Raw genomic sequence first — 288,358 nt, 5'->3', positions numbered from 1 at the left:
CTTGCCTTGCTGATTTCCAATAGAATATTGAACAGAAATGCAAATAATGGATTTCTTGACCTTCTTTCCCACATTCTTGGGGGGCTGGTATTCAGTCTTCCATCACTAAGTGTTGATATTAACTATGTATTTTTTTCATAGAACTCTTTAACAGGTTAAGAAGTTTGCTTCCGGGCATTCGGCTGATCTCCTTTCGAATGACCCAGGTCTCTTTGTGTGTTCTTTCAATCTCCAGGCCCTTGTCTGACTCACATATGGTACAGTGGCACGCGAACTGTACCGAGGAGGTAACATAGAATCGGGTGTTACAATTGGAGACACGGCCGGGATCATCAGCAACTGCAGTCGGAGACCCATCTGCGAGATTGGGAAGTAGGGATCCCTGAGAGATCGCCCTCGGAAGTCTGGCCAGCAAGTAAAAATTTGAGTGGTGAGGGTGTATTGGTTATGGGTGCAAGTAATTCTGTTCCAGTGTTAAGGGGCCGGTTAACAGGCAAGTTGTTAAGTCTTTTGGAGAAACAAGGCACCGGTATTAAAGTTGAGACAGCACAAGAGATCGTTAAGACGGTTTTAGAGTTTAGTCCCTGGTTTCTACATGCAGGGGGTTTTAATATTACTGATTGGGAGCAGGTAAAGGCTGACCTTCAAAATGCACTGAAAGAGCGAGGGCCAGAAGAATTCCCCATAGCAATATTTTCGCTATGGCGCTTAGTCAGAGATGCTCTTCTCAGTGATGATGTTAAAGTAAAAGAGCAATTAGAGAATTTGAACAAAACCCTTGAGGAGATTCAGGAAGTAGAATCTGTGAGTTCTATTAAGAGTTTTGAGGAACAGGAAGTTAAGAGTATTAGAAGGGATATAGAACAGGAAGAAGAAATTTTAGAAAAGGAGATCACACTGATAAAAAAGAAGTTAGAAAAAGAGGAAAGGAAGGAAGCAAACAGTTGTCTTCATGAGACCTCCGCCGCAAAATACATTTCTTGACACTTCAAATCCTTATACCAGTGCTTCCGCCCCTATAGATTTAGAGGCAGAAATCCGAGAGATCCATAACAGATTAAATAATCTAAGTAGAGAGAGGCAGATTTATCCTGTTGTGGAAACTATTGATCCGCAAGAACAGAGGGTCAGGCAGAATAACCCCCTGGCCTTTAAGAATATTAAGCAGTTAAAAGAAGCAGGTATGGACTATGGAGCTCATGCTCCTTTCACTATAGCTTTATTGGAATCCTTTGCAGAACTCAACCTTACATCCAGTGACTGGATGCAGCTTTGCAGGGCTAGTCTTTCAGGGGGAGATTATTTGTTATGGAGAGGTGAAATGCAGGAAAATTGCAAAAAGACTGCATGGAAAAATGCCGAGGCGGGTTTCTCCCGGCATAACCTTGACAAGTTAACTGGTGAAGGACAGTATGCTGGTTTAGCAGCACAGATTGCATATGATCCTTGTCATATGATTTTTGTCAAGAGGTTTTACACCCCCATAGAAATGGAAATTTAAATGTCTTTATCTGGATATGCAGGGACATTTACGGCACTCAGGTGATGGGTAGGGTAATTGTTTCTGCCCTTAAGGAAGGTCAAGGTGGAGCCAGGTTAAGGAATTGTTTTCAATATGGAAGGTCAGGACACAACAAAAGGAACTGCCCTGCAGGTATAGGGATGGTTAATCAGCCCAGGAAAAAAGCCAGGTGTAGTGGCACTTGCCTTTAATCCCAGCAACTAGACCCAGCAACTAGAGACAGAGACCAGTGGAACTCTATGAGTTTAAGACCAGCCTGGTCTACAGAGTGAGTTCCTGGAACAGCTAGAGGCAGGATGCATAGTGACATCCACTTCTCCCTGGAATACTCTTATCTTTCTTATTAAGAAAAAGTCTAGTAAATGGAGGTTGCTGTAAGATCTTTGAGCAATAAATGATTATGGACATTCTGCAGGGAAATCCAGACCCAACCTCCTTTCCTGAGTTGACACCTCAGGCAAGGAAATGTATTACTTTAATTGAGAAAAAGCTTGCCTCTGCTCATACTCTAGTCAGCCGTTGCTATTGATAATTTTTCTCTCTCAGCATGGTCCTACTGGAGTTTTTTTGGCAGCAAGGACCCATCCTATGGGTACATGAACACGTGTCACCTGTAAAAATTGTTATCTCTTACCCATCAGCTGTGCTACGTGTTATTCAGAAAGGGTATAAACTTAGTTTGCAAACCTTTGGAATGTTACCTGATAAGGTTATTACGCCTTATACCCAGGCAGAAATAACTTGGTTACAAAATTTTGCTGAAGATTGGACCTTGTTTTTATGCACTAATCCCTGCAAGTTTGATAATCATTATCCTTCTGATAAGTTGGTCACCTTTTTCAAAAATCATCTGGTATATTTCCCTAAAGTTATTTCTTTGCAGCCTCTGGCAGGGGCTCGGAATGTGTTTACTGATGGATCTTCCACAGGGAGAGCTGTGGTAGCCTCCCCTCCTGATTTTCATATTCAGCCTGTTGATACTAAATCTGCTCAGGTGGCTGAATTGATCACTGTACAAATGGCCTTAGAGAAATATGCTGATATTCCATTTAACCTTTTTACTGATAGTCAGTATATAAGCAAAATTCTTGCACCTTTGGAAACTGCAGCTTATATTGCCTCTGTATCTCGAGTCCAGACGCAGTTATTGGATATTCAAACCTTGCTTTGGGCCCGGTCTGTTCCCATTTATGTAGGGCATTTAGGGCTCATACTGACCTCCCTGGTCCCTTGAGCGAGGGGAATGCATTGGCTGATCAGCTTACCCGCCAAATTTGTGCGGTTAGTCTAGAATCTTATGAAGCCACAGAAAAAGCTCATAATCGTTTTCATCTCAATGCTGGGTCGTTAAGATTTCATTTTAAGATATCTCGAGAGCAAGCCACTGACATTGTTAAAAAATGTTCTCTGTGTACAGAACTTTTAACTGTCCCACATTTGGGAGTTAATCCTCGTGGGCTTGCTCCTAATCATTTATGGCAAATGGATGTTACCCATGTTCCTTCTTTTGGGCGTTTGCAATATGTTCACATAACCATGGACACATATTCTCATCTTATTTTTGCCTCAGCTCATACAGGAGAAAAATTACGTGATGTTAAAAGTCACTGTCTCCAGGCCTTTGCCTACATGGGAGTTCCAAAAACTGTAAAAACTGATAATGGGCCAGCCTACACCAGCTCTGGCTTTACTAAATTTTGTTCTGACTTTTTCATTTCCCATAAAACGGGAATACCTTATAATCCTCAAGGACAAGCTATAGTGGAACGAGCGCATCGTATGCTCAAAGCCTATCTGCATAAAACAAGAAAGGGGGAATATGGTTCCACCCCCAGAGACCATTTGTCTTTCATTTTATACATTTTAAATTTTTTGACTGTTGATGCTCAATCTCATACCGCTGCTGACTGGCACTGGCGGCCAGATTCTTCCGGGATGCCTCATGTTAAATGGAAGAATCTAGCAGATGGCACTAGGTATGGTCCAGATCCTGTACTGGTGTGGGGAAGAGGATCTGTTTATGTTTTCCCACAGAATGCTGACAATCCAATATGGGTACCTGAGCGTCTGGTGTGTGCTGTGGATTTTCCCGTCCAGAAGCCTGAAGACAGGACAGAGCCAAGAGATCAAGTAGATACTGGCTTGTCAACCGAAGAGTTGCTGGGATCCTGAGGAGCTAGCTATGGTGGTCCGAGTGCTAAGGACCTATCTACCCATCCCGTTATAATGCAGCCATTGCTGTGGCTGCCAGAGCAGCTAGAGCTGCTGGATTTTCCATTAGTCAGTCAGTTGCTTCTGCTTGCACAATGGATCCCCTCTCAGGGCAGGTTGCAAATGCTTTAGCCATTCAAATTGAGCTAAATTTACAAATGAATAGTGCAGTTAATTTTGATATTGGTTGTGGTTAAAGTCCACTGCTAGGTTACAGTAAAGGCTTATTGCTGTTTTTCATGGACCCTGGAGTATACAATTTACTAATTGGCTCTTGAGATTATTCTAGTTTACTACACCAGGGTTCCTTTCACCAGTGCTGAGACCATACTTAAAGGACTCCAATTTGGGCAGAGTTATTAAGCAGGCAGTCTCCTATGTGCTGGAGCATCATCTTCATGGTTTCATGGTGCCAGAGCCAAAGGCAAGCTCAGGTCAACGTTGCCACGTGGCAAGTCCTCTTAGCAATTGCCCCAGAGAATCTTTCAGCACAAATCTGGCTGAACTCGGTGATGGGTGACTAGTGAGCCAATGACGGGAAAGGTTTTTGGAGGGCTACCCCAACCTAAGACAGGAAATGTGTTTTGACCTGGATGCTTTCCCATGACGGGTAAGGGGTATTGCCTGACGTCCAATGCCACCCAAGACAGGCCTAGTCATAATTTATATAAAAGGGGAACCTGTAGGGCCCGGGTCTGCCCTTGTTCCTGGCGCTCATCTTGAGGACAGTTTCTGGTCAGATGACTAAGCGTCCTGTTTGTTCCTGTGCTCCCTCTGCCCTGCCTGGTGATTAGCTGTAGGGCATTGTTGACTCTATTGTTGGTATGGTAATTTCCCACCTGCCTAGTGGAAGTCCTTGTGCAGCAGTTAGAAGTGGTAATTTCCCAACTGCCTGGGTGGAATTCCTTGGGCAGGAGTGGGGTTTTATAAGATTTTCCCCAAGGCTAAATAAAGGGCATTCGGCTGATCTCCTTTCGAATGAAAAAAAAAAAGAAGTTTGCTTCCTTTTCTAGTCCACTGAGAACCATCTTTCCTTTGCCATGAGAAAATACCTGAAACAAACAGCTTAAAGGGAGAAAGATTTCAGAGGTTCAAGACCTGCTCACGTTGGTTCTTATTCATTGGCGCATGCTGAGACGGAACATGATGGCAGAGGGATATGGTGGGAAAACTTAACTATCTTCACACAAACCAGGAAGCAGAGTGAGCTGGGAAGGAGCCAGCAGCAAGATGTTCAAAATGAACAAGATTCGAAGATGTGCCCCAGTGACCTGCATACTTCTTCCATCCTTGAACTCGTGATCCTCCCGCCTCCACATCCTGAGTTCTGGGAATACAGGCACTTGGGAGGGGGACACTATAACAAATTATCCATTGTCTTATATGAATTTTGCAGGGTCCATTTTTCCAGTGCAAGGTGGTAGTATCTCCAGTTTATGCGAGGAGAAGAAAACATAATTGGTGCTAGGCTACCCAGCTATTTATATTAAAAGGTAGGGCTACTCAGTCATGGCACATGCCAGTCATCCCAGCAGGAGGCAGGAAGTTCAGAAAGTCAGGGCTAGCCCGGGGCTACACAGCAAGTTTGAGGAAAGTCTGGGCTACATGAGACTGTATAAAAAATAGTCTAAGGAGGTCTGCGAAATCCCTGGCCAGCAAGGAGACCTGATTCTCTACCAGAAGACCCATCAGTGGGGTGAGTGAGTGCCAGACCTGCGGCAGCAGCCCTGTGACAGAGCATAGACATTCCTCAACCCCTGGTCTTCCTGCAGGGGCTATTCTCTCCGGCTACTGCCTCTCTCTTCCTATTCCATCCCAGCTTACACCCAGAAACCCCCCTTCGTCCTCCCCTCTTCAGGGCCATAAAATCCCCCAGCTCAGCCTGTTTGGGCGCTGGGACCAGGTAGTGAGCACAACCAGGCTGGCGGGAGTTCCTTTGTTTCAATAGCCTGCCTGCAGCAAGTTAGGCCTTTTGTCTGCAAGCTCCCTGGCCAGCAAGGAGACTTGAACCTGTAAAAGAAGATCCATGGGAGAGGAGTCAGAGGAAGAGATGGGCAGGCACCAATGCAAGAATTCCTCCAACAATTTGAAAAACAACATGAAAGCACCAGAACCCAGCGAACTTAGAACAAGAGGACTTGAACACCTTAATAAAGAAGAAGTAGAAAAAACTGATTTTATGAAAGTGATAGAGTCCCTTAAACAGGAGGTGAACAACTCCCTTAAAGAAATAGATGAGAAAAATAACAAAAAGTTTGAAGAATTGAGTAAATGCGTAAATGATATCCTAGGAAAACAAGGAAAAACAATCAAACAGATAATGGAAACAGTTCAAGACTTCAAAACTGAAATGGAGGCAAGGAAGAAAACACAAACCAAGGGCCGGCTGGATATGGAAAATCTAGGTAAATGAACAGAGACTACAGAAACAAGCAAAACCAACAGAATACAAGAGATAGAAGAAAGAATCTCAGATTCTGAAGATACCATAGAGAAAATAAACTCACTGATCAAAGAAAACAGCAAATCCAACAATTTCTCATCACAAAACATTCAGGAAATCTGGGACACAATAAAAAGACCAAACCTAAGAATAATAGGGGTAGAAAAAGGAGAAGAAGTACAGCTCAGTGGTCCAGAAAATATATTTAATAAAATGATAGAAGAAAACTTTCCCAACCTAAAGAAAGATATTCCTATGAAGGTTCAAGAAGCATACAGAACACCGAATAGACTGGATCAAAAAATATCCCCTCGCCATATAATAATCAAAATACAAAACATACAGAATAAAGAAAGAATATTAAGAGCTGAAAAGGAAAAGGGTCAAATAACTTATAAAGGTAAACCTATCAGACTTATACCTGACTTCTCTATGGAAACCATGAAAGCCAGAAGGTCCTGGATAGATATACTGCAGAAACTAAGAGACCATGGATGCAAGCCCAGACTACTATACCCAGCCAAGCTTTCATTCACTATCAATGGAGAAAACAAAATATTCCAAGATAAAAACAGATTTAAACAATACGTAGCCACAAACCCAGCCTTACAGAAAGTAATAGAAGGAAAATCACAAACCAAGGACTCCAACAATGCCCACAATAACTCAGACATCTAGCGATCCTTCACCAGCACAACTCAAAGAAGGGAAACACACAAATTCTACTACAAAAAAAAAACAATATCTGGAGTTAACAACCACTGGTCATTAATATCACTTAATATCAATGGACTCAATTCACCTATAAAAAGGCACAGGCTAAGAGATTGGATACGAAAACAGGATCCAACATTCTGCTGTTTACAAGAAACATACCTCAACAACAAAGACAGACATCTACTCAGAGTAAAGGATTGGGAAAAGGTTTATCAAGCAAATGGCCCTAAGAAACAAGTGGGTGTGGCCATACTAATTTCTAACAAAGTTGACTTCAAACTAAAATCAATCAGAAGAGATGGAGAGGAACATTTTATACTCACAACAGAAAAAATTCATCAGGATGAAGTCTCAATCCTGAATATCTATGCCCCTAATATAAAAGCACCCACTTATGTAAAAGAAACATTACTAGAACTCAAGGCAGCCATCAAACCACACACACTAATAGTAGGAGACTTCAACACTCCTCTCTCATCAATGGACAGGTCAATCAGACAAAAACCTATAAGAGAAATAAGAGAATTAATGGAGGTTATGAATAAAATGGACTTAACAGACATCTATAGAACATTCCACACAAATAGGAAAGAATATACCTTCTTCTCTGAAGCTCATGGAACCTTCTCGAAAATTGACCACATAATCGGTAACAAAGCAAACTTCCACAGATACAAAAAAATTAGTAACCACCTGTGTCTTATCAAATCACCATGGAATAAAGTTAGAATTTAACAATAATTCTACCCCCAGAAAGCCTACAAACTCTTGGAAATTGAACAGTCAACTACTGAACCACCCCTGGGTCAGGGAAGAAATAAAGAAAGAAATTAAAGTCTTCCTTGAATTCAACGAAAATAAAGACACAACATACCCAAACCTATGGGACACTATGAAAGCAGTGCTAAGAGGAAAGTTCATAGCACTACATGCCCACATTAAAAAAAAAAAAAACGGAGAAAGCTCACATTAGAGACTTAACAGCACACCTGAAAGCTCTAGAAAAAAAGAAGCAGACTCACCCAGAAGGAGTAGAAGATTGGAAATAATCAAACTGAGGCCTGAAATCAACAAAACAGAAACACAGAAAACAATCCAAAGAATCAATGAAACAAAAAGCTGGTTTTTTGAGAAAGTCAACAAGATTGACAAACCTTTATCCAACTTAATCAAAAGGCAGAGAGAGAACATGCAAATTAACAAGATCAGAAATGAAAAGGGGGACATAACAACAGACACGGAGGAAATTCAGAGAATCATTAGGTCTTACTACAAAAGTGATGGAGGACTTCCATTGGCTAATAAAGAAACTGCCTGGCCCATTTGATTGGCCAGCTCTTAGGTGGGCGGAGTAGACAGAACAGGAAGAAGGAAGTGAGGTAGATGGCTCAGTCAAATGCTACGCCTCTCCTAAGTTAGACAGACCGCCATGCCTCTCCTGAGAGAGACAGATGCGATGGAGCCAGCCGCCAGTTCAGACATGCTGAATCTTTCCCGGTAAGACACTATTCGTGGTGTTACACAGATTATTCGATATGGGTTAAAGCAAGAGATGTGAGAATTAGACAATAAGATGCTAGAAATAATGGGCCAGGCAGTGTTTAAAAGAATACAATTTGTATGTTGTTATTTTGGGGCACAAGCTAGCCGGCAGCCAGGAGCAGGGCAGGGCGAAAAGCAGGCCTGCCCAAAGTGCATCACTACACAAAAGCTTATATGCCACAAAATTGGAAAATGTAAAAGAAATGGACTTGTTTTTAGATAAGTACCACTTACCAAAATTAAATCAAGACCAGGTGAACAATTTAAACAGACCTATAAGTCATGAGGAAATAGAGCTGTCATAAAAAGCCTCACAACGAAAAAAAGCCCAGGACCTGATGGTTTTAATGCAGAATTTTATCAGAACTCCCAAGAGCTGATACCTATTCTCCTTAATGTGTTTCACATAATAAAAACAGAAGGGTCATTGCCAAACTCTTTTTACGAAGCTACAATCACCCTGATTCCAAAACCACACGAAGACCCAACCAAGAAAGTGAATTACAGACCAGTCTCACTCATGAACACCGATGCAAAAATTCTCAATAAAATTCTGGCAAGCAGAATCTAAGAATACATTAAAACAGTTATCCATTACAATCAAGTAAGCTTCATCCCAAAGATGCAGGGCTGGTTCAACATACGAAAATCTATCAATGTAATCCATTATATAAATAAACTGAAAGAAAAAGCCATATGATCATTTCATTAGATGCGGAAAAAGCATTTGACAAACTTCAACACCCCTTTATGATAAAGGTTTTGGAGAGGTTAGGGATACAAGGATCATACCTAAATATAATAAAAGCAATATATAGCAAGCCAACAGCTAATATCAAATTAAATGGAGATAAACTCAAAGCCATTCCACTAAAATCAGGAACAAGACAAGGCTGTCCACTCTCACCATATCTCTTCAACATAGTTCTTGAAGTTCTAGCAATAGCAATAAGACAACATCAGGAGATCAAGGGGATTTGAATCTGAAAGGAAGAAGTCAAACTTTTGTTATTTGCAGATGATAAGATAGTGTACATTAGTGACCCTCAAACCTCTACCAAAGAACTTCTACAGCTGATAAATACCTTCAGTGAAGTAGCAGGTTACAAGATCAACTCAAGAAAATCAGTAGCCCTCCTATACACAAAGGACAGAGAAGCAGAGAGGGAAATCAGAGAAACTTCACCTTTTACGATAGTCACAAAGAACATAAAGTATCTTGGGGTAACTCTAACCAAGGAAGTGAAAGATCTGTTTGACAAGAACTTTAAGTCTTTGAAGAAAGAAATTGAAGAGGACACCAGAAAAGCATGGAAAGACCTCTCATGCTTTTGGATGGGTAGGATCAACATAGTAAAAATGGCAATTCTACCAAAGTCAATCTATAAATTCAATGCAATCCCCATTAAAATCCCAACAAAATTCTTCACAGATCTTGAGAGAACAATAATCAACTTTATATGGAAAAATAAAAAACCCAGAATAGCCAAAACAATCCTATACAATAAAGGAACTTCTAGAGGCATTACCATCCCTGACCTCAAACTCTATTACAGAGCTACAGTAATGAAAACAGCCTGGTACTGGCGTAAAAACAGAGAAGTCGACCAATAGAATTGAATAGAAGACCCGGATATTATCCCACAAACCTATGAAAACCTAATTTTTGACAAAGGAGCTAAAAGTATACAAATGGGAGAAAGAAAGCATCTTCAGCAAATGGTGTTGGCAGAACTGGATGTCAACCTGTAGAAGAATAAAAATAGATCCTTATCTATCACCATGCACAAAACTCAAGTCCAGATGGATTAAAGACCTCAATATAAATCTGAACACACTGAACCTGATAGAAGAGAAAGTGGGAAAGAGTCTACAACATATAGGCACAGGAGACCATTTCCTACGTATAACCCCAGTAGCACAGACAATAAGGGCAACATCGAATAAATGGGACCTCCTAAAACTGAGAAGCTTCTGTAAAGCAAAGGACACTGTCATTAAGACAAAAAGGCAACCTACTGATTGGGAGAAGACTTTCACCAACCCCGCAAAAGACAAAGGTCTGATCTCCAAAATATATAAAGAGCTCAAGAAACTAGATTTTAAAATGCTAATGAACCCAATTAAAAATGGGGTACTGATCTGAACAGAGAATTCTCAACTGAAGAAGTTCAAATGACCAAAAGACACTTAAGGTCATGTTCAACCTCCTTAGTGATCAGGAAAATGCAAATCAAAACAACTTTGGGATACCATCTTATACCTGTCAGAATGGCTAAAATCAAAAACACCGATGATAGCCTTTGCTGGAGAGGATGTGGAGTAACGGGAACACTCATTCATTGCTGGTGGGAATGCAAACTTGTGCAACCACTTTGGAAAACAGTGTGGTGGTTTCTCAGGAAATTTGGGATCAACCTACCCCAAGACCCAGCAATACCACTCCTGGGAATATACCCAAGAGATGCCCTATCATATTCCAAAAGCATTTGTTCAACTATGTTCATAGCAATTCATAGCAGCATTATTTGTAATAGCCAGATCCTGGAAAAAACCTATATGCCCCTCAATGGAAGAATGGATAAAGAAAGTGGGGAATATATATGCATTAGAGTACTACTCAGCAGTAAAAAACAATGACATCTTTAATTTTCTATGCAAATGGATGGAAATAGAAAACACCATCCTGAGTAAGGTAACCCATACCCGAAAAGATGAATATGGTATTTACTCACTCATTAGTGGATTCTAGCCATAGAATTGAGCCTATATTTTATGATCCTAGAGAAGCTAGGTAGGAAGGTGAACCCAAAGAAAAACATGTAGTTATCCTCCTGGATATTGGAAGTAGACAAGATTGCCAGGCAAAAATTGAGAGCTTGGGGTGGGGGCAGGATGGGGGTAAGGGGAGATGGGGAGAGAGAAGTGAGAAGGGGAGGATGGGGAGAACTTGGGGGAATGGGACAGTTGGGATGGAGGAAGAGTGGATATGGAATCAGGGAAGTATATATCTTAATTAAGGGAGCCATTTGAAGGTAGGCAAGAGATTGGACTCTAGAGGGGTTCCAAGATGTCCAAGGAGATGTCCCCAGCTTGCTCCTTGAGCAGCTGAAGAGAGGGGGCCTGAACTGGCCCTTTACTATAGCCACAGTGATGATTATCTTGCATATCACCATAGAACCTTCATCTGACATTGGATGGAAATAGAGACAGAGACCCACACTGGAGCACGGGACTGAGCTCCCAAGGTCCAAATGAGGAGCAGAAGGAGGGAGAAAGAGCAAGGAAGTCAGGACCATGAGGGGTGCGTCCATTCACCGAGACAATGAGACTGATCTAATGGGAGCTCACCAAGGCCAACTGGACTAAGACTGATGAAGCATGTGATCAAACCGGACTCTCTGAACATGGCTGACAAGGAAGGCTGACTGAGAAGCCAAGGACAATGGCACTGGGTTTTGATTCTACTCCATGTACTGGCTTTGTGGGAACCTAGTCTGTTTGGATGCTCACCTTCCTAGACCTGGATGGAGTGGGGAGGACCTTGGACTTCCCACAGGGCAGGGCACTATGACTGCCCCTTGGACTGGAGGGGGGAGGGGGAGGGGGAGGGGAAGGGAAATGGAAGGTGGGGAGGAGGTGAAAATTTGTAAAATTATATAATTTAATAAAAAATGTAATGTAAAATAATAGTCAAAGTAAAAAACGTAATGCTAATACTGATAGGGACAAATAAAGAAAAAAGAAGAGACTAGAAAGAAGGTCTGGTACTTAATATGGTTATCAAATGTAATGGTAGCGAAAGGGGATGTGAAGCATGTGGTAGTGCAAAAATAACCTAGTGTGAGGTGAAATTTCAAATTGAGAATGTTTCAAAAATAACCAAAAAAAGTTGCATGAAACCTTTGAATCTCGAGGGAGGATACTGTGATGATACTTGTGGTGGATTAACTGAGAATGATCCCCATAGGCTCACGTGTTTGACTACTTAACCCCAGTTGGTGGAGCTGTTCAGAAGGATTAGGAGATGTGGCCCTGTTGGAGAAGATGTGTTACTGAGGCTGGCTGGGCATTGAGCTCTCAAAACCCCACCCCATTCCCAGTTAGTTGTCTCCACCAGCAGCCCTCTTCTTTCTCTCTGACTTGCTGTTGTTGTCTCAGGATGTGAGCTCTCAGCTACTGCTCCGTTGCCATGCCTCATGCCTGCCTACCGCCATGCTCTTTGCCAGATGCTCACACTCTAACCATCTTGGAGCCATGAGCTCCAATTACATGTTTTCTTTTATACATTGCCTTGGTCAAGGTATTTTGTCATGTCAATAGAAAAGTAGCCGAGACAATACTTAAAGAAATTAAAACATGGAGCTTGAGAAATTGCTCAGCAGTTCAGGGCACTGGCTACTTTTCCAGAGGACATGGGTTCAGTTCCTAGCACCAACAGCCCACGACCTTATCTCGCTGCAATTCCAGGAGATTTAATGCCTCATCTAGCTCTATAGGTACTGTATGCACACTTGGTACTCACACATCCATGAACACAGAACATCTATACTCCTAAAAGATAGAAAATAAAATGCGATATTTGTGATATGTGGTGAACACAAACAAGGGTGTTCTGGTCATATGAAAGAAAACACATAAATATATTAGGGCAATGTCTAGATCTTAAACAGTTAATTTTCTAAGTTTCTAACCATATGGATCCAACAGTTCCTCATGTACACACCAATTTCAAGTATTGGAACAAAGAAATGTTGTGATGCATAGAATCAAGCTATGTTTAAGTCACGTTCTTAAATCAGCACCATAAAAGGAACATGTGTGGCATAGGAGAGCAAGCACCGCCTCTAGAGGAACACTGTATCTTTCATAGTGTGCTGATAGTGCCCAACTAGATTACCTCTAGGGTTCCAAGCCTTGCCTTTTCCTTCCCAGTCTCTCCAAATCTAATTATGGTTCTTCTAAATGGATTAACTCATTTTGGATCACGGTTTGCTCCTCTTTAGAGCACTCTACTGACCAGGCCTTGGGGTACAAGCATGTAAGGCCAGCTACTCAGGAAGCTAATGCAGAAGGATAGAAAAAAATCAAGGTTTTCCTGAGCTATAGAGGGGATTTGAAGAAGCCCAGACAACTCAGACCTCGTATCAAAAGGAGGAAATATAAAAAAGGAGCTGGAAAGAGAGCCCATCGATAGAATACTTGGATAGCATAGGTAAAGCCCTAGATTTGATTTTTTTGTACAGCAAATAATAATAGTAATGATGATAATGATAATGATGATAATAATAATAATAATAGAGGTGAGGCTGACTGGAGAAATAGCTTTGTCAGTAAAGAGCTTGCTTTGTAAACATGAGGGCCTGAAATGGATTTCCGGAACCCACATGAAAAAGCTGGCCATGGTGGCTTGTACCACAGTGCTGGTGCAGCTGGGATGACAGGCAGGATCTTGAGCCATTTCCTAGCCAGCTCTAGCCTACTCCGTGAGCTCCAGACCAGTGAGAGATACCCTTTCAAGATACTATTAGGATGCAGGAGAGTGCAGTGGTACATGCATTTAATCCCAGTACTGGGAAGACAGAGATGGGCAGATCTCTGTGAGTTCCAAGGCAGCCAGCACTACACGCTGAGGCGGTGCTTCTATAACAACAACAATAAGGAGGATAGTATAATGAACCAGAGGCCTTAAGGGCTAATTTATGTTGAGACAACATGGCACCAATAAATACATACAGGGAGTTAGCTAATATATGACAGACACTGGATATCCTGGGACAAAAACCGAACAGTAAAGTAGTCTGTTATTTAGTTGGTTTTGGCAGAATGCCACTTTTGTGTGATTTTGTATAACTAGAGTATTGAGGCCAGAGGCCTGAGCTTTTGTGTCCACCTTTACCAGCCTGAATCTGTGTGTGTCTCTTTACACCTGTGTGCCACCTGCCTCTGTGTGGCCATGTATGCCAGTGTGTGCCTGAAAGCCTGTTGACAGCTGCCCAATTAAGAGCCTTTGTCTAGAAAAACTAAAATATGTCTTATCTGCCTGTGAGTCCTATCAACCTCTTCAACCTCCCAGTCTCCACGATTCTCCTCTTTTCCTAGCACTGGGGCATGAGCCTCATACCCGACATAGTTGGCAGGATGCAACTGTGGGGCAAAAAGCAAAAAGAAAAGAAAAGAGAGAGAAAGACCAGAGAAGAGATGAACTGAAGCTCGGCAACTCCAGGAAAATCTTCTCCTGCCAAGACAAGACACTGCCTAAAGAGGAGTCAGCGAAGATGGAGGAAGTAAAGTCAATGGCTGTTTTAACCGTTTAAAGAAGGTTATGAGGATACTTTGTGGTGGTGAGAAACTGAGGTGTGTGAACTGGCAGCCAGGAAAGCTCAGCTCCATTTATGATTTGGAGCATAATGTCATTAACATGTATATATATATATATATATATATATATATATATATATATATGCACACACACACATATAAAATATTACAGTCTAATATTTGGCCTAACCCCTGCATCTGTGAGACCAGGTGGTACTAAGCCACAGCCTCATGGTGATACGTAGATTAATAAAACTGGATTAATTTAAAATGCAAGAGCTAGCTAGGACTATGCCATTAGCTGAGTGATGTAATTAATATAGTTTCTGTTTGATTATTCAGGTCTGGGTGGCCAGGAAACAAAAGTGCAGTCCGTCTACACCAAGGGGCAGGTAGTATCCTACTGAGAGGGGAGGAGATGGAGACACTGCCTTCTGTCACCACCAAGTTCTCTTTAAGGCAGTGCCTGTAGGTCATGAACCCACAGACTCAGAATCAATGTCTCGTGTGTCTCTCCAGAGCTAAGTATATCCCAGGAGTGGAGCTAAAACGCCTGGCTAGGGAGGATCCTGGAAGACCAGAGGTGTTATGTTCACTCATTATTCATTAATCTTCCACTAATGTACAGAGTGTTAGCCACTGTTGACACTGCAACTTACTATACTTTAGTTCATGGAAATCTAACCTGCTTTCTCTGGCCATCCACATATGTAGGCAGATAAGGCGGTCATACGGTTAAGTCAAATCCAGTGAGTTTTGGGGTATCTGTCATTTGTCCCCTGGCTATATATAATGTATGCTTCTCTTAAACTGAATATGCCCTAGGGGCAGCAAGTCTCTAAGCAACCACCCAGGAGTTCTAACTGCAAGTGAAGAATGTGAAACCACTGGAGAGAAGCCACCCTTCTCTTCCCCAAGGGCTGCTGACACCAAGCAGAGTGGTGGGATCCACAAGCACCTATTGCCTGCAGGCTATGGCAGAATAGTATGGGCAACACATAGGCCTACACTGCCCCCGTGTGGTCAAGTGCAGAAACCAGGAGAATGATGCCAGTTGTCTAAAAGGGGTGGAATGTTTAGACAACATGGCACCAATTAGGATAACCAATATGAGTCAGTAAATATATGGATGTCACAGGATGTCCTAGAACCCCAAAGTAAATAGTAATATACTATGTATTTGATCTTGGCAGAATGTCACTTTTGTGTGATTGTATATAAATACATCCTTGAGACCAGAGGTCTGAACTTTTGTCTCCACCCTCACCAGCCTGCTTCTATATGTCTGTCTTTAGGCCTGTGTGCCACCCACCTGTGTGTGGCCATGTATGCCAGTGTGTGCCTGGAAGCCTGCTGACAGCCGCCACCTAAGAGCCATTGTCTAGAAAGACTAAAATATGTCTTATCTGCCTGTGAGTCCTATCAACCTCTTCAACCTCCCAGTCTCTCATGACCCTCTTTTGTTCTTGCAGTGGAGCACGGATGTCACAGATAGCTACTCTGGTTGACCTCTGGCCTCCACCCACATGCATGCACATATACTTGTGTACCCGCACAAGCACACACAGAAAAAGAGAAACACAGAAAAGAGCTATGGATATAGCTTATTGGTAGAAGACTTACATGTGTGAGATCCTAAGGTCAGTCGCTAATACAGCATAAATAAAAAAATAAAACATATGCGTATACATACATATATACATACATCCATGAATGAATCCCTCTACTGAATAGATAACTAAATGTTAGTGGGATCTTGAAACTTAAAAAGACATTAATTAAAAACTGGTAAAACCCAAATAAATCCTGTAGATTTCTTAGTAGTATTATACTAATACTGATTGACATATTAGCAGAATTTGGGTAAAGAGAATACAAAACCACTCTGAACTATTTTTTATTTGTAACTAAGCCTCCTTGATATTTTTTTTTTGTTCTGAGACAAGGTCTCACTGTGTAGCCCTGGCTGGCCTGTAACTCACTATGTTATATAGGCTGGCCTCAAACTCAGAATTCTGCCTGCTTCTGCTTCCTGAGTGTTGAGATTAAAGGTGTGCATTACCACACCTGGCTTCTTTTTGTTTTTTTGAAACGTGGTCTCATTGTGCAATACTGGTGGCCTAGAACTCTCAGACCTATGTAAACCAGGCTGACCTCAACCTTCTGGCAATACTTCTGCCTCTGTCTTCACACATTTTATAACATACTAACATTGAAGTTTTATAAAGTACAACAAGCATTGAAATTGTGTTGCTGACACTGACGTTTAAGGGCAGTGTAAACATGAGGAAGTTCCTCGGAACCTGCAGGACTGTTTCTTCATCTGTTAGTGAGAATATTCATAAATTAGGTATGGAATGCTCCTCAAACTTGCAGAAGGTAAACTTGGTTGCCAGCCAGAAAAGTATTAGACATTCTATAATCATTAGGCATTAACATAAGGAGTTAGATGGCCAGGGTCTAACCTTTGGGGAGTTGTTGGGACCCTGACACCTTCCTCTTTTCACTGCACTTCTTGGTGGCACTGAAGTGAGCAGTTTTATGTTCTCTACCATCGTTGCCTCCACACTGGCCCCCAAACAACAAAAGCAATCAACCAGGGACTGAAACTTCTGAGAGTGAGCCTAAATCAGACCTTCCTTCTTTACACAGAGCTTCCCTTGAACATTTAGTAAGAATCATAGAAAGATTAGTATGGAATAATAGGGAAATAATCAACCCAAAGATTTTTTAAATGATGCAATAATTTGTCTGTTTATTTTGAATACATACTCATAAACAAACTTGAAATAGAAGGGGTTTCCTTATACTGGTGGAGAACATTGTATTAATGTTTTGCAGAAAAACAAACCAGATAAATGGGTGGATGGATGGACAGATGATTAGATAGATAGATAGATAGATAGATAGATAGATAGATAGATAGATAGATAGATAGATAGATAGATAGATAGATAGATGATAGATGGATGGATAGATAGATAGGTAGGTAGATAGATAGATAGATAGATAGATAGATAGATAGATAGATAGATAGGTAGATAGATAGGCAGACAGGGAGATTTATTATAGGAATTTGTTATCTCAGTAGTAGAGACCTGGAAGACCCAATGTCTGCCCTCTGCAATCTTTTGAGCTAGGAAAGCTAGTTATAGAATTCCATCAAACATCTACAGAAAATTTCACCCCAAACACAAAAGAATATACCTTCTTCTCAGCACCGCATGGAACCTTTTCTAAAATTAACTACATACTTGGTAACAAAGTAAACCTCAACAATACAAAAAAATGGAGTAACTCCCTGTATTTTATCTGATCACCATGGTTTAAAGTTAGAATTTTAAAACAACACTAATTTCAAAAAGCCTACAAACCCATGGTAATTGAGCAATTCCTGGGTCAAGAAAGAAATTAAAGACTTCCTAGAATTCAATGAAAATGAAGACACAGCATACCCAAACCTATGGGACACTATGAAAGCAGGGCTAAGAGGAAAGTTCATAACACTAAGTGCTGACAAAAAGAAAGTAGAGAAATCTCACACTAGTGACTTAACGGAACACCCGAAAGCTCTAGAACAAAAAGAAGCAGACTTACCCAGGAGGAGTAGACAACAGTAAATAATCAAATTGAGGGGTGAAATTAATAAATTGAAACAAAGAAAACAATAAAAATAATCAATGGAACAAAGAGCTGGTTCTTTGAGAAAATCAACAAGATAGACAAACCCTTATCCAAACTAATCAAAAGACAGAGAGGGAACACCCAAACTAACAAAATCAGAAATGAAAATGGGACATAACAACAGACACCAAGGAAATCCAGAGAATCATTAGGTAACACTACAAAAACCTCTACTCCACAAAATTGGAAAATGTAAAAAAAAAAAATGGACAATTTTGTGGATAGGTACAATGTACCAAAATTAAATCAAGACCATGTAAACAATTTAAATAGACCTATAAACTTCAAGGAAAAAGAAGCAGTCATCAAAAGCCTCCCAATGGAAAAAAAGCCTAGGGCTGGATGGTTTCAGTGCAGAATTCTAGCAGAACTTCAAAGAAGAGCTAATACCTATACTACTCAAAGTGTTTCATAAAATAGAAACAGAAGGAACATTGCCAAGCTCTTTTTATGAGGCTACAGTTACCCTGATACTGAAACCACACAAAGACTCAACCAAAAAAAGAGAAATTACAGACCAATTTCACTCATAAACATAGATGCAAAAATATTCAAACCAAATCCCAGAACACATAAAAAAAAATCACCCACCATGATCAAGTCTGCTTCATCCCAGAGATGCAGGGATAGCTCAACAGATGAAAATTCATCAATGCAATCCACCATATAAATAAACTGAAAGAAAAAACCATGTGATCATCTCCTTAGAAGCTGAAAAAAACATTCAACAAAATCGAACAGACCTTCATGATAAAGGTCTTGGAGAGATCAGGGATACAAGGAACATATCTAAACATAACAAAAGCAATATACAGCAAGCCAACAGCCAACATCAAATTAAATTGGGAGAAACTCAAAGCAATTCCACTAAAATCAGGAATAAGACATATCTCCATATCTCTTCAATATAGTTCTTGAAGCTCTAACTAGAGCAGTAACACAGCAAAAGGAGATCAAGGGGATTCAAATCAGAAAGGAAGAAGCTAAACTTTCACTATTTGAAGATGATATGATAGTTTACATATGTGACCCCAAAAACTCTACCAGAGAACTCCTACAGCTTACAAATTCCTTCAGTAATGTGGAATGATACATGATCAACTCAAAAGAATCAGTAGGCTGCCTACTGATCAGAGAAACATGACCCTTCACAATAGCCACAAATAACATAAAACATCTTGGGGTAATGCTAACCAAAGAAGTGAAAGACATCTTCAACAAAAACTTTAAGTCTTTGAAGAAAAAATTTGAAAAAGATACCAGAAAATGGAAAGATCTCCCATGCTCTTGGATACATAGGATCAACATGATGAAACTGGCAATCCTAACAAAAGCAATCAATAGATTCAATGCAATCCCCATCAAAATTAAAACACAATTCTTCACAGACTTTGAAAGACCAATACTCAACTTCATATGGAAAAACAAAAAACCCCAGGATAGCCAAAACAATCCTGTACAATAAAGAAGCTTCTGGAGGCATCACCATCCCTGACATCAAGCTCTATTATAGAAAGTAATGAAAAGAGCTTGGTAGTGGCATAAAAACAAACAGGTTGACCAATGGAATTGAATCAAAGATCTGGACATTAATCACACACCTATGAACAAGTCCAAATGGATTGAAGACTTCAATATAAATCCAGCCACACTGAATCTCATAGAAGAGAAAGTGGGAAGTAGCTTTCAATGCATGGGCACAGGAGACCACTTCCTAAATATAACACCAGTAGCATAGACACTGAGAGCAAAAATAAATAAATGGGACCTCCTAAGACTGAGAAGCTTCTATAAAGCAAAGGACACAGTTAATAAGAACAAAAACAGCCTACTGAATGGGAAAAGATCTTCACCAACCCCACATCAGAGAACTTATCTCCAAAATATACAAAGAACTCAAGAAATTAGACATAGAAATTTCAATAATCCAAATAAGAAATGGAGTATAGAACAGAACTGAGAATTCTCAACAGAAGAATTTTAAATGGTGGGGAGCAGAAGCCAGGAACAAATCCAGTCCTGGAAGCCAACCCAGTCTTGGGACCCTGGCAGATCATGATTGAGCTACCGACCTGACTCAGAGTCAGCAATCTCCAACAGAACCAGAGTGGGACAGAACCAGCTACCTAGGACAGAGAGTGAACAAAAACCACCGGGAGCAGAAGCCAGGTGCAAATCCAGTCCCAGGAGCCAACCCAGGCCAGGGACACTGGCAGATAAGGACTGAGCCAGTGACCAGATCCAGTGTCAGCTATCTCCACCAGAACAGGTTCAATTACAAGCCAGGAACTTCTGAAGGAGGGGATCCAGGTCAAGATTTACAGAAACAGGGCAAAGCTGGCAACCTAGGCCAAAGTAGACCTGAGACAGCAAACTGCAAGTGAGTAGAGCAAGGCACAGGAGCACTGAGCTATCTCCAGGAGCAGAAATAACTAGGTAACTAAAACTGTGACATTGACTGTACCACAAGGAAAAACCATCTGAGCTTTGGATTCACTGGCACCTAGAAGATTATTCAACAGAATCTCAGAGAGCCCAACCACACCTACTAGAGGAAAAGATGAATAGAAAAGGTAAGATCACATGCTACACCACAAAGAGCAACACAACACCAGTAAAACCTAAAGACCCTACAATAGCAATACCTGAACAACCAAAAATGGATGAACCAGAAGAAAATGACCTAAAAAATAACTTCAAGAGAATGTTTGAAATTCTTAAAGATGAAATGAGAAATTCCCTTAAAGAAATTGGGGAAAATTGGAAGATATCAGCAAATCATTTAAAGAAAACCAAGAAAAGGAACTCAAACATACAAAAGAAACTATTCAGGACTTGAAAACTAAAACAGAAATAATAAAAAAGCACACAAGCCAAAGGAATTACAGAAAGAGAAATCACGAGAAAAAGATCAGGAACCAAAAAAGCAAGCATGAACATCAGAATACAAGAGATGGAAGAGAGAATCTCAAGCGCTGAAGACACATACAATAAAGGAAATAGACTCATCAGTTAAAGAAAACATTAAATCTAACAAAAGCATGACTCAAAATATCCAGGAAATATGGGAGACCATTAAAAGGCCAAATCTTGGAATAATAGGTATTAAAAAAGGAGAAGTTCAACTTAAAGGCACAGAAAACTTATTTAACAAAATCATAGAAGAAAACTTTCCATACATAAAGAAAGATATGCCTATGAAGATACAAGAAGCTTACAGAACACCAAATAGACTGGATCAAAAAAAAAAAAACCCTCTCACCACATAATAATCAAAACACTAAATATACAACGTAAAGAAAGAATATTAAGAGCTGTAAAGGAAAAATGCCAATTAACATATAAAGGTAGACCTGTCAGAATTACACCTGACTTCTCATTGGAGATGATGAAAGCCGGAAGGTCATGGTCAAGCATTATGCAGATATTAAGAGACCATGGATGCCAGCCCAGACTACTAAACCCAACAAAACTGTCATTCACCATAGAAGGACAAAACAAGATGTTCCATGACAAATCTAGATTTCACCTATACCTAGCCACAAACCCAGGCTTACACAAAATATTGTCCTTAAAATATTGCCCAAAGGCATGGCCCTTGGAAGAAGGTACTGTACAGCTGCAGGGAATAGGTCAAACAACTCCTCAAAAAAGTTCAAAAATATTGAAATGGCATGATGAAGAAGGACATGAGGTTTTTTTTCCAGCCATATGTTCTTCCCGGCCTGCCTGTCAATCTATGGGGACGTGATCTCTTAGCAGAGATGGGAGCAGTCTTAACAACACAACCTACAAAGGTGTCCCCCCGGAAAGCCGCCTCAGTGATGAAAGCTATGGATGGCTAGCCTGTTGGCTAGGGTGAGAGGAGCTGTTTGTGTTTTTCCTTCAGGAACGGGCAAGCCCATTTGGGTACCAGAACAATATGTTCGGGCTATGGAAAATGATGAGAAAGGACTCTCTGATGAGCCTGAGAATGACACCTGTCATTCTCTTGATGAGCCTCCTGGTGAGTCCCAATCAAGCGGAAAACTCTGTGTGAAGCCTGGTAAGGAAGCCCCTTGTATTGATCTATGAGCCAAACTAGTTCTTTGTATTCATCTTTCTATTCCTCAAACTATACTGCTGGAACTGCTTTAATCAATATGGTAATAGAACAGGCTTCTATTAATCAAACCTTTTCCTTTGTGAATGCTTTATGCTTTATTACATATTTTGGGCTATGAATATTACTTTAAAGGAATCCTATCCAAGTGAGTGTAGTTCCTATCTTTCTTTTTTGGAATATTTCTCTGAGAGCCCAGGCACTATTAAATCCCGTGTCTGTTTTAGTTTTCTTTCTTTTTCTTTTCCTTTTTGTAGTAAGGAATAGCACCTTTGGGGGAAAGATATTCTTGGTTGTTCTTTCAGAAACTCTGGCCTGAGCAACTGCTGGTATGACCACTCCAGTGCTGCCTTGTTGGTTCGGGTACCAGCCATTATACCACTGCCAATTACCAAAAAGGCTAAGCAGACTGAGCTGACCCTGTATCGAGAGAAATGAGATTCTGGAGAGACAGCTGCAGTGGTTGCTGTCATACGGTGTCTGCTGCTGCAGCCATGGTTGCAGGACTGACAATGGCACAAACATCGTTGGTGTTGGACACCGTGGATAAACTGGCGAGACAAGTCAACGATGCTCTCCAGACTCAGAATGCCCTGAATGTCCACATTAAATTTGGACTTCAAATTTAAATCAAGAGACTGCCCTATTGTAGGAGGAGGTGGACTTATGGCTAGTACAACAAATGTCTTGTTCACACTTTTATCATTCCATATGTGTGACATCTGTTAATATTGTTAATGCCTCTTATGTGGTGAAACAACTCAATGGTTACTTGAATAGCCCTTGAAATGTTACAATTAGCACACCAGATTGTAACTGTTTTAGCCAAAGGGTTGGGAGAAATCATAGCCCAAATTGGAGGCTGGGTCCAGTGGTAACTGGGGACCCTATTGCTGGCAATCTTAACGCTTGTTGCCATGGGTGTTCATCTCTGAATTCTGTTTAAGATCAGACAACCCATGAGAATGCAGCATATGGTCCCTTAGAAAGTCCTTCTGAGCCTGCTGGCCAGTAACTTGAACGTACTCTAGGTTTGGTTGCAAATACTGCACCAACAATGAAGACTCCTCCGTAGACAGGCAACTTCTACAGAAGAGGGCCCACCTAAGACAGGGAAGGGGCCTCCCGAAGACGGGTAAGGGTTTACTCTTCTGAGATGACCTAAGACAGGTGGGCCTTCTGTTTTATAAAAAATTTAGGGGGAAGATGTTGGGAACAATTAAGCCCTGGCCTTCAGCTGCTCTTCCCTGCTAGAGCCTTCTAATTGAAGTTACTAAAAGCTGTGCCTAGCCTAGAGGATCAGAGGATGGGATTTTCACCTGTTGGCCATTGACTGCAGGGTATTTAAGCCTCCATAGTGCTATTAAAGAGGGGCTTTTGGTACAAGTGATTGAAGGTCTGTGTGTAGGTCTGTCTCTGCGTGTGTTTCCTCAACCTCCAGCCCCTTGCCTGAGACTCACGAACTGGGTTCTAGCGCATAGAGCACAGATGGGGGCGCGGTGTGTGGCATACTAGAAGGAAAATTCCAACCCAAGGAAGATGGCTGCACCATCAAAACCACAGAAAACTGATGATCTCATAATAGCAAAATCCAAAGAAGAAAAAAAAACACATAAATTAACATCACCAATGATAAAAACTAAATTAACAGGAGATAGCAGTCACTGGTCATCAATATCCCTTAATGTAAATGGAGTCAACTCACCTATAAAATGGCACAGACTAACAGACTGGATGTGAAAACAGAACCCATCCCTCTTCTGCATACAAGAAACGCATCTCAACCTCAAAGACAGACATTGTCTCAGAGTAAAAGGCAGGGGAAAAATATACCAATCAAATGGACCTAAGAAACAAGTAGGTGTAGCTACCCTAATAGCTAACAAAATAGACTTCAAGCTAAAATCAGTCAAAAGAGACAAAGAAGGACATTTCATATTAGTCACAGGAAAAATCCATCAAGAGGAAATTTCAATAATGAACATCTATGCCCCAAATACAAGGGCATCCTCACATGTCAAAGAAACACTTTGAGAGCTTAAATCATACATTAAACCCTACACACTAATAGTGGGAGACTTCAACACTTCCCTCTCACCACTGGACAGGTCAATCAGACAAAAAATAAACAGAGAAATAAGAGAACTAACAGATGTTATGACTCAAATGGACTTAACAGACATCTATACAATGTTCCATCCAAACAGAAAAGAATATACCGTCTTCTCAGCACCTCATGGAACCTTCTTAAAAATTGACCACATACTCAGTAACAAAACAAACCTCAACAAATACAAAAAAATGGAATACCCCAATGTACCTTATCAGATCACCATGCTTTAAAACTAGAAGTCAACAGCAATACTAATTCCAGAAATCCCACAAACAAATGGAAATTAAACAGTGCTCACCTGAATCATCAATGGGTCAAGGAAGAAATAAAGGGGGAAACTAAAGATGTCCTAAAATTCAATGGAAATGATCACAAAACATATCCAAATTTACGGGACACAATATGAAAGTAGTGTTAAGAGGAAAGTTCATAGCACTAAAAGCCTACAAAAAGAAGCTGGAAAAATTCCACACCAGTGAATTAACAGAACATTTGAAAACTTCAGAACAAACAGAAGCAAACTCACCTAAGAGAACTCTTTGGCAGGAAATAATCAAAGTGAGAGCTGAAATCAACAAAATAGAAACAAAGAAAACAATACAAAGAATCAATGAGACAAAGAGTTGGTTCTTTGAGAAAATCAACAAAAGAGACAAACCTTTATTCAAACTAACCAAAAGGCAGAGAGAGAGAGAAAGAATATCCTAATTAACAAAATCAGAAATGAAAAGGCGGACATAACAAGAGACATGGAAAAATACAGAGAATCATCAGGTCATATTTCAAAAACCTTTACTCACAAAATTGGAAAAACTTAAAGGAAATGGACAACTTTCTGCATAAATACCACTTACCAAAATTAAATCAAGACCAGATAAGCAAATTAAACAGACCTATATCCTTTGAAATTTTTGGGAAAAAATAAACAGACCTATAACTGCTGAAGAAATAGAAACAGTCACAAATTCAACACAATGCCCATCAAAATCCCAGCAAAATTCTTCAAAGACCTTGAAAGAACGTTTCTCAATTTCATATGGAAGAGCAAAAAACCCAGGATAGCCAAAACAATCCTGTACAATAAAAGAACTTCTGGAGCCATCACAATCCCTGACTTCAAACTCTACTACAGAGCTACAGGACTGGAAACAGCCTGGTATTGGCATAAGAACAAACAGGAGGACCAATGGAACCAAATAGAAGACCCGGATATCAATCCACACATCTTCAAACACCTGATCTTTGATAAATGAGCAAAAAATATCAAATGGAAAAAAGAAAGCATATTTAACAAGTGGTGCTGACATAACTGGATATCAACATGCAGAAGAATGAAAATAGACCCGTATCTATCACGATGCACAAAACACAAATCCAAACGGATCAAAGACCTCAACATAAAGCCAGGCACACTGAACCTTAAAGAAGAGAAAGTGGGAAGTACACTTGAATGCATTGGCACAGGGAACCACTTCCTAAATCTAACCCCAGCAGCACAGACACTGAGAGAAACAATTAATAAATGGGACTTCCTGAAACTGAAAAGCTACTCTAAAGGAAAGGACATGGTCAACAAGACAAAACAACAGCCTACAGAATGGGAAAAGATCTTCACTAACCCCATATCAAACAGAGGTCTGATATCCAAAATAGACAAAGAATTCAAGAAATTGATCACCAAAAGATCACATAATCCAATAAAAAAATGGAGTACAGACCTAAACAGAGAACTCTCAACAGAGGAATCTAAAATGGCTGAAAGACACTTAAGGAAATGTTCAACATTAGTCATCAGAGAAGTGCAAATCAAAACAACTCTGAGATTCCTTCTTACACCTGTAAGAATGGCCAAAATCAAAAACACTGATGACAACTTATGCTGGAAAGGTTGTAGGGAGGGAAAAGGTAACACTTCTGCATTGCTGGTGGGAATACAAGCTGGTACAACCCCTTTGGATGTCAATGTGGCAATTTCACAGAAAATTAGGAAACAACCTTCCTCAAGACCCAGTAATACCACTTTTGGGTATGTATCCAAAGGATGCTCAATCGTACCTCATGGACATGTGCTCAACTATGTTTATAGCAGCTTTGTTTGTCATAACCAGAACCTGGAAATAACCTAAATGCCCCTCAACCAAAGAATGCATAAAGATAATGTGGTACATTTACTCGATGGAGTACTACACAGCAGAAAAAAATAATGACACCTTGAATTTTGCAGGAAAATGGATAGAGCTAGAAAACATTATTTTGAGTGAGGTAACCCAGACACAGAAAGACAATTATCACATGTACTCACTCATAGGTGGTTTTTAAACATAAAGCAAAGAAATCCAGCCTACAAACCACAGTCCCAGAAAACTTAGACAACAATGAGGGCACTAAGAGAGACTCACATAGATCTAATCTACATGGGAAGTAGAAAGTAGAAAAGAACAAGATCTCCTGAGTAAATTGGGAGTATGGGAACCTTGGGGGAGGTCTGAAGGGGGTAGAGGAGAGGCAGGGAGGGGAGCCGAGCTCAATGTAGAGCTCAATAAATATCAATTAAAAAATTTCAAATGGCCAAAAGACACTTAAGGATATGTTCAACATCCTTAGCTTCAGGGAAATGCAAATCAAAATGACTTTGAGATTCCATTTCACACCGTTCAGAAGGGCTAAGATCAAAAACCAAAGATAGCTTATGCTGGAGAGGATGTGGAGTAAGGGGAACACTCCTTCATTGTTGAACAGAATGCAAACTTGTACAACAACTCTGGAAATCAGCATGACAGTTTCTCAGAAAATTCAAATCAATTTACATCAGGACTCTTGGGCATATACCCAAAGGATGCTCAATTATTCTCCAAGGACATTTGTTCAACTATGTTCATAGCAGCATTATTTGTAATAGCCAGAACCAAAAAACAAACTAGATGCCCCTCAACAAAAAAAATGGGTAAAGAAATTGTGGTACATTTATACAATGGAATACCATTCAGTGGGAAAAAACAATATCATCTTGAAATTTGCATGCAGATGGATAGAACTAGAAAAAAAAATCCTGAGTGAGGTAACCCAGACCCAGAAAGATGAACATGTGGATACTAGCTGTAAAGCAAAAGATAACCAGCCTATAGTTCATGACCCTAAAGAAGCTAAGTAACAACGTGAACTCTAAGACAAACATATATAGATCTGCTTAGGAATGGGAAATAGATAAGATATCCCGACAGAAATTGGGAGCATGTGGGTTGGGGGAGAAGAGAGGGTGGAAGGCGAAGAGGAGGGAAGAAGGGAAGCAGGAAGGAGAACTTAAAGAAGAAACTCTGGCACTAGAGGAATTCCCCAAAATCCATAAGGATGACCCCAGCGTAGGCCCTAAGCAATAGTGGAGAAGGTACCCATACTGGCCTTGCCCTGTAGTCAGATTGATGAAAATCTCAAATGTCACCATATAATCTTCATCCAGAAACTGATGGAAACAGAGGCAGAGACTTGCAGCAGAGAACTGGGCTGAACTCCCAAAGTCCAGGTGAAGAGTGGGAAGAGTGAAAATATGAGCAAAGAGGTCAAGACTATGTTGGGTGGACCCACTGAAACAGTCTACCTGAGCTAATGGGAGCTCACCACCTCCAGCTGGACAGGGAAGGAAACAGCATAGGGCCAAACTGGACCCTCTGAATATGGGTGACAGTTGTATGCATGGCTGGGGCAGACTGCAGGGCCACTGGAAGTGGCACCAGGATTTATCCCTACTGCTTGTACTGGCCTTTTGGGAACCCATTCTCTATGGATGGATACCTTGTTCAGCCTAGATATAGTAGGTCAAGCCTTGGGCCTTCCCCAAAGCAATGTGCCTTCCCCTTTCTGAGGAGTGGATGGGGTGTGGGGTGGAGTGAATGGGAGGAGGGAAGCGAGTGGGAAGTGAGTTTGGTATGTAAAATGAAAAAAAAAAAAGATAGCTTAGTTTTTTTTTTATTTTTTATTTTTTTAGCTTAGTTTTTTAAAAAAACTAAATTATATTTTTAAAAAAGAATTCCATCAGACCTGAAAATTGGGAAACTGATAATGTAAGTCCTAATCTGAATCTCAAAGTCCCCAAATCAGATGCCAAAATCAAGAGGGCAAAGGTGAGTGTCCCAACTCAAGCAGAGAGAGTATATTTTCCCTTTTATTTTTGTTTCAATTCTGGCCCCTCAATAACTGAATTATAGCTACCTGCATTGATCGTTATTAAGTCTATCAAATTCAACAAATGTTTCTGTCTTCCAGAAGTATTCTCACAGACACACAAAAACAATCAAAACCAACCAACAAACAATAAAACAAAAGTCACTACCATTACCAAAAACTTCCAAAATTAATTCTCTTTTTTTGAGACAGGGTCTCTCTATGTAGCCCAGGCTGTCTTGGAGCTTGCTATATAGACCAGGCTGACGTCAAACCCAAAGATTCTCCTGCATCTGCCTCGCAAGTGCTGGGATTAAAGGTGTGCGCTACCACATCTGACTGATATACTTTTAAAAAAAACTGGGTGTGTATGTCTGTTTGTCTGTAGCACAAATTCTCATTGTTCTTAATAATAAATTCTGGAGTCAGTTATTAGCGGGTGAAAACTGAGAGATCAAAGAAGCAGAGCAGCCAACCACTAATTCTTACCTCTACCAATGCTCAAAACGAAGGGATGATCCTGTCTCCATGAATCCTCAGACTGACTGCTGTCTCTACAAAACCTCAGACTGAAGCCTCAGACTTCATGCTCAGACTGAATCCTCAGATGGCATCTGTCTCTACAAATCCTCAGACTGCACTGAGCTTCTGTCTTTTCCTGCTTTATAGTCATCTTTCCACCCAGCCATATCACTCGGGTCTCCACCTCCCACTGTCCCAGAGCAGGACAGGAACTCAAACAGGGAAGGAACCTGGAGGCAGGAGCTGATGTAGAGTCCATGGAGGGGTGCTGCATACTGACTTGTTCATCGTGGCTTGCTCAACCTGCTTTCTTATAGAATCCCAGACTACCAGCCCAGGGATAGCACCACCCACCATGGGCTGGGGCCTTCCACATCTATCACTAATTAAGAAAATGACCTACAGGCTTGCCTACAGTATGGTAGCATTTTTCCACATTAATTTTCTCAACCTCAATGGGGTTCCCTCCTCTCAGATAACTCTCTAGATTGTGTCAAATGAACATAAAATTAGCGAGCATATATCCTATCATATCTATATACCCCCTTTTTTCCAAACAAAAACCCTGAATCTAATCTCCTTTGTTCAACATTCCTGATGACCATAACCAATTTCTTATAACCAATACCCCTAAACAATGACAAATCTCCATAAGCCATTGAAAGACTGAAAACCACCCACCTCCCCTCTTGGGAATGTGGACATTGTGTTCTTAATTTTACTTCCTGCTGTCTAGGGTGATGGCATCTTTAGGGGATCCTGAAAAGAAAATGTGGGGTTATTTATCAAGTCATGGGAGAGGTAGCTGTATCACTTGTCCAATCTCTGCAAAATGAGAAAGTGCAGAACTTGTCTCAAGTTCTGCTTAGAGTAGTCTGTAAGCTGGATCATCTCAATTAGCCATCTCGAAATTTTATGAGCAGTTTGTAGTCCAGAGCCAATTAGGTGGTGTTTTCAGCTTAGTGGTGTAATCATAGTCCTGGGGGAATTATCATTGTGGAACGCCATCCTTATGAAAACTTCAAAGGTCACTGTTGGGTGTGCTCATGGTTCATTGCAAAAACCTGATAAAGACTCAAACCTGAAATAATGTACAGAAAGGTAAATGAATCCTTTTTCTAGAATTAGTTAGTAATCTATATGACCATTAATATCATAACAAAAAGTTTAAAATTTATATAATATATATATATATATAATAAATGTATATTTATAAATCTTATACCTTAAGATGAGTTGTTAAAAAGTTAATGTAAAACCAAAGGCTTATGATATTAGTGTCAATAAAATAGTCTTTAAATATTTTTCTTCTGTCCCATATCAGGTGGCTCTTCTGACATGAGACAGAGATTTTCAATTTTACTTTAATAAGTATGCTTGGGTTGAGAGAAGGAGAGAGCCACACTCTAACTCCAAAGTCAGCTATAATCTTTAATTGGACTGGGACTACAGAAAGGCAATTTGCATTATATGTCTGTAGAAAATAACATAAACATTTGGGTAGATTTATTAGTTTTATTCTGTTGGAAATGTGATATACCAATAGGTCAATTTACTGCTTTCTTGAGACATTTTTTTCTAGATGATTTGTCCTTTTTCTTCAGAGGTCTCATTTGCCCAGTAGTCTTCAAATTCCTTAGCTGGATACCTTTATTCTCTTGAAAACACAGAAGCAAAACCCTTTCCCAACCCTAATTTTGGAGAGATTCTCTTTTGGCAAGTTATATCTGAACAAAAAGAGCATTTGTTAGTTTTATAGTAAGTTTATATTAAACAGTCATGCAGTTTAATGAATTGTCATCTCTTTTAATTAAGAGATGTCTCTTCTTCAAATCAAATCTTTATCAGTTTTGATGGTACCCATCATTTTTCTTCTCCTGTGGAAACAAAAGAAAAACCCCTTCCCCAATGTAGCACATGTTCTGTTTTCCATTCTGAGGTCGGTGTTTCTTTAAAGTTTATCCGCTGATTTAATTCCATAGTTTTTTGTACTATCAAATGTCTCTCCACAGCTGTTATTCCTTTCTCAATAGCACTTAGAAAACTCAAAGTTAAAAACACATTATGCATGAGGGTATTTATCAGCCTTTTTTTTATTTAACATATCCTTTAGACTTAGATTTGATTTTTCTTTGTCTTATATTTTTTCTTTTATTTTATTGATATTTATTGAGCTCTACATTTTTTCAGCTCCCCTCCCTGCCTCTCCTCTCCCCCTTTAAACCTCCCCCAATGTCCCCATGCTCCCAATTTATTCAGGAGATCTTGTCTTTTTTTACTTTCTACTTCTCATGTAGATTAGATCTATGTGAGTCTCTCTTAGTGTCCTCATTGTTGTCTAAGTTCTCTGGGACTGTGGTTTGTAGGCTGGATTTCTTTGCTTTATGTTTAAAAACCACCTATGAGTGAGTACATGTGATAGTTGTCTTTCTGTGTCTGGGTCACTTCACACAAAATAATGTGATTTACCTTTTCTACTCATCTTTTCCTCTAATAGGTGTGGTTGGGGCTGTCTGAGATTCTGTTGAATAATCTTCTAGGTGCCAGTGAATCCAAAGCTCAGATGGTTGTTCCTCATGGTACAGTCATTGTCACAGTTCTAGTTACCCTGTTGGTTATTCCTGTTCATGGAGGTAGCTCAGTGCTCCTGTTCTTTGGTCTGCTCTTTTGGAGTTTGCTGTCTCAGGCCTACTTTGCACTAGGCTGCTGGCTTTGATCTGTTTCTGTAAATCTTGGTCTGGATCTCCTCCTTCAGAAGTCCCTGGCTTGTAGTTGGACCTTTTGTGGTAGAGATCAGTGACTCTGGATCTGGTCGCTGGCTCAGTCCTAATCTGCCTATGTCCTGGGACTGGGTTTGCTCCTGGCTACTGCTCCTGGTGGAGCATGTTCTCTCTGTGTCTTAAGTAACTGTTTCAGTCCCACTCTGGTTCCAGTGGAGATTGCAGACTCTGAGTCAGATCATTGCCTCAATCCTGGTCTGCCAGTGTCCTGGGATTGGGTTGGCTCCCAGGGCTGGCTTTGCTCCTGGCTTCTGCTCCCAGTGGAGCTTGTTTCCTTCAGCCCTCTCTGTCCTAAGAGTCTTGTTTAGTTCCACTCCCATGGAATTTGTTGTCCAAGGTGGAGTTCCTTGCCTCTGGGCAACTTTGGCTTAGGTTACCAGCTTTGACCTGTATCTGTAATTCCTGGTCTGGATTCCTTCTTGCAGAAGTCCCTGGGTTGGAGTTGGATCTGGAAAGGTTTCTGGTTCCTGTCTGTTACCTCAGAGGTCCCAGGCTCAGATGTGTCCAAACCCAAACCCGCAGGGGATGTGCCTACTTTCTTGGAGGTCTCAGAGTTGTGCTCAGACCTGCAGGGGTTCCAGGTTCCTGCCTATTCCCTTTGATGTCCCAGACCAATGCCTGAACTCACAGAGGACCTGGCTCAGGCCTACTATCTCTGAGGTCCCAGACTTGCGCCTGGCCCCACCAAGATCTCTGGTTCCTGCCTATTCCCTTGGAAGACCCTGGTTCACTCACACCCAGGCTGACAGAGGTCCTGGCTCCAGCCTTGTTCCTGGGAGATCCTAGACTCTCACCCAAACCCAGGGTGTTAGCTTAGGTCTACTCCCTTGAAGTTTCCAGATTCACATCCAAACCCTCAGCAGTCTCTGGCTCTGGCTCACCCGTTCAGCGGTTACTCTTTTGTACCTGTTTCGGTGGAGATCTTTGACTCTGGATCTCATTGCTGGCTCAATCCTGATCCACCTGTTGATTTGATTTTTCTATAACTGCCTGTTCTCTAGGATTTTGTGGTATACCTGTAATATGCTTTATATTATAATAAGCAAAAAAAAACCTATTTTATTTTCTTAGACACATATGTTGGAACATTGTTTGTCTTTATTTGTACAGGTATATGTTAAGTTGGGAGCATAGTTGGGAGCATAGACCCCAGCCCCTCGCATCCACGCCAGCTCCCAGGCCTGAGAGTTGTATTGGTTTGGACTCCAAATCCCAGCATGCCAGGACCTGGCTTGGCTGAGGTGAGATATGTTTGTTTTGGGACATCTAGCATTCAATTTCCACAATCCTGTTGGGCCTAAGAGCTATTTTAGCAAATGCTAAATATGCTTGATTGGGCATAGACTTTAAAATGGTCACCTGCAGTTCAAAGCCCGATCCACTGTCTCCCCTGGGATGCCTCTTACAAAATTTTTAAAAATTGGGTTGGTCTGACACAATCTGTCCCAAACAGCTAGTTTCCCTATGCACTAAGATTTGGCCTCAATACGATCTTGACAATGGGATGCATTGGCCACCAGTAGGAAGACTTGAGCTTACCATTCTCCAGGACATAGAAAGTTTTTATCACCATAAGGACAAATTGGCAGAGCTTACACATGCCCATGGTTTTTGGGCTCTGTGCTCCCATCCTTCCCTTAGGAGCCAGTGTCTAACAACACCAATCTTGGTTGCTAAGGCCGCAAGGCCTCCAAATTCCCAGTAACCTGAAAATTGGGACCCGGACAATTCCAGCTGGACCATGCAGCCAGAGGCACTGGCCCCTCCCCCACTCACTCAAGCCCACACTACCCAACCCCCTCCTGTGGAGCAACAACCTCCACATTCCTCTCCTTCCCTCCCTTCCTAATCCCTAGGTTCAAGGTCAACTTCTACTTTACTCACCTTCCCTTCCCTCTCCTACCTCATTTCCCCACCCTTGGACCCTCTCTGCACTGAACTAGTCCCTTCCAATCCTCCCCAGTCTCCTCCCAGGTCAGATCCCACCATAGCTCCACCCTTCTCTGTCCTCTCCTGGAGGTGGTGGGAGTTGATGGCATTATGAAAGTTCATGTTCCCTTTTCTCTTCCAGATCTCTCTCAGATAGAAAAGTGACTAGGTTCCTTTTCTAATAATCCTGCTTATAGCAAGGAGTTTTGCTATTTGTCCCAGACTATTACATCATCCAAGCTTCTACTCTCACTCCTGAGGAGCGAAATAGAGTCCAGGTAGCAGCTAGGCAATATGCAGACCAGACTCATTTGATAGACAGTACAGTCCCTGTGGGAGAAGTGGCTGTGCCAGGCACAGAACCACACTGGGGCTACCAACCTGGCCAAAGCGGCCAACAGAGGTGGGATATCATGGTCTGTCAACCTCACAGGCAAGCTGTTTCAAGTATGGTCTAAATGGTCACATGGCATGATATTGCACTATGCCTCCTCTGAGGTTGTACCCTATCTGCCAGCAACGTGGACACTGGAAATCACAATGACCCCTTGCAGGTTGTCCTCTATGCCATGCCACGGAGGTCCAGCCTCACCAACATCAGCAAGTGAAACTGTGCCAGCCCTCGAACTTTTCAGCCTTGCAGAGGATTGATGCTGCCCAGACTTGGTATATCCCATAACCCTACCCGAGCCTAGGGTAAAGCTACAGGTAGCGGATAAGTCCATTACTTTATCCTATTCTGTTCTGACTTCTCACTTGGCCCTTACATTCCCTTTACCAATATCAGTTATGGGGGTAGACAGGACCTGTTCCTCCCCACTTAAAACTTTGCCACTGCCCTGCATTCTTGCAGGATATTTTTTCTCTCGTTCTTTCTTAGTGATACCTGCTTGCCCAGCACCTTTACTGGGTTGAGATAGCCTTAGCTGCTTCAGGACCACATTTACCTTAGCCCCCACACACTCTCCTGAGTCACACTTTCTTCTCACTTTAACAGCCTCACAGGTTCCTACCCCAGACTGCTCTGTCCCTACACTCCCTTTCCCAGTAGAGCCTCATGTATGGGATGCTTCCACTCCTGTGATTGCTACTCACCACCAACCAGTGCTAGTTCGCTTAAAGACCCTTCATCCTTCCCTTCCAGACCCCAGTTTTCCATTTCTGAAACCCACCACTAAGGCCTTAAGCCTATCATCACCTGTCTCCTGTCTCAAGGACTTTTAATTCCTATCAACTCACTTTGCAACACTCCAATTCTTCCCGTGCAAAAGTCCTCTGGTGCTTACTGCCTAGTTCAAGACCTCCGCCTCATAAATAAGGCAGCCATTCCAGTTCACCCAGTGGTTAACAACCCTTACAATTTTCTGTGTGATGTGCCTCCTACCACCTCCTACTTTACAGTTCTAGACCTAAAAGATGCCTTCTTTCCTGTCCCTTTATGCCCTGACTCATACTTCCTCTTTGCCTTCACCTGGGAGGACCCTGACTCCCGGTCCTCCAGACAGCTTATGTGGACTGTTCTCCCTCAAGGTTTTCGAGACAGTCCCCATTTCTTTGGCCAAGCTCTGGCTCAAGATCTCTCAAACTTTGACGCAGGCTCCAGCACACTCCTCCAGTCCATGGACGATCTACTTCTCTGCAGTCCTACATTGTCTCTGTCCCAACAGGCCACCTCAGCACTCCTGAACTTCCTCGGATCCCTGGGACATCAAGTTTCACCAAATAAGGCTCAGCTGTGCTCTCCTACTGTGGTATTTGGGTGCTCAACTTAGCCCGGGTTCTAAGACCCTCACCTCTGACAGGGTCCAGGCACTGCGAGACTTACAGTCTCCAACCACAGGGGCTCAGATCCTCTCATTTTGGGGTTTGTTGGGGTTCTTTCACCATTGGATCCATAACTTTTCCATTACAGCCAAGCCTCTGTACCAGGCATCCAGAGAGACGCCCACGGGACCTCTCACCCACCCGGCCATCATCCATCGCCACTTCTCTCTACTGCGAGACACCCTTCTAACAGCCTCTGCCCTTGCTCTTCCAGACGCCACAAAGCCTTACCATCTCTATACAGATGAGAGGTCAGCAGTGGCCACAGGAGTTTTAACCCAACAGGCTGGGCCTTCAAATCAGGCAGTCGCCTTTTTTTTTCAATATTTTAATTTTTTTCATTCAAAAATTTACACTTCCTTCCCTCCCCCCATTCCCCTCCTGCTCCCCCACTCCCCCTCCTCCCTCCCCTCCCTCCTTAAGAGAGGGCAGGGAACCCTGCTCTGTGGGAAGTCCAAGGCCCCTCCCCCTACATCCAGGCCTAGGAAGCTTTGCATCCAAATAGACTAGGGTCCCAAAAAGCCAGTACGAGCAGTAGAAACAAGTCCCAGTGCCTTTATCAATGGCTTCTCAGTCAGCCCCCATTGTCAGTCACATCCAGAGAGTCCAGTTTGATCGCATGCTCATTCAGTCCCGGTCCAGCTGGATTTGGTGAGCTCCCATTATATCAGGCACACTGTCTCAGTAGGTAGACCAACCCCTCGCAGTCCTGACTTCCTTGCTCATCTTCTCTCTCCTTCTGTTCTTCAACTGCACCGTGGGAGCTCAGTACGGTGCTCCAGTGTGGGTCTCTGTCTCTATCTCCATCTATTGCCAGATGAAGGTTCTGTGGTAATATTCAAGATAATCATCAATGTGACTATGGACAAGACCAGTTCAGGTACCCTCTCCTCTGCTGCCCAGGGACCTAGCTGGGGACATCCCTGTGGACACCTGGGATCCCCACTAGAGCCAAGTCTCTTGCCAACCCTAAAATAGCTCCCTTAATTAAGATATCTTCTTCCCTGCTCCTATATCCACCCTTCCTCCATCTCAACCCTCCCACTTCCCCAAGCTCTTCCCAATCCTTCCTTTCTCCCTCTCTCTCCCCCTCTTCCCTTCCCCACCCCACCCACACCCCCATGCTCCCAACTTTTCCTGGAGGTCTTGTGTGCTTCCATTTTCCAGGAGGATTTATGTTTTTCTTTGGCTTCACCATAGTATTTGGCTTCTCTAGGCTCATGAACTATAGGCTCAATGTCCTTTGTTTATGGCTAGAGTCCACTAGTGAGTGAGTACATACCATATTCATCTTTTTGGGTCTGGGTTATCTCACTCAGGATAGTGTTTTCTATTTCTATCCATTTGCATGCATGACAAGATGTCATTGTTTTTTACCACTGAGTAGTACTCTAGTGCATATATATTCCACAATTTCTTTATCCATTCTTCCATGCAGGGGCATCTAGGTTGTTTCCAGGTGCTGGCTATTACAAATAATGTTGCTATGAATTGCTATGAACATAGTTGAACAAATGCTTTTCTAGTATGTTTGGGCATCTCTTGGGTATAATCCCAAGAGTGGTATTGCTGAATCCTGAGGTAGGTTGACTCTCTATTTCCTGAGAAACCACCACACTGATTTCCAAAGTGGTTGCACAAGTTTGCATTCCCATAGCAATGGATGAGTGTTCCCCTTACTTCACATCCTCTCCAGCATAGGATATCATTGGTGTTTTTGATTTTAGCCATTCTGACAGGTATAAGATGTTATCTCAAAGTTGTTTTGATTTGCATTTCCCTGATCACTAAGGAAGTTGAACATGACCTTAAGTATCTTTTGGCCATTTGAACTTCTTCTGTTTAGAATTTTCTGTCCAGTTCAGTACCCCAATTTTTAATTGGGCTATTTAAAATTTAAATGTCTAGTTTCTTGATTTCTTTATATATTTTGGAGATCAGGCCTTTGTCTGATGTGGGGTTGGTGAAGATGTGCTCCCATTCAGTGGGCTGCCTTTTTGTCTTAATGACTGTGTCCTTTGCTTTACAGAAGCTGCTCAGTTTCAGGAGGTCCCATTTATTCATTGTTGCTCTTATTGTCTGTGCTACTGGGTTATACATAAGAAGTGGTCTCTTTTGCCAGTGTGTTGCAATCCACTTCCCACTTTCTCTTCTATCAGGTTCAGAGTGGTCAGATTAATATTGAGCTCCTTAATCCATTTGGACTTGAGTTTTGTGCATGGTGATAGATATGGATCTATTTTCATTCTTCTACAGGTTGACATTCAGTTATGCCAGCAACGTTTATTGAATATGCTTTCTTTCTTCCATTGTATAATTTTAGCTCCTTTGTCAAAAAATCAGGTGTTTATAGTTTTGTGGGTTAATATCTGGGTCTTGGATTCAATTCCATTGGTCAACATCTCTGTTTTTATGCCAGTACCAAGCTGTTTTCATTATTGTAGCTCTGTAATAGAGTTTGAAGTCAGGGATGGTAATGCCTCCAGAAGTATCTTTATTGTATAGGATTGTTTCGGCTATTCTGGTTTTGTTTTTTGTTTTTCCCATATAAAGTTGATTATTGTTCTTTCAAGGACTGTGAAAAGTTTTGTTGGGATTTTGATGGGGATTGCATTGAATTTATAGATTGCCTTTGGTAGAATTGCCATTTTTACTATGTTAATCCTGCCAATCCAAGAGCAAGGGAGATCCTTCCATTTTATTGGTGTACTCTTCAATTTCTTTTTTCGAAGCTTTAAAGTTCTTGTCAAATAGATCCTTGGTTAGTGTGACCCCAAGATACTTTATGCTATTTGTGGCTATCATGAAAGGTGAAGTTTCTCTGATTTCCCTCTCTGCTTCTTTATCCTTTGTATTTAGGAGGGCTACTGACATTTTTTTGAGTTGATCTTGTATCCTGCCATATCACCGAAGGTATTTATCAGTTGTAGGAGTTCTTTGGTAGAGTTTTGGGGGTCACTTATGTACACTATCATATCAGCTGCGAATAATGAAAGTTTGACTACTCCCTTTCCAATTCGAATCCCTTTGATCCCCTTATGTTGTCTTATTGCTACTGCTAGAACTTCAAGCAGTATATTGAAGAGATATGGAGAGAGTGGACAGCCTTGTATTGTTCCTGATTTTAGTGGGATGGCTTTGAGTTTATCTCCATTTAATTTAATGTTAGCTGTCAGCTTGCTGTATATTGCTTTTATTATATTTAGGAATGACCATTGTATCCCTAATCTCTCCAAGACCTTTATCATAAAGGGGTGTTGAATGTTGTCAAATGCTTTTTCAGCATCTAATGAAATGATCATATGGTTTTTTCCTTCAGTTTATTTATATGATAGATTACATTGATAGATTTTCATATGTTGAACCAGCCCTGCCTCTCTGGGATGAAGCCTACTTGATCATAATGGATAATTTTTTGATGTGTTCTTGGACTCGGTTTTCCAGTATTTTATTGAGAATTTTTGCATCAATGTTCATGAGCAAAATTGGTGTGTAATTCTCTTTCTTGATTGAGTCTTTGTGTGGTTTTGGTATCAGGGTAACTGTAGCTTCATAAAAAGAGTTTGGCAATGACTCTTCTGTTTCTGTTATGTGAAACACATTAAGGAGTATAGGTATTAGCTCTTCTTGGAAGTTCTGGCAGAATTCAGGATTAAAACCATCTAGTCCTGGACTTTTTTTGGTTGGGAGGTTTTTGATGACAGCTTCTATTTCCTCACGACTTATAGGTCTATTTAAATTGTTCACCTGGTCTTGATTTAATTTTGGTATATGGTACTTATCTAAAGAAAAATGTCCATTTCTTTTACATTTTCCAATTGTTGGCATACAGGCTTTTGTAGTAAGATCTAATGATTTTTTGAATTTCCTCACTGTCTGTGGTTATGTCCCCCTTTTCATTTCTAATCTTGTTAATTTGTGTGTTCTTTCTCTGCCATTTGATTAGTTTGGATAGGGGTTTGTCAATCTTGTTGATTTTCTCAAAGAACCAGCTTTTTGTTTCATTGATTCTTTGTATTGTTCTCTGTGTTTCTATTTTGTTGATTTCAGCCCTCAGTTTGATTATTTCCAGTCTTCTACTCCTCCTGGGTGAGTCTGCTTCTTTTTTTTCTAGAGCTTTAAGGTGTGCTGTTAAGTCTCTAATGTGAGCTTTCTCCGTTTTCTTTATGTGGGCACTTAGTGCTATGAACTTTCCTCTTAGCACTGCTTTCATAGTGTCCCATAGGTTTGGGTATGTTGTATCTTTATTTTCATTGAATTCAAAGAAGACTTTAATTTCTTTCCTTATTTCTTCCTTGACACAGGTATGGTTCAGTAGTTGACTGTTCAGTTTCCATGAGTTTGTAGGCTTTCTTTTTTTAATTTTTTTTTTATTAAAAATTTCCATCTCCTCCCCTCCTCCCACTTCCCTCCCCTCCCCTCCACCCACACCCCCACTCCCTCCCTCTCCAGACCAAAGAGCAGTCAGGGTTCCCTACACCATGGGAAGTCCAAGGTTCTCCCAATTCCCCCCAGGTGCAGGAAGGTGAGCATCCAAACTGACAAGCCTCACACAGAGCCCGTCCATGCAGTAGAATCAAAGCCCAGCGCCATTGTCCTTGGCTTCTCAGTCAGCCTCTATCCAGTCTTTAGGGACAATTCTATTACAAACTGACCATGAGTTTAACATTTGCTTCACAAAAGGTGAATGCATGTCATATTAGATTATTGTTTCCTTGAATCTACTTAAATCTAACATTGGCAAAAGGAGTTCATTCAGCTCTTACAGAGCCACTAGAATTAGGCAATTCCTGTAAGGTTACTGGGTATATTAAAGTTGTTTGTTTTGAAAACCTTAGGATGTTCCTCTCTATTCTTATGATGCAATGGTAAAATTGGTTCTCCATTAAATTCCTCCTTCTGGATTCAAATATCTCTGTGAAATGTTTATTAGGTTTTACTAAGATCTTTATCTTAGCACTCCGATTAACCAACTTTTTTTAGTGATAAAACAAAAATGATATTTTTGACAATGCTTACAATTGACATTACATGAATCCCATCTAAATTAATTATCCTCTCACTTAATGTTCCATATTCAAACTGTCCAACATATTATCATACTGAGATCCAAATCCCTCCAATATAATGGTGTTTCCCAGTTTTTTTTTTAATGTGAGAAAAATCTCTCTCTTTTAAATAATTTCTCCCTTTAAGAATTCCCTATGGTCATGCATGGTGGTGGTGGCCCATGCCTTTAATCCCAGCACTCACGAGGTAGAGGCAGGCCGATCTCTGTGAGTTCAAGGCCAGCCTGGTCTACAAGAGCTAGTTCCAGGACAGGCTCCAAAGCTACAGAGAAACCCTGTCTTGAAAACAAAAACAAAAAAAAGGAATTCCCTATTGTCTTCCAAATCTGCTGATGATAGTGATAAAGATGTGAGGTTTATTGTTGCTACAGAGAACAGTAAAAGCCTGACTGGATTTCAAGGCAGCCACATACTTTGGTAGCAGCCTGAGAGGGGGGGTTCAGGCATAGTCTGCCAGGAGAGAAAAAGAAAAGCCTAGCCAGTATAGCAGTGAATTGTAGTAGGAATCTACTTGTTGGTTCCTGGCTGCCTGGCTAACTTAGACCCAAAATAATCACACAGAAACTATATTAAGTAAATCACTGCTTGGCCCATTAGCGCTAACCTCTTATTGGCTAACTCTTACATATTAATTTAACCCCTTTCTATTAATCCGTGTATTGCCATGTGGCTGTGCCTTACCAGCTAAAGTTCCAGCATCTGTCTCTGGTGAGGCTACATGGCATCTCTCTGACTCTGCCCTTCTTTCTCCCAGCATTCAGTTCCATCTTCCCCACCTACCTAAGTTCTGCTCTGCTATAGGTCCAAAGCAGTTTCTTTATTCATTAATGGTAATCACAGCATACAGAGGGAAATCCCACATCACCAACTCTGGCCGCTTGTAGCTCTCGCTTATGCCAAGTAGCTGTAAAGTCACAGCCAAATGTTTTTCTTTTCTCATGAATTTGTACCCCAAATGTTTAGTGCCAAATTTAGCATGAATAATAAAAACAAAGAGAGATATTGCTGTTCAACCTGAAGATCAGAAAAAAAAAAACAAAGAAGCCAAGCCACTAGAGAGCTATTACCTCTACCAAGGCTCAGACAAAGAGGTAATCCTGCAATGCTCTCCACCGACCTCAGACTCCACACTCCACAGAGTTCCTGTCTCTTACCCTTCTGTTTTGGTCTCTGCCCAGCCATATCATTCCTGTCTCCACCTCCCTAGTGCTGGGATTAAAGGCATGGGATCCCAAATTCTGGGATCAATTTTGTGTGAGCTCTGTTTCTCTTTTAGACAGATTCAATCTTGTATAGCCCAGGGTGTCCTTGAACTCACAGAGATCCTTAAGTCTCTGAGTCCTGGGGTTAAAGGTGTGTACCACCACTCCCTGGCCTATATGGCTTACTAGTATGACTGAGTGCTTTGCCGTCTGATCTTCAGGCAACTTTATTAAAATACAAATAACATATCACTGTAGATAGCCTTATCTACATAGCAAGTTCCAGGCCAGACCTGGATTTATGAGGCTCTGTTTTCAAGAAAACAAGCAACCCAGAATTTTCAGTGGTTGTAATATTTGACGGCAAGGAATACAGAAAAGGAAAACTGTGCCGTGGATGACTCTTTGACTTCAGATCAGGAGCTTGTATTTAAACACAGTATACTCTGAGAAGCACAAATAGAGAGTATAAGATTCTAGATAAATGTTTAGCTCTGGAATGTTGATATGTGTTAGGGAGTTGACGGCTTATGAATGAGAGAAGAGAGAGTACAATATAAGAAGATGATGTAAGACCAGTCTTTGTAAAATTTAGCAACTTGCAGTTTGACAGAGGATGAGTTGCAGATTTTGGTGAAACAGCAGAAAGGAATTTGAGTAGAAAATCTGAAGAATGTGATGCCATATATAAGTGCTGAATTCAGATGCCAGAAGAGAATATTTCACAGAGGAAATGTGCCAGAGAATGACATGCCAAATTAAATAGTAGAAGTTTTCTTTTAGGCTTGGTAACAGATGTGGGAAGAAAGCTCTTGGAGCTGGGTGTGCTATGGTACACAAGCAATGCCAGTGCTAGGTGGGGGAAGGAAGGGCAAGGAGGATTAGGAGTGTGAGCTTGTCTGTGGCTAAATAGGAAGCTCATGGCCAGATTGGGATATATGAAACCCTGTAGCCACGGACGGGCTCAGGGGAGACACTCAGATCGTGGGAAAAGCAGGGTCTTGGTACACAGGAAGGCACAAGTTCAGCGAATGACAGACAGACACAACACACAAGAGAGTGGTTGGAATCTGCTGCAGTTTTACTGAATTCGTGTTTTCATTATATAGTATTCAAACAAAGAACAAATCAGAAGGTCATGTATCATTGGTTGGCACAATATGAAAGCTTCTTTTAGTCACATCAGCAATATTTAAGAAAAGTATATTATCAGGAACAGGTGTTAGACATAAAGCATCCTTAGAAGAGGAACATAAACCTCAGACAAGTGGTTTCATCTTATGAATAGAAAGTTTCTGTCACATTATCGCTATCATGGCCCTTCTTCTTTCTAACCCTTTCTTCATCTCATCTTGTGACCAAATATACCTAATCAGTTCTCTGCACCTGTCTGGTTGACTCGCCTATACTTCCTGCCTGGCCAATCAGCATTTATTTAAAATATGATTGACAGAATATAGATAATTCTCCCACACCACTTCCCCCTCTTTAAAAAAAGGAAAATATCCATAGTCCATTTTTGGGGAATGTGGGCATAGTTTTTTAGGCTACGTCCTGTTGGTTGGGGGCACTGATAATCTTATGGGGACCTAAAGAAAATTTAGAATTATCATCAGTCCTTACTGGAGTATCCTGTGAGGCTTGGTCATCTCAGGCAGCAGTCTTAAATCTGTTCTGGATGTAGAACTCAGATATCTGGGCCATCTGTTCCTGCCAGAGATTTCTCAGGTGGTCTTTCTTGATCAAACCTGATTGTTCTTAACTCAGAATGAATCTGCAGCCTCTCATTTCCTATGAAAACAAAAGCAAAATCTCTTCTCCAAAGTAACATACTTTTTTACTTCAATTTTGACATCAAGGTATTTTCAAAGTACCTATCTTGGATTAATTCAGCAGCATTTATAGGCAAATATCTTTTAGTAGCTGTTGCTCCTTCCTCAGCATTCAAACAAATCAAAGAGAGTGTAATAACATACAGTAGCAAGATTCTCTGTGTATTTTTCATCTTTACGTGGCATTATTTTAAACTCTATTTCTTTTATTTCTATTTTTAACTTTTGGCTTTTTGAGACAGGTTTTCTGTATATGTATGTCCTGGAACTCCCTCTGTAGACCAGGCTGTCCTTGAACTCACAGAGATCCACTTGCCTCTGCCTCCAAAATTCTGGGATTAAATGTGTCCTCCACCACACCTTGAATTCACAGAGGTCTGCCTGCCTCTGCATTCCAAGTTTGGGATTAAAGACATGTGCTACCACACCTTGAACTCACAAAGATCTGTCTGCCACTGCCTCCAAATTTGGGATTAAAGGCATGTGCTACCACACCTTGAACTCACAGAGAGCTGTCTGCCTCTGCCTCCCAGGCATTAGGATTAAAGGTGTGGTAAAAAAAAAGGTGTGGTAAAAGAAACTACTCTGTTTCTTTTTTACTTTAAAAACTTTAACTTTTAGCCTGCATATATTTTTAACACACTGTAAACCATTTAGAGGTTTTCTTTGTCTTTGAATCTGTCTTTACTGTGTATCTCTCTTTTTCTGACTACATGAGTCTTTATTTTGCTAAGCAGTATGGAGAGGATTAAAGCCATGGTTTTGACAGCTAGATCCAGCCTGTTTCTTAGCTTTGTGCGATTCCAGCCTCATAGCAGAGGTACCGGCTGAAGCCATGTTTATTGCTACAACTCTATGGCATTTCAAGGTCCTTGCCAGCAAACAAGCTGCAACACTCAAATGCTCTCTAGGTAGCTGACCTCCTGCCTCAAAGGGTCAGAGTTTGCACTGGCAGGACAGCCCAGGAAGCTGGCATTTTAAAGTGATGCAGCTTTTTTCCTGCTACAGTTAAAAACCAAAAATCATGCGTTCAGCTTTTCATCAACACTGTAAGTGTTTTGTTGCAGGACCTCTTAAAAGAGCTACAAGGTTTTGCAGCTAAAGCTGAATGAGGAAGTCTTCTTAGGTGAGAGCTCTTGCTTGCCTCTAGCAAGCAGAGCAGACCCGAGAAATTGCTGCTACCAAGAAAACATGCTTTCCTCTATTCTTTCCCAAGCTTTCTCAGTCTTTCAGTCAATGCAGTTATCCACGTGGGCACCATTCTGTAGTAATGAGGAGCGGTGGGCCGCTTCCTGCTCCTCTTACTACAGTTTGGCTGCCCAACATGGTCAACTAAATCCATTTAAAAACCTGAGAGGGCTTAAAAAGGAGAGAGAGAGAGAGAGAGAGAGAGAGAGAGAGAGAGAGAGAGAGTTTGACACAACTTTTTGCTGTTTGTTGGTGGTGTGCTGCAGACATAATTTCCTGACTCAGCAACTATAAAAAACAAAAACTTGTGCCATTTTAAAACGAGGCTTCCTGGGCCCTGCTGCCAGTGCAATTCCAGCTATGGAGCATTCGTGGGCCTGGGTATTTGTGTGCCCACTCAGGGTTGGGAATAAAGTAGCTGAGACAATGCCTGTGGCTCAGCCCTTCCTGCCTGGGTAGGCAGCAGGATCAGGTCTACTAGAAAGTAGTGGTTTTGAAATACCAGTTTCTGGGCTGTGCCAGCATCACAATCACTGTCTGGCTCCTGCAGGAGACAGAGCTTTTGAATGGGGTTTTGTGAGTAAAGTGTTACAGCTTGCCTGATGCCAATGTGGACTGCTGTGTGCCTGGAACTGTGCTCGGCTCAGGGGCACCAAATGGCTCTGAGGCAGGAGCAGCTCCACCATGCTGAACTGTGCTGATCTCTGGCAAGAACTATCATAATTGTCATAATAACAGCGCAGTTAAGGTTTAGACTGGGCAGGAAACAGGTGGTACTGTATTACCACTACATGGTGCAGCTAAGTTTTTAAGAAGCATTTAGCACTTTAAGAAGTGCTCCTGGACAGTAAAGAATTACAGATTCACAATAGGACAGATTCAGACATAAAAGACCTCTAAATGGGTCACAATGTTGGATGGGTGTATGTAGGCTTGGGAGAGAGAAGAAAAAGAATATAGAGAATAAAGTTAATGCCTTAAAATAAAGTTAATGCCTTAAAAGGGGGGTAAAGTCTTTAAAGAGACAGAGTATATATAGTCATAGATTAAAAGAAGTAAAGAGAAATAAGCCACATAAAAATGAAAATTCAGAGTCTCGATTATATGTATTATTGTGTTTCTTTAAATTTTTTGACTGTGAAGGACCTAAGTACAGAGAGACATCTCATTATATGGTCTGCCAAGATAAACCGAAATGGATATTATAAAGGTATCTTGACTTCAAAATTTGGGTCTAAGGACATGATGCGTTGGAAAAGAGGTTCTTTTGTTTTCACAGAAGATGAGACCCTGTGGATTGCTTCTAGACCAATATGGTATGATAGATCATGCCCTCCTGAAAGGTCACCGTGAACACCTTCAGAAAATCACTTAACTGCCGACTGAGATGAACCTAGCAGACAGGTTATACCATGAAAGATCTGAATAACAGCTCCCCCATACAGCACAAAGCAGTTTGGAGAGAAAGAACCACCCATATTCCCAAATATTATTTATAAATGTTCTGTTACATTTAAAAGGGGAGATTATATAGATATAATTAATTTGCATTGGTATAAATTTTGCTTTGTTGATATAAAGGTCAATTTTGTTATATGTATATGTATTTCTGCTCTTGATTAAGGTATTGTGATTGTGTAATTCATTTAAAAATGTAATGTATAATTAAAAAATATAGGTTGTTAATGGATAATCATTGATAATAGTCAAGCTTGTAGTCATGTTAATTAGATTTTCTAGATGTATAGAGATATATTTCAGTTAGATAGGCATTCTTCATATCTTTCAAAGACTACAGAATATGGCATTAAATGTTTTAGTAACTCAGGGTTTTTCATGACAATGAGACACATCTGCTCCTGGCAGCACCAAGCTACTTTGAAAGGAAGATGGGCATTGAAGAGGCTCCTATGGAGTTGCTTAGCCATTTGGACAAGAAACTGCTCTTGCCTGGACTGTTGCACAAACTGGACATGAAGAATCCACAGAGAGAGGACTGCTGAACTTGTCTAAAGGTGAGATGGTCCTTCGGAGTTCCTGTTTCATGAAAGAGTCTGCAAGACATTCTGCAGGACACAGAAAAAAAGTGACCAAAATGTCTTTAAAATTTCCTGCTTTATGGAATTGTCTACTGGATACTATGGGCCTGTCGGCTGAAGATAGATGCCCCAATGGTACAGAAAAACTTTGGGTGACTGTCCAGGTGGCGAGATGTTTCTGTCATTTTTAGAGTTTTGAAAGTTGCTTACAATGCACTTCCTGTTTACTTAGGTAATATTATATCCTTCTGGAGTCTTTGATGGAGTTGAAAAATGGTTAGTTATAGTTATAGTTTTCCTTTGTCATGATAAAAGATAAAATAGATATAAATATTGTAACTAATTCTTGCTTTATAACTGTTTTGCTATGTGTAATTTTTTTGTTTTTTTTTTCGAGACAGGGTTTCTCTGTAGCTTTGGAGCCTGTCCTGGAACTAGCTCTTGTAGACCAGGCTGGTCTCGAACTCACAGAGATCTACCTGCCTCTGCCTCCCGAGTACTGGGATTAAAGGTGTGCGCCACCACCGCCCGGCTTGCTATGTGTAATTTTACTATGTTAAAGTGAAAGCCTTTCTTTTTTGTTTAAACAGAAAAAGGGGAAATGGTGTAGGAGGTTCTTCTGTTTCTGTGTTGCTTTCATTGGTTGAATAAAGAGACTGCCTTGGCCTTTTGATAGGGCAGCCCTTAGGTGAGCGGAGTAGACAGAACAGAATGCTGGGAAGAAGGGAAGTGTGGCAGACGCCATGGCTCTCCTGCCCAAGATGGACGCTGGTTAGACTCATGCCAGGAAGCCACAGTCAAGTGGCAATATATATTAATGGAAATGGGTTAGGTCAGGATGTGAGAGTCAGCCAATAAGAGGCTAGAAATAATGGGCCAGGCAGTAATTTAATTAATACAAATTCTGGGTGATTATTTCAGGTGTAAGCTAGCCGGGCAGCTGGGAGCTGGGTGGCGGGACATAACCCTCTCCTCTTTACTACAAGAAACAATTAGTTATACTACTTGTACTTTTTAAATTTATTATTTTGTTTTATTGAAAATAGATTTTTTTCAAACAATGTATTCTGATTATAGTTTCCCCTCCCTCTACTCCTCCCAGTTCCTCCCTACCTCCTTCCCATCTGGATCCACTCCATTCTACCTCTCATTAGAAAACATACAGAAGATTAAGGGATAATAATAAAATAAAATATCATAAGCCAAAACAAAGACTGACACATCAAGATAGATCAAAACAACAAACAAACAGAAGGAAAATAGCCCAAGATAAGAAACAAGAAACAGACCCACTGGTTCACACACTCACAAATTCCATAAAATTCCTTGAAGCAAATTAAATTTTCATTTGCAAGTGATTATCACCTAGAGATTGCTTCTGGGTTCAGGATTGGGGCCTGTGTCCCCAGCTCCTTTCAGCTCTAGGACCCCATCTGTTGCAGACCTTTGCAGGCCCTGTGCATGCTCCCCCACCCAACTCCCCCCTCTCTGTGAGTTCAGATGTGCATGGATCTTGTTGATGTAGAGGGCCTTGGTTGGTTTTTTTTGGTGTCCTTTGTGGCAACATGGCCAAAAGAATGATGCACATGACACAAAATGAATCCTTCCCTGGATTGTTCTTGGATGTGATTTCATACCTCCTCTGACAAGCAATTACAATCAATTTATGAGACATGTTTATTCTTGTTTGATGTCGAAACATAACTATAGAACCAAATTTGGTCTATGTATCCTGAATCTGGATATGGCTTTCTGCCTTGCCCTCGTGTTTTCCCATGTATTATCTATAGTACATGCCAGGCAATTGTGCTTAAATTGGTCTGTAATAAGAAAGTTCAGGGAATGGGCTGCTCTGTCAATATTAATAAGTACTTACTGATGTTTATTTACATGTTTTTCTGATCATCTGTTTCTGACCTCCAACAACCTTCCTTAGATCACAGCTTCCTTTGTTATGTTCATGTATAAAGTCCAGTGAAACTGGAGTCAGGCTTTCTAGAGCATTAGCCTGCAGTTTGGCCTCTTCTTTCAGGTCCTCAGATCCCAGGTCTGGCAGATACAGATCTGCATAGGCTGGTGAAAGTTGACAGTCCTCCACTTCCTTTGACTCTTATATTCTTTTTTTGAGGGGTTTCCTAAGCCCCGAAAGAAGGGATTTGATGGAGACACCCTGTTTATGGCAGAGTATTTCGAGGTCTCTCACTTTCTGCAAAATGTCTGACAGTGGGTCTCTATTCCCATCTTCTGCTGGAGGAAACTTCTTTGATGATGGCTGAGGAAAACACTGATCTATGAGTGCAGAAGAATATCTTTGGCATTTTATTGCTCCATTTTTTGTTTTTGATTTTGGAACAGTAGTATTTGGTTTTACCCTAGGTCTCTGGGCTAACTAATCTCAAATGCTGCATAATCCAAGCAGTGTTGTATCAGGGACCATTTTCCTAAGGATAGATTTGTCAGGGACCATCGTCCTTACAGGGATAGCAGAGGTCATTGCCCTAAGGATGTTTACAGAGAACCCACCCCTCATCCCACTATCTTGAGAGCTATCCATTAACGGAACCCACCCCTTACTCCAATGCTAATGGATCACATCTGTTAAGGGAACCCACCCCTTACTCCAATGTTAATGAATCACATGCTTCAGCTTACACCAGGTGCTGGCTGATGACCTTCAGTTACCCTGGCAGACTTCCTGCCTACCCCTACCTCCACCCCATTCAAGGGTATATAAGCTGTAACTTTCACCCCAATAAACGGAGACCTTGACAATAGAATCTTGCTTGGTCTCCTTCCTCTTCTTCAGCCCATGTTCTTGCAGGTTAGCGCCCCTTCAGAGGGCCCTGAATAGCTGACCCACCAAGCGGGGGTTACAGTGTTGGGTATGGGCTCCCTCCGGTGGACTGGGCCTTAAGACAAATCACATATAGTTTGGTTACTCCCATAAGCTGTGTGCCACATTTCACTAGCCTATCTTGCAGGCAGGACACCACTGTAGATCAAAGGATTTGGGGCTGCGTTTGCATCTGTGTTTCTTCCTGTCCCAAAGAAGCTAGACCATTGGGATGAAGTGACAATGTAGGCACCAACTCAACTTCTCCATGATCAATTAATTGCATAGGTGCTGTCTTCAGCAATGAGGTCTTTCTGTCAGTTTGTAGAGAGCAACCTATAGCCTTGGCAATAGGCTGGGTTGCTTAGGGGTTCCCATGGGACACCTTTAACCAATGTCTGGATTAGACGTAACCTAATCTTTATACTAGAAGCTCCATTTGTTGACAAGTGATGGCCAATTGGAACTCTGTCTCCCCCAATTATTTGGGGATTTTATCTAGATCACCTTCATATATGTATATATTTCAAGAGAAGCTTCTACAGTATTAGTTTTTCAAACTATCCTTCAAATACCCCTTAATTTTAGCTGTCTCTCTTGTCCCCCTTCTTCCCTACCTGTACCTTGATCGTCTCATTCCAATCCACTCCATTCATCCATACTACTTATTTCCCTTTCCTAATGAGATCTCTCTCTGCCCCCTCCCTCCCTTCTCTCTCTCTCTCTCTCTCTCTCTCTCTCTCTCTCTCTCTCTCTCTCTCTCTCTCTCTCTCTCTCTCTCGCACACACACACACACACACACACACACACAGATACACACGTCCCTTACTCTATACATAATCATTGTGATCCTACAGATTGTAGCTTGGTTATAATTGAATTCATAGCTAATATCTACATATAACATATTTTTCTTTCTGAGTCTGGGTTACATCACTCAGGATGTTTTTTTTTTCTAGTTCCATCCATTTTCCTGAAAATTTCATGATTTCCTTTTGTTTTTTAAACCGCTGGGTAATACTCTACTATGTATTGAGGGACATCAAGGTTGTCTCCAATTTCTGGCTATTATGATTAGAGCATCAACAATCATGGTTGATCAAGTGTCTCTGTGATGAAATGAAACATCCTTTGGGTATAAGCTCAAGAGTGGTACAACTGAATCTTAGGTAAATTCAGTCCCGTCTTTCTGAGGAACTGCCACACTGATTCCTGTGGTGGCTGTCTAAGTTTGCATTCCTCAACAATGGATGAGTATAGACTGCCTTTTTTGGTATGATGGCCATTTTTACTATATTAGTCCTATCATTCCATGAACATGGGAAGCCTTTTCATCTTCTGATATCTTTTTCAATTCTTTCTTCAGTGTCTTCAAGTTTTTATCACACAAGTCTTTATATTTTATAATATTTGAGGGTGTTGTGAAAGGTGCCAGTTCCTTGATTTCTTTCTCAGTCTGTTTACCATTTGCATATACAAAGGCAGACATGGTACTGGAGATGGAGACATAGCTGCAAGTTCTAAAGCTGGATCAGAAGGCAACAGGAAAAGAGTGACATACTTGGACTGGCTTGAGCTTCTGAAACCTCAAATCCTGTCCCCAGTGACACACCGCCTCTGAGAACACCACACCTTCTCCAACAAGGTCACATATACTAATAGTGCACTCCCTATGAGCCTATTGTGGCCATTTTTATTCAAACCACCACAAATACCTCTATTATATTCATAAAGGCTATTTTAAGATCTTTGTCTTATGCTTCAGCTATATTGGAATACTCAGGGCCTACTGTGGTAGGGTTTCTGGGCTCCAGTGGAGACATACCCTGGCAGTTATTGGTCATGTTTTTACTATGGCATCTAGGCAGATGCTAGGGTTTGGGAAAATTGTAATTCTAGGTGCTGGTAATCTGGTTTTGTCTCTGTTGGGTGGGTGTTTTATTCCTTGTTTTTTTGTTGTTGTTGTAATCTCTAGTTCTTAGGCAAGTGCGGTGGTTGTGTGTTGTCTAACAGGAAATTCTTTTAGGATCCTGATAGTTATGGCCACTGGGGGTGTCTGGTAAAATGTGTTTCTAGATGTTGGGAGTTGAGACTTAGCAATAGGGATGGAGCTGGTGTTAGTGGTGCACTCCTTTAATCCAAGCACTCAGGAGGCAGAGGCAGGCAGATGGCTGTGAGTTCAAGGCCAACCTGGTTTACAAAGCAAGTTCTAGTGTAGACAGGGCTACACAAAGAAATCTTCTCTAGAAAGCCCCCCCCCCCAAATAATAATAAAGAATGGGGATATGCTAGGGAATGCTGAGGGTTTTCACAGGAGGAAGGAAAGCACGGTGTTCTACTGGGATCTGCTTAGTCCACTGGGAATGAGGGTAAAGAATAAGGTGAGGCCACAATAGGAAGTCTGCTACAGAGCTGAGGGCAAGACTGAGGCTGGATACAGAGGAGAGAAGGGAGAGTGAAGATCTGAATCTCACCTCCCTTCTTCACTGGCCTATTTGCATCTTTCCCAGGCTTGACTGGTGGGTTCTCAAGGAATGGCTGCAGGAGTTAGTGGTTAGGATAACAGGATGGGTGGGGAGGATGGGTGGAGGAGATCCGCATCATCCTCTGAAGCAGAGAGGCATGGGAGGCCACAGCAGGTGATCTGCTATAGACTTAGGGGTGAGACTAGGAGATTGGACCTGGAGGAAGGAAGGGAGATGTGAAAATCTGCAGTTAACCTACCTGCTTCCCTGGCCAACACGGCGTGCGAGGTGCCTGCTCATGCTTGTACTTTCTACATTTTAATATCCTACGAAATTGTACTCTCAAATGGCTGTGCTAATTTCATATCCCATAAGTGATATATAAGCCTCCTTTGAATATCCAATAGCTCTTTGGCTTTTCTTCATTTTTATTTTCATATTGGTAAGCACTTACCATTGATTCTACTATCTTAATAGATTTTAAGTACACAATATATTATCATTAGAGTTAGGGTCTCACACTGCACCTCAGGCTGGCCTGCAACTCACAGCAATCCACCTGTCTTAGCTTCCCAAACACTGAAATTAAGAGGCATGAACCATTTTGTTGGGTTTATAATATGATGCTGATATCTAGAGACATAAAACCATATAGCAAATAGCTAGTACTTATTTGTCATGAATAAATTAGTGTTATGGTTTGGAAAAGTGTCCCCCCAAAGGCTCTAGAAGGAGGTCTGTCTTTGGCCACATGCTTTCGGAGGTGCCCTTGGGACTCAGGACTTTTCACCTTTCTCTTTTGCATGCATCTGCTCATAAAATACATGACTTTTGCTCCCTTTCTCTGCCATGCTTCCTCCATGATTATTCTGTCTCTCCACAGGACTAAAGCCATAGGACCGACGGACACCAGGTTGAAACTTCTCCAACTAACTGCCCAAATATATATTTTCTCTTCATAAGTAGATTATCTCAGGCATTCGTTATAAGGATGGAAATCTGGATAACAGATTAAGATTGACTATTTCAGATAATTAGTCTAAGTGGATCGGTACAGCATCTCTCCATTTGTCAATGTCTCGTGTAACTTAATGCAATACCCTGTAGAGGTCATCTACACTGCTACGGATTGCAGGATCTTGTTTTCTTCTAAGTCTGAATAGTATTTTATTCTATACACGCACCATATAAAATGGACTCCTTTTATACTCCAGTTTGGCCTTAAATTAAAGACCATCTTCTCTGCCTTAGCCTCTGCAGGGCTAGGATTCCAAACATGTGTCACCATGCCTGATCATGGACAACATTATCTTTATCCATGTGTCTGATTCTTAGGAACAACCAAACATCATCTGGGTTGTTTCTGCCCTTAAGCATCATAAAAAGCAATCCAACAAACACGGGAGTATTAGTATCATATGAGTTCAGGTGTGTGTGTGTGTGTGTGTGTGTGTGTGTACACAAGAGGTTGACATCAGGTATCTTCCTCTACTGTTCACCATTTTATTTTATGAGACAGGGACTCTCACTAACCCTGAAGCTCATTGGTTGAGACAAGGTCTTTCTACAAAGCTCTTGGAACTCACTCTGTAGAACACATTCACTCCTTCAGCTCACAGAGATATGCTTGTTTCTGCCAGAATTAAAGGTGTGCACCACCATGCTTGGCCCTCATTCCTGGTTTTTTGCTTTTTTTAAAATGGGGGTGTTGGGAGTTTCAACTGAGCTATCCCCTCAGCTCCTGTTATTTGATCTCAATTTTAATGCTTTAAGATTAATCGCCAAAGTTGGATTGCTGGAGCAGATGCTATTTCTGAATGCCTCTTTAAATGTTTGGCTGCAGAGAAGTAAATTGCCATGTCCTATCTAGAAGATGGATGATCGAGAGAGGGAGGGACATGGATGAAGAAGTCCTGAGCATGTATCAATGTGCAGGAGCAGTTTCTGACCGAGCATTCCAGAGGGAAAAAAAAGAATATTTAGTGACACATATTCCTAAGAAGACGAGAGCGGACATGAGCCAAAGCACAGACAGAAGCAAAACTGGAGAAGAAGCTTTGGGTTTCCCTTCTGGTAATTCCCTGGCTTGCCTGTCTCCTCCAGGGACAGAGTGTGATAGCAGGTGCTGATAATCCTAGCACTTAGGAGGCTGACTCAGGAAACCTGCATATCTGCCACTGCCCTCAGCTTTATTCTGAAATCTGTCTCCAAAAAAATCCTTGGGAAGTAGAGAAAGGAGATTCAGAAGTGCAAGGTCTTCGATGGATACACTGTGTGAGGCAAGCCGAAGTTATGTGAAGAGTTAATCTCAAAAATACAAAGCAAACAAAGAAATGACTTTTTTTTCTGGGCCTGGCATAATAATGCAAATCTTTATTCCCAACGCTCAGGCTCAGGAGAAATTCAAGGCCAGCTTGCTGTACATAGTGTTACACCAAAGAAGACCCCTGGGACACCGATTCGAGCCAAGAGAAAGTTTTTTATTAGCTGGCTGGCCGCTACCCTGGGTGTTTGAAACCCACGTGCAGTCCCGAACCTTTTTCAGGGTGAGCTTTTAAGCATAAAAACCACATCCTGGGGTTGACATACCTCAGTTACCAAGGGCAGTCAGTCTTAGAATTGGAACTACAGAAGCTAAAAAGCAAGGTTAGTACCTTTAGGGACTTTCCCAGAATTATGGAGTTTGATGTATTGTCTTTGCTCCCATTTTAGCAGGTGTTAGAGTCTACATGCTGGCCTCTTAGGTCAGAATGGGGCAGTGTCTCTAACATGGTGGTTTGCTAATGTCCAAGAGCCTGTCGCAATAGCAAGTTCGGGGCTAGCCAGGGCTACAGAATTAAACCCTGTTAAAAATAAATCCCCATCCCCAGAAATACAGAATACAAAATGAAATACAAAATGCTTCCCCTGGGTTTGGAGAGGTGGCTCAGAGTTTAAGAACCCTTGCTGCTCTTGTAGAAGACCTGAGTCTGATTTCAAGCAGTCTCAGAGAGGCTCACAACTGTCAGTAACTCCAGTTTGGGGGGATCCAATGCCCTCTTCTGGCCTCTTTACAGCAAAACCACAAACATAAACAACGTAAGATAATAAATCTTTAAAATCTGTTACCTTTTCCTCACCTTTAATCCCAGGTTTTATGATTCTTTGGATCTGGGGATGCTGTTCTGGAGCATTAATTACACTCTGAGAACTACTATGTACTATTCTACATGGTAGGAGGAACAGAAATAGGGTGGATTCAGAGTTGTTTTCCTAAGCTTGTTTCTGACAAAGATAAAGAAGTTCCCATATGTAGGGTGGTGTCGGCGCATACCTTTAATCCCAGCATTCAGGAGGTGGAGGCTAGCAGATCTCTGTGAGTTCAAAGCCACCCTGGTCTATAGAGTAAGTTCCAGGATAGCCAGAGCTGTTCTACAGAGAAACCCTGTCTAAAAAATACTTCCCATATAATAGCTTCTATTTTTTTGGGCAAGAGTATGTAAGTATAAAAAATAGGCATATAAGTGGAATATGTGGTGATAATAAATTATACAGAATCTGTTTCGTATAATCCCATCTGAATGTTTGATATTAAAGAACATAGAGCCTCTCCAATGTTTTCAGAGTTGATCAATATTTTTACTTTACAAAAGTCCGTGCCAAGAATGTTGCTTCACAGAAATAAGTCATACAAAAATGGCAGAAGTGTGATTAGGGTGGTTTCAGAAGTTGTTGGAAATTTTGTCCTAGTCTCAAGTCAAAATTAATTGAACATTTTTGATTCTGGAGACAGAGTCTCTCTATGTAGTCCTGACTGCTTTGGAGCCTCTAGAGATCCTCCCTGTCTCCCTGGGATCAAAAGTCTGTGCCACCATGCTGAGCTTTTAGCATTTGTCTATGTGTTGTGAAATTCAAGTCAACAACTCAAAAGGCAATCACACCACACCCAGCTAGTCCATACATTTTTTTATTCTGTTAATCCAATTCGTTTTCCTCACAGAAAATCTCCACTATCTTCTCTTTATTTTCTAATAACCATCCCCCAACTAGACTATAAGCTTCATTAGGAAAAAAAATCAAGTCTGTTTTATGTAGTGATATTTCATTTGTATTTTAATAAATAAAGCTTGCCTGAAGATCAGAGAGAACTGCCTCACTGGTCAGCTTTACAGACCAGGCAGTGATGGCACACGTCTTTAATCCCAGCCCTAGAGAGGAATATAAGACAGGAGGAGACAGCTCTCAGACAATCTTCATTCTGAGATTCCTGGAGGCAAGATTGCCAAATTACAGACCAATCTCACTCATGAACATTGATGCAAAAATACTAAATAAAATATTAGAAAATTGAATCCAAGAACACATCAGAACCATCATCCACCACGACCAAGTCGGCTTCATCCGACAGATGCAGGGATGGTTCAACATATGAAAATCTGTCAACATAATCCACCATAAAAACAAGCTGAAAAATAAAAACCACATGATTATCTCATTAGATCCCCAAAAAGCATTTGACAAAATACAACATCCCTTCATGATAAATGTCTAGAAGAGATCAGGGATACAAGGAACATACCTAAACACAATTTAGGCAATATACGGTAAGCCAACAGCCAACACCAAACTAAATGGAGAGAAACTTTCAGCGATTCCATTGAAATCAGGAACAAGACATGGTTGTCCATTCTCTCCATACCTTTCAATATAGTTCTTGAGGTCCTAGCTAGAGCAAAAAGACATCAAAGGGAGATCAAGGGAATACAAATTGGAAAAGAAGTCAAACTCTCACTGTTTGCTGATGATATGATAGTTTACATAAGTGATCCCAAAAATTCTACCAAGGAACTTCTCCAACTCATAAACACTTTCAGCAATGTAGCAGGATACAAGATTAACTCAAAAAACTCAGTAGCCCTCCTGTACACAGATGATAAAAGGGCTGGGGAAGAAATCAGAGAATCAACACCCTTCACAATAGCCACAGATAGCATAAAATATCTCGGAGTAACTCTAACCAAACAAGTGGAAGACTTGCATGACAAGAACTTTTTAAATCATTGAAGAAAGAAATTGAAGAAGACACCAGAAAGTGGGAAGACATCCCATGCTCTTTTTTTTTTTTTTTTTTTTTTTTTGGTTTTTCGAGACAGGGTTTCCCTGTAGTTTCTAGAGCCTGTCCTGGAACTAGCTCTTGTAGACCAGTCTGGCCTCGAACTCAGAGATCCGCCTGCCTCTGCCTCCCAAGTGCTGGGATTAAAGGCGTGCACCACCACCGCCCGGCTCCTCCCATGCTCTTGGGTAGGCAGAATTAATATAGTAAAAATGGCAATCTTACCAAAAACAATCTACAGATTCAACGCAATGCCCATCAAAATCCCAGCAAAATTCTTCAAAGACCTTGAAAGAACAGTACCCAACTTCATTTGGAAAATCAGAAAACCCAGGATAGCCAAAATAATCCTGTGCAATAAAAGAACTTCTGGAGGCATCACAATCCCTGACTTCAAACTCTACTACAGAGCTACGGTACTGAAAACAGCTTGGTATTGGCATAAAAACAGATAGGAGGACCAATGGAACCAAATAGAAGACCCGGATATTTTTCTTTATCAGTGATCTTCAGCTCTCTTTTTCAGTATACCTTCCCTGATCGGCTTTTGGTTTTGATTTCAGAGGCAGACTGAGGTCATTATGTAGCCTTACTGGTGATCATGCTCTTACCTCAGCCTATTGAGTTTTAGGATGACAGACGTGAGCCACAGCAACCTGCTTTTCTGATGTGTCGATCAAATTTCTTCTCTAATGTTGTTCACTAAAGCCATCCAGTTTACTTTCCCTTGGCACTAGCCACAGTATACGATCATTCGTTCTATTTGTTAATTGGGGTTTTATTTGTTTGATTTTGATTTGTTTTGCAACAGGGTCTCATTAAGCCCTAGCTGTCGTTGCAATTGATATGTAGATCAGGTTGGCCTCAAACTCACACATCCACCTGCCTCTACCTCCCAAGTGCTGGGGTTAAAGTTATGAGCCACCACACCAGGGTGAATTTTTTAATTTGTAAGGAAATTAAAACCCCCTCCCCAGCTGAGCGGTTTTGGCATAGGTCTTTTAACCCCAGCACTCAGAGGCAGAGACAGGTGAATCTTTGAGATTGAGGTCATCTGGGTCTACAGTACAAGTTCCAGGACAGCCAGGGCTGTTAAACAGAGAAACCCTGTTCAGGGACAGAGTGGGAGGAGGGAGAAAAAAAAAAGGAATCTCCCTGACTCAAGAGGGGTTTAAAAATGTATTTTTCCAAGCCGGGCGGTGGTGGCACACGCCTTTAATCCCAGCACTCAGGAGGCAGAGGCAGGCGGATTTCTGTGAGTTCGAGACCAGCCTGGTCTACAAGAGCTAATTCCAGGACAGGCTCCAAAAGCTACAGAGAAACCCTGTCTCGAAAAGCCAAAAAAAAAAAATGTATTTTTCCCTCCACACGGCATATAAAATTTAGAATCAGAACCTGCTATGGTAGTTTATGCCTGTAGCCCCAGTACTTGGGAACTCGAAGCAGGAGGACTGCTGTGAGTTCCAAGACCAGCCTCAGCCTGATTGAGACTCTGTCTCAAAACACAAAACAAGTTATGAATGCTCACTTGAAGTTCAAACATAACTGGTAGCATTATTTTCCTGCTTTTATTTGTTTTGCCTGGGTTTTTTGAGACACGTTGTTATGGAACGCATAGCTTTATAGATGCCCTATTTCTACATCCCGAGTTCTGAGGTTAAAGACATGGGACAGCACCCGGCTATTATTGCGCATTTTCATTTGGCAGTCTCTGAAGCACCCTAGCCTAGTCTTACTTGTTCTTGGTTGTATACAGATCTAATAGATGTAATTGTTCTGTATGGATAGTTTTTCTGTGCTATTCAAGTTGCTTTGACCTAACATTTACTTACCAGATTCTTCCCATTTATTAGTTAATTGCTCAAGAAAATTTGGGCAGTTATATGGTAGCAACTAAACTTCTTTGTTTGCTATTTCTACTACATTGGCATTGTACTATCTATTATTTTCACATTACTTTTGGAATTAAGATGTTATGCAAAAGTAAGAGTTTTGTGCCATGCTTGGCGTACTAAGTAGCTCAATACGTTTACTTTTTTATTCAATAAATCCGGTGCACCGTTTTAGTGGAAAGCTAAAAGGCGCCTTGGAGGAGAATGGGTGGGGGCAGGGCAAATGGTTAAAATTGCACACCGGCAAGAACTTTAAGAGACACGGGGAAAGAGGTGGAGCAAACAGTGAGTGATACAGGAGACGGCCAATGAAGAGTCTGGGAACCACTCTCCTCCCTCCCTCCGTGCTTCAAATTCTAAGCTTAATTTCCATCCGGGTTCTTCAGCCTCGTTCCCGGGTAGTATAAAGATTGCTGTCTCCTTTGTTCGCCCTCGTTGCGCTGCAGTCCTAGCGTCATTTCTGTTCCGTTTCGAGAATCGGCAGCTGTCACTGGCACGGCGCTGCTAGAAGGCTCCATCGGCGAGCTCGTAGGAGCTTGAAACGTCGCCGTCCCCTCGGGTAGGAGCCTCCTTCCCTTGCCCGGTTCTCCGTACAGTCCTTGCCACCTTAGGGCTCGAGATTATTTGTTTCCCCGGAGATAGTGGTGGCGGACGCCATTTTAAGACGCCCAAAGGTGCAAGCCTATTTAAAGCCGATGGGGTGGAAGCAGAACACTAGGGGGTCCATTATCTTGCGTGCGCGTCTCCGGGAGGTTTGGCTGTCGCCTGTCGCCGGAGGGCGGAGGGCGCAGCGCGCAGCTTTGTAGGTGGGGCGGGAAGCAGAGGGACCGCGGAGCTAGCACCAGGACAGCGCCTGTTTCAAGGATGGGCTGGTGGACTTCTCTGCGACTTCTCTGGTCATTGGCGGTAAGGAGAGGAAGCATTTGGAGTTTTCGCCACCACTGTCAGTGGCAAAAGTTAGTCCGGCGGTTGTTTGGTGTTTTTGGGTTGTATCCAAGTGTCGCCATTTTGTCTTTTACACGCGGTTTTTAATGAGTCTTAAATTAGGTGCCGGCACAGGGAAAGAGTGTTAACAGTGTGTGATTTTGAGTTCCGTTATCTTCTGACTCCCGCACCTTTTATCTTTTCAATCGGATAGCAATCCTTTGTTGGGTTAGTTGCGGCGACTTTGTTCTAACTTAAGAGTTTTGTGCGGAAACTCACTGGGAAATCGAAACGATAAAAGGGCTTGGTCGTTATTTAGTGCAGCCGGCTGATGACCTTGAATGAAAAGGAAGCCTTTTACACCCTCCGCGGAGGGGAAGCAAGTAGAGTGATAAGTAACGGAATGTTTAGAAGATAACAAATGAATACAATAGGCGGGTGTGGTGGCAAACGTCTGTAATTACGGCACTCTTAAGGCTGCAACCTTGTATAAAGTAAAATACTTTCAAAAGTTGCCTTTTCAGGTGTTGAAAAGCAGTTCATTAACTAAAAGCAGCCCGGGCAGAGGAAGAGGATTGACTAATTAGGCAGGCCCCTTTAAGCTGGTTAATGAAAACTTCACTGCACCGTTAACCAAAAGTATTTCAGTTAGTTTTCTACTGTTCTAGAGGGTTATTGGAGTCTTCAGTTACGAAGGAATTAAAGGTTTTCATAAAGCACGAGCCACGATTAAGCTGTTAAGTAAACTTAGGGAACTTTCTCCAGAGATGATGATGATGATATTTTTCAGCAGCCTCCTATCGGTTGGAAGGGAAAATGGTTGAAGCAGATCGCCCAGGAAAGCTCTTTATTGGTGGGCTCAATACAGAGACAAATGAGAAAGCCCTTGAAGCAGTATTTGGCAAATATGGACGGATAGTAGAAGGTGAGTTGTCTAAAATTATATGCTATATTGTTATCATGAAAAGACAAGCTGTGATGAATTTGAACCCACTGATCATCTGACGTGATAATGTGTTTTGTCCTCTAAGAAGTTCTGAGCTTGTTTTTTGTAAAGTTGCTCCTGCTGTTTTGGTTTGAACAACAGTAAACGCCTCCCCCTCCAACTGTTTTAGTGCTTTTGATGAAGGACCGAGAAACCAACAAGTCAAGAGGATTTGCTTTTGTCACATTCGAAAGCCCAGCAGATGCAAAAGATGCTGCCAGAGATATGAATGGAAAGGTATGGTTGTCGCTTAATAAAAAGGGGTCTCTTGGTGACAAAAATAACTAATTTCCTAGTGACAAAAAAAAACTGTTGTCCAAGCATGGGTCCAGAGCAGCTTTGGAATTTCCATTTTATGTATGTATAGCCAGAGACTTGATCATAGCCATTAGTAGTACTCTCCTGAATTGTATTGTTTTTTTGTTCAGTAAGTGGAGTGGGGGGGGGTCTCTGTAGTCTTGACTATATAGACCAGGCTGACCTCAAACTCGGGTCCTCCTGCTTCTGCCACCCGAGTGCTAGAACAAAAGACCAAGTCTCTATTGTGACTTTTATTGTGAGTCCACAAGCAAAGTTTGTAGCAAATCGTAAACATGATATGCCTAACAAGAGTTTCGCAGTTTCTTCTCAATCTTGATAAAATTTAATTTTTTTAAAATAGTCCTTAGATGGAAAAGCCATCAAGGTGGAGCAAGCCACCAAACCATCATTTGAAAGTAGTAGGCGTGGACTACCTCCACCTCCTAGAAGCAGAGGCCCTCCCAGAGGTCTTCGAGGAGGAAGAGGAGGAAGCGGAGGAACTAGAGGACCCCCCTCACGTGGAGGACACATGGGTAATGATTTGATTGGAAACTCAGGCTTGGTGTTTAAGCTGAAAGCTGTAGACCCACACCTGGGTCTTTCTTTTTGAAAGGCTAAAACAGTGGTTCTCAACCTTCCTAATGCTGAGACCCTTAAATACAGTTGTTACTCATGTTGTGGTGACCCCCCCACCATACCGTTATTTAATTGCTACTTTGTAACTCATTTTGCTACTGTTGTGTGTTGTAATGTAACTGTCTGATATACAGAATATCTGATGTGTGACCACTGTGAAAGCCGAGAGAGCTGCCTTTGAAATGGAGACTGCTCACTCCGTTCTTAGTGTAGTGTTCATGGCTTGAAAATATGGGAGGCCTGAATTAGAATTAAACCTATGGGCCAAATAGTCTTACCTAAGGAAAAGAAAGAATGACGAGCAGGATTGGGACTTCTTTCCCTAGTCTGCAGGACATCTGGATTTCGGGAAACAGTGTCTCCCTTGTTAATTCAGGCTGGTCCTGAACTCTTGGCTTGATCTTGCCCAATGGAAAACAAACCTAGCCTCCCCAACTAAGCAGAAAAGATGTTTGCTGGGCAGTGGTGGCGCCTGCCTTTAATCCCAGCACTTGGGAGGCAGAGATGGTGGATCTCTCTGAGTTCGAGGCCAACCAGGTCTAAAACAGCTAGTTTCAGGACAGGCTCCAAAGCTAGAGAGAAAAACCCTGTCTCGGAAAACCAAAAAAAGAAAAGAAAATGACGCACATAATTCTTTGTGATTTTTCCATGGAGGCAAATAGTTCTTAGTCTTCTTGAGTGCTAATGGTTTGTTCTTGACTATTGTGTTAATGAAATTTCTTTCTATTCTAATGTAGATGATGGTGGATATTCCATGCATTTTACCATGAGTTCTTCGAGGGGACCTCTTCCAGTTAAAAGAGGACCACCACCACGAAGCGGGGCTCCTCCCCCTAAAAGATCAGCACCTTCAGGGCCAGTTCGTAGCAGCAGTGGACTGGGAGGAAGAGGTAATTGTTGCATGCATTGCAATCTGCGCTGTTCCCATGGCACTATGCTGAAGCCGGGCATGGTGGTACATATCCAGTCTTAGCACTGGGGAAGATAGGATCGACATGAATTCAAGACCTACATGGGGAGACCCTGGTTTTTTGTTTGTTTTGTTTTTTGCTTTAAATGCTTGGCCGGTGAGACAGCTCAGTGGGTGAAAAAACATTTTCTGCTAGTCAAGCACAAGAACTTGAATCCAATCCCCCATTCACAGGCAAAACTGAGACGAGTTGTCCTCTGACCTGCATTGCATCACAGGGTGCAGACTCCCCCACCATACACACATGAATATTTTTAATGCTTATGCTTAAGACTGATTTACAGATTCCAATTAATCTCATATTCATAATTAACAAGCATTGAAATTATGTGACTAGGAAGCTTCCTGTTTTAGCTACATAGGATATTTGATTAAATTGCTGTCTTCAGCCTGAGTGTAACGTTTACACTTTAGTTTTTTTGATGGCTAGATTTTGATGATTATTTTTTCCTTTAAGCCCCTGTGTCACGTGGAAGAGATAGTTATGGAGGCCCGCCACGAAGGGAGCCGCTTCCCTCTCGCAGAGATGTTTATTTGTCCCCAAGAGATGATGGATATTCCACTAAAGACGGGTAACAGTGCAGTTTCTTTTGTGAAGAATTAATGTTGCATGAGAGCATGTCAGAGGCATAAACCAAATTCTCTTTCTGTAGCTATTCAAGCAGAGACTATCCAAGTTCTCGTGATGCAAGAGATTACGCACCACCACCAAGAGATTATACTTACCGTGATTATGGCCATTCCAGTTCACGTGATGACTACCCATCCAGAGGCTATAGGTAAGCAGCTACTTGCATGGTTTGTAAGTATTTGCTGTAAAACTCATGCCTCCAGGGCTTGGCAGGTGACTTGGCTGTTAAAAGCACCTCCCAAGTGAGCCCTGCAGGTCAGTCTCAGCCTTGAAAGCCATGGCAAGGTGAAAGGGGGATAAGAGGGCCCCAAAGTTGTCTTCTGACCCCTGACCCCTGCAGGGTCATCATGGCAGGAACATGTCTCCTCATGTTCACAGTTATGGAGAGCTAAAAAATGAACACATTTGACAGTTCTACATTTTAAGGATTCGGGGGAATTTTTAGAGTGTATTTATTACATTTATATTATAAAATAAACATGTGACTTAGGGAAATATATATATATATTTTTAATTAAAATTGCTTTTTATTTAGTGATAGAGATGGATATGGCCGGGATCGTGACTATTCAGATCATCCAAGTGGAGGGTCCTACAGAGATTCATATGAGAGTTATGGTAAGATACCGGTTAAGGATCTTAAATATCACCAGCTTGAGGTTTTTTAGGTTCATGAGCTGGATTAATAGGCTGCGTGGTGCTTGCTTTTAAAGGGACCTTTGCTTGCTTTTAAGGGGTAATTTTATCAGCTGGGCTTTTCCTAGTTTTGTGAAGGACTTTTTGGTTCTTTCCTTGTTTCATTTTTATTTTTCTTTTGAGGCTGTTCGCTTGCTTTGGAGGGGATTTTGCTTGCTTTAAATTGGCAGCCTTATGTGTTTTCCCTCAACAGTGAAAATACTATTTTAAAAAAATTTATTAACAAGATCAAATATTTACCATTGCAATATGAAGGAAACTCAACAGTTCAAAATTGCAACTTATCACTGGAAAGTGGCTGAGTGTCTACTATAAAATAACAAGCTGTCTGGAATGTCCTCTTGAAATACACAACGTCTTCAGTCTTTTCAAACAAACATTAAACTCAATCCATTTCCGTATCTCAGCAGATGAGCAATTCCCTCTTATGGCCAGCAATGGTACAGTTTAAAACTTCCCAGTTGAGAAAGTAAACTTTTAATTCAAGAATTCTGTAAATTCAGATTTAAATGTTGTATATATACAATTTATAGTGTTGCCATATTACCTGACCATTGACCCTGCAGGTAACTCACGTAGTGCTCCACCTACACGAGGGCCCCCGCCATCTTATGGTGGAAGCAGTCGCTATGATGATTACAGCAGCTCACGTGACGGATATGGTGGAAGTCGAGACAGTTACTCAAGCAGCCGAAGTGATCTCTACTCAAGTGGTCGTGATCGCGTTGGCAGACAAGAACGAGGGCTTCCCCCTTCTATGGAAAGGGGCTACCCTCCTCCACGTGATTCCTACAGCAGTTCAAGCCGCGGAGCACCAAGAGGTGGTGGCCGTGGAGGAAGCCGATCTGATAGAGGGGGAGGCAGAAGCAGATACTAGGAACAAACAACTTTTGGACCAAAAGTCCCCATTCAAGGAAACAAACAAAAATGGAACCTTTCTGTCATAAACTACCCAAGAACTACTAAAAGGAAAAATTGTGTTACCTTTTTTTTAAAATTTCCTGTTCCCCTTAATAATTTTTATGTTCTTGTGAAGGAAAAAGTAAGACGTGTTTAATTTTATTTGATATTATGAGTTGCTTTCAACAAGCAATTGTTAAATGTGTAAGCCTTGACTTGTACTAGTGTTGTGATTTTTCAAGTAAACGTGTCCCTGAAGGCCACTCCTGATTTTTCCCAGTAACCGAGAAAAGCAATCCTAAGATCTTTCACAAACGTAAGCCATCTAGATGGCCTTTGTTCTCCTGAGCCATGAATCGCCCTGCCTGCCTATGCAGACAAGCTAGCTGTTAAGCGGGTTGGTTGGGTGTGCTTCTCTTAGGATTTCAGGATCTCAGGGTGTCTTCCAACTGAAATATCAATGATAACAGTATAAAAAAAAAAACAAACCTGAGACCAGATGCCTAAGAATGTGCTACTTGCCCAGAAACCCCAAAAAGCCAATGGATGCTGGCCATATTTTGCTTTTCTGACATTTCCTTGGGAATCTACAAGAACCTCCCTTATTCCCCTCCCCTAGTAAGACCATTTAAGTGTGTGTTAAACAACTACAGAATACTAAATAAACGTTTGGCCAAAACCAACCATGAAGCTGCAGAAACGATGCTTGCTCTTACTGTTTCAAATTTTTGCAACTCTGTAGTGTCTCACTTTTAAAGGAACAGCTTGATTGCAAAGGAGAAAATAGATAAGCAATGAAGTTATCTCCAACTTCCTAAAGGCTTATGACTTCTAAAAAGTGAATCTATCCGCATTCCACATCAGATTTAAAGCACCAAATGCCCGTGAAACAGCAAAGATGGTAAGCAAAGCAAACTAGTTTTTCCGTCTAAGTCGAAATTGAACACTTGCCTTCCTCATAGTACAGTGAACAGTACTGTACTTCATGGCAATGGAAATGCCTTCTAGATTAAAAAAAAAAGACCTTTTGAAAAAAACCACAAATGTTCAATAGCATACTAGAAGTCTTCCAAATTCAACACTTGGAGTTTTAGAGCATGTGTGACACTTAAAGGCGTTCATGCAGCTGTTGTTTATCAATAGCAATCTGGGAATTGGGAGGGGGTGATTTTGTTTTCACAAATTTTTGATGAAGACCTTTAAACATGCTTCACGTTTGACTCTTTTTTTTTTCAAATTAGGTTTTTAGTCAATATAAGAAATGGCTTAGGATTGGGGTCCCCCTCTCTGACCCCTATAAGCCATTGCAAACTTGACCTTTAGTTGGATGCCTGACTTGTTTTAGTTCTATGAAACTACACTGTATGGAGAAAAAAAAAACTTTTGCAAGTGGTCTTTAAAAAAGCAAAAACCTGAGGCAGCATGACCCAGGTCCAGCCATGAAGTTGAAAAAGATGCTCTTGAATAGAGTAAACTTGAAGACCTCCAACTAAAAATCCTTAGACTGCACTTTATTCCTTCAAGTGTTCTGTCAGTTCAACTTATGGATTTAACGTGGCAGTGCACCATTGGAAACGAATGAGAATCCATAAGCCATGCGACTTAACCATTTAAGCCATTCCAGTCCATCCCAAGCCAGTGAAGCTTCCACCAATTAAGACAAGTAGTAGAACATGAGATGATGCATTAAGCTACAAGTCTGAACTTGCCCGTTCTCTCTGGGGGAAAAAAGGGCAGTTATAGGCAAGTGTTTAAGATCTTCCTTCAGAGAAATAACTAGCTTTCGTTTATGTAATTTTTGCAGGTTGAACCCAATGGTCCTACTGTCACGGAGTGCTGATTGGTTCACAGCAGATAAAGCTGGCAGGAAGAAAAAGTCAAATGCTCAGGTAAGTGTTTGAAAGGAGTATCCTTTAACACTGTAGCTTTGTGATCGTGTGGCTACGGCATTAGCAAGTATTTTCCGACTCCTAACTTGTCTGTAAACAGAGCTAATGCTCAACTCTGGGTATAAGGATGAAATTGTTTGTCACTGAGAACCTAGCACACGCATTTTGAGTGAACATAGATGTATGTTCACTCACTAGAGTACCTATAAAATGGTACTTCTAGCTGTTTCGGAATTAGCTAGTACCTAGTGCCTGCGAGGGTTATTGTGGAAAGAGTTGTCTAGTCCATGGTTTCCTGTGTGAGCGGCGTTGTATGAGTTGCATGCATTCTGCCAGTGCCTGCTTGTTTTGAATGGGCTAGTTAGTTCTACGACCGCCACTGCAACTTCTGAATTTCGTGGGCACAGCATGGCCGGGTATCTGATTTTCCTATTACAATGCTGATGCTTATGGGAATTGTAATGAATATGGGCACAGTTTGAAGCTGGCACTTTAGAGCTAATACTTAGACTTGAGAGAGCAAGTTGTGCGCACTGAATGAGGAGAGCGGGTTGAAGTGCTTTGCGGTGTGAAATACTCTGTAATTTGATCACATGCTTTCTTTGCAGAGTTGTTGAAGCAGAGGAGAGCTGAGGCTAAGCTGCAGCAGTTACATACCCAGTGCCCGTCAGAATTGGTTTGGTACAGGCAATATAGGGTTTTCCTGTCCTCGAGGGAGGGGAGGCATCAGTGTTGGTTAGACCTTAGTTAGGGAGTGGTGATTGCTTTAAACGGACCAAATGAAGAGAGGGAGACAAAAGAAATTGGTAAGTGGAGGGACCTACCCAAGAAGTTCTCATGGCTAGATTCAATAGTTTAGGCAAAGTAATGGGGCAACTCTGCTAATGATCACTGACTATAACTCCACGGTGGTGTGCTTGTCTAAATACCAGTGAAGCCTAGCGTTCAATCCCTAGAATCACACACAGAAAAAGAACACTCAGTCAGAAACCTGATGCTTCCGTGATAACGTTGTCCACTCATGTCTGACTTTCAGCGAGTAAACCATTTGGGGAATTAAGTATATCGGGGAAAAATACTTACTTGTCCTAGAAAACGTAGAAGGGGAGGAGCAGTGCCAGAAAATGAATCATTGTTAGGATTGTGGCAAGCAATTGAAAACAAATAAATATAAGTCACAAGGTCACGGTCGTTTACCCTCAGATCTCAGTCTTGGAAACAAATCATGATACAAATCTAGTTCATCACTTTGGAAACTAAGCGCTAGTAATACAAGTGTTGAGGTTCTCAAAGGAAGCAGGTTGAGTTGTAGGTTAAAGGACTGAACTCAACTTCTGAGATTTTTCTTAGAGTCATCTAGTGCTATTGTGATTAGGGAAAATGATCCAAAATTTGAAAACCCCATTGGTCACATTTCTCATCAGATGAGGTCACTGGGTGAATTTCAGTAGTTGTACTTGGAAACCCCATTGGTCACATTTCTCATCAGATGAGGTCACTGGGTGAATTTCAGTAGTTGTACTTGGAAGAACATCTCTCAAACCTTTCATACTCGGACGATTCCGTCAAGACCTTTTGGCTCTCAAGCGAGCATTTTTTTTTTTACATTTTTTTGGAGTTTCTTAAAAATAATTTAGTATAGGGAATACTACAGTTAATATAAATGCTAAATTCAAAGTAAGGAGTGGGTAGAAATTATCAAGAGAACTTTTTGACAAATTAGTAGTTTCTAGACCCAAGGGCCTAAAATCTATAATTTGAAAAAAAAAGTCCTTGCTTCTTCTGGCTATCCACTAGTCATAAAGGAATTTGAATAATACAGGAAGTATGGTTTATTTGGTACTTGGATGTAGAACTTAGGTATTATAGATCACTTTTTGAAATGTTTTGTATTGAACCCCAATAAAACTTGAACATGTATCTTTGTGGTGTTGGGTTCTTTTTTTTTCTAACACTTTTGAAAGTAGAAATTCATTTTAGGCTTTCCGGTGTTTGTTTTCTTTCTTTGTTTCTTAATTTTCTTCCCTAAACTTGAGTTCGAGGGCACTGCTGATACTTAATGTAAGAGGCCATCCAGAGTCCCTGAGGTGGGCAGACCACTGGCCTTCCTTTATTGTGATGAGTTAACATCAGATAAACATGATCATTCAGATGATATTGTTTAATCCTTAACCAAAAAATGAAATGAGAGAACTGTCACACCGAAGGAGAGGATATCATACACTGTCATTTACCAAGAATTTCCCCTGTTGCTTCTACCTTGATTTCCTGCATATCTTAGATGGGTAGGGGCAAGGATAAGGATGGGTCAGTAAGGAATTGTCTACGCTATTGACTTTCAGTCCTTTAGTGATGCTAATAAGGAACCAGCCCATAATGCTAAGCTTCTGTGTGGGAGGTTTCTTTGTGTGAAGTATACCTTTAAGGGTGGCAGAAGGCTGGCTTCACAAAACTTAGTTGCAAACATAGTTAATAACCTTGTTAGACTATGTGAACCTGAACTCCATCCCCAGAAATCAAGCAAAAAGCTCTGAATGGAGGTTCATTTGTAATCCTAATGCTCAGGAGATAGGGACAGAGGGATCCCTGGGGCTGCTGGCCAGCCAGTCTACTCTGTTCTGTGGGGCTCTGTCCTGTAGTTTTAGGTTTTGTTAAGGGGATAACACTTTCTGAATCAATTTTTATAGCATAAGATAGGAAAGTTGAATTTATTTCTTCAAATATAGCCATTTGTTTTAAGTGTTTTGTTGCAAAGGCTACTGTTGAGTCTGGAGCGTAGCCCCAGCCCCTGGCATCCATCCCAGTCCCCTGGCCTGGGAGTTGCATTGGTCTGGACTCCAAATCCCAGCATGCCAGGCCCTGACCACTCCCACAGGGTATTTAAGTGGGCTCCCAGAGGAAAAACCTGGGTTTGCATGTGCTCCCCGCTTCCTGTCTCCCTGCTATGTGCTCAGCCACCTGAGAGCGACATATTTAATAAAATGATGGGCATTTTAAATTTGATTTGATCTGAACTAACTGGATTTCTTTGCACAGGTGGAGTCGCCCGTCTTGGGATTTTTTTTCCTAAAAGCTACCCTCCTATTTGTTTACAGTTCCTTCAAGTTCTTTCCCCACTGTGTAAATTTGCGCCTGCAGATCAGTGCTCATGGAGGCCGCAGGCATCAGACCCCTGGAACTGGAGTTAAATCCAAACTCACATCCTCCACAAGGACAGTATGAACTCTGAACCATTGAGCCATCCCTCCAGCCCTTTTCTTTGCTCTCCTGGAACGAGTGGGTGTGTGCTCCTGTTTGTCAGAATGTGGCATCTAGGCTAGGTGTGTGGTCACAGGCCTTTAATCCCAGGATGCTGGAGGCAGGGGCAGGCAGGGCTACATAGTCAAACTCCGACTCAATAAATAGGGGACTTACATGTATGCTCTGAAGGCTTTTTGACCCTGAGAGAGTTGGAGAACCATGGTAACAATTTCTTAGAATTAGTTCTTTGTAATGGGCATGGGAAGTAATGGAGTTCATAGTGGGATCTGTACACAACTTGGTTTTTATTCTCTTCTATCCCAGCTGCTGCCCTCTTGCTAGTCCCCTTTTAGTGACCCCTACTTAAGATCTATTTCCCCTCCTAGTCTCCTTTCTCGTTACTTTGCACCACATCCCTCTCTTCCACATCTATATTCCAAATCTACACTCAGCCTGCCTAACATGTACACAGTCCTGGGTTCAGACCCTAGCATTGTATAGATTAGGCATGGTGATGTATGCAGGAAGTCTAGGCCAATTTGGCCTACGTGTGACTTGATCTCAAAAAAAAAAAAAAAAAAAACCTGTAAAGATGGCTCCGGGGTAAAGGTGCTTTTGCCACCAAGACGACCCGTATTTTGGTGAGAGACCATGGTCCTGCAAGTTTCCAGACCAGCAGGTGTGCCTTGTGGCACCTGTGTGCCGCAGCCTCAGATAAAAAAAAAATACATTTTAATGACCAATAGAAATGATTTCTAAAAGTATGTCTTAATATGTTTTACAAATCTGAGATCTGTGCCTGACAGAATCCTTTTCCCTAAGGAAGGCTCCGACAGATCCTTGCCTTGAAGGATATACATACCCAGTGCCTGAGGGTAGAAGATTGGGCTTTTCGGTGTGAACCGCGTGACTACTCATGTAACATGCTCCATGATTCAGTGCTACTGTGACGTGACAGTTCTGCTTGCTGTCTTACAGTGGTGATGAAGTGCTCGTCCCAACACTATAAATTGGGGACAGTACACCTCTGCAAAGTTTCTTCCCCAGACTCCTATGTCCGCAGAGGTGGTCATTGTAGGTTACCTTCCCTGCCCTGGAGTCTGCATTACCTGTCTCTAGGCATTTCTTAGTTTAAATTCCAGCTGCAGCCTTACCACTTGTGGAACATGGGAGAAGTTAAGCTGGAGTTGATTGACACTTAAAAGAGAGGGTTGGTAATATGTATCCAGAGGTGGAAATGATTGAGTTCCTGTGCTAAGTTTATAGTAAACACTTGTTGGTTTTTTTTTTGTTTGTTTTTTGTTTTTATTTTGAGACAAAGTTTCCTTGTGTAGCCTTGGCTCTCCTGGGACTCCCTCTGTAGTCTAGACTCTCCTGCCCCTGCCTCCCCAGTGTTGGGATTAAAGGTGTGCACCACCACTTGACATAATTATTAAATTTTATTGTTTTCCATCGACTTTCCTCTTGTATTATTTTCCGGACTGAGCTTTGCGGGAGGGATCCAGTATCTTATGTGAGATTACCCTTTTGTCAGGGACTGAACGTTCTCACCAGCTGAGGCTTTTCTTCTGGGTTAGTCATGCTCCATGTTGTTAGCATGCTACGATTAGTTGACATAGGGTTCTCATTCCGTTTGTACTCTGCTCCGTTCCCAGTACCCCATTAGCAATTATTTTAATACAACATACAACATTTTGTGTAAGATCTTATTAAATATTTATTGGTTTTGTTGTTTGCTTTTATGTAGACCAGGTTGGCCTCAAAGACAGAGATCTGCCTGCTGGGATTAAAGGTGTGTACCACCACGCCTGGCCCAGCCCTCCTACTGACGTTTTTTTTTGTTTGTTTTTTGAAGCAAGATTTTATGTAACACAGGCTGACCTTGAACTGTTGACTCCTCCCCCTTCTTTCCCCTCTAATGTGCTTGGATTCTACTACCACAGCCAATTTATAAAGTGCTAGGAATATAGACCTCAGGGCTTTGTTCATGCTACGCAAGCACTCTACCAAGTTATAGCCCCAGTCCTCTATTGAAGCTCTGCATGTATGCTTTATTTACATTAATTTATGGTACTGGGTATCTCTGGTTCCTTAGGAACTGTTTGCCACCAATGCTTGAGAGGTTTACCCAGAGGGCAAATAGGAATCTAGCCCATCACTTCGGGTTAGAGCATAGCCTTTATTCCATGCTGATACCCCACCGTATTTTGCCTACGCCTTCTTCCCAGCTTGATTCCTAAGCCCTTAGGTGGTGTGCCTGTGTCTGCTCAGATCATGCTGACATTTGACCCTTGCTGTGAGCCTAGTGCTCGTTGAATATGGTTGCAGTGAATGTAGAGGAAGGTAGTGTGTGTCAACGAATCATCTGGGCAAGTTGTCTGTGGTGTTTAAGCAGAAGGCTTATTTCTACAGACTGTAGGGCAAGCTGCTTCAGCTTCTGCTGGGAGGGGTCCAAGCTTCAATGCCCTGTCACATGAGAGACGTCATAAGATTCAGTTGTCATATTCAGAATTCTTCACAGCTGTTATTTGGCAGTATCTATCATAAGGTTCTAAGAAGCTTTGTAGATCCATGGGGAAGCCCTCTGATTCCCAAAGCAACTTGTGCTGGCACTTGGTGCACTTGAGCTTGCCCAGTCTCCGTTTTGAAGGTCCTCCCATCCCTTCTGCCACCACGGTGCAGCAGTCACTTGGGATTTCAAACATTTGTGTCAGTTGGTCCTTTATGAGTCACAAAATGTCGCTTAATTGTGATGTGCCCGCCTGCCAGACATTGCTAGTCGCTCCGTTCCCATCTGCAAAGAGCACTGCTCAGACTGAAGGCATTTAGTTAACAGTCCCCATATGCTATGGTGGGTTTACCTCTTTGAGTTGCCTCTCTAGGACTTTCTTGATACTAATTCATTATCAGGCTGGATTTGAGGAACGATAACACATAGTATTTTGTACAAGGAAAATTTAATATAAAGGATTCTTTAATAGGAATAATGGGAGTAAAGGAAGCTAAGGAATATAGGCAGGCTGGATAGAATAACAAGCATAACATTACTCTTAATTAGGCTGAGATTAGCCTACCCATGGGAGAACTCCTACCTTTGTAGTCTTCAGAAACTACCGCAGGACTAGTCTAGAAAAGTCTCACCACCTCCTTCAGAGAAATCAGGACCTGGAGCCGTATGCCTGGGACTTGTTAAATGTTTAAAGAGGCACTGGCAGAACCTACTGAAATCTAGCCTCCAGCTGCTGGCGAACAGAAGGAAGTATCCTGCCAGAGTACTCAACTGTAAAAACTGCCTAGGGGTGTTTCTGGGGAAGCTATTACGGAGTCCAGATCACACGTGCCCTGTAGGAGCATACCCGAGACAGGCTCCTCAGGCTTGAAATGTCCATGCTGTGGAATGAGGAAGCAAACCCAAGTCCTAGAGTGGTTTACTAATACTTCACTAATAAGACCTCTAAGCGTGCCAGCTGGCAAAAGGCCAGAATTCATTTTCGTGACATCAGAATAAAGTGAATTTGGCATCAGAGGCAGTTAGAAAAAAAAAGCATAAAGCCGAATTAGGAAATGTTTCCATCTATGTAACTAATTTTTTATGAAGATGTTATGGCCAGGCATGGAGATTATATATCTTTAAATCCCAACACTTAATCCCAGATAAGTTTCTGTAAGTTTGAGGCCAACCTGGTCTACATAGTGTTAGCCAGGAGGGCTACATATCTGAGCCCACGTCTTAAAGCTAGCCCAGAGCCTAGTCTGACCTTAAACTCTGCTCATATTTCCCAAGTGCTGTATTCCAAACATGTATCACCACTATGGCTAGTTTATGTGGTGCTAGGGATGGAACCCAGGACATTTTGCACGTGAGCTCAGGACTCTACCGACTGAACGATGTATGTCCCTGCCTGTTGGGGACCCTTCCCCAACCTCATGAAGTGGCGTAAACGAATGACAAACAGAATTAACCAGGCTAGCTTAAAATATTCAGCTTTAATAAAAGGAGGAAAAGAAGAAAACTCACAAAGCCAGAGTTCCAGTGAAGAGCAGGAAAACAAAGAGCGAAAACAAACGCACAGGGATGTTTCTAAGGTATTTGCCCCCCCCCCCCCCCGGAGGGGATTAGTTAGCTCCCCCATCATCCTCAGTTATGGATGACCCTGGGTAGTGCCGCAGAAATCAGAACACAGGGGATGCAGAGTAGGAGATACAGCTGCATCCTTTATTGCAAAGCCAGTGCTCTTTTTATAATACTCAAATCACGATTCAAACTAGGTTCCCATAATACATGAAAATAGTTTCATAGACTAGTCACTTGGTTGCAAATAATTTCAAGAGCTTTGTGCCCTAGCTAAGCTAGACAAAAAGCTCGGTGTTATGGGAACAGCTCTTGTTGTAATAGAATATGTAAAAACTCCTCATCAGAAGATAAACCACAAACCTAATCAGAGCCTTTGAACTACAGTGCGCATCTGTGTTCTCAAGGACTGACCATTGGCAAGGCACTCTACTGATGGGAGAGGTTTGCCTCCTCCCAACTTGGTTTGCCAAACCTATCAGCAAGAATGCTACCTCAAGTCTCCCTTGCACAGAGTTTCTATGCAGTTCAAAAGCAGCCCTCTACACCTGCCCCATTCTTTTCCTGTACATTACCCAATCCCTTAGCTGTGGAATAACATGCACTTTCAGCAGGCATGGTGGTCCACACCTGGAATGCTAGCCCTTGTCAGACTATTTCATAGTCTCTTGTTTTTTAGTTAAGGGTAGCATCTTTGGTGTAATCTGAGGCTTGATCACGTCACGGGCTGAGCCTTTTACATTCTGTCTATGTGTTGATTTGGGGTGGGATTTACCTGTAGCCGTGTACATTCTACAGCTGAGTTGTAGCTTCAGTCTATTCTTTGGTTTGGCTCAATGAGGTATTTCAAGACAGAGTCGCACTAAGTAACCCAGTCTGGCCTGGAATGTGGTGTTGTCGACCAAGCTGGCTTCTGGTGACCCTCGTCTGCTTTTGCCTCCCATGTGCTAAGATCATTGGCATGAGTCACCATCATTTTCTTGACTTCGTTTTCTAGGCAGGATCTCATAAGGCCGGCCTTGGAGTTGTTCACCATCTGGCTCTACCCCTCAAGTACAAGAATTTCAGACATGCACTGCCATGCTCAGTTTTATTTGGTGATGGGGATTGAATCCAGGCTTCATGTGTTCTAGAGGCATGCATTCTGCTGGTGCTGAGAAATATCCCAGCCCTGGCTTGGTGTTTCAAAATTATTTGTATTTTATGTGTCTGAGTCTTTTGCCTGCGTGTATGTTGGTGTACCACTTGCTTGCCCGATGTCTGATGAATCCAGAAGAAGGTGTCAGATCACCTTATAGATGGGTTGTGAGCTGCCATGTGCTTGCTGGGTCTTCTTGAAGAGCAGCCGGTTCTCTCAGCTGCTGAGTCATCTGTCCCCTCGGTCAATAAACATGAAAAGATGTTTGACCTCATTAGCAAATGCCAATCAAAACTATGTTGAGATTCCATTTACCCTATTCAGAATGGCACTCATTAAGAAGAAAATAACAAATGTTGGCAAGGATGTGAAGAAAAAGAAAGGAACACTTATATACTGCTTGTGGGAATGTAAAACTTGAATAGCCATTATAGAAGCCAGTATAGAGGATTTTAGGAAAAAAACTAAAAATATATATTGGATATATAACCCAGCTATACCATATCTTGGTACTTACCGAAAGGAGTCCAAGTCAACTATCACAGAGATACTTGCAAATCAATGTGTACTATAGCATTGCTTACCACAGCCGAGTTATGGAGTCTGCCTAGTTGTCCAACGAGAGAGGAATCGATAAAGAACATGTGGTATATATACACAAGGGGAGATTTTTCAGCTATGTCATTTGTAGGAAGATAGATACAACTGGAAATAACCATTAAGGGAACTAAGCCAATCTCAGACAAATAGTGTTCTCTCATGTGTGGTTCCTATATTTTGTATAGGTCACAGAACTATGTATGTGTGCGTTACATGAGTGGAGAAGGGGAGCTGCTCGGAGGGCCTAAGGCAAGGGAGAAGAGCAAGGAAAGGTTTTGGGGGCAATGGGTGAGAATCTTCTCAACATGTAATAGATACTTAAAACATATAAGCATTAACATTTTTTCATGTTGAAGTCTAGCTGGGCATGGTTGTGCATGCGTGCATTCCCAGTACATTGTGTGACGAGCCAACTACGTGAGAGGAGCCCCGTGCTCACTACTGCCTGGGGAATTGTATGACTGCAGCACACGGGAGTAGAGTCGGAGCACAGTAAGGTAGTGTCAGTGGACACGGGGCAGATCACAATCAGGGGTTCAGAGAGGAAGAAAAGCACAGGGTCCCCAGATGTCACTTTGTGCTTTCCTTGTGGGTTGTTAGTTAACAGGTAGCCTGCACAGTCACAGTATGACATTTTGACAGACCCGGAAGGGATTCTAGCTGCTGTGGAGTTGAAAGGCTAGAAATAGGAGTGGTCACGTGGTGTTGAAGCTCCTAGGATCTGACCTGGCCAGAGTGGAGTCAGCTTTTAACATGCAGGCATTCAGTTGAAAAGCCACACTTAAGAAGCCCCTGAGTGACTACTGCTTTGTTTGCCTTGACAAAGCCTAAATTGTGTTTCACCTGGATCAAGGAACAAGGAAATTCACTGCCTCTCAAAACAATGTTCTCCTTTTTTTTTTTTTTAAAAGAACATGTTTTCTTTCTCTGAGACAGGGTCTCGTGTAGCTCAGACTAGCATTAAACTGACCTACCCTTGATCTCCATCTTTCCTTTCTTCCCTTCCCCCTCCCCCTTTTTGGCGATGGTTTTGTTTTTGGCTTTTGAGTCATGGTCTCACCTTAAAAAGCCCTGACTAGTCTAGAACTCACTATATAGACCAGACTAGCCTCAGACTGGAGTGCTGGGATCAAAGGCCTATTTCACCATGCCTGGATCAATACTTTATGTGGTGCGTATAATATACATGCAGGCAAAACATATAGAAAATCTTTTTTTTTTCAAAAAACAATATAAAAATTGGGCATAAGACAGAAGGATGAGGAGTTAAAGGTCAATTTTAGCTACATAGAGAATTTAATTAAGGCCAGCCTGCGATACATGACACGCTATCGTCCCAAAAAGAAAAGGGCAGATAGCACGTTTTAAAGACAAATGTGGGGTAGCTGAAACCCTCATCCATTGCGGATGGAAATGTAATACGGGCGCAGCCTCTTTCAGAAAGTCGGACACACCCAGCACAACCATTCAAAGAAATCAAAAGAAATGTCCCCAGGGACTTTGAAGGCCAACCTGGGATAGAGGAGAGAATTTGTAGAGACAGAAAACAGGAATCGCCTTAGATGGAAATTTCATATTGGATTTTAAAGATGACTCACACAGCTCTTGGTAACACTTGAACCTGGCCCCAGAGGTTCAAGTGTTAAAAGTTTTTGTCCCTATCCTATGACATTATTGGTAGGTGATGGAAACTTGGAAAGGTCGAACCTAATTGAAGGTCATCTGGCCATAGGCTGAAAGTTGTTGAAGGAGGATATTGGGACGCCAGGCTCCTCATCTTCCTGCCTTGTGTATCAGGCATTAGGTGAACAGATTTGCCATGTGTTGTAGCCATGATATGCAAGTTCATAAGCAATATGCTGATAGTCTCAGGTATTTATAGTTTAATAGAAAGCTAAAATACTGATATTCGTGTGCCAGCTTTATAATTGTCACCAACTAGGGCCAGCCATGGGGGATCACACCTCTAATCTTAGTACTATGAGGCTGAGACCAGAGAATCACTATGAGTTCAAGGTTCACGCTAGAGAGAGAAGCCTTGTCTGATATCAAAACTCAATAAAAAAAAAGCCAATAATCAGAAATGATCCATGCCTATAGACTAATGAATGAATAAACAAAAGGCCATATAATCACTCAGTGGTGTACTGTTCAGCACAAAAAGGAGCATATAACTATATATTATAACATAGGAACATCACAAACGCCAAAGAAGGGGCTGTAAAGATGGCTCAGTGGTTACTAGCACCCACATGGCACCTCATGAGGGTGTAGAGGTGTGGGAAGTGAAATGGACGCAAGTGCCAGACCTAAGTATTCAAGTGTGTAAGACACTGATTAGAAGGGGATACTAGTTAACCTAGTGTAGTGGGAGGGAGGGCGGAAGGGCAGAGCCCATAACTGCAGATACACGTAGGCTGCTTGATTAGAGACATGAATTACTTCATCAGTTAAATTCGAAGCAAGACCTTCAACTAAGTGGGAAAATAGGCAGGGAATTTTAGATCTGATGCAAGCGGAATGTTTTAAATGGTCTTCTGATAGGTGAGTGCAGTTTTCTTTTAAATACCATAGATCAAAATCATCCCTGAGCCAGGCGTGGTAGCACATACCTGGAGTCCCAGGACTCGGGAGGCAGAGGCAGGAGGACGGCTGAGTATGTGAAGCCAGCCTGGTCTACAAACCAGTTATTGCCATGGGTGCGTGGGAACACCCTGTCTGAAAAGCAGCAAAGAAAGAAACAATGTCAAAGTAAAGAGGGAAGATGGCTACTACAGTTTTGAAGGTGGATCCCTCTTGAATGAGGTTAGTGCCCAGATGAAAAGAGACTCTTTCAGCAGAGACCCCTGGCTCCTCCCACTGTATAATGACAGCGAAAGACACCACCTGTGACCCAGGGAGTGGGCTAGCACTATGTATCAAATATGCTGGCATCGTGGTAGTGGGATTCCCAGCCTCTAGTGCTGGGAGACATTTCTGTTGTTTCTGGGCTACCAACCCTATGTAAGTAAGTGAACCGGAGAAGCATATGAAGGTTGCCGGGCGGTGCAAGGGGGGCCTTAAGAGGGTTAAAGTTAGCACCTTCACGGCCTCGCTCAAACTCGTGAGTTTTGTGTTTTTCACAACAGTTATTCCGTCTTTCTGATACTGATAGTGATGTAGAACATTTTCACCTTTATCTGTGGCCCGTCTTTCATTTTGTTTTCGTTTCTGCTTTGAAACAGGGTCTCAAATTGTAACTGAGGCTGTCCTGGAACTCACTGTGTAGTGTAGGAAGGTCTCAAAGGCATGGCAGTACTTTTACCTTGGCCTCCTGAGTGCTGGGAATGCAGGTATGTACCACTTCACCGGGCTCTGTGGATGTCGTAAGAAATGGCTGTTTAGAGCTAAGTGTAGTGTCATGTACCTCTGAATTCTAGTTACTCCCAAGGCAGAGGCAGGAGGATAGTGTATTAAAGGTCATCCTGCCCTACACAGGAGTAAGATGCTGTCTCAAAAACAGAACAATAAAAACAAAGACAATATGGAGGGGGTGAATGACAGAATTTTTATTAAGATATTTGGATTGCCTTAAATATTGGATTACTTTCAAGTGGTTCCCACCTTTAGCCCAGATTAGCCTCAATCTCATGGGAATCCTTCTACTTCAGCCTCCCGAGGGCTGGGGTTATAGGAGTAGGCCCTCAATGTCTGGACTAGTTTTTGCTGATTAGTTTGGGGAGTTTTTGCTTTTATTTTATTTTGTTTTGTTTTGTTTTTGATTTTTAGCTTTTGACTTGTTTGTTTTATCAATTTCAGATATGAAAAAGAAAATGGAAAAATGGGGGCTGGCAAGATGGAGGATGGCTCACTGGGTAAAAGCGTTTGCCTTGAAAGTCTGATGACTTGAGTTTGAACCCCTGAACCCATGATAGAAGGAGAGAACCAACTCCTGCAAGTTGTCCTCTGACCTACACACACACACACACACACACACACACACACACACACAGAGAGAGAGAGAGAGAGAGAGAGAGAGAGAGAGAGAGAGAGAGAGAGAGAGAGAGAGAGAGAGAGAGAGAGAGAGAGAGAGAGAGAGAAATTTACAATTCTGGATATTACCCTCTTGTCAGATAAATAGTCTTTTTGCTCTGGCGATTGTTTCCTTTGCTGTATGAAAGCATTTTGTTTTTTATGTAATCCTACTTGTCTGTCTGTGTTTGTTTCCTGTGTTTTTTGGTACCTTATCAAGAAATCTTGCCAATTACAGTGTCATGATGTGATCTCCATGTGTTTTCTTCAAGTAATTTCTTTTTTAAAAAGATTTATTTATTTATTATATATACAACATTCTGCCTTGATGTATGCCCGCACGCCAGAGGAGGGGGCCAGATCTCAGTACAGATGGTTGTGAGCCACCATATGGTTGCTGGGAATTGAACTTGAGACCTCTGGAAGAGCAGCCAGTGCTCTTAACCTCTGAGCCATCTCTCCAGCCCCCAAGTAATTTCTTATATGTGGTCTTATATTGTGTTTTATTTTTTTAACAATTTGTGAAAAGGTGGAATCAAGTTTCATCTTTCTGCTGTGACTATCTAGTTTTCCTAGCACCAATCATTGAAGAAACGTTCATTTGCCCATTGTGTATTGACTTGTTTGTTAAAAATCAGTTGGTGCCTGGTGATCTTTAATCCCAGCACTCAGGAGGCAGAGCAGTTGAATCTCTGAGTTCGAGGTCAGCCTGTTCACAGAGCAAGTTCCAGGGCAGAAACCCTGTCTCTTAAAATAAAGCAAAACAAAAGTCAGTTGGCAATAAATATATGGGCTTATTTCTGTTTCCCATTCCATTCCCTGGTGTTTGTGTGCATTATGTTAGTAGCCTAGTATTTTTTGTTAAAAAAAGAGAAGAAAAGAAAAAAGAAGAAAAGAAAGAAAGATCCATTTTATTATTTAGTTTTGTGTGTAGGGTCCTGTGTATGCAAGTGCATGTGAGTGCCCTTGAAAGTCAGAAGGCTGCACTGGATCCCTTGGAGCTGGTTACAGGTGGTTATGCATGCAGGGATTTGAACTTGCAAAAGTGTTCTTAACCCCGAAGCCCTCTTTCCAGCTCTGTGGTTTTTGTTGAAGGCAGGGAGTGTGATGCTTTCAGCTTTGTTCTTTTCCCTGAGTGATGCTTTGGATATTTAGGGTCTTTTTTAGTGCCTTACTAATTTTAGGGTAGTTTAGCTGTCTTTGAATTGCTGTGAATCACTTTCAATTTATCTCATAAATGTTTTATTTTTGTCATTGAAGAGATTTTTACCTACGGTTTGGATATCATCTGGACTCTTAGTTTACATAGAAGGCTAGTCCCAGAGAGGACCATGTTCTGGAACTTTTTAAGAGCTAGAGCTCAAAAGGAGATCCTTAAGCTACTAGGGTGTGCCAACAGAATTAATTAAGTAGTTGTTCTGGGAAGCTGAGTTAATTCTTTGTTTAATTTTCTACTTTAGTTTTGACAATTTCAAGCATCTATACAATGAAAAAGATCCACTCCCCATTTCCCTCCTTTAGCCCCCGCCCCCTGTTAATTCCCAACACGTCCTCCTGCCAATTTGTCTTTTTAAAAACAAGCTAGGTAGTGGTGGCACATGCCTTTAATCCCAGCACTCGGGAGGCAGAGGCAGGCGGATCTCTGTGAGTTCGAGGCCAGCCTGGTCTACAAGAGCTAGTTCCAGGACAGGCTCCAAAGCTACATAGAAACCCTGTCTCGAAAAACAAACAAACAAACAAACAAACAAAAATCCCCAAAGTCCAGTTAGTGCTACTTACATGTGCATGGGTTTGGAGTCATCCACTGCCCAAGTCAGCAACATACATTGATTCAGGGCTCCACTCATTCAGAACTTTCTCCAATCCTCACGGTACTAAAGTTAAGTTAATTCTTGCCAAGACAACATATCATAAAAACCTTTGTATGAGACCTTTACCATCAACTTGGCCCTGGTAAAGGTCTCATATCCAGAACTTTGAGATAAATAAATCTCTTTTCCCTATAAAGTTAACTAACCTGTGTTTCATTACACTAACAGAAAATGGACTAGTACAGCCTCCTTGGTTAAAATTTATTCTTAGGTCTTTATACATTATTGATTTGTGTTTGTAGAAGTGCATGTGCCACAATACATATGTCAGAGTCAGAGGACTCCTTGAAGGAACTGATGATTCTCTCTTCTACATCTTGGGTCCTAGGAATCAAACTCAGGTCATCTGGTGTGTGGCAAGTACTTCTACGCAGTGAGCCATCTTGCCTGCCCTTTTCAGGTGTTTTCATCAGTTGTAAAAAGGGATTTATTAGCTGAGCATAGTGGCACATGCTGGTAATACCAGCACTTGGTAGGCTGAGGCACCATGTGATGAAAGGCACCATGTGTTTCAAGCCAGCCTGGGCTTGATGGCAAAGCCCTTCCTCAAAAAAAAAAAAAAAAAAAGATTTCTCTATCTCTTCAGATTGTTTGTTATTAATATATAGGAATGCTATTGTTTGTTATATACTGATTATTTGTGTCCTGCATCTTGACTGAATTTATTAGTTGTAAGCATCCCTTGTCTTTAAATTAGTATGTGAATGACACATCTGTACTACCCCTCTACTATCTCACAATTCACAATAGCCGCTTGTAACCCCGCCGGCAGGGTCAGCTATTCAGGGTCCTCTGAAGGGGCGCTAACCTGCAAGACATGAGCTGGTGAGAAGAAGGAAACCAAGCAAGATTCTATTGTCAAGGTCTCCGTTTATTGGGGTGAAAGTTACAGCTTATATACCCTTGAATGGGGTGGAGGTAGGGGTAGGCAGGAACTCTGCCGAGGTAACTGAAGGTCATCAGCCAGCACCTGGTGTAAGCTGAAGCATGTGATTCATTAACATTGGAGTAAGGGGTGGGTTCCGTTAACAGATGTGATCCATTAGCATTGGAGTAAGGGGTGGGTTCCATTAACAGATAGCTCTCAAGATAGTTTGGGATGAGGGGTGGGATCTCCATAAACATCCTTAGGGCAATGACCTCTGCTATCCCTGTAAGGAAGATGGTCCCTGACAAATCTATCCTTAGGAAAATGGACCCTGACAGCCGCTTATAAGGAATCAAACTAATTTTCTATCAACAGATGAATAAAAAAATGTGTGTGTGTGTGTGTGTGTGTGTGTGTGTGTGATATGTCATATGTGATACTATCTATCCATAAACTGGATAAAATTTAGTCCTTTTCAACAACGTGGATGAAGCTGTTGGACATTTATATTAAATGACATGACAGACAGATAAATAAAAACACCATATGATCTCAGTCATGCATGGATTTTTTTTAAAAGCAAACATGCTTATTTATTTAGTATACTTTAAGAGTGCAGTGGCCACTGTAGTAATGAAAGGATGTTCTGTCTACAGGTGTTATGTAGTGATGAGGCGAGCAGGCCTGCTTTTCGTCCTGCCCTGCTCCCACACAGCTAGCTTTACACCCGAAATAACAACACACAAACTGTATTCTTTTAAACACTGCCTGGCCCATTAGTTTCAGCCTCTTATTGGCTAATTCTCATATCTTGCTTAACCCATTTCTAATAATCAGTGTAACACCACAAGGTGGTGGTTTACCGGGAAAGATTCAGTATGTCTGACCTGGTGGCTGGCTTCATGGTGACTGACCCAGAGAGGAGAGGCATGGCAATTGACTAACTTCCCTTCTTCCCAGCATTCTGTTCTGTCTACTCCATCTATCTAAATCCTGCCCTATCAAAAAGCCAAGGCAGTTTCTTTATTAACCAATGAGAGTCCTCCATCAATGTTATGCTTAAAAATTAACTTCTTGTATGTCAAGAGTAGAAGAGTCATGAGACCCTGGGGAGGACAAGTGGGAAGTGTTGGGCAATAGGTATGCTGCTGTAGTTAAACGGGGGGGGGGTAGGTTCTGTTGTGCACAGTAGGGGGTCTGGATAACAGTGATGTATTGTTCATTTAAAAATAGCTAGAATATTGTGAAGCTCTTACTGTAAAGATATAATTATCTAGGGTTATGGATATGCTAATTACCCTTATTTAACCTGATGGTGTAGGTCTGTAATCACAGCTATAGAAAGCTCCAGGCAGAAGGATCACGAGTTCAACTTCATCCTGGACAAATTAGTGAGACCCTATCCTAAAATAAAAAGTGAAAAGAATTACAGCTTGATTTTTTTTGTTTTTGTTTGTTTGTTTGAATGTGGTTTCATGTAGTCAGATATTTCTGTCCCACCAGCCAGCTCCCAAATAACCATACAGAGACTTCTATTAATTATGAAATCTCAGATAATAGCTTAGGCTTGTTTCTAACTAACTCTTATAACTTAACCCACTTCTATCAATTTACTTTCTGCCCCATGGCTTTATTACCCTCACTCTGCCCATGTTTCTTTCCTGCTTCCTCTGTGTCTGGCTGGCAAGTCCATCTCTCTTCTTCCCAACATCCTGTGTGCCTGAAAATCCTGCCTAGCTATTGTCTGTTCAGCATTTCTTTAAACCAATCAGAATGACAGTGTGCAAACACATTTTTCCACAACAGTTTCATTTTGTTTTTTTGGTTTGGGGGGTTTTGTTGTGTGGGGTTTTGTTTCTTTTTTGAGAAAGAACTTAAAGTTGGGTGAGTGGAGAGGGGCAGAGAAACTGGAAGGACTTGGAGGAGAAAATATGATCAAAATATTTAAATTTTAAAAATTTTTAAATAATGAAAAATATAACCATAGAGACAACTTAAAAAAACAACTGGCATGTAGCTCAATGGCACACCATTCAAATGACACATGTGAAGTCTTAGGTTCAGCCCCCAGCACTGCAAAAGGGAAAAGCAGTATAGGCCTGGGATGTAGCGCCACTGGAGAATACTTTTCTAGTATATGTAAGACTCTGGGTTTAATTCTTAGCACTTTCCAGAATTTTTGAATAAATAAATAAAATAAAATAAATAAATAAAATAAGAATAAATAAAATAAACCCACAATGGTAGAGCATTATATGCCCACTGGAAAAGATGAGGAGTTTAGAGAGTAAGAATTGCTGAAGATGTAGAGAAATCAGTTGCTGATCTGAAAGTCAGGGTATGCTCCCTTTGGAAAATAGATGAGTAGTTTCTTAATAAGTAGTTATCACATACCTGGAGATTCTCCTTCAGGGTATATGCACAAGGAAGAATGGATAAGAATAAATACACAAAGATAAGTACAAGAATGTTCATAGCTGGATAGCTTATGATAGCCAAAATGGAAACAGTTCAAATGTCCATCTGCTGGTTACTGAGTAAATTAATGTCGAGGGTAGAATATCATTAAGACAGAAAAGAAATGTAGTGCTGATACATACTACAACCTGGATGAAACTTGAACATGGTGTAATAAATGAAAGACGCCAGGCATAAAAGGTGAAGTGTTAATATATGAATTGTTCCTAATAGACAAATTAAAAAAGATGGCGATTACAAGAGCCCTATGACAAGAAAAAGAATGTAAAATAAATGGGATCTAAATAAATTATCTGAAACAGATTCATCATCATAGCTATGTAATTTTGTATGATATTGAAAAAAATCCCTCAAACAGACCAGAGTCTGAAAGAATGTAAACTGGAGGTAAGGGTAGGACCAGTATGGAATGCCAACCTCTAGGAATGACATGACTGTTGAATTCTTGACCCCACAGCAGCTGTGACGGCAAGCATAGCATCTCTCTACAAGATTGAGCCTGTCAAAACCCTGTCATGGCCAGGCATGGTGGCATTCACCTTTACTCTCAGTACTCAGCAGGCAGATGCAGGTGTATCTCTGAGTTCCAGGCCAGCCAGAGGTATAGAGAGAGACCCTATCTCAAAACAAATAGCAGCAGCAGCAGCAGCAACAACAAAAAATGCTATGAGAACTTATATACAGTTAAAGGTTTGGGAGGATTAAAGACATTTTCTTTCAGAGATTTAGTTACTGACAATTAAGGTGCCAATGCTCTTATAAAACCCCTAATGAAACTCATTGGGTCACACTAAAAAAAAAATAAAGTCTTGAAAGTAGAAGGGTTCTACCCCAAAAGAGGGGATTAGCAGGAGGAGAAGGGGAACAAGAAAGTGATGGAGGACTCTCATTGGTTAATAAAGAAACTGCTTTGGCTTTTTGATAGGGCAGGATTTAGATAGGTGGAGTAGACAGAACAGAATGCTGGAAAGAAGGGAAGTTAGTCAGACACTTCAGGCAATCGCCATGCCTCTCCTCCCTGAGACAGATGCCATGGAACCAGCTGCCAGGTCATACATGCTGAATCTTTTCTGGTAAGCCACCACCTAGTGGTGCTACACACATTACTAAATATGGGTTAAAGCAAGATGTGAGAATTAACTAATAAGAGGCTGAAACTAATAGGCCAGGCAGTATTTAAATGAATACAGTTTGTGTGTTGTTATTTTGGGTGTAAAGCTAGCCATGCAGGAGCTGAGCAGGATGAAAAGCAGGCCTGCTCGCTCCCTTCTACAGAATGGCACCTAGACGTGGATAACTGAATCCACAAAAAGCCCGAGAAAGCTTGGGAAAGAATAGAGTAAAGCATGTTTTCTTGGTAGCAGCAATTTCTCGGGTCTGTTCTGTTTGCTAGAGGCAAGCAAACACTCTCATCCAAGAGAGGCTTCCTGATTCAGCTTTAGCTGCAAAACCCTGCAGCTCTCTTTTAAGAGGTCCTGCCACAAAACACTTACATAGAGTTGATAAAAAGCTGACCGCATGCTTTTCGGTTTTCAGCTATAGCAGGAAAAAAGTTGCACTGCTTTAAAATGCCGGCTTTCTGGGCCGTCCTGCCAGGGCAAACTCTGACTCTTTCAGGCAGGAAGTCCATGTGGTTTGCAAGCACACTGCTGAAGCTTGCTTGCTGGCAGGGACCTTGAAACGCCATAGAGCTGTGGCAATAAAAATGGCTACAGCGGGTACCTCCACCATGAGGCTGAAAAGCTGAGGAATGGGCTGGATCTAGGGCAAAGCCACAGCTTGACTCCTACCCATATTGCTCAGTAATCTAAAGGCTCATGTGGTCAGAAAAAGAGAGAGATATAGTAAAGAGATTCAAAAACAAAACCTCTAAATGATTTACAGTGTGTTAAACATATATGCAGACTTAGGTTAAAGTTCTTAAAAGTAAAAAAGAAAGAGAGTGGTTGGGTGTGTGGTGGTACACACCTTCAATCCCAACACTTGAGAGGCAAAGGTAAATTGACCTCTGTGACTTCAAGGTGTGGCAGGACACACCTTTAATCTCAATGCCTGGGAGGCAGAGACAGACAGATCTCTGTGAGTTCAAGGACAACCTGGTCTACAGAGTTATTCCAGGACAAAGATATACAGAGAACCTGTCTCCAAAAGTAAAAGTAAAAATAAAAGAAATAGAGGTTAAGTAAAGCCACATAAAGATGGAAAATACATAAAGAATCTTGATACTGTATGTTATTATGCTCTCTTTGAATTGTTTGAATGCTGAGGGAGAAGCAACAGCTGCTAAAAGATATTTGTTTATAAATGCTGCTGAACTAATCCAACATAGATATTTTGAAAATACCTTGACTTCAGAATTTGGATCTAAGGATATGATACTTTGGAAAAGAGATTCTTCTTTTGTTTCTACAGAAAATGAGAACCTGTGGATTGGTTCTGTCCCAATATGGTATGATAGACCACACCCTCCTGAAAGGTTGCTGTGAACACCCTCAAAAAATTACTTTGTTCAACTGCCGACTGAGAGGAACCTAGCACACAGGTTACACCATGAAAGATCTGATTAACAGCGCCCCCATTCAGCATGAAGCAGTTTGGAGAGAAATAACTGCACCCATGTTCCCAAATATTGTTTATAAATGTTCTTTTACATTTAAAGGGGGAAATGAAAGATATGAATAATTTACATTGGTATAAATTTTACTCTATTGATATAAATTTAAGGTCCATTTTGTTATATGTATATGTATTTCTGATACTGATTAAGGTATTGTGATTGTGTAGTTCATTTAAAAATGTAATGTATAATCAGGAAATATAGGTTGTTAATGGATAATCATCCATAATAGCCAAGCTTGTAGTCATGTTAATTAGATTTTTTAGATATATAGAGATATATTTCAGTTAGATAGGCATTCTTCATATCTTCCAAAGACTACAGAATATGGCATTTTAAATGTTTTAATAACTTAGAACTGTTCATGACAGTGAGACATGTCTGCTCCTGGCAGCACAACTCTACTTCAAGAGGAAGATGGGCATCGAAGAGGATCCTTATGGAGTTTGATAGCCATTTGGGCAAGAAACTGCTCTTGCCTGGACTGATCCATAGACTGGACACAAAAACCCACAGAGAGAGGACTGCTGAACTTGCCTAAAGGTGAGATGGTCTTTCAGAGTTCCTGATTCATGAAAGAGTCTGCGAGACATTCTGCAGAACACAGCATATAGTGACTGAACTGTCTTTAGAATTTTTTTTTAGAATTTCCTGCTTCATGGAAATGTCTCTGGATACTATGGGCCTGTAGGCCGAAGATGGATGCCCCAATGGTACAGAGGAACTTTGGGTGACTGTCCAGGCAGCGAGATGTCTCTGTCATTTCTAGAGTTTGGAAGTGGCTTATTTCTTGTTTACTTAGGTAATATTATATCCTTCTGGAGTCTTTGATGGAGATGAAAAATGGATAGTTATAGTTTTCTTTAGTTATGATAAAAGATAAAGTAAATATAAATATTGTAACTGTAATTCTTGCTTGATAACTGTTTTGCTATATGAAATTTTACTATGTTAAAGCCTTTCTTTTTTGTTTAAACAGAAAAATGATGGAGGACTCTCATTGGTTAATAAAGAAACTGCCTTGGCTTTTTGATAGGGCAGGATTTAGACAGGTAGAGTTGACAGAACAGAATTCTGGGAAGAAGGGAAGTTAGTCAATTGCCATGCCTCTCCTCTCTGGGTCAGTCACCATGAAGCCAGCCAACAGGTCAGACATGCTGGATCTTTCCCCATAAGCCACTACCTTGTGGTGTTACACTGATTATTAGAAATGGGGTAAGCAAGATATGAGAATTAGCCAATAAGAGGCTGAAACTAATGGGCCAGGCAGATTACAGTTTGTGTATTGTTATTTTGGGGCATAAGCTAGCCAGGCGGCTGGGAGCTGGGCGGCAGGAACACAGCCCACAGCTCCTACTACAAGAAAGGATAGTGAGGGATGAATATAGTCACAATACAGTAAGTACATATATGGAAACATCATAATAAAACCCAGTATTGTGGGTGGACTTTTCTTTCCCACCTGCCTGTTCCCAAATAACCATGAAGAAGCTTAATATTAATTATAACTGCTCAGCCAATTGCTCAGGCTTTTCACTAGCTAACTCTTACCTTTTAAATTAACCCATTTATATTAATATACATTCTGCTGTATGACATTCCCTCTCTTGCATTTTGTACCTCCTGTTTCCTCTCCATGTCTGGTTAGTGACTCCTCTCTCTGCTCTCCTTCCCAGTGTCCCTAGTCTGCTTCTCCCACCTAACCTTATCCTGCCCAGCTATTGGCCATTCAGCTTTATTAAACCAATCACAATGACATCTCACCCAGGATAGTGGAAAGGAATAGTCCACACACTATGTATGATATATGCTAATAAAAACATTTTAAACTGATAAATTGGGTAAAGTGTCGGCGCACATGCTTCTTATTTAGCACCGGAAAATAGGAAGCAGGATGAGTATGAGTTCAGTATTATCCTCAGCTACATAGTGAGTCCAAGTCCATACATAGTGGGCTGTATGAGACCCTGTCTCAACAAACACATCTGTCAGTTGTGTACTTGGGTAAATTATATATGTAAAATATGCATTGAGCTGTAAGAAGCTACAAGTGAATTTTTAGACTTTGTTACTATTGTTCTGTTCATGTGTCTTATGAGTCTTAATTATTTCTTTTTGTAGTTGTTCTACCCTGTTACCCAGGCTGATCTCAAACTTGTGATTCTCTTGTCTCAGCCTCTTAAATGCTGCTGAGATTACAGGTATGACCCACCTTGCCCAGCTACCTCTAATATTTTCTGAGCATTCTTTTGTGTATTCTTTCCTGTAAAGGTCTATACTATATATCTTGGGCTAACAATTTAAAAGAGAAAAGTTTAGTTTAACTTGTGATTTCAGTCCCTAGTCACTTGGCCCTATTGCCTCTTGACCCATAAGTAACAAGGCAGAAAGAACATCATAGCAGAGGCATGCGGTAGAACAAAATGCAGATAGGGAGATAGACAAGGACTGGGACAAGACATTCCCAGCAGAGGCAGGCCCCGTGACCTACTTCTACTGTGGCCCCTCCCATCTCCCAATAATGCTGTTGTATTATGACTCTATCAGTGAATTAATCCATTGATTGGGTCAGGCGCTTCATGATTCAAATGCTTTACCAAAACCCCAGCTCTGAACATTGTACTGGGGACAAATCTTTCAACACAGGAGTTTTGAGAAGCAGAGCTTCAGTCTGGAGTCTTAGACCACTTAGGCATCCTGCAACAGCATATGAGTTTTGGAAAGACGTCATATCTGCTGTGGTTTGATCATCAGGAAATGGTAGGGCTCCCGTATAATATGGGCACAAAAAAGTACGTCTGACATTCAGGTGGCCTATTGATATTCCTTATGTGTCTCTCACTAGCCTTGAACTCCCTGTGTATCTAAATTTGGCCCCAGACTCAATGATGTTCTTGCATGAGTGTGAATAGGGGTGCTAGGATTACTGTATGGACTATGTCATTGGTGGAGATACTTATGGGATGAATATTACTATTCTAAATGAAAGTTCCGAATGATTTAGACAGAGTGAGACAGAAAAAGATCATGAGTTTAAAACCCTCTCTCTTTAATGGAAAGCTATTCCTTTCTCTAATCCCCTGCCCTACACACCCTAATCTTTCTGCCTCCAATTCTTGCTTCCATACCCTTTACCTTTCTTCATTTTCTTCTAGTGGACAAGTCTAGTTTTTGCTCATGCAGAACTCAAGTATTTAAGCGAAGGACTTCACATGAGTTTTGAAACTCCCTCTTGCATGAATGCTTAGAGAATTAATTCCAACAGAGGTGTCTCTTGTTTATCCACATGCTCACAGCCCCAGACATTAAAGAGGGATGGAAACTGATACTCTGTATTTCTCCCCATCGAAGGTCCCCTTCAGAAAATGATATTTTTTCTGAAGTGATGTATTCATTGAATCCATTGTAAGCTACATTGACACAGAAATTTGCAGCCTAGGAAGCATCCCGTTTTGCAGATCAAATGGCATGCTAAAACCATATGCTATGCTGTGTATGTGGGTATATGTGTGTGTTGAATCCTAATCTCCAGTGCCTTAGTGGAATAGTAGTGCCACCCAGTGGTAGGGGACTCCCTGAGGCCCTGGGTTTCATCCTCAGCACTGCAGACAAAAAAGGACGAAGCTGAGCATGGTGGTACCAGTAATCCAAGTCCTTGTAGAGACAGAAGGGTTGCCTATGAGGTCAAAGTTTCAAATTAGTCAGGGTTCTAGAGTAAGACCCTGTTGCTGAAAAACACCAAACCAAACCAGCTAAACAAAACAAAACTGGAGTCATGTGATGGTAAATGCTTGTAGGCCCAACACTTTAAAGACAGAAGCAGGAGGATGAATTCTATGTTCTTGTGATTCTGAAGCAGTCATTTAACTGAATGAGCCATCTTCTCAGCCCTAGAATTCCTTTTTAATATTTATTTGTTATTTTTGAGATTTATTTTTATTTTATGTGCACTGGTATCCCCCATCCCGTGTCTATGTGAGGATGTTGTATCCCTTGGAACTAGAGTTACAGATAGTTGTGAGCTGCCCATGTGGTTGCTGGAAATTGAACCTGAATCATCTGGAAGAACAATCAGCGGTCTTAACTGCTGAGACATCTCTCCAATCCCCCCAGAATTCTTTTAAAATAAGTCTTAAAGTACAAAGCTTATTTGAGGACTCTGGACCCACATTACATTTTCTGGTTAACTATATATACAGACATATACAGATACATGGGACAGTCCTTGTTCCTTTGGCCCACACTTCACATTCATAGCAAATGCCCTGCTCTCTTTGAGTGCTGGGGGAGCATAATTTGTGCCACACAAAAGAGCTTGTGAATGTTGCTGTCTGTTCTCAGTCACTGACGGTAGAAGGGTACTTTTTCTTTCTACCCTCTGCTGGAGCCATTCTGTCAAGCTGCATTGGAAAGGAAGGGCACTAGAGCATCTGAAGAGAAATTCTTTATAAGGCATCAATGTAGACTTTACCTGGAGCCTGGCGACAGTAACATTTACAGAAATAGTGCTCATAGCGGGCTGGGGATCTATCTGTTCATCGTGTTTGCCTAGCATGCATGATGCATTAGGTTCTATGCTCAACACTACATAAGCCAGATGTGTTGGCACATGCCTGGAAGGTGGAGGCAGGAGGATCAGAAATTTAAGGTTGTTCTGGGAATATTGCTCATAGGTAGAGCATTTGATTTGTCAAGTGTGCAATGCCTTAAATTCAATTCCCCAGCACCACTGAGGAGGTGGGAAAGTTCCCTAGGTCATCCTTGGCTCTAATGTGAGTTGAGTCAAGGATAAGATACAGGAGACTTTTAAAAAAACTTTCCCCCACTTTCCCCCACAAAAGCAAAAAGAATGATTGAATATAAGAAGATTTCCTTTCTGGTTATGGTATATCTATGATTTGGATGGGTTGATGTCCTTCCCTCTGCAAAATCTAGTGTTCAGTTATGAAGCATGAATAAATTATAGACATCTGTTATATAATATTGTACTATATTCATTTTGCTATCTTTCCAGTGAATGGATTTGCATGTTCTAGACGTAAAGTCATGTTACGTGATTCCTTTAACCTTGTGTAGTATTTCCAAGGTTCAATCATCACAGTATGTATCCATATTTTAAACTTTTAGAAAGGTGTTTATGTATGCCAGGTGGTAGAGGTGCCCAACTTTAACCTCAGCACTCGGGAGGCAGAGGCAGGCAGATCTTTGTGAGTTTGAGGGCAGCCTAGTTTACAGAGCGAGTTCCAGAATGGTTAGGACTGTTACACAGAGACAACCTGTCTCAAAAAAAATGGGGGAAATTTTATCTATATATCTATTTATTTTCAAACAGGATCTCAATATGTAGCCCTGGCTGGCCTTGAACTTGCAGTAATCCTCCTGCCTTTGCCTTACAATGTTTAGGACCATAAGCATGAGCTGCCAGGACTGTTAATATTTTATAATTTTAATGAAAAAAATTCTACCATAATCTACCTTTTTAAAGTTTGGGACAGGTTCTCACTATAAAGTCCTGGTTGGCTTAAAGTTTATTATGTAGACCATGCTGGCCTTGAACATGCAGGGATCTTCTTGCCTCTGCTTCGACAGTAATGGGATTGAAGTTGTGGGCCACCAAGATCATCAAATTTATCCATTCATAAATGATAGACATTTGAGTTTGTGTTCTTTTTAATTTTTTTGTTCTGTTTTGTTTTTGGAGACAGGGTCTGTTTATGTAGTCCTGGCTGGCTGTTCTGGAACTGGCTACGTAGACCAGGCTGGCCTCAAACTCATGAGATTCTCCTGTCTCTGCCTCCTAAATGCTGGGATTAAAGAAAAGTGTGTGCCACCATGTCCATCTATCTGTTCAGGATCTTTAGCTATTAGAATAATGCCATGAATACTTATATGCATGTTTTAATACTGGCATATGTATTTTATTTCTCTTGGGTAATTTTAGGGTTGGAAATGCTGAGTCAGATGTTAACTCAATGTTTAATCTTTTGAGAAACTGCCAATGATCTAGTTCAACCATACTTTCAAATAAAGGGACTTGAATACAGAAGTATTGGATTTATCAGTGGTGACTTCTGTATACTATTTTGCTGGATTTCTCACTTGTTGATACCCAATATTTCTGACTTTAATGTCTCTGACCAGACAGAAGTAGCAGTAAGAGAGACCACTACTATACTCCCAATATTGATGCATGGAATCCAAATGTTTGAAGTGTTGGGAATCTTAAATGGTCATGTTTTACAAATCCTGAGAGTTAAGGAGGCACGCAGATCTCTTTTAAGTTCAAGCCTAGCCAGGACTACATAGTTAGATCCTGTCTCAAAAGAAAAACAAAAGTGTTCTCTTTATTTTGTATTTTAGAGTCAGAGAAACAAGGAGAAGAGTATCCCTACTTGTTGGAGCAGGTGACGTATTATTAACAGATGGGAAAAAAGGATTCAAATTTTGTTTTGCTTACATCAGCTTAGACTTGAAACCAATTATGTGGCTCATAAAAGGGAAAACTGATGAATTAGAGTTCATCAATTAAAACTTTTAATCAGGCATGGTGGCACACTCTTGAATCATAGAACAGGGGAGGTAGACAGGACGATCAGAAGTTCAAGGTCAGCCTTGGCTACATAGAAGTTTGAGACTAGTCTTGCCGACATTAAGATTCTGAAAATTCAAGCTTTTATTCAGCAAAGTCCTGCATGAAGAAAAGGAAAAGGCAACCTACAAATCAGGAAAAATATTTTTAACCAGTAGAATTTAAAAAAAATAGGGGCTAGATTGATGCCTTAGTGATTAAGAACACTAACTGTTCCACCATAAGACCAGGGTTTGATTCTCAGTGTCCACATGGCAAATCACAACTGTCTATAGCTTCAGTTTCAGGGGATCCAATGCCTTTTTCTGGCCTCCATGGGCACCAGGCATGGTACACAGACGTACAGGCAAGCAAGACACAAATACATAAAATAAATCTCAAATTAAATAATTAATGGTAAAGTATAAGATTATTATAATTTCACTAGTAGCATTAAAACCAGGTACATGAAAACAACCTATATATGCTTGTAGTGTTGGGAGCAGCGGGCTGTATTCCCACCTGGCTCCTGGCCGCCTGGCCAGCGTATGCCCCAAAATAACAACACACAATCTGTATTCATTTAAACACTGCCTGGCCCATTAGTTCTAGCCTCTTATTGACTAATTCTCACATTTTGCTTTAACCCATATTTAGTAATCTGTGTAGCACCACGAGGGGTGGCTTACCAGGAGAGATCTTAACCTGCGTCTGTCTTGGAGAGGAGAGGCATGACGACTGCCCGAGGCATCTGCCTCACTCCCAGCATCCTGTTCTGTCTACTCCACCCACCTATGTTTTAACCTATCAGGCCAAGCAGTTTCTTTATTAATTAACCAATGAAACAGCAGACAGATAGAAACACTCCTACATCATATGCTGCTGTAAGTGAATAGTCCAATATTCCATACCAAAGAATACTACTTAGTAATAAAAGGAATGAATGGTAGTCTCAGGAGGTAAAGTCAGGAAGGCCAGGGGTTCAACTCCAGCCCTTGCAGTAGAGGTTGAGATCAGCCTGGGCTGCTTGAGATCCTGTTAAATAGACAGAGAGAAAGAGAGAAATTTCTCTCCTTATAATGATTTCTTTCAGGTAATTTGTCTCAGCAACAAAGAATATGACTAACAGTCTGAAATATATTTGGCAAAAGATTTATAACAAAATATGTACAATAACTTTTATAACTCACTAGTAAGACCTGAAACTAACAGAAAAAACTAATTCATTCTGGAAGAAAATACATAGTCAAAGTACATGAAAATGTTCAACTTTGTTAATCATCAGAATAAAATTATTATGAGATATTCAAAGCATATATTTGCAATAATAGCTGAATTGGGATGGAGAGGTGACTCAGTGGTTAAGAAATCTTGTTTATAACCATGAACTGGAGTTTAGATCCCAGATATAAGGTAGCAATGCCCATAACTCTACTTCTGAGAGAGCCAATGCCCTCTTCTTGCCTCCAGGAGTGCAGCCATGAACACATATACGTGTATACAGTCAGACACACAGACATACTAATACAAAATAAAATGATTGTTTAAAGTGCATTTATTTTTATTGTGTATGTGTATGTGCATGCACGAGAGAGAGAGAGAGACAGAGAGAGAGAGAGAGAGAGAGAGAGAGAGAGAGAGAGAGAGAGAACATGTGAATGCACACGAGTGAATATAGGGAGAATATTCGTATTCGTACATGCCACAGCATGCTTGCGGAGATCAGAGAACAATTTAGGGAATTAGTTTTCTCTTTCTACCATGTGGGTTCCAGTAATCAAACAGGTTCTCAGGCGTGGCAGCAAGCGCCTTTTCTGGCTCAGTTATTTCACAAGACCATAAAATAAATCCTTAAAAAGTGGCTACCTAAAGAGCAAATGCTGAGAACCAGCATCTGACACTCATAAACACTACTATGTGTGGAAACTGGTAAATGTGTGTAAAACTTTGGAAAACCATGTGATTTTTTTTTTTGCTATTTTGGTTAGTTTTAAATGCTTAATTCTCTGACACTTTCATATGTTTACATGATGAAATTTAGCCATTTTCAACTTCCATTTGCCTCCCATTCCCCTCCCTCTATTTTCCGACAAGTTGTCCTCTTTTTTGTGTGGGGCCCTCTGAGTTTAATTAAAATTCTTCCCTAGGTATGGCTGGGAGATTTCCTGGAACAAGGAGAATTTAGTAGTGGCCACATGAAGGAAATAACACCCCTTTCCCCAACACCTCTTAGCTGCTAGTAGTTCATCAGGATCAAGCGGGGCCTCTTGAGCCCCTCCCTACCTATGAGGACATGTTGAGGGCCCAGTCTTCTGCTGGTCTTGTATAGCTAGCCACAGCTGCAGTGCATTTATGAGTATGGTTGGTGTGTCTGGTCCAGATGAGATGTTTCTGCTGCTCATCTCCCCATCTCCTGTCTCCTCCATTTATTCTGCTCCCCAAGCCTCGGAGAATATGACACAGCTGTTCTGTTTAAGACCAAGCATTCTCCCATCACATGTTCTCAGTACTTCGGACAGTTATGTTTCTGCCTTCACTGCTACCCTCTGCAGTAAGAAGTGTCTCTGGTGACAACTGGGTCCAGCACTTTTCTATGGGTAGAAATATGAGTACTTAGGTGGTTTGACAAGACCACTTAGCAAGACTTGAATATGGCCCAGCAATACTACTATTGAGAATTTATTTATTTATTTTTATTTATTTATTTATTTATTTTTGGTTTTTCGAGACAGGGTTTCTCTGTAGCTTTGGAGCCTGTCCTGGAACTAGCTCTTGTAGACCAAGCTGGTCTCGAACTCACAGAGATCCACCTGCCTCTGCCTCCCGAGTGCTGGGATTAAAGGCGTGCGCCACCACCGCCTGGCTTGTTATTTTTTTTATTTATTTTGCAAACAACATTCTGCCTCCATGTATGCTTCCATGCCAGCAGAGGGCACCAGATCTCATTATAGATGGCTGTGAGCCACCATGTGGTTGCTGGGAATTGAACTCAGGGCCTCTGGATGAGCAGCCAGAGCTCTTAACCTCTGAGCCATCTCTCCAGCCCAAGAGAATTTATTAAAGTAGACATAAAACGTAGATATTCGAAATCATATAAGAAGATCATGACCACTCTATTCATAGTAGTCTCAAACTAGAAACAAGCCAGTTGAATAAATTCTTCAGTTGAATAAATAAGCTAGAGTATAATCATACAATTAAATACTACTCAACAATCATTACTAATGCAAGGCTTGATGGGGGTGCTTGCCTATAATCACAACAGTTAGGAGGGAAAGGCAGGAGATCTTGGAGAGTAGCCTGGTGTACACAGTGAGATCTATGTCAGCCAAGGCTACATAGCAAAACCCTATCCCCCAATCCAAAAGTTTGGCAGCATGGGTGAATCTCAGAAACAACAGGCTGAATGAAAGAAGCCCAGTTGGTTGGTTTGTTGGTTTGTTGGTTTATTTTCTGGTTTTTCGAGACAGGGATTCCCTGTGTTGCTTTGGAGCCTGTCATGGAACTCATTCTATAGACCAGGCTGGTGATGTTACCTGAGTAATTAGGAAGTGCAATTAAACAACTTCCAAAACATGCAACAAATCACAGAGACAACTAGCTACCTGGGCAATCACCCAAGGTCACGTTTGTAGCATTGAAACAACCAACTTTGGCTAAGGCCTAACATACCATTTTCAAAGGCAAGATACTTTTCAAAACTATCTTACCCTGTCTTGGCAGGATATGACAGTCCTGTTTTATCCATTTATGGATACTCTGTATCTGTCAGTGGTTGAGGTTTGGGCAATTCTTTGCCCAAAGGCCAGTTCTGCCAAGAAGAAAGGCTCCACGTGGAGTGTCTTTAGTGCTCAACATTCTCTCGGGAATAGATCGGTGTTGCCAGGAGCAATTGTGTCTCACTACCATGGAATTCTGAGTTAAATTAAAGGCCATTTTCTACAGCTATTTGAAGAGGTTGAAGATTATCTATCTATACTGAGTATAATCTCTATGTATCTAATGAACCTGATTAGTCTAATTACAAATGACAAACATAGATGACTATTGATCTATATAATTCTCAATACCTATCTAACTTAAAGACTAAGACAATAAACAACTGTGCAATAAATGAGGACAATATGACCTCCAAATATAAACAATGTACAAATATACAATGCAATATGGTAAATATATATCAATACATAAACAATATATAAGTGTCTTAATCAGAAGTAGAAATGTACATTGAAATATGGTAAATATATACAATATATCAACACAATATATATCAATACATAAAAAATGTTTTAAACAGAGGTAGAAACATGTATGCATACAATAGTCAATATAATTTAACTTTGTATCAATATACAACAATCAATACCAATATATTTGTCTAAAAACAGTAACTCACAATTACAAATCTATTATCCCATCATCCAATTATCCCTCTTTTTTTCAAAAAAAATCCCTGAGCTTATAAAATTCCTCCCCTAACCCCCCAACCCTCAAAAGTATACTAATTTTAATCAACCCTTAAATGATGTCCCTAAACCCAAGGACAAACTTTACTGGGAGAGGGGACGTCGTCCTCTAGAATTACTTCCAGCTGTCATGGGGGCAACGTTCTTTTTGGGGGATCCTGTAAAAGTAAAATGATGGTTAAATTTTAAGATCAATGTATTTTAAAATTGTAAATAGTCTCTGAGTATTTTGTGCGGGTCTGGCCAGAATGTTGTACAAGATGTGCATCATTTCAGCTAACCAAGTTGGAACCATCTTGTGTAGCTGGTACCCAAAACAGGTCTTATAGTAGTGCTATCAGTATCATGACGTCATATCAACCAGGTGGAGTTGCTATTTTGGGGCATAAGCTAGCCAGGCGGCCGGGATTGCTGAGGAAGGAGCAACAGCTGCTAAAAGATATTTGTTTATAAATGCTGCTGAACTAATCCAACATAGATATTTTGAAAATACCTTCAGAATTTGGATCTAAGGATATGATACTTTGAAAAAGAGATTCTTCTTTTGTTTTTACAGAAAATGAGACCCTATGGATTGTTTCTATCCCAATATGGTATGATAGACCACGCCCTCCTGAAAGGTTGCTGTGAACACCCTCAAAAATTACTTTGACACAGGTTTTACCATGAAAGACCTAATGAACAGCACTCCTATCCAGCAGAAAGAAGTCTGGAGAGAAATAACTATGTCCATATTCCCAAATATTGTTAATAAATGTTTTTTTTTACATTTAAAGGGGGATATGATATAGATATGAATAATTTGCATTGGTATAGATTTTGCTTTATTGATAGAGATTTAAGGTCAATTTTATTATATGTATATGTATTTCTGATACTGATTAAGGTATTGTGATTGTGTAGTTCATTTAAAAATGTAATGTATATAGGTTGTTAATGAATAATCATCGATAATAGTCAAACTTGTAGTCATGTTAGTTAGATTTTCTAGATATAGATATATTTCAGTTAAATGGGCATTCTTTATATCTTTCAAAGACTACAGAATATGGCAATTTAAATGTTTTAATAACTTAGAACTGTTCATGACAATGAGACACATCTGCTCCTGGCAGCACCAATCTACTTCAAGATGATGAGCATCAAAGAGGCTTCTTATGGAGTTGGTTAGCCATTTGGGCAAGAAACTGCTCTTGCCTGGACTGTTGCATAAACTGGACACAAAGAACCCACAGAGAGAGGACTCCTGAACTTGCCTAAAGGTGAGATGATCTTTCGGGGTTCCTGACTCATGAAAGAGTCTGTGAGACATTCTGAAGGACACAGCAGATAGTGACTGAATTGCCTTTAATATTTCCGGCTTCATGGAAATGTCTCTGGATACTATGGGCCTGTAGGCCGAAGATGGATGCCCCAACGGTACAGAGGAACTTTGGGTGACTGTCCAGGCAGCGAGATGTCTCTGTAATTTCTAGAGTTTTGTAAGTTGCTTACTTCTCATTTACTTAGGTAATATTATATCCTTCTGGAGTCTTTGATGGAGTTGAAGAATAAATAGATATTTATAGTTTTACTTAGTTATGATAAAAGATAAAGTAGATATAAATATTGTAACTGTAATTCTTTTTTTTTTTTTTTTTTTTTTTTTTTTTTTTTTAAATATTTTATTTATTTATTATGTATACAACATTCCTTCCATGTATGCTTGCATGCCAGAAGAGGGCACCAGATCTCATTAAAGATGGCTGTGAGCCACCATATGGTTGCTGGGAATTGAACTCAGGACCTCTGGAAGAACAGTCAGTGCTCTTAACCTCTGAGCCATCTCTCCAGCCCCGTAACTGTAATTCTTGCTTGATAACTGTTTGTTATATGTCATTTTACTATGTTAAAGTGAAAGCCTTTCTTTTTTTGTTTAAACATAAAAAGGGGAAATGATGTGGGAGAGTCTTCTGTTTGTGTTGATTTCATTCGCTAATAAAGAAACTGCCTTGGCCCATTTAATAGGCCAGCCCTTAGGTGGGTGGAGTAGACAGAACAGGAAGAAGGAAGTGAGGTAGATGGCTCATACAATTGCCCCGCCTCTCCTCTCTGGGACAGATGCCTCAGAGAGTCGCCATGAAGCCAGCCACCAGGACAGACGTGCTGAATCTTTCCTGGTAAGCCACCACTTTGTGGTGTTACACAGATTATTAGATATGGGTTAGTCAAGATGTGAGTAAGAGGCTGAAACTAATGGGCCAGACAGTGTTTAAATGAATATAGTTTGTGTGTTGTTATTTCGGGTGTAAAGCTAGCCGTGCGGGAGCAGGGCAGGACAAAAAGCAGACCTGCCCGCTGCTCCTCAGTACAGGCTGGCCTCAAACTCACAGAAGCCTGTGAGGTCTACCTCTGCCTCCCGAGTGCTGGGATTAAAGGCATACAACACCACCACTTGGCTGAAGCCCAGATTTTTAAAACACATAGTGTAAATACACACTTAGTGGAAGTTTGGGTTTTTTTTTTTCTCTTGGTTTTTCGAGACAGGGTTTCTCTGTAGCTTTGGAGCCTGTCCTGGAAATAGCTCTTGTAGACCAGGCTGGCCTCGAACTCATAGAGATCCATCTGCCTCTGCCTCCCGAGGGCTGTGGAATTAAAGGTGTGCACCACCACCACCCGGCTGGATTTTGTTTTTTTTTGTGACAGGGTTTCTGGTGTAACCCTGGCTATCCTGGAACTAGCTCTGTAAACCAGGCTAGCCTCAGACTCACAGAGATCCACCTGCCTCTGCCTCCTGAGTGCTAGGGTTAAAGCCTTGTGCCACCGCCACCGCCACCTTGGCTGCTGCCACCACCACCAGGCTCACTTATTGGAAGCTGTAGAAGTGTAAAAGGACCTATTGTGATAGAGAAGCAGATCAGGTTACAAGAGGAGCACAGGGGAAAGGAGGTGGGAGAGAAAAGGGACAGTGCAGGTAAGGGGAACAGTGCATGCCACATGAATATGTTCTAGATTTTCTGTCAGGACAGAGTCTTGCTATGTGGACCAATTGAACCTTGAATTTATAGCAATCCTCCTGACTCAGCTTCACAAGCCCTAGAGTTACAAGTAGGAGCTACTGCACCTGGCTCTAGTATTCTTATCTTCCTAAGTTTTTTAATAAGTATTTATTTTCTCGTGTGTGTGTGTGTGTGTGTGTGTGTGTGTGTGTGTGTACCTGTAAGGATGTGCATATTGAACTCAGAGGACAATCTGTGAGAGGTTACTCTCCTGCCTGTAGTCTGAGGATTACACTCAGGTTGTTAGCTTGGTATCAGGCACCTTACCTTCTAAGCCAATGGTTCTTAACTTGATGCTGCAACTCAGTTTTTCATTGTTGTGACCCTCAACCATACAATTATTTCACTGCTACTTCATAACTGGAATTTTGCTGCTGTTATGAATCTTAATGTGAATATCTGATATGTAAACCCTGTGAAAGGGTCACTTGACCCCCTAAGGTGTCGTGACCTACACTGTAAGTTGAGAACAAGTGATTCCCTCTTTCTCTTCCCATCAACATCTATTCACTGACAGAATCCATTTTTCCTTCAGTCTCCTTGATCAGCCGATTTGTTTCCTCATTTCTATTCTCCAGCTAGAACCTAGATCCTCACGCCTCCCAGATGGCTGCCAAAGCAACCAGGTTTCTCTCTCCTCAGAATATCAATTGTATCCAAATCTTTTTGGGGAGGAGGGGTACAAATTAAAGCTACATATCTATGAATCTTGAAGGATTTCAGTATTTTATACACACTATGACATTTGTTTTCCTTGTTATAAAAGTAACAATTTATGTATACTATCTTGAAAGCTAGCTTCTATCTCTCTGTGTAGCAGAGGATGGCCTTGAACTCCCGATCCTCCTCCTACCTAGCCAATAATGGGATTATAGGCATTAGGTACCATATAGAGGTTCATCTAATTTTCATAATTCTGGAGCTGGGAGGTAATACAGTGGCAGAGTGTTTACCAGTTCTTAGGAACTCCTCGGTTCATATGCTAACACCATCACAAAGGAGGGGGAGAAGGGGTAGGCATGGTGGTACATGCCTTTAATCCCAGCACTTAGGAGGAAGGGGCAGGTGGATCTTTATGAGTTCAAGGCCAGTCTGGTCTACAGAGTGAATTCTATGTGAGCCAAGACTACATAGTGAGAACTTTCTCAAAACAAAAAGTCTGTCTGTGGGGGCTTGGAGAGTTAAGAACACTGGTTGCTCCTTCAGAGGATCTGGATTTGGTTCCCAGCAAGCCATGGTGGCTTACAATCATCTGTAACTAAAGTTCCAAGGTGTTCAACTCCCTCTCTTGGCTTCTGTGAGAGCCAGGCAAGCACGTGGTGCACATGCATATGTACAGGTAAAATACCCATATCCATAAAATAAAAAGGGGGAAAAGGGGGTGTGAGTTTATTTCCCAGCACCCACACAGGTGAGTCACAATTAACTAACTCCAGCCTTAAGGGATCTGACACCTGGCCTCTAAGACCACTGCACTTGTGTGTACATACCAGCCTACAGGTATATATGTACACATTATTAAAAATAAAAATGGTCATGGGAGAGAGGAGGAGGGGAGAAAATATATAGCTCAATAAAAATAAAAAATAATAAAAATCCTGTGAGATTAATATGTATTTATAGCAACAACATTCTGATATCCTTTTTCTCTAGTTTATACATACTCAGATACAACTGCAACCATAACATCATAGTAATTTATAATCATTTTTTAAAATTTTCATGACAGGGGGCTGGAGAGATGGCTCAGTGGTTAAGAGCATAGCCTGCTTTTCCAAAGATCCTGAGTTCAATTCCCAGCAAGCACATGGCAGCTCACAGCCATCTGTAATAGGTCTGGTGCCCTCTTCTGGCCTGTAGGCATACATGTAGACAGAATATTGTGTACATAATAAATAAACAAATATAAAAAATTCATGACAGTACAGATGTCCACCATCTTCAGATTGTATTGTTCTGGTTACAAAAGTAATGTACACTTATTGTATAAAATATATACATACTGTACCCGTCATTTATAGAGTCCTCTCTACTCTTTCCATCCACTCAAGAGAGCCCTTACTCTTAGAAAGTCATGGAACTTTTTTCTATTTTCGTGGTACTGGAGACCACTCAGGGTCTTGCTGGACAGGTTTTTGTTTGTTTGTTTCTGTTTCAGACAGAGTTTGGAACGCTGAGGTTCAGGCTGGCCTTGACCTTATATGATCCTCCTGTCTCAGTCTCCCAAGTGCGTGAGCACACTGTGCCCCCATGCCTGACTTCTATGGAACTTGGGACTGCTACTTATGTATCTATCCACTCAAAAATCATTTGTTGTGTGTCTTCTATATGCTGAACACTTTTTTTTTGACAGCAAGTGTACTTGTAGCAGTAAACAAAACATTGTTGACATCGTGAAACATAGTTTTTGGTAGGAGTTACTAACAAACAAATATGCAATATGCTGAGTAAATGACAAATGCTTTGATAAATTCGAAATGCAAAGAGAAAGATGAAAGTGATGGGGGTTTTCAATAGTCTGGGTTTTTGTTTTCTTTTTAAATCTTTTACTAGAAGGATTTTTGTTTGTTTGTTTTGAGATAGGGGGTTACATATCCTAGACTGGCCTAGAACTTAGAATGTAATTGACCTTAAACTTCTGATCCTCATGTGTTAGCCTCCCAGGATCTGGGGTCATACCATGCCCAGTCTGCAGGGCTGCAGGTTGTAGCCAGCGCTTTGCACCTGCTAAGCAAGTTCTTTACCAGTTGAGCTCTGTCTCTAGCCCCTGTGTCTTAAAGTACTTTACTAATTCTTTGAGAATTCCATACAATGAATTTTGATCATATGTACCCTTTCTCCCAACTCCCCCCACTTCCTACTCACTTCCTACTCACTTCTGGCCCTTTGGTTTTGTAACAGTTTGTGCAGCCCAAATAGTCTTGGATATGGAGCCACTCCATGGAGTGTGGCCAACCTCCCAGGGATCACACCCTGGAAAGGAATGGGTTGTCCATCTCCCAGTGTGGAAAACCAAAGGACAGTTGTGGTGTCATGCACAAGACCCTGTGTAAACTCAATCCCAGTATGGTGTGGGGAGGTAGGCATGGAGGTCTTGCTTCTTCTTTTGCTATACAGAGTGTTATAAAGTAGCCCAGTGTAGCTTCAAATTTGGGGTCTGCATGCCTCAGCTTTCTAGTTGCTGGGATTATAGGTTCACACTACTCCCCTTGGCTAAAGGAGGAAGATTTTAGTAGCTAAGATAAAGGCAAATGCAAAGGCCCTGAGGTTTAGACTTATTGGTGTGCAAAGAATCCACGGGAGCAGGAGCAGACCAAGCGAGAAGTTTAGTAGGAAATATAATTTAAAGTAGGCAGAGGCCAAATCATGCAGGCCTATATGTCCATGGTAAGTACTTTGGATTTTATCCCAAGCATGATGGAAACCCCACTGAATGAGTGAGAACACAAGGAAGAGATTAGTTCTTTTCTTTCTGTTGGTTATTGAGATAAGGTCTCTTGTATCCTAGGCTGGCCTTGGACTTGATCTGTAATGGAGGAAGATCTTGAACTCCTGCCCCTCCTGCTGGGGTGACAGGAATGAGTTATCCTCACTTATAGTTCATTTGTGTCTTAGAAGACTTGTTATGAGGGTTGGGAATGTATTAGTGCTGGTAGAGTGCCTGCTAAGCACGCACCAAACATTGTGCTGTGTGCCCTGCAGCAAATACAATGGGGCATGGTAGCCTTTACCTGTAACCACACTTGGGAGATGGAGACAGAAGGAACAGGAGTTCAAGAGCTGCGTGAAATCTTGTCGAAAAAAATATTAGCCGGTAGATGAGGAGAGTGTTAAGGTTAAGACCGCTTTCTGCTCTTGCAGAGGACCTGAGTTTGGTTCTCATCAGCCACATCAGTCAGTTCACAACTGCCTATAACTCTAGCTCCAGAGTATCCTGGTTTTCTTGGACAACTCCACTCATATGCAAAAACCCACATGTGAGTTCACACACACGCACACACATGTACACACACTTTAAAATAATAAAAATAATAGAATTTTAAATGCTATCCTATCTCCCTATCCCTATGTGTTTTTTTTGTTTGTTTTTCTTTTCTTTTTTTTTTTTGAGACAAGGTTTCTCTGTGTTGTAGCTCTGGCTGTCCTGGAACTCCATTTAAAGATAAGGCTGGCCTTGAACTCACAGAGATCCACCTGCCTTTGCCTCCCAAGTGTTGGGATTAAAGGTGTGTGCCACCACTGCCTGGCCTTCCTATGTGTTTATAAGGAAAGTGTAGTGGGGAGTGGTGGGCTGCATTCCTGCTGCCTGGCTCTCAGCCGCCTGGCTAGCTTATGCCCTGAAATAACAACACACAAACTGTATTCATTTAAACACTGCCTGGCCCATTAGTTCCAGTCTCTTATTGTCTAATTCTCAGATCTAGATTAACCCATTTCTAATAATCTGTGTAGCACCACAAAGTGGTGTCTTACCGGGAAAGATTCAGCATGTCTGACCTGGTGGCTGGCTTCATGGCGACTGTCTCACTGAGGAGAGGCATGGTGATTGCCGGAGGCATCTACCTCACTTCCTTCTTCCTGTTCTGTGTACTCCACCCACCTAAATCCTGCCCTATCAAAAAGCCAAGGCAGTTTTCTTTATTAATTAACCAATGAAATCAACAGATTGATAGAAGACCCGCCTCCATCAGGAAACATGTAGTCATGGAGTACTATCTGACACTTGCATGCACAAAGGAGTGATCATGGGAACACATTTCATTTTTCTCTACAGTACAATAGTGCAAGAAGAGAGGTAGGAGGACAATGGGGGCAACGCTGTTAGCTGTGGTCCAGCTGAGAAGCAAAACAGCTCAGCCCAGGATGACAGTGGTAGAAAGCTGTAGGAAGATGGCTTCTAAACTTGTAGAAAGTGGACAGCATTACTTATTGCCCGAACTTGAGGTGTAAGAGAAGGAAAGGAAGTGAAGTCTGACTCCAAGGCTTTTTGACCTTCCTTTCAGAACTGACGTGGATGGTTCATCCAACTCCCTTCCTCTCAGGTCCTTAGGAAGAACAGGCCTCATGCACTGAGGCACGGAATCTGAGTCACGCTGTGAGATTAGATCATTCAAGTGGGGATGATGAGTAGGTAGCTAAAATATGAATCTCAAGTTCAAGGCACAGGTCAGGACTGGCCATTTACGGCTATGAAATGAAATGAATCTGGCTAGAAGAAAGAAGACGCCCAAGGCCTGAGCCCTGAGGCACTCATTAGTCCCCAGTCTAGAAGAAGTGGAGCAATCAGCAAAAGAGACCCATGGAAACTAACAAGGTCAGAAGGAACTGAGGACACAGAAGCGTCATGAAAGATGTGTTTCCAGAAGAACACATCTTTAATTCCTTTGTAAAAATAATTCTTTGTCATATGGTTTGGGGGACTGAACCCAGGGCTTCTTTGTAAAAGCTAGGCAAGTAATCAACTAACTGTATCCCTAGCCAGTAGGTGTCAATTCTGAGACAGTACAGTTCATTTAGCACCATTAATAAAGTTTTCTTGAACACTGTTGTTCATTTTTTTGCTGATTAATTTCTAATGATATTCAGTGCTTTCAGGAGCATATGTGCTTGGATGACTTGTGTTTTCAGTGGTCATAACTTCTCAAACTGGGTGTCCGTACTCTCCACATGCTTCTCAGGCAACTGGGAAAACAGGCTTGGGGTGTGGGGGAGTGTCAGTTGACTGTAGCACATTCAAATCACTAGTCTAAACTCAGAACCCCACCTCCAGAATTGAAGATATATGTCCTCAAATATTCGACAGTTTCCATAGCAGATGTGGTAAACTCATATTGTGTGAGCCTGAAAGGAAGAACTTAGAACTTGCTCCTATTTCATCCACCGAAGACAATGTTAACATTTTCAGGTGTGCAAATAGCATTGAGACAATTTCAAAGCCCTGCTGTGATCTAGCCTTCCGAGAAGTCTGAGTTGGCAATAATCTACCAATAAACATGAATAAAGTATCTCCCATGGATGTTTTCCAACTGTCTTTATTTTTCATGTGGGTGGGAGACACTACTATAATATATATCTTAAGTTTACATTTTTAAAGTCCCCAGTTTCAGGAATTTATAGCCACACTATTTTGATTATATTTTAAAAGACTGGATTTAAAATAATAAAATCCTTGCCTTTGAACTGTGTCCTTGAAATATTAAAAAAAATAAAAATTTTGTGTGGCTGAATGGACTTCACTACAGCTTCCACACGATTCTTATTTTTTCTTTCTCATTTCTCTCTCTCTCTCTCTCTCTGTGTGTGTGTGTGTGTGTGTTTAATTTTATTTTGATTTGGGAAGGGGAAGCTGCAAGGGTGGAGGGAGGATGCGAGGGGACAGGGAGAGAAGTGGGATCAGGATGCGTGATGTGAAATCCACAAAGAATGAGTAAAAGTTTAAAAAATTGAATTATTAAGCTGTCTGTGAATGGCTTGGTGGTTATGAGCACAGTGCCCTCGAAAATTACCAGAGTTTGTTCCTACCACCCATGTTGGTCAATTTCCAGCTTCCTGTGACTTCTACTCCAGGGGATCTACTATCTCAGCCCACTGAAGACACCTGCACTCTTTTCTTTTCTTCTTTTTTTTTTTGTTGTTTTGTTTTTTCGAGACAGGGTTTCTCTGCAGCTTTTTTTTTTTTTTTTAGAGCCTGTCCTGGAACTAGCTCTTGTAAACCAGGCTGGTCTCGAACTCACAGAGATCCGCCTGCCTCTGCCTCCCGAGTACTGGGATTAAAGGCGTGCGCCACCACCGCCAGGCAGACACCTGCACTCTTGTTCACACACTCACACACAGGCACACACTTAAAAATCATAAATCTTTTAAAAAGATGTGTACAAAAACTTAAAACTATTAGCTCTTAGGGTTTTGAGCAATGACCATGCGTATGCAGCACCATGGGTTCTCAAAGGGTAGTTGAACGTTGTGAACTCTGCTGAGGAGTCTGGTAAGGGGCCCCAAAATTGATCACTGCGTATCATGGAGTTTATTACATGAGGCTTAATCTCTCTCACCTTAAAATTTGTGTTGGCAGTGTATAGTGATTTGTGTTTGTAATCCCAGCACCTAAGAGGCTAAGGCAGGAGGATCACTAAGAGCCCAAGCCTATCCTGAGCTTCTTAAGTGAGTTTCAGGCTAGCCTTGGCTACTGAGTGAGACCCTGTCCAGGGAGATGGGGAGGGGGAAGAGGAAAGGAAGAAAATTTATGTTGAATATTGAATCCCTAGATCCTTGTTAATATCATAATATTTGGAGACAGGGTTTGTTTTGTTTTATTTTGTGTCGCAGTATATTGTGTTGTTTGAAGAAAGGATCTCACTGTGTAGCCCTGGCTGGCTGGCTGGCCTTGAACTTGTGGGAATCCTTAGACTTTCTGTCTCCCAAGTACTGGGTTACAGGTATACACTACTGTGCCTGATTTTTCAATAGCATCTTTAAAGGGGTAATTGACTTAAATTGAAGTCTTTCTGGTGGCCCTTAATCCAGCATGCCTGGTGTCTTTATGATAAAACATGTAGACGACACTTGCATGCACAAAGTGATGCTCACACAAACACACTTTGTTGTTTGAAAAAGGGTCTCCTGTAGTCCAGGCTGGCCACCAACTTCCCTATGTTGTTATGATGACCTTGAACTTCTGATCCTTCTGCTTCGACCTCCCCAAGTGCTGGAACTACAAGTGTGTATCACCAGACTTGGTTTATGCATTACTGGGGATTGAACCTAGTGTCAGCCAGGTAAGCATTCTACCAACTGGGCAATAATGTTTTATTGCTTTTTCATAGTAGCATAGCTAATTTTTATTTTATTTTTATAATGAGGTTAAGTTTTTATTTTCTCATATATATATTACTTCTCTCATATATTTCATCTCTCATATATATACACTCAATTCATCCACCCCACACCTGATCCCTCCTGCTCCCATTGCCCCCTGCCCACAGTCTGTCAACACTATATTATTTTCATGAGTCAATAAGTTTAATTATGATTGCTTACAGAAGCAGTTATTTACTGGAGCCCGTGAAATTTACCAATAGCTACACCACTAAAGAAAGTGTCTTTCTGGGACTGAAGAGATAGCTCACTCTTCCAGAGGTCCTGAGTTCAATTCCCAGCAACCACATGGTGGATCACAACCATCTGTAATGAGATCTGGCATCCTTTTCTGGCCTACAGACATAAATGCAGACAGAACACCGTGTACATAATAAATATTTTTTTTAAAAAAATTTAGAAAAGAAAACAATACCTTTTTTGATTTTACCTTCCAACCCCAGTTCCCACTCCCTCTCCTCCTCCCATTCTCTCCACCTACCCCCCACCTCACAAGGATAACCCCAGCTCAGACCCTAAGCATTTGTGGAGTGTGTGCCTGAACTTGGTTGCCTTGTCGTCAGATTGATGAATATCTTAAATGTCACCATAGAACTTACATCCAGCAACTGAGCTCCCAGTAGAGGAGTGGGAAGAGTGAGAATATGAGCAAAGAGGTCAAGACCAAGAAGGGGACACCCACTGAAACAGTTTACCTGAGCAAATGGGAGCTCACCAACTCCAGCCAGACAGGAAAGGAACCAGCATGGGATCAAACTAGACCCCCTGAATGTGGGTGACATTTGTATGGCTGGGGTAGACTGTGGGGCCATTGGCAGACTCCCTACTGCTTGTACTGGCTTTTTGGGAACCCATTCTCTTTGGATGGATACCTTGCTCAGCCTAGGCATAATGGGGAGGGCCTTGGGCCTTCCCCAAAGCAATGTGCCTTACTCTCTCTGAAGAATAAATAAATCTCGTTTTAAAAAGTGTCTTCCCCCCCCCCCAGGAACTATTAACTACCAGTAGCTCTTCATGGGGTCTAGGAGTCCCGTCCTCCACTCCCTGACATCCACATGATGGATCTACCATTCAACTGGGAGGAAATAAGTTTTGCTATTTTAGGCCATCCAGTCCATGGTATCTTGATTGACAGCCTCAGCAAGATAGTGTAGAGGTGTGGGAAGTGAAATGGACGCAAGTGCCAGACCTAAGTATTCAAGTGTGTAAGACACTGATTAGAAGGGGATACTAGTTAACCTAGTGTAGTGGGAGGGAGGGCGGAAGGGCAGAGCCCATAATTGCAGATACACGTAGGCTGCTTGATTAGAGACATGAATTACTTCATCAGTTAAATTCGAAGCAAGACCTTCAACTAAGTGGGAAAATAGGCAGGGAATTTCAGATTTGATGCAAGCGGAATGTTTTAAATGGTCTTCTGATCGGTGAGTGCAGTTTTCTTTTAAATACCATAGATCAAAATCATCCCTGAGCCAGGCGTGGTAGCACATACCTGGAGTCCCAGGACTCGGGAGGCAGAGGCAGGAGGACGGCTGAGTATGTGAAGCCAGCCTGGTCTACAAACCAGTTATTGCCATGGGTGCGTGGGAACACCCTGTCTGAAAAGCAGCAAAGAAAGAAACAATGTCAAAGTAAAGAGGGAAGATGGCTACTACAGTTTTGAAGGTGGATCCCTCTTGAATGAGGTTAGTGCCCAGATGAAAAGAGACTCTTTCAGCAGAGACCCCTGGCTCCTCCCACTGTATAATGACAGCGAAAGACACCACCTGTGACCCAGGGAGTGGGCTAGCACTATGTATCAAATATGCTGGCATCGTGGTAGTGGGATTCCCAGCCTCTAGTGCTGGGAGACATTTCTGTTGTTTCTGGGCTACCAACCCTATGTAAGTAAGTGAACCGTGTATGAAGGTTATTGGGCGGTGCTAACTTTAACCCAGTCAAAGTGTGCCTCGTGAAAAGCTGAGGCTTTCCAGGTTTTAGTTCCTGAAAGATGTAAAAAATAAAAATTTATGGTTCATTTTCAAAAGTGCTCCCTGGCTATTTTAGTTCCCAACACAAAGAAACAAAAGGCCCTAGACTCCTCCTAGCTACCCCCACCCTCAAGACCAGGTTAAGCCACTCTCCCACCCAAACTAGAAGTTTGTAATGGGAAATTACTAACTGTAGTGAGGGGCTGAGGGCAGAGTTCCTGCTGCCCGGCTCCCAGCCACCAGCTAGCTTTACCCGAAATAACAACACACAAATTGTATTCTTTTAAACACTGCCTGGCCCATTATTTTCAGCCTCTTACTCACATCTTGACTAACCCATATCTAATAATCTGTGTAACACCACAAATGGTGTCTTACCGGGAAAGATTCAGCACATCTGACCTGGTGGCTGGCTTCATCGCATCTCTCTCTCTGAGGAGAGGCATGGCGGTCTCTCTAACTTAGGAGAAGCATGGCATCTGACTGAGCCATCTACCTCACTTCCTTCTTCCTGTTCTGTCTACTCCACCCACCTATGTTCTAACCTATTAGGCCAAGCAGTTTATCAATGAATGAAATCAACACAAACAGAAGACTTTCCCACATCAACTAACAGCTAAGCTTACCCCCAGCCAGTTTATTCCCAGCTACAGATAGATAAAAGGCAGCTCTTACTGAATAGTCAGGAGGTAAAATCTTGCGCATCGTCCAGGTGTTATCCTTCTCTTACATCTTCTCTTACATAGTTGCTTACATCAGGCCCATAGCGTAAGAGGAAGGAGAAGAAAAGTCAAGCCTTAGGATTCGTTCCTAAACTTCCCTGCTCTCAGTGACGATACCTGCCTGTTAGTCTAGACTGAGGGCTGCCTCGCAAAGTCGTAAAATAAACTCTCACTTTCGCTCCTCTGAGTCTCCCGTATTCTTCTAATGAAGGGAGGCTCGTTGTTTCTCACAGCAGATAAAGGTGAAGGGATGGGCGAGGAAATAATTAGAATAACGGATGGTGGAGCCTCAGCTGGGCAGGAATTACAGCGATTATCCGATGGTATAAAAGCAATGATAAAGTCAGTTATGTAGGCTTATTCCTGTGCTCTCAGAACTTGGTGGAGGCAGGAGGATCTGGAGTTCTAGAACAGCCTGTGTTATCCCATTTCACAAAGAGACATGAACTGGCTGGTGCACTACTCAGTGGGTGCAGACATTTGGGGCCAAGCCCGACTGACCTGAGTTCAATCCCTGGACTCCACAAGGTGGAAGGAGAGAACTCAGTCCTTTAAATTGTCATCTGACCTCCACGGGTGTGTTTTGGCATGCACACAAGGATGCTCCCCCACACATATCGTATAGACACACTGGATAAATCTTTAAAAAACTTAAAAGAGACATTCAAAAGCACCCCATGTCCTACAAAAGAGACGATGTATATTGAATGGCATTTGCCAGTGTTTTCCAATGGCATCTGTGAAAGGACTGGTGCTTGTGAATGGAAAAATAGAGAATTATATGCGTGAGGCATTAATTCAGTTTGGTACATCTGAAATTAAGATAATGAGTGTTCAGTAATAATAGATGCTTTGTCAAAGCAATTTAGTATGTGTGCATTGTTGAAAGGGAACATGTCACATGCTATATACTTTTACAAGCGTATTTCATATCTATGAATATATATTGAATGGGAGCACATCTTATATGCTATACTGCAATTGGACTTTGGGGACACCTTGTGAGGAAAAACATTGCTATGTAAGCATGAACCTCTTGTGACCAACTGTGCAGCTGATTCAAAACTTGTAGCAACTCTTGCCTCTGTCTCCCAAGTGCTGTTGGCTCTTAGGTATTAGCAGCCATGACTTCTAGGCTACAGTCTGCTGTGTTTGGAGACAAGGTCATCCTAGTAGGCCTGATTGGCTTAGAGCTCATTATGTAGACCATGCTGGTGTTAAATCACAACAATTTTCCTGTATTTGCCTCCAAAGTACTGGGATTGCAGGAATGACTTTGCTTGACTTTGCTAATGCTTTTAAACTTTACTATAGTTTTTATATTTTTCTGTGGTAAGCACATGATGTTTTTCACTCTTTTTAGAAATTTAAGATTTGATGATTATATTACAATTTAAATAGGCCTTACATAAATCAATATCTATCTATCTATCTATCTATCTATCTATCTATCTATCTATCTATCTATCTATCTATCTACCTATCTACCTACCTACCTACCTACCTACCTACCTACCTACCTACCTACCTACCTACCTATGGGGCTGAATAACCCAGGGGTTTGTATATGCTAGTCAATCACTCTACCACAGAGCTACATGCCTACTCCTTGATGCATACTTTTTAAAAATAGTACTATAAGGCCAAGTGGGATGGCAGATGCCTGTAATCACAGCAGTTGAGACTGAGGTAGCAGGATCCTTGCAAGCCTGTGAGTAATGGAAAATCCCAGGCCAGTCAGGGCTGCATAGAAAAACCTTGTCTTGAAAAGAATGCTACTCTACATTATACTCTCAAACAGTTAGATGTGCAAAAAAGTACACATGCTTAAGTGCAAATGGGATCAATCAAAAAAAATTGAAAAAAATGAAATCTCAAGTAAATGGCTTCTACATATGCCTAGCTTGAGCCTCCTCCTTTTGTGAATCTACTACGATGCCAATACCGCCAGTAGTACTAATGATCAAATGTGATCATAGCATTTCTCTTTCTAGCATTTCTCTTTCTCTAACACTTCCCAGAGATGTATCTGGACTGGATAAACTGATAGGGATTTTTCCACTGATCAGTGGGTGATAATAATAAATGTGGTTTGGTGTGATGGTGTATGCCTTTAATCCCATTTAATCCCAACACTCAGGAGGCAGTTCTCTGTGAGTTCAAGGCCAGCCTGGTCTATAGAGTTAGTTCTAGGACTTCCGGGGCTACATAAAGAAGACTTGTCTCAAAAGAAAGAATAAGAATAAGGAAAAAGAATTGATGTGGTTCATAGTCTCATAATTCTCTTGGCTTCTACTTCTAGTAAAGTACACTTTGGTAACCTGTTTCAATTTACAGAGTCAGTATTTTACCAATGCCTTTGAGAACAATAAGCCATATGGATTTTTTTCTTTGAGACAAGGTCTCAAAGATGACCTGGAGCCCACTATGTAGCTGATGATGGCCTCTTCGTATTGGTGGAAGTTCTCCTGCCTCAGCCTCCTGTGATGTGGGAGAGTATTCTGTTTGTGTTGATTTCATTCGTTAATAAAGAAAACTGCCTTGGCCCATTTAATAGGCCCGCCCTTAGGTGGGTGGAGTAGACAGAACAGGAAGAAGGAAGTGAGGTAGATGGCTCAGTCAGATGCCATGCCTCTCCTAAGTGAGACAGATGCCATGCCTCTTCTCAAGGAGACAGACGCCATGAAGCCAGCCACCAGGTCAGATGCGATGAAGCTCCAGCCCAAGATGGATGTATGCTAGAATCTTCCTGGTAAGGCACCACTTCGTGGTGCTATACAGATTATTAGATATGGGTTAATCAAGATGTGAGTAAAAGGCTGAAACTAATGGGCCAGGCACTGTTTAAATGAATGCAGTTTGTGTGTTGTTATTTTGGGTTATAAGCTAGCCAGGAGGCCAAGAGCCAGGGAGCCGGAAGGCAGCCCGCTGCTAATCACTACACTCCTGAGTGCTGGGATTACAGGCATGAACTACCATGTTGAGTCTCACATGGACCCTTGATTTTTTTTAAAAAAAGCTTTTCTCTATTCTCTATTCAGGCCTGGAGAGATGGCTGAGAAGCTAATGTTTGATAATCTTCCCAAGGACCTGAGTTTGATTCCCAGAATCCATACTGGGCAGCTCACAACAGCCCATAATTCCAGCTGCTGGGGATCTGATGGCCTCTAAGAACAACAACAACAACAACAACAACACACACACACACACAATGTTTTAATTTTTGAAACAGAGACATAGCTCTGGCTGACATGGAACTCACTGTGTTGACCAGGCTGGCCTCAAACTCACAAAGATCCACCTGCTTCTGCATCACAAATGTTGAGATTAGAGGTATGTGCCACCATGCCTGCCCATAATAAATCATTTTTAAGGCTTTTCTGGATTTATTTCTAAAATTTCAGCCCACCGCATATGAAATTTCCATGTCCACGTGATGTCAGCTCTTTGTGAGCAGACTGCATCCATGCCTGCTGTTTATGGCGTGGAACAGAGGGGTGGCCTCAAAACTATCCAGTTTAGTGACTTGCACATGAATTTTTAGTTCCCCCCCCCAGTTTTCTTTAATTTCCCAATATTGGTTGCCAATCTATAGAGCAGAGAGTTGAAAGAAGCAATTTCTGATATGAGAACACAAGGTAGATTGCTAGGAAACTACTTCCGGAACTCTATGTAATGCACGCTCAACACAAGACCCTGCTTAACCATAATGGCAAGATGAATGCTTTGGTGGAGGTAAGTATGAAAGTCACCTGGAAAAGAATCTTTGTGGTATTGTCTGCATCGGGGTGGCCTGTGGTCAAATCTATGGGAGATTGCTTTGAGTGCCTTAACTGATGTGGGAGTACCCACCATGGATGTGAGCAGCGCCTTCTGGGAGCAGCACATATAAAAGGACACAAAAGAAGGAAAGTGTCTCGAATTGTGCTTGCCGGGTTTCACTCTTGCTGATGAGTTCATCAGTCCTGTTGCTGCTGCTGCGTATCCCTTAGCTGACACAGAACCAGCATTTTTGGACTGCTAATGTGGATGGAAGATCCTACTGATCCCTTGACTGCTTTTTGGAACCAGCTACTTTGGGTTTCTAATGTGGACTGAAGATCAATGCCTCTTCAGGAGTCTTCTAGGCCTCCAGTGCCATATTGAATCAGTAGAGACATCCGATACCATGGACTGCGAAACTACTGGGGTATCTGCCTTTCTAGTGTGAAACAGTCACTGTTGGACTACACAGTTCATATTGTGTAAGCCACCCCAATAAATACCCGTTTAAAAATATTTAGTTTATTCCCTTCATCATTTACCCTCCAAATCCTCCCACACACCCCTCCTTGCCCTCTTTCAAATTCATGACCTCTTTTTCATTAATTATTATTACATACATACGAGTATGTTTACACATACATATTCCTAAACACACAAATAAAACCTGCTCATTCTATAAGTTACTTGTGTGTATGCTTTCAGGACTGAAGGTTTGTTACTGAATAAGCAATTGGTGTGCTCTTCCCTGGGGAAGCATTTGTCTCCCGTCTTGGCATTCCTTAGCTGCCTACAGCTCTTTGTTCAGGGTTGAGACTGTGGGTCTTCCCATGTTCACATTGGCATGTCTATTGGTACTGTCCATGTTTCAGCTTCTCTTTAGGCAGGCATGTTGGTGAGACCTTACGGGTGTTAACTTCTGCTGTTCCTAGGAAACACAATCTCACAGGGAACTCCTTGATCCTCTGGCTCTTAAAATCCTTCTGTCCTCTCTTCTGCAGTTACCCCTGAGCCTTAGGTGCAGGAGTTGTGTTGTAAATGCACCAGTTGAGACTGGCATCCACATTTCATTGGCTATGGTTTACTGTAATTGTCTCTATTACAAAGTGTTGTAAGGGAGAGGGCCGCTTGTTTGTCCCGGCCGGCTGCCCAGTTACCTTACACCAGAAATAACCACACAGAAACTGTATTAATTAAAACACTGCTTGGCCATTAGCTCTAACTTCTCATTGGCTAACTCTTACATATTAGTTTAACCCATCTCCATTAATCTGTGTATCGCCACGTGGCTGTGGCTTACTGGCAAGATTCTAACTGGAGTCCGTCTGAGGCAGAGGAGGATCCATGGCTTCTCTGATTCTGCCCTTCTTCCTCCCAGCATTCAGTTCTGTTTTCTCCGCCTACCTAAGTTCTTCCCTATCAAAGGGCCAAGGCAGTTTCTTTATTCATTAACCAATGAAAGCAACACATAAACAGAAGGACCTCCTACACCAATAAAGAGCAGTTTCCTTGATGAGGGGTGTGGACTACATTTATCTGTGGGTTTGGGGAGAGGTGGAAGGTAAGTTCCTATTGCTGAAGACACCATGAACTTCAGACACAGGGCCCAGAATCTCCTGAGCTAAAACAGATATGAAGGCTTCTCCCCTGACAACTAGCTTTCATAGTACCAAAAAGCACCATGCAAGCTTCCAAAGGAGGGGAGCAACCCACAGTCCTACCAAGCCATGATATCTATGAGCTACAACAAAGACCAGATGGTATGATAACCCTAAAGGCACCATAGTGGCATGCATGACTTGTCAGTAACCAGCATCTCTCTAATTGGACTTAAGACCTGCTCAACAAGAGGGAAACCATGCCTGGAACTGGAAACCTAGCCAACTACACAGGGCTAGTGATATCATGCATCTTTGTGGAGAACCTAAGACTGCCAGTTCTAAACCAGCAGAATCCCTGACTAGATCCCCCTGTAACATATATTCATGCTATAGGTTCTGTTTCTCTAGAGAACCCTCACAAACACACCATGGAGAAGAGAACTCATTTCTCCAAGGGAAAGTAGAGGCACAATCTGTGCCTGTGTATGGTCTATCAGCGGCAAAATGTTTGAAGGTTTTTATTAGCATGCATTAATTACATATAATAATGATTTCATTGTAACACTTACATGCTTATATTGTGCAGGTTGCTTTTTGTCAACTAGACATAAATTAGAGTCACCTGGAGGAGGGAACCTCAGTTGAGGAAATGCCTCTGTCTGACTGGCCTGTAGGCATGCCGGTGCAGCATTTTCTGGATTGTTGATTGATGTGGGAGGTGCCAGCTCCCTTTGGGCAATGCTAGTCCTGGACAGGTGGGCCTGAGAGAGATTAAAAGGTAACCCTGAACATAAGGTGGAGGGTAAGTCACTAAGCAGCGCTCCTCTATTGCCTCCGCTGAAGTTCTTGCCTCTAGGTTTCCGTCTGGAGGCCTTATCCCAACTTTCCTTCATAATGAGCTACAGCTGTAAATTGAAATCAACCCTTTCCTCTCCAGTTTGGTTTTGGCTTTGGCCAGAGTTTTAGCCCAGCAACAATAAGGCAAACTAGGCTATGCATATAACCTATTTTCATCATCCTCACTCCCTCAGTACCTTTTCTTGTCCCCTCCCACTCCTGTCAGTTCTCCTCCCAGCTAGTCTCCCCTTCTACTTCCGTGTCTTTGTGTGTGTCACCCAGTGAATTTTATTAGCTTTGCTTACAGAAGCAGGCATGAAGGAGCATTGCTGGAGCAAGGGCACCTGACTATAGCCATATCACTGGAGACAATGTCTCCCTCTCCTCTAACAACCATGAAGTGCCTATATCCTGAGAAAGGCGGAGACTCATGAGTCCCTATCTCCTCTCTGACAGGGCCAATCTGATGCAGATAATCCTAGCTGCTCTGAGTTGTAGTAAGGAGCCGCTTGTTCGTCCCAGCCACCCAGAACCAAAATAATCACACAGAAACTGATTAATTAAATCACTGTTTGGCCCATTAGCTCTAACTTCTTATTGGCGTACTCTTACATACGAATTTAACCCATTTCTATTCATCTGTGTATGGCCACGTGGCTGTGGCTTACTGGCTAAAGTTTCAGCACATTTGTCTCCAGCTGTCTCCAGCAGTAGCTCCATGGCTTCTCTCTGACTCCACCTCCTTTCTCCCAGCATTCAGCTTAGTTTTCCCCACCTAGCTCTGTTCCCCTATAGCTTTGCTATAGGCCCAAAGCAGTTCCTTTATTTATCAATGGTAATCACAGCATACAGAGGGAAATCCCACATCACTGAGCTCCAGAATAAAGCAACCATACTATGCCCAGTAGACCTTGTCCTGCAACAATGCACTCCTTCTTCTAACCCTTACATTCATCCTGACCCCTCTTCTATGGTGCTTCTTGAGCCTTGAAGGCAGTAATACTTTTTGATTATTTGTGTGTCATGGAGGCCAGAGGTGTCAGATCCCCCAGAGCTGGAGTTTAGCCACTTGGTCTCTTGACATGGGTGCTTAGAACCTCAAGTCCTCAAGTCCTCTGAAAGAGGAGCGAACACTCTTCACTACCAAGTCATCTCTCTAGTCACCAGTATTTTTTTTTATAGATTTGTTATAGCTCTGACACCAAGAAAGCTCTAGGACTATTATTCTAAGACTATTAAACTGGATGATTACACACACCTACATTCCCAGTACTTAGGAAGTGGAGACAAGACGACTAGGAGCTCAAGGACAGCCTGGGCTACATATTTGAGGCCAGCTTTAGCTACATGATATCCTGTCTCGAAAAAAGGGTATTAATAAATAAAATCCTACAGTAGGCAATTTTTTGAAATTGACTTTTGTTCAGCATAACTCTTTGTGTTCCATCCAAGTTGTTGTCTATAGCAATCATTAATTTATTTTTCTCATTAAGTGGTATTCTATATTATGGATGTAGAGTAGTTTTAGGCATTTACCTACAGAAGAACATTTGAATCCAATAGGTGTGGTATCTTATGCTTGTAATTTCCGCACTCCAGAAGCACAGGCAGGAGGAATTCCAGGAGTCTATAGCCAGCTTGATTCACAGAGTGAGTTCCAGGCCAGCTGGGGCTACACGGGCCAACTCCTGTCTCAAAAACAAAAAAAGTATTTTGAGTTAAATTGTTTCTACTTTGGGGCTGTGCAAAATAAAGATTCAGGAACATTCACCTATAGGTTCCTGTGTTTTCATTTCTGGGGAAAATGCTCACAGATGTAATTACATGGTAAGTGCTTGTTTAGTTATTTTTTTCCCCAGAGCTGCAAACTGTTTTCAGTGCAGCTGTAGCACTTTGGTGACCACCAGCGATATTCAAGCCCAGGTTTTCTGTATTCTCACCAGCATTTTGTGGTATCACTCCTCCTTTATTTTAGCCCCTATTCTATCTACTTGTGTATCATGTATCAGATAAACATTGAGTTGTCATTTCTCCTGTGACTACCTAAGCTATGACTCTTTTCATGCATGTATTTTATATATAGGCATCCCTTTTCACTAACTGTTTATTCAAGTATTTTGTCCGTTTACTGTTGCCTTGAGGTTGGGGAGGGGTGAGACATGTCTCACTACCGTAGCTCAATCCAGCTTGGAACTTACTATGCAGTTCAGGTTGGTTTTGAAGCCCTGGTAGTCCTCCTGCTTTGGTCTCTTTAGTGCTGAGATTCTAAGAGTTGGCCACTCTGAACAGGTGAATTCATTTCCTTCCCCTGCTGAAGGAGTTGGAAGAATTTACAAATTCTTCTTAGGTAGGTGGCTTGGGATATTTTATTCCTGGCTGACTTTCCATTATCCTGAAATGGGATTTTATGGAGCAAGCATTTTTAATTTAGATGAGGCCTAAACTTCTTTTGTAAATTATAATTTTATGGTAATAAATCCAACCCTTTTTTTTTTTTTGAAACAAAGGCTCATTCTTTTAGTCCAGGCTAGCCTGGAGCTCACCATGTAAAACCGGTGAGCCTCCAATTTGTGGTGATCCATCTGCGTGTGGGGTAGAGGGGTGTTACAGGTGTCAGCTGCCACACCTGGCTGTGTTTAGTGGGTTTTGTTTTTTAGATAATGTTGCCGTATGTAGCCCTGGATGGTCTCCAGCCTACTATCTTGTTTAGTCCAGGCTGGGATTAATTGAATTCATTTGCTGCCCCTAGTTCAGCCTCCTAGGTGCATGGATTAGAGGTGTAAGCCTGTAATTACCTGGATGGTCTTTAAATTTTCTTTTTCATACAATATATTTTGATATTTTGATTATATTTTCCCCTACCCTAACTCCACCCAGAACCTCCTTACCTCCCTACCCACCCAATTTTATTTTCTCTCTTTCTCCTCTGTCTGTCTGTCTGTCTGTCTGTCTGTCTCTGTCCCTTTTCAAAAATAAACCTACAAAAATGAAAATGAAAACAAAGAGACCTTTAAGACAAAAAAAATGGCAAAATGAAACAAAATGAAACTAAAAGTGAAAAGCAAACAAAAAAACCAACAAAAGCAACCAAAAAATTGCCATGAGTCTGTTCTGGGTTGGCTAACTGCTCCTAGGCCTGCCCTGGAGTGTGGCTGATATACCCAGGGCCACTGCATTAGAAAAACTGATTTTCCATTTCCCGGCAGGTATCATTGCAAATCTCTTCTTAGTTAGGCCTGGGACTTTGTGTTCATTTTCCCTTTATCTTTATGGCTCTTCCGCATAGGTCCTCGAGTCCTGAGGTAAGGGATTTGATAAAGGCATCCCATTGAGGACTGAGTGCTCTAAAGTCCAGTTGTTGGTTTCGGTGTTAATTGTCATCTACTGCAAGAGACGCTTCTCTGACGTGGGTTGACTGAGGCACTGACCTATGGGTATAGCAATATGTCAGTAGGAGCCATTGTATTGCTATATTCCATTAGCAGAACAATAGTATCAGGTTTCCCCTAGGTTCACAGCCTATCTAGTCTCAGGTTCTTGGTCACTTTAGCTGTATCAGGTATGGGTTCTATTTCATGGAGTGGGCCTTAAACCTAATTTTAAAAAGTGGTTGGTCACTCTCATAGCATTTACGCCACTATTGTAACAGTATGTCTTACAGGGAAGTAGTTGTTGTAGGTTACAGGGTTTGTAGATGGGCAATATTGATGATTTCCTTTCTAGTCTGGTAGCATGCAAAGTACCTTCCAGTAACATTAATGTTAGTCAATAGGGGTGAAGCTTCGTGTTAGGTGCCATCTTGACTTCTTCACGTTCAATGACGTAAATAAATGTCTTCAGCAATAGCACCTTACCATCAGATTGTGGGAAGTAACCAATATGGCTGATATTTTTAATTGGCTATTTTCCTGGTTGCATTTCTTTCTTTTAGGAGGGGTTGACATCATCTTTCTTTCCCTCTCCCTCCTGCCCCGACTCTGTGGCAGTGTCTCAGTTGTGTGGCCAAGAAAAAGCTGTGTTCAGTCTTACTTATTCCGAGATGTAGAAAAATGATCAAGGTTTGGGTAGGTGGCTCAGCTGGTAAAAACACTTACTGCACAAAGTCTGAGCCAATGGTGAAAGGAAAGAATCAACTATTAGAAGTTGTGCTCTGGGACACACACACACGTACAAATACACAAATAATAAAAAGAAAGACAACAGAATTCAAAGATGGACATGGTGAGAGAGGTCTATAATCTGAGCACCTGAAAAGTGGAGGCTGGAAGATTAGGGGTTCAAGGCTGGCCTTTGGTTACATATTGAGTATGATACTAACGGGGAGCTACATTGAGATCTTGTCTCAAAAAACATAAATAAATGTAATAAAAATAAGAAGAGTCATTGCATTTACATAGGCAAATAAAACATGACAGATGGGCCAGTTGAATTTTTGTAGTGGGTGCGAAGAAGCTCGTCATAGCATTCCTTTAACCCTGGTGCCTGGTAAGGTTTGTTCTTTTTCCTTTTTCCTGCTGACCGTGATGCAAACATGGTGCTTTGACAAAATTGAACTCTAAAGAGTGTATGGTTCAGTAGCTATCTATATAGTCATAGAGTTGTGCAGCCATCACCATGCCAATGTTAGAGTTCTTTTTTTCTTTTGTTTTTATTGTTTTATCAAGCTATATATTTTCTCTCACTCCCCTTCTTTCCTCTCCCTCCCCTTCCAGACCATTCTTGTAACCCCTCCCTGCAACCCAGTCATCCCCATTAGCAGTCACTAATCCTTTTCCCTCAACCATTGCCTCAATGCTGGAAAAAAAAATCACTGCTCTATTTTGTGGTGTTGGATTTTGTAATATGTGGGGCCTGCTTATTGGGGTTTCTGTCCTACCCAGTTCCCACAGCCATTTGGCCCCCAAAGAAAATCACATAGAGGTCTCCATAACTTATAAACTGATTGGTCCATTAGCTCAGACTTCTTATTAGTTCTTGTAGCTTATATTAACCCATTATTCTTATCTATGTTAGCCACATGGCTCAGTACCTTTTTCAGTGAGGCAGGTCACATCCTGCTTCTTGGGTGATCTGGGAAGAACTGAGGAAAGAGCTTCCTTCTTCCCAGAATACTCCTGTTCTCATTGCCCCACCTTTTCTTCCTGTCTGGTTTCCCCGCCTATACTTCCTGCCTGGCTATCAGCCATTCAGCATTTATTTAAAATATAATTGACAGAATACAGATAATTCTCCTGCACCAGGATTTGTTTATTTCCAGTAGTTCATGTGACTGGAATTACAATATGTGATCATGTGCCCAACTTCTTTCATATAGTATAGTATTTTAAAGGTTTATCTGAGATATAACATTTATCAGTATTTTATTCATTCACGTGATTAGAAACCGTATTGTAATAGTTTATCCAGTATTCATGTGATGGATATTTATTTTCTATTTGTTTCTTGGTTATTATGAGTCACAGTTTCATGTAGCCCAGGTTGGCTTTGAACTCAATATGTAGCTGAGGGTGAACTTTCACTCCTGTTGCTCCTGTTTCTTTCTCCATAGTTCTGGGATTGAAGGCATATGCTACCATGTCCAGCTCATCTGCCTTTTTGATTACAGCCATCCTAATGCTTGTGAAGTGGAATCCTGTTGGGGTTTGATTTCTAATTCTCTGGTTGCTGAAGACATTGAACATCTTTTCATGTGCTTATTGGATTTGTGCATATTGTGCTTGGAGAAATGTCTATTTACTTACTTTCCATCGTCACATTATTGAGTTATGGGTTCTTTACAAGTCTACATACAAGTTCTTTATCATAGATACACGATTTGCAAATATGGAAATACTTTTATCCCACTCTGTGAGTTGTTTTAATGTTGTTGGCTTGGTTTTCTTTTTCTTTTTCTTTTCTTTTCTTTTCTTTTCTCTTCTTTTCTTTTCTTTTAAGATGAAATTTTATTATGTTGCCCAGGTCTTGAACTCCCGAGCTCAAATGATCTATTCACCTTGCCTCAGCTCTCAAGGACTATGATTCTAGCTAGACATGTACCATCATCCAAGTTTTCATTTCTTTCTGTCTCCATTCTTCCCCCCCCCCCCATTCACCACCTCCCTTGTCCATGTGTATGGGCATAAGCAAACATTTAGAACTATGAACTATCAAGTGGTTAATAATAAATCCTAGCGTCTTTGTAGGGATGCAGATGTATACAGTCACTATAGGAAATTATTTGGAAGTCTGTACAAGGTCAGGGAATTAGAGTGGGAGATAGAAAAAAATACTTCAATTCATGATTCAGGAAGCAGAGCATTTTCTGTGATAACAAGGTACAGGGTATAACCTTGCAATTAGTTTGCTAAAGCGGAGAGTGGGTGTTCTTTGGAGATAATGAAGAAAATCTGTTTAGACGCAATCAGGTTGAAGACACCTTACAGTAATTTGAAAAGTTTAGCATAATGAGTAGTCAGAGAGACTAAGGGGATGGTTCACTGGGAAAAGTTTTCTATGTGTAAGTGTGACAACCTGAATTCAGATCCCCAGTACCTGCAGAGAAGCTTCCTGTGCTGCCTTGTGACTGTGGGCTGGGTTTCTCATTGTTGTCGTTTTGGAAAGAGGGAACCTCAACTGAGAAATTGCCTCTGTCACATTGGTCTGGGGGCCTGTCTGTTGATGGCACTTTTTGCGTTAATAAGTGAATGTGGGAGGGGTCAGCCTACTGCTGGGAGGGTAGTCTTGGGCTGTATAAGAAAACAGACTGAGCAATGCTTTGGAAGCAAGCTAGTAAGCAGTGTTCCTCTATGGTCCAATTTGCTACCATTCCTGCTTTGAGTTTCTGTCCTGCCTTTCCTTCATGATGGACTCAAACCTGGGATATATGTAATAAAACCTTTTCCTCCCCCACTTGTTTTTGGTCATGCTACCTCACAGCAACAGAGAGACAAACCAGGACAGCCTGTAACCCTAGCTCCTGGAGACTGGAGACACAGTTTCTGGGTCTTACTGGTTAGCTGGTTTTGTCAAACCAAGGGGCTCCAGGTTTAATTAAGAGCCTTTGTCTTAAAAATTAATGTGGGGATGGCTAGAGATTGCTATATGAAGTCCAACTCTGGCCTCCACAAGGAGAGGTGTAATTATGTGCACATGCACGCATACCGCACATACAAAGAATTAACAGCCAGGTGTGGTGCATACCTCCGGCAATCCCAGGACTCCGGAGGTAGAGTTTAAGTCTAGCCTGACTATGTGAGACCTTGTCTCAAAAAGGAAAAAAATAAGGGTAGGTATGGTGGCTGCCTGTATTATCCCAGCACTGGGAACTCGGGTCCTCGGGTTTGTACAGCAAACACTCGGTCATCTTCTCAGTCCCTCTGGCCTTTATTTATTTGTTTTTTTTTTTTTGAGACAGGATCTCACTATGTAGCTCTGGTTGTCCTGAAACTCTCTATGTAGACTTGAACTCACAGAGATCACCTGCCTCTGCCCCCTGAGTGCTGAGATTAAAGGCATGTGCCACCGTGCCTGGTTTTGGCTGCTGATACTTAACGTTGAACTTTTCCTTTTCAAATTACTGTAAGACTTCTCCATCCTTATTGAGCTTAAACTGATTCACTTTACAGTTTTGAGGCTAAGGTAGGCTACAAATGTAAGAAGCTAACGGTAATGGAAGTGTAGAGAATTCGGGTGCTGAAGGACTGGCTAGACGTAAAGTGTATATACTGTACTAAAGAAGGAAAGGGAACTCAGAGAATGTAGGACTAGCAGCCTAGTGCAGAGTAGTAGATAGGCTAAACATCAATGTGCCACATCCAACGCCGCTAGGACTGTGATAACCTCCTCTCAACCCGTAGCTGAGAGCCAGGCCTTCTTAGAGACCTTGAACTATACTGAGTCAGTGGTATTGGGTGGATGGACCACTGTGGTCTGCAGCCTCCTGAAAAATGCGTTCCTCTGTGGTGCTTACTCACTGTGGGAGGTGCCTCCTCAGAGACCCTTAGCTCCAGAACCACTCAAGGGTAAGGTCAAGGAAAGCTGCTCCCCACCATGCCTCAGAGAAGGCGAGTGTGAAGAAAACTGGGGGCCCAGCACAAACCTGTAGAGTGAGGAAACAGGAAGTGAAAACCCTTGTCGCTGCACTAGTCCTCATTCCTCCCTCAGTGATAACACTTAACACCATGCCAGCTGGCAACGCAGAAAGTTATTTTAAAAACCCAGGTCCGTTTGCAGAGAGAACAGGCATAAAGGCAGCCTGAGTCAGAGACAGTCAGAGAACTGAGGACATGACGTTGATTGTGGACATGACATTGGATTCTTCTTGTGGATATTAAAACCAACCAGCTCTTCTTGCCAGGGCCGGGAGTAGAGGAGAAGCTCAGAAGCGAGGCTGTTTCTTCAAGCTTAACCTTGATGTGCCCACATCCAGGGCAAGCGGAGGACTCGACTGCAGGGTTTCTGAACGAGACTATCTGGGCATAACTCCACCAGGTCTTTGTTTTAACAAGTGCCTCAACAGATTTGTGGTTAAAATAATAAACCAATTGTGCATATTTCGAATGCATGAAAGTGAAGAAAATTCTATGACAGGTCCCAGTTTCCCCAGCAGCCAGTTTTCGTGGATGTTCACATATGCTACCTATTTCAACTCCAATCCTACCCTCATCCCTTTTCTCTGCTGCAACCAGAAGGTTATCATCATGCACATTCTTGCCTGTCCATCACTGCTTTAGGCAACGGGAAGCCTTTGAAGGGTTTTATCTCTCTCTCTCTCTCTCTCTCTTTTTTTTTTGGTAAAGGGCTTCACATAACCCATGCTGGTCTCAAACTCGCTGTGCAGGCAAGAATGACCCTGGATTTCCTCATCTTCTAGCTCCCAAGTGCTGGAATCGTAAGCTTGTACCATCATGTCCGGCCCCTCTGAAGATGTTTTTCTATAAAGCAGGATGTCACTGGAAGCCTAAAAACAAAACTAGCTAACGGGGTCTCCTGGAGGATTCATTAGGACGGGAGGAGGGAGGCCAACCTTTCAGGAGGTATAGATTCAGTGAAGCCGAGGGTGTGACACCAAGCTTGTTTTTTACCCTTGTGCCCTTCTGGGAGATCTGTTCTGTTCTTGTGACCTCCGGTATCTGCCATCACCTTATTTCCCAGCTCATCAGTTCCTTTCTTGTTCCCAAGAACAAAATCCTTTTTGCTTCCCAAGACAGCCTGGGCTCTATGGTTCTATGGTTAGTCACTTCACATAGAAGTTTGCCCGCCCTGACATTAATCTGTAACCTGTCTAGCTTTCAAATGTCAGTGTTAACAATGATTGCTTTTTGCTTTGATGTGCTGTCGTGTGGCCCTCTTCGCCTTTCCTTTATTACTTATAATAATCTGCTATAACTAAATGTAAAAAGCTTGGAGTGATGGGGCACATCTATCCTCCACTAAAGTGACTGGGGCAGGAAGATTGCCAGGAGGTTGAAGCCCCCCCCTGGCATACATTACTGAGTTCTAGGCTAAGCATACATACAGTGAAATCTTGTCGCAACAAGACAAAATCGAAACAAGGCAGATTTCCATCTAGGCGACACTGGCCATGAGCCTGTTTGGGGCTAAACTATATTCCTGAAATGATTCAGGCTTTGCTTGTCATCCTAAAATATAAATAATACCTCGATAATATTGCCAGCTTTTGTTTGCCCATGGAGTAAAATTCGCCTGAGCAATTGTGATGCTGTCCAAGTGACATACAAAACTGTGTTGAAATGGGTCATGTTGAGGAAGTAGTAAACTTATCAACAAATGGCTTCTGTTTATTTCCATTACATAGATTTGGCCATGGGTCAAATCCAATTAAAATTTGGATTGACTATTTTTATGTTACTTATAAGTATAACAAGCTACAAACACAGAAGTAAACTCTTCATTATAGAACTATGGATAGACCCAACGTCATCACTGCATCTCAAAATGTTGGTGATAGGAAAACTACAGAAAGCAAAGTACCAGGGCAGGCAAGCGTAGGGAACGACTGGGAAACACAAGACTCTACTTGGCTTGGGCTATTTGCACCTCCCTTTGCTAGCAGTGCATCCAGCAACATGTTGGCCACCCAGGGCCCTCCCCCCGCTCCCCCCCCCCCCCCCCCCCCCCCCCCCCGCCTGCTTTAGGCCGCACATATTCCTGCTTTAGCAACACTTTGATACCGCCTGACAATCAGGTACCCTTGAATATCTTTCACCTTTTGGCTGCTCTCAGTCTTGATAATGTGCTTCTTCTGATCTGAACACTGTTGCTTCGCTTTGAATAATATTTGCTTGCTACTTTCACGATATATGGGAGCCTTTATTTCAGTTCTTTGATTGAGAAAGCAAGAACCTGGAAACACCTGTTCCAGAGTAACGGCCAGCAGTAGCACTAGCATACTGTACAATTCCTCTATGCGAGGTCCTTGAAGATACAAGCTAATATAAAGGGGCTGAAAGCAGATGGCCGGGTGCCTGGGATGTGGAGAACAGGAAGCAAAGAAGCAGTTGGAAAGGCGCAGGCCCACTTTTGAGACTGACAGAAAAACTTCATCTAGGTCGGTGGTTCTCAAACTCCCTAACGCTGCGACCCTTTAATACACTTCCTCGTGTTGTGGTGACCCCAACGATGAACTGATTTTCATTGCTATTTCCTAACTGTAATTTTGTTACTCTTATGAATTGTAATGTAAATATCCAATAAACAGTATATCTAATATCGACCCCTGTGAAAGGGTCATTTGACCCCCAAAAGGGTTGTGCCCCACAGGTTGAGACCCACCCATCTACACTGTATGTGATTATAACCAAATAGCCTGAGAATGTCAAAATTATTAAATTGGCCTGAGGCTATAGCTTAGTTGGTGGAGTGCTTGTCAGCACCCACAGAGTCCTAGGATCAATCCCAAGCACCCCGTAAACTGGGTATAGTGCCGCATGCCTATAACCCCAGCACTTGGGAGATGAAGGAAGAAGGATCAGGAATTCCAAGCCAGCCTCAGCTACAGGGAGCTATCCCTATCGCTATCACCATCAAAAAGCAGGAGGAGGGGCGACAAGAAAGGCCTGTGAGGCTGAGCAGGAAACAGCTATGATTAACTGGCTGCCTCCCATATGTAAGGAGAGATCCTGTTGATGAATGCCCCGTGCTCTCCAACAGAGAGCTAGGCAATTAAATTTTGCCAGAAGTTTCTCTATAATATGACTATTTTCCCTGGTGCCAAAAATGTTTGAGAATAACGCGCCCCTCTTGGTCATGCTACAGATAAATCTATGGTAAGGCAAAGTCGAATAGTTCTGGATTCATGGCCAAGGCTTGTTTTCAGGTCACCGTTTTCAAGGGAGAGCGTTTGTTGATAGAGAAAGTAGCTTTTTCAGTCTGTAGTGTAGACAGAGGACAAGCGCTCTTTTGTTCTCAAGTGCTCTGTCTCCAAGCATATTTCCCTGATTTTCTGTGACTGTGTCTGAGTCTGTGCTAAGGGTACTGCAGCTGGACTGTGGAGTGGAACCAGGTCCAGAAAAAGAATTGCTAAAGAATGCAAGTAAACAGGATGGCAGATGTTATCCTTAGCCTATTTCCCTAAACATAGCTTTTTTGGCTACAAAGTAAAATGCCATTCTTCCAGCTTCTGCTTATACGCGGTGATGGCTGACAGCAGGGACAATCTTCATTTGCTTGGCAAGTTGTCACCGTGTGACTTCACGTGTTTTGTAAGGAAGGAATGATCGTGACACACAAAATTTCTTTAAGATTGTCTGAGGACATCTGGCCATTTCTGGGAGGAATTTTCTCAACCCACCTAAGTCTTTGAGCTCTGTTTTACCAGCACAGCTCCCCACGAGGCTCGGAGCTGTCTGACCTAAGAGGCAGTTGGTATCTTCCTCCTGACAGAAGCCAGATTTTTCACTGGAGCTAGATTGTATTGACAGTGTTTCCCAGTCTGCCCCGTGCACGTCTCATTTCCAAGGTTCTCCGAAGTGCTGGCTCACTCTGGGTTCCACAAGCACTTGCTTACTTTTCTGCCTCCCCAGCATCCTCTTCACTTCCTTTCCTACAGCTTCTCGCTGTAGTGTGTGTTCCTCCCTTAAAAAAAAAAAAAAAACCTAAAGAATTTGTTTTGCAGGTTTTTTAAAAAAACCACCAGCGATGTCATCCCAGGAGTTTGTCCATTCGTTATCATCCCTTCCCATATCTTTGAGTATGATCTCTGTGGTTTAGAAATCCCACGTTCCACTGTAGTTAAAGAAAAGTTGCCTTAAACCTTTGCCCTGCAAGCACCAGAAGGGAGCTCATAAAAAGGAAGACAGCAGCAGATGCAATCACGGATGTGGCTTAGTCCTCGCAGCTGCCCCGGAGAGCTGTTCAGAGAGTACGAGCCCCAGTCATGAATCCAGAAGAACGCGTTGTGACATGGCTTATATCTTTGGGAGTTTTAGAGTCTCCCAAAAAGACCATCTGTGATCCAGAGGAGTTCCTGAAGTCCTCGCTGAAAAATGGGGTGGTGTTGTGCAAACTCATCAACAGACTCCTGCCTGGTTCGGTGGAGAAGGTAAGGTCGTTTTGCAGTGTCTTTGGGACTGCCTTCCACCACGGAGCAGCAATAATATTCTTGAGATTTTTTTTTTTTCTACTGCCGGGTCATGGGAATCCCCTACTTCAATATCTTTCTAAAAGCCAGGCATTCTTTCTTACTGTCCCTGTGCTTTAAAAAGGTCAGAAAATGAAATGTTATCCTTCAGGAGTTGGCCCCCAAATGTTACCTTACTAAAAACCTGTTACACCACCGGCAGTCCGGGATGGGAGGACACGCTTATCATATACGAGTTCGCTGTGTTGTGGAGATGCATGTTAAACTTCCCTGGGCACTTCGGACATGGTTCGAACTTTGGGTACATGTGTCTGTGGAACAATGAAATAATTTGGAGTAGATATTTCTAGTGTTTGAGAGTTTGCCTAAAAAATGATGAAGACTTTGTTTCTTTAAAACAAGAGCCAATGAAGAGCTCTACTCACAGAAGTCAATGCTACATAGAACTCACAAAACCCAGAGAGAAACCAAGTGTGTTGCAGTGAATGCAGTGAGCATTCAAAGTGAAACTAAACTTTGCTCAAGAAAATTCCAAGATTTTTGAGGTTAAAAGCCCATGCTATGACAGTGGATGACTTCTGAAGAAGCCACTTTTGTGGCACTGGCGTTCTTAGGGGTCTTTTTTTTTTTTTTTTTATCAAGGTCGCGGTGGAATGTGGCTGTAAGTAAGGCTTCTTTTGCCTCTTGGAATCAGTTCTATTTTTATTGAATGAGTGTTTACTTATAATTTCTTAAACTTGAGAAACAGTGATTAAACTGTTAATTGATAAGAGGCAGAGTGACATGATAAAATATAGTGTCCAGCCAAAGTGAAATATAATATCAACAAATTATTATGGGGAGTAGAGGGAAGTAATCAGGGTGGCCTTCTTGAATGAAAGCAGGAAGTAAATTTAAATATATATATATATATATATATATATTTAACATATGATAAATATATCTTAGTCTCTCTGGTTTGCTCTCCCCACAACTGACTTGAAGGTATGAGGAAACCTTTTTAAGTAGAAACGGCTTGCAGACATTTGAAACAAAAACCAACCGTTTGGGCGTTTGCATCACTTCCTTCAGTGGCTAATTCTCTTCCTGGATGGAGAGCAGGGCTGTCCTGAGCCTTCAAAAGCCGACCCTATCTAGTTATCTGCAAAGGATGATGATCGTTTGTCATGGCTTAGCAATCTCTAAGTGACATTTGACTCTTTCTCTAGTATTGTCTGGAGCCCCAAACTGAAGACGACTGTATCAACAATATCAATGACTTCCTGAAAGGATGTGCAACTCTTCAAGTGGAAGTAAGCTAACCTGCCTTGCCTTTCAATTTTCTGTTCTGTTAATAACACATGTCCGTAAGAAGTATGTGATTAATTTTCACTGCCAGTAGCCACAAAGATAAACAGAGGTAGCCCCTCAGAGAAACCAGAGTTGAGACGAGTGATCCCCAGTGGTGCGTTGCTAGTGTGTGTCTTTCAGAATCCGATTCTAATCAAAGCAAAATCACTAACTGGGCTCGATGACACACACCTATAATCTACAACATTAAGGTGGAGGAGGCAGGAAGATCAGAAGTTCAAGGTCATCCTTGGCTATACATTTAAGTTTGGGGCCAGTCTGGGCTGCATGAAACTCTTTCTCAAAAACAGCAAAAAAGAAAGAACAGAAGCAAAAAGGAAAGAATAAAAAAATTACAAAACAACAAAATACAACAATGATGACTTTTGAATGTAGCTTCTCTTCAGGTGAGCAAGCTTTTTGTGGGTGTGCTTCCTTATTAATGGGGAAAAAACGCAAGTCACAGGTTACAGCAGAGGGTCTTAGTAAGGAACAATAATAATGTGGCTTGGGGTTTTTCTTTTGCACAAGGTCCTGGATTCAATGAAAAGCAAAAGAAAAACCACAAGCCACATTAAACTACGTTGCATGAGGAACCCTAATGCATGCATACATTGTATTGCTGAAAAAGAGTGCAATACTTCTGTGTGTGCCAAGTTACTGTTTGTGCTCCATGTTGTTTCTGTGGTGCAGGGATGGGATCCTCCTCTTGCATGTGTGGGGTACAAGTGTAGAATAGAGGTCAAAGCTGGTGTCTTCTTCTATTTCTTTCCAGTTTACCTAAACCATTTTAAAAACAGTTGGTTTTTAGAAAGTTCTCTCTCTCTCTCTCTCTCTCTCTCTCTCTCTCTCTCTCTCTCTCTCTCTCTCTCTCTCCCTCCCTCCCTCCCTCCCTCTCTCCCTCTCCCCCTCCTCCTCCCCCTTTACCCCCCTCACTGAACCTTTAGCTTGCTGTTTCGGATAAACAGGCCCCTCACCCACCCAGCACCGCATCAGGATGATGGCAGCTGCTTACATGCTCAGCTTTTACGTGAGGGCTGGGGACCCCAACGTTGGTCCTCTTGTTTGTGTAGCCAGCACTCTACCCACTGAGCCATCTCCCTAGCCCTATATGTTAGAACCTTCCTTCAGATCCCCGGAACTGGAGTTGCAGATGGTTGCTAGCTGCCACGTGCATGCTGGAAATCGAACCCAGGTCCTCTACTAGAGCAGCCAGGGCTCTTAACTGCTGTGCCATCTCTCCAGCCTGATTGCAGAAGGTTTTAAAATTATTTTTTAAAGGTAGCATTCCATGTGATGGGCTTCGTTGCAGAGAACTATTTTAAGGGTCGATGGAAAGGATCTACAGCTCTTAACGTATCATTGCGTCTAAACACTAGTCTTACGGCCCACTGATACCTTGTGACTCAGTGCTCTTTGTACTGTCATGCACAAAACTGAGCCACGTTGAGTCACTCACAGAGCCCTCAGAGAAGGCACATACAATCACCCCAGAAGGAATGAGACTGAAAGCTGAGCTGGAAGGCATGGAGCAGCCAGGTATGTGGCCAGTCCAGTCCCCAAGCTTCCCAGCAGCTGAAAAACAGACCTGTAGAGTAGAGAAGTATTCACAAAGGTCATGGCTGGGGGTGGGGGAGAGAGAGAGAGAGAGAGAGAGAGAGAGAGAGAGAGAGAGAGAGAGAGAGAGAGAGAGATCTCCATCTCCGGCAACAGTGGGAGGCACGGAGCATGTCTGGTGGAGCTGAGCTAACTTTATAAAGCTCTAAATGTATGAAAAGCAAGAAGAGGGCTTGCCGGTTTCCCAGAGTGCCCTATCATTTACTATCATTTATCTGAAGAAAGGCTGCCAGTTTGAATCAGTCAGTTTGGAAGATTGTAACGCTGAGCCAGGGAGGTGGGGGCTGAGTACTGGGGTCACAGGTATGGGGGACTACATTATAGGTTGGTGATCACTGGGTCTCTCCAGATGCCGTCCATCTTCTGTTGACTGTGGATCTAAGGGTTTAGGGTTTCTAGTGGTTCATATAGCTAACAACAGAGAAATCTGGGAAACAAAAACTCCCTCCAACTTTCGTGCTATCCTTTTAGGCTTTTTAAAAAAAATTTTTGATGAAGTCAGATTTTTTATTTTTGCATGTGCATGTATATGTGTACATGTGTGTGTGCCCGTGCGCGTGTGTGTCAGCCACAGTGTGTGTATGTGTGTGTGCTCGCACGTGTGTGTCAGCCACAGTGTGTGCATGTGTGTGTGCTCGCGCGTGTGTGTGTCAGCCACAGTGTGTGTGTGTGTCAGCCACAGTGTGTGTGTGTGTCAGCCACAGTGTGTGTGTGTCAGCCACAGTGTGTGTGTGTCAGCCGCAGTGTGTGTGTGTGTGTGTGTGTGTGTGTGTGTAGTTCAGAGATCATCTTTCAGCAATTATTCCTTCTGCCTCGTTGAGACAGGGTGGGTGTCATTTCTGCTGTTGCGGTGTGTCCTCTGGGCGAGCTCACCTGAGAGCTTCCCAGCAGTTTTCGCATCTTTGTTTCTCATCTCCCTCTGTGGAAATGACAGATGTGCACCGAGGCATCTGGCTTTTATTTTTCAATTAAAACGTATTTCATGTGTATGGGTGGTTTGCCTGCTTGTATGTCTGTGCATCATTTGCATGCCTGCTGCTCATGGCTATAGAAGAAAGTGTCAGATCCCTTGGAACTGTAGTTACGGAGGGTTATAAACCACCATGTGGGTGTAGGAATTTGAATCCAGGTCCTCTGCAAGACAAGCCACTGCTCTTAACCACTGAGTCATTGGGTTCTGGACATCCAATTCAGATTATCATGCTTCCCCACCGAACATTTTCACCCACTAGCAAAACAGACAGCTCTCATCTTTTTTTTTTTTACATTGACTTTTAGCGTCATCTGAGATACACTTGCATAATCAAAGGTCATGAATAGTTGTGTTTTCCTCTAAGAATGTTATCGCAAATCGAGGTTCTTTCCTTCTACTGTGTCAGTTTTAGAGATTGAACTCAGGCTTGGCAACAAGGGACTTTACCCACGGGAACATTTCACTGGCCCCAAGTTGAATTTTCTGGATGTGGACATGCAGTTTTATAATTATCTGTTATTGAAAAGACTACTTTTCTTCCCTTTAGCTGATTAATGTAGCTTTGTAATAGCTTTTGAAGTCAAAAAGTATGAGTCGTCCAACTTGTTCTTAGTTTCAAAATCATTTCAGAATACTCCAGATGTCGAATGTGCGCATGAGTTTTATATCATCTCCTGCCTGTATTTTCTATTTATTTATTCATCTCTGTCTGTCTGTCTGTCTTTCTGTCTGTCTATCTATCTATCTATCTATCTATCTATCTATCTATCTATCTATCTATCTATCTATCTATCTCCATTCACCCATCTACTTATTTATTTTTGAGGCAGACTTTCATTGTAAAGTCCCGGCTGACCTGGAACTTGCTATTGTAGAGGAGGCTAGCCTTGAACTTGCAACAAATATTTCTTTCTGCCTCTGCCTCCTGACTGTTGGAATTACAGATGGGTGCCACCATGTCTGTTTCCATTTTTTAAAAATAGCCAGCTAAGACCCTGGCAGGGACTGTGTTGAACTTGCAGACACTTTGAAAAAAATGTGTTCTTTTAGTAACCAGGTCTTTGAATCTGTGAACATGGTTATCTCTCCACGCACTGACATCTTTCATTTCTATCTTGTTTTTATGGTTTTTAGCATATGTGACTTATACCACTTTGATTCAATTTTTTTGCACCAAGTATTTCATACTTTTTTTTTATTTGAAATAAGGTCTCATGCAACCTAGGCTGACCTTAAATTATGTAGCTATGTAGCTAAGGCTAACCCTGAATTCCTGAACCTCCTGCCTCTTCCTCTAAGTATGGGGATACACTTTTAGATACTATTATATGTGAATTTTTTTAAAAAAATTATTTGTGCCATCATGGTGGTATGCACCTTTCATCCCACATTTAGAAGGCAGAGGGAGTTAGATCCCTGTGGGTTTCAGATCAGTGACTGCTACATAGTGAGACCCTATCTGAAATCCAATTGTGTGTGTGTGTATGTGTGAGTGTGTGTGTGCTCACCTGCCTCTCTGTATGTATATCACATGCATATTGGTGTCTGCAGAGCCCAGAAAAGGACATTGGAACCCCTGGAACTAGAGTAGTTGTGAGCTACTTGATTTGGGTGTTAGGAACTAAACCCAGGTCCTCTGCAAGAGCAGGAAGTGCTCCTAACTTGTGACTCATCTCTCCAGCGCGCGCGCGCGCGCACACACACACACACACACACACACACACACACCACTTTTTGAATTTCATTTCTTTTCTTCTCTGCTCTTTTTTTTGAGACGTGGTCTCACATAGCTCAGGCTGGCCTCAAACTCACAATAGTTGAGAATGAATGACCTTGAACACTGGTCTTTCTGTTCCCCCTCTGTGCACCCCCACACCCTGCTCAGAATTGTCTATTGTCTTCTTAATTGGCTTTGGAACATTTCTTGCTAGTGCATAGAAAAAAATTAACTTTTAACATTTATTTTTTATCTTTCAACTTTTTACATTTTATTTTCAAGTTCTAATAGTTTCTCGCTGGAGTTCATATGATTTCTGATATACAAGCTTCTGTCTTCTATGAATGGGGATATTTGTGATTCTTCCTTTTCTGTGCTACTTTATCAGGCTATAACCTCTAGTACGTATTGAGTAGAAGTGGGAGAAGCAAGTGCCTTGTTTTGCTTTTTAGCTTCCAGAGGTGTTAGTCTTTCCCCAGTAGGTACAATGTTAGCTGTGTAGTCTTCTTTTTTTCAGCTGGTTATTTCTTATAAATGAACTTTAGTATTGAGGAAATGTCCTTAAAATACTAGTTTGTCAAGTTTTTTTTATTATAAAAGATGATGATCCAGACTGGATCAGTTGGCCTTGGGAGGTGGTGGTAGGAGGCTCTGAGTTCAGGGTCATCCTCAGCTACATGTATATGCCCCTGTGTGTATGCTATGTTGTGAGCATATTTGTGTATGTGAGTCGAGGTTTTCATATGGAGGTCAGAGGAAAACCTTAGATGGTGTACCTTGCCCACCCCTTGTTATTTTGAGTCTCTTTAATGTCCAATGCTGCATACTGCAGGCCAACCTTACATGGAGTTTCTGGGGATTCTTCTTCTGTCTTCACTGCCCGTCTTGCCATAGGAGCACTAAGATTACAGACATGTACTGTTGTGTCTGATTTGAACCCAGTTCCTTGTGCTTGTGTGGCATTTTACCAACTGAGGCACCATGCCCACCCCAGTTTCCTTTGTGCATTTTATGCTTCTGTGGAGATGATCATTAATTTAGGCTCTTTACAATAGTGATACATTACATTGATTGATACTCACATATTACATCCATCTTTCATTCCTGTGATAAATCCCAGTGAGTTATGTTGTGTATGTACCTAGAATTTTGTGTGCATTTGTGATTATTCTTGAAGAATCTTTCATCACAGAAATGAATTACAGTGTCAGATTTTAATAGATAATGTCAAATTCTCCCACAAAAATGCTCCACCAACTTACATTTCTACTAAAAGCACTGAAAGTGTTTTCTTCCTAGTGTCCCTGTCAAGGCTGCGCATTATTTATCTTAAAGTTTGCCAAAGTGATGGATGAAATAGTATTTCTTTTTTGCTATAATTTGTATCTCCCGATCCCAAATGAATTTGGACATGCTGTCACTCCTTTATCGTTCATTTCTGTTTCTTCTTTGTAAACTAAATCCATCGTTTTTGTTTTCTCAAAGGATGGAAAAGGCAGGGAGGATATTCAGTCAAGTCAAAATCACACAGAACATATGAAAATGATCCTTATTTTTAGGTTAAGTCAGTAATGAAACCAGGAAGTCAGTCAACAACGTGAACAGGGGCTGATCATTTTAGAGTGGCCGGCGTGGTACTTTTCTGGCTGTATTGCTTGGCAATGGCTGTGTGAATACTGGTCTGTGGAATCTCTCGCCCGGGGACTTTTCCTTTATTCCCAGTAGATCCTTTTCCTCCATCATTTTCTCCCACGGTGCCCTGCCTAGGACACCTTCCCGTCTCTATTCTGCAGAAATAGACATGTCTTCTCCTTCTGTACCCAGCTTACTTTGTAAAAGAAGAAAATCTTTGTTCATGAAGGGTTATTGAATGGATATGTGATTCAAATAGTCTCTCTCTCTCTCTCTCTCTCTCTCTTTCTCTCTCTCCTTCATTCCTTCCTTCCTTTCTTCCTTCTTTCCATCCTTCCAGTATCAGCTGGTAGCAGTCTGGCTTTTCTCTGCCCCACTCCCTTGTTCTCCATCTGCCTTGTCACCATAGAAGCATGGGTGCTGTCCCTAAAATGAGGCTTGTGGGATGGCCCCTTCCCAGGGACTGTTCTGCAGGGAAGCAGTCCTAAAGTAAGGCAGCTTTACCAATGCTCATGAGTTAAAAGGAAATCTACCATGTTCTTGCTCTAGGAAAGTAGAAATAGGCCACACCCCTAACTAATGGCACAAAGAACTTCTTCAAGTCCTGGCGGGGTTGCTTGTGTGAACTCATACTTCCTCTCCCTAGGCCTCTCTCACTATGTAGCCCTGGCTGGCCTGCAACTTACTATGAAGACCAGACTGGCCTCGGACTCACAGAGATCCATCTGACTCTGCCTCTTGAGAGTATTGGGATTAAAGGCGTGCGCTGCCACACCCAGCCAGGAAGCCTGCTTAGACATGAGAGAATGGGTCGTGGTTGCGCCATCTCCACCAGGCAAAGCTTCCACTCAGTTTGACTAGTAGGAAGACTACAAAGGGGTTCGGCACCCTTTCTCCTTTACTAGTTGAGCCAATGTGGCAGTCCTAATAGAGTTCCACTGCTTGGGCTGACCTAATCTGTTACTGGCTATGCTGTCTTTCTATACAAATTGAGCTTCAAGATGTACACTGTAGCTCACATCTCAACTACTCCATAGACTGAGACAGGAGGATGTGAGTTCCAGTCCATTCTGGGTCAGAGAGGAGGCCCCCGTCTCTAAACTTAGAAGGAGTTCAGGGGTAGACCACTTGCCTAGCATGTGTCTCTTTGAAAAGTCTGTCTTCAGATTTGGGGGTCTGTTCTGGGAAGAGATGGGTGTGAAGGACCACTAAGTGCTTCTCTGCTTGAAGGAAAGGGTCGGAGGATGTCTCGGTGGGTCACCATGCAAATTACAGGTCCCAAGTTACATCCCTGGGATGAGGAAGGAAAGTAGTCCACTAACTAGGAATGGCTAGTCCTTGACTCCAGCATCCCCAGCTGGGGGTTTTGGCAATGACCCCAAGCCCTGGTAGCCCTGATCTTGGGAACTGGGTGGCAGCAGCATGCGCAGTGTAGCTGCAGCCCTCACACCGCGGCTTTTGCTCCTTCCCCGGCTACTGGGGTGTTGAGACTGCTGCCACCACAGCCACCACCACTGCTGCTGCTGTTGCTGCTGCTGCTCTGCCCTGCGCCGCTGTCACTTCCAGTTCCTACTTCTGCGATCCAGGTCCGGGTCATCGCTTCCCCGCTGCTGGCCCGGTCTCTCCAGGCTTCTCTCCCTCACGGGTTCTGGCTCCAGGCAGCAGAACTGGGTCTGGAGAAACCCTTCGGCCAGTCTCCCACAGGCCACCCGCTCCCCTCCTGTGGCCACCCGATAGGGGCACGCCTCCCGCAGTCCGCGATCCGAGCTCTAGAGAGAGAACTTGAGGGCAAGAATCTGACTTCCCTCTTCATTAAAATAAATAAATAAATACATAAATACATAAAATCCTTTCCCTGGGAAGCTCGGAAGCTCGGCAAGGAGTTTGGAGACGGGCGCCCCCTCATCACGCGTCCAGGAGCAAAGTTGCAGCCGCCCCTCCCTGCCGGCCATACCAGCAGGCTCTCCAGTTTCGTCCTGGTGGCAGCCGTGCGGGGCAGGGTCCCAGCTCCATCTGGGGACTGCGCTTCCCGCAGCCTTGGCACAGGCTGGCGGCGCTCGGCGGCCCCGTGACTCGGAAGGGCGAGCCACTTCCAAGGAGGAGGTTGGAGAGAGAGAGCAGCAGGAGGACAAGCGAACCAAGCCAGGTGACTTGCCTGGGGGGCAAGGGGTCAGGGGGAGGGGAATGTTGAGGGCTTGGTGCTGGGGGGCTGGGGTAGCCAGGGGAGGAGCCGCCCTTCCTCCAGGATTGACCGCCTAGGTCTGCAGCCCCAGCTGCCGCCGGTCTGTTCTCTGCCAGGGCCTCTCCTTGGTGCACGGAGCCCCTGGGTACCCAGAGCCGGGGCGGGAGTCAGGGCACAGGGAAAGGACGCGCCAAACTTAGGGGTGTGTTGTCCAGCTTCGGCCGCAAGGTTTGTAGCAGACTGGATTCTGTCTTCTCCTCTGAACCAGAGCAAAGAGACAACGGTACCGTTTTCTGATATTAATTTGATGCTCTCCCTAGCTGGAGCGAGCCATGCTTTGGGGAATGTTTAACACAGGTCTGTCACAGAAGTGGTTTTCGGATAGGCTCTACCTGGTATTCCAAAGTAGCTGTAGTTGATTGCGAGTTTTCATTTTCCGTCATTGAAGGACCCAACAGGTATCCCAGCTATTTCATTTCTTAGTTCTGGAGTAGAGAGCCCTCAAGTTTATCTCTGTCTCAAATATCTTTCTTCTTAATATCTTATATTTTTAGTTTGGTTTTGTAATTGTTTTTGGATGTAGGAGTGACTCACATCATTTTTTTTCCTTCTTTTCTTAATGCGTAGTGGGAGTAAAAATATACTCAAAGAATATATTTTGCTATGAAACTACGTTTTTCAGTAAAAGCTTCCCGTGAACCAAAACAGCCACGCAGAACAGGATGAATCTCAGTTGGTGTTTAAGTTTTTAAGGTATTGATTTTCAAGGCAAGATTTTGAGGTCTAGGCTGCTTTTCTGACTTATATTTGCCTGGAAAAATCCCGTTTGTCCTTGAACTTCCTATCTTAATTTTGACATTGACGGTGGTAAGAGGATCTCCGATGACATCATTTGCTCCGGCCACAGTTCAGTGCTCCACCACTGAGAGTACCTCTGTCCAAAAATGTAAGGCCTGGGCCTGCCCTTGGACTTCAGCAGCTTTCTCTTAAGCAAAATATTATGCTCCATGCCAGGCAATGCTGCAGTCCCTTCTTACATAAGCAAACTCCAGGCCCATGTGGCCCAGGGTATGCTTGGAGCTGTTGAAACAAGAGAGGGGCTGTTTCCATGTGACTTGCTGAAGGATGACCGAACTTTTGAGTACAATAAATGGCCAACTAATAATCTCGCCTTACATTTCTATGGTGCTTAACTTTCTTTTCCTTTCTTTTTCTTTCTTTTTTGCTTTTTTGGAATGCTTTCCACTTATTTGAGCTCCAACTCACCGTAGCTTTATAAAGGGCATTTGAAAACAGGCATTGCTTTGGATTAACAAAGAAACAGAAAAGTTTGGCCAAGTCATGCGCTTCTAGCTGCAGACTCAAGGGGCTCCCTCTGCTTCTGCTTCCTGTCCAGATTTTGCTGTTTGTTTTCACTAAAAGGTAACACTTTGTACAAAAGTGTTTCGTTTGGAACATTGTCTGGGTGGTCCATGGCTTCTGAACCAATTGTTCACTTGCTAGCTCTCAGTTTGGCCTCTTGTGCTTGCATAGCGTCCACTCTGTAATTAGGGGTGAGGGCAGGGTCTGGGATTTGTTTTTACCTCTCTGATCTTCCGCTTTTTTAGTCCAACTCTGGGATAGCAAGGGATGAGTACAGGGAGCAGCCAGAACCTAGAAATTTCCAATCCTCATTTGACAGCATTCATAGAGGATTATTTTGGTGTCTAGAAACTTCTTCAGGAGGCAAACTGAGAGGGCATGTGTTTGGTTCACTCACAGCAATGCATTTGTCCATCACCATTGTCAGGGGATTGTATGCAAAGGAAGAAAAGCAGCTGAATGCCATTTCTCCTGCACCTTGGGCTGGCTACTCGAAGTATATTATCTAATTTAATCCTCACAATAACCCTGCGAGGTAGGTGACATTGCACCCATTACCCAGTGGCGGACACTGAGGTTTGGAGAAGAGCCATACACATGCCTCATCCTGGCGGTGCAAAGCAGACACAGAATAGTCAGCTAGACCTCGTTTCCTCTGTCACGGGCCACACTGTGGCCACCAGGGAGCCGTTTTCAGATCCTTGGTTTTCAGACATGACCATGCATTAGAAGCATCTGGGGGTACTTTAAAAACCACAACTATTAGAATCTCATTGGCCAAAGCTTCTGACTTGATTGTTCTACAATGAGGCCTTTGCACTGGTGTTTTTTAAATGCTTCAGTCAGTTTAGTGAGAAGAATTTTAAAAACTTGAAAACGTTCTAGTTGTTTGTGCTGATGAGTCCCCACAAATGACACCCCTATAATCTCCACTTGGCTTAGGGAGCAGAACACTATCAGTAGCTTCGAGAGTCTTGTGTGTCTTTCCAGGCATGATAGCTCGCCAAGGAGCACCGCCACCTGACTCCACGGGAATAGATTGCTGTGCTTTTTTTCCTTGTTTGGTATATAGGTTGGGTGGTAAAGAGTGTTGTTTGCATAAAGTGTCTTCCACTAAGCATTATACTTGAACTAGTATGCTGTAGGTACTACTATTTAACTTTTTTTTTTTTTTTTTTTAGTTTTTCAAGACAAGGGTTTCTCTGTAGTTTTGGGGTCTGTCCTGGAACTAGCTCTTGTAGACCAGGCTGGTCTCGAGCTCACAGAGATCTGCCTGCCTCTGCCTCCCGAGTGCTGGGATTAAAGGCATGTGCCGCCGCCGCCACCACCACCCGGCTATTTAACTATTGTTAATTGCTGAGTCCACTGTTGAGTTGGAGAAAAGCCTGGCTACACAGTGAGTTTCGGGCAAGCCTGGGAGAGGAAGAGGCAGAGACAGGAGGAGAGGGAACTGCTGAGTTAGGTAATTTATACATATTTCCCCATCATCCCTTACACACTATTGTAGACTTTTTACTTTGTTTATTATCATTGTGATTATTAGCGTGTATGGACACGCACACCTGCATTGTATCTGTATGGAGGTTACAGGGAAATCGCCAGCACTCAGTGTGCTTATGTTTTAATCTATCAAAGTCCTTACGTCAGAGACCAAAGAGTCTTCATCCTTGTAATTGTAGTCCTTGGGCTGGAGCAAGGTTCCTAGCAGATCCTGGTCCTCGGGATGGAGCAAGGTTCATTACAGGTGCCCACTAATATCCACTAACTAAATTATTGTCCCGTGGAATGGCTGCGTAGTCAGGGGAGTCCTTAATGCCCAAGGAGGGAATCCATTTCTGCACCGAGACTTACATGCTTTGTTCCTAGGACATTGTTTCAGTCTCCCGCTCCGAGACAAATGGCTTTTACTCAGCTAAGCATGTGAGCATTAAGGGTAACCTGGCTGCTCACCCCAAACTGATGAGAAGTGCTGGATGAGGTGAGATGAGGGAAGGGATGTGGAAGCCCTTGGTAAACTGGGACACAGTGCCTGCGTAGCCATCTGGGGTAGAGGGGAAAGAGGGCCTGCTGCAGGGTAGATATGATGGAGATGCCAAAAATGTGTGTGTGTGTGTATGTACAAAACACAGAAAAATGAAATCAATGGTACACCAGCAAAAGGGTGAAAAACCATATAAAATAGACCCCTAAAACACAGAACCTTTCAGTGAGAGGCCAGGCATGCTCTATGTGGGACTTGGTGACTAGAATTTGCTTCTTGCCCTGTCTTGGTCTGCATTTCTATCCTGCTTCACACATTCTTATGCATCTCCCTGCCCCCTGTGCAAGCAAGTGTGTGTGTGTGTGTGTGTGTGTGTGTGTGTGTGTGTGTGTGTGTGTGTGTAAATGGTATAGTAGCACAGTGATTAAGAGGTAAGAGCTTTAGCTTAGCTTTGCACTTAGTCCGACCTGGGTTAGCTACTTTACATGGATATGACAGTCTTTTATGTGGCAGCGGTACATAGGATCTCTGATGAGGTATATGTTACCCTTAATGCTAGTGACAGACAGCAAGAAAAGCAGTTGGCACCAAGTAGAGACTCAATCAATGCTAGCTCCTTTTCTCTATCCCTTCCTTTCTCCTCTCCTCTCCTCTCCTCTCCTCTCCTCTCCTCTCCTCTCCTCTCCTCTCCTCTCCTCTCCTCTCCTCTCTTCTTTCTTTCAAGTGGGTCTCATGTATTGCCCTCAAAGTCTCTACATAGCAGAGGATGACCTTGAACTCCCAATCCTCCTGCTACCACCTCCTGTGTGCTGGGATTATAGGTGCATGCTACCAGGCCTATTTTATGTGGTGCTGAGCATTGCGCCTAGGGCTTTGTGCATTCGAGGAAAGCACTCTACAAAATGAGCTTTACCCCCCAGAACTGAAAGCTCATTTCTAATTGGAATTTTGCTGTCTTCTAGTAGACTTATTCAGAAGTCGTTCTGCATTATGAAAACAGCAGCTCCCTTGGTCATGTTGAAATAATCCTATTTGATAAGTGAGCTGGATGATCTCTTGAAAATGTAACATTTAAACAGATTAGATGTAGAGCAAGCATTAACTGTGGGCTCTCTCCGAGTTCTGTGCTTTTATATTAGCGATGCTGGAAAGTTAGACATGGATGAAATTTGAATGGGAAACAGAAACATCCAGCCATCTTGCATCTTACCTCCATGTTCTATTTGGCAGAGACAGCCTGGTTTTGGAAAACCATCTTAAAGAGCAAAAGCCAAAGGTGAAACCCTCACATGGTTTGGAATACTTAACACAGGCCTTTTCCAGAAAGCAAAACAAAGTTGAATGTTTCTGGGCTTTTTAGAGGAATCGTGGTGGCAGGCTTGGCTCTGGTTCCCGTGATTCACTGCAAAGGTGAAGCCATTCAGTATTGTCAGTGTCTTTCCTAATTGAAGGGTCTTTCCCCCGTCACTGAAATTCTCATCGAGAACAATCACTGACGTCTGGGGTAGGATGCAATGTGTGTAAAATCATTTCTAGAACGTATTTGCTTTGGGAGACTACAGGAAGACAGTTCATATTTCATGGACACTGTAGCTCACTGTAACCCACGGAACACAGATTGGAATACTTAACTGGAGTTTCAGACAATATCCAGAGCATCATCCAAGTTTTAAAAATGGCTTGCAGCAGCTCTCACTCTTTCTCTACTTTGGTCTTGCAGTTGTTCTGAGCGCATACACAGGCTATGAATCTATTAAGCCGGACTTCCCTCTGTTCTGGAAGTCACTCTGTAGAACAGGCTGGCCCCGAGCTCACGGAAATCTACTTGTCTCTGCCTCTGCCTCTCAAGTGCTTGGGTTAAAGGTCTGTGCCATCATACCTATCCAATTTTTTTTAACTGATAGAACAATTTGCATATGGTTTCCTTTATTGCAATGCAAGACTAGAAATGTACTTGGGGATCCAGCTGTAAAGAGGAGATTGGATTCTTTAGTTGTTAACCACGGTAACTTCTGTAGTTGCCATCTTGTGCTCTAATAATAGAACCAGCTTGGATAGATTCTTCTTAGAGGGGAGAACTCAGGAAAGCTGTCCGCTATTTTCTAGTCTATACACCAACTAGGCAAATATAAGGAAAGAATAGATCCAGTTTCTCGTGTTCGTCTCTATGAAAGGGGTTTAGTTTACGTGTGTTTTTACACGAACGTATTTATTGTGACATTAAAATACCACAAAATGTAAAAAGTGTAATACCCAACCTAGAGAAAGATGCTCACTTATTGTTTCAGTTAAGTTAAACAATTCAATGAATGATCTTTTGTTTTTGGTGGAGACTATAAAGCAACTCCCCCTTGCACACAGGAAGGAAGTAATAAACCTGTTGAATTGAGCACAGTTGGGGGGATCAGAATCAATGGCCTCTATTTTTTTTAAAAAAAATAAAGTATGTAATTTCTAAAACGGGAGCCCATTGTTTCTGAGTTGAGTTGTATGAACCAGCTCTATGAAAAGGAATGCATTTTGTTAGTAAATTGTATTACTGCAATCTTCCTGACTGAAAATGTAAAGTCTCTCTTTTTAAATCTCACTCACTCTAATTTGCTTTTAATGCTGACTCTAATCCAGGCTGTTTCTGAGGGCAACTGAGTACAATGTGCCTCTTTATTTAAACCATGCAGCCTTGCTCAGCTATCCTCAACTCCAGTTCATTCTAAATTGGTCACGTGCATTGGTGAGGCGCTCCTTAAGATAAGTGTAAGAATTTGGGCTGGGTTGGCCACACTGCGTAAGGCACGTGCCACCGTTGGTGATGCCATTGGATTTAGTACAAGTCAAAAATGCACACTGAACGTTTCTGCTGTACTTGCTTTCTTGAGACACGGTATCACTATGAAGCTCCTGCTGGATTAGAACTTTATATCTAGCCCAGGGTAGCATTGCATTTGCAGCGATCCTTCTGCTTTTCCTTCCTAGGTGCAAGAATTACAAGTATGATGCTGCTTCTCTCGGGGTGTTTATCCCCTGCAGACAGAGTGTTACCAGGTAGTCATGGCTGGCCTCAATTTAGGATCCTCCTGCCTCTGACTCCTCAGTGCTAGGATTATGATGCCTGGCTAGCTCACAATGTGCTATAAAAAAATTCATTACTCTCTCTGTCTCTTTCTGTGTCTGTCTGTCTGTCTCTCCCTCTCTCTCTCTCTCTGTGTGTGTGTGTCTGGGAATGTGGGTTCAAGAGTGCCCATGGCACGCATGTGGAGGTCAGAGGACAACTCTCAGGAGTCAGCTCTTTCCTTTCACCAGATGGGTTGAGGGATTGAGCTCAGAATTCAGCTTTGCACAGCCGCCATTCCTGCTGTCCTAGGCTGTGCTTTTTGAATTGCAAATGAGAGATGTCTGAAGGCACACACTGGCCCCTTGAGGCCCTTGCTTACCAGTATTTTAGAAAAGGTAATCCCACCCTGGCCAGAGCTGTCTGGTTCGGAGATTTGGAGATAAGGATCTTTCTGTATCTTTTTTACGACAGAGTTTTGCGTAGCCCAGGCTGGCCTCAAACTTTCTCTCACGACATAGCTGAAGATGACCTAAAACCCTCAGGATCTTCCTGCCCTTGCCTCACAAGTGCTGAGGTTACAGGTTGGCAGCACCATGCTCGGCTTAGAGACGCGGGTCTCCGAAGATGGCCTTTGGAGTGTGCTGACAACTCCCGAGAGTAGCTAGTCACACATCATTTCTGTTTGGCTTCTGGCGGAAGATTTACCTTCCTAATTAAGTTCCGCTTAGACAAATAGAGTAAAATCCCAGTTTTATTCATTCTTAGGGACTTGAATATTATTACAGAGATCAGACATGTCAGTTGAAGGATTGAATAGGACGAGAGGGAGAAGGAGGAATTAAATCAAGGTGAGACAGAGTGCGGCAGCTTGCAAAGTGGCAAGTAAAAGCATTATGAAGGACTGCTCCCACCCTAGACACAGCGACAAGACATTCTTCTACTTCTTGGAAGTGTTGACTTTATTTTAAGAGGCAGCTTTAAGGTGTCAAGTTCCTAACATCGTTTATGAAGAGCTGGGTCTGTGAAGCAGGCCTAAATACTAAGAAACATTTTTTCTTGTAATTTGTGTATTCGTCAAAGCTAGATCTATAGTGAAGGGAGGTTATCTTCTCACTAATTATAGAGACATACATGTAAATCCAAAGAACGATGTAGTTGACTAATAAGATAGATTTAAAGCCAGCACATGCTCATAAGCCCAACACTAAGGAGCTGAGGTAGAGGGCCACAAGTTTGAGACTGCCTTGCACCGCATCACGCTTTCCAGGTCTACCTTAGCTAAACAGCAAGACCCCATCTCAGAAATAAATCTGAGAAAGCTGGGGAGATGGCTCAGTGGTTAAGAGTTCTGGCTGGTCTTCCAGAGGACCCAAGTCTAATTCCCAGCACTCATACGGCAGCTCCCAGCCTGGATGTAACTCCAGTCTAAGGGGATCCAATGCTTCTTCTGGCTTCTATGGGCACAAGGCATGCACATCACACACAGATATACATGCAGCCAGAAACTCACACATATCAAATAAGTTAGTTAAAAAGGAAATCTATCAACTTTGGATGAAATATACTGTAAATAAGCATTTTCTTTGAATTTATTATTTTTGAGATTAAAATATAATTACAGCATCTCCCCCTTCTTTTTCTTCCCTCCAGTCCTTGCGAAGCACTCTCCTTGCTCGCTTGCTCTCTCACGTTCAAGCCCTCTTTCTTCGCACTCCTAGTTATAAATCCGACCTCTACGCCTGTGTAACATTATTTGTCTGTATAATCATATGCATATGATTTTTCATAAGACTATTTTCCCCCTTTCCAGTATTCTTTATTGCCTCCAGCTCTGTATCTAGGCTCTAGGCTCCATTTCTCCGTTTCTTGTTAGCATGCCCATTGGTGTCATTCTATTCATGTCTTATTTAGACATTCATGCCGGTGAGATTTTGTAGCTGTGGCTTCTCTGATACCTCTAAGAGACATTGTAACCTCATCTGTTTGCATTCTTGGAAGGCAGAGTAGTACCTGGGAATGCGTTATATATATTTAAATTTTTACCTTCTAAGGAAAGACAACAGAATGGAACACTTGGTGATACACACATAGAATCCTAGTACTTGGTATGTAATCAGGAGTTCAAAGCCAGCCTCAGATACATGGGACACTACGAAAGGGGGGGGGGGAATGGAAGTTAGTGTATATGGGGTTGACTTCTTTATTTCCTATTTTTTCCATGTATATGTATGTAGTATGTACCTGTGCGTGTGGGTACACATGTCTGAGGAGGCCAGAAGCCAATATTAGGTGTCTTCCTCAATTTTTATTTTAAAATATGTATGTTTATGCATATGGATGTGTATCTGTGAGTGTATGCCATGTGTGTGTCGATGCTCAAGCAGGCAAGAAGGCATCGTAGTCCCTGGAACTGAAGTTACAGGCAGCTCTAAGGTGCCTGATGTGGATGCTGGGTGTTGAACTCGTGTCTGCTGCAAGAACAGCAAGTGCTTTTAACTACTGAGCCATCTCTCCAGGCTTCTACCTTTTTCTTCAGACATGAGCTCTCCCTGCACCTGGAACTCATCAGTTCTGCTAGACTGTCTAGCCGGTACGTCCCAAGGATGTGCCTGTCTCGTACTCTCCAGCTCCGTGGCGAGAGAAATGTGCTGGGTTTTTATGCCAGCGCCAGGGATCCAGACTCAGATCTTCATGTCAGGAACCTCACTGCCTAAGCCATCCCACCAGTCCGTTTACCAGAACTCACATAGTATCCCTTTACTTATCTTACAAGAAAGCAGTAAACTGGTGTATTTGCTACCGTTCTGTTGCTGTGATAAAACACCAAGACCCAGGCAACTTACAGGAGAAAGGGTTTACTTAGGCTCATGGGATAAGAATCCACCGTGGAGGGAGGCATGACAGCAGGCAGGTGTGGCAGCTGGTGTAGAAAGCTGAGAACGCACATCTTGAACTGCTAGCATGGAACAGAATTCGTAAGCTAAAAATGTTGCCAGTCTTTTCAACTCTGAAAGCTGATCTCCAATAGCATTCACCTTCCAACAAGGCCATGCATCCTAAATATCCCCAAATAGTACTGTCAACTGGAGATCAAGTGTTCAAACACCTGAAATCAATGGGGGGGGGGGGGCGTTTCTCCTTCAAATTACTACAGTTAATTCTTGGTATATATTAGGTGCTCAGATGGTATTTATTGAATAGATAGTAGCTTGGTCTTAATTTTAATTAGTTTTAAAAATATTTTCTTCAGGATATCTTGGATGTCTAATACTAACTGTATAGCGAGCGAAAAAAGGAAAAGAAAGCTAGGTCTCCTCCAACATATCATGGCTCGGTGTTTTTTATGCCGAGCTAACGCGTCTGTTTCAAAGTTGTCTAATTTTACTTTTGTTTTGTTTTGAGATACAGATTCATTACATAGCCAAGATTGGCCGCCATCTTGTGTCAATTTTCCTGCCTCAGTTTCCTCTCTCAAGTATTTTTAATTAGGGAAAGATAGAAAGTTGTGGGAGCTTACGTCCTAGGATGTCATATGGAAACACTTGGCTTCCCTACCTGCCCACTTCTTAGTTCTTATCTTACCCCAAATCTCTTGGTTTCATTGGCCTTTCCTTTTTTTTAAAAAAAAAAAACAGATTTATTTATTTATTTTTACTGTGCACATATATATGTACACATGCATGTTTATTTTTTATTGTGTGCCTGTATATATGCATACATGAATGAGCGTGCATGCCCGTTCACATGGGTGGAGGTGGAGGTGGAGGTGGAGGTGGAGGTGGAGGTGGAGGTGAGAGAACAGCTTTAGAGAATGTGTTCTCTCTCCTCACTATTCAGTGTCCAGACTGAACTCACGTTGTCAGTCTCGACAGCAGGCACTTTTGCTTCTGATCCATCCTGCTGGCCCCTTCATTGGCCTTTCAAAGTTAGACCTCTCCCTATGCTCTATTCCTACATGTGACCTCCAACGCGACACAAATGGTGAAGTGAAGTCTCCCAGTCACACTCTGGTAATAAGTGAATTTATTGTACAGGGTGACAGAAAATTTATGAGCTCTGATTTATCAAGTTTGAATGGGAAAATAAAAGTCTTTTGCCCTCCCTTCTTTCTTGGAAAGACATGCCGAGTCAGCTTGAGAATATTCTTGCATGCTACCGCTTCAGAATGACAAACATGCTTTTTTGTTTTCTTTGTTGTTAATATCCATTTATTTTTATTTTGTGAGTCTGAGTATTTTGCCTGTATGTAAAACACATATATATGTGTGTGTGTGTGTGCTCATAGAAACCAGAAGAGCGTGTTGGATCAACTCAAACTGGAGTTAAGGACAGTTTGTAAGCTGTCAGGAAAGTGTTGAGAACCAAACCCAGGTCCTGTGCAAGAGTGGCAGATACTTTTAACTACTGAACCATCATCTTTTCAGCTCCTGATGTTTTTTAGAGACAGGGCCTCACTCTGTAGCTCATGCTGTCCTGGATGTCACTGTGTACCCCAGTAAAATGGACCTTGAACCTGTGGTGATCTCCCTGCCTTTGTCTTCTGAGTTCTGGGATTATAAGCAGTATCTTCCGTGCCTACCCTATGAGCTTGATCTTTGAGACAGTTTTAGGTTGGCTTTTGTTGGGTGACTGTTCTGTGAGCTATAGATGCTAACTGAAACACTACAATTAATGTCTCTGATATCTGAGTTCCTGAATGTCCATCTTCCAGTGTTTGGATTTTTTCTAAGGTAAAAAAAAAAATGTGTTTTTAATGAAATGTTGTAAAATTCATTAATTAATTAACAAACTAATGAATTAATTAATGTCTGTTAGGCATTTCTGCCTCTGAAAAGGATGTATTTTTTTAATTACACAGAGACAGAAATATGAGGTGGCAGAAGAATTGCTAAATGTGATCTCTAAATAAAGAGGGACTGGAAGTGTAACTTGTTTGGTAGCGTGCTTGCCTAGCATGCTGGCAGCCCTGGATTTGCTTCCCAATACTGCACGAACCGGTGTAGTAATGCATACCTGTAATCTCAGTGTGTGTGAGATAAAGGAAGGAGGATCAGAAGTTCATGCCCATCCTTAGCTTCACAGTGAGGTCCAGGCCAGCCGGGGCTACAGAAGACCTTGTCTGTAAAAGAGAGAAAACGATAGCTAATTTTGATGCAACATCCTTCCCACCCAGATAAACTAGAGATGGAAGGACTTTGGATATGTAGTTTATAGTCTTTAAAAATTGCAAGTTGCCTCTTGTTGATGGGGAGACATTTGCCATATTTCACTGACCTCTGCCTATGAATTGAAGCTGGCTTTAGAACATGGGTATGAATAAGTGAGTCCAGCTTGCATTTGTTGTCCTTTTACTGCTCTATAACACAATAATTAAAATATAGTCCATTTTAGCAAGGCAATTGAAACCCACAGATCCGTCCTGCTTCCTTTCTCTCTAATACTTAGGTCATGGTGCTTCTGGCGGGATTTAATGGAGTTTCTATGACCTGGGACCATATTTAATACATGATTCAAAAGATCCACAACCAGGGAGTCTGACGTGCCCCTGGTCACTTCCCAGTTACAGGGATTAATTGCTTAATTTTGCAGATGAATATTGGCATTTCTTGTTTTAGATAGCTGTTTATTGCAAAGCTGGAAGGTGATTGATCTTGTTTTTGTTGTTTATTAAGTGATATATCTTTCTGAGTTTTTTTTTATTTTGTGGTGTTAGATATTGAGCCTTTGGACTTGCGTATGTTGCGCAAGTGCTTGAAACAGCGAGCTACATCCCTTGCCCTCTTTCTGAGTTTATTGTACTTTTCGCAGTGCTTTTCCTTTGGTCGTGATTATCTATTGACAGGAACATCTAAACACTCAGTATGTATTTCAATGTCTATTGAGATCCTACTGTGTGACAGGAACTCTTCTGGACATGGAAGGTATAAAAGTGGAAAAAAATGCACTGGTGTCACGTGACTTCGATTGTAGAAGTTGTCTGTCTGCATGTAAGGCTCTCGAAGAGACCATCCTCTCCGTCAACCAGTGAGGGATTAGTCATCGTGGATTTCACACGGGTTGCCAGAGTCGTAGGTCAGTTTAAAAGACTCTACCACCCAATTGGGAACCCGTGAGTAGTCTTCACACGGAGACAAAAAGAGATGGAGATTATGAAGAGCTGGCTTGCTGGTAGATCACGGGGGGGGGGGGGGCTCTGTTTCTCAGCATGGCACATGTTCCAGAAGAGGCATAAAGGTTGGTACATGGAGGACTTCATGGAAACTGGCAGTAGTTCATGAACTTCATCTCTCAGATTTGTGCAGACCTCATTTTATCCCCCGTACCTAGATCTTAGGGGATCATTGCTTTGGCTATCTTTTAAGGATCCAACCCAGTCGTTGGAGGCCCCCACGAAAGCAGAGGCTTCAAACCCAACTCCGTTACTCTCCAGATTGTTACAAGATTAAACACTGGACACTTCGGAGGAGATTCTCACTCTTCATATGTTTGCCATGGTCCTCGAACCACAGAGTTCTAAAATCTACAGTAGCGAGAATGTCTAGGCCCCTTTTCATCCTTTGAAAAGAAGAGGGAAAAGTGCTGCGGATATTAGAAGTTTATTTGGGAGCACGTGGCTAGTAACAGTGAAGAACTGAAATATATTATCGGGTGGGTAAAGATGGCTCAGTGGATAGATGTGATTGTATTGAAGCCCAATAATCCCCACATGGTGGGAGGAAAGACCTGACTCCCACAGGTTTTCCTCTGACCGTCATATACCCTGAAATGAATAAAAAGTAAAATATAAACAGAAATACATGGTTAAATGAAATACATTCATAAAATACAAGACGGGACTGTTTTCCAAGTTCTCACCTGTGAGCTATTGTTAATGCAAACATTTCCCCATAGAAATAAGGCTTTGCATGTTGATTTTGTTTCCTGGATGGCCCACAGAAGCTTGTTTTAATACTTTATGCGGCTAAACTATAAAAACACACAGAGACTAAGAAGCAGGTGCGATGCTAAGTCTCCAGGAAAATGTGTTCTTCGTTCCGATTTAGAACACCCGGAAGTCAAATCCTTTTTCTTAAGCAGGTGGTGGTAGGTGTTGGGGAGCCCACCTCAGGTTCTCACATAAAAACATTCCAGTGACTGAGGTATTGCCCTCTTCCTTCCCAAAAACTGGCAGCCACTGTGGCTCTGAAAAGGAGCCCGTGACTGGAGGAAGGGCAGTGGAGGAGCTACAAGAGTGACTAGGTTCCGCATGCCCTTCATGTCCTTTTTCTTTCTTGTGGGTTTTCTCTGTTGCAGTGCCTTTGTAAAACCCCATGCCTTCCCACCCAAGATGCCTCAATCAGTTCTTTCTTTTCAGTTTATTTATTTTTATTAAAAATTGCCATCTCCTCCCATCCTCCTCCCCCTTCCCTCCCCTCCCCTCCACCCATACCCCCACTCCCTCCCTCTCCAGGCCAAAGAGCCATCAGGGTTCTCTACACTATGTTCAGTTCAAGGTCCTCCCAACTCCCTCCAGGTCCAGGAAGGTGAGCAACCAAACTGACAAGGCTCCCACAGAGCCCGTCCTTGTCGCCATTGTCCTTGGCTTCTCGGTCAGCCTCCACCATCAGCCACTTTCAGAGAGTCCGGTTTGGTCAGATGTTCCATCAGTCCCATTCCAACTGGACTTGGTGATCTCCGTTAGTTCTGTCTTGCCGTCTCAGTGGGTGAATGCACCCCTCACGGTTCTGACTTTCTTTCTCATGTTCTCTCTCCTTCTGCTCCTCATCAGGACCTTGGGAGCTCAGTCCGGTGCTCCAATGTGGGGCTCTGTCTCTATCTCCATCCATCGCCTGGTGAAGGTTCTATGGTGATATGCAAGATATTCATGAGTATGGTTATAGGATCTGGCCTTTTTTGGCTCCCTCTCCACAGCTGCCCAAGGAACTAGCTGGGGGCATCTCCCTGGACACCTGGGAACCCCTCTAGAGTCAAGTCTCTTGACAACCCTCGGATGGCTCACTTAATTAAGATATATTCTTCCCTGCTCCCATGTCCAAATAGAAAACACTATTCTAAGTGAGGTAACCCAGACCCAAAAAGATGAACATGGGATGTACTCACTCATAATTAAAGGACATTGAGCCTATAATTCGTGATCCTTGAGAAGACAATAAAAAGATGAACCCAAATAAAAACATACAGTTATCCTCCTGGATGTTGGAAGTAGATAAGATTGCCGGGCATAAATTGGGAACTTGGGAGTGGGGTGGGATGGGGGCAAGGAGGGATGGGGAGAGAAAGGCGTGAAAGGGAGGATGGGGAAAGCTCGATCAGTTCTTGTCTCTTCTCTTTCCTAAACACTGAGCCCTCTGGTGAAGATTAGTCTTTAGTGTGGAGAGTGGGGGGTTTCCCTGAAGGTGGATGCTGGCGAGGTCAACTTGGTGAATCGAGAGTGGGAACAGTGAGGAGTTAGGCTTGGGCCTTAGTTCTTTCCTATCTGCAGTATGGGGCTAAGCGTCCTGCCTCTGGATTCTATGAGGGTCAGTCCTCTAGGAGCCTGTGTTAGCCATATAAAGTGACTGCATAGAGACCCACAGATGTTATGTAGGAGCCTTTGTTACTCATATAAAGTCTATAGAGATCCGCAGAGATGAGAGAACATATATGGTTAAACAAAGTGACTGTAGACACAATCACTAGCCAAATGCCACTGTGCAGTGGCAGAACCATAAAGAAATATGAGTTTGGTTTTTTTAAAAAGAACATCAACTTATAAAATCTATTATGGAAGTTCCCCTGACTCTCTTGCTTTATATATTTAACACATGCTAGGCAAGCAGTCTACCACTGAACGACATCCCATACCTTTTAACTGTTTACTTTGAGGCAGTATCTTATAACGTTGCTTAGGCTGGCCTGGAAGTAATTCTGTAACCCAAGCAGGCCTTGACCTAGTGCTTTCTCTGCCTGAGGCTCCCAAGCATCTAGGATTTATAGGCCTGCTTCATGAGATCCCGTTCACTGTGCATATTTCTGGTCAAAGAGAATGCTCTTGCCATAATATAAGGTTGTGATTTCCTGTCCACTTAGCAATACATTTCAGCAAAAATGAGGACTTTAGCATTTGAGTCTATGCAGAGGCCTTTGGTGATGTTGGCTAGTGTGAATCCATTTTCTATACTATAGCCTTGAGAATTGAATCAGATTTGAGACCGGAGAGATCTAGCTAAGATGTTGACTTTGACATTCTCTATTCAGAACATGGATCAATAGGCTTGTCATTGGCCTGTATTGGTTAAGTTCGTCTCATTTTCCAGATGTAAACGTCACAGGAAAGTGGTGTTGTTTTCCTAAGGTCCTTCCCATGGTCTAGCAGTGCCAAAGGTGGTATTGGAGTCTAGGTCGCCAGACCCCCACACCTCTTTCCAACATATCTCATGTTGTTGCAAATACAGGCCCAGGTAGGATCTTGTTTCCTAAATTGCTGAAATGCAGAGGAATGGAGGGAATCAAAGTCCGTGAATCAGGGTTTGCACTTTTAAGTTTGCTCCACGTTAATTGAATCAGTTATTAGGCCGGGTACAAATGCCATTACTGTATTCTAGCAGGTGGAATGGGTAATGGGTAATGGGAATGGGTAATGAGTCTAATTTCTGAGCTAAGAGCATTATTTGTCGCTGACTGCTTTTAGCGGGAGCTGTGTGGCATTCTCACGGGTTACAGAGCCAGAAGCAGTACCACCAGTGAAATATGACTAAGCAGCTCAGATTTGCCATTTCCTTCAGAGTTCAGGGGTTAGCAGAGGCAGTGTGTTCTGCCGTGAGAATTAGAGAATGTGATTCAGGATGAGCTCAGTTAATTTCAGATTCCGTTTCATAAGACCGAGATGAACAGGAAAGCACTGGGCTGGCCTGAAATATTTGGCATCTTTTCTTTAAACGGGCTAGAATTAGAAGCTGTGCACCTTGGCGGTTCCATTGGACCACTTGCTTTTCAGTCGATTAGACTGAAAGAACAACAACAACAACAACCAGAGAGTAATGGAGCCAGCTGTGATCAATGTAAACCTGAAGGCAACCTGCAATGGGAGTTGACTGGGTGCCATGGAAGCCGCGGGGGACATTACAGGCATTGTTGACTCTGAAATAGAATGGAGGGTGTGGGGATTCCTTTCTTAATTGGGATGTAGCTGGCCTGCTGTGACTGCTTAACTCGGGTGCTTAATGCATGATAATGAGGAAATCAAGGGAGCCCAGGTGGCTTAGCTCATTGCTGGAGCCACAAACTGGACCCCCCCCCCCCAATTTTACTGGTGCCTTACAAAGTGTGAACTGCTCTTCCTGACTTCTGGCAAATGCAGCCATGAGTTGTGCTGGGAAATGGGAAGGGAATTATTAGGCAGGGCCCCTTGGGAGACAGTCTAGGAGGGAGGAGATTTTCATTGCCGCAGTGAGCTGAATTAGTCATTTTGGGGACTCTTACAAACTATCTGCAGATGGTTCAGATGCTACTGGGACTGAAGCAGCAAGGGATTTCTTCCGGTGCCAACCCACGGATGGCTTTTCTGTGTTTTCCTATGTCTCAAGGAAGCCTCAAGGGTATGCGCATGGCTGCAACGCCCGTCAGAGCAGCCCGTTGTCGATGTTTTTTCTTTGAGGGAAGGCTTCGTGTACCTCAGGCTGGTCTCAAGCTTGGTATGTTGTTGAAGATGAACGTGGCCTTCTGATCCTCCTGCTTCAACTGCCTGACTATCGAGGCTGCAGAAGTGCCTTAAACACTCCTGTTTCACAGGATGCTAGCGGTCAAATTCAGGACTTCCTTCATACAAACTAGGAAGGCACTCTTCCAAGCAAACTACACCCCCGATTTCGTATGTGTGTACTTTTATCGGTTCCATCACTTTCCTAGTCTGTGATTATACGCTTGATCTTAGTTTAGTCACTTAAGGAAGTAAGGAAATAATTGTTCCCACATTGCAGGCTTGTTGGGAGAAACAAATACAATGAAAAAAAATCAAATCTTATCCTCCTGGTAATATCAACATGCCATAACCTTGTAACAAGGGAAATGGTTTCTCATATTCATTCATGGTTCTGGAGGGTAGGAAGCCCAAGCTGAAGTTGCTAGTAGAGCCGGTAGCTGGTAAGTACATGATCACGGTGTCTCGTATGGTGGAAATGGCAAAGCAGCTGTTTGGGGTCCTTTTATTTATTTACTTTTAAACTTATTTTTATTTTATGTGTGTTTTTGCCTGTGTGTATGTCTTTGCACCATGTGTGTGCTTGATACCGGTGGAAGCTAGAAAGCGTTATACTCCCTGGATCTGGAGTTATAGGTGGTTGTGAGCTGCCCCATGGGTGCTGTGAATTGAACTCTGGGCCTCTGGGAGAGCAGTCAGTGCTCTTAACCACTGAGCCACAGCCTCACTTTTATTTTTTCTTAATGAGCTTACTAATCCCATTCATGAGAAATCTGTCCTTGCTCATGACCTAATAACTTCCCAATGCCCCCACTTCCAAACAGTACCACCTCAAAGGTTAAATTTCAGTGCATGAATTTGGGTAACATAAATACTCAAGTCATCGCAATATGTATTTACTCTCTAAGCCTCATGCCAGGCAGATGGCAGGGCCCAGCAAATCAGTAATCATATTTATTTGGTTAGTGAGGGGTAGAGTGGAGACATAGCTCAGTGAGTAGCCTAGCAGGCATGAAGCCCTGGGTTTCTTCCCCAGCACGGTATTGTACTTGCTGGAGCTGTCAGTGCCCATAATCCCTGTGCTCTGGAGGTGGAAGCAGGAACATCAGAAGTTGAAAGGTAGTCCTTGGCTATAGGGAGTTTGTGGTCTAGCCTAGACTTTATGAGACCTTGTAGAAAATGGGGAGAGGGTTAGTGAGGTACTAGAGAATGCAACAGGGAATTAGAGGAATGCCTGCTAAGGTGCCTCTTTGCCTTACACATTGAAATGGAGAGTGACTTCAAAAGAATCTATTTGTAAAATCATAGAAATGGTAACTTCTGCACAATTTACACTGGCAGATCCCCAAGATTTCAGAATTCACAACTGGTGTTTAGAAGATGGAAAATAGGTTTTGATATTATTGTGGATTTCCAGAACGGAAAAAAAATGTTGGAAAACGTGTAACAACTAAATGTCTTGTCTCATTTCATCTGCTGATGTTGGAATGGAGTTTGGCTGGCTGTATGTGAATGTTCAGAGAAGAATCTCTAATGAGGTTCAGTGCCTGTCTTCTCTATTGCTTACCCACAGTAGAGTTTCTGTTGTTTGTAAACTTGAGCGGCATTCGCCCAGTTGCTGGAGGGCTACCTTGGGACTCTCTAGCAAGAATTCCAATTCTCTTTTCCACGTCTGAGTCACAGAAGTGGTAAAATGAATGGATGGTGGGAGTCTTAGTGTTCATCTGGCCTTCACAGATCTACATGAACTAAGTGGCTCCTTTCTGAACCAAAACAGGGATAAAGAAAGCTCAGCTGTGCAGAATCTTGATCATGTACCAGACAGTAAAGAGGCGAGCGGGTGTCTTACAGAGTACTACATGGTGATATCATCACAACTTTGTCATGAGTTGACTTGAACTTTGAAAAGTACTTACCTTTCCACAGGTCCCAGGGTTTGCAGATAGAAAGAGGGGTTAGTTTTCCATTTTGTGACATTAGGGAGAGATGTAATTGCTCAATGCTGTAATACTAACACTTGGGGGGGGGGTGGAGGCTGGAGAATTACTGCACACAGTGAGTTCCAGGCCAGCCAGACCTATATAGCTCTGTCTCAAAACCAAATCACAGAAAAAGAACAAAAAAAAATAACAAAACAGTGGTGGTCTTCCTATTCCAGCGGCCTATATAGTGCCTCATTTCTCCTTGTTCTTCTTATCCCACTCCACCTTAAGGGACTCTCGCCCACTTTTTCCCAGGTGGTCTTTCCTCATCCGTAAAGGAATCTCACACTTCCCATTTTTGCAGTATGCTCTAAATGGCTGGCAATGAAGGGAAGCGATGTTCTCTCTCCAAATAATGTTTCCTTCTCTATAGGAGATCCAGGCCAAGTTCACGGAGGAGAGATCTAGAGTAGGATTCTATTTGGAGAGGCTGAGGCTGTAACTCAGTTGGTCAAGTACTTGTCCAACATATAATGGGATGGTGGCACACATTGCTAACCCCAACCCCTGAGAGGTAGAAGCACTAGGCTCAAAATTTCAAGGTTCTCCTTGATGGCCAAGCATGTTCAAGGTCAGTCTGTGCTGCATGCAGCCCTATCTTTAAAAAAATGATCAGTTTAGAGTTTAGGAATGTATGGTGTAGTGAAGGCTGTCTGTCGGGGTATCTGGACAAATACTCTGAAACAATAATCCCCGTGCTTTGTTCTTCTTCTAATCCCCCAAGTTTTCTCAAAAGGGAACTGGGTGCAGCCCAGGCAACTTCCTCATTTGAACAGAGACTCTAGTTGATGCATGCTTTATTTCATGATCAGTTCATATGTTCTAAAACTCAGTCAAGTACCAGGCTATTTTAAGAATCCCAGTGTTGCCATTTGCACGCAATCAACCTGGGTAAGGAACACAAGGCAGGTAATTTCCTCCCAGGTTTGACTCCCCTGTCTTTATTCTCCTAGAATTTCGTTTTGTTTATCGATGTAGAGACTGTCCACTTTTTCCATATCGGTCAACAGACATACCCATATGCACACATATCAACAGTCCCACTGGCAATGAGAGGCTGAAAACCAATGAACTTCACAAACAGCCTTAGTTGGACGTGGTGGGTCACAAAGCAAGAGAAGACTTGTGGGAGAGGACAATTGGGAGTGTGGGAGGAAGACAAGAGGGAGAGAGTGATCTATGGCTGTGTGACATTGTAAAAGGAACACAGTTAACACAAAGGAAACAAGTGACCCTGCCTGGTGATTATTGTGGCATAGATATCATGAACACTTTCCCACCGGGTCATTCCTAGGGGAGATGGGCTGAGTCTGCAGGTAGGGATGCTGTTGCCACCACCATCCATTGCATTTTGTTCACCTCGGCTTTGGCAAACGAAAATAGAACTCCTGTCAGTGTTTATTCCTGGAAAAGTGTGTTTTAAACATTTGGAATGTAGTACCATTTAACTCTTCGCAAATATAATGGTACCCTTTTATTCAAAGTCTACCTCTGCTTATTTGTTTATTTGTTGTGTGTGTGTTTGTTTGCATGCATGCTCCTATGCCCATTCAACAGAGGACAGTTTAAGGAATTGACTTTTTACTTCCACATGTAAATTCTGGGGCTCTAACTGAGGTCGTCAGACCTACTATGTAGGCTAGGTTGTCCTTGAACTTTTGGTGATCCTCCTGCTTCAACTTGCTGAGTTCTGGGTTCTAGTGTGAGTCACCATGCCTGGTTTACATCCATGCTATTGGCTGACTACTTTGGCTTGTTCCTGTGCTTGATGTTACTAGCCTCAATATACATGTCCGAGATTATAAGATGCCCCAACCCATCTTAATATAGGGAATGTATTTTAAAACCAACATTTTATGTTGCATTTAAAACAATAGGGCTTGTGAAATGACTCAGTGGTTAAAGGCACTTCCACAGGTAACTCACCAGGATGGACAAGGTAGGTGAGAACCGATTTATTTCCAAAAGTTGTCCTCTAACACACACACACACACACACACACACACACACACACGCACACATGAACACACAAAAAGACATCAGTAGGTAATTGGCACTTTTAGGAGGAATAGTAACCTATCAGAATGTTAGCAAAAACTGGCAATGTGGATTTTTATTTTTAGGCAGGTCTCACTCTAGCCCAGACTGACCTGGAGCCTGGCTGGCCTCAAATTCATGGCAGTCTTCCTGCCTCAGCCTGCCAAGTGTGGTAAGTACTGATCTGATCCATCATGCCAGCCAAAGTGCCAGAAAGGCCTGGAGCCATAGCTGCAAAAGTCACCCAAAACCGGGAAGAACTCAAAAGCTCAGGCAGATGGGGAGTCAGATCCTCTCGGTTCACAGATGAGAAGGGCAGGATTGATCAGAGAAGAAAACGGAAGTGAGGGTGCAGAGCAAGAGGCAGGTCGGGACAGAAGTTCTGCAATGTGGCATTGGGATCCTGAGCAGTTGGGCAGCACCAGGGAGGAAGAGGAGGAGAGAGAGGGACTTGTGACAGCGCTACTAGTGAGGACAGGGAGCAAAAGGGAAAGCAGAAAGTCTCACCTCCTTATCTGGAGACTTCTGGGGCCATTGTTGGGCAGGGACTGAAACCTGTGCACACGCACTTTCTCTAAGTAGCTGAGGAGCATCATGTGTTCAGGTCAGGAGCATGGGGCTGCATATGTGCTGTGGACTTCCTGGTGGGCACTTCCTCCTTGGCTTGTCTTTCATATCCCAGTACTGTCTTGTTCTGACTCACTGATGGCTGCCACATGCCATTAGGCAACTCAGCCACTGCGCTAGGTTCTCCAGACGGCAGGCAGAGGTTTGCATTTTGTCTTGGACATACTTTTCTCTTTCGAGAACTTGAGGAAGGGGCCTTTGGACAGTTTTGCTTGTTGAGTTGATTGCTTACAACATCTTACAGTTTCAAATTTCCTTTTTAATAGGTTTTTGAGCCCGATGACCTTTATTCAGGGGCCAATTTCTCCAAGGTTCTGAGCACTCTTTTAGCTGTCAACAAAGCAACAGAAGGTAAGGCCTGCTGGTGATTTATGGTCCACGTTTCTAGACGCCAACTATGGCCACAGTTGTTCATATGGTACAAATTTCTTCCCTTCCCCCAAATAAATCTAAACAAATGTAAAGTACTTCACTTTTTAATAACTTAACTGTGCTTATCACAAAATAACAAGGAAAATACATGCCTATCAAGCCTACATATTGCATTCTTATATCCTTAATACAACAATAAGAACCAAAAAGGGACTGCATGCAAAGCTTTTGGATTAATTAATTAGTAAAACAAGACGGGAAACAAAAAGGGAAAGACCAGTTCCTCCTTTAAAAAAAAATAAGGTTTACAAAATAGGGCCATCACTTCCCTTTCTCCGCCAGAGATATTTTTCTTCTGGTTTTCCCTAGGTTGTGAAAAAGAGCTTTTCAGTAGTTTTGTACTGTGAATGAAACCTCAGATTCCCCATGAATGAGAAGAGTAGCTTATTTAAACATTTCTTATCCACTGTATTGGAGGTCATTAAGTATAAGCAGAATAAAGAGGAAGCTGCTATAACTATACTAGAAACCTTTTTCTGTGACATCATGACATCATGTCTTAACTCTCTGTAGTAGCCATCAAGAGTTCAAAGGCTTTGATCCCTCTCCATGGGTCCGGGCTGCCTCAACAGCTGCCAGTGATCTCATTCAATCTCTGAACCACCTTTGGAGGCCATGGTGATGGTGAAGTCCACATTAGAGATGAGGAATGCCAGCCCACAGTTACCCAACTAGAAAACAGATAACTAATCCAGGATTCGAACCCACACACGACTGTCCGGAGCCCTTATACCAAACATGAATCCTGCCGCTGAATGGTTTAAGAGCCAAAAGACTGTGTGCCCAGCACTGCCAGGTGCCATAGAGGAAATTGAAGATATGGCCCTGCCCTTGAGAAAATTACCATCTATTTATGGAGACTCAACTAATCCACGTGAAACAATTAGAGAACACGAGCAGACAATATAATCAAGTGCCAAGTAGGATGGAGCAACTAGGAAGCCATCGAGTAATTATAGTTTTACCCCCAAAGAGCTGTAGATAATAGCAAGATGTAGAAAAATACTTCTCCGAAGTTGTTCTTTTGCTATTTGGGAAAAAAGAATGTTTTTGAGCTATTGCGAGGCGTATAGCAGAGAGTACAGCTAATTCAAGTAGCTATATTTAACACACATGACAAGTATCCAGTTCTGGGAAGGGAGGGTGGTACAATTCTAACATTATGCCACACAAATTATACGTTCCTTTGCCAAACTCTTCTTGCAAGTTTTACAGTCTCTTCGCTTACCACAGATATTTATAAAAATACAAGGAGGTGAAAGTTAAAACCCACAGCCTCAAGGAAATGACTTGGATACTGAGCCTGTCGCCTGGGGAATGTTTGGGCTTTAGACTTTGGCAGTTTATATCTTTTAAAAATAAGTGGAGAGGAAAAGGAGCCTCATTTGAATTTGTCAAGAAGCCAGCCTCTCTCTTTAATACACACTCAGCATACTGAAAACACCCAGCTCAGCTCTGGCCCGATCGAATTTCACAAAGAATCAAGCAAGAGAAGGCTCCCGTGTTTGGTTTTACAAAGCGATTCCAGGATTAAGATTGCATCTGTCTCAAATCCACTCTTCTCCCTCATTCTGATTCTGCACCCCACCCCGACACACCAGGGAGACTTTATGTTATGTGTGCCACACATATTTTTACATGGAAGAAAGAACCCCTAAGTTGTGGGCCAGCAAACAAAGAGAGAAATTTGAAATATTTCAAAAGTAATAAGAGCCACAAACAGCTGTTTGGCACCCGATATAGGTCTGCCTTGGATAACAGGGCATACTGTGACAACTGCTTCAGGAGGGAAGAGTTGTAGGGAAATGGGTTAGGAGAAAATGTGGTTCTGTCGCTGTTTTTCATTATACTGGACAGCAGTGGCCAGTAAGGTTAAGAAGAAAAAAGTTGGCCATTGAAAGGAAAAAAAAAGGGAGGGGGAGCCTGAAACACATAGCCTGTTCAGAATGATAGAAGTCCCAGAGCTGCTCGGATGGCTTTGACAATGTCCTGGGAAGGAGCTTCTCATGTTGTCGGTGGTTTGCTGCCGTGAGTGGTTCTTTTACCATGTCTTTTCCTCTTTTCACAGATCAGCTATCAGAAAGACCATGTGGACGGTCCTCTTCTCTTAGCACTTCCGCTACCAACAGTGCCCCACCAAACCCACAGGCAACAGTACCCAGCACCACTCCAGCGCAGCAAAGTCAGGCAAAGGCAGTGGTAAGTGAAGTCCCCACTCCCTGCCCCCTCTGTTTTAAAATCTGTCACATCAGATCAGCATCCCAGATGTATTTCCGTATATATTCTGTTTGTTTGGTGTGTCACTAGACAGACGAGGTACAGAGTGAAAGCCAGTTCAAACTGGAATGCCAGGCTAAAGCAGGTAGGTGGGGCTCCTGGGTCTGGAACTCAGGGTTGAAGCCCATCTCTGTTATTTATGAGACTTCAGCTAGTCACTTTACTGGGAATGCTATGCAAATGTCTGTCGTTATGACTGCTTTTGATGCCACTTCGCTGCTCCTTTCCCTGCCCCATGACCTTATTAGAATGTGTTATTACCTGGGACTCACAAGCAATCAATAAGTATTTGTTATTGTTCTGGTCTTGATTGCAATCCTTTTTCTTTGAATTCTTATTGAGCAAGACCCAAGCGTAACTGGACCTGGTGGAACAAACCTGCATTCCCAGCACTCTGGAAGCTGAGGCAGGAGCATCCCTGCTAGTTTGAAGTTAACCTGGCCTACATAGTCCACTCAAGACCAGGGTCTCAAAAGAAGAGCCACTTTTAATATCAGCCCATGATAATTCTCTGGATCTCCTAATTGTCTTTGCATTTGGTCTTAGACACTTTGATTTGGGAGGAAATGCCGTTGTCTGTTCTTTCATTTTTGTCCAAAGTGACCGGCTTACTGTAGGCCACCCCAGCCTGTTACTTCCAGAGCATCTGAACAGGTGGTTCTTATCCTTTTGGAGATCACATCTTCCTCCTTCTCCTTTTGACACAGGCTCTCACATTAACCCAGCCTGGCATAGAACTTGCTATGTCTTGGAGGTAGAATGACCTTGAACTTCAGGTCCTCTTGCCTCTACCTCCCAAGTGCTAGGATCACCAGTGTGTGCAATCATACGTGGCCTATACAGTGCTGAGGACTGAACCAGGGCTTCTAGATAAGCACTCTACCCCTTAAGTTACAGCCCAGCTGTGCCAACAGATCCTTTGGAGAAGCCGATGAATGCTATGGCACCGTAGTCTTTGGCCCCTCTTACATTGCATATAAAAGCTGTGTGCATAAACTAATATGAGCAAGGAAAACTGTGTTGAGCTCATCGGATTCTCATAAGGATCTGTAACTCTCAGAAGTTAAGCCCAGAACTTCTTATTTATGTAATTGTGGGTGTTTGAGGCAGTCTCACATAGCTCGGGCTCACCTTGAATTTGACGTGTAGCTGAGGATAACCTTGAACTCCTGATCTTCCTCCCTTCAAATCTTAAGTGCTAGGATCACAGATGTGAGCCTTCCCCTACCCAGCCTAGCTGTGCCGTGTGATCTTTACTTATGACTTAAGGCCAGCCTAGTTGAGATTTGTGAGTAACCGAGAGACGGGAGTGGTTTTTATAAGGGTAGTTTAGCAGCTAACGTTTGGATCAAATTTTATGCTGGAGAGAAGCAGGGTGGAATGGTATATTAAGTTCGCTGTAGTAGCTGCTGCAGCTAAGCAGCCACATTTAGAAAACCGACGAAAGAAAAGGGAACTGAAAGCTGTGACTCCCTTGAAAATGTCCACTCTGACAAATGCAAGTTTCATTTTAAAATTTTATATTATTATTATTATTATTACTATTGCTGTTGCCGTTGTGTGTGCATGTGCTCTCTGTGTATAGTGCAGATGCATGTGGAGATCAGGAAACAACATTTGGGAGTCAGTTCCTTTTCCCCTTCCACCAGGGGCTCCTGGGGTGAAACTCGGGCCATCATCCCCCAAGACCTTGCAGATGCTTGCATATGGACTTGAAGGGGCTATTAATCTCTCCCGAGACCTACTCAGACACTCCTAAATTCAAAACAGAGGCTAAGCTAGGCACTATATCATATAGCCGCAATCCCGGCACTTAGGAGGCTGAGAGGCAGGAGGATTGCTGTGAGTCCTGCCCAGTCTCCTTAGCGAATTCCAGGACAGCCTGAGCTAATGTGAGAGACTGTCTTGGAAAAAAAAAGAACACAATAAATAAACAAATAAAATAAATAAGTGAGATGGGTCTGTGGTTTTACTCTTTTTAAATGGAAAAAGATATGTTTTAAGGGTATAGGTGTTTTGCCTGAATGTATGTCTGTGTGCCACTTACAAAAATGCCCAAGAAGACCAGAAAAGCGCAATGATTTCCCTGGTACTTGAGTGGTTGCAGATGGTTGTGAGCTGCCATGTGGGTGCTAGGACCTGAACCCAGTTCCTCTGTAAGAGCAGCCAACATTCTTAACTGCTGAGGCATTTCCCTAGAACCCTGGGGTTATGGCCTTGGTCACTCCACTTTGCTGACATCCACATAATTTCTGCGCATGCCTCAATTAGACGGGCACTTCATCTGGTGTGGCTTTTGTTTCTCTAGGAAATGACGGAAAATGGAAGTCACCAGTTGATAGTAAAGGCGAGATTCAACTTCAAGCAGACTAACGAAGATGAACTGTCAGTGTGCAAAGGCGACATCATTTATGTCACTAGAGTTGAAGAAGGAGGCTGGTGGGAAGGCACATTAAATGGGAGAACAGGATGGTTCCCTAGTAATTATGTCCGAGAAATTAAACCCAGCGGTGAGTAAAGCTTTTGCCAAGTCTTCTTATGTACAACACTTGCTCCTTCTTGAAAATGTGTTAGTTTAAATTGCTTAACAGGAACAGTTGATACATGTGTGTGTCCAAAATAAGACTAGGACAGAACCAGGAATAGTTACATGTGTCGAAACAAAGTTGTATTTAGACTATGTGAAAACCAAATAAGCAAAGGAATCCACCATTCAGAGCGCTCTTGTACTGTAAGTACGTGCCTTTCTGTTGACCGATTCTAGCCGAGAGTGCACAGTGCAGAGTCCTTCCTGCTCCTCTGAGAATCACCATGGCAGAATACAATAACAGGAGAAGTTGAGAGCTCACTTCCCTTTTTAGTTCTACACCCTTTAAGCAGACCAAAGACTTACTGCCTCAGAGATGTTTGAGAGAGATAACGGGCTCGGGCAGAAAGCTGCCTGGCTGACCGCGTTAGGAACAAGATTGTCCTTAGCTTATTGAACACCAGGAATTGCTTTCCCCTTTTCTGAATAATGTACACACGATAGACTTTAATTGCTCTTTAGAAGTCTTTTTTTTTAGAGGCTTTTTTTGGTAACTTATTTGTCCTTCTTAAATAAGAAGGCAGATTCTTCTTGAAATACTAAGCAGAAATTAGCAGAGTAGCATGGTGTACATCTGGACTCCTAGCCCTGGGGAAATGGTGGCGGGTGGATTAAGAGTTTAAGGTCATTTTACCTGTGAAAGAAGTTCTAGGCCAATGTGGGCTCCGTCATACCTTGTCTCAAATAAGCCAAACAGCAACAAAATTCAGTAGGACCCTTTCATAGTCAGTTCAGTAAAGAATATGTTAGGGCAGATGAAACTGTTGTCATTCCTTCTTTTCACTTTTCAAAAATATTTACCTAAGGGCTCTTTTCAATAGCTCGATGCTCCTCGTATTGTCTCTTCTTTGTTTTTCTGTTAAGGCTTCATAATTGATGGGGCCAGTGGGTGGTTCAGAGAGTAAGGGGTGCTTCCTGCCAAGCCTGACATGAGTTAGATCCCCAGGGCACGCGGTAGAGGGCGAGAACCCAACTCCCAAAAGTTTTTCTCTGACCCCCATATGTATGCTCCACGGTTCATGCCCCCTAGAATAAATGAATGAATGAATAAATAAATAAATTTTAATTGAAGAAATGATAGTGAGGGGCCAGTGAGATGCTCACTGGGTGAAGGTGCCCGCTGCACAGCAAAGCACTGGTTGCCTGAATCTGATCGCTAGAACCTATGGAAAAGTGAAGGCGAGAACCAGCCCCACAAAGCAGTCCTTTGAGCTCAGTATGTGTGCCTTGGCCGGAGTGCCCTCTCCCACGCACACATCATGCTCACACGGACAGAGCGTATTTTTACATTGACACATTTAATTAGTAAAAATATAGACTCACTCTAAATAAAATATTTCAGTATAGTACAGATAATGAAAGTTCCTCCTTCTCCCTGCACAGCTGGCCCCAGATAATTATCACTTAGAAGGCTTTCCTTAAAAGTTCTTAAGATGAAATTCAGTTGTTCAACTTTCTGTGTTCTGGGATGGGGGAGGGGAGCATCTCCGTGAATGGAATGTGTTTCCTAGAGGACTTACAAATATTTGTTTGTATGGACTTCTCATCAGTTTTTGTTACATTAGGCATGGACCCCAGCTCCTAATACATGCTGGGCATGGACCCCAGTTCCTAATACATGCAGGGCATGGACCCCAGCTCCTAATACATGCTGGGCATGGACCCCAGCTCCTAATACATGCTGGGCATGGACCCCAGTTCCTAATACATGCAGGGCATGGACCCCAGCTCCTAATGTATGCTGGGCATGGACCCCAGCTCCTAATACATGCTGGGCATGGACCCCAGCTCCTAATACATGCTGGGCAAGAGATTTATTTACCTCTGATCTAGAGTCCCAGTCCTCAGCATTTTTATTTGCTGGGAATTGAGACTTTTTTAAGCCCTGGAAGTATTTTCACAGGCCCTGCCTGGAATTTCCTTGGTTTTGATTATTTTTACAGCTGACCTTCACTCCCTGCCGTAGCTTTCCTTTGACATAATCCGGTTGTCAGGACCCCTAAACCATTTTCCAGATTTACACCGACGTTCCCTGGCGCAGTGTCCTCATCTGCAAAACTAAAAGAAACGACTGGTTGCCTTGCCTAAAAATTCCAAGCATTGCTTAAAGGGTAGAGAAGTGCACAGCGTGACTCTCACTTTGACGTCTTGTAACAAAGTGCCTAATCTTTGATGGACAACCCTCGGCCTTGCTCTCCCTTCCCTTTGGTTTTTTCTCGGGGTTCTCTGGTTTAAGACTCAGATTAGCAAACTCTAGTCTGACTTGAGCAGTTAGGGGATCCCAAGAAACAGCCTGCTGTTGAGAGTAGGTGTGGCTTCGGAGTCCAGGAAGTTTGTGAGGCCAGGAAGTTTTCAGATCTGATGTATGTGGAACAGCATCTCTCATGAGGTTCCTTGTCACCACTTTCTCGTCATCCCCTCTGCTGTTCTTGTCACGACTGTAATCTAGCCTTAACTCGGTAATCAGGGCAGGTCATTAACAATGTAACCCAAATCATGGCCCCTCCCAGAAGTATAAAAGCCACAGTAGTGCTGTCCCAACTTTGTCCCTAGGTGATCTCATTCCACTTTATGCGTACTGGTCTGTTGGCCCACCTGGCTGTCCAGCCATTGGCAATGTTCTCCTCAGATTTCTGCACTGCTGCTTGCCTTGTGACCTCCAGGTCTGCTCTCTTGAACATGTAGTAGCAGCGTCTTCCTGAGTCACCCAGGACAGAGGTGAATTCTTTCCTTGTTGCGTCCACCCGTCTCTCTGTCCTGCTTCTCTTTTTGCTTGATTGTTTTCTTCCCCTAATATCCTATATTATTTCTTTACTCATTTACTGCCCACATCCTCCTCTGCTTTATTTATGCTTGTTAAGTATTGGTAAAATGTCTGGGTATGATGGCTCATGCCTATAATTTGGGGAGTGAGACAGGATGCTTGCCCGTGAGCTCAAGGCCAGCCTGGGCTACAAGAGTGAGACCCTGTCTCAAAAAATCAAGACCAAAAGAAAATAAAAACATTTGTGGGTTAAATATGGTCAAAGTACATGATTTACTTGAAAGAAATTGTGTATATATATATATATATATCCTAATATGTATATACACATTATGTACAATGATATAAACAAAAAAACAACCCAGTCTCAGAAAAAGATCATATTGTAAAACGAATGAATATTGTGAGTTAGGTGATAAAATTGTATTCATCTTGTTCACTGAGTACCCGCTATCCACTTGGGGTGTCCCTAACAATATTGCCCAAAGACTCTACCCATAGGACCTTCTTAGCTTTATGTGCTTAGCTTACAGTAGCAGCATGCGGCAGAACAGGCAGTGCAGACAAAGGTCTAAACAAGAGGCTACTGGAACAATGAAGAAACAATTTGATTAGCAATATTCTAAGTTGAGCAGAAGTCCTGGAACTGGGTTCTGAAGATTTGAAGAAGTTCTGCCTGGTGGGAGGTTAGAGAGAGTGAGTTGGAGAACTCTTATAGGGAGGCATAGAGTAGCAGGCAGGATGATTTTTCCTTGGCCAGGAAATACATGGAAAAGGCCAGGCCCTCGAGCTAGAGCTCTAGGAAGATGGGTATGGCAATGTCAAGTTGCTTTTGATTTTTCACTGACATATTTAAACACTAATTTATAAAGGCAATATACAAATGTGATGGTTTGAAAGAAAATGAGCCCCAAAGGGAGTGGCACTAATAGGAGGTGTGGCCTTGTGGGTAGAAAGGAGTCGCTGTGTGTGGGGAGCAGTCTTTGAGGTCTCTTTTGCTCAAGCTTCACCCAGTGTGACAGTCTACTTCTTGTGGAAACCCTAAGGCAACAAGATAATGAGTTTTTTTTTCTTTTTTCTTTTTTCTTTTTTTTTTGGTTTTTCGAGACAGGGTTTCTCTGCAGCATTTTTGGAGCCTGTCCTGGAACTAGCTCTTGTAGACCAGGCTGGCCTCGAACTCACAGAGATCCGCCTGCCTCTGCCTCCCGAGTGCTGGGATTAAAGGCGTGCGCCACCACCGCCCGGCAAGATAATGAGTTTTATTATTGCATTTTCATACACTCCACTTCCCCTGTCCCAGTTCTCCTCTGCCTCTCTTGCTATTTCTTCTCCTCCTGTGAATAATCCCACTTCTTCTTTAATGTCATTATATACATACATATATATAACATATATATATATGTAGATTCTAAATGTAAAAAAGTATGCAATATTTTCTCCCCCCCCAACACTCTTGTACTCATCTGTCCTGTCTTAGTCACCGTTCTATTGCCGTGAAGAGAAATCATGACCAAGGCAACTCTTCTTTTAAACAGTATTTAATTGGGGGGCTTGCTTACAGTTTCAGAGGTTTAGTCCATCGCCATCTTGGTGGGGAAGCATGGTGGTATGCAGGCAGGCTCTGAGAGCTACATCCTGATCTGCAGGCAGAGAGAAAGGGAGACTGGGCCTGGTATGGACTTTAGAAACCTCAAAAGTTTCTAAACGTCAAGTGTGCCCCAGTGGCACACTTCCTCCAACAAAGTCACACCTGTTCCAACAAGGACACACTTTCTAGTCCTTCTAACCTTGGCAAAGATTTTCACTCCCTGTTGACCAAGTATTCAATTTTGAGCCTGTGGGCAGGCATTCTTATTCAAACCATCATATTCTCTTAAGCCTTAGTAACTATTCCCTCCCCTTACAGTTATCTTTCTCCTCTCATGTCCTACATATATAATCTATATTCTGTGTAGTTGGACTTTCTTGGCCCACTAGCCCCCCAAACAATGACACATACACTTGTTATTAATTACGAAAGTTTTGCCTTTAGTTTAGGCTTGTTCCCAGCTCTTATCACCTGCTTCCATTAGTCTACATGTGACTTCTTTTAAACCTCTCTTCTGTTTTGTATGTCTGACTTCCTCCATGTCTCTCTTCCTGGAAGTCCCATCTAGTCTCCCCTGCTTAGCTATTGGCCATTCCACTCTTAATTAAACCGATCAGAAGACACCTTAGGCAGAGATACAACTTTACAGTAGACAAAAAGATAATCCCACAACAATTCTGTGTATGACAAAACCTGTAATATTTGTCTTTCTAAGTTTAGTTTATTTTGCTTAACTTTATAATCTATAGTACTATCCATTTTCCTGAAAATAACTATTTTATTACACTTTTTCTTTTAAAGCTAGTCGCACATAGGCCTAGCTAGCCTTGAATCCACTATGTAGGATGTGATGACCCAGAGATTCTGAGAGTTCTGCCTGCATCTCTGAAGTACTTGGGTTGCAGGCTTGTATTGCTATACCTTGTTTATGTGATGCTGGGAATGGAACCCAGGGCCTCATATATATTATGCAAGCACTCTACCAACTTATCTACATTCCAAGCCCCAGTTGGATTCTCTCCAATGTGAAGTTGAAGCAGAGGATCGTCTGTGCTTTGGGAGATGGCTGGATTTCAGAGGAGTGGTGGGTCAGGATTCTGCCTTGTACCTGGCAATAGAGAGAGTGAGAGAGAGTGAAGAGACAGAAAAGTGCACGGATGCAGATGTTGCTCAAACAGAACCAAAGAGCACGAGCCTGAAAACAAGGGAAGAGATGAGAAGAATCCAAATCTAGAGGTTCAACCTGATGATGAACTTCTTAAGGGAATGTGTTATCATCCATCTGGCTGCTCAACAAAGATTTGTTTCCCACGATTAGCTTATTAATTCTTGTCCTGGACACTGGCGGGACAGAAAAGCATAAGAATGACTCTTGTCTCATTGGCTTTCAGATTAGTGGGAGAAGATATTATTGCATGCAATATAATATGTTTAGTGATTTAGCTAACTACATGATGTAATGGATACGAGTGAGAAGAGGGGTACATAACCCAACCAAATGGAGTAAAGGGGAAAAATACTCATGTTTGTATATTCTTTTTATTATTTCCCTTCCCTTCCCTTCCCTTCCCTTCCCTTCCCTTCCCTTCCCTTCCCTTCCCTCCCCTCCCCTCCCCTCCCCTCCCCTCCCCTCCCCTCCCCTCCCCTCCCCTCCCCTCCCCTCCCCTCCCCTTCCCTTCCCTTCCCTTCCCTTCTTTCCCCTTCCCTTTCTTCTTTCCTTCCTTTTCTCTCCTCCCTTTCTTCCTCCTCTCTTCATCTCTCTTTTTTGTCTCCTCTCCTTTCCCCTCTCCTCTCTATCCCTTCCTTTTACTCTCCCCTCTTTCTCCTCAAGTTCACTACATAAAGTTAGATGACCTTGAATTATTGATCCTCCGGCCTCCACATCCAGTTGCAAGTGCAGTTAAAATTTTAGGAACAACACCCTTGGAAGAAAGATTAAAGTAATTCTTTAGGCACATTGAATAGTTCCTGTTACAGTGATTGTTATAAAGAGAGGAAACCTGGCTCCTGAATCTCAGTGGTCTTCTGTCTTACTTTGCAATCTCCTCTTCTTCATGTGGTCAATTCCCTTTCTGTTTTACTTCCATATTGTTGTCTAACTAAGGAACCCCTCCCCAGAGGCCAAGTGAATAAGACCACCCAATCTCAGACTTTCAGCTTCCAGAATTAGGAGATAAGGAAACCTAGTTTTACAGGCACTTATCTATAAATATTTTGCTATAGTAACAGATGATGGAGTAATAAAGTGCTGGACTCCATTCAGAGAAAAGATAGAAGAAAGGTGTGTGTACATGTGTGTGTGTGTGTGTGTGTGTGTGTGTTGGGTGTTGGAAGGTATTAGTACTGACAATGAGTGATTTTTGAACCAATATCAAAGTTTAGCTTGGTGTAAATGAAGGTATTAAGTATTTTGTTAGAAAAGTTAGATGAGCAATAAAGTTTTGTTGATTTGAATTCTTTTCTACCCAAACTCTTGGTAGCGCTACCAAATTTACCTAGAATGTCACCAGAGGACATGTTGAATTCATCATATTCAATGATTGTGGATGGCTGCCTTTTCATAAATTTCTTTCCATGAATTCTTTGCTGATATGTAAGCTTAGGAAGCAAGACTAGTCTTCAGAGAGGGTGACAATGACTTATAGATTGATTCAAAGTTGAAATGAGTGTTCCATAGACACATTTTAAACCCCAGTGCTGAATAATCTCTTTAACCTTTCCATTAACTTGAATCAGGAGTGGAACTGAAGAACTTGGGAAATCTCTATCTTTCCTCCAATTGGGACAAAGGTATAGCCATATGGTCACTTGGACAGTCAGTGATTCTGACAAATTCACACACCTAGCCTGGGAGGTGAGACATTCAACCTAATACTCAGAGTATTTTTGTAATGTCATGTAATGACAAAGCAAGCCCAGAGACATATAACCCTCCCCCTGCAGAGGGTTGTGCCAGGGGAATGCTATGCAGTTTCCATCTCTTGAGACTGTCATTCACAAGAACACTTAGTGCTAGGGTAAATTTGTCTTCAGGGAGAGGCATATTAAGTTCTAGATTCCACTGTAGGTCTGGGGCAGATATTACTGTGCTCAGAGGCACAGAAGCAGTGCTTTCCCTGGCTCTTCGAGAGAAGTGTAGCACAAAGAACAACCCACAAGATACTATAGAAAAGCAAGAAATTGAGTAGTTGAGTCTCTGTCTCTGTCTCTCTCTTACACACACGGAGAGACAGAGACACAGCGAGCTTTCAGCATGTCCTTGAGGTTAAAGACGTAGTCGGTCTTTATGAGTATGATGATAAAAACGTCTCACTGAGAGGATAGAACTTCAACATCAGTGACGTCCAGAAGCCACAATTGGGGTGGAGAGATGGCTCATGGTTAAAAGTACTCACTGCTATTTCTGAGGACCCGGATTTAATTTCCAGCACCCGCTTGGAGGCTCACAACTGTCTGTAAACTCTAGTTCCAGGGCCTCCAACAGCTTATACTGGCCTTGCAAGAACCAGGCATGTACGTAGTTTGTGCACACATATACAGGCAAAACACTCCTTCATATAAACTGAAAATAAATTTTAAAAATGTATGTGTAATCAGAGGTTTCTCACCCACCCACCAGTTCCTGAATAACCACTTGGAGACTTAATATTACTTATAAATGCTTGGGTGAGGGCTCAGGCTTATTACTAGCTAGATCTTACATTTAAATTAACTCATATTTTTAAATCTATGCTTTGCCATGTGGTACATGGATTGTTACCCCATATTTTTTTACCTGTCTTGCTTCCTTGGCGGCTGGCTGGCTGGCGTCTCCCTGACTCTGCCCTTCTATATCTGTTCTTGAATTTCCCACCTGGCTCTATCCTTCCTTGCCATAGGCCAAAGCGCTTTTATTTATCAACAAATGAGAGCCATACATATTCAGAGCATGCAGAAAGACCATGCATACCACAGCATTTCCCTCTTTCTGTCTAATCAAAAAGGAAGGTTTTTACTTTAACATAGTAAAGTTACATAAAACAAAATAGTTATCAAGCAAGAATCTGTTACAATATCCAGTATAATTGTATTTGGCAAAATTAAAGAAAATACTCAAACTAAAGCCATCAGCCTTGGTGGCAAACAACAAACATCTTTATTCTCTGAGCCATCTCGCTGGTCCTAAACGCTGAGGTTTTTGTAAAGATTCTTCATTCATCTTCTCCCAAGACAGTCATTGTGAATTACACCTATACTCCTAACACCCAGGATGCTGAAAATGGAGGACGATCGTGAGTTGTCAGTCAACTGGACTGCTGGCAAAACTTTATCTTAAAAAGAAGCATGGAGTCAGGCAGTGTTGGCGCCTGCCTCTAATCCCAGCACTTGGGAGGCAGAGGCAGGTGAATCTCTGTGAGTTCTGGGGCTCGTGAGGCCTACAGAGTGAGTTCCAGGCCACTCAGGGCAGCACAGAGGAACCCTGTCTAAAAACAAAAACAAAAACAACCCTCCCCCCAAATCATTGTTGAAGAAAGAAAGGGAAAAAGCAAAAGAAAGAAATAAGGAAAGACACCTTCTTCTTTTCCATGCAAAAATTTCCCTGCCACGAGCCGGGCGGTGGTGGCGCATGCCTTTAATCCCAGCACTCGGGAGGCAGAGGCAGGCGGATCTCTGAGTTCGAGGCCAGTCTGGTCTACAAGAGCTAGTTCCAGGACAGGCTCTAGAAACTACAGGGAAACCCTGTCTCGAAAAACCAAAAAAAAAAAAAAAAAAAAAAAAAAGAATTCCCTGCCAGGAAAGATTGAAACAAGCATGATTTGAAACAAAGATTTTAAACCAATCTTATTTTCTCCAGCTGATCCTGTTAAGGAGTCATTAAATTATTCGAGAAGATGATTAGGAGCATGGTTAATTGGATTTGTATTAAGGCAGATTAGGAAACTACTCTTCCTTATATATGATATTTCCTATTTTCCAGGCTCTGAAGTAAAATCTTTTGTTTCATCCCTGTTACTGATAAGTTATTTCTTAAAAATTTAATTAACCCCCCCTCTGTGTGTGTGTGTGTGTGTGTGTGTGTGTGTGTGCAAGCAAAGTAGAGGTGAAAAGACAACTTTGGGAATCGGGAGTCAGTTCTCCTCTGCCACTGTGTGGGTCCAGGGCTCAAACTCAGTTTGTCAGCAAGGGCCTTTACCCACTGAGTCATCTATGGCCCCTGATTTTGGTAGTTTGTTCTCTCTGTCTCGCTCTCACCTTCTTATTAGAGCTTTGATTATTTTATTAATTTTTTTGAAAAATATGTAAAACTGTTACGAAATTTTCTCTTTAACAATTTCATACATGTTTGTCATGCATTGTTGTCTCTCCCATCCTTGACTTCACTTTCAAAGAACTAATTCTTTATCCATGGCGTTCAGTCATCCCAGTCATCAAGAAATCTCTAAAGCATCTACTTCTTTCATGTTTGATTCTCCTCCGTTCTCCTTTGCATAGTTAACATTGTGTTTCAATTGCATTATGCATTCCATCAGCCGTTCCTGCCCTTGGCTATGTCTTAGCAGGCACTCCCTCAGTGGAATGCACTTCGCTTGGCCTTGCTTCTGATTGGTGACAGCATCTTGCCGGTGTCTTTTATTCACATACTAACCAGACTTAACCTTGCTTAGTTTCTGAGATCAAAGGAGATGGAACTTGTTCCATGTCTTGTGTCTGTAGACCTTGCTTTTATACTTAAAAAGTGATTTTCATTTCTTCATTTTTTTTGAGATAGTCTTATTATGTAGCTCAGTTGACCTTCAACTCCCTAGGTATCCTTACCTATTCTAAAATTTATGACAAGCCTCCTGCCTCATCCTCTTTAGGACTGGGATTATAAGTTTGACCCACCACAGCAGGCTCAAAAATTTTATTTTTATCAAGATTACTTTAAATAATAATTGAACAAAAAACTTAACTTGTAATCTTTACTGAAGTTCTGTGTCAGCTTCTGCCCAGTGCTATTGACCAAGCCCTTTAAGTAGTTTTGGCTCTGGAGATTCTATTGATTGGGGGCAGCGCCTCCTTAGGAAGTTCTGCCTCAGCTTTGATCTTGGTTCTGCCAGTTTCCTATCTGCATGACCTTAGGCAAAGAACATTACATTCCTGGTTTCTGTCCTCTCTTCTTTGTAAAATAAGATGATCTCCATTAACAGGGTGCTGTAAAGATAAATAAAATGTCTTTAATGCTACTTAGTCCCAAATAAATATTAGGAATATTTTAATACAATAAAAGTTAAAATCAATATTATATGGGAAATATTTATGAAACTGTATTGTAATAGAATTACAAGACTATAGGAAAAGATGTATGTGTATTCACACATACACATTCATAAAAAGAATGAAAATACATAATGCATAATTGTTACTCAGAATGATGCTTAACTTTGGATAATGGAAAATCACCAGGATTTATTTATGTTTTTGTATTTTTAATTTTTAGGGTTGTTCTGTAAAAAAGTCATAACTTGTAAAAATATTCTAAAAGAATATCAATGTGTGATGAGGTACTCTTACTTGGCCATGTGCAGGCCTCCGAGCTTCAGAAAGGGTTGAAAGCAGTGTAGAATACAGGAAAATAATGAAATATAAGGCGAAGTGAAGAAAAGGAGGCAATGCATGCTGGAAAGATACTATGCAATTATACTGCTAAGCATTTATAGCCAGATGTGGTGGTACACACCTGTAATCTTCAGCACTTGGGTGGCTGAAACAGGAGGATCAGGAGTTCAAGGCTAGCTTGGGATACATGGCAAAACTCTATCTCATAAATAGAAATGTGAGTGGTTTTATGTTTTATTTTAAATAGAATACTGTCCTAGGATAGCCTATGGTTGTGAGTTAATAGGTAAGATTAACTTTGTAGAAGGAAGGCAGCATTTTCTAATACAATATAATAATATTAAAACAATAAAGAAAACAAAGAAGCATTTTACAGACATTTTCAGCAAGTAGACGATTATGATGATTGTATTGTTGGCACAGTAGGCACCCCCAAGAAAGGAGTGGTTGGTATTATGTTCTTTTCTGTTTGTGTGATAATCTGCCAGTTACAAATACACTACAGTTTGCTTTGGTTTCACTTAACCTGTTTTGAATAAATTGAGTGAAGACTCTGACTTCCATGAATAAAACCAAACTGGGAGTGATACTCTTGTTCTGGCTCTGCCATTAACTCTTTGGACTGCTCCTCCCTTGGGACTTGAGAAGTCTGAACAAGAAGGTTAAACTTTGACCTTCTGAAGTTTAGTGATGCTTCCACTTACTTCAAGGTATATTTCCTTGATCTTTCCACTTGGAATCTTTACAGTATGTCAGCTGTCCTGTGGTATCAAATGTCCACCATGCAACTGTGTGATATTAACATTCTTATCTCAATGTCTTTTCCACAGAGAGACCTCTGTCCCCTAAAGCTGTCAAAGGATTTGATGCTGTTCCACTTACCAAGAATTACTACACTGTGGTGAGTGTTCGGAGGGCAAAATGGCTTTCACTCAACTTGGACATGTTTCACTTGTCAAACCACTGATAATTTTGGGGTGACACAAAAGGAATATGGGATAAGTTGCTTTGCAAGGTTCCCCGGCCGTTTGCGTTGCAACGCTATTCATATACTTGAGGCAGTCTTTCAGGTGGCTGGAGGTTTCACATCTACTGTACTAGTAAGCCAAACAGCTGAACAATGCTTCCGAGCAAGGCCTACTGACCATGGTGGAAGAGAATATGGCTAATGTGGAGGCACTCTGCCGAAATCCACTGACATAGCCTAACCGTGTAGTTACAAGAAGGCATGTCCCCAAGTTTCTACGATGGAATGCGGTTTAAGTGATTGTGGTCTGTGATCTTACTTGAGAGTCAATCAGCCCACAACAGCTGCTGGAGTATTATTAATTCTAGCTTGTGATGAAAGCCTGAAAGGAAAACTGCCTTTTGACACAGAAGGACGGATGAAACGGCTCTGACTTGAGCACAGCTATGTCAAACTGTATTAGCTATAAATAGGGTATGTGTAATACTCAAAATAAGCTCCGGGTTGAAGAAAGAAATCGCATCACTCTCCTTAATCTAGTCTCTGCTTTCCTTCATTTCCTTTCCAGACTTGGCCTAGTCACTAATGAAAAGGTCAAGTCATCATTACCTCTAAGTTGCCTTGTCTGGTAGCCCTGTGGTCTCTCCCACCCTCTACTGAAATACAGCTTCAGCTTCCCCGCCCAGTGTTCTATGTGCATGGGCACTGCATGCTTATTTGATTTTGTGCATGGATATGGAGTTTTTAATCATCTCTGTGCAGGTATTTGAGTGTCATTGGCTTCCAGTGAAATACAAATGTTCCATACTGGTGATATGAACAGTCTGTGATATGAAAAATCATGAAGGAATGTCGTAGGTGCCGTGGGCAACAATTAGAAAAGAACTTTTTGTTAATGATTTCCTCTTGTTTCTAGTTATAAAGGCATGATTAAGCAAAGCTAGTCTCCCAGCTCCCTTCAGTCCCCATCAGTTCTTTCAAATGACCCTCTATTGCCTTCATTTTTAAGGAAAGGATGGAGGCAAATGGCAGTTGAAATTTGTGTCGTGGCTTCTCTCTGTGGATCTGCAGCATTCCGGCATTCTGCTGTGCCTTTCACTGGCTGCAACAGTTCAAAATGTTGACGGGATAGGTTGAGATAGCTCAGTGGTACAGTGTTGTCTAGCATGCACTGCATGGATTGCAGCTTGCATAACCCATGGAATTTGATAAGGATCTGCATGATAGATTCCTGGACTTTTGGGGCTCAAAAGATATATATGCTTTTAAATTTCTGATATATCAAATCTCAGATTTAGTAAAGAAAAGAGAAGTTCTTGGGTGTTGACTGAGGTTTCTGTCCCAACTGGTCCTGCAGCCAGCCGTTCAGTCCCAAAGAAACACACAGAGGCCTACATTAATTATAAACGGATTGGTCTATTAGCTCAGTCTTTTATTAACTCATAACTTACATTAGCCCCTAATTTTTGACTCTGTTAGCCACATGGCTTGGTACCTTTCATAAGTGAGGCAGTCCCACCTTGCTTCCTCTGTGTCTGGCTTCCTCTGTGATGGCTGCAGACTGAGTCTTTCCTCTTCCCAGAATTCTCCTGTTCTCATCACCCTACCTATACTTCCTGCCTGGCTACTGGCCAGTCAGCATTTTATTAAAATAATACAACTGACAAATCTTTACAAAGTATAAGACCATTGTCCCACAGCACTTGGGCAACTCATACTGGCCCAAAGGCAAAACATGTAGAGCTTTTATGTTAGTATTACATAAATAGTTTTTATTTATTTATTTTTTTGTTTTTTTTTTAAGTTGTATCTCCTGCAGCTCAGATTAGCCTTAAACTTGCTATATAGTCAAGGATCAACTTGAATGTCTAATTCTCTTGCCTCTGATTTGCATGTGTTAGTACAGTAAACATGCCCAGTTTGTTTGTTTGTTTGTTTTGGAGATAGTCTCACCTTGTTGGTCAAGCTGGCCTGAAACTCAGCACATAACCCAAACTGTCCTTAGATGTATAATCTTCTAGCTTCTGCTTTCCAAGTGATAGGATTACAGGAGTATATTACTATGTCTGGCTTATTATTGTTTTAGTACTGAGTACAGATAAATTGTATGTATTACAGCTAGATATGGCTATAAAGAGATTCTTGTTGGTTAGTTATTTTTTCATCCAAAATAATTTGGAGTTGAGTATTTAGGAAAAAAATTGTGGCAATGAATTCAAAGTGTGTTATCTGATTATCCTTCTTATCTATAGATATCTGAGACAAATAAAAAATACTATCCCATTCAGAAAACTAGGAAATCATTATTCCACATGAAAACTATCCCCATCTAATCTTACATCAACTCTCCCCTTTTAGCACTGTTAATACAATTAATACACATTCTTTACTAGATGTAGCGTCTGAGTTTTATGCTATTAAAAATAAATCATATAAATAACAATGAAACAATATAGAAAAAAGTATAAAGAAGAAAATAAGTACCACCTAATTTAAAATGATCAGTATCAATATCTAACTTTTCTGAGAAATGTATATATGTATAGATACACATATTTCCATATATGTATATGGGTACATATTTTAACATAAAAATAAGATCTATCTATTCTTCATTATTCTCCTTCGTGGAAAGTTTTCTTTTTTAAATATTTATTTATTTACTTATTATGTAGACAATATTCTGTCTGCGTGTATGCCTGCAGGCCAGAAGAGGGCGCCAGACCCCATTACAGATGGTTGTGAGCCACCATGTGGTTGCTGGGAATTGAACTCAGGACCTTTGGAAGAGCAGGCAATGCTCTTAACTGCTGAGCCATCTCTCTAGCCCGAAAGTTTTCTATATACACATTCCAGCTGTATTCATGTCTCACTCAAACTTAAGGTCGTTCATACAGCGAGTCCTCACTAATACAAACTTCCTTTACCTTGGTGCTGTGTCACATTTTCCAGAAGAAACTGGAAGGAGAGAGGAGGAAGGGAAAGGTGAAAAGAGAGAGATACTCAACCCGTGAGAGAAAGAGTGAGCAAAGGATCTTAGTTTTACTTCGTTTCAGTTTTGTCTTTTGAGACAGGATATCATTCTGTAACCCTGGCTGGCCTGAAACTTGATCAGGCTGGCCTGAGTGCTGGGATTACAGACGTGCAGAACCTCGCCTGACTTCGTTTTCTAACAAGTGTTTGTTTATTGCCTTCATTGCCCATTATAAGGTTATGTTGTCAGTGAGGAGGGGATAAAATGTAAAGAACAGGAGTGGGGAAAGACTGGATGCATCTTAACTGGCAGGCTTGAAGTCGTGTGGCTTTTGCTTATGACACCCATGGTTCCCTTGGGAGTATAGGGTAAACATGGCAGCAGCAGCTGAGAATGATGCAGAATTGGAAGGCACCAGAAGATGGCAATTCAAAATGTGGCCAAAAATCTTGCTACATAAATCTCTGCTCATGAATATATATGGGACTGTAGTGTTTTGATCAACTCTCTGACCTCTTCTTCATTTTTCCCCTTCAACACAAAGGTGGATTGGGTAATCACTGAAACTAAAATTTGAGGCTCACTGAGGAAACGTTGAAGGGAGGAGGTAGGGTTCAAGGCAGGTCTTTGAAGAGAGTCAGAACGTAGCTCTACGGAAAGAACTGAAAAGGAATGTAGGCGTGGCAACTGTATGAGGAAATGTGCCCATGCAACAGGGGCATGCCTGCAACTAGTCAAGAGGGACCCACATTATGGTTCTTCCGCCACTCAACTGTCCCTCAGAAGATGGAACTCTTTTATTTCCTGCAATTACTGCAAGTAGCGCACAGCGTGAAAATGCTCTTGGCAAAATACATGGCAAAAGCGACTCAGGGCAGGGTCTTTTAGGCTCACAGTTGGAGGATGCGGTCCATCATGGAGGTGGCTCACGTTCCACTTAATCAGGAACCGGAGAGAGGTGATTGGTGCTGTTCTGCCCCTTCTCCTTTCTGATTCAGTCAGGGACTCCACCTTCTGGAACGTATCACCTGCATTCAGGGCACGTCTTCCCACAGCTAAGCCTCTCTGGAAATACCACAGATATGCCCGGAAGAGTGACTCCCACGTGTTTTTAAATTCAGTCAAATTAACAGTAATGATTAATAATTACGATGGTTAAATGACATGGTTTGCAGAACTGTCATGCATTAAGACAGGTGAGACAATGGCTGTAACATGGCAAACCAAAAATTCAATGCCAGCTCTTGTGACCCTTGCTGTGGCCTTCCACTGGTACCCACCCCATTTTCCTCACTCATCTCTCTACCCACTCTCACCCTGAATTTTCTCATCCTTTTGGGAGCTTACCACCCCTTTCCAAATCTGCGTGTGTGTGTGTGTGTGTGTGTGTGTGTGTGTGTTTATGATGTGTGTGTGAGTGTGTGTGTGAGTGTGTGTGTGTGTTTATGATGTGTGTGTGAGTGTGTGTGTGTGTTTATGATGTGTGTGTGTGTGTTTATGACGTGTGTGAGTGTGTGTGTTTATGATGTGTGTGTGTTTATGATGTATGTGTGAGTGTGTGTGTGAGTGTGTTTATGATGTGTGTGTGTGAGTGTGTGTGTGTGTGTGTGTTTATGATGTGTGTGTGGGCATATGTGGAGCTCAGAAGGTAATTTTGTGGAAGTCAGTTCTCTCCTTCCGCTTTTTTCTTTAAGACTGTCGTGTGTGCACATAATGTCTTTTGATCTACCTCTCAGTCCCTTCTCTCCAGTTCCTCCCTATCTGCCCCAGTACTTTTCCCTCCCCACTTTCGTGTGGCCGTTTATAAACACACCGAGTTCACTTACTGCTACTTGGATTCACATGGACGTAAGACAATCTGCTGGAGCATGAGTAACCTCTCAGGACCCACAACCCTGAAAACCAAAATGGACTCTATTTCTTTCAACACCTGCCTCGAGCGCTGGAATTAAAGAGGAACCCCGCCATGCCCAGCCTCACCACACTTCTTATTCCACAGGATAAGACTTGACACAGGTCTCCATGGAGTCTCTCCTCCATATTTCTCACTAGTTTTCCACCCTCTTTCTTCTTGTCTTACACCTCCACTAATCTATTCCACCTGAAAGCTGGAGGTTGCGGAAGTGCTGGGATTATATGGAGCTGGTAAGTCTATGGTGTGGTGTGTGCTGAATGAGGTTGCTGGTGTATTGGAAGCCAGTGACTTTGGGGGTGTGAGATCAGTCAGTGCTCTTGGGGGTAGGTAGACAGGTTTACTGGCATAAAGTCAGATATGACATGAGTGCAAAAACATAATGTCCCTTTTGCTCTCAAAAGATATTTCCAGCATGCTGTCATTTTTTTTTTACAAACCCCAGAATTATCACAGACTTCTACAGTGTAGTACTGCTTTGATTTAAGGTTTTCTGAGGTCACTAGAGCCTTCCTTCATAGAGCACACTTCAATTATCAGACATTGTTTAGATATTTAGCTTCTTAAAAACAATTGCTTTGTACATTCTGTTATTTTTGTTTTTACGAGAAGGTATGGCTGTGTTTCAAGCTGGCCCCAAATTTACCATGCAGTCTAGGATGACAATGAACTTTGTGACCCCCTGAGTACAGGAATTGCAGGTGCCTCCACACCTGGCAAGTTCCTCATACTTGCACGGCTCTTTCCTCTTAGTTCCATAGCTGGATTTACTCCAAAGCCTTTCCAGCAAGTGTAGGGCGTTTATTTTATGGGAAAATAATAGTCTAGGGTAGAGATACAAGGTTGTCACTTCTTCTTTCATGGCTTCATTCCATGTGTTCTGTGCTGAAGTCAGGGAAAGGTTAGTTCAGCAAATGGAGGCTCAATGTTCTCGTGGAGACGGAACCAGGGAGGCACAGGCAGTGTTTGAACACAACACAGCCTATCTTGGGAAGTTTGAAGGGATTTCACCCTAATCCAATTGTACTGCTCTCAAACTGGTTGGTCTGCCAGGCCCCTTGCCTTCTGACTCACTACTGAGGCCTTCTGTTAGGGAGCACATAGCCTTCTCTGTCTGCGTCCCTCCTTGTCCTTTCATATTAGGCACCCTGTGCCCTGAGAAAGAACCAACCTCCATTCATTGGCTGCTCCCTGGAGCTGGAAGACAGCGAGAAAAGCCTGAATGAGTTTGGGAAAGGCTCTCAAGCATCCTGGATGAGCAGCGCGGCCATTGGAACTGCTGCAGGGGCAGTTCTGTGTCGTGGAGCACCCATCTCACGTGCTTTGAGAGGAGACAATGTGATGAGAAAACGTATTTTCCCTTTGCTGTGTGTGTGTGTGTGTGTGTGTGTGTGTGTGTATGCGCGCACGCGTGCATGCACATGTGTGTTCATGTGTATCTGTGCTTGTATATGTGCAGGTGCACTTGTATGTATGTGCATGTGTGTGAATGCCTTAGGAGCCATGCAGCTTGTGTTTTTGGTTTGTTTGTTTGTTTGTTTTGAGGTAGAGTCTCTTACTATGACCTAGTGATCAGCAGCCATGCTAGGCTAGCTGGCCAGTGACCACAGGGCCTGCCATCACCTGCCATCACCTCCCCAGCACTGGGGTTACAACCAGGAGCCATCACCTCTGACTTTGTGTGTAGATCCAGTGAACCAGACTCAGTTCCTCAGGCTTGCATGACAGGCATTTTACCGACTCAGGTCTTTTCCCAGCCTCGACAAAGCGTTTGTCACTTTGGTTTTGTGAGCTCAGCATCCTGCCACCTCTAGAACTTGCAGTTGTATGAGTTTCCTTTCAGGGGTGCAGAGGAGTATGGCCGGGGGTGGGGCAGTGCTGTGGTGGACTCTTTCCTCCAGCAGGCTCCTTTTTCTTTTTATTTGACCAGGCATTGGGATTCAGGCTATGTGACAGAGGCAGTCCTTGAAGGGAGGATGAGGCTGTGAGATGGTCCATTATCAGACATGTTCTTTGTAGAAAAAAAATGCACAAGAAGATGATGATTAGAAGTTTCATTCCTTCTTGAATTTGAGAGGGAAGGCCTCTATACACAACCAAATAAACACTTTCAAAAGAACTGCTCTTTTATTTTTGAAATTTTTTATATATTTTTATTTTATGTGTACCAGTGTTTTGCCTGTATATCTGTATGTGCACCACACGTGTGCCTGCACAGGCTAGAAGAGGGGGCATCAAATCCTCTAGAACCGAAGTTGCAGATAGTTGTGAGCTGCCTTATGAGTGTTGGGAACCAAACCCTGGTCCTGTGTAAGAGCAGCAAGTGCTATTAACCACGAAGCAATTTCTCCCAGCCCTCGGGTATATGCTTTTAATAAAGCAATAATCAGAAGTCTTGCCTCCTCCTCAATAGTTAATAAAATATGATACTCATAATTTCTAGGGCATGCATTTCCATTTCTGTGAATACAAAAGAAACACCAGGGCTGGGCATGAGTATAAATGATTACCTGGGGTACTTTAGTGAGCACCAGCACAACTGGGCAGAGAGATATGCTGGACAAACTTGAGTTTCAAAAATCACACAACATTCCAGGAAGACTTGAGCTCACAGGACTCAGAGCAGTTTTTTATAAGAGAAGCCTGTGTTTTGAGTATTTTAGGGTGGGTGGGTGTGTCCACCTAGGATGTGTGGTGAATGGGAGCATCATGCCATTGTGTGCAGGTGGAGGTAAGAGAACATCCTTGTGGAAGATGGAGTCTTTGTTTTCTTTTTCCACCTTCACGTGGGTTCTAACTCTCTAGGATTATATGGCAAGTGCTTTCACTTGCTGAGGTGTTTTTTTGACCTTTTAAAACATGTGTTTGTTTTTATTTTGAGACAATGTCTAATGTAGCTGGAGTTCACCCCTGAATTTGGTATGTAGCTGAAGCTGTTCTAGAACTCCTGATCCTCCTGCCATCACCCACTTCCCGATTTCTGGGATTAAAGGTGTATATGCCTGACTTTATTTTCAATTTTTTTAAGCCTCTATTTTTACAAAATGGCTGTATTCATTTAGTAGTGTGCAAAGGTTCCCCTTTCCCCCCCTACATCGATGCCTTTAGCATTTTGTGGATCTGGTTCTCAAGCACGCCAGGCAAGTGTGCTCTACCGCTGACTTACATCTCCAGACCAATTGTTTGTCTTTTCGGCAATAACCAAACTAACAGGTATGAGATGAAAGCCCTTTAATTTGTGTTTTCTTCGTGATAGGTGGCGTTGAGTATTATATACTTACTGGTGACTTATGTGTCTTATTTTGAAAAATATATATTCAGATTTCCTTTTTGTTTATTTTAAAAATATAGAGTGGACTGGGTGGTGGTGGTGGCACATGCCTTTAACACCAGCACTCAGGAAGCAGAGGCAGGTGGATCTTTGAGTTCAAGGCCAGCCTGGTCTATAGAGTGAGTTCCAGGACAGCCAGAGCTATTACACAGAGAAACTCTGTCTCAAAAAACCAAAATACTGATAAAAAAAAAAGTATATGGTTGTTGACAGGGGTTTCTGTTCTGCCCGGTCCTGCAGCCTTTAAGTCCCAAAGAATCACACAGAGGTCTACTTTAATTATAAACTTATTGGCCCATTAGCTCAGGCTTCTTATTAACTCTTATAACTTATATTAGCCCATAATTCTTGTCTGTGTTAGCCATATGACTTGGTACCTTCTTTGGCGAGGCAGTCACATCTTGCTTGTTCTGTATCTGGCTTCCTCTATGTCTAGGTGGGTGACAGCTGCAGACTGAAACTTCCCTCTTCCCAGCATTCCTATTGCCCTGCCTATATTTCCTGCCTAGCTACTGGCCAAACAGCATTTATTTAAAATACAAGTGACAGGGTACAGACCATTGTCCCACAGCATAGGATGGTTCTTGGTTTTGTTTTGTTTTTTGGTATGCTATTGAGTTCTTTGCATTCCTTATATATTTTGGATATTAATTCCTTAGTAGGTAATAGTTTAAAAAGATTTTCTTTCATTTTGTAGCTTGTGTCTTCATTCTGTTCATTGTTTCTTGTGTGTGTTGAATGTGTGTAGATGCTCATATGTGTACATGTATGTGTGTGCATGTGTGTGTGCATGTACATGTGGAGACAAAGAGTCAGTATTGTGTGCTTTACTCTTTGGTTTGATTTATTATTTGTTGAGACAGGGTCTCACTATGTAGCTGGCCTGGGACTCAATACACAAAATTCACAGGATATGCCTTCTGGGTGCTGGAAATAAACGTGTGTGCTATCATGCCTGGCTTTCTACCTTACCACCTTAGTTTTTAAATAAAAATGAACCTGGAGATCAACCTATTCTGTTAAACTGACTAGATGGCAGGCCCTAGGGTCACCACTTCCTTATTCTTGCGTGCAAGCATTTTACCCACTAAAGCCATGTCTCCACCTCTTATTTCTTTTGATGTATTGGTCTATTTTTGCGTTTGTTTCTTGTGCTTTAAGTGTCATGTCCAAAAGAAGTTATCACCTAGATCAATGCAATGGAGATTTTCCTCTGTTCTTTTCCAGTAGGTTTGTGTTTTTGAGTTTTGCCCATAGGTATTTAATCCAGTTTGCTGATATTTGTGTATGGTGTGGATAAAGGTCCATTTTGATTCTTCTGCATGTGTGTATCCAGTGTTTCTAACAGCATTTATTGAGGAAACTGTCCTTTCCCCATTGTGTGTTCTTTGTCACTAATGCATTGGCTGTAAAATGTATACATGTGGATTAGGTTTTTTATTGCATTTTATTTACTTATTCTATGAGTGTATGTGTGTGTACACATACACATGCACAACAGTGCACATGTGGAGGTCAGAGGACAACTTATAGGAATCAGTTCCTTTCTTCCACCATGTAGGTCCTGGACTCAAACACAGGTCATCAACATTGGCAGTAAGCACCTTAACCAGCTGAGCCATCTTGCTGGTCCCCTTGTTACCATTAACTATTTGTTGCCCTTGTTCTATGTTCTATTTTTCCTACATTTTCCTGTTTTATGTTGTTTTATTGAGTATTTTTATATGATCACATTTCTCTCTTTGACATATCAATTATATATATGTATATATATACATATATGTATGTTTTTTTCCTTTGTTTTATGAGATAGAGTTTTGGCTGGACTCATTATGTAGAACAAAGTGACCTTGAACTCATGCCTCTACAACCAGAGTGCTGAATTACAGGTGTGTGTCACTCCACCTGGCTTCTGTTATATTAAAAAAAATGTTTTTATAGTTGCCTTACAGTTTCCAATATAAATTCACATCAAATCCAAGTTTATTTTCTTTTTCATAGTTGTTTTATGAGAGTGTGTTTGCAGTACATGTGCTTGTACAGGTATGCAAGCATGTGCGTGTACATGTGTGTGTACATGTGTGTGCATGCATGTGTGTGTGTGTGTATACAGAGACCAGAAGAGCTGTCATATGCTCTGCCCTATTGCTGGTTTTCTTATTCCCTTAGGACAGGGTTTCTTACTGAACCTGGAGCTAGGCTGGTGGCCAACAAGCCTCAGTGATCCTTCTGTCTCTACCCCACACAGTGTTGGCATTAGCAAGTGACCATGCCTGGCTTTTTTATGTGAGTGCCTGCATCTGATCAAGTCCTCATGCCTATGCAGTGAGTGCTCTTACCCACTGAGTCACCTCTTCAGTCTTCTCTTTTTTGTCCTCTTCCTCCTCCTCTTCTTTTTGGTTGATTTTTGTTTTGTTTTGCTTTTTTTTTGTTTTGGTTTTTGAGATAAAACGTGATGGTTAATTTTCATCGTTAACACAATTGGATTTAGACTCACCTAGAAGACAGATTTCTGGGTATGTCTGTGAGGATGTTTCAATGAGGATTAACCAAGGAGAGAAGGCCCACTCGGAATGTTGATGATATGATGTCATGATCTGGGGTCCTGAACTGGATACAAAGGGGGAAAAGGAAGCAACCAGAATACCAGCATTACCTGTTCATTGCTTCTTGGTCTGCTGAGATGTGAGGATGAAGTAGTCTCAGCTCTACCTTCCTGCTGCTAAGGAGCTACCTGTTGTCAATGATGGGCTCCATCCCCTCAAACTGTGAGCCAAAACAAGACCTCTCTTAAACTGCTTCATGCCAGCTATCTGGTTACAGTGACCATGAGAAAAGTAACAAATACATAGGGTCTCATGTAGCCTAGGCTGGCCTTGAACTCATTATGTAGTCAAGGCTACTGTAGCATGAAGAATAAAAATCCAGAGACTGATATTAGGTTTCAACCCAAAAACCAGAAAAGCAAAGCAGCCAAGCCACTAGAGAAGTCTTGCCTCTACCAAGGCTGGGCGACTGTAAACTAAGCAGCCTACGTAGACTAAGTAGCCTAGGCAGCCTAGGCAGACTAGGCTGACTAAGCAGCCAGAGCCTTTCTCTCCTCCATTTTATATTCCCTCTCGTGCTGGGATTAAATGCTTGTGACTCCCTGATACTGGGATTAAAGGTGTAAGCTACCACTACCTGGATTTGTTTCAACGTTCAAGGGTGGCCTTGAACTCACAGAGATCCATCTGCCTCTGTCTCCCAAATCCTGGGATTAAAGGTGTGTGCCACCACTGCCTGACTTCAGTGGTTTAGCTTTGTCCTGATTTTAGGCAAGCTTTATTTATTAAAACATAACTAAAATATCACTATAGGCTGCCCTTGAACTCCTGATCCTTCTGCCATTTCTGAAGTGCTAGAACTGCAGGCATGTATCACCACTCTCGGCTTCCAAGTTCATTTTCAAACAACACTACGCAAAGAAACACTCAATATTCACAGTTAATAAAAGTATCTTATATTAATTAAGTAGTCCTTAATTCTTCCCTCCCTTGTCTTATATTATTAATACCTTCCATTTCACTCACACATAAACATGCTAAGTGTATACAGATGATACTCATGTAATCAAACACATTATTTCCTTTGGTACTGGGGATGGAACCAAGAGCCCAACTTTGATCAATTTATTAGCTGTTGGTTGCTTGGTAAGAGAAAATTAAAGTTATTCTTTGACTACCACTTTTCCCCTATGAATATTCTTTTCTTCTTTATGTAAATCCAGGTTTCTTCCCTCCATCACTTTCCTTCCAGATACCCCTGCAGAAGGGAGGAAACATTTGTTTGAGCTCATGGTATCAGAAGATTCAGTCCAAGGTCCTTGTCTCTGTTGACCTTGGGCCTGTATTATAGATTAAGGGCCAAACATCACGACTGTAGGCGTGTGCGGAAGAGGAGGCAGTTCGTCTAATGGCGGGCAAGACACAGAGGCTGAAGAATTTCTAGAACCATCTCTTGAAAATCAGGCCCACAGCTGATAATTTTCTTCAGGGCATTGTTGCAGTGTCTGAGAAAACTCTTTATGTCTGCTTTACTTTTGAATAAGTTTCACAGCCCACAGACTTCAGTGTTGGTGGGATATTCTTTTCAATGACTTCCAACATTCCCGATACCTGACTTTATGCTTGCACTGTCTCTTCAAACTCATTTTGTCGTTGTTAGTCTTTGCTTTGAATGGTGCTGAGGTTGGAACCCAAGGCCTTGAGCATGCTAGGCAAACACTCTACCACCACTACACCCCTAGCTTCGGTTGCTTATTCCTTTCAATAAGCCTTTGCCATTTCCAGCCGGAAGCCTGATGTGATGCGCTGGGGAAACGAGACCAGAGAGCAGGTGTTCAGTAAGTGGTGGAGAGCTGTGGAGAGAGGGGTGCATTCTATTCTACCATGATCATGTTTTATTTAGTCTTTGGGTGAGCCTGAGCTCCTGGACTCTGCTCTTCATTAATGCTTCTCAATGTCCATTCTTAAGTGAGACAACATGGCTAGCGGGGCCTGGGGGTTGGTCATTTCTCTTCTTCTACATGACTATTGACAGCTGGCTGGAATTGAGATGTTCTCTTTTCCATGTCAGTTAGACTCTCATGTCAGTTAGATTATGATCTGGTAAAATAGATTCTCCCGAGGGCTGACATTGTTAGGAACTAAATGTCCCTCTGTTGTCTAGCTAGCAGAATATGCTGGTATCGTAATGGCTGCTTTCCTTTTCTCCTGCCTGAAAAATGAGGGTATTTCCTCTATTTTTTCCTGGGACAAAATTCACAAAAGTATAAGTGTCTTTTCCCGGCACTGAGCCCCTTGAGTGCTCAACTTTCAGATTCCTCCATTGTAAGTGTCAGTTACAGCTTGGGTTTGCTACTCTAGTCTTGCTTCCTGTGGGTCTTTGCTCCTGTTGCTTGTAGTTCTCAGGATCTGATTGTCTATCTACTCTTGTGGAATAGTTGTTTTCTATAATCTCGTTCCTCACAGATTTACTTAGTTTATTTTTCATTTTATCCCACTAATTATTTTAGAAGGGAGTAAGGACCTCCCAGCCCCTTGATGCTAAATGAAAAATTAGAAATCATCCCTCCTTTAAAAAATGTATTTATTCTTTGAGAATTTCCTTCATGCATACAACAAATTTTGACTACATCACCACTATCACACCTCCCTCCAAACTTTGCATTCTTTTTTTTAACCCATTGAGTCCAATTAACCCAGTAAGCACATGTGTTTTAAAGATAAAGTGTCCTTTTTAAAATATAGGCATTCGCATCTATAGTTAGTTTCTTGAAACATCACTTTAATTGAAACAAATACGTTTTCACATTTTTTAAGAGAAGGTTTCACGTATTCCAGATGGGCCTTGGACTTCCTGTACAGATGAGGATGATCCTCCTGCCTCTGCTTCCTGAGAATACTGGGATTATCAGTGTGAACCACCACACCTGGTTTGTACGGTGCCGGAGCTCCAGCCCGGGGCCCTGTACCTGCTAGGACTCTGACGACCGAGCTCCAGATCCAGACTTTGTAGGCTGAATTTGCTTTCCATTCATCTCAAAGCAGTTTCTAGCAAGTGACCTTTATTGTAACTAGATTTTTTTTTTTTTAAATAGGCAGCAGCAGCTCTGTTCCCTCACTGGGCTAATTTCAGAGAGCACCACTTCTTCCAGACCTCCGAATTTACATTTGGAAAGAATAGATTCTGAGCAATAGGGAAACTGAAAGCGGATAAAAGTGGCTGTCAGCAGGGCCTCTGTAGTTTAACCCTTTACTGCTCTCCTTCTTGGGACACAGAGTCTTGCCCAGGCTGGCCTTAAACACACTGAGTACACAAGCTGGCCTCAGACCATCTTTCTGCCTCCTGCTTCCCGAGTGTTGGGATAACAGGCATGCGCCTTTATGCTTAGCAAACCCTTAGCTTTGGAAACCATCGTGTGGCCTTCTAACTCATTGATTCCCAACTAAGGTGGCATTGGCCTCCTGAGCACGTTTTTGATCGTCATAACTGAAGCATGGGATGGAGCACAGCTGGCATCTAATGGGTAGAGGTCAGGGATGCTGCTTAACTTCCCACGAGACATAGGATATTCCTCTCCCCACAGAGACTTCTGGTTTGAAATTCCAATAGGACTATGGTCGGGAGCGATGCATTTAGCCTCTTAAATTGGCCAGAGCGTTTGCCGCTTGCCCAGTACCTGCTTGTGTAACATCTCACCGCCTCTTCACAATGGTCCCTGTAATGTCACAATCTGAGATGAGGTAGGGCTATGCCTTAAAACTGAGGCAGCCTGTAAGCCAGTAGCACAGTTGGGACTGCCATCTCCCAGTTCACCCCAGAAAGCCAGTGGCTCCTTGGACCCCTGCTGCCTTCCGCCACTCCATTTTCCATCATGATTTGTCTTGTGAGTACTGTCACTCTGTGGTATCCTCGAGGCCTGTCGCCAGGACCTCCTTGGATACAGATATTCGGGTCTTTGATATAAAATGGTCCAGCATTTGCGCATGGCCTTTCTGCATCCTCTCCTACCCTTGAGATAATCTTGACCTATGCTGCCTGTCTGTGTATGTGTGGCATGCGGATAATTGTTATATCGTTAAATAGTACTTGGGATTCTGAAAACTGAAACTAAGACCCCACACATGCCAGGGCGAGGGCTCTACTGCTGAGCTACACCTTCCGCTTTTGTTTGCCCCCTTCTATCTTGAGAGTTGATCTGACTAAGTTGCTCTGCCTGGCCTCAAACTTGCATCAGGCCCAAAGGTAGCTGGGATTAGAGTCTTGTGTTATAGTATATAAGTTAAAGAATAACGGCAGGGGGGAAGTTCATAGATATTCAGTTCAGCTGACATTTTTTTCTCTTTTTTTAATTTTTTTCCTCTTTTTTTATTAAAAATTTCCATCTCTTCCCCTCCTCCTCACCCTCCCCTCCCCTCCCCTCCACCCATACCCCCACGCCCTCCCTCTCCAGGCCAAAGAGCCATCAGGGTTCCCTACACTATGTTAAGACCAAGGTCCTCCCAACTCCCCCCAGGTCCAGGAAGGTGAGCAACCAAACTGACAAGGCTCACACAGAGCCCGTCCTTGTCGTAGAGACCAAGCCCATCGCCATTGTCCTTGGCTTCTCGGTCAGCCTCCACCATCAGCCACTTTCAGAGAGTCCGATTTGGGATGTTCCATCAGTCCCATTCCAACTGGACTTGGTGATCTCCTGTTAGTTCTGTCCCACTGTCTCAGTGGGTGAACGCATCCCTCACGGTTCTGACTTTCTTTCTCATGATCTCTCTCCTTCTGCTCCTCATATTTTAAAACTATTTTCACTCCAAAATTAGCTGAATCCAGTGGAAGCTGAAGTCCTATAGAATGCAGTTAACGTGGAAGCCACAGACACCCAGTGGCCGCTGTGGGTTTCTGCCATTTTGGTAGATGACTGTGCTTCTCCTAGCCACATGTTTTTCTCTGTCTTGTAGCTCCCTGTTTAATGTCTCCATCTGCAGATATGGTGGAAGTTCCCTATCTGTAAGTAGCAAAGCCATTGGTATAGGAAAGATTTTCCAATGAATTAGAAGATGTGAAAAACACATAGCAAAATACTAACTTGACTGGAATGAGATTTTATCTGCTTCCAGAATAGGCTGGGGAAAGGGAGATGGCCTTGGAACCGGTGGGGAAAGAGAACTTGTAGAGTCATACACTGGTTGTTCCTATAGACTTTATGATTAGCTCGGTGGGGTGGGTTTCACTGATGATGTACTTTCAGCATTGCAGAGGCTGAAGCGTGTTGATTATGGTGAATTTGAGGTCACTTCGGGCTCCTTAGTGAGCTCCAAGACATTGTGGACTAGAGGGAAACTTTGTCTCAAACCAAGAACAAAAAAGAATTTTGTGTTATTAATAACAGATAATTACTGAATTGTTCTCCTCATTAAATTCTTCACAGTACTGTCTCCTTTTCTATTTTAATTATTCATATGAGCACCCTTTGTTTTTACTGAAAGACCAGTTTTAACCCTGCTTAAGAATGTACTATATATTATTATTTTGTTCCATAAACATCTTATCAGAAACAGTATACAAATCAAATCCTTGATGTTTTGTGTCATAATTATCCTTGAATTCTCTTAGTCTTGAATGTTTTGTAATTTTATTATTCATATAATGAGAATAGTGAGCCTTTGTTAGTTAACCTACCCCTTTCTTCAATAAAATTATTTAAAACATTAATAATTGTGACCAGTACCATGAAGTGGTAAAGCTCCTCCAGTTGTGAATAATTTGCAATAATTGTGTTCATATAAGTTGTGTCATATAACTGGTTGCCAGATAATTATTAAAATATTTTCCTAGTGTGAACTAAAGTACATTTGTTTCTCATATTGGGACATTTAGCACCAGCCTAAGTAAACTGAGATGCTTTTTTCTCTAGGAGTTTGATTAGAAAATCTAAATCTCTGACCTTGGACTTGCTTGACTGTTATGAGACCTTATTCTTGTTTCTCTACAGGTGTTACAGAACATCTTGGATACTGAAAAAGAATATGCCAAAGAACTTCAGTCGCTTCTGGTTACTTACCTAAGACCTTTGCAGGCTAATAACAAGTAAGACTCTTTAAACCCTTAGTAAAACACAGCAAGATAATGTCAGCACTTGGAGGCATTATTCCTATGCCACTGAATAATTGATTTTGCCCTTTAAAAGAATTCCCACAGATCACAGGCTGCCAAGAACATGGTCAAGGCAATGGAAGTTATGCACAACATAGCTTTTGGAGAGCTTGGCTTGTTTTCTGTGGAAGGAATGAGCTGCTCTGAGATTCTGCCTATGATAATTTCTGTACTGGGTATTTTTTTTGTCTCTTTTCCATTGAATATTTTTTTAAACTTCAACACTTGGTACTAAATAATTATCCATCCTTATAGGATGGAGTGCGATATTTCTGTATACCTCTACAATGTATAATATCAGGTCAGGGTAATTGGCAGATCCCTAGAAACCCTACTGCTGTAGAACATTCAGAGGTTATACCTCCTACCCCTAACTGTCCTTTCTGTTTCACAATCCTCCTTATCATCTTCTACTCTCTGTTTCTGTAAGATTTGCTTTAAAATATTTCTAGTTAAAGAATTTCCATGCAAGTGCATGTTTTATATACTAAGCATAGTCTCTGCCTCCTGGCCCTCCTGTTTCTTGTCCTACCCCTTCTTATTAGTCTTCTTTGTTCCCCTACACACACACACACACACACACACACACACACAAAAAAAATGTATCTATATAAAATAAATAAGGGGCAACACCTGATATTTACCTAAGACTGGCTTAGTTTGTTTAATATGATTTCCCCCAATTACATCCATTTTCCTGCAAATGACATAACTTCATTCTTCTTTATAACTAAAGAAGAATGTACATACATAGCACATTTCCCCTGTGCATCCCTCTGGCACTAGACACCTGGGTTGGTCCTGTTGCTCAGCTGCCATGAGCAGGGCTGCAATATTAAACAAAGGATCTGCTCACTGGTGCTGCGACATGCACCAATGTGCAGGTGCACGGGATCTTCTCTTCAGTTTCTGCACTTCCTGTGCATTTTAAAGGGATAGGTCCAGGTGTACCATATAGAAAATGGATTCCGTGGTACTTTTATTCGGAAATCACATAAATTGGGAATTCTCATGCTAGCTCTGACTCTCAGTTGCCAAGCCAAACCTCTTTCCCATGCTCCCAAAGCGGAAAGAGTGTGGCATTTTGCAAGTGTTTTGGAGAGCACAATTCCAGCCAGTATTTCATTCAGGCGCATGGGAATGATGATGGAAAACATTCCGAAAGCAAAACGTGCAAAACTTACTAAACCGGAAATGGTTTTCGAAAGTATGAGCTGAAGACGGAGTTTTCATGAAAGCAAAATATATGTTAATACTCCCTAACCAAAGAGACCATCAATTTGACCATTTATTGTTTATGCTTGTAGGGCTGATGGATTTAACTAATAATGACGGTCCCTCTTCGCTGCTTTAGCTGTTTAAATTTCGCTAGCGATTGCAATCTGTAAGTGAAGTAGAAACTTTGGCTCACACAGTGGACAACAAAATGCCCCCCTCGTACCTCAGGAGAAGTTGAATTTGTGGCCATTTGTTTGAAGTAACAACTCCAGACTTAAATGACTTTAATATAGTTCACTATTTTCTCCTTTTATTCCTTCCCCAAATTATGTTGTTTAAGCAAAACGTCATGCTGAATTTTGATGTGACTATTCTCATGGTACTGTGGGAAGCATTCTTCATATGGAAGCGCTTTATATTCCCATGTTTGGTTTTTATTATGTGAAATGTGAAGTGCTATGTGAATCCGAGTTTATAGAGTGATATAGGAACACAGCTCACTGCCCTTGCTAGTTTCCTGGGAGAACGGACCGTCTCCGCTGAGTAGATAAGAAACTGAAGTCTGGACAGGCTCACTGCTTTGCCTGTCACACAGCCAACAAGTGACCAGACTGGCTGTACCATGTCTCCTGCCACGCACTATCTGAAATGTACCTTCTGTTTTCTTGCTGGAACCCACAGAATTGGGGGCCACCAGAGAAGTCATCCTGAATGGGGATGGAGGGTGGAGATGGGGGTGTCAGATTCCAAATCCAAATGCGGAAGAAACAAACTGGCAACCCTGAACCAAGGAGAGAAGGGGTGAGACGGGGTCAGCCTTGCCCTCACCCTCAGCTTGATGCTCATGCTGGAGTCGGAGTGTTTCTACCAGTTCCGACTGTCTTCTCACCCCACAATGATGTGAGCAAGCCAGACTGTTTACTGTCTGATGGCTAAGAGGCTAGATACATTCTAGGGCAGGTTGCAGAAAGTTCAGGGGCCCTGCTTGCGGGGGCTGTAACAGAGAAGCAGCCAGAGAAACTTACTTACTGGCTGCCAGAGTCTCTTCAGACAACAGGGGGTGGGGGTTTCCAGTTCGCAGTTCAAAAGGGCATACCAGCCCAGGGACTGGGAACTTGTCCCCTTCTAAGGGTTACTGGGAATGTTTTCTGGGATCTTCCCTTTTGATTAGTCAGCAAAACTTCTTTGCAAATACTTCCCTAGGAATTAACTACAATATGCTTCTAAAATTTGTTTAGAGACCATATCTCTCAGGTAGTTTAGGGCTAGCTTCAGGGTGAACACCTGACCCTCTTAGATCTACCTCTCAAGTGCTGGGATTTCAGGCGGGCCTTACCAAATCTTTTTAGGATTGTATATATTTTTTAATTTAATTTTTATATTTGTGAGGGTTTGTTGCAAGGAACTGCTTGTTCATCCCGGCCGCCCAGAACTGAAATAAGCACACAGAAACTGTATTAATTAAGTAACTGCTTGGCCCATTAGCTCTAGCTACTTATTGGCTAACTCTTACATCTTAATTTAACCCATTTCTACTAATCTGTATATCACCACAAGGTTGTGGCCTACCAGCAAAGTTTCGGCACGTCTATCTCCAGTGGCCGATCCATGGCGTCTCTCTCCCCACCTTCCTTCTCCCAGCATTCAATCCAGTTTCCTTTCCCCCCCTCCCCTGCCTACCTAAGTTCTGCCCTATCAACAGGCCAAGGCAGTTTCTTTATTCATTAACCAATAAAACTCACACATAGACAGAAGGACTTCCCACACCAAGGGTTTCTTATGTGAGTGCTGTATTTTCACCTTCTTCTGTCCCTTCCAATGCCCCCCTGTCTCTCTGAACCCACTCACTGTTGCTCATATGTACATGCATTTAGGACTGATAATTCATTTCTTTAAAAGCTTTACTTTTATTTTTAATTATATGTGTGTGTCTATGTGAATGTATGCCATGTGTGCACAGGTTCTGCAGGAAACCAGAAGGGGGCATTAGATCCCTAGAGCTGGAATTACAGGCAGTTGTGAGCAACTTCAATGTGGGTGCTGGGAACTGAACTTCGATCCTGTGTAAGAGCAGCAAGTGCTCTTAGCTTCTGAGCCCTCTCTGCAAAGAGGTCTGAGGATTATATATTCTATAGGAGAGAGAATGCTACTACATCCACCTCTTAAGTGAATCTTTAGACAAGTGCTTTTGGGAGTGTGTTTTCTAGAGTTAGAATATTTGGTATAACCCTTTCTTTGCTATCCATTGCTCTTCGATGGTCGGTGGATTGCCCGCCACCTTCTCTATGCCTGTCTCCTTGCCTGTACAATGATACTTGGCTGATAAATGGCCATGGCGCTTAGCTCACAGAGCAACTGAAGCTCCTGTTTGGAAAGCACTTGCTTGACTATTGCATGCCTTGTGAGGGTTGGCTCCCGTTCTTAGCATCACTTACTGTTTGGGAAGGGCAAAATGGATAGGAATGTTCTTCATGTAGTTGCCCTGAACAAAAGCATTCAGTTTGCCTCTGTTTGACTCCGTTCCATCCGACAGATAACAATAACAAGATCCAGTTTTATTTTCTCCCCTCTATTCCCTTTCACAAAAATGGTTTTAGTTGTTATTTGCATATTTTCATCTTAGAGAAAGTGAATTTTGGTACCCTTGCCTCTCTGTGATTGTTGAACATAATGTTTTAGTCACTCTCCTACTTTCTCTCTCTAGAAGAGATATACCACAGTTTTAACTTATTCCCAATCATATTGTACTTCTATGTTTGTACTTTAATATTTTAAGCACATGTTGTTTTCCTCATGACTTAACAACATACCTAAATGCCCCTGATGACCACCAGCTTTCTTTATGATCATTATTGTTATCTTAGAAAAGATAAAGCAAGGAAGGAAGCTAAACGAGGGTGTCAGCGACCACAGAGTTGTTATAAGTTAAAAAAGCAGAAGACAAAATACAAGCATTTTGAGTTTCATACTTGCCAGCTATCCGCAAGCTATCGGCCCACTGGGCTCCAACTAGATAGCTGACACATCTTTTCATTCTATTAACTGGAACATCATGTTCTTTTTTAAATTCAGCCTTAGTTCTGTGGAGTTTACTTGTTTATTGGGAAACTTTGAAGAAGTATGCGCCTTCCAACAGACGCTCTGCCAAGCCTTGGAAGAATGTTCAAAGTAAGTGAGACAGTGACTTTGCTCTTTCCTTCTACACTTAAAAATTAATCGGTTTTTGAGACAGTGTGTCACATAGACCAGACTGGCTTTGAACTCCCTATGTGGTAGAGGCTGACCTTGAACTTCTTCTGATGCTCCCGCCTTCACCTCGTAAGTATGGGGATTATAAGCTTAGGTTGGGCACAAGGGCACTTGATGTTTATGTATTTGCTGCAATATTAACCCATTGTCCTAGAACAAAGTAAAAATATCAAGATGAACCACCATACAAGGACAGCGGTCATGTTTAGTGTCAAAGCACCAGATGCGTGTGAAGACTTCACATCTAGTAAACTGTTTCTGGCTTTAATTTTAAATGGCACCATTTACTTTGTTTGTATGAGGGTTTGCCTTCATGTATGTACATGGACCAGGTCAGAAGAGGGTATTGGATCCCCTGGAGCTGGAGTTAGGGAAGGTTATGTGCCACCATGTGTGCTGGCAACTGACCTCTGGTCCTCTACAAGAGCTGCAAGTATACTCAATCACTGAGCCATCTCTGCAGTTGCCAATGATAGCAGCTTTGATGCCGATAACACATTTTTATTTTATGTGTTGAAAATTACTTGGGAAAGTCATTTAAATCTTTCATTTCATATCTCTCTTTCTGGCTGCTTGGATTGAGGCCTTGTGTGTTCCAGGCAGGCTCTCTACTCCTGAACTACACCCCTGACCCTTACTTTGCCCACTCCAACCCCATGTCTTCAGTCCCAGCAGGCCCCAAAGTTCACTATATAGCCAAGGTGGGTCTGGAAGTTTGGATCTTTCCACCTCTGCCTCTGGCATTGTAATTCTTACCACCATGTCCAATCTGTTTCTTCGTAGAACTCCTGGTATTCTGTCTGTTATAGGCTGACTTGAAACACATAGAAAATTGGAAAAGGAAGGGTATAATATGTCCTGTGTGAACCACAACATGATTTTTAAAAAGATTTTATTTTATGGGTATGGGTGTCTTTCCTGCAATCTGTGTATGCGTGTGCACCTTGTGCATGAAGTACTCTCGGAAACCAGAGAGGGTGCTAGATCCCCTGAGACTACAGACGGTCATGAGCCACCAGTGTGGGAGGATGCTGAGAACTGAACCCAGGTCCTCTGGAATAGAAACCAGTGGTCTTCACCACTGATCAATCTCTCCAACCCCAATAGTATAGTTTTGGTGACTATTTGATTGATGAATTAGTAAACATTATATAACAAAGTTCACTGTAATGATCTTCTGACAAGCATATTTCTGGTGTAAAATTGATTTTCCAGTATATCTTGGAAAAACTGATGGATTTCATCCGTCTATGGAAATTGGGGGATTACCTGTTTTCTGAACTTCATGGAGATGAAATTTGTTCAAGGGGTGTTACATTGTTCAATTCAGTTCTGTCTGTGTTTGAACTTGGTGTGAATTTGAATATTCATAGTGTGTCCAGAGAAATTTGAATATAATTGTCCTAGAAACAAAGAGTCCTGTCTATTAATTCCAAGTGAGAATCTTATGCTGTACATTAGATTAATTTTAAATTTTATTTATTTAATGTGTATTGGTGTTTTACATGCATATGTCTGTGCACCACATGCACGATTTAAAGATGACTGTGAGACACCATGTGGGTGCCGGGAATTGAACCCAGGTCCTCTGGAAGGGCATCTCTCCAGCCAGGTGGCTAAAATTTTAATCTGTGATCAAAACCTGCATATTCTAGGGATAAAGTGCTTCCGGTGTGCCTAAAAATAAATAAATACATAACCCCCGTGGCAATACATCAAAATATTTACCTGCTTCTGGGCTCAATTGCAAGTATCTTGACCTTCTGCTTCCCAGTTTGTATTCTGTACTTCACGTGTTTTACTTACAGGTTTCCAGAAAACCAGCACAAAGTAGGAGGCTGTCTACTGAACCTCATGCCCCATTTTAAATCGATGTACCTGGCTTACTGTGCAAATCATCCTTCAGCGGTCAATGTGCTCACTCAGCACAGGTAATGTCCCGGCTTTCCCCCAGCACAGGTAATGTCCTGGCTTTCCCCACGCTTGGTTGTTCTGCAGAGAGCCTTGCTCAGGAGGACTTCTGGGAATTTGTGGTGTCCAGTTCAACTCTAGATTATCTCTGTTCTATAGGACGAGACTGAATTTATTGTCCCATGGCTTGGTCATCCACTAATGCCACAAATAATTTATTGAGCACTGTAGACAAGCTTGTAAATACCCGAATGAGCATAAGTGGTAGTGATCAAGGGAGAGAGGGTCCCACCTCTTGTGGGAGAGAAATATAGTTATCAAGTGAAACACTGTAGACATATTGCAAGAGGTTTGTCAAAAGGATGCTGGAAACTTTGCATTATAGTAAGTTAGGGGGTTAGGGTTAGGGCTACGGTAGAGGAAAAATCAGGAAAGACTTTGCTTAAGTAAAATTCCTTTTAACATTAATGGGTTCACCCTACATGTACCAAGCATTATTGTTTACATTGTGATCAACATATGTTAATTGCACATATTATTAGCTTCATTATGACTTTTTCACATATGCGCATGTCTTGATTTGGTCATAGCCACTTTCTTGACTTCTCTTACTTCTTGCCCCTTGAGTCACAGATAGTCAGTTCACTCTATTCAGATTGGTATTTGTTTTGTTTTGATTTAGGATCAGATCAGCGCATAGTCCAGGCTAGCACCAAACTCCTGGCAATCCTCCTCACCCTTTCAAATATACACACTGTCTGGTATATCGTTAATTCTAGTTCCTGAATATGAGAAAAAGGTGCAATTTTTGTGTTTCTGTATTAAACTTATTTCGTTTAACATGTGATCTTTGTTTCCATCTACTTCCTATAAACAGCATTCGCTTCTTTATTATTACAGATAGATATAAAGATATATAGGTATAAGTAGATATATAGCTTTAAAGGTACACACACACACACACACACACACACACACACACACACACTACATAAACTGATTCCACTGCTTAGCTGTACAATTAAAAGCCTCAATAAACACGAGTGTCCATAGTTCTGTTATATGCTGCCTTCATTTCTTCAATTATGTACAAAGGGCTTATACAGCTGATAGTTTTGTTTTTAGTACTTTGAGGAACTTCTACTCTGTATAGTGGCTAGACTAAGGTATATTCCCATAAGCCATGCGCAACGCAGTTTCTTTCCCCTGTATCTACCAACTTTGGTTGTTGCTTTCTTGATGAGAACCATCTGACTCAGGGTGAGATGGAAATCCCAATACACTTTTGATTTCTATCTCCCTGATGATTGAATATTGAATTCTACCCCCCCCCCGCAAATTTGCCATTTGTGCTTCTCCTTTTGGAAAGTGTTTAGTTGGATGATTTGTCCATTTATTTATTGTGTTATTTCTTCTTTGGCTAAATTTAATGACTAGTTTTTGAAGATTTTTTTTTCGTTAGAGTTAAAAAAAAATATATCAGGGCCAGCAAGCTGTAAATCTTACCAGCTGCAGAGAGGGGGAATTGGAGAGAGGAGAGAGAGACCGCCATTTGAGCCAAGCCAGCGTGGAGGCCAGCCATATGGCAAAGAAGCAGACACATGGCAGGCAGGGAACATGGGAGTGAGAATAACTTGGGAAGCGGCGAAAGTGGCTCAGGATCTGGCCAGCATCAGAAAGGAAAAGACAAAAAGAAAAAAGCACAAGTGTCCGGCAACTCCACAGCCACTGCACTTCTGAGTTTTGAAAAAAAACAGCATTTCTTTGACATTCTGGAGAAGATTTCTCTCCCATTCTGTGGGCTGTCTCTTTGTTCAGTTGTTTCTTTTGCAGTGAGGAAGGCTTTTTTTTTAAAAAGAATCACATCTCTGGAGTGGCATGCGCCGATTCTCGCTTGATTTCCTTAGCATATGGAGTCCTCCGAGAGGGCTTGGCCTGTATTAGACTTCAGGCTTTCCTCCTAGCAGTTTCAAAGCTTTTCATCTTACGTTGAGATCTTTGATCAATTTTCGAATGTATTTTCGTGCAGGGTGAGAGATGTGGAAGTAGTCCCGTTTCTGACATGCTTTTACCCAGATTTCTCCAGGCTTTGTGTGCCACTGATCCTTTATATTTTCTTCTACTCGCTATTTAATTACCATTTCCTCCAAACCCTGCTATTTCTGAGGTGCTGTGGGATACAAGTCTCAAGAGGTCAAATGGCTAAACAGCAGGCAGTGGTAAGGAACCTAACACTTACTATGAGCTGTGTGACACTTCCTTTAAGAGTTTACCTCAATACAATTGAATTAGAGTCATTTTTGCCTTTATTTCACAGACTGGATGCAGAACAGTCATGGGTTCTGGACACAGCTCAAGATGGAAAAGAATAGACTTTTGATGTGTCTTAGACTTGAAGTCCCAAACCCAAGCTAGGAAATTAGTTGCTATCAACCCGCAGAAGTAACAGATATTTTGACAATGGAAATAAGGATGAAAGTTCCTTCAAAAATTAAATTTTAAACTACAGTTTTAAATAAAAAAACCAGCATTCCCCCTTTGAGTATGTATTCAAAGGCATCAAGGTCAGTATGCAATAAAGACACCCGCACATGCATGCTTATCATAGTAACATTCACAAGAGCCAAGATGTGAAGTCAAGCCAGGTGCCAAGCCATCAGTGGATGAAGGGGCAATCAAAATGTGGCACTTATACACAAAGGAATAGTTTTCAGCGACAAAGAAGAATAAAATCACAAGGTTCTAACTTATTTTTTTAGTCCCTTCCTCAAAACTCACAACTGAAACAAACACACGAGAAAACAAAGTTACCTTAGACATGGGATTGCATTGACAACACTTTGTTGGGCTGCGGAGATGGCTCAGAGGGCAATGGTGCTTGCCACACAGACCTAACCTAACCAATGTGAATTCAATCCATCAATCCCAATCCCACAGTGGAAGAGAAAACTGACTCCCACAAGTTCTCCTCTGACCTTGTACCCACTTTCACTCGTGCAAACACTCTCCTCCTCACCCCCACACCATCATCATCCTCATATGTAAATTGAAGAGAAAAATGTATTTTAAAAAAGAGTGACTATTAGCATAGACATTTTAGCACAAGTGGTTCAATTGCTTAAAGGGAACGTTAGCTAATAATAGCATTGAAAATGTACCAGGCATGCGGTTGTAAGAGGCCACGAGGAAGTTACTATCATTACCACCTCTGTGTACAGATAAGTCATTGGCAGGCTCAGGCTGAGTAATGTGCCCAAGAACTCATAACTGGTAAGTGGTAGAGTCAGAAGTCAGGTCAGTCAGGTTTCTAAAAATGTTTTAAATAATAGCCGGGCGGTGGTGGCGCACGCCTTTAATCCCAGCACTCGGGAGGCAGAGACAGGCAAATCTCTGAGTTCGAGGCCAGCCTGGTCTACAAGAGCTAGTTCCAGGACAGACTCTAGAAACTACAGGGAAACCCTGTCTTGAAAAGACCCCCCCAAAAATGTTTTAAATAAGATAGACATTTTCACCACAAAGAATAACATAAATGCAGTTTTGAAGTATTTTAATAAGACATGCACCCAAGAACCTACCACCTAACTCAAGTGACATGTTATTTCATTTTTTGTACCACAAATTGAGATGTAATGCACAAATCATAATTATTCACTCATTTGATACATTCACTGAAGCCACAGGTAGTAACAAACACCTGGATCTCAACATCTGGGAGTTGAAGGCAAGATGATTGGGAGCTCAAGGTCATCCTTGGCTATGTGGAGAAATCAAGGCCTTTGTCTCAGGCTACAGGAGACCCGATTTCAAAAAACAGATAATAAAATGTCAAAGATCTTCCAATTCTTCTTATCCCAGTGTAAAGGATATAATGAATTGATTTTCCCATGTTTACAGAATTGTGCAATTGTCATAATAAATTTTGAAATATTTTAGCACCCCTATACAAGCATGTTCTTTAACAGTCACCCCACATATTCTAAAACCAATTAACTAAAGGTAACCATACTAAACTTCTTCAATCACTAGGCATTTGCCTATACTCGACTTGGTGTAGTTAGACACATGCAATATGTGACTTTTTGTATCAGAATTATTTCACTTAGCATTTTTGCCTTTTCAATTACATTTTGTTTTTCTTTTTGTTTTTTTAGACAGCATTTCTCCATGTAGCCCTAGCTGTCCTGGAACTAGCTCTGTAGACCAGACTAGCCTCGAACTCACAGAGATCTGTCTGCCTCTGCCTCCTGAGTATTAAAGGTGTGTGCCACCACCACGCAGCTCAATTATATTTTTAAGTAGCAAACATAATGATGAATTTCATAATGGTGATATATCTAATATATATTTGCACTTTCCTCATATGCTTTCGTTTGTATTCTGTATATGAGCATAACATACAGTATTTATTATCTTCTTCCACTACCCTCTGTTTCTTTCTTTGCTATCCTTTTAGACGCCTCTCTCTCCCTGCAATCAAATCTACCTTTGAGTCACATACATATTTGTATCTGTGTGCATGTGTGTGTGTGTGCATGCATGTGCATGCGAGGGTGTATTCTGCATAGAAAATGAAATGTGACACTTTACTTTGCTAATTCATTTCATTTGTTAACTGGACACAATCTAGGATCACCTAAGATTTATCTAGCTTCGGTTGATTTGGGGTAATTGTTTTGAGGTTGGTTTCCGTAGGCACCAGTTTCTGAACCGTGTAAGGGAAGAAAAACCGAGCTGAGAGTGAGAAAGGACCCGCGCGCATATTCTGTCCATGGAGGCTATCTTTAATTTCCTCCGTGGAGGCTATGTTTAAGTTCCTGCCTTGACTTCTCTATAGTAATGGGCAGTAACCTTGAATTATAAGCTAAATGAACCCTTTCTGCTCTAAATTTCTTTTGCTTGGGGTATTTTATCATAGCAACAACTATATAAATAAAATGAAACTAGGGATACTTTGCTTCTGAGTCTAGCTTATTTCACTAAACACATTTTATTTTTTTTTACTAAGCTCCATTTTCTTCAGTTCAGTCTACTTTCATTATGGCTGAACAAAATCCCACTGTGTACATATACCATATTTTCTTTATCCATTCATTTGTTAATGAACCTCTAGGCTGACTCTGTTTTCTAGCTGTTGTGAATAAGCTTGGGTGTGTACGTATCTCTGCGGTCTATCGATTTAGATGCTTTGGGCATCCACCCAAGACTAGTAGAGCTGACTCATACTCTGTTTTTAGTTCTGAGCACCACTGTTTTTATGAGGAGCCACCATACTGAGTTCCATAGTAGCTGCACTAGCTCATATTCCCACAAGCAGTACGTAAAAGTTCCTCTTTCTTCCCATCCTAGCCAGCATTTTTTCAAATTAAAGTTACTTGTTTTTTAAGTTTTTATTAAGCATATGCTGAATGTTAGGCATATTCCTTCATACTTGCTAATCTTCCTTTTCTCACCCCTCTCCTGTTAGCCCCCTTTATTTCCCTAAATGGTTTCACCTCTGTTTTCATGTACATATATACAGTTTTATGAATCTCTATAAAATCTGAGAACACAATGAGAGGAAAATGATATTTGCCTTTCTGAGAATGGCTTGATTCACTTAGTATGACCTATCTCCAGTTGGATCCATTTTCCTGAAAACAACATGCGCATTTGCTATTTGCTTTCTTAGTGGAACTGGATAGAATCTCAGTGTGGTTTTAATTTTTATTCCCCTGATGTTGGCATGTTTTAAAAATTTCCACACTCTATAAGATTATGAGCATATCATTGAAAAATATATACACAGGGTTCTGGAGAGACAGCACAGTGGTTAGGAGTGTGTACTGATCTTTTGGAGGATCCGAGTTGTGTTTCCAGCATCCACATCAGAAGGTTCACAAATACCTGTGACTCCAGCTCCAGGGGATTCAATGCCCTCTTCTGGTCTTACAGTCACTATCATAGGTTCATATGGACATATAAACATACAAACAAATAATAAAAATGAAGATTTTTAAAAATATTCTGTTGTATAGATGCCACATACTGTTTTTGCACTCACCAGTAGATGGATCATGAATAGTGCTGTGTTAAAAAAATCAAATTTGCATAGTCATGCTTGCATTTCTTGAACTCCTGGATTCTCCAGTCTTCATCTCCTCAAGTACTGGATGGTTGGTATGCACCACCAAGCTGCCTTGGATTTCATCTTGTTTCTCTTTGTGGGACCTCACAGACACTGTAATACCAGCCAAACCACATCTCCAGTTCTCTCTCTGTTTAACCTTGCAAGAACTATCAGACTATTTTCCAAAGCTACTACATGAGTCCTACCAGCAGTAAAGGAGAGTTCCTTTTTCTACAACCTGATATATGCTGTGGTCAGTCAGTCTGTGTCTCTCTCTGTCTCTGTGTGTTGCATGAATATATCTATGCATTTTTGCATGTGGGGGAATATGCTTATAGAGGCCCAAATTTGTTATCAGGATTTTTTTTTTGCTTGCTCTTTTGCTTTATACACAGAAACAAAAATTCTCAGTCAAACCGAGAGCTCCACAGCCTGGCTAGTTTCATTAACCAATTTGGTCTGGAGATCACTTATCTCTACCTTCAGAGACTGGAATTACAGGAGGGCCACCACCCAGCATTTACATGGGTTCAGGAGATCTGAACTCTGGTCATCTTGCTTATGCAACAAGTGCTTTAATTACTATGCCATCTTCCTAACTCAGTCTCTCTCTTTTTATTATAGCCACATTAGTTGGATGTAAAGTAATTTTCATTGTGATATTGGTTTCATTTTCTTATTTTATCTCTTTATGAACTTTATTTTAGCTGATAAACACATAAAAGTTATACATGTTTTCAGGGTACCATGTGATGTTTTGATACATGCATACACTGTCTAATATCCAAATAATATTAAACACATCTATGTGTATAGACATTTAGCATTTCTTTATGGCAAAAACTTGGGAAATTATTTCCTCTATCTCTCTTAGATGTGCTATATATTATTGTTACTCTAGTCACTTTCTAAGTACACTAGAACAGCTTGCTTCTCTCTAGGTGTAACTTAATACCCTTGGGTCAAGCTTCCCCCCACCCCCACTCCATCACTCTCTACAGTCATATGCAATCATTATTCTGCCAACTTCCATGAGCCCAGCTTTCTCAAATTCCATGTACAAGTGAGATCATGACATTGCCTTTTCTCTGTTCCTGGTTTATTTCACTTAGCATAATTATCTCCAGTTCATCTATGTTGTCACAAATTATGGCATTTTTGACAACCTGAATAATGTTCTTTTGTACACATGTACCACATTGTCTTTTGTTGACAGAGGTTTCTGTCCTACCCAGTCCCGCAACTGTCCATTCCCAAAGAAACACACAGAGGTCTACATTAATTATAAACTGGTTTGGCCTATTAGCTCAGGCTTTCTTATTAACTTTTACATCTTAAATTAGCCTATAATTGTTGTCTGTGTTAGACATGTGGCTTGGTACCTTTTATCAGTGAGGCATTCTCATTTTGCTTCCTCTTGGTCTGGGTGATGACTGCAGACTGAGTCTTTCCTCTTCCCAGAATTCTCCTATTTTCATCACCCCACCTATACTTCCTGCCTAGCTACTGGCCAATCAGCATTTTATTAAACAAGTGACAAATCTTTACAGTGTACAAGACCATTGTCCCACAGCAGTCTTTATCTATTAATTGATTGATGGACAATCCATTGATGGCCTGGAGAGTGTTGTGGTAAACATGGGAATCAGATGTTTCTACAACATATTGATTTCATTCCTCTTGGAAAGATACCCAATAGTGTGTTTGTTAGATCATACATTAATCACTATTTTTAATTTTTTGGGGAACCTCCATGTTGCATATGACTATACATTTTGCATAACATCTGGGCTAATTTATATTCCATCAACAGTGTACATGGGCTTCTGTTTTTCTGCATCCTTACAATCACTTTGCATTTATTTATTTATTTATTTTGTCTTTTGGAAATAGGCATTCTTACTAGATTAAACCTTACTGTGGTTTTGATTTGCCTTTCCCTGATGTTTAATATATTTTCTTATACTTGTTGGCCTTTTGTGTGATTTTTTTTGATAAATGTATATTTCAGTTTTTAAATCAAGTATTTTTTTGCTCTTGACTTTTTGAACTTTTTTTAATTCTAGATATTAACCCTTTGTCATATGTATATTTTGGAAATATTTTCTCCCATTTTATGGATTATTCCCTATTCATATTGTTCAATTTTTTATTTTGTGAAATATTTGATATATGCCTATTTCTCCTTTTGCTACTTTTAAAATTTGCATTTATTTATTTCATGCATGTGTACATGGGTACTACAACATGTGTGAAGGTGAGAGGACTCTCCTTGTACCATTAAACTCAGGTTACTAGGATTGGTCTCAAGTGTCACTGCTAGTTGAGCCATCTCACCTGCCCCTACTTCTTTTTGCTATTTGTGTACTTTATCCCACCCCTCTGTGTTTTTCTAGTAGACTTACAACTTCAGTGTTACATTTAAGTCTGGGATCAATTGTGAGTTGATCTTTGTAGCTGGTAGAAGATGAAGGGTCTAGTTTCATTCTACTGCATGTGGATGCTCAGCTCTCCCAGCATTTATTAAGAGTGGCTTTTTGCTGTGGTGTGTTCTTTGAACTCTTGTCAAAAGCAAGTTGTCTGTAGATACATAGCTTTGCTCTAGGCTCTCTGTGCTTTTCCATTGGTCTATGTGTTTGGGTTTGTGTATTAATGGCCAATCTATATTGTTTGCTCATGACAACATTGTAGTGTGTTTTGTAATCAAATAGTGTAATGCCACATGTTTTTTCTCAAGACTGCTGTGACTTTTCCTTTTTATTACTGTTCTATCCAGATTTTAGATTATTTTTCTAATTCTATAAAGAATATCACTGGGATTTTGATAAAATTGTAATGTATCTGAATTTTTTGTGTAGTATATGTACTTTACTTATTTACTTATTAGTAAGTAATTAATAATAGTTAAAAATAATTAGAATAGAGTACTTATTATTATTGTGTATGTATGTTATGTAAATATAAGTAAAGGAACACCCATACCATGCTGCACATGTGGCAGTTAGAGAACAACTTTTGGAAGTAGGTTCTCTCTTTCTACCCTGGGGTCTTGGGATCAAACTCAGGCTGTCAAGTCTGAACAGCAAAAGCCTTTATCCACTGAGACATCTCATCAGCCCTATGCATTTTAATAATAAATAATGACTTCCTGTTCCTTGTGTTGTCTTCATTTCTTTCAACAGTGTTTCATGATACTCACTGTAGGGATCTTTCACCTCTGAATTTATTCCTTGATAATTCATTTTTCGATAGCAGCTATAATTGAGATTACTTTCTTGTTTTCTATTTCAGATAATTCAGCATTGGTGCCCAGCAATGCTATTTTATTTTTGTCTTGCAACTTTACTAAATTTGTTTATTAGTTCTAGTATTTTTTGTTAGTCTCAAGGTTTTCTGTGCCCTATCATGCCATTTGTAAACACTGACAATCTGCTTCCATCTTTTCTAGTTTGGATGAGCTTCCTTTCTGTGTTCTTCCTGATTACTTTGGCTAGGACTTCTTGTACTAATGTTGAATAAAAGTGGTGTAAGCGAGCATCTTTGTTTTGTTTCAGATCTTAGAGAAATAAGAATTTCAGCCAGTGTGATGTTAGTTGTTTGGTTAGACATATAGCCTTTTTTGTGTTGAGGTACTTTGCATCTATAGCTAATTTGTTCCCATAGTTTTATTATGAATGCAAGTAGAATTTTATTCAATGCTTTCTTCTGCATTTAATGAGGCAATCATATGGTTTTTGCCCTTCATTGTACTGATAGGTTATACTATGTTTATTAATTGGTGAATACTGAGCCCTACCTGTACCCCTAGGACAAATTTCACTTAATCATGGTGAATAATCTTTTGAATGTGCTGTTGGGTCAAGTTTCTAGGATTCTGTTGAGGGTTTTTACATCTTTGTTATTCATGGATACTGGTGTAGATTTACAAGAGCAATGCTGGCCTTATAAAATCTACTTTGAATAATTTCCACCTCATTTATATTTTGGAATAATTTAGAAAGGACTGGCATTTGTTCTTCTTGCAAAAGTAGAATTTATTAGTGAAACCAGTTGGTCCTACGGTTTTCTTGGATGGAAGATTTATTCCCAATTCAATGTCATTACTTTATTCGTCTGTGCAGTTGTTCTATTTCTTCATGTTTTAGTCTTGGTAAGGTATATGATTGAAAATTTGTCCATTTCTTCTGTATAGCTTGATACTGTATAATAATAATTTCTAAGACCTTTGTGTATTTCTATGATATCAGCTGTCTCAACAAAAAAATGAAAATTATTTTTAGTGTTTTTTTTCTCTGTATCAGAATTTTTGGCATGTTGTGTCTCCATTTTTATTTGTTTCAAAAAGTTTTCAGTATCTTTTTTTTAGTCTTTCCTTGATCACGAATAAGTTTCCTAATTGACATGTATTTGTGTAGTTTCCAAAGTTTTTCTTGTTGCAGACTTATAGTTTTAATGCCCAGTGTTTAGTTTGTTTTGTAGCCTGCTGTTTGACATAACTTGGAGAATGTTCTGTATGCTGCTGAGGAGAAACATATTCTGCAGCTGTTGCCTGGGATGCTTTGTACATGCCTATGAGGTCCATTTGGTCTAGCATGCAATTTAATTCCAATGTTCTTTTGTTGCATATGTCTACTGCTCCTGAAGGAGGGGCGCAAAAGTCTCCAGCTGTTATTGTGCTGGAGTTTGTCTCTTCAGGTTTCCTGGTATTTGCTTTATATATTTACTTGCATATGTTGTATATATTGAGGACTTGGAATTGTTTTACTGAATTGATCCCTTCATCATTATTTTGTGATTTAAAGTCTACATTACATTATATGTAATGGAGGTGTGAATATTCCTGTTTTCTTCTGGACTCAATTTGTATGGGGCATCTTTGTGGCAGAATTGTACTCTATACCTAAAGGCTGACTTCAAACTCACAACAACCTTCCCGGCTTCTTTTCCTTAAGTGTTGGGATTATAGATACAAGCCACAACATCTAGCCCCCTTCACTTCTAAGTTTACACCATGGAGTTCCTTCTATATAACACAGCTGGGTCTTCCTTTTGCTAATCCATTCCATTCTATTTGCACGCGGGTAATTGTCAATAGCAGGGTTGTACTGCAGTCCTTCGTAACTTGTTTTCAAGTTCACTTGTAGTTTCCTCTTGCCTCGCTGTCTTATACTCTTCCTTTGTGGTTAAGTAACTTAACTCTATTGGTATGCTTTGGTTCCTTTCTTATTTTTTGTTTGTCTACCATAGAGAATTTTTGTGGTTACATTGAATGTTACAAAAACCTTTTTTGAGGAGAACATATTTTGAAATGATAACAATCAACAAGATCATAAACATGAAAACAGAAACACCAAAGAGAATCAGAAAGCATAATGACAGAAGGTCCATACATGTATTCCATTCTTCCACATAATTTGAATTTTAATGCCTTGTTTTATAGCTTTTCCATTGTCTGTCTAGCAATAAATTAATGTATTAATTTTTAAATTTTGTTTTTAGTCTATATGGTAGAGAAATTGGTGTGTTATCTAGCATGATTATGATATTAGAGCATTTTGAATTTATGTAGTTACTTTTCTCATTTTTGGTACTGAATATTGAATCTAGAACCTCAAGCACGATTCACAAACATTGTACTCCTAACCTATATTCCCAGACCTCTTTTTTACTTTTTATTTTGAGAGAGTATCTCACTAAATTGTCCAAACTGACTCACTCTGAAGCCGAGACAGGTTCCGAATTTTGTGATCCTTTTGCACAACTGGTTTGGGCCACAATTAAGATTTTATTTATTTATGTATTTGTTTTTGTTTGGTGTGTGCATTTTTATACTTTTTATGTGTCACTTAAAATAAATTTAGCAAATAATTATAAAATACCATCCAACCAACAACTAGGTGACATGGGGAGGAGGAACGGGGAATTGTACAGCCATCACTGTTCTGTAGCGATTCTCCATAGAGCTGCTAGCTGGCTCCAGTAGTCGTTGCATCCCGGCTTAGTACTACTTTCTGATGTCAGTTCTCAATAGCTCTGGGCTCTAGCCTTGCTCTTTTAATTTTAGTCTTTTAATTTTACTCTTTTAATTTTGCTCTTCTAATTTTACTTTTTCTGTGAAACTTATTCTATGTTCGCCAATGAGTCTTTTTTTTCAGTCTTATTTCTGCCATAATGGTTTGGAAGTACAAGCATCTTCATTTTGTGAGAGCTTTGGTCCACTTAGTCTGAGTCAGAAGTGCTTAGACCAGCAAAGACCTCTTACAAATTTTGTGGATTGTATGCCTTAATGGGAATTTATTCCATAAGATTAAAAACTCTAACCAAAAACTTTTTTTTAATACCAAGCCCTTTTCTATTTGGGAATCCCTGCCAAACTGTTAAATAACATGTTAAGAATAACCAAGCGAGGGAGAGTTCTTTTCTTCACTGGTGTAGCCATTGGCAAGTTGCTCATACTACAGTAAATGAGCTCTACCCATGCAAGTGATTATCAATAAACTCAGTGCATCACACATAGAAGATGGGAAGGCAGGAGGAAAACTAGCTGGGGAAGAAATAGCGGGTCAGTGGAAGCATGAAGAGGGTAAGAGAAGGTAAAGGGGTTGGATATGATCACTAAATATTATATCATGTAGAAAATTGTCAAAAACAATAATAAACAAAAATCCTGTATGCATACATACATTAATCTATATGCTAGTTTTATTAATTCTTTAAGGCCTTCATATATGCATACAGTGTATTTTGGTCACATTCACCCTCCGTTCCTTTTTTCATTAACTCCTCCCAGATCCACCTTTCACCCCCAGCCCAACTTCATATCCTCCTTTTTAAAAACAAATGGCCCATCTGGGCTGCCCATATTCCTCACTTCCACTACAGTACCATCAACCCACTAGTGACCACACTTTTCAACCCACCAGGGACCACGTTCTTCCCCAGAGCTCTCAGCCATACATAACTCCTCATGTAAGGACAGAGGCTTACTACTTATCTTACAGCCCACTCTTGATTTAGTTTTGTGTGTTTGTTTGTTTTTGCACTGAAACCATTTTCTAATTTAAAACTTTTTTAATTTGGGAGCTGAAGGAATGGCTCAGGATTTAAGAGTACTGGCTGCTCTCGCAGAGTACCAAGGTTTGTTTCCTAGCACCCACATAGTGGCTCACAACCATCTGTAACTCCAGTCCCAGGGGAATCCCATACTTTCTCTGGCCTCCGTGGGTACCAGTCATGCATGCGATACACAGACATATCTGCAGGCAAGACACCCATACACATAAAATAAATAAATTTTTTAAATTGTAAATAGTCATTTAATTTCTAGAGAGATGAAGAATGTTCATTCCAGGGAGTCCTGCCTCCTTTAGAACACCTCAAAATTCTTCTAAAAAATGGGAGGAAATTTTTTTTAGTACCTTCTCTTTGTTTGACGGTTATGTTGTAATGAGAAACCAGTTGACAGTTTATGTGGTTTGCCTGAAAATCTTAGATCCATCAATTTATTCAGCATTTTCTGTATTACTATAGGTGACAGTTTGTCAAACCTTCTATCATTGTGTTAAATGGGCCCCCCTTTATCTTTCAAAAACACACCCAAAACCCAGTTTCCGCTAAATTCTTTCAGATAGTCTCCTTGAGGAGGAGAAATAATTTTAGAGGCTTCTGTGGCCACATGTTTTGGCAGTTGAAATGGGATGACTCACAGGTTGGGCTCAGCCAGGTCTGTGGACTGGGTCACGTGGCTTGGGATTTTAATACTGCGACAGCTGTGTTGATGAGAGAGAGAATTACAGGAGGAGCTAAGTGGATGCAAGTTGAGGGACTTATCTGTGATAAAACAAAAATTAGCTTTTTTTACAGCAAGAAAGTTGTATCTGAGAACTGTTGGGTACTTTAGTAAAAAGGAATTGGGAGATATAATTGCATGTTTTCTTTTCCATAACAAAATACCGAATCTGGCCAACTTTATAAGGCTCATGGTTCTGGATGGCTCATGGCCATGGCACTGACATTTTCTTGGCTTTGGTGAGGAAGTCAGTGAGGTTCGTATCACCACGGCAGGAGCATGGCAAGGAAAAATCATGCCACCAGATAAGGAGCTAAAGAGGCTGGGACGCAACATGGCCCCGTTCTCTCTCTCTCTCTCTCTCTCTCTCTCTCTCTCTCTCTCTCTCTCTGTGTGTGTGTGTGTGTGTGTGTGTGTGTGTGTGTGTGTGATGTGTATGGACATGTTCACAGGTGTGCACACATGCACACAAAGCTCAAAAGTCAGTGTTAAATGCATTACTTTTCATATTTTTTTGAGAGAAGCTCTAAATCTGGAGCTCGACCATTTGCTGAGATTGACCTGATTCAGGCAACAGGGAATGAAGAAAGGACAGACACATGTACAGATAAACTGTGGTCAGATAGTGTTGGAGGAAGGCCTGCTTGTTCATCCCAGCCGCCCGACTAGCTTAGCCCCGAAATAACCACACAGAAACTGTGTTAGTTAAATCACTGCTTGGCCCATTAGCTCTAGCTTCTTATTGGCTAACTCTTACATATTAATTTAACCCATTTCTATTAATCTGTATATCACCACGTGGCACTGGCTTACCAAGAATGATTCAGCATGTCTGTCTCTGGAGGCTCCATGGTGTCTCTCTGACTCCACCCTTCTTTCTCTCAGCATTCAGTTCTGTCTTGCCCACCTACCTAAGTTCTGTCCTATCAACAGGCCAGGCAGTTTCCTTATTCATTAATGCTAATCACAGCACACAGAGGAGACTCCCACATCAAGGTGGGCCTTCTGCCACCTGTGCCACTCTGATATAGTGGCACCAACTATGCAACAACCCAGAACCTCAGTGCATTTATTAAGTAAAGCTCAGGGTAGGGAGGAGTTAACTAGTCTCAGTAGGAGATCTTTGTAGGGAAGCAGTCTCTGATGCAGTCATCAGAAGGAGGAAGATGCAGTTGCTAGTTTTGACACACATACTGATCAGTCATTCATAAACACACTTGCACACACTATCAGCCTTCCCACTCAGACCATTTACAAACTTTTCATTCCTATGAGCTTCACCCCAGCAGAAGGCTTTGCCATTGCCCTGGTCTGAGGCTTTGGGGTACTTGACACAGTCATGCCCATGTCAAACAAAAGACATTCCCTTGCTTTTCTCAGCTCCCCACACCCACAGCTACACAGTTAGCCTAGCTGGCCAGCAGCTCCCAGTATCCTCTTGTCTCTGTCCTCTAAGCCCTGGGATGGTAGATGTCTGCAACACGTGGGTGCTAGGGATCCAAATTCAGGTCCTTAGGCTTGGCTGACTGGACCACCTCTCCAGCACCTTTGCCTTATTTTTTTTTCAAATTTTCATCTTAAAATTTTAACTTTAAACAGTATTTTATTCATTCTTGATGATTTTGTACACATATACATGTTTTTTGAGACATGATCTCATTGTGTAGCTGGCTTAGAATTTGCTATGTAGACCAGGGTGGCATTGAACTCTCAGTGATCTGCCTGCCTCTGCCTCCTGAGTGCTAGTATTAAAGGTGTGCACCATAATGCCCAGCTGTACAATGTATTTTGGTCATATACCCCATTCTTTCCTGTTCCCCTTTCATTCCCTCTGGAACACCTCTTATCCACACTTTCATGTCTTTTGTTTCTCATAACCCAATGAGTTTAATTAGGGATGACATGCATGCACGAGGATATAGAGCTGTTTGCTGGACCATAGCCAACATCCCAGTGGCTACTTCCTTGAAGAAATATAACTGTTTCTCCTCCAGAAGCCATTAACTGTCAATAACCTCTCAACTGGGGCAGGGCCTTAGGAGCTCCTCCCCCATCCGTGCTCGATGGAGTACTGACTGACTCCATCCTGTGCAGGTCTTGTTCAGGCAACCACAACTGCTGTTAACTCATGAATTCAATGGCCCTGTCATTCAATATTTTTAAAATCACATTTATTTGTGTGGTGGGGGTGAATGGGAAGGCAGGGGACACGTGTGCCAAAGACTGTATGGAGGTCAGAGGACAACTTGTAGAGTCTCTCCATGATATAGGTTCCAGGGATCAAACTTGGACCATCAGGCCCTTTAGGCCTTATGTCAAATACCCTTACTCACCGAGTCTTCTTACTGGTCCAGGGTTGTTTTTTTTCTGTTTGTTTTTTTTGGGGTGTGTGTGTGTGTGTGTGTGTGTGTGTGTGTGTGTGTGTTGTTTTAAGACAAGGTTTCATGGAGCTCAAACTGGCCTGCAACTCTGGGACTCACCATGTGGTAAGGAATACCTTTGAATTCCTTATCCTCTTCTTTTATGCTATCGGAGTGATGGGGTACCTCACTTTCACTAATGAGTTTTCTTTTTGCTTCCCTGTGCTCAGTACTTACTAAAGTTTTTTTCTCAGCTTGAAAAATCTCCTTTAGCATTTCTTATAGGTTTAGAGAAGATGTGTTTCTTATGTGGTTTTTTTTATGTGCAGTTGACTTTATTTCAGTTAGGGGAGCAACAACAACAGGATGCATACATTTGTCCTGTCTTCCGTAAGTGATGGAGGTTACTGTTGCTCTTTGCTTTTATATGTGAATATAAACTTATATCCAGATTTATTTGCTTTCAGCCTGAATATCCTCGCTTAGTATTTCTCGGAAGGTAGCTTTCCTAGAGAGGGAGTCTCTCAGTTTGTGTGCGAAAATGCTTCAGTTTTCAATGGTAGTTTGGGTGGTTGTGGAAGTCTGGCTTGGCAATTTTATTTCCTTCAGTATTTTGAGTCTGTCAGGCCACTGCCCTCTGGCCCCTGTGACTCTGCTGTAAAATCAGCTTTTAATATTATCCAGATTCCACAGTCCATGGTGCATGTCTGTCTCTTGCTGCCTTTTTTAAAAAAAATCGTATCCTCTGGATGTTTATTCTTTGGGGAGGGGGCACCATTCAGCTCTCAAATAAATCACATGGAGTGTAACATGTGGGCCTGCTTGTTGGGGCTTCTGTCCTGCCCAGTTCCCACAGCTGGTATGTCCCAAAGAAAATCACACAGAGGTCTACGTAAGTTATAAACTGATTGGTCCATTAGCTCAGGCTTTGTATTAGCTCTTAAAACTTATGTTAACCCATTATTCTTATCTATGTTGGCCACATGGCTCAGTATCTTTTTTAGCAGGGCAGATCACATCCTGCTTCTTCAGTGTCTGGACAGGACTGCAGAAAGAGCTTCCTTCTTCCTAGAATACTCCTGTTTTCATTGCCCTGCCTCTACTTCATATCTGGTTGTCCCGCCTATACTTCCTGCCCGACTACTGGCCAATCAGCACTTATTTAAAACATAATTGACAGAAAACAGAATTGTCCCACACCAATGAAGGCTTATTCTTTCTTGTGAATGTCCAGTATTAGCTTCCCTTGTTTCTAGCCAGCTTTTCTTAACTTAATTTTTCCCATCTATCTTTGGCCTCTGGGCTTTGATCTTTCTCTATTTCTCTATGCTGGAGAGTGATCACAATGAACATCTCCTGCCACCATCCTGAAAGTAGAACTTGCCCCCACTTTCTTGGTTTCGTATGTATTTATTTACGTATTTGTGTGTGTTAAAGAGAAGGGGGGGGGGGGAGAAGGGAGAGCACCTACACAACATGAAATCCAGACAAGGATGTTGGATCACTCAGAACTCAGTTACAGGCATTTTCTGGACACCCAGCTTGTTACCTAGATGCTGAGATCTGAACTATGGGACTCACAATTCTGTAGCAATGCAAGCAATCTCAACCACGGAGCTATCTCTTCTGTCCCACCATTCACTTTTTAAGTCTATATGTGCCTTTGCCTGATCTGATCCTAAATTTTTTTACCACTTTTATCTTGTTCCAACTAGCATTGCAGGACAGGAGTCACCTAACATAAATATCAGTTGTCTTTCTTTTTTTTTGTTTTTCGAGACAGGGTTTCCCTGTAGTTTCTAGAGTCTGTCCTGGAACTAGCTCTTGTAGACCAGGCTGGCCTCGAACTCAGAGATCCGCCTGCCTCTGCCTCCTGAGTGCTGGGATTAAAGGTGTGCACCACCACCGCTCGGCTCAGTTGTCTTTCTTAATGATTAAATGAAACAGTGTAAACAAAGTTCACAGCACATAGCACAAAGGACCTGATACCATATGTGCTTTATACATCTATATTTCTTAATGAGGGAATCCTATAAGGAACATTAGAAATCCCTTTAATCATTCTGATTTCAAATGTGTTGCATGATTATTTTAAAGATTCTCTATGATTTTAAGAATTGTAAGACTCTTTTGGCTTGGTTTTGATTAGTGGTGCTTTGTGGGAATTTGATGACACATCTTAAACTGATAGAAGACTCACTAGGGTATTTGAGGCACTACATGTCTATCTTCTAACTTATTTACATGTATGGGATGAGATTTTATTTGTGCTTTGAATACAATCTCTGAAATTTTGGATGCATCTATTGATAACTCATGACACGTGAGATACAAGGCATAGTTGAATGAAATTTACAGAAGATTCCAATTAAAGTCTTACTCTGATAAGGGCTTCTACTGAAATATGGACATTAATGTATTTCTCTTTGCCTTGTCAAGTTGTCAGGCTCAGGTGAACTTCTCCCTTTGGGTCTGTAGGTGGCAATATCTAACCAGAAATGCTCACATGCAGTTGTTGACCACAAGAACACATTCAGCCTTCAAATTGGATGATTACATACAGATGCCCTGTTTAAAATGTGGCAGAGTGTTGCCTGAGTTTGAATACATAATTAGATCCCAGCTTTGCTAGGCCCCCATATTTACATATATTTGAACGGCTGCCTCTGTTTTCTGTGATCCACTGGGTAAGGTCTTCTGGGATTTCCCCTCTCTCTCCCCTGCTGACTTGCTAAGGTACCATTCGGGCTCTTCTTGGGAATAACTGCTCCCTTACAGAAATACCCACTTCTTCCCCGTGCTTTGGTATATAGCATCTGACCGTCCTCTCCACGAGGGAGAGGGTTAAAAGAGAGAGCCAAGAAAGGAAGTGTGTGCGCTCACACAGCTCTGGAGTGCATCTCCATTGCCGTTGCCGTGGCTACCACAGACACCCCGTGTACTTTTCTCCTCATTAATTTTTCTCACCCTCTCTTTACCAGGTTGCTAGTAATAATAATGTTGAGAAAACCCCCCAAAGAACTAGCCGTTTGCTCTATGGACATGGAAGACAGGAAACAACTCTAAGCCTAAGTCGTGTTTTCTTTGTGTCTTTGAGGAGACACGACTAACTAGCAAGCAGCACACAAAAAGTGGTGGGGGCAAAAAAGCAGACAAATCGGGTATGGTGGTGGTGTGTGTTCCTGTAATCTCAATATTTGGGAAGTAATGGTAGGGGAATCAGGAATTGAAGGCTAACATGGGCTACGGGAGACTCTATTTCTAAACAAACAGAAGCATAAAACTAGGGGCTAGAAAATGGAGAAAGGAAAATAGGGATCATTCAACCCAGAGTAAGCAGTGCTCCTGTGACTTTTCCACTGGCTAGAAGTCAAAGCTTCCCATTCCTCATGCCAGGGTACCACAGTTCCAAAGAAAGGCTCTTGAGGAGGGGGTAGGACGGGGAGGAGTCACTGATGCAGTACTATGTTAGTGTTGTGTTCATTCAAATTCAAAGTCAGTATAGAGATTGCACAGAAAAGGTTTTTGACATTTCAATTGCATGTGTGTGTACATGCGTGTATGTGTGCATGTCCGTGTGTGTGTGTGTGTGTGTGTGTGTGCATGTGCTTGTGTGTGTGTGATACACAACAGCCCAGGTGTAGAGGTCAGAAGACAGCTTTCAGAGTTAGCTCTTCTTTCCTCTGTGGGTTTTGGGGATTTAAGTATAATGATTATACATTTGTAAATTTTATTTGTATATAATACATGTAATATTGATTTGCATATTAAGTTTATTTGTCTAAGTGTGTCTTTTAGAATTAATTTATCACAACAGGCGGTATTTCTATAGAATAATTTGGTTCATTTCATTAGTAACATTTTCTTTTCTCACCAATAATCTGTTTTAGTCCAAGACAGTGTCTCATGTTATTTTGAAAAAAAGTTAAATTGCTTTATAATATTTACCAAGCCTAAGAATTAGAATGCTTCATGAAAAGTACTGGCACAGTGTCCATGAGCCTGTGCTATTAATTGCTGCCACTCTCACTGCAATTAGAGCAGAATATGGAAGATTGGCAGTCATTTAGTCATAGAAAGAAAACACAAAGCTTATTTAGCAAACTGAAAAGAAATTAGGAAAGCTATTTTCTTCAGATTACATGTCTGCTCAAATGTACTTTCTTAATTATATTTTTGTAAAGGATAACTTTTATCTCTTTAATCTCTTGGTTGAAAATTAAACATCAGTTGATTATCCATTAAGCTGCAAATCATGGGTCCTAGGAAATTTGAAAGATACGATTCTAGCCAGGTGTGTGTCTTGAAAAGGTAGTAATAATTCATCTTCTGGCTGAAGATGACCAAATCCCTTTCTGTAGAGAGGCGGGGTCATGGTGTGGACAAACCCAAGGTTTGGCTTCAGACCTGCGTATTCAGTTCCCCATAGCACTCACTGGCTGCTGGCCTTCCTGGGCCTCAGGTTTCTTAACTATAAAATGGGAGAAACACCTATACTGAAATCCTTAATATAAAATGGTAGCTTTACAAATCCCATCAGCTTCATCTGAGCAGTTTTATTAGGACATAGGTTTTATCTGGTTTTTGTTTTGTTTTGTTTTGTTGTTTAGTTTTTTGAGACATGTGTAGCTTTGGTGCCTGTCTTGGAACTAGCTCTTGTAGGCCAGGCTGGTCTTGAACTCACAAAAATCCACCCTCCTCTGCTTCCTGAGTGTCGGGCTTAAAAGTGTGCGCCACCACTGCCCGGCTATCTGTTTTGTTTTGTTTTAAGGTTTCTTTTACTTTTAATCATGTGTGTATGTGCATTTCTATGTGTGGGATGCGTGCATGAAAGTGAAGGTACCCATCAGGTCTAGGAGAGTGTCAAATCCCTTGAAACTGGAATTATAGGCAGTTGAGCTGTCTGATGTGGGTGCTAGGGACAGCTCTGGTCCTCTGCAAGAGCAGTGGTATATACCATTAATTGCCAAGTCTTTCTCCAGCTCCTGCTTTTTATGTTTTATGGATGAGTTACTCAGGGCTCACGTTCTGTACAGTACTTTGCCTCAGCTGCCTGTAGAGCATGGCTGGGGAATGGATATCCTGGATAACACTGATGATTTGATGCGATCGTTCAGTTGTGACCTAGCTGCTCCCAAGGCACACATGGTGCTGCATGGCCAGGGCTGCTATTGTGGTTGCTGAAACTGCATCCTCAACTGCATCCAGAAACCTGAAAACAGAGTTCATTTGTAATAGAGAGTACCATTTCCAATCCCATTTGCCCTCAATTGCTGACGGTGAGTTTCTCTGAACACATTTCACAAGCTGTAGTAACACTGTAGTTTGGGACCACTATGCAAAGTACGTTCAAGAAAAGGAAATTTGGCCACTTTTTAGTAGAGAATTTTTGTTTGCGGTGACAAGGAAGGTTGGTGAGGCCAGCAGCTGTCTCAAAAGGTGAAGACTACCGTGTAGGCGCTTGGACGTTCTGGAGTGGGAAAGCTTTGATGCTGAAGCACCTTCTTGAAGGATGGTGAGTGGAGAGAGACAGGAAGCCAGGGAAACACTCGACCTACTGAACTGTGCTAGATGGGATGTGGGGTATGATGAAGGCTTGGACTTAGGCAGTAGCAGTGGGAATGGACAGGAATAAAAACACCCAAGGAAATCTGGATACGTACAGGGGACCAAGCAGGTTAAGTGGTCAAGGAAGAAAGCAAAAGTTTCAAAATAAACTCTCAGGAAGTAGCTTCCTTTCTTTCTCTCCAATTTCTTCCTTCACCCATCTCTCACTCTTCCTTCCATCTTTCTCTTCCTCCCTCCATCTCTCCCTCCTTCTTTCTTCTTTTTCTTTCTCTTTTCCTCCATTCATATTCCTCTTCCCTTTTCTTCCTTTTATTTTGTTCTTTTATACAGAATCTCATTTTTTTTTTATCTCAGTCTGCCCTAGAAGTCACTATTTAGCTCAGGATGACCTTGTAGCTCAGTCTGACTTTATTTCATGGAGATTCTCCTACATCCTGAGCACTAGGACTACACAAACCACCACACTTAGTTCACTATATTTTAAGTGTCTATCAAATGGCCTTGCAGTCCCAGACTTTGTTGATAGAAACAATCTAGAAAGGCACTGAAACACAGAGAAAGCAGCATCTGAGATATGTATGGTTTTTAGGGCTCAGCTCATGAAACATACTTTGATTCCCACCAATATGTTGTCTTCTGGGAGTGTTCAGGTAGCCTGCAGAACTGTATTAAAGTCCTAGGCAAAATGACTGTGTGGTTAGTCACACCAACAACCTCCTGCCTGAATATAGCTTTTGGTTCAGTCGCCCAAAAGGGAGGGTTTACTGGATGGTCAATCTGGGCATCAGACCAGCAAACAAGTAGACTGAAGTGACCAAGAAAACATGCTATGTTAACCTCAGAGTCGTCTGGTAGACTCTTCACCTTGTCACCTGGGTACAGCCTCCTTCAAGGGGGCATTTTCATTTTGCTCATTGCTGTAGCACCGTGTCAGGACAGAGTCTGCTCCCCAGTAGATGCTCAATCAGGGATCCCAAGTGTGGCTTATCACCATCTCCTCTGTGCTGGGCACAGAGCTAAGGGCACTGGAGGGATGGATAATGATTGGTTTCAGTGTGCAAAATATACTAACACAGTAATACTGACCTCAGATATCCAGCAGTATTGAAAGTATATACTTTTTTTCTTTTTGAAAAAAAAAAACAAACTGTAGTGATGATCTAGAACGATTCATGGAAAATCAAGGTGCAGCCAGCCCAGGTGTCCTCATTTTAACGACAAGCCTCAGCAAGCCGTTCATGCGACTGGAGAAGTATGTTACTCTCTTGCAAGAGCTGGAGCGACATATGGAGGTAAGGGAAAGCAAGCTTCAGCAAAGTCCTCTGCCCACTGGTATCCTGTGTGCTGCACAAAGCAATGCCCTGCCTCCAAAGCAGCTTTGTTACGAATCCAGAAAACATCTTGGTTTCCAATGCTACTTGACCTCATCTTCCGTCTTCCCCAAAGATCTCCTAACTTTCCTCTTTATGCAACAAAAGATGATCCCCCTTCATTCCTGCTGCACAGTTATCATTACTCCCTCTCTTCACTCATCTCTTCCGGGTCTCAGCCCTGTTGCTTCCCTCAAGACTATGCTCATTGATTGACTTAGATTTCCTTTTGTCATCTTGTCTCTAGAGCAGTGGCTCCTAGCCTTCCTAACACTGTGCCCCTTTAATACAGTCCATCCTGTTGTAGTAAGCTTCAACCACAAATTATTACATTGCGACTTCATAACTGTAATCTTGCTACTGTTATGAATCGTAATGAGTATGTGATATGCAGGCTATCTGCCACGTGACCCTAAGGGAGTCTCAGCCCACAGTTGAGAATTGCTGCTGTAGGGGATGGGCCAGTGGCAATCAGACCTACAAATCTCTATTGTTCTGGTGTATTAACTAACATTACTGTGATAGGAAAAGCACACCAACATCAGAAAACATAAAGAGTGACAAAAAAAATGAAATATAAAAAATAGGTTTGTTGCAGATAGGAACACTGTAGACATTTGCTTTTCTGACTCTGGCATTCGTTATAAATGGGGCCAATACTAGTGTATTACTGGGCATCAATATCTCTACAGCAAAGTCCACTCACACTTTTGTTCATGAACTTAAATGTTATTGGTAATGGGTGTAGTGCAACTACAATCTTTTCTAAATATTATGAATTGCAACAAGGTCTGATCATTGAAAATTAAGCACCCAGATCCCGTTGTGATTTTTCAGAGCCTTGAGCTGTTCTTTCCTGATCTTGCATGGGGTGTGGAGGCGTGGGTGGGAAAGACTGTGTTTACCCTAGTTGTTCTTCCTGTGTCTGGAGAAAGGGTTTGAGGTTTTAAAGGGGTTGGTTATCTTTAAAGAAAATGGTTCCATGCTGCGGTGCTTGTCAGTGTTTGTAAAGACTGAAAGCGCCCTCTCTGAGCGAAAAGCTCATTCTCAGGCTATTTGAAGTGCCCAAAACTTGGAGGGAGTTGGGAGCTGGTGGGTAAGGGCTGCCAGAATGATATTTCAACTGGGGCTCTTAACTGGGGCTCTTGTTGACCTCGGGATGCTTTTCCGTATGCTAAGCCAGTTCGCTAGGCCCTTTGAGGTTTGCCCTCCCTCCTTATCACGAAAATCCAGAAACTGTCACTTCTCACTGCTGCCGTCAGAACACAGCTAAGCTGAGGAGGAAGTCCCAAGCCTAAGCGCTCCTCCTACCGCCTCCCTCACTGGCTTCTAGCCCTCTCAGACTCCATTTGGTCACATTTGCTTTGACTTCCTTCCTGGGAGTGTACCACTAGGCCAGCGCCATTCAGGTTTCTCATCACTTGTTAGGATAAGTTTTACCCTGGAAGAACGCACACAGACTTTCTGTGAATAATCCTGTCTATGGCAGGACTCAGGCCTCTAGTTCTGCTACCCTGTTTTCTACCCAAGACTGGATGAGCAGAGTTGGCCTTCTCATTTCTCCCGCTGAGTTCAGGGGTAAGTGTATGCATCCCTAGGTGAGAATGTCTGGCATATCCATATTCCTCAACATTAGGTGCACTACAGGATCAGTGATGTCCCTCCAAGTGACTATATTAATTATTAAATATTATTTTAAAAAATTTAAATATAAATATGTTTTGATTGCATTCTTTTCTTCCCCCAAGTTCTCTCCCCCTTCCTCCCCATCCAACTTTAAGTTCTTTCTCAAGAAACAACTCCCCAAGCTCCCCAAACCTAGAAAACAAAATACAGCAACGCCCAAAAAGAACAAAACAAAACCACCAAACTAACCAAATAAAAGCATACAGACAGTGGAGCCCATTATTTCTTGGTCATGGACATGAGAAATCTTACCTCAATAATGATACCTATTATGCTGTTACTAAATATATGATGCATTATAAACTGTCTTAGAAGTCTATTGTACTTGGCTAAACACTGCTGCTCTACAATGTGTATGTATACATTAAAATATATTATCTACCATAAATATGCATAATTTTCTTGTTAATTAAAAAGATAATAGTAAACTCAAAGGTTATATGCAAAATAGTCAGTTGTATAATATGATAAGTTAAGAATTAAAAAAAATTACCAGAATTTAGGATCTCAGTACTTCCAGCAATTAGGCGATTAAGAAATTTTCGGGGGCTGGAGAAATAGCTCAGCACTTAAGAGTAAATCCTAGTTCAAATCTCAGCACCCAAGTCAGCCAGCTCACAACTGCCTGTCGCTCCAGTCAGCTCCGGAGGAATCCAAAGCCTCTGGCCTCCTCTGCCACCTACACCTACACTCACGTGCATATATTCTCTCTCTCTCTCTCTCTCTCTCTCTCTCTCTCTCTCTCTCTCACTCTACCTCATATGCACACATAATTAAAAATAAAATAATCTTAAAATATAAGAATAAATAAAAATTCTTTTGGTTCATAGTTCCATGAATTTTAAGACAGGTGTGGATTCATGTACTCAATCACCACCATAGTGAAGATATAAGACAATTCCATCACACACACACACACACACACACACACACACACACACACACACACACACACAGAGTCTCTCTCTCACTCTCTCTCTCTCTCTCATGTATGTGTGCACACACACTTCTGCCTTTTTGCCCTTTTGTGGCCATATGCCCATCCCACCTCATCCAGGGCAGCATCCAACCTCTTCTAATTCTGTTTTTATTATTTATTTTTAATTATTTCTTTTATTTTTGAGATTATGATATAATTATATCATTTCCTCCTTCCCTCCTCCCTCCAAATCCCCCCACATACCCCTTCCAGCTCTCTTCCACCCGTGGCCTCTTTTTTCATTAGCATTGTTACATACATATGTGCATATGCTGATATTGTTTGTAAATGTATTCCTTTGATAGGACACTCATCCGGACCATCAAGACATTCTGAAGGCAATCCTAGCATTCAAAGCACTCATGGTATGTGACACTCTCAGACTGTCATTCTCCATTTTGTATACTTTGTTGCTGAAAGAATGCTTTGTGTGTAACAGTTCTTTCTTTCAGTAGAGGTCCTCGGGATGGAACCAATAAGCTCTCAGGACAGTAGTTCTGTGATTGTTACATTTGGTTTTGTTCTCTGCAAATCATGCTTACCTATGAAAGGTTGCCAGACTGAGGGTATAAAGCAATCACATTTGAAAGTCTTGGCCACATTAAGCATTGATGTGTAGGTGGGGGGTTTCCTGTTTTTTTCTTTGTCTTTACCCCCATTGCTCACCCTAGGTATGTATAACTTGTCATTCTCTGATTGGCATCAATACTGGATTTCACTGTTTATGCCAAAATATGTGAATTCGTTCTTTGCATATGAAAAAGGAATCTTTCCTAAAAGAAAAAAAAAACACAATGTACTAAAATGAAATTGCTTAATATAGATTGCTACCCGAGGTAGCTATCATCTTGAGAATCAAGGTTAGCCTGTCTCCTTGAACCCACTGATGTAAAACCTTTGATGCCATTTCAGAAGGAAAAAAAAAACTTTTTATTTTGAGCGATGTGTTAAATTTAGATATATTTGACATTTCTAAAGCCTTCTGTGGGATTTGGACCAGTGTTTAGCTTTTGATCCTTGCTAGAAGGTGACTGCACGGCCCTCCTCAGCACTTCACTTTTATTGCTTCTGAAAGGTAAATAACCGAGGTGCCAGTGCTTCAAGGGAAAGCTGAAGATCAGGCAAGGCCTTGGGATAAATTTGCACCTGTTGTCAGGCAAAAGAAGTAGAAAATATCTACAGTCTTACATGGCTCAGCTTAGTAGAACAGCTCACTCAAGCCCATGGGTGGCGTGGCACTTGTTGCAGCCTGGATCTCTTTGATGCATTCTTCTGCACATGAACACAGAAGACCAGAGGGTCCAGTTCAAGGTCAGAGCCTCAGTTACATAGTGAGTTCGAGGCCAGCCTGGGTTGCACGAGACCCTGTCTGAACAAAGGAAACTAAAATATGTCCCTCTGACAACAAAAAGCAAACGTGCTTCTTGTGTTGTAAAACTCGCTTTGGTAGTGGTCATATATTTACTGCAAATACATATGCTTAAAAATCTGTATAATGTCTTATACAGATTAAAGTCTTAGTTAAATGATGCAACAGATTTTTTCCCAAAAAATATTATACATTCATGTGGACAAAATAGTATAATGAACCATTTGCTTAGACTTCAATTATTCATTTTGGAATGAGTACTGCTAAATTACTCTAAGATAGCTTTACTCTTCTGAAACAGGTTTTATAGCCCTCTATATATTTCATGTCCCACATAGTATTGGCAGACTGTTTCTTGATTTGAATTTCCAATTTAGTCATCACGAATTCCCCTTGGATCTGTTTTTCCCCCAATCCCTTTAGGAATAAAAATCAGCTTAGTGTTTTGCAAGGCACTGTTGCTCCCTAAACAAAGTCAGGACAGTGCATGTGTTTCAGGATGAACTTAGAATGCTGTGACATTCTCTGTTTTTAAAACCCAGGGAGTAATTTCCATTTTTCTTATCGTCAAGTTGATACCCTGTTACAGAGTGAGCATAGATCATATAAATGAAATCACGTAGTAATTACAGCCCTATTTGCCCATGGTAGCAAAGGGCTGGTTGTTGTCCTGGCTCTACTTGATGGGACTCTGCTCCTTAACTTTCCAGACTCTTCACGGGGAGAGAGCAATAAGCCCCTTCTTACGACTCGATCTTGATTCCTTGGCAAAATGGAAGCTCTCCTTTCTTCCTATAGCATTGAGAGGCTCAGAGCTATGCAGTGTATTTGTTTGTCTGGCTAGAGCACGGATGGTCATAGAATTCACGGCAAGCAATAAAGGGCTTCAGTGAGAAGCAAGGAGTCAAAAAAAGTACCTTATTTTGAACTTGCTTTGGGCCTGAGAACTTTCCCCATCTGTCTCACCGGAATCACTTTGGATCTGTAGGGGCAGTGCCAAGATCTGAGAAAGAGAAAACAACTGGAATTGCAGATCCTTTCGGAACCTATTCAGGCATGGGAAGGAGACGATATTAAGAGCCTGGGGAATGTGATCTTCATGTCGCAAGTGATGGTACAGTACGGAACCTGTGAGGTGAGCCCTCTGCATTGCTTCTCTCATACTTTCCTTTCCTTTATTTGTTCTTCCATCAAGGGCAACTGGGGTAGAGGCAGAGGGGATAGAAAATATAGGGTAACTTTGAGACACATTTAGATGGCGATATCAACCAAGAAGGGTGGCTTATGGGATGCAGAAGATGGCAGCTACAATTTAGACCTGCTAACTTTCCCAAGACCCCCGGTATCTATCTGCATGGAGATGTCCTATGAGCAGCTTTTAATGCACTATGGGAATGTAGGTGAGAGGTCCGCATTCAGGACAGAGATTTAGACTCTCTGACAAATGTTCCTTTCTAGAAAGTACATATCCAAAGAGAAGCACAGAGGTTGAAGATGGATTATTTCTTTTAGGAAGAGGCCAGGGTAGGAGAGACATATCATGTCACCCGGTATGATTTATTGGATGTTAATATCGTCTCCCCTCCCCATAAACACCTTCCTATAGTCTCTGATGTGCTTGTGGCAAAGATTCATTACTGCGGGTTGGTAAGCAATCTCATTAAAAATGCAGATACCCCAGGGAAAGTTAATGCAGTGAGGGTAACTATTAGTCATTCATATCTTTGAGATAAAATCCTTGGGTGAAAGGAAGAGGAAGCATTGTGGGACTCTGTAAGGGACACAAATAGGAGACTAGAAAAGAACTGGGGATTGTCGTCTCACTGAAATTCCTGGAGGAGTAATTGAAAGTGGCCAGCAAGCTTAGCGTTCTGGAAGGTTCAGAGGTCAAGGAGTGTGAGGACAAAAAGAAGCTATCAGATTTTGCTAGAAGGCAGTTATTGATGAGTTTGAGAAAGCGGGGGGGGGGAGTGCAGTTAGCGAGGAATCAATGGAGAGAAAATGAAGGCAGCGAGTAATTTGGCAATAAAATGTCAAGAAATAAGATATTATGAATGAAGAGCCACATGGGGTGAGCAAGAGCCTTAAGACAGTGATGAACATATGTTAAAGGCAAAAGGGGAGGGCCTAGTGAAACTGGAAAGGTGCTGAAGTAGCGCAATATCTGTGGAAGGGAAACAGGGCAAGAGAAAGGTGGGAGAGTTGTTCTAACAGTTCTGAAGGCTCACTCTATTCAAGTGGGAAGGAAATTGAGGAGATAGCTGTGAGAATAATTGCATCAAATGGGTTTTTTTTTGGTTTTTTTAAGACAGGATTTTCTTTGTGTAGCCTTGGCTGCCCTAGTATTAGCTCTGTAGACCAGGCTGAACTCGAACTCGCAGAGATCCACTTGTCTCTGCCTCAAGATGGACTTTTTGTATCTACTAATTTTGACTCTGTTAAGGGGATCAGAGCAGCCCTATCTGTTAAGTTTACTTTAGTGCAATCAAAACCTGTAGTTGACAATAATGCATTATAATAATCTTAAAAGAGCTAGAAGAGAGAGTTTCTTTTCACTAATAAGCAGTTTATACATTGGTTTGTTTATCGTGTATGCACATGTATGCATCGGGCAGAAGACACTGGTTAGGGTTGATACTCTCCTTCTGCCACATGGCTCCTGGGAATTAAACTCAGGTCTTCAAACTATCCACCAGACTTGCTGTCAGATGAGTCATGATAGCACCAGCCCACTGGCCCTAGAAAGGACTTTGAGTATGCTTGTCAGGAAGAATTGGCAAACGTTTAGGATAGTAGACACACTAATAACTTGGATTTGGTTATTGCGTAATGTATACATTTTTTCTTTTAAGTGTGTACAAATATGTTATGTGCCAATCCAAAAAAAAAAAAACATGAAATTGGGCTGAGGGTGAAGAGGACAGTGGATTTAGTATGCACAAGGCCCTCTGTTGTATTTCCAACATCATACACAGAGACCAAATAATCCACACCAGTTTTTTAAAGTGTATTTACATCTTTGTCTTACATGTCATACAGTAACTCGCTCTCTCTGTGTGGATGTGTGTGTGGATGTGTTCATATATATGCTTTTCAGAGGAGGCCAGAGGTTGATAAGAAATGTCTTCCTCTATTACATTCCAATTTTGTTTCTTACTGAACCGGAGCTTACCGATTTTTGTGCAGACTGGATAGCCAATAGGCCCCTAGATCCCCTTGGCTGCGACCCTACAGCACTCAGTATTTTAGATGCTTGCTACTATGCTGGGCAAACACCTGTTTCCTAGGAATCCTAAACCAGGCCCTCATGCATGAGTGGCAGGTACTTTAGCCACTGAGCTCACAGTTACCCTAGTGTTAATGATTCGAAGGAATTTAATGACTGGGAATATTAGCAGACCATAAATTTATTTTTTATTTATTAAAAAATTTTGTTTATTTTACAACCTAATCTGTTTCCCCTCCCTCCTCTCCTTCAATTTCCTCTCCCCATCCTCCTTTATTCCCCTCCCCTCCTCCTCTGTTCAGAAAGGGGCAGGCCTCCCATGGGTGTAAACAAAGCCTGGCACGTCAAGCAGGACCAAGCCCCTCCCCACTGCATCAAGGCTTGGCGAGGCAACCCAGCATGGGGAATAGGTTCCCAAAAGCCAGCTCAAGTGCCAGAAACAGGTCCTGATCTCACTGCTAGGAGCCCCACAAACAGACCAAGCCACACAACTGTCACACACATGTAGAGGGCCTAGGTTGGTCCCATGCAGGCTACATTGTTGTTGGTCCAGAGTCCGTGAGCTTCCAAGATCTTGGGTCAGCTGTAACAGACCATAAATTTCTTATCTGCTGAAAGCAGCTTCACTTAGCTACTATTCGAAGTAAAGATATATTTTAGTTATGGGAACTTTGAGACAGAGTTACTTTGTGTCCGGAACTAGCAGTCACACTGTTCCAGAATGTTCGTGGGTTCTGACCCTCACACACTCCGGGAATAATGTACATACTTGTTTGGCACTTTTGAGTTTTATCTTTTTATCGTGTTATAATTTACTGCCAATGCTCAGGTCGATGATTATGTAAGGCTTGTATTTTTTTATTTCAGGAACATTTTTTTCATTTATTGTACACACCAACCAGTTTCCCCTCCCTCCTCCTCTCCTGTCCCATTCCCTCTCCCCATACACCCCTCCCATCCCCTCTTTCTCCACCTCCATTCAGAGAGGGCCAGGCCTCCCATGGGCTTGCACAAGGCATGGCACATCTAGTTGAGGCAGGACTGAGCTACTTCCCTTACATGGAGGTGGGGCCAGGTAATCCAGCATGGGGAACAGGCTACTAAAAGCCAACTAAGTGCCAGGAATTGGTCCTGCTCTCACTGCTAGAAGCCTTCCTAAGAGACCAAGCTACATGATTGTCACACACATGCAGAGAGCCTAGGTTGGTCCCATGCAGGTCCCCTGACTGTTGGTCCAGCGTCCATGAGCTGCCAGGTACTCAGGTCAGATGTCTCTGCGGGTTCCCCCACCTTGACTCCCCTGGCTGTTACAATGCCCCCTCCTTTTCTTCCGCAAGACTCTTGGAGCTCAGCGTAGCGCTTGTCTGTGGATCTCTGGTAAGGCCTGGGTTTTGAAGCAGTGCTTTCAGGAAGTCTTAACAAAAGCAGTTCAATGATTTCCCATTCATGATTTCTATTCTACTTCAGGAAAAAGAGGAGCGATATTTTATGCTGTTTTCAAATGTCTTGGTAATGTTGTCTGCAAGTCCTCGGATGAGTGGCTTTATCTATCAGGTGAGTAGCTCCAAATAAAAGCAATGAGCAGAGGCCAGATGCAAACAGGCATCTATAACCCTCAGATGTGATATAGGCCACCATGGCATTTGGAGCTCAAGCCGGCAAAGGGAAAATGTTCGAAGCCTTCCATAATGAACCTGCTTGTGACAACAGATGTTCTTGAGATCAAAGACCTCTGTGGTCATATAATCTTGTCCCGGCTATCTGCTGCTCTGCCTATGAGCTGAGTTTCCAGTTGTGTAAATAGAAATCTAAATCTATAATTGGATAAATTAGTAACAGCACTTTACAGACCCATATCATTACTGCTGAATGCCACAAAGCTGGGACTTGATCCTGTAACTGTCATATTGTAGTCATATTATATTATTTGGGTTTATATATTATTTGTAGTCATATATATTATTTGTAAGAAGCCGGACCTTAATCGCCTTAGAGGATGAAACCTCCCTCAGGCTGTTCCCAAAATGTAGACCGTTATGCTGTGATTCTCTGTTATGTGTGGTCCTGGCCATTACTCCCTTTCCTCAAATGTGGGCCTTTGCTTTTCAATTCATATGAAAATATGGTAGAAAGCAAACTGTTTGAAATTGTGAGCTTAGGATTTATGGTGTATTCGTCAAACACACACTTCTCCCTGGCTTTCTTTTCTAATTGAAATCTAGACTAGGGCAGCCTTGTCTATTGTCGGACTAGTGAAATATGTCTAGCCATGTGATTTCTGGGAAGATCAAAAGTATGAGAGATAGATGTATAGTCATGGAATTCATAAGAATATTCTTTCTTCTGCTAGGGAAAAATACCAGTAGCAGGGATGGTGGTGAATAGATTGGATGAAACCGAAGGGAGCGACTGTGCATTTGAAATCACAGGTATGTCGTTTTCTCCTTTTCATATAGCTACTTCAGATCCTTTCTGGAAGCAAGTGGAGTTTAAACAAATAAATGCTATGATTTTCTCCCGTATAGCCCCTAATCAGGTTTTACAGGGATACGGCAAAGCCCTTTCCACTCCCCAGGACAACTAGACTAACAAAACCATGAAGCTTCTTGTCATTTCATAGCCTCGCCTTTGCCATTACGTTCCCTCTTTTCTTGTATCAAAGCTACTTGTGAGAGCTGGAGAATAACCTTCTCCTTCTCTGGCATGTGGTCCATGGTGGCCAAGAAGCCAAAGGGATGGACTTTTGTCTCCAATCTTATCAGCCGGTAAACTGGCAAGGTGTGCTTGTGTTCTAAATAGCCACAAAACTGTCTATACAAATTAAACCCAATCTTCAATTTCTCTCTGAGATTTTAGGCTGTTGTCCCCTTTGCCAGGCCTCTGTGATTTCCCTATAATGGCTGTACTTGTACGTGGATGTCACCGTGGGGAAGACAGTGTTAATGTCCCTAGACCTTACCAAACCCTGTATTCAGCCCTAAGGAGCCTATAATTTGGTATTATTGTTTTAACTGGTTTCAACTATGTGTTGTTCTATCTTGGACTCTGGGCAAACCAGTACGATAGTCTTAGAATAGGCTCTGGACTAGATAGCCAGTCAGTGCACTTCTGGTTTTAGATTGCAAGTGTGTTTGTTGTAAGGTTTTATGCTGTGTCTAAGATTCTGTAAAGTGGTAGGAATCCAGGACAGTTTTAGAAATAAAAATGAATAATCATAGCCGGGTGGTGGTGGTGCACACCTTTAATCCCAGCACTCGGGAGGCAGGGGCAGGTGGATCTTTGTGAGTTCGAGGCCAGCCTGGTCTACAAGAGCTAGTTCCAGGACAGGCTCCAAAGCTACAGAGAAACCCTGTCTCGAAAAACCAAAAAAATGAATAATCATTTGCCATATTTACAACTCCTCTGTTCCTAATCCTAGAGTTTGAAAGGGTTATTTCATAGAAAGGAAGATTCCTGAAAGTAGATGCCCAACTGAAGTATGCTTGTGAGTAAGACACATCCTTGTGTTTGGTTTCTAAATGTTCATATTTTGGTGATACAGGTAACATAATAGAGAGAATTGTGGTCTATTGCAACAATAGCCAGGATTTCCAGGAATGGCTGGAGCACCTGAACAGACTGACCAGAGGACCAGCCTCTTCCAGCTCATTGTCTAAGACCTCGACATCATCCTGTAGTGGGCATTCTGTAAGTAGTTCCCTGGGACTCGTGGAGTACTGGGATGAGTGAAGTAGTGGGACTATTGAAGTATTAGGGATTATTCAAGTTCTGTCGGAATTTGCCTGCTAAAGACTTCTAAAAATCAGCAGCGAGCATGCCCTTTGACTTTGGGTGGTCTCTGTAGATTTTGAAGTACAGTTAAACCTCACTAATTCTGCTTTCTTATCATTGTGAGGCCCATTGAAATTAATAAAGTATTTCAGTTAAATATGTGTGATTTTGGTCAGCAGCAGTCTTAGGTACTCAGCTAACTGCCAGTCAAGCGTCTCCCACCAGAGGACCTTCTAAGAGGTTTTAATGATAAACAGGATTTATTTGTTTCTTCACTGTTATTCTTGTCTTAATCACGTGCCACGTCAAAGCAAGTAGTTCACCTCTCTGAATGCCTAAAATCTTCATGTAATCTCGCGCACACTTTCACATCTGCTCAGTAACCTGCATGAAAGGTAAACACTCAGCATTGACATCTGAGTTCTCGGAAATCTAGAATGTGTGGAGTTGGAGTTAATGAGATTTTACTGTACTTGCTGGGTGAAATGGAAGCTTTCCTCCGTTGTCTGTTAACGCTCCACCTTGTAATGCCAATATCCCCATTCTGAGTGCTGTGATTGTGGTGGTGGAACATAGGCTTTGGCATCAAGTCTGGGTTCAAATCTTGTCTTTGCCATCTTCTAGCCAGTCGCTTCGCTTCTCTGAACCTGTTATTGTCTACTCTGATGAAAGAGCCCACTTAAGAGTCTAACTGAGTGCCAAACACATCACTGAAACTCAAATGGTTCCTGTTGTTCCACTTTCCTCCTTTACAGAGGAAACATTTCTGCCGTAAATGAAATTGCAGAAAAGAGAGGACAGGATCATGGGACGCCAAGTCCATGTCTAACGTTGTTTAGAAACCGTTAAGTTTTCTGACTGGACAATTTTACTATTCCATCTTCCCCCTTTTGTGTCTGGCTTTGCTGATCCAACGGAGCTATTGCCATTCTCTTACTGTGTGGTACCAGGTCGGGTTCAGATGGGAGATTGCCCGCATCTCATGAGACATTTTCCCAGTCTTTTAGCTCTACTGGACAGCCCCGAGGACCCTTGGAGCCTCCTCAAATTATAAAACCGTGGAGTTTAAGTTGCCTACGACCTGCACCTCCACTTAGACCATCAGCAGCACTAGGTTATAAAGAGGTAATTTTGCTACATATGATATAAAATGCTTCTGACAAGCTAATTTTAGAGCTTATTGCAAATAGTTCAGAGAGAATATGCTAGAATTTATGATAGGATATATATATATATATATATATATATATATATATATATGTCTTGAATTGTTAGATTCAGTGATTGTTTCTTAATTTTCCATTTCCCTGCTTTCCATCTACAGACGCTGATGGAACTGAGCAGTTCAAATGCACTGCCTGTTTCCCTAGTCTATCTCTTAAGCTCCTCTGTTGCCTCTACGTGGCGACAATAATTCTTTAGATTAGTCAACTCTGTACACACGTCTCAAACCAGAAACACTTTGTTGAAAGCTGCTTTTCCAATCAAACACCCAGTTCTGCACTTTGTAGCATGTTGTTCAATGAAACCCAGTCAGTAAAATGTCATGAGACCAAGCCATGTGTCTCAACTAAGAAAGCAATGTCTGCTGTAGTGAGAAGGAGAGAAGACTGTAATTAGAGGAATTGTCTTTTTATAGAGAGGCTTCTCAGTTTCAGCCTCCCTCACAGGGCATCTGGTATTTGCCCAGTGTGCTGCCAAGTTCTACCATGACCAGGGTGTCTGTCTGGTCCTTTTCTCTTTAGAAGGGCAGTCAAGGTGCAGTAGTCTCTAGCTCCCGTAACTACACAAGTGTTACCTTTTCCACCGAGTGAGGTCCCCCCTTACTTATTTCTAATTATTTCTTATTTCAGAGAAGATGCTCATTTATTAATAACTGCTCCTAAGGTCTTGTTGTATGAAGAGTAGTTGCTGACAGTTACAATTCTCTGTCCTGTGTGTTTTGATCTTGGAGACTGTGCTCAGTTTGGAGTGGTTTTTGATTTGAGCAACCATGCTTCTGCTCCAATTAATTGTTGCCTCCATATCTCAGAGCGATAAAACAGAACAATATATAGACACCGGAGGATTTTTTTAACCCTTTCAACTGGCTGATAGGAGGCATGACTCGAGCATTTAAAAAAAAAAAAACAGTAACTCTTCAGAATTTGGGCAGGAAGTGGTTTCACAGGTTTGCTTTGAAACTGACCCGCAACCATTCATCTCTCTTTGATCACTTAAACCAGGAGTGCCACTTCATAGTAACCTATCCCCCTTTTTAATAATGGACATGTTGCAACTGTCAGTTACTAAATTCATACCAAGGTGAGCTCTGAAGGGTAAAGTTGGCTTAATCCTTCACATAACTAATCCATTAAAACTAAGGCATGATCACTGTGTTTCTGCTGGGGGAAGAGAGTTATTAATATATTCTTGCTATGTACTGTGCATTTCGGTGATTTTTCCGGCATTTGTAATTCTGCACAGAACTGGATTCTTTGGATTTTTGCATGAGGATATTGCATCTGAAACTAATGTGGGAATGGTGGTGATATTCTCTCCATGTAATTTATGATAACACTAACATTTCAAATGTTGTTTTAGAATTATTGATAAGTGGATTTGGTCATTATAACCATCGACCTCTCACGCTCATCTTCTCTTTCTTTACATATTCATTTTAGAGGATGTCTTATATCTTAAAGGTAAGGGTAGAGCAGTGGCATCGTAATGTTGTTGTGCTGTTAACTTTGATGAATGAAGCTTTCCTTTATGCTTGTTTTGTCCCTTGCTATAATTGGTGGCTAAATGTGAAGATGCAATTCTGACATGTAAGTACTTTCTTCAAAAGCAGGCTTGTGTTTGATACGTGCAAAATGTTACTTTATATATCATGCCTTTAAAACGCTCGTTTTCCTATGTTTTTAATGCTAGCTTTCCCTCCTTTTTTTTTTTTTAAAGCACGTGTGGTTTTTCATGTTTGTCTCTTTTCAAGTATAAGTGGACCACTGTGGCTAAGTGAAGGCAATTAAATTATTTGTTTCATATATTTTAAAGTACTAATTATTACTCCTGTATCAGATAGATCTATTCATATACACATAGATGATGGGCAACATGTAGTGTCAGAATAATACCTTGGGATTCAAAGTGTAAGACTGTAAGAGTCCAATCTGTTTACTTTCATATTAACATTTATCTGTTTTTTAATTACTAGTTATGCATATGACAAAACTCAAACTCACTGATTTTCATCTCCACTGGGTACTAATTAAAAGTGTGGCTTTGGCTGTACATAATCCAAAGTTATTTGTCAGAAAAGCCTTCAGGAAATTCTCCTCTCTGAGAGAATAACATAGACTCTCCACCTTAATTTTCCCATCCAACTGACAGGAATTCTATTTTCTTTGTTGGACTGCGTTAAGCAAAACTTACTCAGATAGTTCTAAACTCTTAGAACAGAGACACATGTTCTGACAGTACTTACATCTTCAAAACCATCCATGGGGAACAGCAACCAAGTTAGGAATGCTGGTACTCTTCTGGGGTTAAAATTCCATTACTCTTGCTGCAGATGGTACCCTAAAGGCACTGACCCTCCTGCACAATCTGCATCCTTCTTCATTCCTATTCTCATTCCTATGGCAACTGAGAGTGGAATGTGATTGCCTGTGCTTTGTTGAACCTTTTCAAGTTTATTGAAGCCACTTTTAGTGTGTGTAATCTAAAATTCTGACACTTTCCTAATGGATGCTATCGCCATGAGAGATGCATTCGGACTCATTTTATTGGCTCTATTTTCATTTCTATTCAGGAGAGAATGTTAATTCACAGAGAAACCGTTATCCTTGCAGGAATCTAGTAAGAGCCCCAAGACAATGAAGAAGTTTCTTCACAAAAGAAAGACGGAGAGAAAAGCCTCGGAGGAAGACTACGTGATTAGGAAAAGTATGTGTTCCGTACGTTTGCCAAGTTATTTATGCGTGAACAAACATGAGAATTTTTTAAAAAGCAGATAATTAGAGCAGTTTGTTCTTGGCATCAGCTGTTATAAAAATATGTGGAAAATGTGGTTACTTCCAAGGCTTCTGAATACGCTATCCCCCGCTGCCCTTCCAGATGACTCTGACAGGCATCGCCCCATCGTTTTCATGCTGCGGGACACTTCACTCCACCTGGTTTAGGGCCCCCCCAATGGGGCCCATTTGCCATGGACATATTTTTCCCTTTAAGTTTCTGATGCCTGTGATGTTTTCTGAACAAATGTACTAAATGGACTGGAGGACAGAAATCCTTCTGGCAGTCTAGTGTTCAGGGACGTTCTCAGTTGACCCAGGAGTCAGTCTGCTGACATCTGAAAAGGGTGCTTTATCTAGAGAGTTGATAAAGTCAGTCAAGTGATATGCCTGTATTTGGCTCTAAAATTGTGAACAAGGAGTCAGTGATGCAGCAGCGTTGCATGTGCCAGCTGCAAGTCTAGCCTGGATCAATCTTTGCTGTGGCTAGGGGCACAGTTCAGTTCACAGAGTACTTGCCTTGCAAGCACAGAGTGCCACATAAGCCAGGCACGGGTGGCATGTGCCTGTAAACCCCACTTGGGAGGTGAAGGTAGGAGCATCAGAAGTTGATGTTTATCCTCAACCTGGGTTACCTGAGACCCTGTCATAATATAATAATATAATGTAGTATAAATAATATGTCATATTAAAAGTAAATCTTTGCTGAATTTCAATTCCTGCAACCCCAGCCCTATCCACAACTAACCTTATTAGCGGAGCATTTGTAGTGAGGAGCTGCGGGCAGGCCTGCTTTTCATCCTGCCCAGCTCCCGGCCACCAGCTAGCTTATACCTCGAAATAACATCACACAAATTGTATTCTTTTAAATACTGCCTGGCCCATTATTTCCAGCCTCTTACTCACATCTTGACTAACTCATATCTAATAATCTTTGTAACACCACAAATGGTGTCTTACCAGCAAAGATTCAGCATGTCTGACCTGGTGGCTGGCTCCATCGCATCTCTCTCTCTTAGGAGAGGCATGGCAATCTGCCTCAGAGAGGAGAGGCGTAGCATCTGACTGAGCCATCTACCTCACTTCCTTTTTCCTGTTCTGTCTACTCCGCCCACCTAAGGGCTGGCCAATCAAATGGGCCAGGCAGTTTCTTTATTAGCCAATGGGAAGCCTCCATCAAGCATTGACATCTGAGCATTTAAAGACTGAGATGGGGGGTGGGTGGGAGAATTAATGATATACTGGCTGGTTGAGAAGATGAATGGGATTAATAGGGAAAAGCTCTTAAAGAAGGCAAACCTTGAAATGTAGTCGCCAGGATGGCTTTGGATGAGCGCTGAAGCCAACCCCGAGCCCCAGTGCTGTAATTTTAGCCTTCAAGAGATGACTGATAGAACCCCCACTAATTTAGAGTTCTGAACTTCAGGGGTAGCCCCTGCTCCTGAGTACTGACCCCCGAGCTCTCGGGGTTACTGGTGGGTATCACTCTTTTGTCCCGGGAGGCTTGAACAGATGTTTGCCTGCCTTTCAGAAACACTGCGAGTCCTTGGCAGTGATGGGCACAGCATCATTTTGAGTGTCCGGGGTCATATATCTGTGAGAAGTCATTACTGATTCAATTTGACAGGTACAGCTGCTCTGGAAGAGGACGCTCAGATTCTTAAGGTGATCGAAGCCTACTGCACCAGCGCCAGTTTTCAACAGGGTAATGATGGTTCCAGTAGAATTCCCCATACTGCTTTCCCTGATGAACGGGGTTTGTTCTTTGCTGCTCACTGTTTCTTAGTGGGCATAAAAGAGCCTCGGTGCAGGTCGGTTGCAGGGTGTGGAAAAAGCGTGTGACTCAGGGCAGAGCAGAGGCGCAGGGCTAATCTTCCAGATAAGCTGCTTTTAGCTACTTGGGGCTTTGTTTACCACACTGGTGCTTGTCACCCAGAGACACGGAGAGACGTAAGAGGAAAAACAGCTGGAGGTGAGAGAAATGAAAATGACTTTTAAAAAAGTCAGTCTCTTTTGATTTACCCAGATACCTTCGCCAGCACTAGTTAGGAATTAAAGACCCCAGAGAGTTCCTGTGTTGGCGAACTGATGCTAATCTCATCTTACAGGCAGAATTGGAAAGGAAGTCAAAATACTATCTTTTATCAGCTATGTATTGAAGGGAAGGATGCTTCACCAGACGTGGGTTTCAAAGCTGCTCTGAAAATCTGGAAATGTAGTTGCACACCTGAGGCTCTTCCAAATGTCTAAAGTGTCTCGAGGTGAATGCGTTTCCCTACACAGTTTTCAGGTGCCGCCCTGCAAGCTAGACGATACCTTCTGGCAAGTCCTTGTGTCTCTTCCAGTCCAAGTCCCATAGACTATAGATATTGTTTTCTATAATTATATACATATAGGGCACCCTTTAGAAAGTTTCTCATATTTGCATCAGGACCAAATGTCCCAGAGTGCTGTATTTTTTCACAGCTCCTGACCAGCTGCTTACTTGATATGAGAGGGCTTTCTTAGGAGACTGCCTTGACACACTCTTTGAAGGGAGCACATCTCACCGGCTGTCACAAGAGGAGAGCATTTGATGTGGAAATCAATACATTTCACTACGAACAGGGACAGTAATCTGGCTGTGGTTTCTGGCATGCTCGGTCCTAATAGCAAGTTTTGATGAGATGGGAGATGAGAGAGAGAAGTTTTTATTGTGGAAGCTAGGGTGAAGGCGGGGCTGAGGCGACAACAGAGGAGCATCCCTCAAAGGAAATCCAGCCTTACCTCACCTCTGGGCCACTTGTTTTCCTAGATGAAGAGTCCATCCAAGTACTTAGAGGTGAAAGCTCAGGCATGCGATCTGTGACCTAAAGATACACAGTTTTGTTCCTCCTCCCTACCCTCCCTTGTACTTGTGGGAAGTATGTAATGCCATGCTTGACGTTCAGATGTAGCCGACGTTAGCATCACCACGGCCCTCGATTTCACCCCAGTCAAATGTTCTGTTTCCCTAGAGCCGACTCATCCTGACTTTCCGTATTCATTCATTCATTCATCCATTTTTCTTCTGCATACTAATTAAACACTTGTGAAGAGCTATTGACTGAACATGGAAACATCTCACCTCTGGGAAGACGGGAGTTATCAAATAGAAACAGGGGATGCATGCACCTCTGAAGGATGTTGTTCTAAAACAGAACAGGCCAGTGACCCAGGTAGACCAAAGATTAAGTTCTAGAGCTCAGAGAGGCAGGCTCTAGATTGAGTGGCAGAGAGGTTGAAACTACCAGTCCCATCTTCTGCCCAAGGCTGTAGAGAAAGAGTGGGCAGAGAGCAATGAAGAGACCTGAGTTTTGTTGTTGATATGATGATCTCCCAGCTCCGCTTTACCCATGGTCAAGAATAGCTTACTGCCACTCTGCATTTCCCTAGAGGGCTCCAGAAGGAGCAAAGGCTGCTTTGGAAGCCCTTTCCACTAGTCGTAGCCTAGAGTAGCGCTACTCCCTGCCCAGTCTTTACTAAAGTAAAGACTCCCTTCCAGGTCATGGGACGCGGTGTGCAACTCCTGGAGGAACGCAGAGATGGGGTGACCAGTGGTCACTTCTTTACTCTGGGGAGGTCTTAGCACATCAGGCCCCCTTCCTGAAGATCACATGACATCATTTGGCCATTTATAGTTCTCCCTGTTAGGAAAATTGAAGAGTGGCTTGGCTGTCTTCTGAGTGCAGGGGTCTGAAGAAAGCCGCTGCAGCAGCAGCAGAAAGGACTGCCACAGCCTTGGCTAACCACCCCCCCCCCCCCCCCCGTGCATCTTCACTTACAGGCACTCGGAAAGATTCTGTCCCACAAGTGCTACTCCCTGAGGAAGAGAAACTCATTATTGAAGAAACCAGAAGTAACGGGCAGACCATCATCGAAGAAAAGTGAGTAGAGAAAGGGACCCCTTTCTTGACATATCTGGGGCCTGCGAGTAGGTGTCTCAGTCAGGGCTTCTGTTGCTATGATCAAACACCATAACCATGAACAGCCGGGGCTCGCACAGTGTTTAGCTCAGCTTACAATTCTCGGGTCAAACTCCAGCACTGAGGGAAATCAGGACAGGAACTCAAACAGGGCAGGATCCTGGAGGCAGGAGCTGATGCAGAGGTTGAGGACGGTGCTGCTTACTGGCTTGCTCCTCATAGCTTGCACAGCCTGTTTTCTTGCAGAACTCAGGACTACCAGCCCAGGGATGGTACCACCCACAATGGGCTAGGCCTTTCCACGTCACTCACTAATTAAAAAAAATGCCCTACAGACTTGCCCACAGGCCAATCTAGTTGGGGACATTTCCTCAATTGAAGCTTCCTCTTCCAAGATGACTATAGCTACGCCAAGTTGACGTAAAACTAGCCAGCACGCAGATCCTTCCTCGAAGGGCCCCTCCTTCTCTTCCCTCTTCCTTCTTCTTTCTACTCCCCCTTTCCTTCTCGTCCCCATCCTTCTCTTCTTCTCCCTCGACAAAAAGGGCTTTCTCTGCTGAGCATACAGTTGGGAGCCCCAAGAGGGCAGGAGGAAGGGCAATAGAAACAGAGGTCTAGAAGCCTCCTGCTTCCCTGTGGAGTAAACAGTTTCCCAGTACTGGAGAGCTCCACATGGTGTATCTGGAGGTACCCAGGAAGGCCTTAGCTGGCATCCTCCTGCCCACAGCATTGCTGCTCACATCTTTCCAGTCAGGGGCCACGTTTCTCACAGCTGATCTCTTGTAAAGTCCTAAAACAATCTGGCAAGGAAAGCATCACTTTCAAAGATGGAAAAAAAAAGGTTCCGGGGAACTGTGCCTACGGCACACCTTTCACAATTGTGAGTGTGACTTACATGGAGGTGCGGTCAGCTTAAATACCTCCCAGCTCGTTAAGAAGCACAGAGTGGCCAAGAACTCAGTCCTGTATGCTTGAGTCATTTGTGAGGTCAGGGCTGAATCTGCTTTGGCCGCACCTCTCCCATGGCTTGCCACTGTGGATGTGTTCTCACACCTGCTGCACAGTAAAGTGCTTGGGTTCAAGAGAACAGGCCAACGTCCCAGTTCTGCTCTCAGTTTCCTATGCATCACTAGTGTCATCCTGGGCCAGTTCTTCCAGCTCTCCAGATTTGTTGTCCTCGTCTGTAAAAAAAATTTCTGAGCTGTCGAGTAATCAAATAAAGTAATTATACAGGCTGGCACTCAAAAATTAATAGCAGGTATACTAATGACTAATTGTTGTTATTAAGAGCATTATTATTGATACAGTAATCATAATAGCCTGGTGAAGGCTTCAAGGAAGGTAGTACTGTCTCCATTTTACACGTAAAGAAAGCAATGGCTAAGACGAAAAGAAAAGGGCAGAGTAATAGTAAGTGGCAGGATCAAAACTAAAACTTAGGGCCTGGAGAGACGGCTCAGCAGTTATGAGCACTGATTGATCTTTAGGAGGGCCCAGGTTAGTTCCCAAGGCCCATGCTGAGCAGCTCACAACTGCTTGGGACTCCAGCTCCAGGAAAGCTCATTCCCAATTCTGTCCTCCTTGAGGATCTGCACTTACATGCACATGAACACATACACCAACAATGAAAATTAAATGTAAAACACTCTCAACTAAAACCTAGATCTTTAAATTCCTTAATGAGAAACAGTTGGAGGTAAAAAAAAATCCCACAGCTATCCAGGAAACTTTATCATTTTAAAACCTTATTATTTTTAATGTCCTGAGTCTCTGTCATGTGGGGTTAGCTAAACGGGAAGGATAATACCATAGCATGCTATTGCAGCACACCCAAGGTCGTGTGATCACTCTCATTATATAGTAGGTATTATTTGCTCCTACTGTACAGCGACAGCCATCAAACCTTAGGATGGGAATCTTAAAAAGCTGAACTCACAGGATCAGAGAGTAGAGCAATGGTTTCCAGAGGCTTGGGGGGGAGGAGAAAAAATAGGTAATGTGTGTAAAAGAAACCTACAAAGTTTAACTATATGAGATGATAAGTAGGTTTTAGTCTATCGAATAAATATGCAGCATAATGACTAAAGTTGACAATAATGCCTTTTATTCTTAACATTTACTAAGAACATAGATCTCCAGTGCTCTCCAAAGACACAGCCACAAACAGTAGACACAACCACATCTGGTGAGGGCCGTGTTAATAGCTTCACTTGGGGCAACATTTCATAAGACAAACTCACAAAAGCATCATGTTGTATACTTTAAATGTATACAGTTTTTATTTGTCAGTTATACCCTCAAATTGAAAAAAAAGATAAATTTTATGGCTGTTACCTGCTGTTTTCTGGCCACTCAAGCTGGAGCTGAGTGGGGAACGGAATGGGTACTATAGAAACGACACTGTAGCGTGGTATTGAATTTTCTCTGCTTGTTTTAGGAGCCTTGTTGATACTGTGTACGCCTTGAAGGATGAGGTCAAAGAACTGAAGCAGGTAATGCATCATCATTAAAGTTATCTTCTCAGGTAGCAGAATCGCTCTGGCTTCTTGGCCACCCGCTGGGAGCTGGTGTCAGGTAGAGTCCAGGAGCAAGGTACTGGGGAAGAACTTATATTTTCTTTTGGTTATCAGTTGGGCTTTATTTCTTTAATCGCGTGGCTTTGATATGTGCAGCAGACTCCCCTATGTAGATACTATGTTCTCGTTCCCTCACATCTTAAAGACATGTAAGCAAGTCCAGGTGCGGGGGCACCTGCCTGTAATCCTAGCTACCAGGATGGTTGAGGTGAGAAGGTCGCGAAGTTGCTACCCTGGGCTGCATAGCAAGATCTTGTCCTGGAAAAGTCAAGAAAGGAATGGAGCAATGAAGGAGAGGTGGGAGCAATGAAGGAGAGGTGGGAAGAGGGAAAAGAGAACTAGCTGTCTTGGGTGCTTCATGAATTTGCTGGTGATGGGGTCCTAGGCTCCATCACTCCACCTATGCGATGAGACTGACTGTACCTGTGACGGGGGGGTGGGGGGGTAAGGAAGAGGAGAGTCTAGAGCCTGGAGGAGCACGTGTGGAGTTCTGAGCAAATTTGGGATAGGGCACTGCAAAGCCCTGAAGTGAGGCGGGCCAGTGAAGCCATGCAAAGTAAAGCGAATGGAAAGAGGCATGCTAGAGCTGGAATTTACAGCACATGATGGCACAGTGCTGGAGGGAGGAGAGGAGAGACATTAGAGAAACTTTGTCCCTGGGTGTCTGACTTTCTATGGTGGGCATCCTTTCAGAGATTCAGAAGCACTAGAAGAGCTTTGGGTTGATGGCGAGGGGGGGTGATACTAAGTGCCCTTTAGAACATAGTAAGTTTAAAGGGCTTATAATCTCCAGATTGACCTGCCACACTGGCATCGTCCTGTGAGTTTGGTACTCAGAATATGAAACTGGTGCCAGAGATATTTGGAAAGCCCCTTAATACACACGTACACCGATAGAGAAGTGACCCTAGGTGAAAAAGTGTGGCACCAGGGCAGATCCAGTCTTAGGGAACACTTGTATTTAAGTGAGGAGTGTAGGACTGCGCTCACTCACAGGCAGAAAATCAAGACACAGCCTGGTCTCAGAATATGTAGTCAGAGCGAAGGATGCCATCAGGAGGAAGAGAAGGAGGAAGAGGGGGAGGAGGTGGAGGAGGAGGAGGAGGAGGAGGAGGAGGAGGAGGAGGAGGAGGAGGAGGAGGAGGAGAAGCCGTGGGAAAGGCTGTTTTGGCTCAGGGATCAACAACTCCTTTCCCTTCTAGGAGAATAAGAGAATGAAGCAATGCCTGGAAGAAGAACTGAAGTCGAGGAAGGACCTAGAAAAACTGGTCCGGAAGCTGTTGAAGCAAACAGATGAGTGCATTCGAGCTGAAGCCAGCAGCAAGTCCGCAATTCTCCCATAACTGTCACTGCTCAGCTGAGCACTCGTTGAAATAGCCAGCTGAATTTGACTGTGCCCTTCAGCTTTTGCTTTGTGTTTCTCTCTCTCTCTCTCTCTCTCTCTCTCTCTCTCTCTCTCTCTCTCTCTCTCTCTCTCTCTCTCTCTCTGCTTGAGTGTTTGTTACTTGGTTATCAGTTGATTGATATTTGTTTTAACAGGTGGAAGAGCAACCTGGGGTGGTGATAAAGTGGCCCCAATACTTTGCTATGCCCAACAGCCCTTTACTACCTAATTCGCTGAAGGCAAAGCTTCCCAGGCTACGTGTAGAGTAGGTGACAGTGAATGCCTTTGCCCAATGCTCCAGCTGTACTTTCCTGGATTGTCACGTGGCTCCCTTCCATACTTTAACAATCATTGCCCTGCGTTGTCTTTTAAGACCAAGAACAGGGTAGGGTCCTCATTCCCTTTACGCTGGTGTACATTTCAATCAGTGGGGTAGGAACTCCAACTGTCCATCAGCAAACTGCTTCCGGCAATCCCCCCTTAGCAGCAGGGCAGAGCATCTATTCCTAGTGCACCGTAGCTTGACAGCCCAGCCTTCCGCCTCTACGGAAGTTTTCTACCTCCCCACCCCACCCCTGTGCTTTTAGGCAGCCGTACCCAGTGGTGTGTAAACTAGTGTGGGTGTGCTTTGCTTATTTTGTCGGCTACAACAAGCAGCGACTTTATCTTGACTATTCAAACTACAACCTTTTCCCCTTTCTAAACAACCTGGGTGACAAGACGCCATGTACACACCTTCCACCCCGTCTTATCGAGCCCCGGTTTGGTTTCTGCAGTGAGAAGTTAGAATCATCATTGCCCTCTTTGGTGTAAGCCTTGAGTACATGAGCCAGTTTGTATATCCTGAGCGAAAGGCCCCCCCTCCACCATCTGGGCTGCTTGCCAGTGAAGCTGATTGTCTGAAACTATTTTTCTCAAGTTGGGCATAATGCCGAACCATTGGCTTTGTAAGTAGTCCAGAAATCTGAAGTGTGAGAAAGCAGATTTAGAAGAGAGCCCCAGAAGAAGACCTAAATTCAACACAAGTCAAAATGGTCCAAGGCGACAGGATGGGGCAGAGCAGAACTTGTCCACCTCCTCGGATGGCAGGGCAACTTGGCCAGGTGGCAAAGTCACTTTAAAGAGAGACTGAAAGCCAACAAAGTCTTCTATATATGTGTGGTGCATGCCTGTAAGTGCTGTTTCAAAACCAAACTCGAGGCCTAGATTCTTGTTGAGGAGCCCTTTGCTTTCTGGCATGGAGGCTCTCACAGTTTCCATGATTTCGTGGTACAGGGCATTGCCTCCTGCTACATAAACAGCAGTATAGCATCCACAGGAAGTGGAGAATTCCTGAAGTCCACCCTCAGATGCTTGTACACACAGCCATCTTCGGCAGCGCGAGTGAGGGTTTCTAAGAATGACTGGCCTGTTTCTAAGCCCTGTGATTTCTATGAGACATCTTTCATGTCAAAATTTAAAATAAGATACAACAGTAGCAATCCAGATGTTCACATGTGTTTTGTCTGTGTTTAGTCAATAGTTTGCAATCCATGTGCACATTTGAAGCTTTAGTGATTACCAATAATTTAGCTGATTGCTTAGGACATTGAAGGGTCTCTAAAAGGATGTGTACATATGCATGTTTGGGGACTTTGCCCTTCCCAGGAGAGGCCCTTGATACTTGGGATAACGCAACTTGTGCAGTGGGCTGCCCGCGCTTACACACTAAATAATATAAAGGAAATGAAGCCATGTTAACTTGACAGCTGTGTCTCAGTAGTTGTGTTGTTTACAATACTCTATAAATGGGTTCCTGTTCCTCTGTAATTAAACTGCTGCCCTTAGAGGCCTTTCAGTTTCTTCTCTGTCATGTCCCTTCTGACAGGAGCTCAGATTTTCTAAACTTGTTTTTATTTTAAAGACTTTTAAAATGAACATTTTCAATAAACAAGAATAAACCGTGCTTTATAAAAAGACCAATAGTTTATTTTTTTTTCTACCAGTTGATGTTTAGGAAGGTAGTTCTGAAGTGTCACTTTCAGCTGACAAATACAAATTGTATATTGGTGACAACAATGTAAGTGTTCAATCCATACATACATGATACTATCTATGGTCGGGGCTAATTTAACATATCATTTATCACCTCACATATTACCATATCTGTACTGAAGACACTTAAAATCCTTGCTTTTTAACTCTTTTGAAATATACAAATAGTATTAACTATAGTTACTGTATTATGCACAGATGAATTCTTCCTGTTTTACTGAAACTTTATCTACTTTGATCAAAACAATGTCCTCTCTCTTTCCCCACCCAGGCCTAGTGGTAAAAAATAGCCCCTATTTTACCGTCTACTGGTGTGTGGGGTTCTTCTGTATATGTGTTGCTTTTATTGGTTAATGAATAAAAAAGCTGTCTTGGCCTGTGATAGGGAAGAATAGAGCTAGGCGGGGAAAAGTAAACTGAATGCTGGGAGAAAGAAGGCAGAGTCACAGAGACACTATGGAGCCGCTAGAGGAGAAACATGCAAGCCACAAGCTGGAATCTTGCCAGTAGGCCACAAGCCTCATGGTAAAATATAAAATAATAGAAATGGGTTAATTTAAGATAAGAGTGAGCTAGAAATATGCATGAGCTAATAGGCCAAGCAGTGTTGTAAATAATACAGTTTCTGTGTGATTATTTCGAGTCCGGGCAGCCAGGAACAAACAAGCAGCCTCTTTAGAACACTCTACTTCTGTGAGTTCCTGTTTTTATAGTTCATATATGAGACTGAGATGCATGGTTTTCATCATTATAAATAAATCTGGCTTATTCCATCTAGCACAATTCCCTCCAGGTTCACAATGCTGTTACAAATTAGTTTCTTCTTTTTGAGGGCAAAGTGGTATTTCATTGTATATCTACCACATTTTTTATCTATTTATCTACTCATAGATTCTTACCTTAATTCTTTTTCTATCTATCTATCTATCTATCTATCTATCTATCTATCTATCTATCTATCTATCTTGAGTCAAGGACTCACTGTGTAGCCATGGCTAGCCTGAAACTCAGTGTATATACTAGGCTGTCCTCGAACTCACAGAGATCTGTTTGTATCTGGCTCTGAGTGCTGGAATTAAAGGGAGTGTAGCACGAATAATAAAAACCCAGAGACAGATATTGGGGTTCAACGTGGAAATCAGAAAAGGAAAGCCCCCAAGCCACTAGAGAGCTCTTACCTCTATGAAATCTTTAGACTGAAAAGAGAGCGAGTTCCTGTCTCATCCCACCTTATATTCCTCTCTAGTGCTGGGATAAAGGTGTGCACCACCACTGCCCAGTCTCTATGGCTAACTAGTGTGGCTGCTGGGATTACAGGCTTGTGCAGCCACTGCCTGGCCTGTATGGCTGACTAGTGTGACTGCTTTATGCTAACCTTTAGACAAGCTTTACTTATTAAAGTACAGATGAACTATCACTACAAGGGTGCATGGCATCATGACCAGTTGTAGGTTATTCTAGATCTTGACTCAGTGAACAGTACTGCATTGGGTATGGAAATGCAGATAGGTCTTCAACATAGTGATTGCCTTTCTTTTAGAAATAGTGAGTAGATTGAGGTTGGAAATTTTAGCTAGTCCATTCGCATCAGCCTTCCCTCAACCTCCCCTTTCCACTTAAGGTTCTATTTTACACTATGATAACCGTGTAAAGTAGTGAGCAAATGTCACCTACTGGTGACATAGAACTTCCCTCAACTTCTCTATCTTTCATCTTCTGGCCTCAGCTTACAAACCACTTGAAGTGCATCTCACAAATTTCCTTCCAACATCAAGAAAGATACCGTCATTTTCCTATCCCTCTTTGTGTTTTACAACAGTTTGTCAATCTGTGATATTTTCACCTGTGATCTCTCGTGTCAGCAGTCAGGATGAGACGTGTTCGAGCTGGGGGCTGGTTAACTCAGTCGATGCCATGAAAAGTAGGAGACTCTGAGCTAGATCACCAGAGTACGTGTAAAAGTCGTGGTGTGGTGGCATGCACCTATAACCCCAGAACTGAAATGGCAAAGACAAGTAGCTTCTTGGGGCTCACTGGCCAGCCTAGCCTGCTCGCTGAGTTACAGGCTAGTGAGAGACTACGTCACTAAGGTGAGGCTGGAGAGATGGCTAAGCCGGTAAAGGTGCCTGCCATGAAAGATTAGTGGCTTGAGTTCAATCCTCAGAACACACATAAAGGGGGAAGGGAACCAGTTCCACAAAGTTGTCCTCTAACGTCTCCATGCTTGTGATGTTGCATGTGCATGCCTTACCTATGGGAAATGCGAAGGAAAAATGTAATTTATGTGCTAGAGATGCTGAAACATGAATGGGCAGTCTATATACGGTGGTTCTGTTGAACTTGTCCATGTGGCCTAACTTGAGGATGACTGACCAGGTCTCTTCCTCAAGAGGGCACCAGATCTCATTACAGATGGCTGTGAGTCACCATGTGGTTGCTGGGAATTGGGAAGAGCAGGCAGTGCTCTTAACCACTGAGTCATCTCTCCAGCTCTTCATAAATGTACACACATCATAATCATAAAATAAAGTTTAAAAAAAAACTCCAAAAGGTGGATGAGTCCTGTGCAATGAATGGTACCTGATGTTGGCCTATGCCCTAGGCACACAGAGGGAGGGAGGAGAGGAGAAAGATGAACTGGATACTGTTTGCTGCTCCACACTGTCTATTCCTATTCCCACGTTTCCCCCGAAAACATAAGGGCAAACATATATATTTTCCAAAGTCTCACAGCAAGGGTTCTGGATATGATGAAGGTGCACATACACTTCCAGTTATGCTAAGAATGTGGGGTGCATAATTTAGACAAAGTCTGTCTTCTGTTGGTCTGCAGGAAGTTCCCAATCCACTGTGCTGTCTCTAGTCTACACTGCAGTGTCTCTGCTCAATCTTTGTGGGCGACTCTGTAGCAGTAACAATGTCAAGCTGTAGTCATAGCAGCAACTTCCTAACATTTGGGTCGCAACTGCCATGAATGACTTTGAAGCCATTAGTTCACCAGAAACGCACTTCTGTGCGCCCACATTTTTGTAGACAGCAAATTAACTTTCTGCTCGAGCTCCCTGACTGGTTTTTTCTTGCTTTGTATAGTTACATTTAACTTTGTGCCTCCCACACACTAAGAACTCTATTAAATGGTTCACGTATTTCGGTTCCTGCAAACCTCAAATGACCGGATCAGGTCTTTCTTGCTGTTGTCTCCATCTTACAGATGAATAAAGGTACAGAGATATGGAATGATGAGTCTATGGGCTGGTCTACCTCTTGGGCATGTGCTCTGTATACCACATTCCTCTTCTGCCCTTGATACCTATCTCAACATTGCTTGTACATCAGCTGGCAAGCCCTGTGCAGGCCTCAGTGTGCTCCGTTTTGTTGGCTGTTTTGAGACAGGGTCTTGTGTATACCAAGCTGGCCTCAAATGTACTATGTGGCTCAGGATGACCCTGAACTTCAATTCTCCTGCCTTCTCTACCTTTGATTTCTTGGGTTACAGTCATGTGTTCCCATGCCAGGTTTTCTGGGGTACTGGGTATTGAACACAGGGTCTCATGCACGATATGCCAACATTTTATGAATGAGCCACATCTCCTGTCGAGAAGTGAACTCTCAATTGTCAAATCTAGAGAACTGCTTTTCTTTTTCCTTTTTTTTAGGATAAAATCCCAGGCCAAACCCCTGAGAGTCTGGGTTAGTACTCCATAGGCTTTGTGGGGTCTGCCAAATTTTTTAATTTTATTGAATTTTATCGAGCTCTACATTTTTCTCTGCTCCCCTCCCTGCCTCTCCCCTCCCCTTCAACCCTCCCCCAAGGTCCCCATGCTCCCAATTTACTCAGCAGATCTTGTCTTTTTCTACTTCCCATGTAGATTAGATCTATGTATGTGTCTCTTAGAGTCCTCATTATTGTCTAAGTTCTCTGGGATTGTGCTTTGTAGGCTGGTTTTCTTTGCTTTATGTTTAAAAACCACTTATGAGTGAGTACATGTGATAATTGTCTTTCTGTATGTGGGTTACCTCTCTCAAAATGATGTTTTCTAGGTCCATCCATTTTTCTGCAAAATTCAAGATGTCATTTTTTTTTCTGCTGTGTAGTACTCCATTGGGTAAGAGAACTGCTTGTCAGTGCCCCAAAGTGACAATTTTTTTAAAAGATGATTTCTCAGTATGTGCCTCAAACTGGTTTCAGATAACTCAAGTGTAGCCTGAAGGTGGTCTTGAGCTTGTTACTGTTCAGTCTCAGCTGACCTAATGCTAGAGTTACGTATTTGCAGACGTGCACTGCCACACATGGCCCCTTGTGCTCTTCTCCTGCCCTTCCTCCCCCTTTCCCTCCATCTCTCCCTCCCTCACAGAACTCTATCGTTCTCCTACTATTTTTTCCTTTTGTGTATTTTGTGTTTGCTTTCACTTCACTTCACATTCAGAGCCTTCTTTGTCCCACTTGGTGGGCAAGGCTTCTCGGTATGTTGGAGCTGCCAAGTAGGATCCTTGACTGTAGACGCTTCAACTGCTGAATGCAGACGGCTATTCCAGGCTTCACCGTGGGCTTCATTTGATGATCAGCCTGGGAGAGCAGAGTCTGCTGGGACTTTCTGTTGACGCTCTTGTTGCGTCATCATCAACCCTGAAAACACAATAATCTCACCCTCCCCACTTTCCAGATGTGCACACCATGAGGTTAAAAGATTTGTTCACAGTTGTAAAGTCAAAAGATTATGGAGCCTAGATTAAAATTCTGACTAGGCCGGGCGGTGGTGGCGCACGCCTTTAATCCCAGCACTCGTGAGGCAGAGGCAGGCGGATCTCTGAGTTTGAGGCCAGCCTGGTCTACAAGAGCTAGTTCCAGGACAGGCTCTAGAAACTACAGGGAAACCCTGTCTCAAAAAACCAAAAATAAAATAAAATAAAATAAAATTCTGACTAGTTCCAGAGTTAACCACCATACCACAACAAGAACAGAATAATACTCATACTTCGTTCCAGGTGCCTTCCCACTTTAAAGGCCTAAGGAGGAACAGCTCCCAATATAGCGCATCTGGTCCTGTGGCAATAGTTGAATACACTGGAAGCCCAGGAGTGTTGTAGAATAGCATCTTAACTATGGAAAGGTATGCTACATCTGTTCATGCTGCGGGCTATTACTTTAACTGTGCAAAGGTGTGTTACTCTTGTTTACACCATATTTGTTTGACAATGTAAGGGTGTGTGTTTGTGTAAAGATGTGTGGCATTTGTTTCACCTTCCCTGCCCAAGGCACCTGATCGGGCTAATAAAGAGCTTAATGCCAACAGCTGGGCAAAGGAAGGAAGGCTAGGCAGGGCTGGCTGGCAGAGAGAGGATAAATAGAAGGGAAAAGCTAGGTTTGAGAGGAGAGAAAAGAAGAACGAGAGAAGGAGGAGGAGGGACATGCCCAGGGCAAGAAGCTGGGCAGATGCCAGCCAGCCAGACACGGAGAAACAGTGAAAGTAAGACATGCAGAAGGAAGAAAGGTAATAAGCCCCGAGGCAAAAGGTCGATAAAGAGAAACAGGTTAAGTGAAAAGAAGCTACCCAGAAATGAGCCTAGTTTAGGGCAAGCATTTATAACTAACAAGCCTCTGTGTCATGATCTGGGAGCTGGTTGGCGGCCTAAAAGAAAAAAGCCGAGCCCACAGGAGCCCACAGCTGCTTCCCTTTAAGTGGGGTGCTCCTGTGCTGAAAGCCCGTCACAGCACAATTTGCATTTTGTGGTTACTTGCTTCCTATCTAATAGCAAAGACAGCAATATTTCATACTTTGTTCATTTTCTGTTTATTTACAAAAATGATCATTTCCATTATTCCTGTTCCACCATTCCATGGAATATAGAAGTGATAGGTTTATAAGGCACCGTGGGCTAGGGCTGTGGCTCAGCTGGTAGGCTGCTTGCCTAGCATGCATGAAGCCTCGGGTTTAACCCCTAGTACTGAACAAACCAGGAATGGTGGCACAGGCGCCTGGGAGGTGGAGGCAGGGGGACCCTTGGTCAAGTCAGGGTTCTGGTTTGCTGAACAGGGTAGAGGACGATGGCATTCAGTGGAATGACCAACACTGAAAGAGCCGCCCATCACCCAGACAAAAAGAACAGGGCTTCCATCTAAGGGTCTGAGCCCTCTGCTGAGATGCAGGGCAATTACTGAAGCTATTACCTGAGTATACAGGCTCGCTCCTGCCATCCCAGCAGGATGAGAATTGGAAGCACGAAGATCTTTACAGGTTTGAGCCCAGCCAGGAAAACATAGTGAGGTCTAGGCCAGCCTGGGCTATAGAGTGAGGCCCTGTCTCCAAAAGCATAGCAAAAGCAAACAAAACCCCAAACAACCGCATCCCAAAAGGATTTCAGCAGTCATCTGAAGGTGGTTGTTAAAACCATGACTCTAGCAGAGAGAGCCTATGGCATAGAGGAGAAGGGGAAGGCCTGCACTGGAGTCTTTCGGAAGGGCAAGGGGACCTTGAGGAAACGAGGTGAGAGGCTGAGGGCCTTTGGCTACTTGGGGCGAAAGACTGGACGAAAAGGTCCAGGATGGCACTGTGGGAAGTGGCATCTAGAGGGCAGTAGAGATTATAGAAAACAGGAGGCAGCCTAGAAAGATGAACTGGTTTTTATTTTGTTTTATTAACAATTTTTTATTTATTTTATATACCGACCGCAGTTTCCCCTCCCTCCTCTCTTCCCATTCCCTCCCCCACCTCCCTCTACCCCTCTCCCCATCCACTCCTCCTCTGTCTCCATTCAGAAAGGGATATGCCTCCATGGACTTGAACAAAAAATGCAGTGTTTTACGTCAATGAGATTACTTCTGGTTACAAACATTTAACTATTTAATTAATACAAAGAAAGAGTTTGAATGTGCAGCCCTGGCTAGCCTGGATCTCACCATGTAAACCAGCTTGGCCTTGAATTTGCTGCTATCTTCCTTCCTCTTCCCCAAACTATGCTGCTATCTCGGGTGTACACCACCATCCCACCCTGCTTTTTTTGAAAAATGTTCCTTACTACAAGTAGAACCTGTTTGGATGCTACTCACTCCCAAGGAAAAAGAAGATAGGTTAAAACACAGGGGGAATGTTTAAATTCAGAGAGCATGCATCTATAAAGATTATTTTTAAAAATCTGCCTGCATGTTCTGGTCTTGTTTGTACAGACAGTTCTAGGAGATACTATTTACAAAGTGAGCATCCCTGAAACCATATACACATAAACAACAAAAATGAACTCAGTGCGTTATAGTTATGTACTTGTGCATCCTTATAAATTTATATATATATATATATATATATATATATATATGTAACACTAAAAATCAAACTAAAAGAGACTATCATCAATTTGAGAGGGGAGGGACATGGCAGGAGTTGGAGGGAGGGAGGGGACTTGGGCAGCTCTATAGGTAGGAAAAGGAAGGGAGAATGTGATGTAATTATACTTTAATTACAATGTATAAAAGTAAAATAAAAATAAATCTATTCAGGCGACAAACTCTACTAAACCAGTGATGTCTCTTGCCCACAGAATCCCTACTATCTAACTCAGACAAAACACATAAGGAAGATTATTCCCCAACATGGGTATTCAACTGCCATAAGAAAGAAAGAATTATGATATATTTTGTTCCTCTCCATTTTGACTGAGCCGGTTCCTTCCTTAAAGCAGGCTTAAGAGTCTGGCCTTTTCCATGTAAGAGCATCATGGCCACAATTACTAGGTTGCCATGGCTTCTGTCTCATTTCCTTCAAGCCTCTTATGCGGAGGTTTGTCAGCTGAGGCTTTTTTTTTTTTTTTGCAGTGCTTTACACGGACCCCAGGGTGTCACACTTGCCAGAGAAGCGCCCTGCTGCTGAGCCACCCTGATCCCCATCATAAGTGAATATAGTAGAGGGTTATTTGCTCCGAGAGGGCACAAATGCATGGTGCACATAATTTCTGGTTAGTCCCTAAAGCCACGAACATCACTCTTGCTCATAGCAAAGGTCTCTTGTTGCGGGTTGTGTGCAGACACACGAGTTAGTCCAGCATGGTGTCAGCATTACACTGGGTTTTCATAATGCAAGAGCTCCAGTCAAGGCGTTGCTGTGCCATCCACGCTATTGAAGAGCAGGGACATGAGGAAATACCCTTCCTCCTTCCTTTTTCCATCTCTACAGTAGTATTTTTTCGACGAATGTGTTTCTCAAGCAAAACATTCTACCAGTTCGATTGAATTTCTTATATCCTCATTTCCTACAGCACAGTTGGAGGTGGCAAGAAATTACTCCGTTGACTTCAGTGGGAAGGCTCTAGGGCCAATAATCACCCTAGTGATGCTCCAGCTCCATTTCCTCTTGCTTAGAGTCAAGCCACCTAAAGAGTTGTTAAAAAGCTTTGATACTGCTTCTCATTTAAGGCTCTCTCTCCAGTCCCTCTTAGCTGTGATCAATTTTTAAAATGTCAGTCTCTTGCAACCTTCACAGGGCAAGTTGGAAGTAGAGGCCCAGATTGCTTTCACCGACCAGGCTTACATGCCATCTATCAAAGGCTATGGCAGACTTCCAGAGAATATGCTGTCACTAAGATAGCTTGCTGCGTGCTCAGCTTGAGAACTAAGTTTACGGTAATAGCAAAAAAAAAAAAAAGTTGGCAAAACTCCCTTCAATACTCAACTCCTCAGCCTGAGTTGGCGCCGAGCTATAAGTACTAAACAACAGCAATAACATGGTAGAGACTCTTTATTATTCAAAAATAAATAATGACATAATCATTAGGTTCACTACAGAAACAATGGAGACCGCAGGGAGCTACAACAGATTCCTTTAAATACAGTCATCCCACGAGGAGGAATAGCCAGGCCAGGAGCTGCTGTCTACACCGCCCTGATGGTGCTGGAGACAGGGACACAGTAGAGAATACAAGAACCAGTCAGTAAGAGCATGGCTCTATGTGGTGTGTGTGTGTGTGTGTGTGTGTGTGTGTGTGTGTGTGCGCGTGGGCATGTGTGAGTGTGGGGGGAGAGAGAGAGAGAGAGAGAGAGAGAGAGAGAGAGAGAGAGAGAGAGAGGAGAGAGAGAGAGGAGAGAGAGGAGAGAGAGGGAGGGAGGGAGGGAGAGGGAGAGGGAGAGGGAGAAAGATTGGAGAGAAGTAAAGACTGAGTGTTGGGTATTGGGGGGAAGGTAGAGGCAGACTTTCTCAGTTCTCCCTGGGAGACTTTAGAAACTGACCTCTTGGGGCCACAGGGGGACCCCAAGCCAACCATAACAGATTGTGAGCTAAGGCTCACCGCGGCCCTTCTGCATCTTTCCTGGTAAGCCAAGTGCACTGTCCACTGAAAGACACGCTCCTGAAGCAACACAGCTGAGCTTGCTCAGTTATCTGCTCGTTCATCTGAGCTCTGCCATCTGTGCTTCATGGCTTGGCCTTTTCTTAGGGCTCTCTGGCTGCATGCATCAGTAGAGTTGCTGGTTTAGGTTACAAGCTCTTAGGGAGCAGGGTCCGTTAGGATTTGTGCCTGCCCTGTAATTCTCTTATCTCAGCTCTATGTGCCTTGGGGTACATAATAAATAGTACTCTGTGAGGAGGGTCCAAGGGTTATAAATAGGCAGTTCAACAGGGGGCGGGTCCTAACTGATTTGCTGTGTGGGGAAGACTGCCAGCATCAGCCCTGCTGCAGCCTAGGACAGCACACTGTTCAGATTTTAAGCAAGCCAAAAGATGTGAAGCCGACTCCGTGCATCACTTGGCTTGCATCAGTCACGTTGACAAACAAAGAAGAATCTTCTTGCAACTCAAACACTCCTCCCAAGTGAACAGACTGTTGGCCGCAGGGCTTGGAGGAACTGTGCGTGTTTGCTGCCCTGAGTAAGATTCTCTCAGATCCGCTGGTGGACTTCAGACAGAGGCTGACTAAAAATGGGTCTTTACTCGAAGGCTGCTGATTAGAACAGAAGGTGACTTGGGTATACACATAATAGAGTCCTTGTCTTTTAACGGTCAGCTGTTTTCCACTTTCGAGTGTTACCAAGTTGTTTTTCATGGTATAATATCCTTTCTTGGCCCACTGTAGAACTGTAACAAAGAGAAGGAAATCCCTGGTGAGCAGAAGCATAGCATGGCATATATTCTAACAGGAAATACAGTTGAAGGTTGGAGGCCGACTTTATGTGAGAACTAATTCTCAAGGCCTCTTGTGGCCATCAGAGGCATGGCGAACATAGATACCAATTTTACATGGGCTTCAGAGTTATTGTCAGCTTTCAACCTGGCTTTTCTTCAAACTTGGGCAAGTCACTTGATCACCCAAGCCTAAGTCTCTCAGCAACAGAACAGGGACAATATGAAAGTATATTTCAGAGACTTGGAGAAGTTAAAGTAGCAGATGACAGCAAGGTTTCTCGCTTTAGAGCTCGTTGAGCCAGTTTGTCCTTGAATTTAAGATAGCCAGGCAGGGGGTGTGCACCTAGAATTCCCACACGGAGGCAGGGAATCTCAAGCTCAAGGTCAGTGTTATCTTTGGCCACTTTGAGACTCACCTGAGCTAAGTGAGACCTTGCCTCAAAACAACAACACAAAGGGGACTGGAAAGGTGGACTCTAAAGAAGAGCTCTGGGACATGCTGGCATTCACCCTACAGAAAACATGAGTCCCAGGCTCAAGGAACACCCCTGCTTCAGGGGAACAGATAAAAAGTGATGAGAGAGGGTACCGTTTTCTGGTCTTTGTATACCCCCACTGCCCCCACGTATGTGTACATTCATACAGGCATACATATGGAAACATGAATGAATGAATAGTTTAAAATGAAGTGCGAATGACTTCAGAATTATGCATAGCATATAAATCTTACTGATGTGAGTGTGACTATTTAGCTTATCATGAATTCAACAAAAAGTTGTCTGTCTACCTAGTTTAGCAACAACTCAGAGACAAGACCCCATCTCTCTCTCCTACCTTACGCTCTTGCAAACCTGACTCGCCTCCCACGACCAAGTCTAAATTAGGCAAGGAAGTATGAAAATAAACCATGTGCTCATTTAACTGGGTTTTGATCTCTCATTGTAGTGGGTGCCACCAACTTGAAAGTACCCATATTCTTGTGGCTACGGCAGAGTCCCCACCAACAGTGTGCCATTTTCTCTGCTGAGATGGTGAGTGGGTTCAAAACCATGTGTGTACCCAATTTCAAATCTCAGCTTCCACAGAAAGCTCAGTTTGATGGGGGTAAAGGGTGGGAGGTGGGGAGAAGTAAAAGTATGGGTATATTTGCTTTCTTGAGATTTTCTAAATATTTTTATTTGATGGTCTTACATTAACTAGGGCATAAGATACTTCTTTTTCCAGACTTCTCTTTTTGCATAAGAAGGCATCTCACCATGCCCGATATTTCTGGGTACTCCAAATTCTCCATAGAGGATGTTTGTTTATGATGTTTTCACTTTTGGGCAATTTGGTTCTGTTTAATAAATGAGGTTTCCCCTTTACGTTTTTTTTTTCTTTTCTGAGACAGGGTCTCAATACAAATCCTTTGCTGGCCTGTAACTTGTTTTGTAGGCCAGGCAAGCTTAGAGCTCATGGAGATCTACCTGCCTCTGTCTCCTGAGTTTCCTCCACTTTGGCGTGGGTGGGGGCGGGCACAGGATTTCGTGTATGCCAGGTTGGCTTAGAATTTGTTTTGTAGGCTAGGATGATCTGAAACATCTAATCTTTGTGCTTCCATCCCTAGCGCTGAGATTACAGATGAGTGCCACTAGGCTCTGCTTTTTCACTTTGGTAATTCCTTACTTCATTGTAGTTCTTGCTAGGGCATGTTGGTCAAGTTTGTGGCGTCATGTCCAAGAAAGACAGAGAAATGTGGACCTGCAGTGTACTGGACTATATCTTTCCTACTTCGTCCTGTGCAGATCTACTGTGGTATAGACTTGTGAGATATTTTACAAGCAGTACCCATTCTAGGCCTTTCGAAGAAGTCAGAATTCCACTAAAAATATCTAAGTACTAAAGGGTTTAGCTACCACTTGACCAAGACCAGTAGGAAGTGATTCTAAGGGGTTTCTCTGTTGTAATTTAATGCAAAAGTGAATAAATCATGTGAATGGCTTCCCTGCCACAGAAATAATGGTGGTGTTTTCCCATAAGCATGTTTTTAGAGCATGTTCTATGACAAAAATTAATAAATACTATAGGAACAACTGGTCTCCATGAAGGACTTTACGTCTATCTGGATAGCTCACTGAAGTAAGCTAAGTACTGGCACCTTATTCTGGAATAGTGTAGCTTGACAGTGTACCTCTTCCCACAGGTTAGTTGATTGATATTAAAAGCTACCCCATGGAGGATGTGAGAAAGAAAACCGCCTCAAAATGAATGGCATGTGCCTAAAGTCAGTTTTAACTAGTGTTCCCAAACTCCCTAACCAGAATGCTTACGTCTGTATCGTGAACCACAATACAATGCATGTGCTTCTGTGGTATAGCCACTGAGGAGCTCAAGTGACCTCAGGGAAAAGATTGTGTCTTCCTTTTGTTTCTGTCTTTGTCTCTTACACACACACACACACACACACACACACACAAGTACAAATGCACATACATGATTTAGAATGCCACTGTAGAGCAGTCGTCCATGCCTTTATATACATGGGGAATTTTATGCTAGCATATATGTTTCCATTCATCTACAGATGTGATACACTCTACAGCATCGGCTGTCACAAGGTAGAGATTTGGGGAAGAATAGGGCCTAGAATGATGTTAGGAGAGATATGGAAATAAAATAGGGGCTAGGATGAGGCTAGGATATGTATGGAAATAAAGGCATTCAGTGTTGAAAAGATCACAGTATGCCATCTGTTGTTACTTCACTGAAAAATCTAACATCTTGGTGCCTATTGATTGTTCCAAAATGATTTTGCCTTTAATTTCCCTAAGGTTGGCCCCACTGAGGCTGGGGTTAATCACACAGGGACTGACAGATGACACAAAAAGACCTCCTGGGACCCATTTATCCACAGTGAGGAGGGCTCAGGAGGAGAGATGTCCCCAGTACGGAGGTCACTACCTGCCATCTCTTTTTATGCTTGCAAAATAATGGTTCCCATTCGTCATTTAGAATCAGCCACTGAGCAAAAACATAATGAGAACATCGGGGCCTCTTTCCCACCTCCTTTTGACGCTCTAAGTGCCATCTGTGCATTTGAGCTGACTTTGATGACAAAGGACAGCGTGTGAGAGTTATATGGGTAGGTTTGTAAATTGGTCCCTGGAGGAAGAGAAGAGCCTAATGATTAGGCTGCATAGCTTTGGGGTACCCCCTCCCACCACACACGCATATGCACACATACTCACACACCTAGGTGGCTTTCACTCAGATGCTTTGGGACTTACCAGATGTTGTTTTACTGTTGGCCTCACTGACAACATGTACTGCAATTTGAGGGTCCTCATCACCTGAAATGAAACCAAAAACCATACTGTCAGGCCAAGGAAACCTACACCTGCTTGTGGAACTAATGGGTCCAGTTATGGAATAGTGACTGAGTTTACCTTAAAGGAAGGAAAACTGGTCCAGCAATCCTTCCCATGGAAGGAAAGGGTGGCTTCTAATAGCTTAAAAACCATATTGGCTGTTTTCATCGATCCCTTTTCCTGATATTCAATACTCAGTTCTGCTTACCTCAGATGGACACAGGCTACAACATTTGCTTTCATTAAATCTGCCTTGAAGTGTGCTTTTAAGGACACCTGCCATACACTGGAGTGGTAGTGGGCACCAATGCTAGTGCCTGGGCCTGAGTTAGTAATATGATTATCATGTCTGATTTGGTCAAATGACTTTCACACTATGACACTGAGCTCTCTTTGTCTTGCAAGAGCCTTGCCTCCCAAATAAAAGTACTCACTTCCTAAGCATAGAAACTGAGGGTGCTTTCTTTCCAGTTATGAGCCTGATTCTGAGAATTTTGTAGGTATATTATGGAGGATGCTTTGATGACAAAACCATGCATAACGTGAAAGACCAATTTGGTCAGATTTATGATTTGTCTAAAGACAAGCATCCACAGGGACTGTTCCTTAAAATCTCACTGCAATTAGCAGATAACACAGCATCGCGGAACATGTCTTGCAGTCACTGTGAGGAGGAAAGCTTCAGGGGAGTCAGATGAGCCTTTGGCAACAGACCAGTGCTTGAGACAGGTTCTGAGCATCCTCTTCACCTAAGAAAATTGTGTCTATACCATTATATGTATGCATGTCCTCATGTGCATTAGATTTGTGTAGCTACAACATTGTGTTCAAACACTTTGTAATGTCATGGTTTCTGCAGCAGCACCCCCTTTCCCTTTTGCTGCTACTCAAGTCACTCCACACATCACTGGTTTGGGGATACTACATTCTAAAGGGACTTGGAGAGAGCTGTGTTCAGAAAAGGACATGACTGGGAGGGGAAAGAACCTGGAAAGGATCATGGAGGGAACAGTGGAGAGTACTGGGTGTGTTCAGCATAGATAGAAAAAGTTCACTGGGAACTCAGGGTCATGGTTGCTGTCTTCAGTAACCAGACAGCCATCATATAGGGAAGTAATTATTCTTTGCATAATATAGCCTCAAAGAACAGAAAGGTATCCAATTAGTAGACATTCAAGCAACAAAATGTGAGGCAAGATGTTTTTGGGTAGATGTTGACTTTAATATAATTCTCAGAGCTGTTCAAAGATAGAGCAGGTTGTCTCACCAAGTATAAGGTATTCTATCTCTAGCCATGTCTGAGAAGAGGTCATCTGTTTAGTGCTGCTTCAAAGGGGATTCATATTCTCAGAGGTGTACTGGATTTGAGAGCCATTAAGGTCCCTTCATGACCCCTAGCTATCTAGGACACACTCACTTCAAGAACAGGCAAAGATGAGAATGTAGCATTGCATTCATTGATCCAAGAGCCCCACTGGGTACTGTCCTCCCACAAAATAGTTGTCATTGAATGATGAATGCCATTTTTTACCATATGATGACTTTCTTGTCATCTGGTCCTCTGAAGGTGGAGCCAGATTGTGTGATTGCTTGGATAAGGGTATTGGAGGTGGGGTTCCTTCATATTTGATATTATCAATATTACAGGAACATATCCTCACCAAGGTGAACATGAAAAGCCTTCCTGTATCACTAAGGCCTGAGAAGGTACCAATTTGACAAATGTCTTTTATTTTATCTCCAGGACTAAGTATTCCCTAGTTCATGTGGTCAACCTAAAGCTTCTGTGTGCTCTTTAAGCATTTATAGAAATTGGTGAATAGCAACATACCTTTTTGCATTTCATAGCTGGTTTCTTTTTTCTCTTCTGTGTTTAAACTTACATCCTAAAAGGAGAAGCATTGCAAAAGATTAGTTGACAGAAGCTCTGCTTTAGGGGTTTTCAAGGTCTCATTCACTTGGCAACTGTCAGCACTCTGTTGCCTGTGCCTGCTGAGGATTAGAACGTAGATGAAGATGCCGTCGTTAATTCCATCATAGCAATTGAGAGTCCCTGTCTCTGACAGATGAGCTGATAGCCCAGAAAACTCAGGGGAGACCCTGGAAGCAAAATCCAGGCCTTATTATCTCCATTACAGTGCTTTCCCCGGACCAGAGGTTGTGATTTTGACCCTTGCTATGACCCTGGCCTCCCTGCCTTTGATGGATATTGATAAATAATGGTGAATGGGGCAATAACTCAACACTGGGAACTGGCGTACGGAATATTATCAGACACAATGCAGGGTGTGGGTCTGTTCCAATAAGGCTGCTTGGAAACCTCACAGGAATCGATTTGAATATGATCATGGGAGAGAAATCCAGATTTTTACTTTGAATGTGCTTTTGTGGTAACTGTCCTGTATGGCCTGTACTTATTTAGAGTAATCAACATTCAGCAAATATAGGCCATCTTTTTCTAATGCTGGTGATGGTCTTCAAAAGCACGTAGTTTCTTGTTTTTCTTTTAAGGTTTTTATTTAGTTTTTGACAATTCCATGCAAGTTGTTTTGTGTTTTTAAGACAGGTTCTCATGCAGCCTAGGCTAATCTTGGACTTGTTACAAAGCTGATAGTGATCTTGAATTCCAGATCCTCTTGCTCCTACCTCCCAGATGCTGATTTTTTAGCCGTGTACCACAATGACGAGCTAAATACAACACTTAAAGATTTCTTCTACTTCTGAGGCCAGAGAATGCTAGTCACGCTTAAGGAAGCTAACACAGACTTCCTTCTATGTAGATTGAGAGATGATAAAGGCTATCGCCACCATTTTAAGGAGCCCGAATGAAAGGTCTGTCAAGAATGAGGTTACCTAAAGGGTCTGAGAATTAAATGATGTACAGAACACAGGACCGCATTCCCAGACCTGGCTCAGTCTGTTTCATTGCTCGATTCTGAATGACAGGGGAAAGAAACAGTAGTGTTTCCACACCTGGGAGTCCTGTGCTCCTTGACATTCCTGGAAGCTAATGTCTGTAGGGCCCTTCCTCTGCTTTCCTCACTCCGAGAAGGCATTTGTGTTGCTAGTCTTGACTATCACAGCTCGGTTGCCAGATGTGAGGGCATAAGGCACGGAGACCCAAAGGGGAATCTGAGCCTTAAAACGTTCACATGGGCTCCACAGACCAACTTTCCATTTGAGCTGCTGTGGGGCACCACGGCAATGCGGCAACAGGAAAATGTTTGTGAGCTAACAAGTAAACAAATGACTGGTTGGTGCCTTTTCACCCACTGGTGTGTGATGATGGAAGTTAAGATACTACTTTGGGCTAGATGCTTGCAGCGATCTTGGGGCCTGGCCCAGATGAAAACGTGAAGTCAGCAAAGTTTGTCTTTTATGCACCCAGTTTTGCCTTTTTGTGAACTTTCCCCAAGCCACGCTCCTCGGAGCCTTTTTTTTTTTTTTTTTTTTTTTTTTTTTTTTTTTGCTTCACTCTTCACTTCAACTGATAGACTTTTAAAAGTCAAACTTCAGAAAAATCTTGGATTAATGATTTCTCTTTCAATGGAAACCTATATGGCAGGTATGGATATAGTACCCTTTATGAAAATGATTTGATGCCATCAAAGGCCCCTCGGGCATTAATAGACAGATGACCACGAGACTGAACCCTCTAGACAGGGAGTGAAGTAGATTTTAACGTGAAATTATGCTGTTCAAAGTGGTGCTTCCACTTGCCCTACAATGAGCCCTGACTCCCATCTCTGGGATATTTGTCTCTGAAGTTAATGAGCTTTTAGTCATGAGAGGTATTTAAATGAAAATTGGGTGACCGCTTTTTTAGAGATAACAGAGAGAAGACTGGAATTCTAAGAACTAAGAATTGTATCTGGTTAAGTTCTAGGATCCCATCAGACCCTGTGACTTCAAGGTTACTCAGCCAGCCAGATCAGGTTCCCAAATCCACTAATATTAGCTGAGGAAACACAAATCTAATCTGGATTTAGTCTATAGTTGACGTGCTGGCCTAAGCAGTTCCAAATACTGTTTCGGAGTCCGAGCTCTAGGGAAATAGTGATCTAAACGGGGACCAAGATAGAAGAAGATTAACCAACTGCAAAGCATCTCAGCTTTTCTATACCCTAGGCTAAGATGCCTTGGCCTGGGGCTCTATAGATGCAGCAGTAGGTGCAAGGGGCATCCCTGTCAGGCATAGCACGTTACTAGGGCCATGCCTGATGTGCCTAAAACCATTCTACTTTCTTTTTCAGACAAATAGGACTGACTCTTCCTTATTCCTATCCCGGGTAGATGATTCTGGAAACTTTCCACATCAGACATAAATGAAGGCAAAAGGGAATTGGCAGGTCACTTGTGAAACCTCTCTGTAAGAAAGAAAAATGTGGAGGGGGGACCAAGCCACTTTCACTGCCATTCAAGGAAATTGAAGATTGTTCACATAGTGTGAGAAGACCAGAGCTGGTAGTGTTCTTACAGAGTCTCATCCCCTGATGTAATACAAGGGTAACTGGGGCTCAGAGAGATAAAATCATTTACCCAAGGCTGTTGAGCAATCATTAATCTATTTAGGATTATCAACCATCATCTTTGACCCAACTTTATGCACATTAAAATTAGAGATACCTCACAATACCTTATATTACACCCACAACTCTATAAGCTCTGCAGAAACCTAAGATGCTTTTTGAATTTACCAATCTTGCAAATAAAGTGATAGAGGTTTTATCTGAATCATAGATCTTGCAATACAGTTGTTCATACAAGGTGTATTATATATAACCTTGCATAATAAAAAGTTATCTACAATTAGGCATTGTAGAGAATGGAAGCAATAAAACCTGGATTAAACTGGACATAGTGGTATATGCCAATAGTTAGAAGCAGGAGAATCAAGAGTGCAAATGTTCAGCTACATAGCAAGTTCAAGACCAGCCTAGGCTATACAAAATCATCTCCAAAACATAAATAAATAAATTCTAGTTTAGTATAAAGAACTTAAAGGACAGTGGCAGATTTGAGTTCTATTCTGATCCCAGTAAGCGGCCCAGGAAGAAACTTTTAGAATCTTCTTCACTGGATTAAATTACAGCTTGTTGAGAGCACAGGAAGATGTGTATTAAATTCATAAGTAAGATCTAAAGAGGCCAATGAGAGGGCTCAGTGGGCAAGCATGAGGATCTGAGTTTGATCCGCAGGACCCATATAGTGAAAGGAGAGAATCAAGTTTTGCAAGTTGTCCTCTGACTTCCACATGTGTCACAAATTTACAGATGAAGTAAGATCTTACTCCCTTTGCTCCATTATTTGATTATACATGATCTTTATATAAGAGTGAATTTCGGGAACTGGGTGGTGGTGGCGCACGCCTTTAATCCCAGTACTCAGGAGGCAGAGGTAGGCTGATCTCCATGGAGTTTGAGGCCAGCCTGGTCTATAAGAGCTAGTTTCAGGACAGCTGGGGCTGTTACACAGAGAGACCCTGTCTCGAAAACTCTAAAACACCAACAAAAAGAATGCATTTCTGTTGGTTTGTTCAGATGACCGCCCAGTGGACACAGAGCTGCCCTCAACAGGAAGTGAGTGCTGTCTCTTCGAGCAGCTTCTAAACTACCAATGGATGACCAAAGGTATTAGAATCAGCACTCTGAAGGGAAGCGGCAGGAGAGTTTCAGATGTTCTGTTTCGGGGGGTGGGGGGAGAGCACCTTAAGCTTATGTTTGTAGTGAACAAATAGATGGAAAAATTCTGGAAATTCATGTTTTAGATACTCAGTTACTAGTAAGCTGGACGACAGCTGGGATGTTTAGAAAGCTTCAAACCTTTCAATTGAAACGGCTCCACGAGCAAGCGCTGTTACACGGGCTCTACTGTGAGTGGCACTGAGAATGGGCGTCCACTTCTTCCCATGCAACAGAAGGGAAGACCTCACTCTCAGGGCATCACTGGATAAGCACTGAAGACCGGACAGAAAATATCTTCCCTTATGGCCTGCAAAGTTATTACTTTCACTATGAACTGGAGATGGGAGCCTGGTTTCAGGATGGGAAGATATCAAAGGATGAATGGATAAATGCAGAAACACAAAATTCTGACTGTATGTACTTCATGACTATGGTGTGGTAGTTGCCTGTGGGTACTGATGAGCCATGTGTCGCTGTGCATGTGCAGATGCATTTTCTCCAGAGAAACCCTTTTCTATTGCAGTGATGTGAACAGGTCCAACTTTTAGCTTCATCTTCCCCTAAGGCGTTGTCTTCATTTTGTGCTTTTCGCATGTGCGCATTTGACACTCACCTATGTGTGTATACATACATGTATTTATGAGCACGTGTGCTCACATACAACACATTTTGAGAATGTCTCACTCTAGAACAAACTGGCCAAGAACGCGTGACAGTCTGTCATCCTCCTTTGTCCTCTAGGGCACTGCCATTGAAGGTGTGACCACCACCCCTGATTAGGAATTTGAAACATTCCTAGTGTCAGAATTCAGTTCACAGAGCTGGGAAACATACTGAAACTTCTCAGTGGAATCCTCCAGGAACTGAGCACCTTACCTTGACGAGGTCTTCATATCTCCTTTTTACCTCCTTGCAGTTCAGCAAGGATAAAGATCCTTCTCCTTTGATGCATTTCTGTAGCTGCTTTATGAATACAAAATCTTCATGAAAGCTTGCATCCTCCTCTACCTGTTGTGAAATAGCAGGCTTATGAGAAATGTCATCGTGAAGAAGAATACGGCTAATGATGTCTGCCTCCACATTTACTTCATGGCACTGAAGAGAGGACGGCTTGGAGAGCATAAATGGGGGATATTAGAAGTTATTATGTTGGATTATTGCTGTTTGATGCTTGCCATTTAGCAGCCTAAAAAAGCCAGTGATTCAGATGGCATGTTATCTACATCTCTGGATAGAAATCACGGCCACTCTAGCGACCTTTCATCACAAAGTGTCTATGTTTTTAATGTACCACAGCAGCAATATTCTATAATTGTCATATTTCCCATCAGCCATAATGCAGTTTGCTGTTGAGCTAGTTTGCCCACTTCATGGCAGTGCTCACAACATGGGGCTTTCTAAAGAAGTTCATCTGTAATGTGGATTTATAATTACATCTCTCATTTCCCTAATACTTGTAGAAAGCATTTGCGTGTTTAAAGAAATCGTTTGTCAGCCCCGAAGTGAATGAGATATTTACTTTTCCAGTATGGGAGTAATTGAATGTATGCTATTAACTTGTGTTGTCAACTAATTCCATACCACGCTTTGGTCTTTTAAGTGTAGATTATTCGCTTTCAAAACAAGAACTGATACAGTCCTGGAAGAACATGCCTGCAATCCCTGCACTTGCTAGGCCGGGGCAGGAGTGTTGCCGTGAGTTAAAGGTCAGTCTGGTTTATCTATGGTCAGTTCCTGACTATTCTGGGCTACATTATGAGACTCTGTCTCAAAAATGAAAAAAAAAAAATCCAAAATCAACCGAACAAATAGCACATTTGAGTCTATATGGGTTATAATTTCCCCATTATCCTCCAGGCCTATATACAGCCATTTGACAGAGCCCACCAAATAAGTAAACAATCAGACCCAGAACCTGTCTCTTTGCCCAGCAGTGAAATCCAGCTTGAGTAGGCAAGCAGATTGTCTCTGCTCTCAATACCCACCACTGCTTCTCCTTATATTGATAGGAACTTCATGACCTTCATTTATGCCCTCATTTCAAGAAAGGCTAGCCGATGATCTCAGAAAAAAATCCAGCCATCCAGGTGTTGCCTAGCCATTGTCCTTGCTTCCAGACTTTAGGGACAGCTAGATACTCGAGACTTTTCTCCTAGTCTTGTGAGTGTCATTTTGTGACACAACCCGCATGCCCCTCACTGGAAGTGAACCAATACATGGATATAAGGTAAGCCCTGAAGTTACCTTTGTCTACACAGTCTACTCTTGCCCTGTCCTCTCTTTTCCCTGTATACCCAATCATTTAAGTGTGGAAGACACCTCAGAGGCCAACAGAGCAGCTTACAATGGCAGTTGACATTGAAGAATTGTACAGACAGCACCATTCTGATTTTTCTAAAAATCTGTAAACGGAGGTGATTGTACATATCTGTACTAATCCAAATCACAATGGAATTTCAGACCAAATCAGTGTTCTTTTTGTCTGGGTCAAATGTTTAAAGAAAAACATTGTCTTCATGGGGAAAAAAAGAGTTTACTTTATGAAGCAAATTATAGAAAATGGCTCTAACTGCTGCTGGTCTGGCATTTACTATGTGCCAGGTCCTATTCTAAGTCATTTACGGGGCTAGACTCGTTTGATCTCTGGCAGGAGTCCCATTTTCATCTCTATTTTCTTGGTCTAGAAAGAGCAATAGAAATATAAAGTGGCATGCCCAGAATCTCAGAGCAGTTAAGAGCCAAGCTAAGATTTGAAGCCAGGCTGTCTGGCTTCAGATCCCTTAGTCAGAGGCAAAACTGTGAGACCCCACTGTCTAGGCAACAAGACTATCACTCCACTTAAGGTTTCTACTGTCCTCCACCATTTGGGTAGAACTTAAATCAACCAGTACCCAGGTCAGTTAATGCAGGCTTGTAGGTTCCCTTACCTTATCCAGTCTTCGATGAAGATACACAGCATAAAGGGCCGAACCAATCATCTGGGTGATGAGAAAAGCTGTAAGTATATACAGAAGAATTTTCATGCTGACGGGCAGTCCGGGAGCCACGGATCGGGGAGAAGGTTGACTGTATGTTTCTATCATGCTGGCTTAAAGTCGAAATGGTGTCTTCTGACCAAGAAGGTGACAGAGGCAGCATGAGAAGACTGTCAAAGTGGCCGCCTTACTCAGGATTAGTTAAGAGCGCACAATCGTCGCAGCCCACACTTCCTGGAAAATGTGCTTCGTAGTCTTCTGTCCCAGCTACCAAAAAAAAAAAAAAAAAAGTTACGTAAAGGTTTTTTCTTTTCTTTTCTTTCCTTTTTTTTTTTTTTTTTAAAAAAAATTGCACCCGTATCATTTACTTCCAGGCTTTCCCTTTTGTTAGTAAAGAAGAAACAAGTTTCGTCTTCCATACATTCATTCTTGCCTTGAAATGTCACAGACTTCTTAAGAGACAATGGCAGTATTTTCCTATCGCTGTCTAAAGTTTGGGGCTCACCAGTTTCAAGGAAAGTGACAGATGAGTCCACTAGTAATAAAATCATTTCAATTTCAATCTTACTAATATATCAGGAGCCTGGTATAAGGGGAAAGGAACAGATGTTAGAACAAAATATGGATTGATTTTGTGCTCTGCGTTTCAAGACCTTGTTTCTTTAATCTCTAAGCTCAATGACACCTTGGTAGCTTTGCTACTCAAAAAACTGTATGTCATAAAGCAAAAGAGGGCTCCCTGTTTGTTGAATAAGTTGTAACTGGAAACAGAATTCGAGGAGAAGAATCCCTTTTCTGAAAGGCAAAGCTAACTACAGTGTTTGAGGAACTAGGCGAGAGTGGGGAACCTAATTTGGCTACACTGCCTGTCTCCGTGGGCTCGGTTGTGTTATTGTGTGTCTAAAGATGAGAAAAATGAACTTTAACTGAGAAACCTGGATTCTAGTCCTTGCTGTACCAATAAATTCTTACAGACCCCCAGTCAATTACGTTGCCCCTGTAGGTCTCAGTATCCCCAACACAAAGGGCAATCACCTGCCTTCCTTAGCCCATAGGTTTTGGAAAAGATGGGAATGAAAGAGACTTTTGAGGCATCTTATACAATATATAGTTGTCCCTACTGTTTTTGGTTGGTTGGTTTTGTTTTTTTCAAGACAGGGTTTCTCTGTATAATAGCCCCAGCTGTCCTAGAGCTTGGTTTGTAGACCAGGCTGGCCTCGAACGCACAGAGATTCACCTGCATCTGCCTCCTGAGTGCTGAAATTAAAGGTGTGCGTCACCACCACCTGGCTCAGTTATCCCTATTTTTAATGATTTTGTTAGCCTAAGAAATGAGTTTTTGAAATGATTGGTATCTCTTTTTAAAATGAAAAAAACCAATAACCATGGCCAAGTGATCTCAGGTTGTGACCCTATTGCAGGATTACATGTGTGTGAACAGCTTGTGTGATGTCATATCAGACAGCATTCAAACCAAACTCGGCTGTGGAAACCCCTCTCTCACATCCCAACCTCACGTAGAAACTATGATAAAATTGCTTTGGTGATTCCTACAAAATTGTTTTAAGAGACAAATAGGAAATAGTCACACTGCTCTGTGAGGCACGCTGTCTGTGTAGTTAGCACCTGCTGGCTTCCCCTCCCACGCCTCTGCATCCTGTCCTGGGCCCAGACCTGAGCAGTTTTTTCACTACATCTGCTAAGGAGGTGGCTTCAAAGCAAATGATAAACTTTGATCAGTCAAGTCAGAGGCTTTGGTTCTTAGACAAGTGATCATACTTGTGCTCTCAAGACTGTGTCCCAGGCCAACTTCACACAATTATAGAATGTTCAGTTTACAAAAGCCCTAGGAAGCTCAGTTTGACCCAGCCACATTCAAGGGAGAGATTGCTGCAGGGACCTCGAACAGTCAGGGTTTGTTTGTGTGATCAACTTCAAGAAAGAGTTGTTCAGACTTCCTGCTCCCCCTTCTTCATCTCCAGCCCCCTGAAGCCTGACTCTTGCCAACACTTTAACACTGAAACTGTCACTTCTTCTATTAGCTCAGTCACAGTTTTGACTGGACACTTTTCAGCATTCATTTTAAGTTCCTTCTCTGTTATTCTCCTGACCTATTTTTCTAGCATTCTCCTTCTGAATAGTCTCCACCCTTGAATTCTATACCACCATGAGCCTTTAGTCCATCTTATTTCCCAGATTTACCAAGTGTAATTGGCTAATACAAACTGTATAGATTTCAGGTATACATGATGCTATATGCACTGTGAAATGATTGATCTTGTTTGTAACCAGTCGTTTTACAGGCTACTAAGGACGTGTCCTGCTCACACTCCCAGTTTGAGGCCTTCCCCTGTGTCTACCAAATACAACTGTATTCCACTACGGGGGATTTGTATGGCTCAGCTAATACTCCATAATGCCCTTGCTCAAGCCCTAGGCCATTCATCTATCTAAAGGGTTGCTTCCTCTTAGAATCCTTTTCTACTCTTCATTCGATCTTCTTTTTTGTTCTCCTTACATGCCTTTCCCAGCACTTGGGAGGCAGAGGCAGGTGGATCTGTGAGTTCAAAGCCAGCCTGGTCTACAGAATGAGTCCCAGGACAGCCAGGGTTACACAGAAAGACCCCATTTTGGGAAAACAAACAGATAAGCAAGACCTAGATTTTTCTTTTTTTGTTTTCCTTTCCATCTGCTTTCCTCCTCTTCTTCGGAAAGGGAGTCTAACTTGGAAATGGTCCTTTTCTATCATGGTCACTGGCCTCACCTAGCTGTAGAGATTACTGACCCGAGAGTCCTTAGGGAGTTTTTCTTATCTTAGTCTAGCTGGCTGTTCAGCTCCAGTGGCCTTCTTTCTCCCCAAAGCCTCTTGGCTATTATTACCTTTCCTCATGCCTCCTGTCAACAACTGAACCCAGGCCTCCACTTCCTCCTTTTCTTGGTTTACTAAACTGTAGCACCCCAAATTGTCCCCTGGCTTCATCTCCTGCCCCAATCATCCACCTTCCACACTGATAGAGTAAATATGGTCACTTAAAAGTCACTTAAAAGTGACCTTGTTAGCCAATCTGATTGGACCTAAGACTCAGTTCCAGACTCGGGGAAGTACGAGGACATGCGCTGGTGTGTTTGAATTGCTCTAGCAAGCCAGTCTTGTGTTCCAATTCATTCAATGAGTCTCTCTCTCTCTCTCTCTCTCTCTCTCTCTCTCTCTCTCTCTCTCTCTCTCTCTCTTTCTCTTTCTCTCTCTCTCTCCTTTTCTTCTTTTCTTCCCCCATTTCCTCTCTTTTTTCTTCCTTCCTTCCTTCCCTACTCTAGCCCCAGGGTCTCTTTTTTTTTTTTGCTGTGCAAATGCTTCCCACTGAGCAGCACTACCCAAGCCTTCTCTTTTTCCTGTCCTCTTCAGAATACCCCTTCTGCACAATGCAGCAGTGGCTAGCTCTCCAGTTTCTAAGCTTCAGCTCTTTGATGCTGACGTTTGATTTTGAGGCAGAAGTCCTTCCTGTTGGAACTTTCTATGCTTATTTCTCTCTAATACTGCAAGGGCTAGCCACTGTGGTAGGCCCCACAGACACATCCTCAGCTAAGCCTGGGGTGGTGCAGCATTGCTGCAATCCTAGCACTCGGGAGCCTGTGGCAAGAGGATAGTGAGTGTGATAGCATCCTGGTCCGCATAGACCCTTTCTAAACGACAAACAAACATGATAATACCCAAAACAAAAATAAAACCTTCAACTTCCTACATCTGGAAGTGACTCTCAAACTTTCTTCCCAGGAACTATGTGCATTTAGGGCATATGTACACACAGCAGGAAATAAACTGGACTGCTTTCTTTTTTTCTTTTTTATTGATTTTTCTTGAGCTCTACATTTTTCTCTGCTCCCCTACCTGCCTCTCCCCTCCCCTTCAACCCTCTCCCAAGGTCCCCAGGCTCCCAATTTACTCAGGAGATCTTGTCTTTTTCTACTTCCCATGTAGATTAGATCCGTGTATATCTCTCTCAGGGTCCTCATTGTTGTCTAAGAACCTGAAGTTCTAATTAAATGTTGCTAACTGTTATTTTAGTTTATAAAAAGAGTTAAACCAATGATGTGAATTGTCTCATTTTTTGGTTGTTCTGATGCAGATTTTTAAGTCTCCTTCATCTTTTTGTGCTACTCCTTTTCTTGCGAGGTAGTAACTGTTCTGTAATCAACAACTATAAAGGGGAAATTTCTTTCTGTATATTCTACTTTAGCAACTTGTTTTGTGTGTGAATACACTTGTGGTTGTGATTTTAAATTGATAATCTAGAATACAGTCATAATTTCTGCAAGGAAATTTATTTCCAGTGTATATGAAAGAGTTTAACTATATCTGTATTCTGTTTGCTCTATGAAGGGCATCACAGAGACTGTTTTTTTTCCTAAATATGTCTGGGGGGATTATCCATTAGAGGATACAGTTTTGATTTTCACCACAAGAAATGAGCAAATCCTTGCCCACGTATCTTTCACCGTCTTTCATAACCCATTTATGCGCATCCCTGCTCATCATGCATATTGAGCTATTTTTGTTTTCTTTAACGTGCTGTGCTTCTTTATACTATTCCTGTGTACAGGCTGCTTCCCTTGTCCCTCACCATTAATTTGAAGTGAACTACCCCTCCCACAAAGTATTCTCATCTGTCTTTAAACTATCATAATATTTGTCACCTCGCCTCATAATTGATTTATCTGACATCTCGGCCATTAGCTGCTAGAACAGAATGTATGCTTTTGTAATTTCAGAGTATATGACATCTGAAAATCTGTGGGGAATTAGTAAATACAACTAAACTGTTTTTTCAATGGGATCAAAAGGGAAAGTGTAAAATATTTTTAGCTGGGAGAATAGTGCTGTGATGGGTTCGGGCTGGAGAGATGGCTCAGCAATTAAGAGCATTGGCTGCTCTTGCAGTGGACCTGGGTTTGATCCCCAACACCATGGTGGCTAACAAGCATCTGTAACTCCAGCTTCAAGGAATCCAATTCCCTTTTCTGACCTTCTTTGACAGCAAGCATACTCGTAGTACATATACATACATGCAGGCAAAAACCAAAACACTCAAACACATTTTTTAAAAAGGAAGAATAGGAGGAAAAGGCTGAGGAGGAAGAAGAGGAGGAAGAGGAGGACTGGCTAGCCCTGCCAGTGATGCAAGTCAGAATATATTTGTTTTGAAACTTATTCCACTCCTTTAATAATCTCTCTTTCCTCTGGAGTCAGTTCCCCTTGCTTGTTTTGTCCCTTCTTTTTCACATTGTCAGCTTTCTTGAAATGGTTAGTGATCTTTAGCTGTCAATCTATAGCCTTTGTTTTAAAGCCAGGTTTCATTATGTAGCCACGGCAGGCCTGAACCCATGTAGACCTGCCTCAAGAGTGCTGGGACTTGTAGGTGTGTACCGCCATACCCTGTTAGTATTCTGGTCTAATTTATGAGTGAAAAACTGTGTTGGTTTTTATGGGTAAGTGGCAAGGGTTTTCTCCATAATTGTGTTTCCCCTACAAATGGCTCTCTGCAATCGGAGGGCTAGCTGAAGCATCTGTTTAAGGGTGTAGGGCCTGTCAATAAACAGGCGTCCCTTTAGTTTATGTGAGTAGAGAGACAGGAAAACCAGGGATTCTCTCCAACTGATAAAGGAAGGAGGGTTTCATCCCCCCCCCCCCAAGGTTGAGTTTGGATACGAGTAGTTTTGACTCATTGATGCTATTTTCTTCCCATCTTCAGAATTCCACCTAGATATCCCCCTTTCAGACAACTTTAGCCCAAGGGCAAATACTAAAAGCTACTGCTAACAAAAATGTCCCTAGGGGACATACAGTCATGTTCTAGAGGGTAACCAAGAGCAGTGGTAATAGCCTGTCATACCATGGGCGGGGCAGTCTGTGGGACCTCATTGACCAACAAGTCCAAAGTGGGTAACTCATTTTTGTCATGGGGATTTTTGTTAGTTCTGTGGTTTCTAGTAGATGGGGTATTATTGTTTCCTTATACAGCAACCCCATTTTAAAACTCTCTCTCTCTCTCTCTCTCTCTCTCTCTCTCTCTCTCTCTCTCTCTCTCTCTCTCTCTCTCTTTCTCTTTCTGTGTGTGTGTGTGTTTATTGTAAGAAGTTTCTACAGTAGTGACTTTTAACAGGATTTTTCAGAAGGTCTTAGTTTTAGTGATCCCCATACTCCCTCCTCTATCCCTGCTTCCCATCCTCCACACCATCTAGCCCTTCCTGTTCTAGTATTCTCCTTCCCCTCTTTATGTTTCTCTATTCGACATTTCCTCCCTCCCTCCTGCATAGCCTCTTATTCATTCCCTGACCCCTGTGAGTACTCTGAGTGAAACACACACATCTAACAATTCAAAACTCATATTCACAAATGAGAAAAAAAATAGGAATTTGTCTTTCTGGATTAACATGCCTGGGATAATTGTTTCTGGTTACATCCATTAACCTGTGAATTTCAAACTTTCATTATTATTAACAGCTGAATAACATTTCATTGCAAAAGGTACCACATTTTCTTTATCCACTCATCAGCTGATGTTTCAACTGCTTCTATTTCCGGGCTATTGTGAATAGATCAGCAATGAGCATGGGTGAGCAAGTGTTGCTATAGAAAGACATAGAAACCTTTGGGAATATCTCCGAGAGTGGGATAGCCAGATTACATGGTAGATCTATTTCTAGTTTTTTTTTTTTTTTTTTTTTGAACCTCTACACTGATTTTCATGGTGGCTACAACACCTTGCTCTCTTACCAGCAGTGAATAGGTATTCTCCTTTTCCCACATCCATGCCAACACTTGCTGTTGGCATGCCCAGGGACTATGCAAGTGCAAGCCAGATCAAGTCCCAGCTTGGAGAGGGAGGTGGGTACAAAGTTCCACCCTTAGCTGAAGAACTATTGGAAACTGATAGCCACTGGGAAATAGACAGTCTTCTTTAATAGTGCGACTTGTGGTAAGTCAACTGCCCTTCAACGGAAGGTCACACATTTAAGACAATATAAACAAAAAAAAATTGGATTTGGTGAGTAAAAAGAGGCCACAATGCTGGTCGGGGGGTAAAGAAAGGTGGGAAAGATGGATCTAGGAGATGAGAGAGGAGGGGCGAATATAATTAAAATGAACTTTGTGGAATTCTCAGAGAACTAATTCAAAACCATAAAACAAAATTCTAAACATTATGCTTGTGTATTATGGCAATGCAATATTCTGAATGCCTTTCTCAGGTGAGGTCTTGTCACAGGATTTAGTTACTGCAAGACTGGGTTCATAAAGTAAGACCACTCTTAATGTGCTCTCTCTCTCTCTCTCTCTCTCTCTCTCTCTCTCTCTCTCTCTCTCTCTCATCCCTCTACCCACCATGACTTAAGCAGTACAGGGTCTTTCTATCATCTGGATCTTTTTTTTTTTTTTAAAAAAAAACTGTTTTAATTGGAACACAAAGTAAAAGGTTTCTTTATGGCATTTCTTACATATTTTGTGTTGATTGATCCTTCTTCCTCACTCTGTTCCCCATATCCCTCATTCGGGTGTTTTATCATGCCAATGACAGGAGCCCCCACTCTACTTCATGTTCCGTGTAATCCAAATGTCACTCAAAGGCTGTTTTCTTAAGGCTTCCTCCCCAGTGGATAGTGCTGTTAAAATGCCACAAAAACTTGAGGTGGCAGGCCTCCTTGGAGGAAGTAATGCACGGGAGAATGCTTTGGGCAATTATTATTGTGTCTTCAGGCCCTTGCTATACCTCCTTTTGCTCCCTATCATGAGTAATCTTTGCTGAACCACATGCTTCCTGACAGGATGACTTCCTTCATCAGAGATCTGTAACAATACAGCCAATCAACAGTGAACTGAAGCCTCTGAAACCATGAGCCCAAATCAACTTTTCTTTCTTTAAGGTGTTGGCCTCAGTTGCTTTTTCGAAGCAACAGAAAGTTGAGTAGCACAAGTCCTTACCTTCTGTGGCTATTTAATCTTGGATTTCTCAACATTCAGAACTAGGAGCCAAAATGTCCCTCTTCCTTTTTCTGATAAATTACTCAGTTTCAGATAGTCTGCTGTAGCATCAGACAGAACTGTTGGAAGCATGCACTGGGAAGGCTAAAACTGTCCCCCTTGTATGAGTGGTGGACCATAATGTATTTATCTGCTATTCTATTGATGAGCCTTTATAGATATATGTGTGTGTGTGTGTGTATTTTTAAATGAAAAAGGCATTTAATTAAAAATATATTTTTACTCACTTTATAGGGATTGTCATATGCACCAAACAAACATAAGAAGGCCAAATTTTCGAGGCCCCTTGACAGAAAGTGTATTATCTTTACTTTTACATCATTTTTTCTAATAGTATATTCGTGCCATAACAAATGCCCCATACTTAAGTACTCATTTAAATATTTTTCAGTTATTTTTTCATAGAGCACAGAAGGCCAAAATTCATATGTATCCTAACAATGGGCAATCCACCTGTAACCTCAAAAACATACCACACTCAAAGTAATTACTTTCCATTAGTTAGATCAAGTCATAACAAATAATTCGTGTTATATATGCACTTTATTCAAAGCCCTATATCACATTTTTAAGCCCCCAATGTAAAGTTCCTTATGGCCTTAAGAATTTGGGTTGTGCCATGGAAGATTCTCCATGTGGCTCCAAAGCACAAAGCTACAACTGTGTGATCTCTGGTTGTTTCCATCCAAGATGCTGTATTTTCTGATTACGTCAGCAAGAAGCAATTTCTCAAGTCATTCCCTTGAATCTGTTCAATTGGTTAAATCAGTGTCAACTGAGTGCACACTGTGGGCCAAGTGACGAGCTCAACCTGGGGATACAAAAACAAGATGAACCTGAAACTCGAACTGTATGTGAGCATACAATTAATGGTACTGTGACAGACACAAACTCCGGCAATGTCAAATACAGAAGTCACACGAAAGTTAAGGATAAGAACCTACTTAGGAGGTTGGAACTGGAGGACTATTAGGGAAGGCTTCATTTGGGAAAGGACACCTGGCATAAGTTTGCAACCTGACTTGCAGCATTCCTTGACAAGTCTCAGAGCTGAGTGTTCATCTGTTTCCCTTGGCTGTTATGACCTGGAACGTGTCCTCATTTCCAGTCTTAAGAATATTCTAGTTGCTTCTATTTACTCTGACATCCAACGGCCCAGAAGGAGGAATGTAGGAAAGGACTGGGAATAACCACCTCCAGCATAGTCAAAGGAAGTTGGGAATGCAAGCGCTTAGAGTGTTGGTGTGGCTTTCTTTTCCACTCATTTTTCTTAAGGGGACCAGAATCCTCAATACCCATATCCACCACCAATATATATATCCATAGCCTTCATTCAAGGTCTCCAAGGTGAACTTTCATTCATTTTGGGGGTTGGTTTAGACAGAGCTCACTATGCAATCCAGGCTGGCCTCTATCTCATGATCACTTTGCCTCATCCTGAATGCTGAGATTATAGTCATATGACATGACACCCAGTAAGAATAACTTTCTTCTTGGTAAAGAAATAACATTCATTTATTTGTGTGTGTGTGTGTGTGTGTGTGTGTGTGTGTGTGTGTAGTGATGAGATGAGCAGGCCTGCTTTTCATCCCTCCCGGATCCCACACTGCTAGCTTTACACCTGAAATAACAACAAATTATATTCATTTAAACACTGCCTGGCCCATTAGCTCTAACCTCTTACTGGCTAACTCTCACATCTTGTTTAATCCATTTCTAATAATCTGTGTAGCACCACAAGGTGGTGGCTTACTGAGAAAGATTCAGCATGTCTGACCTGGTGGCTGGCTTCATGGCGACTGTCTCACTGCCTTCTTCCTCCCAGCATTCTGTTCTGTCTTCCCTGCCTACCTATGTTCTGACCTATCAGGTCAAGCAGTTTTCTTTATTAATTAACCAATGAAAGCAACAGATAGATAAAAGACCCACCTACATCATGTGTGTGTGTGTGTGTGTGTGTGTGTGTGTGTGTGTGTATGTGTGTGTGTGTGCGCGTGTGTGTGTACATGCCCGACCAGAGTATGAATGTCAAGGACAGTTTTAGGAATTGGTCTGTCCTACCATGTAGATTCTGGTGGATAGCACTCAGGTCTTCAGGCTTGGTAGCAGGCACCTTTACCTTCTGAGCTGACTTGCTTGTCAGATCTTTCCAGTATGTACATTTTTTGTAAGAAAATGGGCTATATGTACTGGTATGCTTAGACATAAAACAATGGCTACTACTGAGAAGTAAAGTAGAAGCATGAAGGGAAACAACTTTTACTTTTTGTTCTATTTCACTATGATCTTTCAATTATTGTAATAGGAAGCAATTTTACCTTCATGACAAGTCATTTCTGACAACCTATACATTGAAGTGAACCTTCATGTACAGAAAAGGATATAAATAATAAACCAAATGAATTTTCATAAAGTAGACACCCTCATTGTAGTCATTATTCAGATTTTAGTCCTATTACTATTTCAGAAGCATTTTGCCTTGTATCCTTCCAGCCACTTTCATGTCTTACAGTGACAACTGCCTTTATGTCTTCTACAACTAAAGAATACTGTTGGCAGACAGGGTTTTACCAGCTTCTTGTCCTTCTAGCATTTGGTATCATTTACATTATTTATCTTAGTCATTCGTATAGGTCTGTAGTATTATCTCATTTTAGTTCTTGATTATAGTTTCTGTTTTGTGGCTTCATGGGATTTTTTATGTATTTTGTTTAAATTTTTAAAAACTGATTTATAGATTTTATTTTAAAAAATGTGTGTGTTTACATGTAGATATGTGCATATGTGGATGCAGTACTACCCACAGAGACGAGAGAGAGATTTGGAGTTATAGGTGGCCGGGAGCCACCCAACATAGATACTGGAATGCGGTCTTTTGGAAGAGCAATAAAGCTCTTAACTGCTGAGTCATCTTTCCAGCCCTGTCATAGTACCAAATGAGAAGATTACCCAAGGCCTATATTGTGTGCGAGGCATAGTGTATGGTCATCAGTGTTCTCTTCCTGCCCTGTTTGGAAATCCTGAAAACAGCATCAGTGGGAGACAGTGTCCTTAGGACAGTCAGCCAATGGCTTATAGCTGAAGGAGAATGTGCTTTCTCTCCCTCTGTCTTTTTGAGGGGCAACTTTCATAGGTATGTATTAAAGGTAAAAGTCTATCTTCTAAACAACTGCAACACACGCTTCTCCCCTTAAATATAAGAAGAACATCTTCCTCCAAGGGAAACTTGGAAGAAATTTCTAGCCATAACAGGGCTTTTAGAAGTCATCACACTTTCTCTAGAGCTATAACATCTACTACTAATGTATCTAGCAGAAAGACACTGCCCTTGTGACATTTTCCTAATGATTCCAAAAGGTTCTCCCATTGATAGTCCCCATGGAAGGACCACCCAGGGAACCTAGCGATAAAGGATAGGCTGTCATTGAATCATTGCCGAGCCTTTGGCAAATACTGGGCTCTCTGATAGGTCTGTAGATCCCAAGTGAAGGAAGAAAGCACTGCTAGCTCTGGAGCTAAGAAAAACAAAGGAGAAATGAACCATGGTGCACTGGGTAAACACACATTAGACAGCTACCGATGAGGGTATGTGTGCTCAGGAACATGGAAAAAGGGGTGGGGGGAGAAGGGAGAGGGCCAGGCAAGGTTCCCTAGAAGAATATACACCAGAGCTTCTGGGGAGTTTTCGGGGCTAGGGAGGAATGCAGTGGGAGTATGGGTTATGGGGATGGGTAGCATTTGGAAGGACCCAGAGACTGGAGGTCAGGAAATCTATTTCCACTTGGTCCAGTATTCTTGGGACCAGAGCTTTACTCTGGGATTTTCACAGCAAGAACATGGATAATCAGGTCTAATGGCTGCTTTTACTTTTATTTTATTTTATTTTTTTAGTAATCTTTTTGTTCCATGGTTAAGTGTGTCAGGGACTGAGTACCCTACAGGGGGGTACTTTGTTGGTACCCATTTTCTTGACAGGTAAGCCCAACATGAACATTTCAGACTTGCCTGGGTGTTTTAGCCTGCCTTTAAAGTTTTAAACCCTACTGGATCAAGATCAGCCTGCCTGTCGCATCTTCCTCTGGGGCTCAGAAACGCCCTTAAGCTATAACTTCCGTATCCAGACATCTTCCCATATAGCTTTTCTCTGCCCACCCTCATATTCTACTGCCCTAAGCTTCCTTCTTGATTTAACCTGTGAGAGAGAACCCCTTTCCTGCTCTCTCTTCTTCTCTCTCAGTTTCTGCTACCATGCATGACGTTGCCCTCTTCAGCTCTGCTTTCTCCCTTGATCCCTTCCTGACAACTTCTGGTGGGGGCGTTGCTTCTGAAATGTGTTCTCTGCTCCAAACTCAGCCTCAAGTTGTCCTCGTCCTAGAAGCCCATATTCCAGTGAGATCCTGACTTAGGGGACCTCTAGTTCTGCCACCAGTGTCCCCTATGGCCATCCTTATGTTTTCTTTATAAATGGGGAAACTGAGGTTCAGAGAAAGGGAATGACTTACCAAGTCAGGCAGCAAAGGAGTCACGTGGCTGAGAGGAGCCTGAGCCTCTTGGCTTCCAGCCTGGTGTTGTTTTCCAGAAAGCAGACTGCCTGGCTCAAGGCTCAGAGCTTCAGTGCGGCCGCGGCAGCTCCCACCCACTGCTTGCACTGTGCCCATCTCTCAGCACTTCCTGCATGAGCTAATTCATTACTACCGACCAGAGCTGGTCCATCCGTGTTTCTGACTCAGCAGTCTAAGCAAAGGACATCTAGTCATGTCTTTAAATGATTAAGGAAACATTGGGGACAGGAAACATTTTTTTTTCTAGTTGGGTAGGAGGTGGTGGTGGTGCAAAAGGAGGTGGAGACATTCAACTGAATAGTAAGATTATAATGGCAAGTGATCTCTCAGCATAAGATATATTAAGGGAACGTTATATTAAAAGATGTAAGGATATCCATTGGATGTATTATGTCAACGAAGTACTTTTACTAACTAGCTTAGAGGTGTTCATGATAGTGAAAATACCATGGCAAAAATAGGGTGTTCCTATAAATCCTTTTTTTTTGTAAAAAATATGGGAAGTAGCTATGAGTAATAGTTAGAAAGTATCTAAGTTTTCCTTCTATTTCCATCTTTGCAACCACGCCAATTTTTGACCACAAGTCAATAGTTGGAAAGTGCTACTTAACAGGAGCTTTAAGAGATGTAGCGCGACAGGTGTTCCTTTGTGAATGAATAGAGTCGAGAACTTCTCTCTCTCCGCTGCACTGTCCCACACACGATGCCATATGGATTAAGTGGCAGCTTTTGAAGGTTCCCACCGGAGTACATTCACTTCCAACCTAATGGCCCTGGTTCTGAATATCAAAATATCATCTGACTAAAGAGAGCAGGAATTTCCTGTGATCCTTATAGTTGCTAGGTCGCTAATGCCTGCATAGCTAACTCTTGAGAAGGGGTAACCAACCCCACGGAAGCACGGCTCAAAAAGTAGTGGGGGTGACACTTTCATGGGGTCCTCTGATATTCAAATCCATGCAGGACCTGTTTATGTCATCTTATTGGAAAATAGTCTTGGCAGATGTTGCTAGTTAAATTGAGATGATGTCATACTAGGGGAGGGTGGGCTCTAATTCAATGGCTGTTATCCTGATTACAGAGGCAAATTTGTACTTGCTCTTAGCTAAAAGGCCAATTAGCAATAGAGGGGACAATTTAGACACAGGTGCACGTGCGTTCATGCACACACACGCACATACATGATGGAGGAGAGTTATCTATGTTTCTTTCATTGGTTAATTAATAAAGAAAACTGCCTTGGCCCTTTAAGAGACAGACAGAACAGAATTGTGGGAACAAGGAAGTAGAGTGGGAGAGACGCTTCAGGCAGTCGCGTGGTGAGTCTCCATGCTGCTCCTCCCCGAGATGGACGCAGGTTAAGATCTCTCCTGGTAAGCCACAACTCGTGGTGCTACCCAGATTACTAAATATGGGTTAAAGCAAGATATGAGAATTAGCCAATAAGAGGCTGAAACTATGGGCCAGGCAGTGTTTTAAAAGAATACAGTTTCCGTGTAATTATTTTGGGTAAAGATAGCCGGGTGGCGGGACACAGCCCGCCGCTTCACACTACAGATTGGCGCTCCAACGTGGTGACTAAATCCACGTAAAAACCTGTAAAAGCTTCAAATAAAGGAGAGAGAGTGTTTAACACGGCTTTTTGCTGTTTGCCTGGACATGCTGTAGAGAGCTCTCCTGTTTCCGCAATAGCGGCACAAAAAAAAAAAAAAAAAAAGCTGAGTCATTTTAAAATGCAGCTTCCTGCGCTGTGCAGCCAGTGCAAACTCTGGCTATAAAGCATTTCAGTGGCTTTTATGGACTGGATGTTTGTGTGCCCACTGGGGATCGGAAAGAAGGTTCTCTGAGACCATGCTCTGAGGCAGGAGTGGCTCCGGCTCTGCTCCGCCACGCTGAATTGTGCTGACCTCAGGCAGGAACTATCGTAATTACCATGATAACAGCGCAGTTAAGGTTTGGACTTGGCTGTAAACAGGCGGTACCGTATTACCCCTACCTGGCGCAACTTAAGTTTTTAAGAAGTGGTTAACCTTTTAAGAAATGCTCCTGGATAGTAAAAAATTACAGATTCACAATAGAAAAGATTCAGACATAGAAGGCCTTTAAATGGCTCA

The 288,358-nt window shown here is 42.1% G+C and overlaps 3 protein-coding genes and 1 non-coding gene across 7 annotated transcripts; 3 read left to right on the top strand and 1 right to left on the bottom strand.

Moving 5' to 3' along the window:
• Window positions 1-59,880: 59,880 nt before the first annotated feature.
• Rbmx (RNA binding motif protein X-linked) lies at window positions 59,881-69,332 on the top strand. Of its 4 annotated transcripts, XM_038316282.1 has the most exons (11): window positions 59,881-60,040; window positions 61,199-61,330; window positions 61,521-61,627; window positions 62,052-62,223; window positions 63,064-63,216; window positions 63,754-63,868; window positions 63,950-64,075; window positions 64,463-64,545; window positions 65,190-66,424; window positions 67,328-67,412; window positions 68,021-69,332. In XM_038316282.1, the coding sequence occupies exons 2-9, from the start codon at window positions 61,222-61,224 to the stop codon at window positions 65,498-65,500; spliced, it is 1,176 nt and encodes a 391-aa protein (XP_038172210.1). In that variant the 5' UTR covers window positions 59,881-60,040; window positions 61,199-61,221; the 3' UTR covers window positions 65,501-66,424; window positions 67,328-67,412; window positions 68,021-69,332. The 4 variants fall into 4 exon arrangements, with proteins under 4 accessions (XP_038172210.1, XP_038172208.1, XP_038172209.1 ...); XM_038316280.1 differs by having other exon boundaries at window positions 65,190-67,412; XM_038316281.1 differs by having other exon boundaries at window positions 61,196-61,330; window positions 65,190-67,412.
• Window positions 61,378-61,449, top strand: LOC119805628. Its single transcript, XR_005283944.1, has one exon. It is a non-coding gene; the product is annotated as a small nucleolar RNA SNORD61 (small nucleolar RNA).
• Window positions 69,333-131,454: 62,122 nt separating the features above from the next.
• Arhgef6 (Rac/Cdc42 guanine nucleotide exchange factor 6) lies at window positions 131,455-251,436 on the top strand. The gene is given in 23 exon segments (XM_038317173.1): window positions 131,455-131,491; window positions 131,494-131,690; window positions 132,938-133,021; window positions 163,165-163,249; window positions 165,399-165,529; window positions 167,916-168,117; window positions 179,956-180,026; window positions 196,840-196,934; window positions 201,291-201,386; window positions 203,276-203,398; window positions 226,355-226,493; window positions 229,542-229,601; window positions 231,594-231,740; window positions 235,299-235,385; window positions 236,182-236,260; window positions 237,373-237,518; window positions 238,602-238,727; window positions 240,266-240,286; window positions 241,436-241,529; window positions 243,225-243,302; window positions 245,403-245,502; window positions 247,979-248,033; window positions 249,320-251,436. Coding segments are annotated over 23 exon segments (2,394 nt in total). The 3' UTR covers window positions 249,461-251,436.
• Window positions 251,437-261,062: 9,626 nt separating this feature from the next.
• Cd40lg (CD40 ligand) lies at window positions 261,063-273,755 on the bottom strand. The gene is made up of 5 exons (XM_038317379.1): window positions 273,600-273,755; window positions 271,549-271,680; window positions 266,820-266,874; window positions 264,908-264,970; window positions 261,063-261,593 (listed from the first exon to the last, which is right to left on the bottom strand). Exons 1-5 carry the CDS (start codon window positions 273,753-273,755, stop codon window positions 261,217-261,219), a joined length of 783 nt encoding a protein of 260 aa, XP_038173307.1. The 3' UTR covers window positions 261,063-261,216.
• Between the last annotated feature and the right edge of the window lie 14,603 nt (window positions 273,756-288,358).

Source organism: Arvicola amphibius, chromosome X (genome assembly GCF_903992535.2).
Source record: "Arvicola amphibius chromosome X, mArvAmp1.2, whole genome shotgun sequence".
NCBI classification, from domain to species: Eukaryota; Metazoa; Chordata; class Mammalia; order Rodentia; family Cricetidae; genus Arvicola; species Arvicola amphibius.
Note: the sequence above shows the minus strand (reverse complement) of the source record. Positions and strands in the feature narration are given on the sequence as shown.

Excerpts from the sequence above, each read along its gene's own strand:
- Cd40lg (XM_038317379.1), bottom strand. The coding sequence starts at position 273,755 with ATGATAGAAACATACAGTCAACCTTCTCCCCGATCCGTGGCTCCCGGA. Across the intron at positions 271,681-273,599 it reads TTCATCGAAGACTGGATAAG|GTAGAGGAGGATGCAAGCTT; the intron begins GTAAGGGAACCT and ends ATTTCACAACAG. Across the intron at positions 266,875-271,548 it reads GATATGAAGACCTCGTCAAG|GATGTAAGTTTAAACACAGA; the intron begins GTAAGGTGCTCA and ends TTCTCCTTTTAG.
- Rbmx (XM_038316282.1), top strand. The coding sequence starts at position 61,222 with ATGGTTGAAGCAGATCGCCCAGGAAAGCTCTTTATTGGTGGGCTCAAT. Across the intron at positions 64,076-64,462 it reads TACCCATCCAGAGGCTATAG|TGATAGAGATGGATATGGCC; the intron begins GTAAGCAGCTAC and ends CTTTTTATTTAG. Across the intron at positions 64,546-65,189 it reads AGATTCATATGAGAGTTATG|GTAACTCACGTAGTGCTCCA; the intron begins GTAAGATACCGG and ends TTGACCCTGCAG.